This window comes from Bos grunniens, chromosome 14 (assembly GCF_055505025.1).
Source record: "Bos grunniens cultivar Pamir isolate PY7600 chromosome 14, Bosgru_T2T1.0, whole genome shotgun sequence".
Taxonomy (NCBI): domain Eukaryota; kingdom Metazoa; phylum Chordata; class Mammalia; order Artiodactyla; family Bovidae; genus Bos; species Bos grunniens.
Genome location: NC_141178.1, coordinates 60,284,858 through 60,573,215, shown reverse-complemented (window position 1 = coordinate 60,573,215; position 288,358 = coordinate 60,284,858). Strand labels below are relative to the sequence as shown.

At 44.5% G+C, this 288,358-nt stretch overlaps 6 protein-coding genes, 1 long non-coding RNA gene and 1 pseudogene across 16 annotated transcripts; 4 read left to right on the top strand and 4 right to left on the bottom strand.

The window, feature by feature from the left end:
• Window positions 1-39,696: 39,696 nt before the first annotated feature.
• On the bottom strand, window positions 39,697-87,107 carry ATP6V1H (ATPase H+ transporting V1 subunit H). Of its 2 annotated transcripts, XM_086336976.1 has the most exons (14): window positions 86,947-87,107; window positions 84,535-84,681; window positions 83,205-83,307; window positions 82,157-82,246; window positions 79,934-80,047; window positions 78,810-78,914; window positions 75,995-76,048; window positions 67,579-67,676; window positions 63,917-64,109; window positions 60,294-60,472; window positions 57,631-57,756; window positions 56,921-57,022; window positions 55,195-55,308; window positions 39,697-40,162 (listed from the first exon to the last, which is right to left on the bottom strand). In XM_086336976.1, the coding sequence occupies exons 2-14, from the start codon at window positions 84,645-84,647 to the stop codon at window positions 40,102-40,104; spliced, it is 1,452 nt and encodes a 483-aa protein (XP_086193102.1). In that variant the 5' UTR covers window positions 84,648-84,681; window positions 86,947-87,107; the 3' UTR covers window positions 39,697-40,101. The 2 variants fall into 2 exon arrangements, with proteins under 2 accessions (XP_086193102.1, XP_086193104.1); XM_086336978.1 differs by lacking the exon at window positions 75,995-76,048.
• LOC147359506 (large ribosomal subunit protein bL33m pseudogene) lies at window positions 84,843-85,413 on the top strand (annotated as a pseudogene). The gene has a single exon (XR_015140860.1). The product of XR_015140860.1 is annotated as a large ribosomal subunit protein bL33m pseudogene (transcript).
• Window positions 87,108-111,313: 24,206 nt separating the features above from the next.
• On the top strand, window positions 111,314-141,789 carry RGS20 (regulator of G protein signaling 20). 4 transcript variants are annotated; one of them, XM_086336971.1, is made up of 5 exons: window positions 111,314-111,607; window positions 135,696-135,844; window positions 138,475-138,561; window positions 139,797-140,031; window positions 140,910-141,789. In XM_086336971.1, the coding sequence occupies exons 2-5, from the start codon at window positions 135,699-135,701 to the stop codon at window positions 141,096-141,098; spliced, it is 657 nt and encodes a 218-aa protein (XP_086193097.1). In that variant the 5' UTR covers window positions 111,314-111,607; window positions 135,696-135,698; the 3' UTR covers window positions 141,099-141,789. The 4 variants fall into 4 exon arrangements, with proteins under 4 accessions (XP_086193097.1, XP_086193098.1, XP_086193099.1 ...); XM_086336972.1 differs by lacking the exon at window positions 111,314-111,607 and adding an exon at window positions 112,759-112,965; XM_086336973.1 differs by lacking the exon at window positions 111,314-111,607 and adding an exon at window positions 112,951-113,198.
• Window positions 141,790-147,358: 5,569 nt separating this feature from the next.
• On the bottom strand, window positions 147,359-172,923 carry TCEA1 (transcription elongation factor A1). 3 transcript variants are annotated; one of them, XM_086336965.1, is made up of 10 exons: window positions 172,576-172,923; window positions 162,865-162,927; window positions 161,289-161,394; window positions 157,169-157,256; window positions 156,143-156,288; window positions 154,979-155,035; window positions 153,854-154,008; window positions 151,584-151,730; window positions 150,485-150,556; window positions 147,359-148,886 (listed from the first exon to the last, which is right to left on the bottom strand). In XM_086336965.1, exons 1-10 carry the CDS (start codon window positions 172,636-172,638, stop codon window positions 148,878-148,880), a joined length of 906 nt encoding a protein of 301 aa, XP_086193091.1. In that variant the 5' UTR covers window positions 172,639-172,923; the 3' UTR covers window positions 147,359-148,877. The 3 variants fall into 3 exon arrangements, with proteins under 3 accessions (XP_086193091.1, XP_086193092.1, XP_086193093.1); XM_086336966.1 differs by having other exon boundaries at window positions 156,143-156,285; XM_086336967.1 differs by lacking the exon at window positions 172,576-172,923 and adding an exon at window positions 163,355-163,428.
• Window positions 172,924-176,222: 3,299 nt separating this feature from the next.
• LYPLA1 (lysophospholipase 1) lies at window positions 176,223-193,691 on the bottom strand. 2 transcript variants are annotated; one of them, XM_086336963.1, is made up of 9 exons: window positions 193,598-193,691; window positions 192,571-192,602; window positions 187,438-187,503; window positions 185,878-185,925; window positions 184,054-184,124; window positions 183,009-183,082; window positions 180,997-181,098; window positions 179,858-180,034; window positions 176,223-177,984 (listed from the first exon to the last, which is right to left on the bottom strand). In XM_086336963.1, the coding sequence occupies exons 1-9, from the start codon at window positions 193,664-193,666 to the stop codon at window positions 177,931-177,933; spliced, it is 693 nt and encodes a 230-aa protein (XP_086193089.1). In that variant the 5' UTR covers window positions 193,667-193,691; the 3' UTR covers window positions 176,223-177,930. The 2 variants fall into 2 exon arrangements, with proteins under 2 accessions (XP_086193089.1, XP_086193090.1); XM_086336964.1 differs by lacking the exon at window positions 180,997-181,098.
• Window positions 193,692-193,831: 140 nt separating this feature from the next.
• LOC147359501 (uncharacterized) lies at window positions 193,832-200,239 on the top strand. Its single transcript, XM_086336975.1, has 2 exons — window positions 193,832-194,031; window positions 199,882-200,239. Exons 1-2 carry the CDS (start codon window positions 193,950-193,952, stop codon window positions 200,142-200,144), a joined length of 345 nt encoding a protein of 114 aa, XP_086193101.1. The 5' UTR covers window positions 193,832-193,949; the 3' UTR covers window positions 200,145-200,239.
• Window positions 200,240-200,322: 83 nt separating this feature from the next.
• Window positions 200,323-205,840, top strand: MRPL15 (mitochondrial ribosomal protein L15). Its single transcript, XM_086336970.1, has 5 exons — window positions 200,323-200,462; window positions 201,003-201,157; window positions 201,677-201,842; window positions 204,011-204,134; window positions 204,568-205,840. Exons 1-5 carry the CDS (start codon window positions 200,352-200,354, stop codon window positions 204,903-204,905), a joined length of 894 nt encoding a protein of 297 aa, XP_086193096.1. The 5' UTR covers window positions 200,323-200,351; the 3' UTR covers window positions 204,906-205,840.
• Window positions 205,841-206,057: 217 nt separating this feature from the next.
• On the bottom strand, window positions 206,058-208,799 carry LOC147359499 (uncharacterized). Of its 2 annotated transcripts, none has more exons than XR_015140858.1 (3): window positions 208,630-208,799; window positions 206,631-206,816; window positions 206,058-206,248 (listed from the first exon to the last, which is right to left on the bottom strand). It is a non-coding gene; the product is annotated as an uncharacterized LOC147359499 (long non-coding RNA). The 2 variants fall into 2 exon arrangements; XR_015140859.1 differs by having other exon boundaries at window positions 206,631-206,749.
• Window positions 208,800-288,358: the final 79,559 nt, after the last annotated feature.

Sequence of the window (288,358 nt, the reverse complement as noted above, 5' to 3'; positions counted from 1 at the left end):
GAAGGGAGTGCCTCAATTCACTTTACTGCAAGTTCTAGGAAGAGTGGATGGCAGACACACTCACAGGAATCCAGTGTTAGAGATCAGGTAGCTTCCAGAGATGAAAAGAATATCAGCTAATTAAAAAAAGAAGAAGAAGAAGAAAATTTACCTGTACACACTTCTATTACAGTGATGAAAAGACAAAGACATGCTTCCAAGACAATGACGATTTTCCACACAACTGACCTTCTGAGAGCAGAAGAATTGATGCTTTTGAACTGTGATGTTGAAGAAGACTTTTGAGAGTCACTTGGACAGCAAGGAGATCAAACTAGACAATCCTAAAGGAAGTCAGTCCTGAATATTCACTGGCAGGACTGATGATGAAGCTGAAACTCCAATACTTTGGGCACCTGCTGCTAAGTCGCTTCAGTCATGTCTGACTCTGTGTGACCCCACAGACGGCAGCCCACCAGGCTCCCCCGTCCCTGGGATTCTCCAGGCAAGAACACTGGAGTGGGTTGCCATTTCCTTCTCCGATGCGTGAAAGTGAAAAGTGAAAGTGAAGTCACTCAGTCGTGTCTGACTCTTAGCGACCCCATGGATGACAGCCCACCAGGCCTTCCGTCCATGGGATTTTCCAGGCAAGAGTACTGGAGTGGGATGCTATTGCCTTCTCCGTTTGGCCACCTAGTCAGATGCAAAGAACTGACTCATTCGAAAAGACTCAGATGCTGGGAAAGATTGAAGGCAGGAGGAGAAGGGGACAACAGAGGATGAGATGGTTGGATGGCATCACTGATTCAATGGACATGAGCTTGAGCAAGTTCTGGAAGTTAGTTCTGGACAAGGAAGCCTAGTGTGCTGCAGTCCATGGGGTCGCAAAAAGTCATACACAACTGAGCAACTGAATTGAACTGGACTGAAGATGGTGGAGGTAGGGGAAGTGACACAGAGTGAAAGCCAGCACCCTCACCTTGAACTTGATCTCAGAATTGTACAAAAGTTTTATATTATCTATGAAATTGAAGGAGTGGAGGATTTGAATATCTCATTTCATATAGCTCAAAGACTTTGTAAAAATGAGTAAACAAAATAAAAATAAAAGCTGCTCTAGAAAATCTGGAGATTCTTTCATCACGAGCCACTGCTTTGTATCAGGGTATTGGGAAAACTGATCTCCAGACCAAAGTTTTCCTGAGGGTGGTCTTCAGAACACCTGTTGCAGAATCAGCTGATGTATTCATTAAATGTGCAGAATCCCAGGAGGCACCCAACTCACAGGTTTCACAATTTCCTGGGTGATATAGGACTGCATTTTGAATCAGTTTCCTCCTTCATGGGTGCACTCTGCTATAGAACCAGTGGTCTACATTGCAGGACAGGCTGAATGAGCTCCAAATGACAGTCGAGAATTTCCAATGGTCCTGGTTCCCCTCGTTGCTTTCTGTCACCCTTTTGCAGAGAAATAATCTAGGATATCCCCCCAGAGTAACTTGTCTTGGCAGTCTTTGTTCAAGTGGACAAAATGCTTTCTGCCCTGGAGGTTTCATCTTCAAGCTCATCCAAGAAGATTTGAACAGTTTTCTAGACTTTCCTAGTTTTCCCTCTTTCTCCCAGATTAACAAATACAGCCAACTGAAGATAAACAGCAAACTGAAAGTCCAGAAATGCGACATCACAGGAAAAAATTTACTTCAAGCGGAAAAGTAAAAGTGTTAGTCACTCAGTCATGTCCAACTCTTTGTGACCACATGGACTATTGCCCGCCAGGCTCCTCTGTCCATGGGATTCTCCAGGCAAGAGTACTGAGTGGGTAGCCATCCCCTTCTCCAAGGGATCTTCCCTACCCAGGGATTGAACCCCATCTCCTGCATTGCAGGTGGATTCTCTACTGTCTGATCCACCAGGAAAGCCCAGAAATGCTATATCACAGGATAAAATGATTTCAAAATTAACTCTAAATACATGGTAATAGAGATCTCTACAAGTCTGCTAGCGTCCACGGATTGTGTGTGTGTTACAGTCAACCACGCATGGAGTTTTTGTTGGAAACCTGAAGAGACCCATACATCATAGCCCACATTTCCATGTCTGCCATCTTGACTGAAAGTAAATGTTGTCCAGCCAGAGGGGTGGCCCCAGGAAGCACTGGAGTCTCCAGAGAAGGGTGAGTAATCCCTGTCTGGGCAGAGGCTGGCAGCAGCCTCTGTAAAGGGCTGATCTAAATTTATATGCTTTCCCTGCTTTGTCTGCTCTGTCTCTGAATGTCAATTTCAGGAAACAGGCCCCAGAAAGACATACAGCTATTGAGCTTTCCAGATGGGTGAGGGAAGGTCAAAGTATTTATGGCAGAAAAATATTGCTCTTGGGTCAAAGCTGACTCAGAAATCGCATGTGTTGCTCTGCATTCTTTCACTTTAGCAACGACTTACAACCCACCTAGAGGTGCAGAATCAACTCGCTTCTCTTTCTAAGACCCCATTCATATTTTGTAGCCTTCAAAATGTCACTGGAGAGTTATTCAGGGTTATCTCTGAAGCAACCACCTCTCCTGAGTGAGTGGGAAAGTCAATCTGGAAGAAGCACAGAAGAAAGTTTATATAGATTTAAGGTAAGGATTCCTTTATAGCTCAGTTGGAAAAGAATCTGCCTGCAATGCAGGGGACTCAGGTTCTATCCCTGGGTCAGAAAGATCCCCTGGAGAAGGAAACGGCAGCCCACTCCAATATTCCTGTCTGGGAAACCCTGTAGACAGTGGAGCCTGGTGGGCTACAGGTTTAGGGGGGAAAGCATGGAAAACCAGACGTGATAGTTTGCTAATCACTCATGAGCAGCCTCTGGAGAAATCAATTATGCAAACCATCCATGTTCACATGCAGGCTCCCTGGCGTGGAAAGGACTTGAACCTAGTCACCCTTTCCATACATGTTCCATCCTCTCACCATCATTTTCCATCCAGTTTTCAGAAGAAAAGCCTGCTGGGTCATCAAGCCATTCCACATTCATAAATCCCAAAACTCCACAGAAATGCTCCTTGGAGAAGAATAAAACTCTAATGTCTGATAACAAACATATTATTAAGAGTCATGATCACTGTAAGCTGATCTTAAAGCCTTAAAAAAAATCTTTGTTTATTTACAAAATATTCAGTCTCTTATTCTTGTTTAGTCACTAAGTCATGTCTGATTCTTTGCAACCCCATGGACTATAGCCTGCCAGGCTCCTCTGTCCCTGGGATTTCCCAGGAAAGAGTACTGGAGAGGGTTGCCATTTCCTCCTTCAGGGGATCTTCTTGACCCAGGGACAGAATCTGCATCTGCTGCTTGGCAAGTGGATTCTTTACCACTGAGTCAGCTGGGAAGCCACATAACAGATTTCATTCTAATTTTATAGAAGAAAAAAAATTTTTTAATTAATTTTCATATGTAGAGAAGTAACTTCAAATCAACTCCCAATAATCCAAGTGAAGGACTTCAGGCAATGGCTTGAATGGGAAAACTGGCAGAGTTTTAAAAATCTATTTACCTTTGTATTTCATTAAGATTAATTATTTTAAATCAGTGTATATAACACATGACATATGAGAAAGTTGTTTATATTTTAGATCTTTAGTGTCTATCAATCAGCTAGTTAGTAGGACAACATGAATAAACAGAGGAAGAAAAAAGTGTTTCTCAACTTCAAAGGAATCTACACAGAAGTGGTCTTCACAATATTATCCAAAAATGAGCAAAGAGCGAGTGCGGACTACGGAGAGACCATTATCAACAGCTATGAGCAAAGGTTCTGGCACCATTTCCAGAATTTTAGGAGAAAAAAAAAAAGATTTCATGAGGCACAGGAAAAGTACATTTTATAACTTTTTAAAAAACATTACTAATGCACTTTGCTTGGTTTGCACAGGACATCACAACTGCCTATACGACAGTTGTGAGAGAGGGGCAGACCACTTGTCATTGCCCCCATGAACTTGGAGTGGCGGCCGAGGCAGAGAGCTCAGAATGGAAAGGGCCCAGCCAGGACTCACACTGCAGCTCAGAGTCTGAGTCCAGGGCTGATCGCTTGTTCAGAGTACCAATGCCATTTTCTTTCTCAACCAAGACATTACGGTAAGAACAGAAGACACGGAGGTTAAGGCGCTCGTGTGCCCACTAGTCCATGTCAGTGTCCTCACTGCCTTTTGTTCTTCCACAGTCTGTGCTCCGGTGATAAAAATAAATCAAGTAAGCAGCTTTCACCAACACTGCAGTAATGAATCTGCAGCCTTTGTGGTTATTGTTCTTCAGTCACTCAGTCGTATCTGACTCTTTCCAATGCCGTGAACTGCAGAACACCAGGCTTCCCTGTCCTTCACTATCTCCCAGAGTTTGCTCAAATTCATGTCCATTGAATCGATGATGCCATCCACCATCTCATCCTCTATTACCCCCTTCTCCTCTTGTCCTCAGTCTTTCTCAGCATCAGGATCTTTCCCAGTGAGTTGATTCTTTGCATCAGGTGGAGAAAGTACTGGAGCTTCAGCTTCAGCATTAGTCCTTCCAATGAATAGCCAGGGTTGATTTCCTTTAGGGTTGACTGGTTTGATCTCCTTGCTGTCCAGGGCACTTTCAAGAGTCTTCTCCAGCCCCATAATTTGAAAGCATCAATTCTTTGGCCCTCAGTCTTCCTTATGTTAGCCCTTAAATGTGGCCTGAAGTTGAGTCCCTTTCTGAAAGCCCTTTAGAGGATGAAGGAAGGATTGTAAGGTTCTTACTTCAGTTCCCCAAATCAAGTGAAGCTGGAAAGTAATGCTGAATTTTTCCCTTTTCATTCTTCTGGAACGTCAGTTTCAGACTTCTTTCAATTCTGTTTCACCCTTGAATGGCAAAAGACAAATCAAAGGGCTCACCAAGCAGGAATGTTAATTGGCAGCCACTGTAGAAAACAGTAAACTAAAAATAGAGCTACTATATGATCCAGCAATCCTGATCCTGGGCATATATCCAAAAACAATGAAAGCTCTAATCTGAAAGAGTACATGCACCCCAATATTCATAGCAGCACTGTTTGCAATAGCCAAGACATGGAAGCAACCTAGATGTCCATCGGCAGATAAATGGATAAAGCAGATGTGATCCATATATACAATAGGATACTATTCAGCCATAAAATGAATGCAATAATGCCATTTGCAGCAACATGGATGGACGAGAGATTATGATACTAAGTCAGGCAAAGACAAATGTCATATGATATCACTTATATGTGGAATCCGAAAAAACAGTACAAATGAACTTATTTTCCATGCAAATCAGAAACAGACTCACAGTCACAGAAAACAAACTTAAAATTACCAAAGGGTAATGGGAGGAGGGATAACCTGGGAATTTGGGATTACCAGATGTACACTATTATATAAAACAGATAAACAGCAAGGATTTCCTGTATAACACAGGGAGCAATATTCCATATCTTATAATGACCTATAATGGAAAATAGTCTGAAAAAAAAAATATATGTAACTGAGTCACTTCGCTGTATACCTGAAACCAACATAATATTGTAAATCAACTATACTTCAATTAAAAAGAAAAAAGACTCACCAAGCAGATGAGACAAGTTCCCAAACACAGCAAACACCCAGCCAGGTCCCTTCTCCAGCTTCACCCCATGGGGGTCACATGTGCACTTGTCACACAACACAGGCCACCAAGGCCACCTTCTTTGTCAAGTTGGCCAGCCCTGCACAGACGCAAGGAAATACAGACACATCCTTCTAGGCCGCAGGATCCTGGGCAGGAAGCAGCTTGGTGCTGCCAGAGGGAGCTGGGAGGGCTGGCAGAGGTGTGCTCAAAATCAGGTCCCAAAGACCCAGGGTGAGGTTTTATTCAGAGTGATGGCACTGGGCTGGATTTTAATCCTGCCTTGAATACCACTGCCTCCAAGTTGAGCACAAACACTGCGCAGGCCCCACATCCCAGAGCGCTATAGCACAGAACCCAGGCCCTTTCCAGTGGGAGGTGAGGGGCCTGTGCCTGTTCAGTCATGTCCAACCCTCTGAGACCCCATAAATTGTAGCTCGCCAGGCTCCTCTGTCCATGGGATTCTCCAGGCAAGAATACTGGAGTGGGTTGCCATTTCCTCCTTCAGGAGATCTTCCAGACCCAGGGATTGAACGTGAGTCTCCTGCATTGGCAGGCGGATTCTTTACTACTGAGCCATCTGTGAAGCCCAAAAAAGAGGGGGCTGAGAGAGGATTTATTATCTCCCTTGGAAAAGCAAGGGTGAGAGGTGGCTGACAGCCCAGATCTCTACCTGGGAGGAGGGATCCACTGCTCCTTCACCCCCTCAGTTCAAACACTGACCCTAGGAACTCAGCACTTTGGGGTGACATAGCAAGATGCACTACAACACAGTTTGAGATGCAAATTCGCCCTGGTTCCGACCTCAGCCTCAGGCAATCTATTGTTCCAGACAAACTATTCTCAGCTCCCAAGAAAGGGTGGTGACATCACATGTCACACCCAGATGTCTCTGTCAGCTTGCAGCTTCCTCACCCCCTGCCACTCCTGTCTGTGGTGCTCACCCCTGCTCTCCATACTGCTCATGGGGTTCTCAATGGACATGACTTTGAGCAAATTCCAGGAGATGGTGAAGGACAGGGAACCCGGCGTGCTGCAATCCATGGGGTCGCAGAGTCAGACACGACTGAGCAGCTAAGCACAAGGCAACACTGGCCGTGGCTGTGACTTTAAAATGACCAACCTGATTTTTAAAGCCCTGGGGCTCTCAGGCTCCATGAGGAGGGGTCTCCAAGAGCAGGAGGCTGGGCTCTGGGCAGCACTGTTCCCACCCAGACCAGAGACCCCACCCACACTGGGACTGGGGGGCTTAGCATTGCAGGCCTTTGGAGCCCAAGTCTGTTTAACCAGTCCCTGATCAGCACTGTGAACTAAGAATCTCTGCCTCTCTCTATCTCACATACACACACACAAACACACACACACACACACACCATTCCTTGGTGAGAAAACTGCTGCATAAGATAAGAGAATAAATTCTATTTTCCTTGATTGTACTTTTAAATGTGCAGAACAAAAGATAAGATTCGAGCACTTTTATCTCCAATAAGTGGTTTTCTAAATACGTCAAGATAAAGATGAAATGATGCAATGAATGAATCAGAAGTGAATTAGAAAGGAAAGCTTCATTAGAATGATGCATCCCTGGATCCAGGAGCCATGGTGATTAGTTTAGGTGGCTGCTTTGGGCTTCCATCCACAGATCCAAGGGGACTGAAAGCCCAGAGTGTCACCACCCTAGCTGGAATTCTTGGAGAAATAAAAGGATGATAGGAAAGAAAGAATAGAAAAATCTCAGAGTTGGACACAGAGTACTGAGCAGGCAGAGGACATCATTGCTTTAATGAGTGCAAACACCATCTGTTCATCTTCTCTCCAACCCCACAAACCTTTTCAACCACTGCTACCTACAGGGGGCTGCTCACAGCCCCCCGCTCAGGTGGCTGCTTCACCTTTGCCCACACTCGTCCCCCCACAGAACTGCCACCCCCAGTGCAATCGTGAGTTCACCTTTCCTTGTAAGGCTCTCAGTTCTCTGAGGCAGGAGCTGGGATGATCTCGTCCGCCACCAAGTCCTCAATATCTAACCCACTGCTTGAGCTTAGTTGGTGTTCAATTGAATACTTGTGGTCAGGACTGAATGGGCAGTCCTGACCTCAGAAACCCATTCAATGCAGTACTCCAGGCAGCCTCTATCAACCCATTTAAGTTGACACAGGACTTGAAATCTCTTCACCATCTGACAGTTAATAAGTCTAAGTCGATCAGAAGGCAACATCCACTAGCTGTGGTTGACATGAATTCACGTCATTTAAGTATTTCCAGCTTCCCTGGTGCCTCAGGTGGTAAAGAATTAGCCTGCAATGTGGGAGACCTGGGTTCGATCCCTGAATTGGGAAGATCCTCTAAAGAAGGGAAAGGCCACCCACTCCAGTATTCTTGCCTGGAGAATTCCATGCACAGAGGGACCTGACAGGCTACAGTCCATGGGGTCACAAAGAGTTGGACATGACTGAGCAATTAAAGGTTATACATGCTAATGGATTCATTTCCTCTGAAAGAGTAACTGGCTTATTGTCAACCTCATTTCACCTGCCATAGAGGAAATCCACTCTTTACTATAGTTCTAGACACAGAGACGTTGTAAATATATTCACCTGTTCACCTGCAATATTTAAACACCTGACGTATGTATTTGTACTCAGTTGTGTCTGATTCTTTGTGGCCCCATGGACTGCAGCATGCCAGTCTCCTCTGTCCACGGAATTTTCCAGGCAAGAATACTGGAGTGGGCCTCCATTTCCTTCCCCAAGGGATCTTCCCAACCCAGGGATCAAATCCTTGTCTCCTGCAATAGCAGATAAATTGTTTACCACTGAGCCACCAAGGAAGGCCAACACTAGACACAGGCTCTAAATAATAACCTGGTTCAGCTGCTTAATAATAGTCCTGAGAATTACTGACTTCTAATACAATTACTGCTTGGACTTTTAAATCCTATTTTATGCAATTTAGTTCCTTTTAATGTGAGGAGACATTTTTATATTTCCAAAGAAAAAATTCTACATCACCATGTATTCAATATCACTCCATATGTATATATGGAGGAATGTTTACTTACAACTGGTTAAAACGGTAAATTTTACATTATTTGCAACAAGGGGAAATAAAATAGAAGTTGGGCAGGAGAGCAGAGCATAATTGATCAGCATCTGTTCCGGCTGCCTTGTTACCTTAACCAGGATCCATCCACAAGAAAAGTTTAAGCCTCTGTTTCTTCATACAGGAAATGTTAATCACAATGCCAGACTCACAGATGCTTGAAAGAAAAGAAAGGAGATGCATATAATTGGATACACAATCTGATTGTTGCCGAGGGAACTGGACTTCTAATTAATCTGGGTGGCCAAGCCCCAGGCCAGGAATTCATCTAAGGGAAGATACTCCCAGGATGCTACTAATCCCTTACACGGAGGCCCGGGTCCTCCAACTCATCACCCGGCCTAGAAGGTTGCAGATCCCTGATAGTGAGATGAGTTAGGAAATGAAAACACTAAGAAAATGACCAGAAAATAGTGAGCATATATTAGTCAGGATCCCCAAGAAAATCAGAACCTATTGGTTGTATCTCCCCATGTGACCCAGTGGTAAAGAATCTGCCTGCAATACGGTTGGGGGTGGGGGGGTGGGCAGGGGGTCAGTGCTGGATTCGATCCCTGGATCAGGAAAATCCCCTGGAGAAGGGAACGGCAACCCACTCCAGTACCTGGCAGGCTACAGTCCATGGGGTCGCAAAGAGTCGGACACAACTGAGCATGAGACTTCCCCTCTCTATAGGATGCATTATATAACACAGATTTACATACAGACAGAGGTGAGAGAGAGAGAGAGAGAGTGTGTGTGTGTGTGTGTGTGTTCTCCACTGGGAACCATAAGTTTTGCAGGGCTGTTAGGATTCCCTTGTTTTCACAGTAATTGGTTCAAACACTTTCCTCAGGCTTGCTTATCCACTCACAAAGATTCCTTGTTGATATACTGTCTTTAAGTTCTGTTTTTCTCATTTTTAAAAAAGTTTTATTTATCTGGTTGTCCCATAAAGAAGGCTAAGTGCCAAAGAATTGATGCTTTCAAATTGTGGTGCTGGAGAAGACTCTTGAGAGTCCCTTGTACAGCAAGAAGATCAAACCAGTCAATCCTAAAGGAAACAACCTTGAGATTCATTGGAAGGACTGATGCTGAAGCTCCAAAACTTTGGCCACCTGATGCAAAGAGCCAATTCATTGGAAAAGACTTTCATGCTGGGAAAGACTGAGGGCAGGAGGATAGCAGGGGATGAGATAATTTGATAGCATTATCGACTCAGTGGACATGAGTCTGAGCAAACTCCAAAAGATAGTGAAGGACTGGGAAGCCTGGCTTGCTGCAGTCCACCAGGTTGCTGGGTCAGACACGACTGAGTGACTGAACAATGACAACAAGTGTGAGAGATGACAGGAGTCGGCCAAGCTCAGGGTCGAGAAGTTTTCATTTGAACGTGTGATTCTATTACCGTGTAGGCTTGGACATCTAGCACTTTCTCTGTTGACTTCACATGAGAAAAACTGAAGTTCACTACAGACATTTCAAAGTTATGTAAAATACAGAACAGCGAGCTATTCCAAGCATTACAGTTATTCTTCTGCTATCATCTCTCATTGTCCTCTCTGTGGTCTTTGCAGAAATAATTAACCTTGTGAATGCTGAATTACTCACAAAAGATGGAAAAGCTCACCATTAGTATATCAGGGCCACATGAATGTTGAGGATAGAGAGCTAAAGGACTATTGTAACTCCAGCAATCAACAGAGAAAATAATTCTGCAGTGAGAGAAATAATTCTTGTGTGCTTCAAGAGCACTGAAGACATTCAGCTTATCGATTTTAAAAGAACTCTCTCTCACACACTCTTTCTCTCTGAATTTTCCAGCCAGAAATCGCATGTGCTTTGTGCAGAAGCCAGGACCACATGGCCTTCTACCTGCAGGAATTTCTTCTCCACTCTTTCTATTGAAATGGGTGCAAAACTTATTGTCAACGTAGGAGATAGTCTGTCCTAAATCAAGAGGTTGCCAAGAGAATGAACGATTCTCATGTGTCCATCTACCTTGAGACCAGACTCCTGCCTTTGTTTCCTTCATCAATCACTCAGTGGTTTGGGCCATGACCCCACACCCACTGCCCCATGTGGCTCCCTCAGCTGCATTTTCATCCAATCATGCTCTGTCTTTATGAGTTCTTCCCTAAGACACCAGAATGCCTCTGGAATGCCTTCCTTATCCAATATACAGACACCCGCAGAAGCAAATTCAATACATCACAAACAATTCACAGGCTCACTTTCGTATGACTTCCTGAATCATTTGGAAATTATAGAAATCAACTTTGACTAATTCAGCAGGAATTTAGTAAATGTTATTGAGTGGCTCAAAGTATCTCTTAGGGGCTGGAGGACCAGTGGCTGAGGTTACACAGCCAAACAGCTCAAAATCACGCCAGCAACTATCCCTGTGGAGACCTCCCCACAGCCACTGTCTGCCCGGATGCCGTCCCCAACACCAGGCTCAGGACCCTCTGCTGGGAGCCCCCACACTCACACCACTGTTCTTGGGACTGGGCACTGCTCATGCTAAAGGGCTTCCCTATTGGCTCAGTGGTAAAGAATCCACCTGCTAATGCAGGAGACCTGTATTTGATCCTTGGGTCCAGAAGATCCCCTGGAGGAGAAAATGGCAACCCTGGGAAACCCCACGGACAGAGGAGGCTGGTGGGCTACAGTCCATGGGGTCACAAAGAATTGGACATGACTGAAGTGGCTCAAGGCAAATTTGGCCTTGAAGTATGGAATGAAGCAAGGCAAAGACTAATAGCGTTTTGCCAAGAGAACACACTGGTCATAGCAAACACCTTCTTCCAACAACACAAGAGAAGACTCTACACATGGACATCACCAGATGGTCAACACTGAAATCAGACTGATTATATTCTTTGTAGCCAAAGATGGAGAAGCTCTATACAGTCAGCAAAAACAAGACCGGGAGCTGACTGTGGCTCAGATCATGAACTCCTTAATACCAAATTCAGACTGAAACTGAAGAAAGTAGGGAAAACCACTAGACCATTCAGGTATGACCTAAATCAAATCCCTTATGAGTATACAGTGGAAGTGAGAAATAGATTTAGGGGACTAGATCTGATAGAGAGCCTGATCAACTATGGACGGAGGTTCGTGACATTGTACAGGAGACAGGGATCAAGACCATCTCCATGGAAAAGAAATGCAAAAAGGCAAAAAGGCTGTCTGGGGAGGCCTTACAAATAGCTGTGAAAAGAAGAGAAGTGAAAACCAAAGGAGAAAAGGAAAGATATAAGCATCTGAATGTAGAGATCCAAAGAATAGCAAGGAAAGATAAGAAAGCCTTCCTCAGCGATCAATGCAAAGAAATAGAGGAAAACAACAGAATGGGAAAGACTAGAGATCTCTTCAAGAAAACTAGAGATACCAAGGGAACATTTCATGCAAAGATGGGCTCGATAAAGGACAGAAATGGTATGGACCTAACAGAAGCAGAAGATATTAAGAAGAGGTGGTAAGAATACACAACAGAACTGTACAAAAGAGATCTTCATGACCTAAATAATCACAATGGTAATGATCACTCATCTAGAGCCAGACATCCTGGAATGTGAAGTCAAGTGGGCCTTAGAAAGCATCACTATGAACGAAGCTAGTGGAGGTGATAGAATTCCAGTTGAGCTATTTCAAATCCTGAAAGATGATGCTGCGAAAGTGCTGCACTCAATTTGTCAGCAAATTTGGAAAACTCAGCAGTGGCCACAGGACTGGAAAAGGTCAGTTTTCATTCCAATCCCAAAGAAAAGCAATGCCAATGAATGCTCAAACTACCGCACAATTGCAATCATCTCACATGCTGGTAAAGTAGTGCTCAAAATTTTCCAAGCCAAGCTTCAGCAATACGTGAACCATGAACTTCCAGATGTTCAAGCTGGTTTTAGAAAAGGCAGAGGAACCAGAGATCAAATTGCCAACATCCGCTGGATCATGGAAAAAGCAAGAGAGTTCCAGAAAAACATCTATTTCTGCTTTATTGACTATGCCAAAGCCTTTGACTGTGTGGATCACAATAAACTGTGGAAAATTCTGAAAGAGATGGAAATACCAGACCACCTGACCTGCCTCTTGAGAAACCTGTATGCAGGACAGGAAGCAACAGTTAGAACTGGACATGGAACAACAGACTGGTTCCAAATAGGAAAAGGAGTATGTCAAGGCTGTATATTGTCACCCTGCTTATTTAACTTCTATGCAGAGTATATCATGAGAAACACTGGGCTGGAAGAAGCACAAGCTGGAATCAAGATTGCCAGGAGAAATATCAATAACCTCAGATATGCAGATGACACCACCCTTATGGCAGAAAGTGAAGAGGAACTAAAAAGCCTCTTGATGAAAGTGAAAGAGGAGAGTGAAAAAGTTGGCTTAAAGCTCAACATTCAGAAAACAAAGGTCGTGGCATCTGGTCCCATCACTTCATGGGAAATAGATGGGGAAACTGTGGAAACAGTGTCAGACTTTATTTTTGGGGGGCTCCAAAATCACTGCAGATGGTGACTGCAGCCATGAAATTAAAAGACGATTACTTCTTGGAAGGAAAGTTATGACCAACCTAGATAGCATGTTGAAAAGCAGAGACATTACTTTGCCAACAAAGGTTCGTCTAGTCAAGGCTGTGGTTTTTCCAGTGGTCAAGTATGGATGTGAGAGTTGGACTGTGAAGAAAGCTGAGCGCTGATGAATTGATGCTTTTGAACTGTGGTGTTGGAGAAGACTCTTGAGAGTCCCTTGGACTGCAAGGAGATCCAACGAGTCCATCCTAAAGGAGACCAGTCCTGGGTGTTCATTGGAAGGACTGATGCTAAAGCTGAAACTCCAATACTTTGGCCACCTCATATGAAGAGCTGACTCATTGGGAAACACTCTGATGCTGGGAGGGATTGGGGGAAGGAGGAGAAGGTGACGACAGAGGATGAGATGGCTAAATGGCATCACCAACTCAATGGACATGAGTTTGAGTGAACTCCGAGAGTTGGTGATGGACAGGGAGTCCTGGCATGCTGTGATTCATGGGGTTGCAAAGAGTCGGACACGACTGAGCGACTGAACTGAACTGAACTGAAGTGGCTCAGCAACTACAATAATGGCCTACGCTGCTGCCCTCACCTGGATGAAGTCTGTTAACCCTGCTTCTTTGGGACACAAGTAGATAGATAAACAGATATATAATCTTCCAAAATGTGCTACTTTAAAAAAAAAAATACATTTGGCTGCACCAGGTCTTAATTGTGGCATGGGGGATCTAGTTCCCTGACAAGGGTTTGAACCGGACCCCCTGCATTCAGAGCATGGTGTTGAAAGGTGTTGTTGAATCACGTGAAGACACCGGGATTCTTGGTCCCCAGAGAAGAATTCAATCCGGGGCCAGAGACGAGGCTTGATCGCTCAGAGTTTTTGTGTAATAAGTTTTATTAAAGTATAAAGGAAATGGATAAAGCTTCTGACACAGGCATCAGAAGGGGGCAGAAAGAGTACCCGCTTGCTAGTGTTAACAATGAAGTTATATAATCCAAAGAATGTCTGGAGGTTGTAAAGACCTCATCAGACCTACTTCCATAATTTACATTTTAAGATAACACTGTCCTCAGGCAGGATACATCCTTGTAAAGACCAAGTCTACTCCCATAATTTACATTTTAAGATAACAGAAGGTTTAATCCAGAGACTGTCCTTAGGCAGGATACATTATTGTTATATAATCCTAAGGAATGTGGGGAAAGAAAAAAAGTTTGTCCTTTCTTCCTCCTTGAGAATTCCAGACCCCTCTCTCCTTGGGGACCCCTAGACTCCTTATCAACCTGCCTAGGAACTGACTCTCTAAGTGTCTTAGCCACTGTACCACCAGGGAAGTCCCTAAAATGTGCTATTTTTAAAACCTCAGTTGTTAATTATCTGGGTTAGAAGCTGAAATTTATCCTTGGGGTAACTTCATCTGTGTCCTGGGATGGACCATTTTTATGAGCGGTTTTGCTCCTACAGATAGGTCTAGACTGGTCTTGAACATTGCTGAAGTAATAAAAAATACAGATGCTTCCAACGATGTCCATTTTATTATGACTAAATATGGAAAAGTTACCTCTGTGGTGGCAGAATGCATCTCTGTAGAGATGGACACAAGGTGAGAGCTTTCAGGCTCCCACTGACAGAGCTATAATCAGGGAGTCTGGAGTCCTGGTGGTCTGTGGGGGGAAGACACAGCTAGGAGATCCATCTCCCACACCTGCCACCGGTGAGAAGGTATCGGAGTCAGTGGGGAAGGATTGTGAAGTGCAGGCAATGACTATGGGGACAGAGCGTGTCAACCATCACCTGTTCCAGGTTATAAGTGAGCTGGGTCCCCTCCCAGCCTTCACACCAGCCTTACACTCACCTGCTCTGTTTTGTGGACTAAGGGGGTGGGACCTGTTGGTGGGGTGGGACATAAAATATACGGGATTCACAGACACAGCAACATGCGTGGCCAGAGATGGAAGGCAAACAGCTTGAAGTCACTTCTGTAAGAGGGAATAAGTAACAGCCAGGAGAAACCCTGACCACAGCCCAGAACCTTCAGACTCACCCTTTGGGACTTCAGGATGGAGCTTGCTGCAGTCCTGTTAGATAAGGGCTCAATTATTTTATTTAGATATTAACAGGGGAGGTCACTCCCAAGGGCTGGAGTTCAAGAACAGAGACATGGGGACTTCTCTGGGAGTCCAGTGGTTAAGATTTTGCACTTCCACTGCAGTGGGCATGGGTTCAAACCCCTGGTCAGGAAATGAAGGTCCCACAAGCTGCGTGACACAGCCAAAAAATAGAAAAATAACAGAGACCCCGAGGTACACATAAAGTATTCGTTTTTAGGGAGAAGGCTAATGACGACAATAATTAAAAGCTGATAACCAAATTTGAGAATAAAAGCAATAAATTTAAACATATTTTCAGCTCTGTGAATGGGAAATAAGATTTTTAGAATTGGGTTTTCTCTAAAGCAATAATACCACACCAAAATTCACTGCAATAAGAAATTCTCATAAGTTACTGCTCTATTAAAGTATAATGTGATCCCCAAGGAACTCTACAATGGGATTATAGCTAAAATCCCTATTTAGCCCTCATTTCATTTGGCATTAATGACCACAGCTAGGAGATATATACTTTATAATGTGAAAAGATTATGATTAGTCATTGTGGATGGTTTATTAACATGTCAAGATACCACATGCAAATAAGAATTTGATGGCCTCTTTGTCTATCTCCTCCAACCCCTGATCACTCAGGGCCTGGGGCTTTTCCAGGAGAAGGTGATTTAAATCCTGGGCGGCTCAATTAATGTACTTTTAAAGCAGGAGGCTTTATTTATATTTATTTATATTTAAAGTGGTAGGACCAAAAAGGTCCTACTGTGTAGTACAGGGAACTCTGCTCAATATTCTGTAACAACCTAACTGGGAAAACAATTTGAAAAAGAATAGATCCAAACACATGTATAATTAAATAATATTCTTGTGTGCCTGAAATTAACACTGCATTGTTAATCGACTGTTGTTGTTTAGTTGCTAAGTCGTTTCCAACTCTTTGCGACCCCATGGACTGTAGCCCACCAGACTCTTCTGTCCATGGGATTTCTCAGGCAAGAATACTGGAGTGTGTTGTCATTCTCTTCTCCAGGGGATCTTCCCCACTCAAGGATAGAACCTGTATATTCTGCATTAGAAGGTAGATTCTTTACCCTGTACTCCAATATAAAATAAAAAGCTAAATAACATTATTCTAAAAAAGAGAGATTGAACCATGAAAAAAAAAAAAGAAGAATTGGTGATAGGCTTTTATACAAAAACAAACTTCACAGCCTCTTGTCCTCTTCTTGTCTCTTCTTCCTAAGCCCCTGTGGAGCAGATAGCACATGGCGCAGGGGCTGAGCACACCGGATGGTACCCAGTATTGGCTCACTTTCCCAGCAGTGAAAAGAAACACAGCTTTTGTGCTGACTCAACACTTCTGACATCAAATGGGTGGGTTTTTTCCCACTGCCTGCCTGGAGACAGTGTCATAACCCTCCGGCTGAGGGCTCAGTCTCACAAGTGCTCACCCAATTCAATGCCAGTGTCAAGTAGCAGAGTACCCAGGTCACCCACACTCTGTCCAATTCCCCTATGACCCAGGGTCCCCATTACTCTCTCTTTCAGGTTCAATCATTTGCTAGAGCAGCTCATAAAACTCAGAGAAAGGCTTGCTTATATTTACCAGTACATTATACAATAAACTGAACGTGATTCCTGGTGGCTCAGACAGTAAAGAATCTGCCTGCAGTGCAGGAGACCCAGGGTTGAGAAGATCCCCTGGAGAAGGAATGGCTACCCTCTCCAGTATTCTTGCCTGGAGAATTCCATGGACAGTGGAACCTGGTAGGCTACAGTCCATAGGGTCACAAAGAGTTGGACATGACTGAGTGACTAACACTTCATTTTTATATGATGAAGGATGACCCACCAGATAAAAAGTTACACATAGGTCAGAAGGTTCTGGACACAGGATTTCTGTTCCCATGGAGTTGGGGTGGGCCACCCTCTGGCATGTAAGTGTCTTCACCAGCCAGATGCTCTCCAATCCTGTACTTTGTGGATTTTTATAGAGACTTCTTTTTCCTTTGGAAAACGTAGTCATTTTCATTAAAATGCTATCCATGTTACCACGTTATCCATGTATCCATGTTAACAGGTAGACTAGAGCTATTTTTAAATGAATTAACATTTTAAACCATTCACTGTTAATTTGTGATATGGTAAACATTAATAAATATAATCCATCCAAACAAAGGCCCTTTTATCAATAGTTTTTAAGAATGTAAAGGATTCTAGAACAAAAAATTTGAGAACTTCCACCTTGGAGAAACCACTGCCCAGTGCACCAGAGTTCTGGAAGCAAGCCATGGCCATGCTGGCTGCAGGAGCCAGAAAATGTAGCCAAACCCAATGGCCAATGAGAAAAGGTCAGTAAACCGTGGCTCTCCATCCAGGCGTCCTTATATAGTACAGGCTAAAAAATAAGGAACGCAGCAGTTATATTCATCAATGAGGATCAATCTTTGGAAAATACTGATATTTGAAAACTAAGTTGCAGAAGAATTCTTACCATGTGAGCGTGTTCATATAACAATGTAAAAAGCACACAAAACCGAGTGTACTGATTAAGGACTCACGTGCAGTAAACCACGAAGGAACGCAGGGGATGCTGAACGCAGAATTCAGGATCCTGGTGTGTTTCCTGACTCCTGGCCTACACTCTCCTGCCAGGACTGCAGTGCCTTGGACTAACCTTGTCCACAGTGCGTTTTAGTCACTTATTTGTTGACTATCTTTAAAACTCTGTTTTAAAAGATATGCATTTACTTATTTGGCTGCATCAGGACTTAGCTTCAGCACTCCGGGTCTCTAGTTGCGGTGTGTGGACTTAGTTGCTTCACGGCATGTGGGATCATAGTTCCCTGATCAGGGATGGAACCAGTGTCCCTAGTATTTAAGGTGGAGTCCGAACCTAGTATTGCAAAGTGGACCACCAGGCAAGATCAACCATCTTCGAACCTCTTGGGGGCATGGACGAGGTCATTTAATTTTAGATTCCAGATCCTACCATCCTTCAGATGACAGGCACTTAATATGTATTTAGGAGTGGATAAATAAACACTGTTTTCTTACTTTACAAAACAAAAAAGCAAGGGGCCACATACTTGGTGATGGGAATTCAGCCCTGCATTCTGGGACTGAATGAAAAAAGAACAAAATCTTATCTACTGGTTCAAGTCTTCTGATTTTCAGCCAGGGCTGCTCACAGGTAATTTGGGCAGCAAGTGTCAGATTATCAAGGATATTGTGTGTTTGTTGTTGTTGTTCAGTCGCTAAGTGTGTCGGACTGTTTGTGACCCCATGGATTACAGCACACCAGGCTTCCCTGTCCTTCAGTATCTCCAGGAGCTTGCTCAAACTCATGTCCATCAGGTCGGTCATGCCATCCAACCATCTCATCCCCTGTTGTCCCCTTCTCCTCCTGCCTTCAATCTTTCCCAGCATCAGGGTCTTTTCCAATGAGTCAGTTCTTTGCATCGAGTGGCCAAAGTATTGGAGTTTCAGCTTCAGTATCTGTCCTTCCAATGTATATTCAGGGTTGATTTCCTTCAGGATTGACTGGTTTGATCTCCTTGCACTCCAAGGAACTCTCAAGAGTCTTCTCCATGTGGTGACCAAGGAGGACGAAAGAGAAGATGAAACCAAGGAGGGTCTTGGAATACAGGAACGGAAAAACCAGACCCTTATTGACCTTCCCTCCCATTCCCAGTTCTATAACTATTAATGGATTTCAGGTCCTCCTGACCAGTATAACCTGTCTCCTCTCCTACCCCATAGGGAGAAGGTATTTCCCTTACTCTTCCCCCGACCTCATCCAAATACATGCCTCATCCAAATAGCAAATGACCTGCAAGATCCCACTCCTTGTACCCTGGCTATAAAAAGGGACTAAGGACCCCGTTCAACGTCAGTTCTCCCCTGAGCTGGCCCACTGTTTTAACAGCGTCTTCCATTCTAATGAACTTTATTTCCCTCTCATTCTGTCTCATGTCTGGAAACTCTTTCCCAACCTGCGCCTGGACCGTGACATCCAACACCACGGTTCAAAAGCATCAATTCTTCGGCACTCAGCCTTCTTTATGTACAACTAATCTGAAAACTGGCAGGGTCATCAGGCCCTAATGGATGGGATTTATTTAACACATGCGCTACCTAAGGTCACATGACTGTTATCACATGTGTATCATAGCCCTATGAGTTGAGTACCCTTCCTATCACCATTTTACAGGAGTAACACAGAGATGTTGTCACTTGCTCAAGGTCACAGAGCTCCTGAGGAGGAGCAAACAGTTCTCTGGGCAACATCAGAGACTCTCGAGCCAGAACCCGAGGCCCTTCCCTCCAGCGCTGTCTGTCCTTATGTGTCTCAGGTGAAGACCACCCTTCCCTCCAGTGCTGTGATCCTCATCCTTGTGTGTCTCATGTAAATACCTGAAGGGCAGGGCCGTGGCTCAGCCCAGCACGTACTGTTTTTGTCTGTTCGCCCCATTTTTCCTCTGCACTGCTCACAATGTCTTTTTCTCTATTGTGAGGACTGACTTGATGGTTCCTGTGATCTTGATCCTCCCTGCACCTTTGAGAAGTATAAGAAAGTGCTGCTTTCCACTCGGCTTGCCGTGTGTTCAGATGAGCACGTAAAAGCCAGCAAGCTACGGTACAGGGCATCACTGCTATTGTCTGCCTCCCTGAAAGGAGGACCAGAAACTTCATTTGGAGGTCAAGGTTCTCGAAAAAACAAACCCTCTATTGAAATGACATCTCACGACACCCACCATGAATCAGTGACCAAAACAAGGTCAGGATATTCAAGTCCAGAAATCCATTTGCATTCATGGAAATTTAAAAAAGAATCCATCTGTGTTTTATTCACCAAAATTAGCATCACCAAGGTAATAGCTGAGTGGTATTGAAAAAGCGGATGTTGGCAGGTAGCTTGGAAAACAATCAGGCAGCTTGGGAATTCAGGTCGAGAGCAAGTGCAGAGAACAGTTACAGACCCACGAATGCTCTGGACAATGGATCCTGAATGCTATTCTAAATTGAATCGTGCACTAGTGTTGCAGAGGGCCCTCCAACCCGGTGAGCCTCTCTCTGATAAGGAGTCCATCCCACAGACTTCCTCCTGGTTATTGGAGGAAGTCACTGAGTACCTACTCTGTGTCAGGACCTAAAAGAAGCCATTCTTGCAAATTCCTGACCTCATTTCATCTTCATAACAATGCCATCAAATAGCACAATTGACACCATTCTATTGATGGAAAGCTGCACATCCAGTTGTTTAGCCCCAGGAAATGCAATGCTAATTCAGTTTAGTTCAATTGTTCAGTCTTTTTTGACTCTTTGTAACCCCATAGACTGCAGCATGCCAGGCTTCCCTGTCTATCACCAACTCCCAGAGCTTGCTCAAACTCATGTCCATCAAGTTGGTGATGCCATCCAACCATCTCATTCTCTGTCATCTCCTGCTGCCTTCAATCTTTCCCAGCATCAAGGTCTTTTCCAGTGAGTCAGTTATTTGCATCAGGTGGCCAAAGTATTGGAGCTTCACCTTCAGCATCAGTTCTTCCAATGAACACCCAGGACTGATCTCCTTTATGACGGACTGGTTGGGTCTTCTTGCAGTCCAAGGGACTCTCAAGAGTCTTCTCCAACACCACTGTTCAAAAGCATCAATTCTTCAGCACTCAGCTTTTTTTATGGTCCAACTTTCACATCCACACATGACTACTGTAAAAACCATAGCTTGACTAGACAGATCTTTGTTGGCAAAGTAACATCTCTGCTTTTTAATATGCTGTCTAGGTTAGTCATAGCTTTTCTTCCAAGAAACAGTTCAGTTCAGTTGCTCAGTTGTGTCCAGCTCTTTGTGACCCCATGGACAGCCGCACGCAGGCCTTCCTGTCCATCGCCAACTCTTGGAGTTTACTCAAACTCATATCCATTGAGTCGGTGATGTCATCCAACCATCTCATCCTCTGTCATTCTCTTCTCCCACCTGCAATCTTTCCCAGCATCAGGGTCTTTTCAAATGAGTCAGTTCTTCACATCAGGTGGCCAAAGTATTGGAGTTTCAGCTTCAGCATCAGTCCTTCTGAAAAGGAAAAGTTAAAATGTTACATAACCTCCTTCTCCTTCTGCCTCTGTAACTCAGCTTACCCTTTGAAAAGTCTAGATCATGTAGGTCACATAGTCTCAGAAAGTGGGGACTTGCAATACTAGGAACTGGAGTTTATCTCACTCACTCTTGTCCTGCTCTTTGCAATCACCCAGCCCCTGCAAACCTGCTTAATCATGCCTGACCAGGACAGGCATCCCCCTCCTCATCTTGACTGCTATTCCCGAGCACACAAAACCCCTTATTTTAAACCAGCCTATTAACAGCTAGTGTTGCCCACTATAGTCTATCGAAAAACACTTGTAATCCTTTTGTTCGGGGCTCACAACTTGGAGTGTTAATTCCTCTGGGCTTGCTGATGTAATAAACCTGAGTTCTCCGAGTGTAGTGCTTGGTTTCTCGAGTACTGGTTTCTGCAACATTTCTGGAGGCCCCAGCAAGATTCCAACCACACCGGCCCCTTGAGCCACCAGACTGGTAGCTTGGCCAGGCTGGAGCGAAGGAATCCCGAGACAAACAAAAAGTTACGCCACATGACGGTATTCGGGTTCTCTTTTGAACCAGTGTTCTGACTCTCTGGACGGCCAAGCCCCAACTGGACTCATTGGAGGGATGGGCCAACTCACCAGGAATGGCCACAGGATAAAGGTAAGGCCCTGGGGGAGGCCTTACCCCAGGAGGAACCTACCGCAATCGGTCGAAGAGGAGACTGATCACCTCCTGGAGCTCCCAGGATGGGATTAGCAGTTAAGGAAACCTGGGGACTTGGGAGGAAGGGATGTGTCGTGAATGATAACCTCCTTGGGGCTCCCAGGAAGGGAGCAACAGTTAAGGAAACCTAGGGATTCAGGAGAAGGGAGGCATAATGACTGAAAGTTCCTTGGGGCTCCCAGGAAGGGAGCAACAGTTAAGGAAACCTGGGGACTCAGAAGGGAGGCATTGTGACAGCCTCTGAATGATTGTGAGTGCATGCATGATTGCTGATTGAACTGAGTGAGAGAAATTTTTCTTTTTGGAAACCACAAAACAAAATCTTTTTGCATATGCAATCAAAAACAACTAGCATATGCAATTAAAAACAACTAGCTTGTTAAAAAGATCTGCCCAGGGAAAAGCTTAAGTTAACCCTTTCCATTTCCTTGAAATACACAGCCAGCTTGGCCTGAGACCTCAGCTTTGGGCAAATTAGAACTTCAAGTGAAGAGAAAAAAAGGGGGACAAAGAGATATTTTAAATCTCAAACAGAAAACTATAAGATCTCTGTCAGTCTGTCTGTCTGGATTTATATATGTCTCAGTATATGTCTTTTTTCTGATACTATTGTTGAGGTTGTAAATGAGTTCTAATTTAATTGGCCTAAAGAAAAGTAAGCAATGAAACAATTCTAAATACAAGAAAAATTAACCTAAATAAATTTCAGATTCAAGTGAACTGGGAAATATTCAACATTAAATATCTAGTATTAATGTTTGTTTGCTAATCTAATAAGAAAGTAGGATGCATGTTTTTAATAAAGCTGATATAAAAAATAAAATTGCATTTTATAAAGGGAAAAGAAAGTAGGTCTGACTTACAGGTGGCTGTTGCAGAAAATGATTATAAGTTTTGTGGAAGGTGGAGCCTGAAAAAAAGCTTTGTGCATGGAGGAGTCTGGTGGGCTGCAGTCCTTGGGGTCACTAAGAGTCGTGTCACTCTCCTTTTTCCCTTTCAAGCATTGGAGAAGGCAATGGCAACCCACTCCAGTGTTCTTGCCTGGAGAATCCCAGGGACGGGGGAGCCTGGTGGGCTGCCGTCTATGGGGTCGCACAGAGTCGGACACGACTGAAGCGACTTAGCAGCAGCAGCAGCAGGACTGACTAAGTTTAAAATAAATTTAATTAAGTTTACCTGCTATAGACGGGAGTCTCCAGGCAAGAACACTGGAGTGGGTTGCCATTTCCTTCTCCATAAGTTTACCTAAATGAGTTTAAAGCAAGCTGGTGCAAAAACTTAGATCCGGCCTTTCTCTCTGTTAAGAGGACATACTTTCTTCAGATATTGAACTGCTTTTAATAATAGATTTATGTTTCTTTACCTCTTAATTGGTCGATTCTATATTTAGCTTTGAAATCTTTTATTAACTTTGGCTAAGTAAATAAATATTATTTCACAGTAACTTATATGATCCTACCTGAATGAGTGTTATAAACCCTTTTGATATTTATTGACAAAACGTCCTAAAGAATTTGACTTCTAGCTAACTTTGGGATGCTTCAGAGGGTCCCTGAGACATCCCAAAGAGCTATTAAGCTACCTGGGTTCACTGAACATGTTAAATTACATGCAAAGTACTGTTAAAGGGGTGAAAAATCTTTTCAGGTTATACTGTATGGTTCATATTACTAATATAGATATCCTAAAATTATGTGAAATTCATATAGATCTGATATGCCCTGATAAAATATGGTCAATTATAATTCTAGTTATCATTTAAAGTGTTATGACCAGGGTTTTTTGTCAATTGCAATAGAATCAGGATTTAAACATGCTCTCTATGGTTTTATTCTCATGCCTTTAGAAGAATACTGCTAGTTCTTCAAGATTTATGGAAAAGACTTTCTAAGATTAAACAGATAAACAAATTTTGTTATTAACAGTAAGCTGATGCCAGACTGGAATTTGGTCTTCTCTCTGTTCAGAGAACAGTTTTCTTAAAATGCAGCTTTCAATAACAGATTATAGATTTCTTTGCCTTTAAGTGATTTATATTTGTTTTTAAAATCTTTTTGTTACTTTGGTAAAATAAATAAACATTATTTAAGATTATGGTACATGTAGACAAAGCTCATTCTGCTTCTACAAAAAATAACCCCTCATGGTTCAACTTTTGCTTTCTTGATGTCTTTAAAATATGGCCATAGTCTGCTCTTAAATCAGGAAATTAAAAATAAATAAACAACAGCTAAAAATCAGAGCCAGTACTATGGGAAATCCAAGAGGGCCACTTGGCTTTTTCTGGCTCCCTGACAGACCTCATCATTTGATGGGTTAAAGCCTGCCCTGGCTACAGTGTTAATGCCCTCAGTGAGTTCTCCAAAAAAGGAAAAAATTATGTTTCACTAAATATTAAGTTCTAGTTTTGTTAATTAACATCTGTGCTTACTAAGACTCACTTCCGAGATAGTTCCTTGTTATGTTATATGGCTAAAGGTTTAATTAAGTTATTAAAAAGGTCACTCTAAGATTGTTACCAAAGCTTATTTCAGTAACCAGTCTTTGGATAAACGTCAGATGCTCACGATGTACAGCCAGGAGATTAACACTTGGCTATAATCATTTAACTGAGACAGATGACCTAGGGTATACCAGGCTATACCCAATGAAAGTTATTGACTTAAATTCTTCCTTGCCTGTGACCTTACTAATAACTGCTAGCTATATTATTTTCTATGTAGCTTGCTTCAGAAGATTATTTCTTACATTACCAAATGTGTGACTGAGCCTGTGATAAAATGCTGATATGCAGTTTCGTATGAGATCAATAATTGTAACAATGTACTCCAGATATGGGAAGAAGCGACAAGGGAAAATATTTTTCTGGACCAGTTCAATTCAGTTCAGTCACTCAGTTGCGTCCGACTCTTTGCAGCCCCGTGAATCTGAGCACGCCAGGCCTCCCTGTCCATCACCAACTCCCGGAGTTCACTGAGACTCACATTCTAGTCAGTGATGCCATCCAGCCATCTCATCCTCTGTCGTCCCCTTCTCCTCCTGCCCCCAATCCCTCCCAGCATCAGAGTCTTTTCCAATGAGTCAACCCTTCGCATGAGGTGGCCAAAGTACTGGAGTTTCAGCTTTAGCATCATTCACTCCAAAGAAATCCCAGGGCTGACCTCCTTTAGAATGGACTGGTTGGATCTCCTTGCAGTCCAAGGGACTCTCAAGAGTCTTCTCCAACACCACAGTTCAAAACCATCAATTCTTCAGCACTCAGCTTTCTTCACAGTCCAACTCTTACATCCATACATGACCACTGGAAAAACCATAGCCTTGACTAGACGGACCTTTGTTGGCAAAGTAATGTCTCTGCTTTTGAATATGCTATCTAGGTTGGTCATAACTTTCCTTCCAAGGAGTAAGTGTCTTTTAATTTCATGGCTGCAGTCACCATCTGCAGTGATTTTGGAGCCCCAAAAACTAAAGTCTGACACTCTTTCCATCATTTCCCCATCTATTTCCCATGAAGTAATGGGACCAGATACCATGATCTTAGTTTTCTGAATGTTGAGCTTTAAGCCAACTTTTTCACTCTCCTCTTTCACTTTCATCAAGAGGCTTTTTAGTTCCTCTTCACTTTCTGCCGTAAGGGTGGTGTCATCTACATATCTGAGGTTATTGATATTTCTCCCTGCAATCTTGACTCCAGCTTGTGCTTCTTCCAGCCCAGCGTTTTGCATGATGTACTCTGCATATAAGTTAAATAAGCAGGGTGACAATATACAGCCTTGACGTACTCCTTTTCCTATTTGGAACCAGTCTGTTGTTCCATGTCCAGTTCTAACTGTTGCTTCCTGACCTGCATATAGGTTTCTCATGAGGTAGGTCAGGTGGTCTGCTATTCCCATCTCTTTCAGAATTTTCTGGACCAAGAGGCTAGTAAGATAGGTATGGTCCAGAGACTTTTGTTACTTACAAAGCCTGGTCTAGTGACAACACAGTGAGCGGCCCGTCAATGGAATCTTTGTTAGACCTGGGAATGAGCCTCCCCAGCACCGACGGACACAGTGACCATGAAAGGCCCCCCAAACATGGTCAAATATGACTATGAAGGGGCCCTGCTGACTGGAAGTTGGCCCTCGCCAGCTGCCTCTACAAAGATTAAATCATGACCACTACAAATGCTAACCTTCCTCACACCCTTGAAAGGAGTTCAGGGTGCAGACAAAAAATAAGGCACTCTGAGCTCTGGGAAAAACCCAGAAAAACAGGCCTTCAGAGAGTCAGGTGTTTTCAGATAAAGATTTTTATGAGTCCAATTCTTGCATCTTCTCATACCTAGAGAAACACTAATGTCAGGAACCAATGTCTGGACCCGGCTCTCCTGGCTAGCGCCTCAGCAGCTTTCCTGCTTCTATTAATCTTTGGGCCATGTATCTTTAACTTTCTTATTAAATTTGTTTCTCCAAGTAGTAGTAGGACAAGAACATCCCCCGGCCAACACCCAGACAGTGCTGGAACAAGCTGCCTTGTCATTCTGTGGACTCTTACCTCCAGCCGTAAATGCACCCCGAGGTCCTCAGGCTATTCTCCCTTTGAGATCTTATACGGGAGACCACCCCCATGCTAGAAAAGCTCAAGGGAGACCACCAACAACTAGCTGACCTGGAGCTGTCCCAATACCTCCAGGCCCTGGGAACAGTCTTCCACCATATTGCCCGAGAAACCTGAGAAAGGACACCCATCCACTGGGCAACTGGGTTCATCCCTATCAGCCAGGAGATGAGGTATGGGTTAAAGATTGGAAAAAGAAACCACTTCAGCCAGTTTGGACAGGCCCTCACATGGTCGTCCTGGCGACCCCTACTGCTGTTAAGAGTTATAGGTGTCACCCCTTGGATCCACCACACCAGAGTCAAGAAGGCAGCGACTTCCTGTGATGAGGACACCTGGAAAGCAGTCAAGACTCCAAAAACCTCCTCAAAGTCAGGTTCCAAAAACAACAGCCCTCACCCACGAAGGACGCTGAGCCCTGCTCTAGTCACTCTGGAAGCTGACCAGTCAACACACAGCAGAAACTTGAGGACTCTTCAGCCTTGCTGCAGCCACACTCTGGCAGCTGGCTGGTCAACGCATGGCAGAAGCTTGAAGATCCAGCTATCAAAATATCAATGGATTTTCATTGTCAACCCTGCCTCTATCCCTGATTGGTATTATTGCTGTGCTCTTCACTACAGGACTGGCTTCAGTCGCACCCCAGGACTGGGACTTGGGTCAGAAGCTGCAGTTAACTGTCTGTTATTTCACTGTAGTGAGAAGCCTCATTCTTATTAGATGTCTTTTATGATTGATTCTCCCTGCTAACTACACTGCTCCACAGTATAGCTGAACCCCCTTCATAACAGGCCCAGTTGCTATAGCCGTGACAACCCAAAGATGGGGAGAAAACCTTTTGCTAGTGTTCGGTTATCTGTTATGTGCAGGCTGCTTTGCAGCCTTTTTGTGTCCCTTGCTGTAACAGATCGTGCTGCCCCCAAGGCCTTTTCTTTGTTTGTGGGACAGATGCTTACTGCTGTCTACCTGTCAATTAGATGGGGATCTGCACCATAGCTTTCCTCACTCCCCAGATAAAATTGTCCCCAACAACCAGACTCTCACCATACCTCTGGCAGCACATATGCGGTCAAAAAGAGCCATCCAGTTTCTACCTCTACTAGTTGGCCTGGGAATCGCGGCTGGGATAGGTATGGGACTAGGAGGAACTGCTTCATCAACCACCTTCTATCATACGCTATCCAAAGACTTTACAGACGACTTTGGGAGAGTGGCCAAATCTTTAGTGGCCTTACAGGACCAACCAGACTCCCTGGCTGAGGTGCTTTTACAGAATAACAGAGGGCTAGACCTACTGACAGCTGAAAGGGAAGACTCTGCCCCTTTCTGAATGAAAAATGCTGCTTTTGTGTAAACCAGTCAGGAATAGCCAGGGACATGGCCCAAGAGCTAAGGGAACAAACAAATCATAAAAGGGAGAGCGAAACTAGCTAATTCCTGGGGTAATTGGAACGGTATCTGGAGCTGGGCGTCGTGGCTTCTCCCTTTAACAGGTCCTCTCTTCACACTGTTTGTGGCACTCTTGTTTGGCTCTTATATTCTCAATGCGATTACCCAGTTCATAACCTCTCAGATTGAATCCATGAAGTTACAAATGGTAATAGCTCAAAAGAGCCCCCTAAACGATGGAGAGCTTTGAATGTCTTACCAAAACATTAGATGATGCTTTCTGCAATGAGTGATAGAAGCATTAAGAGGGGGGAATGAAGAGGAAAAGTTAAAAATTTCCATAATCTCCTTCTTCTGCCTCTGTAGCTCAGCTTGCCCCTTGCAAAGTGTAGATCACGTAAGACACGTATTCTCAGAAAGTGGGGACTTGCAATACTAGTGAGTTCATATCGCTCACCATTGTCCTGCTCTTTGCAATTGCTCAGCCCTGCAAACCTGTTTAATCATGCCTGTCCATGTAAAAGTCAGGCATGCCCCTCCCCATTTCTACTGCTGTTCCCACGCGAGTGAAACCCCTTAGTTTAAACCAGCCTATTAACAGCTAGTGTTGCCCACTACAGTCTGTCTGTAAAACCTCTGTAATCCCTTTGTTCAGGGCTCAGAGCTTGGAGGGTTAACTTCTCTGGGCCTGCTGGTGTAATAAACCTGAGTTCTCCAACTCTCCGAGTGTACTGCTTGGTTTCTCGAGCACTGGTTTCTGCAACATTTCCAATGAATATTCAGGACTGATTTCCTTTAGGATTGACTGGTTGGGTCTCCTTGCTGTCCAAGGGACTCTCAAGAGTCTTCTCCAACACCACAGTTCAAAACCATCAATTCTTCGGTGCTCAGCTTTCTTTATAGTCCAACTCTCACATCCATACATGACCACAGGAAAAACCATAGCCTTGACTAGACGGACCTTTGTTGGCAAAGTAATGTCTCTGCTTTTCAACATGCTATCTAGGTTGGTCATAACTTTCCTGCCAAGGAGTAAGCGTCTTTTAATTTCATGGCTGCAATCACCATCTGCAGTGATTTTGGAGCCCCAAAAAATAAAATCTGACACTCTTTCCACTGTTTCCCCATCTATTTCCCATGAAGTGATGGGACTGGATGCCATGATCTTCGTTTTCTGAATGTTGAGCTTTAAGCCAACTTTTTCACTCTCCTCTTTCACTTTCATCAAGAAGCTTTTTAGTTCCTCTTCACTTTCTGCCATAAGGGTGGTGTCATCTGCATATCTGAGGTTATTGATATTTCTCCCGGCAATCTTGATTCCAGCTTGTGCTTCTTCCAGTCCAGCATTTTTCATGATGTACTCTGCATAGAAATTAAATAAGCAGGGTGACAATATACAGCCTTGACATACTCCTTTTCCTATTTGGAACCAGTCTGTTGTTCCATGTCCACTTCTAACTGTTGCTTCCTGACCTGCATACAGATTTCTCAAGAGGCAGGTCAGGTGGTCTGGTATTCCCATCTCTTGAAGAATTTTCCACAGTTTATTGTGATCCACAGAGTCAAAGACTTTGGCATAGTCAATAAAGCAGAAATAGATGTTTTTCTGGAACTCTCTTGCTTTTTCCATGTTCCAGCGGATGTTGGCAATTTGATCTCTGGTTCCTCTGCCTTTTCTAAAACCAGCTTGAACATCAGGAGGCTCACGGTTCACATATTGCTGAAGCCTGGCTTGGAGAATTTTGAGCATTACTTTACTAGCATGTGAGATGAATGCAATAGTGCGGTAGTTTGAGCATTCATTGGCATTGCCTTTCTTTGGGATTGGAATGGAAACTGACCTTTTCCAGTCTGGCTTGGAGAATTTGGAGCATTACTTTGCTAGTGTGAGATGAGTGCAATTGTGTGGTAGTTTGAGCATTCTTTGGCATTGCCTTTCTTTGGGATTGGAATTTAGGATTTGAAATAGCTCAGCTGGAATTCCATCACCTCCACTAGCTTTGTTTATAGTGATGCTTCCTAAGGCCCACTTGACTTTGCACTCCCTGATGTCTGGCTGATAATTACCATCTTTCATAGGAGACATCCCACCAGCCAAACACTAGTCCCCCTAGCCCTCCTGCCTGAGAAAGGAAGAGAGCAGAACAGAGTAAGGGCCCTTGAACTATAACCACCTACTCTTCCATAGGCTTTTACTGAGCATCCCTCACTTCTTCGCTTGTGGCTCAGCTGGTAAAGAATCCGCCCGCAGTGTGGGAGACCTGGGTTTGATCCCTGGATTGGGAAGATTGCATGGAGAAGGGAAAGGCTACCCATTCCGCTATTTTGGCCTGGAAAATTCCATGGATTGTATAGTCCATGGAGTTGCAAAGAGTTGGACATGACTGAGTGACATTCACTTTCACTTTCACTCGCTTCTTCTGTGAATAGTTCACATCCAAATTGAGCACCTACTGTTTACCGCCCTGAGTGAGGGACTGGGTGCAAGGCAGGGATACCAAAATGCTGTGCTTTTAGGGTGTTCACAACCTTGGGGATAGGCGGGGGAGACTGGGCTCAGGAAGCCTCTTGAGGAAGGCCCCAGGCTCTGAGGAGCCTATGAGGAGAAAGGGAGGAACCAGGGGTGTCACCAGAGACAAGCCAGAGGCACCTGGAGGAAGCTCTGGGGGGCAGGTGGGACTGGACCCCGAGGAGTGGGGTGGGGAGAACACTATCCCCCCACCAGGCCCTACTGTGGCAGGGATGGCAGCAGTAGGTGTCTAGAGAAGCCTGGGATGTAGGCTGTGCTGCGTAGGTCAACTGAGAGGGATGCAGACATGTATACAGAGGGCAGTATGTGCTCTAATACTCTCATTCAGCCTTAGTTATCATCATTAAATCATCATCATCATTATTAACTTATATTAATTATTAATCAGTATTAATTATTAATCATTATTGAGTTCAATTCAGTTCAGTCGCTCAGTCGTGTCTGACTCTTTGCGACCCCATGAATCGCAGCACGCCAGGCCTCCCTGTCCATCACCAACTCCTGGAGATTACTCAGACTCATGTCCATCAAGTCAGTGATGCCATCCAGCCATCTCATCCTCTGTCGTCCCCTTCTCTTCCTTCTCCAATCCCTCCCAGCATCAGAGTCTTTTCCAATGAGTTAACTCTTCGCATGAGGTGGCCAAAGTACTGGAGTTTCAGCTTTAGCATCATTCCTTCAAAAAAAATCCCAGGGCTGATCTCCTTCAGAATGGACTGGTTGGATCTCCTTGCAGTCCAAGGGACTCTCAAGAGTCTTCTCCAACACCACAGTTCAAAAGCATCAATTCTTCGGCTCTCAGATTTCTTCACAGTTCAATTCTCACATCCATACATGACCACAGGAAAAACCATAGCCTTGACTAGACGGACCTTTGTTGGCAAAGTAATGTCTCTGCTTTTGAATATGCTATCTAGGTTGGTCATAACTTTCCTTCCAAGGAGTAAGCGTCTTTTAATTTTATGGCTGCAGTCACCATCTGCAGTGACTCTTTGTTAACCATCATTAAAACCTGTAAGTTAACTCAGTAAGGAGGCCATCAAACTGACAAGGCTCTGATGGCTTCATAGCACAGGAAAACAAACCAAAACCTCAACCTGTGACTGCCTCCTATTAGGAAATTGCACCTAAGCACCATCACAACCGGCCAGCCATGCTGAGCTCCACCAATGAACAGCCTCCTTTCTCCCTCCGTCTCCTCCTCCCCCAGGTGCATCTCTCCAGGCTCCAGCCTCCCTTGACCTCCAACACCTCCTTCTTCACTGTGCGCCTGGTTGCCATCAATTGTTGCTCAAATAAACTCTTAAACTGTTCTCTGTGCCTCAGCTGTCTTTTAACAAACCAAAGGCCACAAGTTCCAGAAACAATTAAATGGATGCTTTATAATCTTGAGGATTCTCTGGCAGAGCTGGGAGAATCCAGGGAACAGAGCAGCAGATAATCTGGTGATGGCCCAAGACAGGTGAAGATTCTCTGCAGTCAGGTTTATTTTGTATTTTTCACCAAGAAGTGGAGTAATACACAATAAACACTCCTGTGAGCTTCTAGTCTAATCAAAATGGTTAACTGTTGTAAAACTTTTGATCTTGAGACTCTAATACCATTCTACTTGTGAGGAATTTTATTTATGGTATGGATGTTATCAACACTTATGTTACTTACCAAATGTGGTAGTTAATTCAGCTTTGACAAAACTGGCTTTGTTTTAATTGACCCAAATAACAGAAAAAGGTGTATAGATTTTCTTAGAGTTATGAAAAATCATTTGTCAGGTTTCTTTCTTCATCACATAAATTGTACATACAAAAATAAACTGTGATCACAGCAGATCTAAATTATAAATGCAACACAAAATCTGGGCTTTTTAAAAAATGAGTTCAGTTCAGTTCAGTCGCTCAGTCGTGTCCAACTCTTTGCGACCCCATAAATCGCAGCACGCCAGGCCTCCCTGTCCATCACCAACTCCCAGAGTTCACTCAGACTCATATCCATCGAGTCAGTGATGCCATCCAGCCATCTCATCCTCTGTTGTCCCCTTCTCCTCCTGCCCCCAATCCCTCCCAGCATAAATCTATGTATATAGGCATATATCAATTCACATAATTGAAATTATCTGTATATTTTTGTTCTTTTTTTTTTTTTACTTAAAATGCAAAAAGTTGCCTTATATCACTGAGAATTCTTCAACAAATTACCAGTGGCTGTGTAATGTCCTCATATACAGATGTTTCTTGACTGATGCATTAACTTCCCTGTTAATGGTTTGGATTTTTTAAACCATTAGAATAGCTATTCCATGAATAGCTGTGATGAATTTCAGGGAGCGTCAGTTATGATTTCCTTAAAGCAGACTCCTATAACCAAAGTGACAGAATCCAACGGTGCTAACATTTTCAAAGATCTTGAAACCTATTGCTGTGCTGCCTTCTAAGAAGGGTCACTGAGGGAATTTCCCGGCAGTCCAGTGGTTAGAGCTTGGAGCTGCTGGGGCCAGGATTCAGTCCCAGGTCAGGGAGCTAAGACCCTGTAGTGGCGCAGCCAAAAAATAAGTAATGAATGAATTTAAAGGATCACTAACTATCCCTCCATCCCCTTAGTGAACATCCAGTCACTCTTCTCCTGTCTTCTCGTCCTTCCTCGGCCTTCCATTCCTGACACGCCTGGGGCGTGACCTTCAGCCTGAGTTCAGGATGTTTTCTAGCCCAGCTGGACCTTAGTGGTACCGTCTCTCCCCAGTACTGCTGGTCACTCTCTGTGCCGACGGCACCCTGAGCTGGCGGTCTACCCTGGCTGCCTCTTCCAGGTCCCTGCTGATACTGTGCTCAAAGTTGTAAAATCTATTTAGCTACTTTTCCATACCTGCTCCAGCTTCTTTCCTGACACACCATTAACTCTCTGTCTTTCCCTGGAATAAAGGATGACGTGTCCTGAGGCAAGGATAAGGGTGATTCTGGGGGGCTGAAAGCGCTCACCATGCAGCCTGAACCTCTCTCCCCACGTCCAGCACCACAGACCCTCGGGGAGCTGGCATAACTCAGCTGAGACTAGGCTGCCTGTTGAGGGGAGTCTACCAGGGGCGTGACGTCATCAGACCCCAGGAATCAGCCAGGCGTCAGCCCTGACTGCGGGATGGCCTGGCCTGCCCAGGGGCGACCCCAGCCCCAGCTCACCATCCGTCTCCACCCAGACAGCCTCCCCTTGCAGCCCCCAGAGCTGGTGACTCATAGCAAAGGCCCTTAACCCCCACCCTGTCTCAGCAACACTGCCTCCTCCCAGACATCCTGACCCCAACGCTGGGAAAACTCTGGGCCAGAGCCACACTCAGCTTGTGGAGGAACAAAAGCAGGAACAAAAAAGAGGGAAAGAAAACATGAAAACCAGGAGAGAGAGCGAGAGCAGAACAGAGGTAAAGAAAAACTTAAGAGAAAGGAGGGAGGGAAAAGAGGATGGAGTTAATTGGCTCATTATCTAGTTAACTAGCTGGCTAGTTAGTTGGTTGGTTGGTTGGCTAGTTATCTAATTAGTTGGCTAGCTAATTAGTTGTTGGTTGATTGGCTAGTTATCTAGTTAATTAGTTGGTTCATTGGCTAATTAGTTGATTGGTTGGCTAGTTAGTTGGTTGGCTAGTTGGTTAGTTAATCATTTGGTTAGTTGGCTACTTAGATATTTGGTTGGCTAGTTAGTTTCTAGTTGTGTTTCTCTCATAAGAGAAAGCCTATGGGCTGGCTTTGGGTTCATACCCCATCCAGGTGACCTAGCTGGTGACAATACACCCCGCTGCCTGATGGGAGACCAGGTTGCTCCCTCTGGGAGGCTCAGGTGACAGAGGAAGGAGCTCACACACCTGGGTCCTCACCTGCAGTGGCCGAGTGACCCGGGCCCCAACTGCCCACTGTCTGGGGGATTCTTCAAGGTTGCAGTGAAGGCAGCTGGAAGGCTTTCTTAACACCCTTTGTTCTTGGCTCTCGGATTCTCACGTATTGTTTTTAGTACATTCGACTTGAAAGAGTCTTTTGTGTGCTGGAAATTTGGGGAACGGAATTTCTGTTTTGCAAGGCCAGAAGTTAGCATCAAGGACATGAAAACCTCAGCTTCAAAAAGTTCACGAAATACCCCATTGTTGATGTTTTGCAGAAATCAACAAAATCCTGTAAAGCAATTGTCCTTCAAATAAAAAATTAAAAAAAAATTTTAAATACATCCCATCATGAGTGTGTGCATTTTCATAAAATTCGTGATTTCTTACAGGGTCTCTGAAACCACAGAACAGTGAGAAGCTTTGATTTAGAGCCACAAATTCTTTGTCTTTACCAAATGGAGTGATTTGCCTTAAATAGATGTGGCAGGTAAACAACAGATTTATGTGTGACATGAAGAGAAAAGACTTAATAAAGACTCTACATGTTGGGGAAGAAGAATGTATGAGGGAATGAAGATTCTGCCGAGTCCAGAAAGGGTCCCTGTTCCCAAATCCACAGTCCTGAGCAGTGGGAAAGACAACCAAGTTTCTCACAGGCCCCTCTTGCCCCAAGATGGGAAGTGTGAGCTTGTACCTAGATAGATAAAATGCCATGACCTCAGGCCTTCATGAGACCCCATGTACAGAGGGTTTGCCCTGAAGATGGATGCACTGCTCCCAGGGGTCAGAGCATGGAAATGAAGGCACCAAATAAAAAGTGGCATTCTCACCCAGCCCCACTCTGCATTTGTAACATCGCAGGATTGATCAAAATACGATTTCTAAGGTTATCTTCACTCAACAGCAATCTATTATATTTAAGGTGGAGAAAACCCCACATGGGTTTATGGAACTTGGATAAAAAGGTTTGCCAAGACCAATACTTTTGTGAACTGGAAAAAAGAGCCAGCGAGGAGCAGTCATGACCTCAAGGCACAGCCCACAGGGTGGATGCTGTCAAGAGATGCCGATGGATGATGAACTGTCGTCTTTTTCCTTCCCCATGGACAGGTGATGACCTCTCACCAGCTGTCAGTTCAGCATGGTCCTCTCTGTGGGCTCCCTCGGTGTCCACGCCCAGACTGGTCTCTTCTCTGGAATGCCCACGCTTTCCAGGTGCCAATTTTAGTAGGTGCATCTTTGCAAGATGATCCCAAGAGTGGCTGTGCCTGGTGATGCCCTGAGCTCCCTCTCTGCTGAGTAGGTGGGCCACATCTCATCCCACCAGGATCAGTCAAAGCTGCAAACAGATCACCCTCAGAGACAGCAGGGCTGCTGAAGAACAGCCAGCACTGTGAAGTCTGGCAAGTGGGGATTTACTCGGACCTACCCCATCTGGCCACAGGGATGTCAGCGGTCAGGTGAGGAGGCCAGTCCCGTTGGCGGAGCTCAGAGGAAGCCAAGTGACTGAGGACTTAGGAAACGCCCCTGGGAAAAGTGACACAGACCTCAAGTCTCATCTCCTCTGTAATTTTTTCCCGTTTCTCTAAACCTAAGCAGTACATCATTCCTGGCAACCACATGAGACATTTTTAATTTTTCTTTTAGAATTAAGCACATTTGCCCTATATTAAAACTATGATTCCTCTCTCTTCCTATATTATAAACTCTTCAAAGACAGAAGTAGCATCTCTTACACATTCTTTTATATACACATACACACCTGAACACACACACATGGAAACAAACACACATGGACACACACACACTTAAAGAGACACACACTCCTGGACACAATAACTACTTAGGTCAGTCTTGCTCACAGTAGTTTTTAACAACTTGGTTGATTTGAATTGAATTAATGTACCATACATCAAAAAATTTGCTAAGATTTTTTAACATAAATACTGATGCATGGTCTGATTATACGGTGGTGATACAGAAACTCTGTGGCTAATCATTTATTTCCATCTCAGTGTCATGTTTTCACCGCAAAATAAAACTTAATTTGAGTAAATCTGCACCAGACATTAATCATATGCTTATTAAGCATCACTTTGAAGCCTGGTTATGCACAACATGTCTTTTATAATTCAGTGCCTGGGTTAGTTTTCACTTGGGATGCCACCTGAATTTTAACGTGCTTGGAAAATAGCATTTCCAGATACAATAGGAGGATTTACCTCCCACGGCTCAGCCTGAAGCTGGGCCTGTCCAGGCAGATGGGCCTGTGGGAGCCCCTCTCAGGTACCACATCCAAGATCCAGGGAAGTCCCTCCACTCATTTTCAATAGGGTTCTACTGCTCGGTCATCTAGTTGCTTAGGTAGTAAACTGGGTGCTTGTTTTGACTTTAGAATATCTCTGGTAGGCAGCTACCCCTGATTTTCCTTGTGTCCACCGGGTAGTTGTTAAAGCTGAGGGCAAACCCCAGTAACTTGGCTAAGTCACTTAACTTCACTCGGGCCCTCCACCTTTTTAAAACAGGGGTAACAGCTGTAGCCTCACAAGAGGGCTGTTCCAAGCTTCAGACGAGGAAGAGCATTCACAGGACCTGGGGCAGGCCTCCACACAAAGTCCGATCATGGTCTTCACAGCTCACATTCTATCACGTGCAGTATTTTCATCTTATCTCGTTTTTAATCTCCCAAATTAGCCTCGCTCATTTATACTGATTCCATCAAGCTCTGTTCCTGGACTCTATCCTGTGCCTGGTTTATACACCGATGTTTATGCCAGTACCACCCCAGCTCTATTTAAAGCCAAGTACTGTTAATGCCTCCAACTTTAAATCCTTTCAAAACTGTTTCAGCTCTTCCAGGTCATTTGCATCTCCATGCAAACTTTCAAATCAGCTTGTTTATTTCTACATCGAAGCCAGATGGTACTGCTGTTGGGACTACGTGGAATCTGTGGACCAATCCAGTAGAACTGACACCCTAACCATGTGTATCTCCCAATCCATGGTCAGAACATATCTCCTCCTGTGTGTCATCTTTCATTTGCCTCAGGAACCTTAGTTTTTAGTGCACAGATCTTATACTCTTGTTAAATTTTTGAAGTGTTTTTACACTATTTTAAATTTCCAGTTGTTGGTTGCTAGCCCAGAGAAGTGTTTTTTACATGTGGACCTTGTATTCAGTGATCACCCAGGTCCACCCAGTGGTCTTGGGCAGCGGCTCTTGTCCTCTGCCTCCCACAAGGGATGCTGGCCTCCCACAAGCCTGAGGACTGGGCACCAATGACCCTGTCCCTCTCACCTGGCTGTCACCCAGCTCACCTGCCACTCTCCTCTCTGTCTCAAGGACTTTTACTCAGGGTTTTACAGCCTTTTCATATCTAGGTATCTTTCCACATGTGTCACCTCACTGCCAGTTACTTTCATCTACGCCTCATGTCAACATCCCAAACAAGAGATCCTGGTGAGCGTGTCCCCTCCTGGGCCCACCCGCCTAGAGTTGTCATCTCCAGACTTGCTGCCTCTTGGTCAGGCTCCCATGCTGAGCCATCAGCTGTGTGGGTGCAATAGGTGGCGGGGCGTGAGCAAGGCAGTGTGTGTGCAAGTCCCAGTCAGGCCCCCTGCCCTGGGGGGATCACAGGCACTGCTGCTCTCTTCAGAGCAAAAAATCTCCCTTTTTCAACAGTTTCTCCTGATGTTGGGCCAACCAGGAAGGAAGGTCTTCGTCTCACCATGGGCACATCACGGGACGCATGTCTGTTTCACCTCGCTCCATCAAAACGTGGTCTGAGGTGTCCAGCATTCAAACAGCAACATGACAAAAATAAAGCAGCACTATGCTAGAATGAACGTGCTTTTACAAAGTAGAATCTTAAGGATACGACTTGTTCTGTGTTATTCCAAAGGTAGACCTTGGCCCCAGTGTTGAAAATCACTAGAAACTGGTACTGTCTCAAAGCCAGAAACATTCTAACTAGGTCTTTTGTAATAAAACAGGTAGCCTGTCAATTTATATTGATATAAATATATAGCCTATTTATATTCTATAAATCTGGTACTTGTGACTGTCCAGGTACAATGTGTGGGAATAAGCTTTACTTGCCAATGGGAAGGCCCTTTTCACATATCTTCTAAAATATGAAGGTCAATAAGATCCAAAAAAGAAGTTTCCCACCACAAAAAAAGAATTTTAAAACAATAAAAGTAGTTAAAAATAATTTTTAAATGAGCAGAAGACTTGAAGAGGTATTTTTCCAAAGACATACAGATGGCAAACAGGCACATGAAGAGATGCTGAACAATAATCACTAGATAACTGCAAATCAAAGCCACAATGAGACGTCACTTCACAGCTGTGAGAAGCTATTATCAGCAAGAGGAGGTAACGAGTGTTGGCAAGGATGTGGCCAAAAGGGATCCCTTGTGCACTGTTGGTGGGAATGTGAACTGGTACAACTACTGTGGAAAAACAGTATGGAGGTTCCTCAAAAAGTTAAAAATAGACCTACCATACAATCCAGCAATTTCACTTCTGGGTACTTACTCAAAGGAAATGAAAACATTAATTCAAAAAGCGATCAGATTTGTGGTTGCCAGAGGTATGGGGTGGGAGAAGTTGGGACCTGGATGAAGGTGGTCAAGTCAACCGTTTCGATCTTTTATCCTTAAACAGGAGATGGTGCTAGGAGTGTCTTTCTATAGAAGAAAACTTACCATATAAACTATTAGCCTTACCATCTTCACAATCAGAGAACTGCTCAGAATGAAAAGTGAAAATGAAACAAAAATGAGACTCACACCAGGCGACGAGGTTAAAAACAAAAGGCTCAGATCTGGGGGAGGTAAACCTCCAGGCCATGGATGCCCCTGTGAAGGCTGGGAGTTCCAGAATAAAAGGTGGGAGGTAGAAATAAAATACCTATTGGCAATATTTAAACCAGAAAGTATTAAAAGAAAATAGACTTGAAGTACGAAAATCCAAGAGTAAATAAGAAATCAGTGAAAATAACCTATAGCTAAAATTTCTCACTGTGCTTCATAAGCAAGTCTTTTAGATGACAGCATCATGTTAAGAGTTCATTTAACATTTTAAGGTTTTCTCAATATTAGCAGAAGATTGCTGCAATGTGCATGTGTGGATGGGCGGGTGGATGGATGGAAGACAAAAATCTGTATGAATTCAAAACATTTATTTACCATTCACTACTCTGCCAATACAATTCTCCCAATTCAGTTGGGACAAAAGGTACTTTTGTTACAATTCAAGTCAGGAACAAGGAAAGAGAAAAAATGTATTTGGAGTGAGAATGTTTTAATAACCCTATATTCATTCCAGAGAACAATAAATAAAGAAATTATGAGCAGTATATGTAACAGTACTATTTTCCTTAGATACAGAAAGCACCTACTTTAAGACAAATTAATGGGAAATCAGCATTGGGAAAAGCTACACAACAAAAGAAAATGACACATAAATAAGGAATGGTTTGAGCTTGACCGCAGTTACTGAGACCCACTCCAGGTCTTCTATCCCAGGTGAGGGGACAGCTGGAGATCCAAGGGAAGCCCTGAGAGCCCATTCAGCTCCGGGCAGCTGCAGTCTGCGGCTGTTCAGACTGGAGTTGTTTACCAAGATATTCCCTGAAACACAGAAGGAAACAGCAAGGGAGGTTAGAAGTGAAACCAGTAAAGAGTCCTTTTCAAAAGTGAAGCACAATATACACTGTCGTCTCTAGTCACTTTAACATCTAAAAACTGAGCCCCAGAAAACTGATCTTCAGTTCAGATCAGATCAGTCGCTCAGTCGTGTCCGACTCTTCGCGACCCCATGAATCACAGCACGCCAGGCCTCCCTGTTCATCTTGCCTAAATTCAAAAGTACCAGTACTGCATGAATTTTAAACAGCCCATTTACCATGTACAGACCAGGCGTGACACACGTAAACGAGTAATTCTGCACCCGACCACAAGTGACGTCTGCCTTCCTGTAAAGTCTTGTCTGCTGCTCTCTTTTGCAACCTAACAAATTCAAAACCAACCTACGTACAAGTCCAAGTCAGTGGACCAACAGACACATGAGAAGCTTCCTGACATTAGGAAATACAAGTTGTCTATCCCTAGAGATTGACACAAGCACATGTGAAAACAGCCACTGGAAGTAGCCTCCAGGATCCGACAGTTCGGAGCTGCTTGTTACTGAGTGCTCACTCCATCTACACTGGTGGAGTCTGAAACCTTCCCCAAGATGGTACTGCTGAACCCACAGGACAATCACAGGAGCCGAAAAGTGATCCTCTTTTATAGAGGGAGCAAACTGTGGCTTAGAGAGGTGGTCTCCCAATGTTTCAGGTGACGTTCTCTCCTTTAGAAAATCAACTGGACAAGCACCCAACCAGTGTATGTGCTGTGTGAAGTTGCTCGGTTGTATCCGACTCTGCAACCCCATGGACTGTAGCCCACCAGGCTCCTCTGTCCATGGGATTCTCCAAGCAAGAATACTGGAGTGGGTTGCCATGCCCTCCACCAGGGGATCTTCCCAGCCCCTGCAGGGATCGAACCCACATCTCTTACGTCTCCTGCGCTAGCAGGAAAGTTCTTTACCACTAGCACCACCTCGGAAACCCACAGTCTGTGTATACTCAGCTCTGAACTGCAGGTGGGTACCACTGTGATTCCAGGACAGAAAACCTTTCCCTATCTTCTCACAAAGGACTTGCCTAAACTATTGTTTCTGAAGTACCCAATAAGGACAAGAAAAAAGTTTTTTAAGAACATTTACAAGATTCCTCCTATAAAGAGGAAAATCTGAGTTTTGGACTAGAGATCAGGTTCACACTCCAGCTGATCACTTGGTGGAGAGCGGGCTCTCAGTGTTCACTGGGGAGCTGGCTGAGGGATGGGTGTGAAGACTGCTCAGTGGGCGCAGGGGTCAGCGTTTCCAGCCCTCAGCCGCCGCTCCACCTCCCCTGGTCTTAGCACCTCCATTAAGCAGCCTTTGGGGGCCCCCAGGATCCACAGGCCAAGGTGACCTGCCATCCTGCACAGCACAGAACCCAGGATGGGGTAAGTCTTGGCCCCTGCACTGTCCACCCTCTATCATCACAGCCTCAGCTCAAAACCATCCCTGCTTGAAGATGCCTGTGAAACAACACAGAACCCAGATAGGAAGAGCATGAGCTCCAGGAACTAGCACAAGTGAGGGGACAGAACTCCACAGGGCTCGGAGCCGGCTGTGGTTTAAACACGAGAGCCTGACTGAACTTCCTGCAGCGTGACAATGGCTTATGGGTTTATCTTTTTAATCCCAGGAGGAAAGTTCTTACCGCTGACTCACTCTAGGTTTCATACGAAGCATATAATCTATTACTGTATTAATGAGAATAACCACCCTAACACAGACAATAGGGATCTTTTCTTCAACCAACAGCTAAGTTTTAATTTATGCAAAGGTCAAAACAGAAGCCTACAAATGTTATTAGAAAATAAAAGAGTTTATGGTCACAGTCAATGCCAGCACCCTGGGGAAGATTCCAACCAGGGAGCATTTGTGGCTGCATAGGTCTGTGAGGTTTAGGCAGAACGGGGCTGGGGAGTACAATGCTTACTGTAGACTCCCCAGACCTCAGGTACACAGTCTGCCCTCCATACCCGCAGCATCCTGTCTGCAGATTCAACCAGCAATAGCAGGAGAACACTCCTCCCAGATGATCCACGGACACAGAGGATCATCTGTGAAGGGCTTGAGTCTGTGAAGGATTTGAGGCCACGCTAGGTCCTGGAACAAACACCGTCTAGTACTGAATGGAGGCACAAGAGCCTGCCCTACATGTCGGGAACCCGGTCGACAGAGCTCTGGAGAAACATCGACTCCCTGGGCTCGGCCTGGAAAGCGTGGTGATCTGCTGTCCTGACACCCAGTGTGGTCAATTCTAACACTCCTGTGCATCACCCAAGCTACCTGCAAGTCCTGTGTGCGGGCACATGGAAGTCCTGACACCAGGGGCCTGTGCCTGGGAACACACAGAGGTTGCCTCACCCGCAGTCAGTTACAGGCCACCGTGGAGACCTGAGCATGGGTGTGCCCGCATGTTCTCCTCTCTGCTGTACCTGGGAGCGGGTGTCTCATCTCCACCTACAGGGGAGGGAAAGCTGTGGCCACCTGCTCAGGGCAGAGTGGGCAGGTGAACTGCCAGGGCATAGGCCCATTCCTCTCTCTACTGAGAGGCTGCCTGGTCTCCAATAAAAGAGGGTGCAGAGAGCAGACACTGTTCCATCTTTACAGTAGATGATAATAACAACAATAATAATGAGTAAGTAAAAGTCGCTCAGTCATGTCCAACTCTTTGCAACCCCATGGACTAGACAGTCCCTGGAATTCTCCCAGCCAGAATACTGGAGTGACTGGTGGTGGTGTTTTAGTTGCTAAGTTGTGTCTGACTCTTGGACTCTTGCAACCCCATTGCCTGCCAGGCTCCTCTGTCCATGGGACTCTCTAGGAAAGAATACTGAGTAGGTTGCCATCTCCTTCTCCAGGGGATCTCCCGACCCAAGGATGGAACCCAGGTCTCCTGCATTGCAGGCAGATTCTGTACCAACTGAGCTACGAGGGAGGAGATCTTCCCAAACCAGGGATTGAACCCAGGTCTCCCACATCGTAGGCAGATTCTTTACCAGCTGAGCCACAAGGTGTTGGGGGCCGGCGGAAGGCACTCCGCCCGTGGCAAAGGTCATGAGGAAGGAGGCTCGGCATACGCAAAGGCGGGCTCGAGCCTCAGGAGTCCCCCTGGAAATCCTCGAGCATCTACCCCCATAACCAGAGCCTGCCTGCTTTACTACTTTGTGCTCCCACCTACACCTCTGACTTTATGGGGGACTGTCCCCCACCACCTCTTTCAGAAAAGGAGTTAACCTAGAGCTCCAGTTAATAAAAACTCCTGGGCATGACAGGAGTGTTTTAACCTACAAACTCCTCTGAAGGTTCTCTAGCCTGCCTGACAGGCTTGTCCGGCCACATGTGATTGCTCACAGCCTCCCAACCGTGAGAGGCATGAGATGCTTTAAACCTTCTAAAAACAGGTTCCTTAGAAAAGTTAGAAAACCATAAGTATAGTGGGCTGATTAGAAACTGTGTTGGTGAAGGGTTTTTCATTTGTTGAGCCAATGTTTGTTGCTAAGTCTCCACATCCCCTGCCCTTACAAACGTTAATGAATATATAGAAGAAATAAGTATTAACCTTTGATATTAATCATGTTAGACCTTAGGCTAAGTAAATTCTTTCCTTAACTAAAACCCACTACACCCTCACCCTATAGGAATGTAACTTTATTTGGGTGGCGTCTGTTTTAAGAATAATCACCCCTGGAGAAATAAGTGTCCTGGTTGACTGACTGCTGTCACAAGGATCATAAATTGTCAGCAGGCCCCTTGGCCAGAAGATGATGCAACACCCCTAAGACCTCTGTATACATTTGTATGAAGCACCTGACTTTGATAAAAGTCAGGACTGCTGACCCCATGTGACTTTTGCATAACATCTCAGTTATAAAAGTAGACCATGGAAAATAAAGAATTGGGATCAGTTTCTCAAAATACTGGTCTCCCCATGTCTCTCTCTCTCTCTCACTCTGGCTGAGTCTCCATCTGGAGCACAGAACCCACCAAGCTTACTAATTTTGCCTGGGCTTCTAAGATCCGACCGGGGAGGCCTCAGTGTCTCCTCTCCTTCGGGAGAACGGAAGGATGCCTGCGGCCTACGTTAAGTGGTGCGAGCTTCTTGTCTTGAAGTTTTATTGGTCTCCCGCATAAACCAAGCTACTCAGCTTCTTTTCTCCACTGAATTTTCCTACTGAGCTATCCTCATTCTATTACTCTTTACATCTTTAATTAATATGTAATTGAAGCTATTGTATCCTGATCCTCGCCGACGCCGTCCCCACTTCGAATACCCTGGATCAGCCGGGGCTGGACCCCGGCAACAAGGGAAGCCCAAGAATACTGAAGTGGGTAGCCTATACCTTCTCCAGTGGATCTTCCTGACCCAGGAATCAAACCTGGGTCTCCTGCACTATCAGTGGATTCTTTACCGGCTGAGCTACCATGCCTCTGGGTTAAGGCTACGTTACTGTCAGGCAAGAGGAAAAGTGACTACAGACTTCACTTCAGGGGATGAAAACACATCTCTAACAGGACTTCACAGAGCTATCTAAATGAGTTATCTGAGTACCGAGTTAGTCTCTGTACATATGAAGATTAATACACCAATTCAACTCACAGTTCACTCAAAGGGCATCTGATTTGTACCAGCAATCCATGGGAGCTGGACATTAAACTGTTAACTTCTACAGCCCAAAAAGCAAAATTTGAGGTGTGTGATGCTTCCTTCTCTAACGTCATCCATAACTTTGTAGGGAAACAAAATTTGCCACCCCACAGAATGTCTCTTCAACATGAGGATTATTTTATGACAATTATTTTTAAGAAACAGACAGTTCATGAAGTCTTTCTTTTCACCTGCCCCTTACCTGTCTACCGACCTCAGAGGAAGTGCCTGGCCCAGAAGACCACTATCCTGGGAGATCTACAAAGAGCACGGGCCGGGTGTGGGGAGCCGGATGGGGCCTGGAGAACAGAGTCCTCTGTGTCCCACCATCCCAGCAGGTCCCCGCAAACATCTGTTCTCCAAACACCCGCTTGTCTGTCTCCGTGTGAACTGCCTCCTGCCTGCTGAAGTCCCCAGTGACACCCCCTTCTCCTCCTCTCAGATGCCACGGAAGCCTCCTAGGACAGGCCCCTGTGCACACGTGATTAAATCAGAGTTTCTCCTGTTAATCTTCTCATGTCAAATTCTTAGACCAGCTAGAAGAACCTAGAAAGCCAGAGGGCAATTTTTTTCTTTTTCCAAAATCTTAACATCTCTTGAGATGTCAGCACTTCTGAAAACTGAAAAAAATGGGGAGTGTGAAGACATATTTCCCTTTCAAAAAATCTAGGTAACGGATTCATGTTGATATATGGCAAAACCAATACAATATTGTAAAGTTAAAAAAAAAAAATTAAAAAAAAAAAGAAAAATAAAAGGGAAACCTACAACAAAAAAATAAATAAAATAAAATAGGTAAGCCTAAAAAAATCCAGGTAAGAAAACAGCCCACACAAGACATCATGTTGAATGCTGAGAGAGCTCATATGTGGTTAAGAAACACCAATTTCATTCTCTTGTCAGGGGTATAAAAGATCTACATCTCAGCATCCACGATCCTGACAAACAGCTTCCCAGATGCTGTGAGCACCCCCCAGACAGCTGAAATCTGAAAGAGGGTCTGAGGGTGATGCCAGCCCCAGGGCACCGGGAAGTACTGACCTGGCCTTACTTACACTAACTCCAAGAACAACACGAGGCCTCCACTGTATTATGATTAAGGGCCAAACCCTCACTGTACTTCAGTTCAGTTCAGTCGCTCAGTTGTGTCCGACTCTTTGCGACCCCATGAATTGCAGCATGCCAGGCCTCCCTGTCCATCATAAACTCCCGGAGTTCACTGAGACTCATATCCATCGAGTCAGTGATGCCATCCAGCCATCTCATCCTCTTGCGTCCCCTTCTCCTCCCGCCCTCAATCCCTCCTAGCATCAGAGTCTTTTCCAGTGAGTCAGCTCTTCACTGTACTTAGGGTTGTTTAAATATTCAAACACTTTTATTCATTCTTTAAAACTGTAGTTGAAGACACTGACTATATAATTTTTTTTAATTTATTCATTTTTAATTGAAGGGTAACTGCTTTACAGTATTGCATTGGTTTCTGCCAAACATCAGCATGTATCTGCCATAGGTATACCTATGACTATATGATTTAAAACCATGGTAACTTCAGCTATGGATCAGTGCCAGGGGAGAGAGTGAACTGTCTCCTGACAAACATATTAATCTGAGAAAACTATGGTCTCAATTGTTTTCCTTTTTGCCTTGGCTTCCAAGAAAGTCAGTAGAAAATGTACTTTTACTATCATTTTTGAACTATTTTCTCTAATCTTCATTTTAGTATTTACATTTTCATAACTAAAATGATAATGGACCTAGAATTCTCCATCCCACATCTTTCCATGAGTTTATCATAATGACTAAAACTACAACTGAGTCATAATTATATTTCTCTTAATCTTTACCAATTCTGTTTTGGAAAACAATTAGGTATAAATCATAAAGGAAATATTCTTTTCTGAATGTATAAAAACAATTCATTTTGAAAATATAGACTTTATACCTGTTTCCAGTACAGACTTCTACTTAGTAAAGAGAAAAAATAAATTTCAAATATGTTATATATAGTTCTGTTTTCTTTCATGCAAATTCACTACAGTTTACTCAGCTGGAGTTATTCATCCAGCTTTTATGATGATTTTAAGTATTATACACAAAGCAAATTATGTTTTATGAGCCATGTAAAAAATCATAGTGCTCTCCCTCATCTGTATCTAATTGACAGGAACACATTTAAACTGCAAACTTGAGTGTGAGTGTGTGTGTGTGTGTGTGTGTGAGTCACTCAGTCGTGTCCAACTCTTTGTGATTCCATGGACTGCAGCCCAGCAGGCTGCTCTGTCCATGGGACTTTCCAGGCAAGAATACTGGAGTGGGTTACCATTTCCTTCTCCAGAGGATCTTCCCAATCCAGGGATCAAACCTGGGTCTCCTGCACTGCAGGCAGATTCTTTACCATCTGAGCCAGCCGGGAAGCCCAGGGAAACTGTTTTCACAGCACTTTGAAGTCCCAGCCTGGGAAAAGCTGCGACCAAGGTCACCTGTGCCGTCTCCAACATCTGCCTCTTCCAGAGCCCAGCACTGCCTGCTGGACGCGCATCCTCATCTCTACTCTTCCAGTAACGTCCACAGAAGCTACAGCAGAGCCCATTTTTCAGATGAGGAGCTGGAGTTTAGCACATTAAATGATATGTTGTAATGTGAAGCTGCTTAGCAGCATGTAGGGTATGTAAACCCAAGTCTGTCTGATTTTAAACCTCAGAGTCTTCATCCCTAAATAGCACTGCTTCATGGAACATTATTCCAGCTCCTGGTGGCTGAAGACATGTTATTGTGTAGATGTGAGAATAAACAGTTTAAGAACATCACAGCATGAGTCCTCAACCTATTTCCCAAATATATTTTCATCACCACTAGCTATTTCATTTTCTAATAGCATTTAAATTCAAAGACTAAACAAATTAGCAGTATCCCTGAAGAGGTGACCCACAGAATTAAAAAAAAAAAAATCAGTGATTCTAAAAGTAGACTCTATTTACATGAATTCTGGTCCTAAGAAACAAAAACATAAGTTTTAAAAGCAGTTGTATTACAGTCTATTATGAAAGCAACTTGGGAAAAATTCACAATAACAAAGATATCTTTCCCACAGGAATTCAAGCAATCAAACCTTCACAAACTAGCTATAAAATCTAAATATCATTAGCCAAATCCAGAGTTTCTTCAACTCCAGCTTATGTTCAGAAGAGTCCAGTCCCTCCTCCCCATCACCTCTACCTTCTGTTATCCACAAAGCAGCAGTCTTAGGCACTTTATCGTTTTTCTCACACACGGTTATGATGTGCCATGCGCTGGGCCACTCAAAGCATTAGGTCTGGCAGCAAATGCACCTTTTTCTTTTTTTAGAAATGTTTTTTTGGAGCAGTTTTAGGTTCACAAAAAAATAGAGAGGAAGACACAGAGATTTCCCAGATATACCTAGTCCCCACACACATGGAGCCTCCCCCACCATGAACACCCCACATCAGAGAGTATATTTGTTACCAAGCATGAACCGACACTGACACATCTTAATCACCCAGAGTCTTAGCTCACCTAGCTCACATTTGTACACCATCCAGAGTGAGCCACCAGGTGTGCTACGACTCTGGGTGATTAAGATGTGTCACTGTCGGTTCAGGCTTGGTAACAAATGCTTGGACAAACGTGTAACGACACACGTCCATCATGATAATTTTACACAGTATTTTCAATGTCCTAAAATTCCTCCGTGCTCTGCCTGTTCATCCTTTCCCTGATTCTCACAATTGATCTTTTCACTGTCTCCACAGTTCTGCTTTCTCTAGATGCTGTATATTGGAATTATACAGTATGTAGCCTTTTCAGATTGGCTTCTTTCAGTTGTTGAGTTGCTAAGTCATGTCCAACTCTTACAGCCCCAGGGACTGTAGCCTGCCAGGCTCCTCTGTCCACGGGATTCTCCCACTCCAAGAATACTGGAGTGGGTTGCCATTTCTTTCTCCAGGGGATCTTCGCAACACAGGGATTGAACCTGGGTCTCCTGCATTGCAGACGGACTCTTTACCACTGAGCCACCTGGGAAGCCCTCTTTCACTTAAATCATAGGCCTTTAGAGTTTCTCAGTGCCTCTCCATGACTTGATAGCTCATTCCTTTTCAACACTCAATAATGGTCCACTGTCTGGACATATCACAGTCTGCTTATCCATTTACTCAAGGAAAGACATCTTGGTGGCTTCCAAAATGTCTGCTACAAACATCCATGTGCTGGGTTTTTGTGAGGATGTGAGTTTTCAAACCCTGTGGGTTAATATCAAGGCACACAACTTCTGGATCACAGGTTAAGAATATGTTCAGTTTTGTATGAAAATACCAACTGCTTTCCAAAGCAGCTGCACCATGTAGCATCCCCACCAGCAACGAATGAGGATTCCTGCTGCTCCACACCCTCACCAGCATTTGGTGCTGCCACTGTTCCAGATTTCAGCCAATCTAATAGGTGTGTGGTGTTATTTAGCTTTTGTTTTAATCTGCATTCCCCTGATGACATAAAATGTGGAGCATCTTTTCTTAATCTTACCATTAGTATATCTTCTTTGGTGAGGTGTCTGCTAAAGTCTTTGGCTCATCTTGTACTCAAGTTGTTTTCTTATTGTTGAGTTTCCAAAGTTCTTTGCAGGGAATTCCCAGTGGTTCAGTGTTTAGGACTTTGCGCTTTCACTGCCAGGGGCCCAAATTCAATCCCTGGTGGAGGAACTAAGATCCCACAAGCTGCATGGCATGGACAAACAAAAAATAAAAGTTCTTTGTATTTCAGATAAGTCCTTTATCAAATATGCCTTTTGCAAACATTTTCTCCCAGTCTGTGGTTTTATTCTCTTGACATTGTCTTTCACAGAGTAGAACTTTTTAATTTTAGTGAAGTTCACTTCTCAATTATTTCTTTCCTGAATCAGGCCTTTGGTGGTGTATCTAAAAAGACATCACCATGTCCAAGGTCACCTGGATTGTCTACATTATCTTCTACAGTTTTTATGTTCACTCCATGATCCATGTTGAGTTAGCTTTTGTAAAGGTTGTAAGGTCGGTGTCTAGGTCCTTTTTTTTTTGGCATGTGGATGTGCAGTTGTTCCAGCGCGATCTGTTGAAAAGACTACTTTTATTTCACTGCATTGCCTTCAACTCCTCTAGCAGAGATCAGCTGATTATATTTAAGGGGCCTTATTTCTGGGCTTTCTATTCTGTTCCATTGATCTGTTTGTCTACTCTTTCACCAATACCATACTATCTTGATTACTGCAGTCTCATAGTAAGTCTTCAAGTCAAATTCTGCCTGTCCCTTGCTGGTACATAGGAAAGTGATTAACTTTTGTGTATTAACCTTATTTCCTGCAGCTTTGCTATAATTGCTTATTAGTTTCAGGAAGACTCTTTTTTTGTCAAGCCTCTAGAATTTTCTAAATGGATGATCATGTCATCTAGGAGCAAAGACTGTTTCATGTCTTCCTTTTCAATCTGGATACCATTTATTTTTTCTTATCTTAATGCTTTGGCTAGAACTTCCAGTACAAAGAAGTTGTGAGAGGAGACCTCTATGTTTTGTACCTGATCTTTGTGGGAAAGATTCCAGTTTTTCAGCAATAAGTATGACGTTAGCTGAAGGGTTTTTAAAAAAAATAGATGTTCTTTATCATATTGAGAAAGAACTCTATTCCTAGTTTATTGAAAGTTTTTATCATGAACAGGTGTTTTATTTTGTCAGATGCTTTTTCTGCATCTATAGTTATAATCCAGGAGTTGGTGCAAACTCCAGGAATTGGTGATGGACAGGGAAGCCTGGCGTGCTGCAGTCCATGGGGTCACAAAGAGTTGGACACAACTGAGCAACTGAACTGAACTGAACTGAACTGATGGTTAAAATCATGTGATTTTTCTTCTTCTTTTTGTTGATGTGATGGATTATATTAACTGATACTCAAATGCCTAACCAGCCTTGCATATCTAGAATAAATTTTACTTGGTTTTGGTGTATGATTCTTTTTATATGTTGTTGGACTCAGTGTGTTAATATTTCATTGAGGATTTTTGTATCTATGTTCATAAGAGATTCTTGTTTATGGTTTTCTCATAATGTCTTTGTCTGGTTTTGGTATTAGGCGATGCTGGCCTCACAAAATGAGTTAGGAAGTATTCCCTCTGCTTCTCACCTCTTAAAAAGATTGCAAAGAATTGATCTAACATTTCTTCCTTAAATATTTGGTAGAATTCAATGGTGAACCCAAGTAGGCCTGGTGTTTTCTGTAGACAGCTGTGTCCAGTCTACTAATAAGTCCATCGAAGGCATTCTTCACTTCTGATACAGGATTTTTGACCTCTAACATTTCTTTTTGGTCCTTTCTTAGGATTTCTATCTCTCTGCTTAACTTGTTCATCTGTTCTTGCATGCTGTCTACTTTATCCATTAGAGTCCTAAGTATGTTAGTCATGGTTGTTTAAAGTTTCCAGCCTGATCTCCCAACATTCTCGCCATGGCTTGTTCTGATGTCTTTTTTTTCCTTTTTGGTATGCTTTGTAATATTTTCTTAATAGTTGGATTTGGTGTGCTGGGTAAAAGAAACTGTTACAAATAAATCTGAAGTAACATGGTGGTGAAGCAGGGTGAAAGTTTTTTGGAGTCCTATGATCTGGTCTCAGTCTTCACTGAACCTGGACCCTGAGATTGTGACCCTTCACAAGTGTCCCTTGGGGTTTTTCTACCCTTCTGGGTAGGAAAGGATGGTCAGAGTCTGCTGGAACTGGTCATTTCCCTTTCCCAGGTCAGTCAGACTCTCATGACACCCCAGCAGGCAGGTTAATGAATCTCCACTGAGTACAGCCTTGGTTAAGAACAAGAGCTCTGGGCTGTTTCAGAATGGTTCCTCTCCCCTTTCTGACAAAAGGCCATGGGAGTTCTTAAATATTTACTGTGGGACACTGGTCTGGCTTCTGAAGAGAACTCTCACTGTACTGGCCCACTCCCCAACCCCCCGTCTAGATCCCCTAGACGTGTGCATACTGCACCTCCTGCGATTCACCAGCCATAGTCCAGCCTCCTCCAGGCGCTGGTCCCTCACTGTCCCCTGGTCTGAGTCCTGCTCCTCTGAGCAACGACTCTGCATTCACGTGCCTCTTTAGTCTCGGCTGCAAAGTGTATCCTGTCCTCTCCTGTGGGTTCAACAAGGGTTGCTTGATTTTTCAGTCTGTTCAGCTGTTTACTTGTTCAGATGGAGTGGAGACTTCAAGCTCCATACCTGTAGAACCAGAACCAGAAGTCCCTCCTTTTCACTTTAAATGCTGGTTTCGGATCAAGTAGTTATAACCAAAAGCAATCAGTACAATGCAGAACACGCCTGTAAATGACCACAGCACATACAAATCTAGTTATGCAACATGGCATATGCCGTTACAAGCACTCTTAAGAAGACAGAATGGGAGCAAAGTCCACATTCAGGGCTTATTGTAGACTCCTTTTACTTGAATTATATTTAGAATGTAATAAATAGTCTTACCTGAGAATTCCTCCACTAAAAATGTCATAAGAATAATGTGGAAAATTCCAGGCAGCCCAAGACAGACCACAATTTTCTAAATTAATTTTGGAAAATGTTAAATTTGGAAATGTCATATGTTATGGGGAACACATGTAAACCCGTGGCTGATTCATGTCAATGTATGACAAAATCACTACAATACTGTAAAGTAATTTGCCTCCAATTAAAATGAATAAATTTATTTAAAAAAAATAAAAAAATAAAATCACTTGGAATGTTATAGTAACATGATTATTAAGGCTAAAAAATTAAAACTTACTAAGGGGTTCTTCCCTTCAATTCTGTTCATAAGTAACTCTTTTAATCACTGTATTTATGGCTATGTACTTAGAGAATAACTAAAATACCCCAGTCAGATGTAAAGACTGAAGAATAAAAGCAGTATCACCCACACCCTTGGCTTTGTGAGGTCTCTCTGTTATATTATTTACCTACACATAAAAGAACTAGAGAGTCTAACACTCTTATTATTCTGCTTGAAAATAGGTTGAAAAAGAATCTAGAAACAAAGAGAAAGTTCTACACAAGATCCTCTACCTACAAAATTCAGTGTTTCTTTCCTGAAGTCCTGAGCTGTCCATATGCACATATGGCTGCTTCTGAATTAGAGGCTGATTACATTTAAAATCATTCTGTAGGAGAGAAACGATGACATTGTATGATGTTAGATTATAACACAGAAGCTGAGGGTCTATACAAAAGTTCTCTAGACTGAATTGTCATTGCTTGTATCTATTTTGCCAAATTCATGAATATAAAAATCCAGTCTTGTTCAAAAGAACGAGGGACATACCAGGAAGTGGGGATGGGAAGGCCAGAGCCTGCACATCCACTCAGCAGGGCCATGGGTGGGACTGGCCCTTTCAAGGCTCCCTGAACTACAGGGACCCCAGTGTATGCCTACTGTCCCCTCCTTCCATTCTGGCCCCCACATCCCACCCACATCAGTTGGGGCTACATGTAACCCATTATTCCATACACACAGGTGTCCAGTGGAGGGGGCAATGCTGGCTACTCTATGTCCTCCAAGTCACAGAAATAATCCAGAAATCAGTCATAAACTCCTGACAAAGAAGTGAGCAATATTTTCACATGATACTGTAAAGCTCTACATTCCATGTTCCATAAACCAGGGGTAAATCCATCTCTGCATCACCAAGAAAAGTGAACTGAACCCCTCAGAGCAGAATCTGAATTGAGAACCAGAGACAATCCAGGTCCATGATTTCCTAAGTTTCTAGTTTATACTCAAAATGCAATTTTAGACTTAAAACCAAAAAGCCATTCTCCACAGTAAAAAAGAAATGCTAACTTTACTAAATCTACAATTATGATTTAGTCTGATCAACAGAAAGCTTGGGAATAATGAAACACCAAAAACCTAAAAATGATTTATGGCAGAAAAGTCAAACAGTAAACCAGGAGAGCGCTGGAACTCTGGAAACCGGGCCTCAGAGCAAAGCAATAACAGAGAAAACATGCTCGATACCGTCAGGAAACACTGCTGCTGCTGCCACTCAGACAGACTCGTATTCTACTTTTACCCATAGCTGTGTTTTAATTAGTTTCAATATTTCTGTTACTGTGTTGTACTAAAATACACCATTTCTAAAAATTTGTTTTAATTAAACCAAGACAAACTAAATGCTCAGAGGAAATCAAATCAATTATGTTTTCAGGTTTTATTTGGTGTGAAACATCTTCTAAAAACCAGTACCATGGTTTAGTTAAAAAGCCTCTATTTTAGGAAAGTAGAGCAGTAGGCTTTACCAGCTTGGTTACCTGCATAAAGATACTGACTCAAAATCCTTTTACATTTGGAAATAATGCTGCCAAAGGTTTTCCTTTCCTTTCCTTTCCTTTCCTTCCAAATGACATTCTATTTGGTCTCACACCAATTTGATGTTGAATAACTTGCTACTACTGGAGCAGTTTACATCCTCTGGCACAAAGTGCCATAGAAACGTGTCTGTCACAACAAACGCTACAGTCTGATCAACTGTGGATTCTAATCCACAGTTAGAATTCTTTCTAACTGGATTCTAATCTTCATATGAAAATTCTTTTAATAAAGTACAGGAAAGCTTCTCCACTAAAGAGGATTTATCATAATTAAAACACTAAAGCTAAAATATTTTGGCACGTAACTAGAGAAAAGGGGGAGAAAGGATATTCTCTAATTGGCTAGTCAATAATAAAGAGCAAATAAACCAGTTACTGGCCATAAAAAAATTTACTTTTCCTTTTGTAATCCTACATCAAAAAATTTACTGTGAAACTAAATCAAATTCCTAAATTCAAGACAAAGTTTTCAAATTTTAAATGTTTCATCTTTAATGCATGATCATTTGAACAATAAAATTCTCGACCAAAAAATTTTCTCCACTGCCAAAGGGAACACTCTAGTGTTCTATGCCATACTCAGCTTTTTTTTTCACATCATAAATGCAATTTAAAAAATGAAAACGCTGAACAATAAACTTTTCAAGAGAAATAATAACTATTTAAATGGAATTATTATTAACAAGACAAGAATTATACTTCAGCAACCCTACTGAACCTGACAAAGGATGAGACGGTTGGATGGCATCACCAACTCAACAGACAGACTGAACAACAAACTACTTTGCACATGCGTTTTTTGAGAACATTAATGCAGTTGTTTTCTAAACTATCACAACACTGCTCTGAATGGCTAAAATCTACTTCTAGGTATTAATCTAAATCACTGCTCTTAAAAACCAGCGCTCACGAGAGCGTTTCCTTAAGAACATGTGATGGGGCCGGGGGCTGGGGGCACCTACCAGTTGTGCACCATGAGCTTCTGCACAGCCAGGAGGGCGTTGTAGCGCACCTGCTGGTCCTCGTGGTGCATGTGGTTCATCACCAGCTGCTTCCCACCCAGCTGTTCGATGACCCTGCAGGACAGAAGCCACGCAGTGAACACGCGGCAGTTGACTTTCCAATGCCTGCTGTTAGTCACAGACAGCCCCAGCCCTCAGCCGCCCAGGAGTCTCACAAAGAGAAGTTACCGTACTGGTAAGTAAACAACACACATCTTTTTAAAACACCATTTCTCCCAAATCACAGATTTGAAGCATTCATACATTCTCTCTTGAACTCCTAATAATAAATCCAATTGTTATCCTCATTTCCTAGTCTGGGCAAATATGATCAATCTGGACTGCTAGGGTAATCTAGATTATAGTGCTCCAGGCAGTTGAGTATTAAGTTCTTTATTACCAGCATTTGTGGCTTGCTTAAAAATTAGTATACTGCATACCACCTAACAGCTGAAATAATATCAGATCAATAATAAGCCCAGCGGCTGCCATTCTGGGAGCCAGATACAGGCTCAGAAGCAGGCGGCAGGGAACACGAGGTTAAAAAACACCTCATAGAAGCCATGTTAATTTCCTGAGAAAGACTCGATTTGTTAAGATATCTGCCCTTTCCTGCAATGATGGAGTATGCCATTACGACCTGCTGGGCAGTAAAAGAGATGAGAGATTCCTCTTGACAAAAGCACCATGAGGACTGACAATCACACCGCTGTTGCTGCCCCCCTGCAACACCCTGAAAAATTCAGTTACTACAGACACAAAAGCGAAACGTAAACAGTTGTTGCATCACAAATGGAAGAAAGGACCCTTTTGTCTGCCAGGGCAGGGCCCTGCAAAGAGCCAGTGGGTGTCTAAAATCCAGCCCAGCAGTGTGGGTGCCTGGTGGCCAACACCACCACACAGTCAACGGCTGGGACCCCTTAGTGTGGCAAGGCTGGTGGTGGTACAAGACAACCTAGAGGGAAGCACACGGGTTGGGGTGACAGAGAGGCTTCACCTGGAGACCTTCTTGTATGTTATTTTTAGAACATCTTTTTTTTTTTTAATGTACTGTATTGAGAAAAAAAAAATGTGTAGTATAATTATATCCAGTTTTTATGAGTGCTTGTCCCATGCCAGGTACTATGGATTAAAACACCACCTTACCTAACACACCAGCTCAGTCCTTTATCAACTACATTATAGTAGCTCAGTCGTCCAATCTAGCAAATTCTTTACTGCCACTGAGGACAAGGAACCCCCATTTGTGGTGCTGATGTGGGGACTGAAGGATAGGAAGCTGATGCGATTATTTTCCCCAAAAAAGAGCTTCTTCCATCACATTCATTCATCCTACTCAGTTCAATAACAATTCAATATTATAACAAATAACAGTAATAATCGAAAAATCACCAGTACTCATGAAATGGCTTTTAAATTACAGCATACAAACCAAAGAAAATCCTGAACGTGAATTTTCTAGTGAGATCTCTATTGGCTAAGGCACAGCTGTGTTCCACACATGTGCTTCTATTCTTATACCACCCATTTTTAATTAGGTTTAAAATTGATCCCCAGCGTTATAGTCACCTTGATACCACTTACGCCATCATCTCCCAGCTGAATGACTCTACTCTACAGGAGTGTGTGAGTTAGGACCCTTGCTGACCATCTCAGGGCACCTGAGGTAACCAGGTTCCTCCCTTACCGCTTGCCTCGTGGGTAATGGCGCACATACTCCCCAACGTCATGGGCGGCAACAGCTAGGACTTGGGGATCGTCAGACACCTCCAGAAGTTTGGTCAAAATTCTGAAATAAATTTAATTCAAAGAGAGACTGATTTCTAATCCTTTTCTAGAGCACAAGAGAACACAGGTATAATGCTGATATTTTCTCAAAAATGTACATTTACAAATATAACCGTATTTTCTACAAGTTTCACATTACACACAGTACACTGCACATGCTTTATTGAACATAAGTCAGCAGCCTTCAGACCTTTTAAACGCACATAACAGGTCACTTTCAGATTCATAATGTCCACTGCCCACAAGTCCCACAATATCACGGGGAGACTGGGAGGGAAAACTCCAGGTGGCACACGGGGAGATCGCAGGGCAGTGAAACACTTCCATGTGACACAGAACATGTTTAGAATACTTACAGAATTCCTACAAAATGGGGAAACAAACGAACAACAACAACAAGACCTGAACGGGCATTTCTCCTGGGAAAAAGATAACCCAAATGGCCAATAAGCACATGAAAAGGTATTCAACCACATTAGTAAGCAAGAAAATATATGTTAAAACCATGGACTATCTAAAAACTTAAAGGACAAAAATATGTCCATGAGTATGTGGAATGATGGAGTTTATTTAGCATGTAAACTGGAATTAACTGAATGTGAAACTTACTTCAAGAGCTCATAATTCTTTTCATTTAACCTCGCAGCATTCTCTCTCCAAAATTTCTCAGATTTGTGCACAGGACTCCACTCCAACCTTCCAGACTTAAGTTCTGAACTGTATTCATCGAATGAGCTATAAAAATTTTGAAAGAATTCAAAGTTTATAAGAATCTGAGAGATACTCCAAAATGTAAAAAACGTAGAACATCTTCAATAATGATTTAACTATAGAGACTGAGCATCCTCTATATATTATCCCTAAAAAAGTTTAAACAGCTTAAATCATCTTCAGCAAGCCACAGGAAACTGATTCAGAGCACTAAGGTCCAACGTTTCTGTCAAATTTGAATACTCGTCATGAGACGTTAAAAGGAGCACTTGTTTCCAAAATCCTTACTCTAATACACACATGAATATATGTCACTGAAATATCTGATAATTTAGCATTGTTTCTACCACGCCACTTAAAAACTGTATTTAACAGACCACTCAATATGTTAGGATACATTTATGTAAACAGTGTATTACTTTAACATAAAATAAAGTAGTACATTCTATTATACTTTAAATGTCAAACTATGATATGGCACTACAAAAATAAAAACACATACCTCAGGACAATATTTTTAACCGTGATTATCAACAATGTAGAGACAATTCACTAATTGAATTAGCCCACTATAGATTAATAATAGAAATAAAACCTCTGTACATGGAACAAATTGAAATGCATTTTAATTCAAAAATTATTCACTATGCCTATGTGCTACGTCGCTTCAGTTGTGCCTGACTCTTTGAGACCCTATGGACTACAGCCCACCAGGCTCCTGTCCATGGGATTGTTGTTTTTGCTTTGGCTCCGTCTCTCCATTCTTTCTGGATTTATTTCTCCACTGATCTCCAGTAGCATACTGGGCACCTATCGACCTGGGGAGTTCATCTTTCAGTGTCCTATCTTTTTGCCTTTTCATACTGTTCATGGGGTTCTCAAGGCAAGAATACTGAAGTGGTGTGCCATTCCCTTCTCCAGTGGACCACATTTTGTCAGAACTCTCCACCATGACCCGTCCATCTTGGGTGGCCCTACACGGTACGGCTCAGAGTTTCATTGAGTTAGACAAGGCTGTGTGGTCCGTGTGATCAGATGGGTTAGTTTTCTGTGACTGTGGCTTTCAGTCAGAAGAATCAGTAAGTAGTAAAAATTGGCTGCTGCTGCTAAGTCGCTTCAGTTGTGTCCGACTCTGTGCGACCCCATAGACGGCAGCCCACCAGGCTCCCCCGTCCCTGGGATTCTCCAGGCAAGAACACTGGAGTAGGTTGCCATTTCCTTCTCCAATGCATGAAAGGGAAAAGTGAAAGTGAAGTCATTCAGTCCTGTCCAACTCTTCGTGACCCCATGGTCTGCAGCCTACCAGGCTCCTCCGTCCATGGGATTTTCCAGGCAAGAGTACTGGAGTGGGGTGCCACTGCCTTCTCCAAAATTGGCTAGTATGGATTAAATAATTTAGAAAGCTATCATTAATCTTATTTATTTTTAAAAGGATCTCAAATCATTATTACAGAAGAACTAATGATAATTTTTAAAAATAAACATAATAAAATGGAATATATATAAACTGCAAGCCCATGGCTGGCCTATTATACTACAAAGAGAAAACTCATTCGGCTTTCTTTCATAAAACTCTGTATAAACAACTGATGCAGGTGACAGCTCCCACCTCGACAAAGGCATTTGGGCCTGGAGACTATGGGCTGCACTGAGTTATCTGGTAAATACATTCCCAGAGCACACATTACACTGAAGGCATGTGCTGGACACCTCACGGAAAATCCTACAAGATTAGAACGTTTATCACTATTTTACCAAAAGGAAAACTGAGACTTCAAAATGTCAAGAAACTTGTTCAAGGCCACACGTGGACAAATTAGCCTAATAATCAAACCCCAAACCCCAACTCTTCTTAGTAAATAACTCTCTTTCCAGAATGTGTCAGTACTTTAAAAACAAAGAATGCATGGGTTAACGGGGAAAACTGTCAAACTAGTATTAAACAAAAAAGAACCAAGACCAGAAGAATATGTGGAACCCATTTGCATTTGTGTGTTGGGGGTGGGGGCTAGAAGGTGTTTAGAAATCAGAGTGTGGGGGGAGGAGGTGGGGAAGATAGGGAAGTGGCCTGGAGTCCCATCTGGACTGTAATAAGCGAGGGATTTTTCTTTTTACTGCATGTACATCACTTGCATAATTTTTTAATATAAACAATAAAGCAACAGAAACTTAAAAAAAAAGCATGAAAAAAAATACTCTTTCCCTATATGAGCAAACCTCCTCCATAAATGAAATGACTGCTGCTTAAAAAAATATTCTAAACCGGCAGATTCCCAGAGGGTGGCATCCACAACCTGAGGGAGAACAGTGGCTGGGATTTCAGACCACAGAGAATGGTGGGTTCTCCCCCCAGAAGAGGAGAGCACACACACAGCTCTGACCAACTGTCTGCACGGTGATGAGCCAGTGTTTCCATGTCCCTCAGTTTTCAACAGAAGACACCGCGTTTTAGCGCAATCTTCTAAGTTCGCAGTTAGTAACAAATTGAGACTTCCTTAAAATAGGAGGCCAGGCAACAGCCCAGGATACCCAGCCCATGAGAATCAAAGAGGACAGCACACCTGAGATCCTGGACACTCTCACCGAGCTTCTCCAAGAGAAACTTTATATCCTCACTGATGTCTTCGTCGTCGTACTTCTGCTGCTCCAAATTCTCCAGCTGTTTCAGGACTTTGCACTGAATCATCGCCAGGGCATACTCTTGGCGAGTTTCTCGTTCAATTGACTTTTCTAAGAAGTTCTGGGTTAGATGGAGACACGATGAGAAATGATGTAACCTGTTATGTGATATTGTCTACACCTGCCTTCCCACCCTCTCTCCTCCATCGGTTCTCAGGGTACCCATCACCTTAAGTGGATGCCTGCGTCACAAACTCTGACTTCTTGCCTGAGCTCCTGTCCCACCTCAGGAGCACTCTTCTGATTCCTTCTCTCTACTGTCTTCACTAAACATTTTAAATTATTCCCCCAGACAAGCCTCAAAACCCTGCACACATTTACAACAGTGCCATCCCTATCTTTGGTCACAGCCCTGCTCCTGGGGGCACCACTATGAACATTCCGTTCATCAGCCACACAAAGCCCGAAGGATGCTAAGAAAGACTACTTTCTCAGTATCCCCTAGTTCTCAATCGGTGACCTTTTTCTCCCCCACATCAACCTATCAGTGCACACAGGACAGCAATAAAGAACTTGCTTGCTTCAACAATTATCAGAAGCAATTTTCTGTTTTTAGGAGTACTTATGAAAGCAGCAAAAGAATCTACGTATTTCTAAAGATAAACTGTTTACTGAATTAGCCAATGTTTCTAAGCAAGTGCCATGCCCATGCTCAGGTCTGGAATAAGGACAAACAAGCTCGCAAGAAAGCCACTTCAACAAAGGTGGCAAGGAAGGCCTGTCTAATCCCCTCCCCCACATTCCCACACAAATCCTGCAATAACAATTCTAAATCAACTGTACCAAAATTTTAATCTTCTTTATTTCTGCAAGGATGTTACATTTCTACCAATTATGCTAAATAAATGCAGAGAGGCTCTGGCTTAGCCTAAGAAAATCAGTAAGATCCATCCCCACCAGAACTCTAATGATGTTTTTTCACAGAAACAGAAAAACAATCCTGAAATCTAGTTGGAAACACAAAAGCCTCCAAATGTCCACAGCAATCTTGAGAAAGAAGAACAAAGCTAGAAAGGTCACACTTCCTGATTTCAAACTAAATTACAAGGCTATAGTGATCAAAACAGGATGGCACTGGCATAAAACAGATACACAGACCAATGAAACAGAACAGAGGGCCTCTCTGAAGGGGTTATGACTGTGAACTATCTGTAGAGAATATGCAAGTCTATGCATGTCTGTGTCTGTGTGTGTGTATACGTATGTGGGTGTGAATTAAACATCATAGTTAACACAAGCTAATATAAATCCAAATTCAACTGGGTGGTGTTTCTTCCCAAGCCTTCCCAAGCTTTCATGCAGTCATAGAATATAATTTATCTTATTATCTGACATATTAAGTAGGGTCTGGACTAAGCAGAACCAAAAAAGAGAAAGAAAATTCACAACGGATGAAGAACTCTAGACAACAAATACAGCCCCGAGTGTCTTTCTCAGTCACAAGCCTCAGAACATTCTAATTTATTTTAGAAACAAAAGACTGACATATCAAGTTAACAGAAGGAATAACATTTATGGAGACCTGGAGTTCAGCACCTGCTATGAATAAGTGAGACTGACATTTTCAAAAATAAAATTTCACCCAGCCAAATGAAAAAAAAACAAAAACAAAAACAGCTGCTATATTTCTTCAGCTCACAGCAGCTCAGCAAGCTTCCTAAAGTCTTCAGCGTAAAAATTTTCTTCCTCAGGATGTGGGGAGAAATGTATAATTAGATGATCCTCAAACAACCTCACCAGTGAAATCTTTATCAAAGGTTATAGGAATTTGAGGATTAAAAAAAAAAAAAGTCATTTTCATTTTTTTCACCTATTTGATAGTCTAAATCAAATGGCTTTACTATGTCCTTACTAATGGCTCGATTTTAACTCAGTTATGTACATCAAAGTTTTGAATGTCTAAGGATGTTTTTCTGATATTCAGTCTTCAGTCTAATCATACAATGACTATATTGTCCCAGTTTAGTAAGGAGAGTCTAAAAAACTAATATACCTATCAATAGATTGGGTCTATTTTAAACACTCTGAAATTCAAGTTGGACAACAGAAGTCCAGAAATTAACGTAAGTTCCATGCATTGTGTATAGGTAAAAAAATTGAATCTGCAAATAAAGTTTAAATAAGATTGTTAAATCTTGCTAAATATTAGTAAAACATTTGTGCTGCCTCTTCTAAATCTAACAGAATAGCCCTTGACCTCTGCCTAGGTGCCATATTAACCTAGAATGCAATTCATAGAGGTGGGGGTTAAAGAGGCAGATGGCTATTATTTTGTGTTTTTATGGACAGAAAAGGAGGAAGAGAAATATTTCCTGTATATTTACTCTTGCCAGGCCCTTTGTCTGTTACTTCATTGAATCCTTAACCAATGCTGAAGTGAGTTAAGTTTCACTCAACACTTTCTATAGACGGAGGAATCAGCTCTGAGAGCTCACACCACCCTCCCATCCAGCCATGCTGGGACTCACTCCAGGTCTGTCCACTCCAGAGCCAACAATCTTGCTAACACACCACGTGGAAAGGAAAACTAGAAAAGAGCTACACTATCCTACTTCTAAGATGTCCATAAAAAGCTGATCAACAATCTGGAGAGCTCCAAATCAGGGCCAAAGAAAACAAAGAATCTCAGTCTGGCTGTACACTTCCTGTGACTTTTTGAACACTGTGACTTCTACAGAGTCCAGCATGGCCCCCTGCACCCTCAACTTCCCGGTCTGTTTAAGGGAAGATGCTGACTGAGGTCGTGGCCAAAATCCTAACATCCTAAGAGGACAACTTCACTGCTCAAAGTAACTGATGATCTCTAAAGCTGTCTTAGAAATGACTGCTGGTCAGCAGACCCAGGATCAGAAATACAACTCCCTTCTAAAAGAAGGGCCCAGGACAGAAAAAAAACCTCAAACAGCCTCCTGGAAAACAAGGCCACCTGAATATAGCACTGTCACACTCCCAACAAGCGTCTGCAATCCTCACATTTCATCCATATAGACAGCTTCCTCCCTCGTCCCCTCTCCTGCCATAAATACAATCTGTGATAGTTCAGTCTAAGCTCACCAAGAATCCACAGCTCCATGACCACTGGGAGAACAAGCAACATTTGCACCCGCTGAAAGGCCTCAGGCTGCATGAAAAGTGCCTCACACACAATCACACACCCCCTCACAGAACACACCACACACACACACACACATTACACAGAACACACCACACACACCACAGACCACCACTGAATACACCACACGCACACCACACACACATCACACTCTACAGAACACCACACACATCCCACACACACTCCCCCCATAGAAAACACACACACCCCACTGAACATACCCCACGCACACCACACACACATCATACACTACAGAACACCACACACACATCCCACAGAACACACTCCATATACACACACCCCACAGAACATACATACACCACACACACCAGAACACCACATATACAGAACACACACACACCCCACAGGACACACTCCCCACAAAACACTTACACGGAATGCTGCGAGGATGATCCTCGTCACCTTCTCTTTGACCGACTCCTGCAGGATGTCAGACAGGACAGGGATGATGTTGTATCGCCTCAGGTGTTCACACATCTGTGGGCTGAAAGCCAGGAGCCACACAGAAAAGATCATCTGATACTGGAGCTGAAAGCCACACTTGTTACTCAGAACGCCCATGATGCTGAAAGGAACACAGGTGGAAATGACGTTTAGGAATAGGACAATGCAACCAGAAGTAGAAATAACTGACTGCTCTTTCTGCCCCAGTGCACCAGTCTCTCAGAATCATGTCCTCTCCTTTCTGCCTGCAGGAAGGAGCAAGCCAGAACCCTGCTCTCAGAGGGCCAGTCCACACGGCCAGAGTCTCAGGATGCTGCCCCCTTGCGCCAGGGCGCGCGGTCACACAGTGAACAGCAGGAGAGCCTGACCGGCATTCAGGACGTGACCCTTGCACCTCAGCACGCAATTTCCTTTTGAATCTTACCTTTCACTTATATGCTACTTTATATTACTATATACTTTAAAAATGCTTCAAATGTCAGGGTACAAATGTTCACAAAGGGCAGTTGAATGGGGTGGGAGGGGGGAAGCAATTACTTTAGTGGAAGCCTGCCCACTTTAGCTCCAGTAGTTAAAAAGTCAGTGCCGACCTCCAGACTTTCCAACAATGTAAGAGTATATTCTCAGTCTTATACAGGCATATAACTTTCAAAGATAGTGTGTGCCATTCATGTAAGTGAAAAGGAAACCACACAGAGAAAACAGGTCCTGGGCTTTTAAACCACAGTCCCCTTCCACTCTCCTCAAGCAGGCTATGCTCACAATTTTTTCTCTTCCCAGGGTCCCTGCTTGTGATTTGAGGAGCACCAAAAAGGAAAAAAAGAAAACCTTCAATCCTAAACAAAAGAAATGGCAGAGTAGAAAGTACATGTTTTCTTTCTTTAAAAAATGAAAAAATTCAATGACTTCTCTAAACTGTCCCACTCTCAGCAACTTAACATATTCTACCTTTATTAATGCCTCTTCTCAACTTAAAAGTCTCTGTATTAATTTGATTACAACTAACCTTGTTGGTAGGTATTACCATACCAAAGACTGTATGTTGGACATGACACATTCTAGATTCTATTTATGCCCTTTCTTGTTACTAAACTGAATAGTTAACACTGGTTCAGTTCATTTCAGTCGGTCAGTCATGTCCGACTCTTTTGAGACCCCAAGGACTGCAGCATGCCAGGCTTCCCTGTCCATCACCAACTCCCAGAATTTACTCAAATTCATGTCCATCAAGTCGGTGATGCCATCCAACCATCTCATCTTCTGTCGTCCCCTTCTCCTCCTCCCACCTTCAATCCTTCCCAGCATCAGGGTCTTTTCAAATGAGTTGGTTCTTCGCATTAGGTGGCCAAAGTATTGGAGTTTTGAGCTTCAGTATCAGTCCTTCCAATGAATATTCAGGACTGATGTCCTTTAGGATAGACTGGTTGGATCTCCTTGCAGTCCAAGGGACTCTCAAGAGTCTTCTCCAACACCACAGTTCAAAAGCATCAATTCTTTGGCACTCAGCTTTCTGCAGAGTCCAACTCTTACATCCATTTATGACTACTGGAAAAACCATAGCCTTGACTAGATGGACCTTTGTTGGCAAAATAATGTCTCTGCTTTTTAATATGCTATCTAGGTTGGTCATAGTTTTTCTTCCAAGGAGCAAGCATCTTTTAATTTCATGGCTGCAGTCACCATCTACAGTGATTTTGGAGCCCAAGAAAATTAAGTCTGTCACTGTTTCCACTATTTCCCCATCTATTTGCCATAAAGGGATGGGACCAGATGCCATGATCTCAGTTTTCTGAATGTTGAGTTTTAAGCCAACTTTTTCACTCTCCTCTTTCACTTTCATCAAGAGATTCTTTAGTTCTTCTTCGCTTTCTGCTGTAAGGGTGGTGTCATCTGCATATCTAAGGTTACTGATATTTCTCCCAGCAATCTTGATTCCAGCTTGTGCTTCATCCAGCCCAGCATTTCTCATGATGTACTCTGCATGTAAGTTAAATAAGCAGGGTGACAATATACAGCCTTGATGTACTCCTTTCCCGATTTGGGACCAGTCTGTTGTTCCATATCCAGTTCTAACTATTGCTCCTTGACCTGCAAACAGATTTCTCAGGAAGCAGGTAAGGTGGTCTGGTAGTCCCATCTCTTGAAGAATTTTCCACAGTTTGTTGTGACCCACATAGTCAAAGGCCTTGACATTACCATCTTCCAAAATACTAGTACCAATAACTAGAAGAGCAGCATCTGGTTAGCCTCTCTGTATGCCGTTAGGGTCCACTAGACCAAACGTTAAGTGTTTATCTTTTGAGCAATTGTAACTATTTTTAGAAGCAGCTGTTTCATGACTTTTATTCTTTCTTACAGGTCTTTCAAAGAACAAAAAGAAAATGCACTTTTTGTTTAATGGGATAAAATTCAATATACCTTGGGCTTCCCTGGTGGCTCAGAGGGTAAAGCGTCTGCCTGCAATGCAGGAGAACTAGGTTCGATCCCTGGGTCAGGAAAATCCCCTGGAGAAAGAAATGACAACCCACTCCAGTACTCTTGCCTGGAAAATCCCATGGACAGAGAACCCTGGTAAACTACAGTCCATGGGATTGCAAAGAGTCGGACATGACTGAGTGACTTCACTTACTTTCTTTCTTTCAATATATCTTACAGCTACAATACAGGTCTATTAGACCCATTTATAAACCTAAGATATACTGTGAGTTTGTTAACTATAATTTGAAGAATCACATATTTCACCATCCTAGATCTTGTCATTATTCCCTCATTATTCTCAAGTATGATATAAAAAAATAGTAAAGACTAAAGTTATTTAAAAAATGGATGATGAAATCACCTAGAAGATGATATAATAGTAAAATGAATAATTATGCTTTCTTACTGCATTGCCCAAAATATCACATCACTTTAAAGAAGATAAACAGACCAGAAACACCGCCTGCGTAGTCACCTTCAGGTTTCTGTGCGGAGGACAGTTAACACGTGAGATGGCTGTCCTAAGAAGTTGGTTGCCTGCACACCAGGGCCCTGGTTGGCCTCTGGGAACATGACTGGTGATCAGCCCCTTACACAGAAACAGAACTTTGCCGAAGATGTTGTTGAGTTGCTAAGTTGTCTCTCTTTTGTGACCCCATGGACTGTAGTCCGCCAGGCTCCTCTGTCTGTGGGACTTCCCAGGCAAGAAGACTGGAGTGGGTTGCCATTTCCTCCTCCAGGGGATCTTCCTGACCCAGGGATCGAACCTGTGTCTCCTTCATTGGCAGGAGGACTATTTACCACTGAGCCACCAGGGACTAAACTGTGTACACAAACAAGATGCTATGTCTATGTTGAAGGCCTGCTTTCCCTCTGGAGTCTGGAATGTTGCTTTGGGCAAGGTGGAGAGCACCAACCTGATATACTAACAATGAAAACCAGGGGCCCTGAGTCTCTAGCATGATTCCTGGGGAAAAACATCACACAAGACATTTGAAAAAAATTTTTTTTAAAAAACACCTTCATTTCAGTGATTAAACATATTAATTTCTTTGACAATGTCAAGGAGAGATGCTCTTAAATGTTACCCCACATGACAAGTGAGGGCTCACCAGTTCACCCCGTCTGCCTCCACCCAGGCGAAGCGGTACTCATTGACTCGGAGCATCAGCTGCAGACACCCGGCCACGCACTGCACATACTGGGAACTCTGCGTGGGAGAAAGCACCTCAGGTCAGCAGGTTGCACAGATGCCAGAGTCTGGAGTTTGTTTACTAGGGTTTCTGATGGTAATATCAGAACGTCCAAAAGTCTCTATTATTTCTTCAAAAGTCAATTCCCCTTTGCACTTTCCTCTCTGACTCTTAGAAATGAAGCTGACTTCTGTGAAATTAAGCCTACATGGTTCAAGCTTACATCCAATCAGGGAAATCAAGTAACACAGTAATTATGTCTTTGATATGGTTTGATAAACAGCTTATTATCCTGCAGTGTTTCACTTACTCCTGAAGAGAGGCATGATACAGACAATACTGCTTTTCATAATTATATAAATATCAAAGATCAACAATAAAATGAAAAAGATATAAATGTAGTCTCTGAGATGGGCCCATATCTGAATGATATGAAGCTGGCTGCTGAACCATCCTTAGTAAGGATGACACCGCTAAGCACTCTGAAAGGGTACTCTTAGGATTAAGTAAAGTAGTTCATAGAGCACGGAGCTAAGACATTTCATAGAAACTCAATAAAAAATAACTTAAAAAAAACTATACAGCATATACAAACCTAATTAAACACGTGAAAAAGATTATGACTTTTTAAAACTATCAGTTCAGTGGCACTTTCTTAGAGAAACTGAGGTTAAATCTGAAGCTTGAGATAAATATGAGTAAACAATAAAAAAAAATGTGACTTTTCAGTTCTAAAGACGTTTCAGGCACCTCCATATTAGAAAAGCTGGTGGTTACACCTGGCCTGGGCTTCTTCCTAAATATTTACCATGAGCCTTACATCTGTAAGAAATGAAGGAACAAGGGGAAATTTCAGACTCTGGCCTTAAAGAGCATGCTGACAAAAAGAAAAAAGAAAGGAGAGGACAGTGGATGTCATATAAATACACAAAACCTAACACACATTAGGTTGAAGCTCTATGTTTCAATTTAAACTAAGCTTGCTAAAAACTAACACTTCAAAGAAAATTCCAGGCATTCAAACACAGAAACACAATGATATAAGTATATTTGGTAGAACAATCAAAAGTCATCGTGGAAAGGTTATCTTAGGTTTTACCTAGAAAGTAGTGAACATAGTTACCCAAAGCACAATATATCCAATAGCACTAACATAATTTGCCTAAAAACTCAAAATGTTAGCAAAAATTAATGACCCAAAAAAAGGTGAATTTTCAGTTCTAAAACAATCTTCCATAATGGGAGAAAATATGTATGTATTTTTCCAAAAAGGTCAGCAGGTAAGTAGCCCTTCATGAAAGTAGAATTCCATCTTTCTTGTTTAGAGAAAGAGTCTGGGCAAGCTTTCTCCAATAATGAACAAAAAGGTAGCCTAGGGCACACTGTCCTCTTCCACTTATCATCAATCTCAACACAAAAATTTCTTGGTTCACTGTCTTTTTCCATGTCTATTTGCCATTCTTTACTGCAATACATGACACATTTTTAAAATGGCTTCTCCGTTGCTAGTTACAGCTTCAGCATTCACATATAAACAAGCAGATAAAAAACGTTGCTTCAAAAACTGCACTCTCTCCTGTGATGCACCACGAGGCAGTCCAACACCAGTCCAGAAATTATTTTCAGTGAAGGCAATGCTGACAGACAACTGAATGACCGCCTTCAATTAAACAAAGGAAACTATATCACTTCCTTAGCTTTCTCTCACATCATCCTATTAGTGTCATGTATAAAATTATTCAATGACTTACTTTTAAAGAGAATAATCAGCCTTCCATCACTCCAGTGAGTCACCGCCTCTGCTCCCACACAGACGCCATCCAGGCCCTGCTGGAGACCTGCAGCACGTGGCGCTCGGGCAGCTCCGCACGCGCTCTGCCCTCCCCAGAGCCATGCCCATGCTGTCACCTCCACCATCACCTGCACCCTCCTGCCCTGCCTTCCTCCCTCATTTCAGCAGCCAGAGAGCCGCTCAGCTGCCAACACCACACCCCACACAGCACTATATCTACGGCCATTCCCACCTGCCTCTCGTCCAGAGAGGCGGGCAGTGCTTGCTGTCCAGGCCCTGCAGCCCCACGAGGCCTGCAGCCAACTCCTCCCTCACAGCGCAACATGTAGCTCCAGTGTCTGCTGGTTTCCTCTACTCACCACCTAAATATACTCTATCTTTCTCATCTTCATGTTATCCCTAAATGTGGTACCAACCTCTGCATCTCTCTTCCTCCTAATACATGATGGTTTCTTGAAAGTTCCATCACCAGGTTCTTACCTCTCTTCCATCTTACCAGCCCATTAACATGGCAACTGCTAGGGTTAGCAGTGACCTTCAAGTGCCAGGTCCAACAGTTACTTTCCCCATTGAGGACCAGACCTCCACCTCCAGTTACATCCCAGAACTCTGGCCCCTCCTCTCTCCAGATGAACTGACCCACGGGCTCAAACATCGACTCCTCCACCAGGAAAGAAAGGCAGTAACAGAGTATCACAGTTAAGAACAAAGGCCCTGGGACCAGCCTGCCATACTTGGCCACCTCCAAGTCTCAGGTCCCTGAGTGAGCTTCCCGCCAATAAAGTCAGAGAATAACAGGGCACATCCCGTAGGGTGTGGGATAATCTCGTTAGCTAACACGTGACAGGCTAGGCGAAGATCCAGCTACAATGTGCACAAGCCTCCCTGGTAGAGAAAAAGCAACTTGACTTCTCAACACATTTAAGAAAAGATCATCAAATATACTCTCCAATATGGCTGACAATGGGAATTCTCCTACATTATGGTGGATTAGGCACCTAAGGAAAACAGCAACTGGCAGAATTCAAGAGGGACCCCCAGATCCATATTCTGGAGAATTAAAAATAATTCAAGGAACGAGGAATGATAAAGCAGGAAGGCAACAAAAGATACACATAGGAACTGCAGAGTCATTGTGCCAAAGTTACACTAGAGCTGCAATAGTGTTTACAGACCGCTTTTCAACACCCATCTCCATAACCCAGGGATTTAAGTACAAACTAAAAGAGAAAGTGTAAAGATAATATTCCTCTAAATTTTGCAATCGTGGGCACTTAAAAAAAAAGAAAAAGTCTGCAGTGCAGAGAAGAAGAGCTGTCTAGAGATACTGGAAACACACGTGTGTCTGGTGGCATCAGTGAAGCACAGAGCTGAACCCATCAAGCACACAACCAACCAAAATAAACCCCAGAAGCCAGCTGTAGATGAAATCCTCCAGGACTGGTGATTAACCCACCCCCAAAGCACTCAATGTTTCATGACTATGACACAAATCTTTTCTCATAGAGCTAAAAAGTCAGTGTGCACACCTCACACACACACAAGTGTGCACGTGTAGTTTTTGCTTCTATCACAACATCCACTTTAGAGAGTAATGCAGGACAATGTCAGTGTCAGGAGAAAATTGGAACTGTCTCCCTTTGCTGACGGATATAAAAACTGGTTTAGAAAAGTGACTGGACTGCTGGATCTAAATCCACATGTACCCTGTGCCCTGGCAACTCCATTCGAGAAATCATGTGCTCCAGGCATGAGTGATTACATCCACCAAAAGCCATGTACAATGACGTAACCCTGAATATATGTAATTAAATTTGATTTTCTCCTGTTCCTCTGTCTCACGTCAATTTAATTCTTTGACCAGCCAGAATAACCCAGAAAAAGGAGAGGGTAATTTTTTCCTCCCCAAAAAGTTATGACTTGAAAAAAAAAGTGACCAAAGAAAGAAAAGGAGACAAAGAGGGAGAGAGGCTTTAGCAATCAGAAGTTTTGCTAAATTATCTCTGGCATATCACTGAAACTCTTCAAAATTGTTGTCTCATCAATACAAGAAAGCAATACCAGCCCACCAAATTAAAAAACAAACCTCTGCTACTCAAATATGAACTGACATCAGTTACCATTAAACACAAAACATTATAATGTACATCATCATTATTATTACCTCATATTCAGGAACTAAAACACACACAGTGCAAGAATTCTCTTGAAGTTGGCTTATTAAAAGAGACTTTCCAGTCAATGTTAATAAAACACCTATATTAAATTAATGCCTAAATTAAAATAATATCATCTTAGATTTAAGTCTTACCAAAAAAGTAATTTCACTATTAATTTACAAATTTATAAATCTCCTTCAAGTACTGCTTTCAATCTAATTTGCTTAGTCATGTAATTTAATTACATGACTACTGGGATCCTTTATTGTAAGGAAAAATTATTGTGGACTTCAGAAAATATGATTTACTTTATAAATGACAGCTTTGTATGCAATTCCAAGAACATAGTTACCTTATTATGACAATATATAGCCATGGTAACAAATGTTATGTAAAGGAAAGTCTGGTACTGAAATACTTTACCATTTAATTTTCTTCTGCATTGCTAGAATGGACACAATCCTTCCAAACATCTGATCAGAAAAGCAAAACTGATAGCTTATCTGTTCTCCTTTTTGTAACATTCATTCTTTGCATATACTTTAATGATCCTCAATGTTTAAAACATACTAATTTTATGACGAGAAAATAAAAGGCAATTGAACAATGAAAATGATCCAGGAAGTGCTTTTGGTAAATAGGAATGCTCTGGAAACCTGCACAAAGACACATAATTGGTCATGAACTTCTTGAGGTCCTCACAGACTTGACAAGTCACCAGCGAGAGGGGACTGGAGTTAATAACAAGCCTGCCCTATCCAAGTGTCTGACGCAGCTCACTTACATCTGCTACTGGGCAGCACCTCTGATAAACTCATGGACAGACATTAAAGAAGCAAATCATGAAAGTTCTCTACCTCCTCTGAAAGACTGAAAAGTCTTAAATTAAAAACACAGCTGGGCTTCCTTGGTGACCCAATGGTTAAGAATCCTCCTGCCAATGCAGGGGACCCGGGTTCGATCCCTGGTCTGGGAAGACCCCACATCCTGTGGAGCAACTAAACCTGTACACCACAACTACAGAAGCCTGCACCCTAGAGCCCATGCTCTGCAACAAGAGGCACCACAACGAGGAGCCTGCACACACAAGAGAGAGCCCTTGCACAGCAGCGAAGACCCAGCACAGCCAAAAATGAAATAAATAAATTTATAAAAAAGAAAAAACATAGCCTTAAATTTAAAATAGAATCAAAGCTATAAAACTAACTTCACGTTAACAAGGATGTCAGAACTGCCAGAAAATACAATTTAAGGAATTTGGCCAAAAGTAAAAAATGCTAAGGTTTCTTTTCCCCTTTTATTCGAAAATGCTGTTACTAAAAACATTCCACTTTTAGGTGAGAGAAGCCTGTCACAGATAACTGTGTATCACATGACTCACTCACATGAAGTGACTGCAAGAGACAAGTCCAGAGACAGAAAGCAGGTGAGTGCTTGCCAGAGGCAGGCAGGGGGTTAGGATGGGGGCGACTGTTGATGAGAACATGGTTTCTTCCTGGGGTGTTGAAAATGCTACAAAACTAGATTGTGGAAATGGCTGTACAACCCTGTAAATATATGAAAATCTGCTGTAATGCAAGTGGAAGGACTACATAGTATGAGAAACATACTTTGATAAAGTTGCAAACAAAGCAACCAAAAAGCCTGCATAAAATGGAAAGCTGATCTGCTCACTCACACTTGCCACATTTCTGGGCTCAGGAGCCATGTGTGCTAGGGGCTCCCAGAGTAGACAATGAGAATATGAAGAACAACACTTCCATCATCATGGCAAGTTCTACTGCTTCAGACCTGCTCCAGAATATTAAACAGCAAGACAGAGTAAGTGACAAGAGAACCTGGCAACTTGACTGTGTTACTTACTGCCAATGAAACTACGTCCACCCAGCAATAACCAGGGCTGAGCTGGGTCTACAGCAGAGACGGCCAGAGAAAAGGACATGGCCAGACATGGGAGCAAGCAGTCCCCTTGCTCCCCTGCACACAGGTATCGAAGAAGCTGGACAAAGGGAGGATACCCAGACTCTTCTAACTCCTCCAAAGGCTGGAGGGTTCCTCTTTCTGTCAGGGCATCAGCACAGCAATCAATGCCAAGGCTATATAATTTCCTCGGAAAAACCGAAGAAAACTAATAATCCACATGCAAGAGTCAGCAAAGAGCTGAATGACTGTAGAAGATCAGTCAGCCTAAGTATGAGAAATCTGAAGTCAATTATGACCGTCACATTCAGGTAAAGACAACATAATGCATTTTAAGAAGAGCTCATCTATGGAACATAATTTAAATAAAAATGTCTCATGGGTCCACTCATAACTTAGGATGTCACTTCTGTGCCATTTTAGCAGCCAAGACTGTAGCATCATGCTTCTCATACTGCAGTGCAGAGCTGTGCCCTGTTTGTCTTATACTGACATCAAGTGGCAGCAGTAGGGAATGCAGTTTACCCAACCCCATTTGTACACTGCCTGAACCCTAAACAGATTTTAAGATGTAACATGGCTATTTTTCAAAAGTCTGAGTAGAAAAAAAAAAAAAAAAAAGTCTGAGTAGGCGAGGCAACTTGGAGAATGTCTAAAGCTCCAGGTTCAGTCCACAGGTCTTAGAACCCCTCTGGGAAGGACTCTGTCTCCATGGCGGTTTTGCAACCATGACCAGATGACCGTGGGCAAGTGGATGACCTTAGGCGAGCCAGTGTGCCTTTTCAGCAGCCTCACTGCTCATCCCTGAAATGTGGCTTATGGTAAGACCCACATCAAAGACGAACTGTGAATATTCAAGGAGATGTAAGTGCCAGGTGACTGAAACAGTGCTAGGCATATAGTAGAAGCTCCATAAATACCAGTTACCAATTTTGATCCCCCTACTAAAATGAGACCGTCAAAGGAAGTGCTAATACAATACCCCTCTCTCATGTGCTTTCCAAGCAGAGAGCTTTCTGAAGAAGCAGGACCCTTCAGGAAGAGACAGGGAGTATGTTCAGGTGTGCAGGACACTAAAGGGAAGAGACTGGACATCAAAGGCCATCTTCTCTCCACCCAGAATCACCATCGATGCTACTAACTCTGCTGGGATGTATGTGTCAAGTCCACCAGACAACCCACTTTGACTGACCACCACCAGGTCAACAGGATCATGTGTTCCACATGACGGACAGGAGAGAAAGAAAGGGGTGTCATGTGACCAGAGCCCACTGACTGCGCAAGCCTAAATAACTTCCAGGCCCTTTAAAAACCACTTTAGTTTATGGACATGTGTGATTCAAAACCTTTTAAAAATTTGACAAATCTAACCAGATAATTTTTCAAACTATTTTTCAAAATTTCAAACTGATAGGAAAAAACTCAAGTCATATAAGACAAAGATTCCCAACTTAAACATCTGCTCGTGGTTGAGCATCTAGACTTGGAGCCTACCTCCTCCTTCCCTCCCCAGCCCCCAAACTGCTCACCTGGTTCTACACCTTGTCTGATTCCACCTCAGAAGACTTGTGCTAATTTCTGGCCTAACACACCCAAGTGTGCTAGGGTCAAGAGGTCAAGTCCCTCCACCCAAGCCCCAAGAGAAGCACCCCTTTTGGCTCTGAAATGGATTCTGTCGCCCTCCCTAGTCTGGGAGCACACATATGGGGTGTTTGCTGCAGATTATGAACACGGATCCCACGTGGCTCCACCTCAACTTGGCTGAGGTCTATCACAGGCAGGTGGGAATGTAGATACAACTCTTCTATATTTTTAACTCTTTCCCCACCTCTCTCTCCACTGGCACTAATCATGCCAGCTTCTACTTGTCCACATTTATTGCCAATTCTTAAACTCTTCTGAATACAGTGAAATCAAACCATTCCCAAGCAGGGGAGATTATTCTAACCAGGAAAGGAATTTGGGGAGATATGATTAGTTTTAACATTTAACCTTTGGGCTCTACAGAAATGTGGGGCATGTCTGGCCTGAAAAGGGGGGATTTGCCCCCACCATAGGCCTCTAGAAAATCCTGAGCAACAAGGGCAAGTAGTGAGTCTTTGGACCAGCAGGGAACTGAACTGTCTCCAGCTGCCTAGCACAGGGCTCGCAGATCTGTCAGACATTATGGCCTGAAGACAGCAGCTCTGGTGAACTCACTCTGAGTCTCTCTGAGTCTTAGGCCCAAGATACAGCCACCTGAAGGGGAACGCAACAGGAAGAGGGCGTCCCACATCCAGAGACAGCAGAACGTGACCCCCCAGCCTAGGAAGGCTCATGCACAGCGTTCAAGACTCCACTAACCGAAGTGGAGGCGGCACCAAATCCGTGGATTTACATCCAGGGGATGCTAACTGTCTACAACTCAAAGTAACTTATGCTTGGGGCGTGAGGAGGCCAGTGAATGAAGAGGGAGTATACTTACATCGCTTGAAGAGACTGTTCCTGTTTCAGCAGCGACACCGCTACCACGCAGTTTCTATTATGAAATAAATAACTCATTACTTAGTTTTGTTTTTACTCTTATCCTACTTTATCAGCTTACTAATTTTATCATTATTTTCCTAGTCCTATTTAATGGAGTATCATCAACTAATAAAAAGCATGGGGATACATGAAATATTCTAAACATCATTACATTCTTCCAGATATCTTAATCAGTAAGTTATCCTAAATTATCTTAAAATAATAAACTGAATACTAAGTTCCAGCTAAATTATTTAAGTGAAGCTGGTGCAAAATTTCCAAGTCTCAGGATTTACTGCCTGAACTGTTTTTCCAATAAGACAGTGTCTTAAGCCCAACTATCTACACTGTGTTCTGCTTCGAAGCTTTCAAAACGAGTGTCTGATGATGGAAAGATACTATGCGGGACTCAAAGATGAGGCTATTCACAGCAAGGCTAACACACTATAATGACAATCAGAACCTCACATGTTAAACAGGAATGGGCAAAAGAAATTTAAAGTAGAAAGTCAGAAGCTGAGTATGCAAGAGAAAACTGATAATGAATTTCTGCAAGGAAATTTTTATTTTGTTTTATTCAACAACTATTATTTTCTAAGTGCCAGGCATGAGCCACTATAACACAAGTATAATTAACGCTCAAACTATCAGCAAAAAGGCTCCTAAATGTCACTGTGAAGTCGAAAAACAAAATATTCAAATTTGCACCTAATTCAGACTTTTAAAAGTTTATTTTTATTAAAATCATGAAAGTGTGGTCCTTTTGTATGAGAGAGAAAATGCTTATGACGGAGAAAAAGAGACCTCGGAGAGACAGTGTTATCACGTGGCATTTAAGCAAAGAAGAAAAAAAATCCCGAACCAGCCAACACTTCATTCCTCAGACAAGAGGCCTGTAATTGACTCCTGACCAGAGGCTGGGGGAGGAGTGTTTGCCCATAGCAAGAGGCAGAAGCCGGGCCCAGCAGAAGTAGTGACCAGACTCAGAGCACACGGGCCGAAAATTCTCCCTGGAGCACAATGTGCAAAGCAGAGAAGCTAGACCTGAACAAGGCCAGAGAGTTGGCAATTAAAAAGAGAGCCAGCACGTTGGAAAGACACAGAAAGGTCTCTAAGAACATCCCCCTCACAACAAGAAGCTCGGGTCTGATGAAAATTGTTCCAAACACTGAAATACCTGCTTCTACTAGAGACTAGCGGAATATCCCTCCAACTGCTGGCCACGGTTACAACCGCAGCTAATGGTGCTAACAGGGGCAGATCGCCTGTGAGGCACAACACAAACCTTACTCCCATGAGGAGAAGTCTAAGCTGAAACGACCCAGCGTGCTGGAAGCACACAACAGCATGCAGTCTCTGCTACCCACTCTGGTTTTAAGAGTCCAGCTACCACACAGCCTCACAGCTGACCCCAAAGCAAGATGATGCCTGCTCAAAGGGAGAACTAACCTCAAAATGGGGGGGGGGAAATGGGGATGGGGGATTACCTATGTAATTAAACATTCTGATCCCAAATGGTACACACTCAAGAATTTTAAACCTTATCTTCACATAACTATTTTTCACTTTCTAAATATCTTCTTTTTGAAATCCCTCAACAATTCTATAAAATCTGCAAACCTGGGGCTCGTGTAAAAATACTTTTAAAAATTAAGCCCAAAACCTGTAAAAATGTATGCTATTGACAGAGAAAATAACTGATTTTGTTCAAGACACTTCAGAATCTCCCTGTCCAAACAGAAAAGACTATGAGGCTCCACCACCCCCCACCCAAACGAAGGCAAGGGAGGATAAGACAAAAATAAATCCAAGTAAAATGTCATGGTGTCTCTCTCATGCTTCGAATTAAAATCTATTAAGATCATAAGGCCACCTAAAGTCTAAATGACACCTTTCCAAAACTTTATTTCAAGTAGACCTTTATTTGTGATCTAACACTGTCACCACCACACCTACCAGCAATGCTTCTCCCGGTCTCACCCTTGCTGTCACCCACCCTGCCACACACTCCACCCCCTCTCCTACCTGTCCTTCCACAGATCTCCTCCCCACCCAGTTCGGCTCACTCCTCCCTTGAGGCTACTCCCTCCATGCCCCCTTACCACCTCACACTTGCTCACTGGACCCCCAGAAGGAAAGAAACCCTCAGCTCAGCCCCTGGAAGTGTCTGGTCACCTGTCCCGCTCCAGAGAACCACGAAGACAAAAGGGACAACTTGTTATCTGCCAGCTATCACACCCGCGAGCTGTCTTCCTTCACAGAGCAGCAAGGTTCAAGAGGCCTGATAGCAGCGAGACAACCTGCAAGCAGGCCACCTATTTCCCTGTGGCTGTAAACTCAATCCCAGGAGGACATGGTAGGATCCAGAGAGGCAGCTGCTGCGATCCAGAGAGGCAGCTGCTTCGTGAGACAGCATCTCAAGCTAGAGACAGCGGCCCCGGGCCACCCAGAGTGTGTCTTTTGAAGTTGTGTGATCTCCCAATCCATATGACCTTGGCAGCCGCCTTCTGGAAAGGGCAATCCTCCCCACTCACAGAAATGCGTGATGGGAAAATCCCGAGTGGCAGAAGAGACAGGAAGGTCTGAGTGGAAGCCAGTCAAAGACAGAAAAGGTAAAGCCCCTATCAGACCTGTGAGCAGCATGGCTGAGTCAAACAGTTCAAGATGGCTCTAGTTTAGCACAGAATTTCTGCAACTTCACATAAATATCTTAAGTAGCTTTAGAGAACTGGATGCTATATTCTTTTAAGAATACTAAGAGGAGTGTCTCTTACCTGTGAACTCAGTTGAGTCTTTATCCAATTGAAATAGTAATTCAAGTCGCTGCCTTCCATCAGTTCTTTTCCCCAAGCTGCTAACTTGGCAATAATTCTTGCTGCCTGAAAAACAAGAACTGCATTTGAATATTATTCTAAAAATCACAACATCAACCCTAAAAAAGAGGACTTGTAACCATTTTGCAGCATGACTTCTTTTAGCTCTCAACTTGTCCCAACATAACAGATAATATTTCATTTTTTAAAATATTTTAATGAGGTCAAATATAGTTTTAAATATTTTCATTAAAGTGAACCAAAATCAGTTGTATGTTAAGAATTTCAGGACATTCCTTACATTATTCTGAGTTTCAAAAGTAAGACTGGGATTCATTACAAGACCAGCAAAGATCAAAAGAACACAAAAGTCCTTAGAGACTCTCACAAAACCACTTGCCAAAGTCCTGAGCCAGCTCCACAACACATTGCCAGCACCACCTCACTCATTCAAGCCCCTGCAAGTCTCACACTTAAATATCTATATCTTGATATAAAATATATCCTGGGTATGAAATAGTCATTTAAAATATATCCTGGGTATGAAATAGTCATTTCTTGCAATAGAAACAAATACTCTTTTCTCCTCAATCAAAAACTTCTCAATTTTCTTCAAGCTATAAAACGAATCATGAATTTTTTAATTAAATAGGCACTATATGTTTATCAAATCATCATGTTGTATACTTCAAGTATCTTACAGTTTTGCCAGTTACACATCAATAAACCTGAAAATTGACAGATACAGACGGGGGGGAAAAGGCAGTATAAAATACTACTTCATTCTTTGAGTACTTTTGATAAGCAAGTCAGTGTTTCAAATTCCAGGCTTTTATGTCAATAAAATCATGGAATGCTCTGCAAAATCTGAACTGTATCAGGGCAATCCTGCCTCCTCTGAGCTCCCAGCCCCATTCCCACCCCCTGACCCCCCACCCCTAACACCCCTGTCACTAACCACCAATAAGGAAATGGAGCTCTGAAAAGTCAGTGTCAGAGCAGCCACTCCTCTGGCAACTGGGAGGTCACCTAATCCTGACTGGTGTTCTTCCTGAAATCAGAAACGTGATCAATTCAAAACTCACCATATGAACAGTAAAGAGATCCTGGCGATTCAGCATCGGAAGGAAGTAGGACCAGGCAGTGTTCTTGCTACGTTTAGCATAGTCAAAGAAAATGCTAACACGCTGGTGATTTTCCTTAGAAAGAACAATCACTGATCAGAATGCATTTTGTTAAAGAACACGACAATTATGCACTGCTTCTCAGCCTTCCCTCGTGTGTTTTTTCCAGTCTGTGTGAGATCTGTCCCCCCATTATTATTACAGTGGAGCAGTGGGTGGTGATGGGGTCAGGGGTAGACGTCTTTAAATAAAAATCACCTCTAATGTATTATGATTAATTTAAATGTAGTAAGCCATGCTAACAGATGCCTGCAGGTGGAGCACCCCTAGCTACACTTCTCCTCAGCCTGCCCTGCTCCTGACCTGCCCCTCCCAGCGCTGTCCGGACACCTTCACCCTCCATCCACACAAACAAAGTCGGTAGGAGGCAGAAAGATGCCAATTTAGCTCTAGATGGAAGGATCCGAAGGAAGCACCTCAAGCTACTTCCAGGCAGGCAGGGGAAACAAGGAATTAAAGAAATCTTGAATGTTCACGGTTACTCCTAGCATGCTGTGTTAGAAAAATCAGGGCAGATGCAGATAGCAAAAACCAGCATATACCAGCAGACAGATCTGAGGAACAATTAATGCTTAGTTTCTCAGTTCAAATAATACAAGCTCTACCTCTCACTGAAATGTTCTCTGTGTATCGATAGCTGAAATCCACTACCTGATTCACTAAGTGAATACGGTGGTTAAGAAGCAATATTTGGCAACGACGCAAATAAACACATAAACAGTCATTCTAATTCTCAGATCAATATTTAAATCTTTTTAAATGCAATGGTTTTGAGACTTCCCTGGTGACTCAGTAGTTAAGATTCTGTGCTTCCAATGCAGGGTACTCAGGTCAGAACCCTTGTTGGGGAACTAGGAACCCACATGTTGCACAGCGGGGCCAAAATAAATATATGCAATGTGTTTTTTTAATATGTATTCACTTGGCCGCACTAGGTCTTAGTTGCAGCATTTGGGAGTTTAGTTCCCTGACCAGGGATAGAATCCATGCCCCCTGCACTGGGAGACACTGGACCACCAGGGAAATCCCCAAGGATTTTCATTTTGGTTTATACTAGCAGTTATGTGGAGAAGGCAATGGCACCCCACTCCAGTACTCTTGTCTGGAAAATCCCACGGACGGAGGAGGCTGGTGGGCTGCAGTCCATGGGGTCGCTAAGAGTCGGACACGACTGAGCGACTTTACTTTCACTTTTCACTCTCATGCATTGGAGAAGGAAACGGCAACCCACTCCAGTGTTCTTGCCTGGAGAATCCCAGGGACAGGGAGCCTGGTGGGCTGCTGTCTATGGGGTCACACAGAGTCGGACACGACTGAAGCGACTTAGCAGCAGCAGTAGCAGCAGTTATGTATTTGAAAAGTAGAAAACCATCTCCTTCACTAACACATCATTAGAGTCTAGAGTAATAACTTCAATAGTCATGGTAATGACTTCATCAAAAAACTGTAAGTTCAAGTAGGTCATGATTAACGTCGACAGGCCATGGATTTTGTAGCCAGTTGGCCTGTTTCAAAAAAGATGACTCTGGATGCCAACAATCTAAACCTAGATTATACTCGGGTGTAAAAATACAATACTGTGAATAAGGGAGTCTCTGTATTGAGGGACAACAGAGCAGTAAATAGAAACTGTAAGCTACTGGAAAGGTCCCAAATGATGAGCAAAATGTTCTCCAAACACACTGTGCTTCTGAGGGCAAACACCTTGCCTACAGTCAGCACTGAGCTCCCAGTAGCCGGCACTGGACCAGGACACAGGGATGCTGAAATCTGCAGAAAGACTAAAGGAGAAGGAGCCATGTCATCTGTGAGTACACCGAGCATCCAGAAAGCCTGTGGGGGTACATCAAGCCCTGCTGTGTTCAGCACAGAACTCAGAGGAAATGTGGAAAAGAGACACACCAGTCCCCCAACATCCTGCAAACCACAACAGCAGCCAGTGTGCAGTGTGGGGACAGCCCCGTCTTCACCATGATAAGCAAACGACAACTCCCACAGTGAAGAAAAACACACCATCACACCCTGAAAGCGAACAAGTGCTTAAGTGAAACCTTACAGAAATGCTACTCCTGGGAAAACACAACAAGGTGAGGACCGAACATGTCTGCTGAGGAAGACACCCACCTGCAGTGTATCATCCACCAAGGTGAGTATGTACTGAACTGTCTGCTCTTTGGAAATATGAGTCATCAGATTTATAAATGTCTTAGCACACTAAAAAAAAAAAAAAAGGAAATGAACATTAATCACTGTTTTCAACTGCAGATACAACGCTCTAATGGAATTTCAGTAAAATATTATTCTCTTGCCTAAATGAGGACGCAGTTATAGAAAATGCATCCTTTCACACATATGTGACCAAGTACAGGAGGGCCATACTCACATCAGATTTTTTATAATTTTTAATCACATCAAATGTTTACTATTTTAAAACAGACAGACCTAGCCATCATCAATGCTTGATACCATAAAGAAGAAGTTACATAGACAATCTAATTTTAAATTTTTGTTTTGATGTTTGGGTTTTTTTGGTCTTTTGGGAAGGCTTATACATTTACGGGGAAGCAGAATACCAAAGCAGCAAAAGTACAGGAATTCAGTTCAGGTGCTGCAATCAGAAGTTTCCATCCTACAATTTAAGAACTGAGTCACGATCGCTCTAGAATTCAACAAGACTGGCACTCGTTACATGCCTCCTCCCACACTTCCCAGGATTGTACATTTGGGCTAGCCTGTACGACAGATCCTTCAGCCCATCAGGGCCCCATATCAGAAAATCTGATGGGTGGCAGAGTTAGATGTTGTTCTAGTGAGAATACAGAGTAGACAAAGAATTTTCTTTAAAAAAAAAAAAAAAAATGTTAAGCAACTTTGAAAATACTGTATACTTTGAAACAGTAATTTCCATGCCAGGAATCTACTCTATTTAAAAAAAAAAAAAAGTTTCAGAAAATGCCGGAAAGGATGGAGGAACATATACACACTCAGTACGACATTTTTTCCAAAATTAACAAAGAAAACTAGAAATCACTCAAATGCCTTCCAATAAAAGAGAATTTTTAGTAAAACTATGACACCTGCTTAAGAGGAATGTCAAAGAATCACTGAGAAAATCTCTAGAATGTCTAATGACCCAGGGCAGGGCTCGTGGTCTGCTATCTGTACCAATCACCTGACTGCCTTCAGTCTGAAGCATCTCCTGCTTCTCCTCAGGACTTCTTTTCATCTCAAATCTTTGAATGAACTCGCAGTCTTCAGAAGAAATCATCTGCCCCCTAGAAAGAGAGAAGGAGGTTTCTGTTCAGTAAGGACTGAAGGGTCCCTATGAGCTAGTGATACAGAATGCTTCTCTCCTCTCTCTGCGAGTGCTGACCCCAGGCCCAGCACCCACAGACCTGTCTTCAGAGCTTAGCTGTACCACCTCCTGCTCAGGGGCCTCCCAGGACCTGAGCTCACTGACCCACAGGATGCAAACAAGAACCACATTGTCTTTAAGGGGCTGGACTGATGATGAAACAATTCACATGAGGTGGTCAGCACAGGCCTGGTCCCCCGAAACTCAATAAAATACCACCTCTAGGCACTAGCCAGTCTCAGCCTGTCCCCACCCAAGCCAACCTAACAGGTCAGCAGCTCTGGCCCCTTCTGTGACAGCCAGCCCGGTCAGGCAGTCCTGACAATTCTTCCTCCTGACTTCACTCTGCTCCCCACGTCCCTGCCTCTCGGAGGGCTCAGTCCCCTGGCCACAGCCCAGCAGGCTTCTGGCTTCCAATCACACCCTCTTTCATGCCCCTTGGGGGTGGTTCAGCCCCATGGGCACAACCCAATAGGCTTCCTGCTTCCAATTCCACCCTCCTCCATGCCCCTCTGACCCTGCAGTTCTGTCAAGCGCACATCTCACTGCACATTTACTCCTTTCACCTGGTCAAACTATGAATCTAAAAGGCAGTTCTACCTAACACCTCAAAAGTCCTTTTTAAGTCAGTTGACAAATTAAAACCTTTATGAAGGGCTTCCCTGGTGATCTAGTGGTAGAGAATCCACCTGCCAATGCAGGGGACACCAGTTCGATCCCTGGTCCAGGAAGATCCCACATGACACAAGGCAGCTAAGTCAGTGCACCACAACTACTGAGCCCTCACACTCTACAGCCCGTGTTCCATAATAAGAGAAGCCACTGCAATGAGAAGCCCGTGCACTGTAACTGGAGAGTAGCCCCTGCTGGATGCAAGCAAAGCGATACAGACCAAGCACAGCCAAAAATAAATACATATATTAAAAAAAAAAAAATTTAAGCACTGTGAGCAGCACAGCCTACCCACTGGAGCCCCAAGCTGTTTCCATCACACTAAGCTGGGTGACAGCTAACAGTTCTAAGGAGGAAGTGTTTTCTTCCACATTTGTTAGGCTTTTTCCAGTGTTCCTCTCACAGAAGCATGACCATGAAGAAGGCCGAAGCACAGGCACATGACAGCCCTGATTCACTGCAAACCAGCACTTACTGCAGGTAGGACTGCCAGTTCACTTTGTTCGCACGGACTTCCGCAGCCTTGGCGGCAATGATGTTGGTGGGAACAGCAGCATCCACAGCGCCCCGAATATCCATCTTGGTCATCTAAACTTATGATCTTGACTGTTCTTCTACCGATCTTCAATTTGCATGCAAGGCAAAACCAGAATACAAGGTGTGATTGTTTTTTAACAACTGCTACTATTATCATCAATAGCATCATTATCACCATAATCTCTAGGAGCATTCATCTCAAACATTAAAAAGCCTAAACAGGTCCGCTGGGGCTCATTCAGATGGTAGAATCTGGCTGGCAGAAGTGGGACTCTCCCTCGCCCTCTGTACTGGTGTGTCAGCAGAATCTCTGGACGTTCTAACTGAGAAAACTTCAGAATGTTTAATTCACTCATTTCGAGTTCTCAAGTTGCCAAGAGCAAGTCAAAAACAATTCTGGTGAAAATGGTGAGCCAAGCTGGAACAGGTTTTTCCTTCAACACTAAGAGAAGCCGACTATGGGAGAAACTGACTCTACTCCATTATGATCCAGTAGTGGAAAAAAAAGTCCTCTTTGTGGAACAGAAAAAAATACGCTCCCTCTAAACAATGGATTGAAAATGAATTTGATTTATAAATGAGAAGATCGAGGGCGGGATACTGATTCAGAAATTCTGCAGTGTGTAATAAAAGAAGAGAAAATGGCATGGAATAACTGCCTCCTGTGATTTGAAGGCCATTGTGAAGGAAAACAATGCAGTGAAAACAAGTTCTTCATATTAGGCCATATACCATTGCATCACATTTATTTATCTTTCTGGATATTTTTATAGCCCTTAATAAAATATATTAAAATAAAAATAAATAAAAATAAAAAGCCTAAACATTAACATCATTAATATTTCAAATCTTGTCCAGTTATGCACTACTCCATAGACGTGTTCTCTATAAGTTTTCACTTTTCCAGGAAATGTTTTCCATTTGTTGGCACTAATACCGCAGTAAGATTTTAAAAGTAATCATAAGATATTGGGCTTCCCTCCTGGCTCAGATGGTAAAGAATCCGCCTGCAATACGCAAAACCTGGGTTTTATCCCTGGGTTGGGAAGATGCCCTGGAGAAGGGAAAGGCTACCCACTCCAGTACTCTAGCCTGGAGAATTCCATGGACTGTATAGTCCATGGGGTCACAAAAAGCCGGATAGGACTGAGCGGCTTTCACTTTCATAAGATACTGAATTCAGAAATCATACTTACTAGAATAGGCATACAAGATAAGAAAGTATTTTAAATGTATACAGTTGCTGCTGCTGCTGCTAAGTCGCTTGAGTTGTGTCCGACTCTGTGCAACCCCATGGGCTGCAGCCCACCAGAGTCCTCTGTCCATGGGATTTTCCAGGCAAGAGTACTGGAGTGGGGTGCCATTGCCTTCTCCGATATACGGTTGAGATAGACTTAAAAATAAGAACTTGCATAATATAGATACAACCAACTATTTTCTTTACATTTACTAAGCACCATTTTAAAGTGACATGAAAAATCTACATGTCTTTTTACAACTTTATTCAAATTAAAACATTCAAAATGGGAATGTAAGATCTCTTAGAAGGCAGAGCTTTCTTTTTTCAATCAAAATAGCAGTTTCAAAATCAGTATTGAGAGAATTTTTTGAAACAGAGATACATTTTAGGCTCAGTCAACAATGGGAGACTGATCTGATAATATGAATGCACAAAAATGGGTTTTAAGTAATTCTCACTCCTAAACTTAAAGATAAAAGCTTAAGCCTGCTTGTATCACGACACAAAATATAAGATGCAGTTTACAAAATAAAAGCTCACAGTTAGTTATGACCAAAAACAAGCTAAAACCACAACCCAAATTCTTCTCCAGGGTCCCAATGACCTTAAGTCAGTCTGGAAGGAATCTCTACATCTGAGGATTTGCTGTCTAAACAAAGAGAGGCACTGCGGACCGGCCGGGGCCAAGCATAAACAGGCTCCGCCCGGGCCAAACTGGGACCGCGGAATCGAGACGGCCCAGCCTCGGCGGGCCCTCCCGCGGCGGGCGACGGTGCCTGCGGGCGGGCGGTCACCTAGGCCCTGGACAACCCGAACCCTGCGCCGGCCACAGCCGCGGCCCCGACCCGGGGAAAGCATCTCTCGCCCGTCCACGCTCTACCCTGCCCTACCCTGCGGGGGAGGCTCTGCGGTTCCGCAAACGCCGCTGAGGCCGGGAAGGAAAGACACCTGGGAACCCGGGGCCGGAGGAGGGCCGGGGGCGCCTGGGCAGAGGAGGAAGCCAGCGCGCGCCAGGGACGCGGAGAAACCGCAGGCTCTCAGGGCCGGGGCCGCAGCCAGAACGACCCGAGAGCAGCCTCACCCCGCGAACCGCGGGACCCCCCGACGCACCCAGAAGAGGCAGGAGGACGCAGCGGTCCGGGCGCCGAGTCACAGCCGAGTTGGGGGTCCTCCCGGTCCGGAGGACTGGGCGGCAGCGGCGGCGGCGGCGGGGGCGGTCCCGCACAGAGGAGACGTTGAGGACGGAATAGGCTGGAGGAACCCGGAGCGGCAGCGGCGGAATGACAGGAGTGCCGGTCACGTGAGACGGAGCACGTGACCTCGCGGAAGGTGGAAGCCGGGAGGGCCCAAAACGGCTCCCGGAGCGCCCTTCGCTTACGAGGCATGCAGGGACTCTCCCCACCCGGACACCCGGCAGTCCCCGGGACAGGGCCGGTGGGCGCCAGAAGCGAAGAACTGGGCCAAACCTCATTGATCACTATCGTAACCGTCATTCCGAAAAGGTTAATTTAGAGCTTTGAAGTCGGTTAACTTTCACTTGGATTTGACAAATCAGCGAATCAGGTGTTCTTAAAACGAGTCTCAGTTATGAAACATATGCTGAGACATAGATCCCAAATGTCAGATTTTTACTGTGTTCTCAGAGTTGGGCAACCATCACTGCAGTCAGTGTTGTAACATTCTCATCGCCCCAAAGAGAAACCTCTTACTCTTTAGCCATCATTCTCCATCTCTCCCCAAACCTTCTTGCCCTAGGCAGCCGCTCCTCTATGTATCTAAGGACTGGCCGATTCTGGACATCTTAGGAGTGGCAGTATACAACATGTGATATTTTGTGATTGGCTTCTCTCACTTCATATATGTTCAAGGCTCATTCGTGTGTCAGTACATATCAGTACTTCATTCCTTTTTACAGCTGAATAAATATTCCATTGTGCGGGTGTACCTTTGTCTACCTTTCACTAGTTAATGGGCATGTGGGTTGATTTACATACTGGACACTTGCATGCAAGTGTTTGGTAAACATGTTTCACTTCTCTGGCTTCAGCGGATATCTACAAGGGAACTGCTACATTGAATGGTAACCCTGTTTTCCAAAGGGAAGGTATCACTTTACACTCCCCCCCAGCAGTGTGTGAGGGTGCCAGTGCTTGACATCCTCACTAAAGCTTGTCATTGTCTGTCTTTTTGATTAAATCCTACCTACTGGTATCTCCTTGGTGATTTTGACTTGGATGTCCCCAGTTGCTAAAGATGGTGAGCATCTTTTCATATGTTTTTTGGCCATTTGCACGTCTTCTTTTGAGAAACGTCTATTTACAAATTCACCCATTTCTAGTTGTTTTTTTTAAAGAGCTCTTTATATATTCTGGATATAAGTCCCTTATTATGTATGTATGATTTGCCATATTTTACCCTATTTTGTGGGTATCTTTTCACTCTTTTGATGATGTCCTTTGAAAAACAAAAGGTTTTCATTTTGATGAAATCCAGTTTGCCTGTTTTTTCTTTTGTCACTTGCACTTTTGATATTATGTCTAAGAAGGCTTTGCCTAATCTGAGATCACAAGTATTTTCTCCTAAGTTTTCTTTTAAAAGTTTTATAAACCAACAAAAACCTATTGTATAGCACATGGAACTCTGTTCAATGTTATTTGCCAGCCTGGATGGGAAGGGGATTTCGGGGAGAATGGATACATGTATATGTATGGCTGAGTCTCTTCACTGTTCACCTGAAACTATCACAACATTGTTAATACAATGTTGTTAATACATTATTATTAATATTGTTAATACAATAATTGGCTATACCCCAATACAAAATGTTTTTGCTGTTAAAAAATAAAAGTAAAAACATTAAAAATATATTGGAAAATAAAAAAAAAATAAAGCAAATTTCATCAGAGTAGGAAAAAAATAAATAAAAGTTTTATAGTCTTAACTCTTAAATTTGGGTCTATGATTCGAGTTAATTTTTTAACATGATGTGAGGTCCAACTTATGTTAGTTTTATATATCCATTTTGGGGGCCTGGGACTATGTTATGAGAGGAAGTTTCTTCAGTTCATAGTCCCCAGCAATGCATACCTGGGGTCCTTACCTCTGTACCCCTCCAGACCCAGCAGAAGCTACCTGGGCCTTAGATACCTTTGACCAAGGATCAAACCCAGGCCCCCGGCAGTGGAAGCGCAGAGACTTAACCACTGGACCACCAGGAAAAGTCCAATAATCTGATATTTATAAAGCACTTTACAAAAAGGAAGTATGATGTAGAAGCCAAGTTTTGACTTCATGGTTAGATGACTATCGCATAAGGAAATGACTTCAATTAATTCTGTGCTGTGCTGTGCTTAGTCGCTCAGTTGTGTCCAACTCTTTGTGACCCCATGGACAGTAGCCCACTAGGTTCTTCTGTCCATGGGAATTCTCCAGAAAGAACACTGGAGTGGTTTTCCATGACCTCCTCCAGGGGATCTTCCCAAACTAGAGATCAAACCCAGGTCTCCTGCACTGCAAGTGGATTCTTTACCATCTGAGCCACCAGGGAAGTCCTCAATTAATTCTACATGACATAAATAAAAAGTAATAATCCTTGAAGTGAAGTGTGGTTATGAGTGTAGCAAGCATTTCCAGCCACAAAGCCAACTGCTACTAGAAGAACCTTTTAAGAGACCGAGATAAAGTGGCTCCTCTGCCTCTCGAGAGTATGGTCCAAATTTTTCACATATCACACACTACAAACGCAGAATATTACCACATGATCTATTTCCTTTATCATGATATACTAAGCAATATATCACTTGAATCATTTCTTTCAGTTTTTATCTAGCATTAAATTTGAATTAGGAGTATGTTGCTACCTGTAGAGATGAAGAGCCTGGTAGGCTACAATCCGTGGAGTCACAGAGAGTCAGACACGACTGAGCAACTTCACTTTCACTTCACTTGCAACCTGTAGAGGGCAGTCAGAACATACCTAGACTCTCAAACTCAGAGGCTCATCCTGGAATAGAGCCCACGGACCGTGGATAAACTGCTGACCCACAACACAGATAATCCTCTTGCTTTGACGGATGCGACTTTACAGGGAGGCCCCCAGCAGACTAAGTGATGGCCCAGCACCACCCAAAGGAAGAGAAATAGAGTGGACCCTGGGCTGGTGTTGTTAAAATCAAGCTACAGGACTCATTTGAGGCTTTATTGTAAAAACATGCCCAGGCTTTCCCAAGACAACCAACAGGGCCACCAGAAACATTTCTCCAGACCATCGAGGCGGATACAATTTCTGCCTCCGCCGTGGACTGAGGCATATAATGTGAACGTTCACCAAACCGTGGAAAATGAAGGATGTGCCACAGCCATGCACAATGTCAAGGTAAGACCATCTCCCCAGTCCGTGACCGTTCTTGGCAAGGAAAAGGTTTATCCAGAAAGAATATAAAACCATAAGCAAGCTTTAGTGTCAGCGCTCACTTTACCTTATTGATGATTTATCAAAAAGGCTTCCAAACTAAACCCAAGAGAAAAACTCGAACTTAGATAACAACCTGATTCATCCAGTTTTCTCCAACCTAAACAGCTTCCCTTTACAATGGCAAATGACTACATTTTGTTTGTTTGTTTCAGGAAGTATTGTCTTAAAAAGCAGAAAACCTAGACATAGATTTCTATGGCTACTATCAGTGTTTAGATATTCTGACATAAAAGTTATATCCCATGTAGTAATGAAAAAAATATGGGCTTCCCTCGTGGCTCAGTCAGTAAAGAATCCACCCGCAATGCAGGAGATGTAAGATACCCGGGTTCAGTCCCTGGGTTGGGAAGATACCCTGGAGAAAGAAACCACAACCCACTCTAGTATTGTTGCCTGGAAACTCCCATCGACAGAGGAGCCTGGCAGGCTACAGTCCATGGGGTTGCAAGAGTTGGACACAACTGAGTGATTAAAACACCACCAATGAAAAAGTGTAGATTGCTTTCCACCAAAATTGCTTGAGGGAAAAAAAAATTTGGTAAAACTAATACAGGCATGAAAGACCATTTAGGAACTAAGGGTGTTTTTCCTAAAGTCATAGTTTCCTAGCTGAATTTCTTAAGCATGAATTTCTATCACCAGACAACGTGATTTCCCCAAAGAGTAACCACTTTCCTACTCAGCGTTGTGTGTATCTTTGCAGAAAGTACAGTTTAAGTCTGTCAATCCTCTTAACTATTAATAGAAGCACGTCTTAAAAGGCTATTTGGTGTGGAGGGGAATGGACATGTGTCAATGCCTGTGACAAATAATGATCAGAGCTCAGAAGAAATGCTGATAAATTCTACAACTGAAGACCTGTCCAGATTCTGCAGCACTAGAAACTGCCTGTGCCTTGGCTCATATCCTCACAATAATCATGTATTTGCAGATTCTAATTATCCAGATCTGCCCTTTCCCCAGAGATTTTTGTTTTATCTTTTGACTGCACCATACAGCATATGGGATCTAAGTTCCCAGACCAGGAATGGAACCCAGGCCCCCCACATTGGTAGCATGGAGTTTTAACCATTGGAAAACCAAGGAAGTTCCTCCCTGGTGTTATTTTAACCAACTGGCACAAGGAGAAGTTGTTTGTTTGTTAAGTCATTGGGAAGCTTTTTCAATAGGAAGGTAGTTGATTTCAGTGGTTCAATAGGAAGGTACATTTGATTTCAGTGGTTACACAAACCTCCACATGTGTTAAAATTGCATAGAACTACACTCACCTGTAGGGCTTCCCATGTGACTCAGTGGTAAAGAATTCACCTGCCAATGCAGGAGATGCGGGTTCCATTCCTGGGTCAGGAAGATCCCCTGGAGAAGAAAATGGCAACCCCTCCCCACCACACGCACACATGAGTGCATACAAACTTATGAAATCTGAATGAGCTCTTAGAATTATACCAATGTGTCTCCTGGCTTTGATGTTGTACAACTTATGAAGTTTCCATTGGGTGGAACTGCGTGAAAAGTGTGCGGGACCACTGTATGTACATTCTTTTGTGAAACTTCCAGTGAATCTATAATAATTTCAGAATTAAATGTGTAAAAAAAAAAAAAGCCTTCCAAAGGCAGGTTAGACTGAAAATAACAATTCATTTGTGTTGCATAAATATGTTGTCTACTGTGGTTCTTCCTGTTGTTCTTTTTTATTTGGATTCTTAACCGATTTAATTAGGTAAGAAATACTGAGGTAGTCAAACCTGTTTTAGAGATGAGAAAGCATGTTTGTAAAAACCACTGTTACATGCCTATAGTCAGCTAAGTGGTGATTCGAACCCAGGTTTTTTCTGACGCTGACTTCGTTACTAAGTCGATAGATTCTGGCTGTGCTTTAGAAGCAGGCTGTAATTTCTCAGGCTGGAAGCCAGCATCCTCAGTAGTGATTTATCTGTGCATTCTCCCCAAAGAGCCCAACAAAACTGCTAATTTACTACAAAATAAATTAACATCTTTCCACCTACACATGTACACACACAGACACACACTGATGAACTTGGCTTCATCGGGTTTAGTTTTTCTCCACCAGGATTTCTGCTTCCTTCCATTCAGAGCACAGAGACCAAGTGGGAGACGGGGTGCTCCCTGGACCGGGCACTCTTTTTAGTGATAAAAGTGAGAGAGAGGAAACTTTACAGCCACGCTGGTGAGCAGTTATCTACCCATCCATCTGTCAATACAGATAGATGCATACACATGTGTGCATTCTTTCCCAATAATAAAAGTGATCAGAGCTTAGACCAGAAAATTTTCTACATAAAATTATTTTCAACGTCATTTTAATTGCTGTCCCTCTGAGAGTGCAGACTTTTAGGTGCTCTCCTGGTGCAGGTGTGTGACCCCTTGAGAAGCCCATCAAAGCCCTTACTGTGAGACATTACACACTGAAAGGGGAGAGATAAACTTCAAGGCCCCCAAAGGTACCTACCAAGACAAGGGAGCTTTTTATGGCAAATACAGGGAGCAGAAAGAAGAAAGGAAAAATCTCTTAGCAAGAAAGGAATTATGCTTCCAATATCCAGCACCATATACATATACATCGATGTATTCAGAAGACAAAGTTATCCTGTCCTGTCTCCAGTTGTGAAAGAGCGAGTTCCCCAAGGACAGAGTTGGTTCTTACCTTTTGCAAAGGCCCTCTGAAAAGAATTCTGTAGTAATTAACAACTGAGAGGCTCACAAACTTGCCTAAGGAAAGGCTCATCTGGAAGTCTGTCCTGGTTACATCCTCCATCCTTGGCGAGCAATCCTCAGGTCCCCCTGCAGGTGATTCCAGGTGAGCAGGAGGAGGGTTCCCCAGGCTCCGGACCCAGGGACTCTGAGTTCTCAGTGACCATAGCTACATTGTCTTCCTTTTACAGGGACCATAACAAAGCCCGTGGTGTCGTCTTTAGAAACGTGTAAAGAGTTCTCCTGCTGCTCAGTTTCTGGCTCACAGAAGCCAGGTCAGTGGTGTGGCATTAAGAGCAAAACTATGGGGATCTTCCCTGGTGGCTCAGTGGTAAAGAATCCCCCTGCAATGCAGGAGATGCAGGTTCAATCCCTGGGTTGGGAAGATACCCAAGAAAAGGGAATGGCTACCCACTGCAGTATTCATGCCTGGAGAATCCCACGGACAGAGGAGCCCAGTGGCCTACAGTGCAGAGAGTCACAAAGAGTCGGGCACAACTGAGTGACTTTCACTTTCAAGAGCAAAACTGTTGGGGACTTCTCTGGCAGTCCAGTGGTTAAGACTCCTTGCTCCCAAAGCTGGGGGCTCAAGTTCAACCCCTGGTCAGAGAACTAAGATCCCACATGGTGCATGGTGCTGCAAAAAAAAAAAAAGAGCAAAACTATTTTCAGCCTGTTAGAAAGAGTAGTGTTATCACCCTAGAGTTTTAGATAGTTAATCTGGACTCTATCTTAACTTGATGAAGCATCTAAGATACCAGCTTATGCCTTTCACCGTAATCAATGAAATAGTGATCAGTTTTCAATTTCAAAGTGAATGGCTGGGAAGCGGTATAAATTAGGAGTCTGGGATTAACAGATACACACCTAGCACAGGGAACTCTACTCAATATCTTGTTATGGAAAAGAATCTGAAAAAGAATGTATATACATGTATACAGAACTGAATCACTTTGCTATACACCTGAAACTAACATTATATTGTAAATCAACTGTATTTCAATTTTAAAAGAATGCATACCTTTAAAACATACATATATATATATATATATATAAAATACAGGCATAAAAAAATGTACAATTATAATCTGTACTTTTCAATTGACCCGAAAAAGTCAGTCCTCTGAGGTTAAAGAGTTGGGTCATTAACTGTTTTCCATTAATTATCATCAAGGAGGCTGCTGGGAAAATGCAATTCTCTCCTCCACTGGGAATATTATGGAAAAGCCAACTGTTTGCTTCCTAAAACCCAGTGTCAGCCTCTCCATTCTCCACAGTGGAAGTAAAGATTTTTCTACTCTGAAAATAATAGTGTACAGAAAAGACCCACATCAGTCCTATTCTTCAACATTTTAGATAAAAATTTTTAAATAAAGTTTTGGTCATGTTTACAATTTTTTTAATGCTTACATAATTGTCTTTCAGAGTTTTACATTAAAGGTTGGGTTTTCTTTGTTCTCAAGGTTGAGAAGTATCAAAGAAAAGGGAGGAATTCTAATGGAGCAGGACACCCCCTCCCCCCACCCCGCCCCCAACTGTGGGTCTTTGGGAAGCAGGGACAGGCCTTCAGTCCTTCCCTCTGCTGTAGCTTCTCCCTGCATATAGCCCATTTCCTGAGTTGTTTTACAGATGTAAAAACCCTCCATCAAATGGAAGATGTTGACTACTTGAGGACCGTGAGCACACAGCCCCAGGCCTTCTGGAGCCTATGGACTGATTTTGTGAGCCTGTGACCCTGTGACACCTCCTGTGACCTTACCATCAGCCCAATCAGAGAATTGCACACCAGCTCATCTCACACCCTGCCACCCAACACCTGCTCCCAGCAACCTGGCTTTTAAAAATGCTTTGCTGAAACCCTCCTGGGAGCTCAGGTCATGAGCTTTTCAGGGCATGAGCAACGCGTCTCCTTGCAGGACCCTGTAGTAAACCTTGCTCTGCTCCAAAAAAAAAAAAAAAATTGGGTTTTCCCACTGGGTTATATTTTAGAGGCAAACGTCTCCACCAGTGCCACCAGGTGGCTTGTTTTAGCAAAGGTAGACAGCATTTTAACAGGTTTCTTCACTCCTCTGAAGTTTTTTACGAATGAGAATCAAGAGTGTATTGCATTATGTAGTTTTCTAACTTAGCCTGAGTTTGCTTTTGTTCTTGAGAATGTAAATCTAGAGTTTCTGAACACATGAACAAATGACAGTGATTCTAAAATCAATGGCTTTGTAGGGCTTCCTGTCTTTACCCATCACACCAGACTCAGGGCACAAGATAAGAAGCCTCTTATTCCTTGGTGTCTCAGGATTCTCAAACATGTCTTCACTTCCCGGGTGCTGTGATAGAAGCCACACAGGGCTTCTCTGCAGGCTGGGAGGCATCATAGCCTGGAGTTAGAAACTTTACAGAATGGCTTTATAATTATTGCATTTAAATTGACTGAAGAAAGTAATTTTAAAATGTAGCAACTCTTTTGAAAGATAATAGTTTAAACCTTGGAATATATTCAGATATTCAAGAGTAAAACCCAAATTATGGACTATGTAATTTAACTTGACATTAGTGATGTAACCAAATATGTTTTTCCAAAGGAATATATTTTGATTATGTGAGGCTGAATTTTCAGCATTAAAAATCACCAGGATTTATTCTCAAGTAGGGCTTCCTAGTGGCTCAGCAGTAAAGAATACCCCTGTAGGGCTTCCTAGTGGCTCAGCAGTAAAGAATACGCCTGCCAATGCAAGAGATGCAAGTTCAATACCTGAGTCAGGAAGGTCCCCTGGAGAAGGAAATAGCAACCCACTCCAGTATTCTTGCCTGGAGAATCCCACAGACAGAGGAACCTGGCAGGCTACAGTCCATAGCGTCGCAAAGAATCAGACATGACGGAGCATAGCAACACAGCAGTTCTCAAATAAGAGACAATTTCAAGAACTATTATTCAAAAACAGACTGAGGAATGATTTAAATATCATAAGTCTAGTCTCAACATGTGTTTGCAGCTGCCTGTTCAGATTGCACCTGACTGGAGGATAAAAGGAAATGGCAGGAGCTGGCACCTCAGGAACCTGACCCCAGGGGTCTGTGGAAGAGTCTGCTCGCCAAGTCCTCACTGCCAGTTCCCAGGAGAGTCGAGTCCAGTGGGGTCTGGTACCCACCCCTGGATCAAGCCGGTCCTGGCAGTCCTGTGGGCTGTGAGACAACCTTAAACAGTTGTCCAGCACACATTTTGAGCGACTGTAACTTTGAACCAGTGTGTGGCCTTCCCAGGACACCCAGGTACTCGAAGGAGACAGACTTGCTTTCAGTGTTTGAGTTCTAGCATCTTTCTATCCATTGTGTGTGCTCAGTCGTGTCCTACTCTTTGTGACTCCATCAGCTGTCAGCTGTCAGGCTCCTCTGCCCATGGAATATCCCAGGCAAGAGTACCGGAGTGGATGGTGAAGGCTTCATGTGACCCTCTCTGCTGTCTTGAGTCAGACCAGATGGATCCAGTGTGGGTCACCTAACCACCCAGATTCACGGAGACATGACTGTTTTTACCTCTAAGTTATCAGGAAAGGTTGCTGGAGGTGATGTAAAAAAAAAAAAAAGTCGAGCAAAATAGGACCACATGGAATGAATAAAACATTAGATCAGATCAGATCAGTCACTCAGTCATGTCCTACTCTTTGCGACCCCATGAATCGCAGCACGCCAGGCCTCCCTGTTCATCACCAACTCCCGGAGTTCACTCAGACTCAAACCCATCGAGTCAGTGATGCCATCCAGCCATCTCATCTTCTGTCGTCCCCTTCTCCTCCTGCCCCCAATCCCTCCCAGCATCAGAGTCTTTTCCAATGAGTCATCTCTTCTCATGAGGTGGCCAAAGTACTGGAGTTTTAGCTTTAGCATCATTCCTTCCAAAGAAATCCCAGGGCTGATCTCCTTCAGAATGGACTGGTTGGATCTCCTTGCAGTCCAAGGGACTCTCAAGAGTCTTCTCCAACACCACAGTTCAAAAGCATCAATTTTTCGGCGCTCAGCCTTCTTCACAGTCCAACTCTCACATCCATACATGACCACAGGAAAAACCATAGCCTTGACTAGACGAACCTTTGTTGGCAAAGTAATGTCTCTGCTTTTCAATATGCTATCTAGGTTGGTCATAGCTTTCCTTCCAAGGAGTAAGCGTCTTTTAATTTCATGGCTTCAGTCACCATCTGCAGTGATTTTGGAGCCCAGAAAAATAAAGTCAGCCACTGTTTCCCCATCTATTTCCAATAAAGTGATGAGACCAGATGCCATGATCTTCGTTTTCTGAATGTTGAGCTTTAAGCCAACTTTTTCACTCTCCTCTTTCACTTTCATCAAGAGGCTTTTGAGTTCCTCTTCACTTTCTGCCATAAGGGTGGTGTCATCTGCATATCTGAGGTGATTGATATTTCTCCCAGCAATCTTGATTCCAGTTTGTGTTTCTTCCAGTCCAGGGTTTCTCATGATATACTCTGCATATAAGTTAAATAAACAGGGTGACAATATACAGCCTTGACGAACTCCTTTCCCTATTTGGAACCAATCTGTTGTTTCATGTCCAGTTCTAACTCTTGCTTCCTGACCTGCATACAAATTTCTCAAGAGGCAGATCAGGTGGTCTGGTATTCCCATCTCTTTCAGAATTTTCCACAGAAAGAAATGGTCCAAGCATCTGATATTAGCAATTTCACACCACCTTTCCCAATTGTGTAGTAAGTCTACTCTCTCTGCTTCTGCAAGCTGCATATATGTAAGTCTTTTGTCTGTGACCGTTTGCCGGAAAAGCCGTGTGTGTGAAGGAGATGTTTTTTTTTTTTGAAGTTTTCAGTGGAAAGCTCAGAGTGTTGCCACCCGTGCCATCGTAGGAGGATATGTACTTAATTACGTAGATGCTTTCACGTAATTAAGTACATACGTGCAATTAAGTACATGCAGAACAAGTTTGCTGGATTTATAAGCATATTAATCAGGAACTAAGAGCCATGTCCTAACACTGCCTTTTTTCTGTTTTTGTCTTTTCCTAAAAATAGCTGCAAACTGTTTTTAACAACTCACTAGTGTCATCAAGGTCTCCCCTTTCCCAGGGTTCCAGCCCCAGACCTGTCCACCATGTTTTGGCCCCGGGGAAAGCCCAGGCTTTGGGGGCCCCTCTTCACCCCTCATGCATCCTGATAACACAGAGGGAGGCAGGTGAGGAGGGGAGGACATGAGGCAAGGAAGCTAAGAAGGTCTCCCAGGCACCACGGCCATTAGCCTGTGCCAATCCCTCACCTCAAACCTTCCCCAACACCCCCAGTCACACCTGGGGCACCTCATCCTCTCACTCTGGCCTGACTTCTCCCATTAGGAAAGAAAATAAAGTTCAAGTTGATTTGGTGCTTAGATGTGTTGTTGTTGTTCAGTTGCTAAGTCGTGTCCAACTCTTTGCGACCCCATGGCCTGCAGCATGCCAGGCTCCCTGTCCTTCACGATCTCCTGGAGTTTGCTCATCTAAGTTTACTTAGATATGAATGAACTAATATATTGTTCCCATCACAAAATGTGCATGGACTGCTAATATTAGGTCCACAAGTGTGAAGTCCCAATAGCATAATCTGGGGCAAATAAAACCTGAGCATGAGAGAGACCTGGTGTGTGTGGCTGTTTCTGGTGCCTCCCCCGAAGCCATGCTGCAGCCTGGTCCAGCCCCAAACCCATCAGGCACCAGATTCTACCTCTGGTTACAAAGAAGCCGGCCGCCCTGCATCATCCCTTCACTTCAGAACCTCCTGTGTTCTGCACAGTCTTGACCAAAGGCCAGGAGAACTCTGCTGGGCTCACCTGTCAGAAACAGGCTCTCTTTTTCCATGCTGCTGCTGCTAAGTCGCTTCAGTCGTGTCCGACTCTGTGCGACCCCATGAACTGCAGCCTACCAGGCTTCTCCGTCCCTGGGATTCTCCAGGCAAGAACACTGGTGTGGGTTGCCATTTCCTTCTCCAATGCATGAAAGTGGAAAGTGAAAGTGAAGTCGCTCAGTTGTGTCTGACTCAGCGACCCCACGGACTGCAGCCTACCAGGCTCCTCCATCCATGGGATTTTCCGGGCAACAGTACTGGAGTGGGATGCCATTGCCTTCTCCCTCTTTTTCCATAAGTGACATCAAAAAAGGGAAAAAATAGAGTGCCTTTGGATTGTAGGTAATCATGGAAGCAGAAAGCTGACTGCATTTTCAAATGCCTTCTTGCTGAGTCAGGATTCAGCACTCAGCTGCTCTCTTGGCACCCAGCCCTCCATCGCAGGCACAGATGCAGTGACCACACTGAGGATCCCAACAGCAGGATGGCTCTGCTCTGTTTTGTAAAAGACTGAAGGGAGTGAGGAACGGTGAATGGCGGAAATTCAAGCGGTTGCAGGATCTCAAGCTAGTGAAACTTGAGGCTCCAGTGTATTAATAACTAATTGGAGTCTGATAAATTGAAGACCTCCTTATCCCAGCCACAGGTGTCCCGTTCTGTGCATCCTAGCCAGGGCCAAGCTGCCACCAGAGTGAGGACCTAAAGCAGTGTCTTTGGAACGGCAGGAATGGGGTTTGAATTCAGGCCCAAGTTAGCTTTAATTCTCTGAGTTTTACCATCTATAAAATCAAGACAGTAATACCTGCCAGATAGAATTTCATTTGGTTCTTTTTTTATCAGATACTTTGAATTTTAAAAAAACAACCTGTACCCAAGGATCTAGGTTTCCTATTAGCCCTGTCATCCTGGTAAACTCCCCAGACCCACGTGTTTGATTTGTAGCCCATTTGATGGACAGAGAAGCCCGGCAGACTACAGTCTATGGGGTCTCCAAGAGCTGGACACAACTGAGCACGCAGGCACACAGTCTCCAATAACCAGGTGTTAACCTGGTTATTTCCTCCTACAAAATGGGCTTCCACCTGCTGGGCACATTGTAAGTCAACACTGATTGGCTGATGGATTAGTAAATAGAATTGCATTATTGCTGTGCTTCCTGAGACCCTAATCAGAGATGTTTTCTCTTGACCTCTTTAACTTGTTGTTCAGCTGCTGTTGTGTCCGACTCTGTAACCCCATGGACTGCAGCACACCAGATTTCCCTGTCCTTTACTGTCTCCTGGGGTTTGCTCAAACTCATGTCCTTTGATTCGGTAATGCCATCCAACCATCTCGCCCTCTGTCGCCTCTTTCTCCTCTTGTCTTCAATCTTTCCCAGCATCCGAGTCTTTTCCAATGAATCGGCTCTTCACATCAGGTGAGGTCACTGTTAAAATCTTTCTTCAGCCAATGTCTCATGTCCCGAGGGAAATTAATGATAGTTACAAATCCTGACTGGCCCCAAGATGTATCATTTCAAATAGGTGCCAACCTCCAGCTTCCTCAAGAAAAACAGTCTTTTTAAAATGCTGGGTAAAGCCATCCAGTGAGTCCAACTGAAAGAAATCAGGGCCAGCTGACAAGTTCTCAGGCAGCCAGGCAGCCAGGCGGAGAGGGAGGGAGCCCGTGCAGCCTGAGTGAGGCTCACACAAAACCCGGTTCACAAGGAACCAGTGGGGAAGCACAAGCGCAAGCAGTCTTCCCGGCCGTCACAGACTGTCCACTTTGGACGGAACAATGGCAGCTTTTGTTCTTGCCGTCCTGTTTGTTGGCTTTCGTGTCCTCAGCTGTGACACTGGTGGATCCGGCCTGATTGATGGGGACAAATGAAGTGCAGGCTCTGGCTCGTGTTCCCTTCTGCATCAGGCCTTCTCCAAACACTCATTTCATAAACTCATATCCTTGAGGTGTGTGCAGGGAATTGGGACTGCTTCTATACTATTGTTTCTGGTCTTCTGCAATTTAAGAAGACGTGAGACACATCTGCAAGGAGATCCAACCAGTCCACTCTAAAGGAGATCAGCCCTGGGTGTACTTTGGAAGGAATAATGCTAAAGCAGAAACTCCAGTACTTTGGCCACCTCATGCGAAGAGTTGACTCATTGGAAAAGACCCTGATGCTGGGAGGGATTGGGGGCAGGAGGAAAAGGGGACGACAGACGATGAGATGGCTGGATGGCATCACCGACTCGATGGACATGAGTTTGAGTGAACTCTGGGAGATGGTGATGGACAGGGAGGCCTGGTGTGCTTCGATTCATGGGGCCACAAAGAGTCGGACATAACTGAGCGACTGAACTGAACTGAACTGAGACACATCCTTGATAAGTTAAACACCATGTCTTTTGTAAGATCTTCTTGTTACAAAAAACATCAAATATACCTAAAAGCAGAGAAAAATAGCATGATAAAACCCTAAGTGTCCATTCCCCATGAGCTTCCCAGATGGCTCAGTGGTATAGAATTTGCTGGCAGTACAGGGGACATGGGTTAGATCCCTGGGTCGGGAAGATCCCCTGGAGGAGAAAATGGCAACCCACTCCAGTATGCTTGCCAGGAGATTCCCACGAACAGAGAAGCCTGGCGGACTACAGTCCATAGGGTCACAAAGAGTCAGACACGACTATAGCAACTTAGCGACTAAACAGCAACCAATTACCCAGCCTCCACAATCATCAAACTCAAGTCATGTCATTCCCAAGTTCATTCATTTGGGAAAAAATGTGGATACACATTCCATCCCAGGATGGCTTTAGGTTTTGGAGACACAGGTCTGAGTAAGGCACAGTTCTGACATACACTGGGCTTGGAGACTCAGGGGAAATGAACAGTCAGTGTTACAACACAGGGCAGGAAGTGCTGTGGTCAGAGAAAGCAGACAGGCCGCTCACCCATCCTGGGCGAGATCCCAAGGAAATGGCATCTAAGGTGAGTGGGAGATGGCCCTTGGAGAGAAAAGGAGGCCTCCATGGGGAAAGGGGTGGGACTGCAGTAGAGGCAACAGTCTATACAAAGAACAGGAATGTGAATGAACAAGGGGATTTTAGGAACTGAAGGAATCTTAAAATGATTGGAACTTTGAGTATAAAAGAACAGTGAGAAACTTGGGTGAATCAGCAGAGTACCAACAAATCAGGAAAGGTCTTCTATGCCCCACTGAGTCCTGCAGAGACACCAGGAGCCACTGAATGGTTAGATGGAGAGAGTAACATGATCACATTTGCCAGCAGAGAGATCACCCCTCATGCAAGGTGGGAGTGGATTAGACTGGACAGAAGCTCAGTGTAGATGTCAAGGTGGGACCTGTGAAGGAGGTAGCTTTAATTTAATTAATGAGCCGGGCAGTCCCATGGGGAATGCTGAAGTGCACAGTTGGGAGGGCCTCAAGCTCTAGAGCTTCCTCTGTGGATTCTGCTCTGCATTTCCACTTTAAAAAAAAATTTTGATGTGCACCATTTTTTAAATCATTACTGAATTTGTTACAATATTTCTTCTGCTTTATGTTTTGTTTTTTTGGCTCAGAGCCATGTGGGATCTTTTCTCCCAGACCAGGGATCAAATTCTCACCCCCTGCACTCTTAACCCTTGCACCACCAGAGAAGTCCCTGGGTCTCCACTATAAGGCAGGGCCAAGGTTTGGGTCTGGGGTTAGTGTTATGTGTGTTTAGGATTCAAATGACAATGGCATTGGACACTTAATATACACATACACACTGGTCTGATATTTTGGCCACCTGATGCGAAGAGTCAACTCATTAGAAAAGACCCTGATGCTGGGAAAGATTGAGAGCAGGAGGAGGAGGGGGCGACAGAGGATGAGATGGTTGGATGGCATCACCGACTCGATGGACATGAGTTTGAGAAAACTCCAGAAAATAGTGAAGGACAGGAAGCTTGGGGTGTTGCAGTCCATGCGGTCACAAAGAGCTGGACATGACTTGGAGACTAAAAGAACAACAGCACAGTGAAGAAAGAGAATACTGCTGATCGTGAGCGTCTCTGTCACCCGCACCAGTCAAGCTTGCACTGGTCTCCACCAGCTCTTAGGGTTTTAACAAAAGAGTTTTTCATTTCTTGAAGTTACTGACATCAAACCTTGAAAAGTCTTGGAATTAAATATCACAATATAAATCCTTTTTTTAATTTATTTTTTTATTGAAGGGTAATTGCTTTACAGAATTTTATATAAATCCTTCTTGACCCGATCCTTTTATCTTCTTTTTTTTTTTTTCCTTTTATCTTCTTAAGAGAAACTTTATATGAAGTGAAAAAGAAATGCATGATTTACAAATAGACTATGGCTGTCAATCATTTTGGAAGCCTTGCCGCACTAAGACTGAAAGCTTTCTTGCAAAAAATAAATAAATAGAAACTTTGGACATCACACAGAGTCAACTATATTGAATTTCATTTCAGAATAACAATATTCTGCATTCCGTGGATTTAGCTTAACAAAGGTGTCTGACTTTTATGAGGCCAACTCTCCTAAAGCTTTGGTGTAAATCCCTTACTAACTAAATTATCAGAGGCTTCTCTGTTAGGCCCTAAAGTACTATTCCTTGCGTTGTGCTCAGTCACATCTGACTCTGCGACCCCATGGACTGTAATCCACCAGGCTCCTCTCTCCATGGGATTTCCCAGGCAAGGATACCGGAGCAAGTTGCCATTTTCTCCTCCAGGGGCTCTTCCCCGACCCAGGGATTGAATTTGCATCTCTTGCATTCCCTGCCTCTTTACTACTGAGCCACCTGGGAAGCCCCAAAATACTACTCCTTAGGTTCAGGTAAATCAGGCTATTATAGAATTTTTATTATTCTTTTAGGACCTTAGAGAACTAAGCAATTTAGTAGGGAAATAGAGAATTAACAGCCATTGATGATGAATTGACTTAGTACCTATAGAGTTGAACTCAGTCATTCAATCTCATCTGCAGGTCTGGAAGCATAACTAGTCTTGGAATCTTCACTACTCACTGAGTATGAGAAGAATGAGACATTGGAATTTTGATCACAGAGAATCAGTGTGGTCAGATGTACTTAATTACAACTGGAAACTATCATAGTCATCTGGAGACTAGGAGTCAACACCATCGCTGTCATAGATTACTGTCATTGGTGTCGGTAAATAATAAGCACATTTCCTGGATGTGGGGCCACAGAGCATTATACCCAGGAGTTGTAGGATGGGCCCCAGCTCTGCTTTTTCTTTGCAGGGGGTGGGGGTGGGGTGGGGTATGGTTGCTTTACACTGCCAATTTGGTTTCTGCTGTACAATGAAGTAAATCAACCATATATGTATACATATCCCCTCCCTCTTGGACCACCCTCCTCCCCACCTTCCCCACATCCACCCCTCTAGGTCATCACAGAGCACTGAGCTGAACTCCCTGTGTTATACAGCAGCTTCCTACTAGCTATCTATTTTACACATGGTCGTGCATAAGAGGGAGAGGGCAATGGCACCCCACTCCAGTACTCTTGCCTGGAAAATCCCATGGATGGAGGAGCCTGGTAGCTGCAGTCCATGGGGTTGTTGAGTTGGACACAACTGAGTGACTTCACTTTCACTTTTCACTTTCATGCGTTGGAGAAGGAAATGGCAACCCACTCCAGTGTTCTTGCCTGGAGAATCCCAGGGACAGGGGAGCCTGGTGAACTGCCGTCTATGGGGTTGCACAGAGTTGGACATGACTGAAGCGACTTAGCAGCAGTAGCAGCAGTGTATAAGAGAACTCACTGGTCATAGCAAACACCCTCGTCCAACAACACAAGAGAAGACTCTACACATGAACATCACCAGATGGTCAACACCAAAATCAGATTGATTATGTTCTTTGCAGCCAAAGATGGAGAAGCTCTATACAGTCAGCAAAAACAAGACTGGGAGCTGACTGTGGCTCAGATCATGAACTCCTTATTGCCAAATTCAGACTTAAATTGAAGAAAGTGGGGAAAATCACTAGACCATTCAGGTATGACCTAAATCAAATCCCTTATGACTATACAGTGGAAGTGAGAAATAGATTTAAGGGATTAGATCTGATAGAGTACCTGATGAACTATGGACTGAGGTTCGTGACATTGTACAGGAGACAGGGATCAAGACCATTCCCAAGAAAAAGAAATGCAAAAAAGCAAAATGGCGGTCTGAGGAGGCCTTACAAATAGCTGTAAAAAGAAGAGAAATGAAAAGCAAAGGAGAAAAGGAAAGATATAAGCATCTGAATGCAGAGTTCCAAAGAATAGCAGGGAGAGATAAGAAAGCCTTCTTCAGTGATCAATGCAAAGAAATAGAGGAAAACAAGAGAATGGGAAAGACTAGAGATCTCTTCAAGAAAACTAGAGATACCAAGGGGACATTTTATGCAAAGATGGGCTCAATAAAGGACAGAAATGGTATTGACCTAACAGAAGCAGAAGATATTAAGAAGAGGTGGCAAGAATATACAGGAGAACTGTACAAAAAAGATCTTCCCGACCCAGATAATCATGATGGTGTGATCACTCACACTCACCTAGAGCCAGACATCTTGGAATGTGAAGCATCACTACGAACAAGGCTAGTGGAGGTGATGGAATTCCAGTTGAGCTATTTCAAATCCTGAAAGATGATGCTGTGAAAGTGCTGCACTCAATATCTCAGCAAATTTGGAAACCCAGTAGTCACCACAGGACTGGAAGAGGTCAGTTTTCATTCCAGTCCCAAAGAAAGGCAATGCCAAAGAATTCTCAAACTACCACACAATTGTACTCATCTCACACACTAGTAAAGTAATGCTCAAAATTCTCCAAGCCAGGCTTCAGCCATCCGTGAACCATGAACTTCCAGATGTTCAAGCTGGTTTTAGAAAAGGCAGAGGAACCAGAGATCAAATTGCCAACGTCCGCTGGATCATCAATAATGCAAGAGAGTTCCAGAAAAACATCTATTTCTGCTTTATTGACTATGCCAAAGCCTTTGACTGTGTGGATCACAACAAACTGTGGAAAATTCTCAATGAGATGGGAATCCTAGACCACCTGACCTGCCTGTTGAGAAACCTATATGCAGGTCAGGAAGCAACAGTTAGAACTGGACATGGAACAACAGACTGGTTCCAAATAGGAAAAGGAATACATCAAGGCTGCATATTGTCACCTTGATTATTTAACTTAGATGCAGAGTACATCATGAAAAATGCTGGGCTGGAAGAAGCACAAGCTGGAATCAAGATTGTCGGGAGAAATATCAATCACCTCAGATATGCAGATGACACCACCCTTATGGCAGAAAGTGAAGAGAAACTAAAAAGCCTCTTGATGAAAGTGAAAGAGGAGAGTGAAAAATTTGGGTTAAAACTCAACGTTCAGAAAACGAGGATCATGGCATCCGGTCCCATCACTTTAGGCAAATAGATGGGGAAACAGCAGAAACAGTGGCTAACTTTATTTTTCTGGGCTCCAAAATCACTGCAGATGGTGACTGCAGCCATGAAATTAAAACACGATTACTCCTTGGAAGGAAAGTTATGACCAACCTAGACAGCATATTAAAAAGCAGAGACATTACTTTGTCAACAAAGGTCCATCTAGTCAAGGCTATGGTTTTTCCAGTGGTCATGTATGGATGTGAGAGTTGGGCTGTAAAGAAAGCTGAGCACTGAAGAATTGATGCTTTTGAACTGTGGTGTTGGAGAAGGCTCTTGAGAGTCCCTTGGACAGCAAGGAGATCATACCAGTCCATCCTAAAGGAGATCAGTCCTGGGTGTTCACTGGATGGACTGATGTTGAAGCTGAAACTCTAATACTTTGGCCACCTGATGCAAAGAGCTGGCTCATTTGAAAAGACCCTGATGCTGGGAAAGATTGAGGGCAGAAGAAGAAGGGGAGGACAGAGGATGAGATGGCTGGATGGCATCACAGACTCGATGGACATGGGTTTGGGTGGACTCCAGGAGTTGGTGATGGACAGGGAGGCCTGGTGTGCTGCAGTTCATGGGGTCTCAAAGAGTAGGACATGACTGAGCGACTGAACTGACTAAGTGTATATATGTCAATCCTAACCTCCCAATTCATGTTCTCTATGTCTGCACCTCTATCTGGATGCCAGACATACGTGTTTATATATGTTTTTGTTTTTCTCTATCTGACTTACTTCACTCTATATGACAGACTCATGGTCCACCCACATCTCTACAAATGACCCAATATCATTCCTTTTTACGGCCGAGTAATATTCCATTGTATATACATACTGCATCTTCTTATCTGTCAATGGCTATTTAAGTTGCTTCCATGTCCTGGCTATTGTAAACAGTGCTGCAGTGAACACTGCGGTACATGTGTTTTTTTTGAATTATGGTTTTACTTGTCCTAACAAACATCATCTAACCTCACTGCTCTGCAGTTGCCTCATTAAATAGAAGGGGGGTGGGGGCAGGGGAGTGGTGGTTAGTTAAGTAACATACATGAGAATGTTTTGAAAATGCTCAAACCTCAGGGTAAAAAGAATTCAATCTTTTTTACGATAAAAGTAAGTGTGCAAAATATAGTGGGAATTTTGTTAGGGGACTGCCTATTCCTTCTAAGGAATATTTTGTTTGGTGTATATATATTTATATATATTAAATTTTATATTATAAAATATTATATAGAATTATATTATATATAATATTCTAAGGTTTGCCAATTTTATCTTTTCAAAGAGCTAGTTATTACTGTCATTGGTATTTTTCTAATTTAGTCTCAATTTCATTTTTTTCTGCTCTAATCTTTGTTATTCCTTCTTTTTATAGATATTATGGGTTCGATTACAGACCACTATAATAAAGTGAATCACATGAAAAAAAAATTATATAATATATATAATTTTTAAGTTGTAATCATCCATAATTTAAAACTCTACTAGTGTAGACAAATGTAATTTTTATAGAGTTGGAGACTCCCAAAAAAAATCACTAAAGCTTCAAAAATGAGTTTTGAATTTTTCTTTTTAATTTTCTGATATGTAATAAAAAATTCCCTTCCTGATCTCTGGAGATATGGAATATTACAGAAGACAGAGTGCAGGCTTTAGTTTACTTTTATTTTCGTTTCTTTTCTTTTTCATCCTCTTAAATGAGCTAACAAATAAGAAAGATGGGGAAGAAGATTTTGAAGTCTTAGGACTGTGGTACATGGATCCTTTTTTCTTATTATTTACAAATGCTTTAGTTCATTTACATTTTTAACTAAAATATTCAAAATTAGAACCATGCAACCCTGCAGTTGTGAACTAATATGATTGTTGCGGTCATGGAAAAATGACTTTTTACAATGACAGAAAATTAAAATATACAGTATGGCTAAACCACAGCAAAATAAAATTAAAAAAAATAAAGTTCAGGAAAAATAGGTCAGCTCAAAAAATTAAATCTAATTTAAAATTCCACTCTGTGATTTTCATTTTAAAGACTTGCATAAATTTTTGGTAAAGAAGTAGTTTAATTCCACCATGGATGTTTCCTTTATGAAATGTACTATTTAGGGGTGAATGACATTTCTGAATTTTCCTTTTGAAGGGGGTGAGACTCTGTTCATATTGACTCTGCAGTTCAGTAAGCAACATGAACAGTTAGGAAAGCGGATTCCCCATCAAAATCAGGGATTCCCTAAAACTTCTGGAGTCCCTGGGAGCAGTCCTTTTAGGAATACAGATTCCAAGATGATTCCATTTGGAATTGTTTCTTAAACTCTTGGACTGTCATACAGAATCTGGCCTAAAAGGAAGACCGGGCTTTTCGGAGTGATCGGCACCGCCTGCGGCTGAAGGTCTCTCCTCGGATAACTTCTCGGATCGAATTTTGTGGCTGCTTTAATACTCCGTGCTCTGATCTTGCCAAAACGAGCAAAGGAAGTGGCTGGGTTTCAGCACCCGATGCCTCCAGCCTTCACACCCCCGCTAGTTGGAGAAGCCGGCGGTCCTTCGCAAGACAGGAGCCAGAACTGGGGGGAGCGGACTGCTGACCCGAGGGAAAACACCACTCTAGAGAAGAGGAAGAGGTGAACTTCTCCAGAGGCCCAAAGAAGCCGGGCTTTTATATTCTGCCTGCACATGTCTGCGGTTTCCCTCACAAGCGTCTCTGTCTGGGCTCACAGGACCGCAGCGCAATGCCTAATGAAGCGTGCAGAGGAAGGGGCGTCCAGCAACTCGGGAAGAAGGGCTGGGGCGGGAGAAGAGTCAGGTTACAGGTTCCATGTTCTCGAAAAACCACTCGAAAACCTGATCTAGAGACTCAAAATCCGGGACCCACGAAACGCCTGTGGAGCGACCTTCGGGGCCCCGGCAGCCGGGCGCGCTCTGCAGAGGTGCGCCTGCGGCTCTGGTTCTACGCTCTCCGCCGCTCTGTTTCAGCGCTTGCCCGAAGCCTGTTGGGAAGGCCGCGGGGTGGGCTTGCCAATTCCGGGTCGCCGGGAACCAGGCCTGTTTTCTCTTGACTTGCTTAGCATAGTGGCATAGGCCTGCGGCCACGGGCACCGCTCTGGAGCTGCCAAGGCCGATGGCCCACGGTCTCCGGGTGCGTCCGGTGCTAGCGGCATCCCGCCGGGATCCAGGGGCGCAGCCGCGGCCGAGCTCTCCTCCCAGCCTCCGCCCAGGGGCTGGTCGCCTGCGTCCCTCCCCGAGAGACAGACCCTGGGCGCCAAGGCCAGCTCTGGGTTCTTTCCGCATCTCTCACTTCCCTCCTCGAGTGAGCCGTTGGCGCGCGTCCAGAAGGCTCGGGGATTTCCGGGTCCAACCCCTAAAATAAACGCTGCGGAGGTCCAGAAAGTGGGGGAGGGGAGAGAAGCGTCCGCACGCGGAGAATGAAAACACTATGAGAACGACCCCGTTCTCTAGGAAAAGGTAATGAGGGAAGCTCAACAGTGAACTTGCTCGGAAATGCAAACCCAGCTCCTCTCTCGCCGGGAGCATACCAACGACCGAAGGACGAATCAGCCGGAGCGCCCGGCAGCGTCCCAGAAAGGGCCTCATGAATGAGAATGGGTTGCTAGGTTTCCTCGCTCCCTCCTGACACCCGCTTTCCACCAGAGGAAAGGAAGCAGGCCTGGCCCTGCCACTGCCGAGCGGGGACGCGCGCCAAGCCCACGCGGCCGCTCCCTCCTTCAGGACCCTGGAGAGCGGCCGCCGCGCCCCGAGGACGCGCGCCACGCCCCCGGGTCGCCCGTATTCGCTGCTTCTCGCCTCCACCTTTATTTTTCTTGGCAACCACTAGCACTTGCTTTTCACACACATTAAATTGTCTTTTCACTTTGCTTGCGGGGGCTGTTTGGATTGGCTGAGTTAGGTTCCGGTTTGTAACTTCACTAAGTGTTAGTGGACCAAGAAGCTCTGAGAGCTCCAAAAACCTGAACAAGGTGGGTGACCTGAAAGCGCCAAAGTTCAATCCCTTTACTTCGTAAATGAATTAGATGAACTCAAAGAATAAGAATTTCCGAAGGTTAGCCGTCGCGTTGGTAGCAAGGTAGAGTCCTGAGCCCCTGAGTTCTAAATTAACGTTTACCTATACATACCAAGAAAATAATAGTTTATCTTTACCTTAGCTTCTTAGATCTCCCATGCAACAAATGGAAGGTGAGAGGCCTGCCTCTCAGCTGGAGGCCTGCCTCCAGGATGTGCTGGAGGAATAAGATGGACACAGGGCGTGTGGAAAGGGGGCTGCAGATGGTGCTAAGTTCTGGTCTCTCCTGACCCCAGTACCCAGCACAACCGAAATCAAATCGCCAGTGCATTTTCCTCCAGCCTGAAGGCCCTTCAATCTCCTGCCTGTAACCAGGCCTCCCCTGAACACTTCTCACAGGCCCTGGTGACCTCATCTGTCTCTAGTAGAGCTCTGGGCACTTTGGAAGGTGGACCAAGACAGAGGGAAAGAGGCAGGATGAGAAGATGAGGCAGAGTGAGAGTTCCGAAAGTGAAGTAGATTTTCAACCAAATTCGAAAGAACCAAGAGAGGTGAACACAGACACTGCTGTGCACTGCACCTCACAGGGAACGGGTCTCATGGGAGACCCTGGGAATGTTAACAGTCCCATTCTGATGCGGTGGGTCAGGATAGGGTCTGAGATTCTGGTTTTCCAACAAGCTCCCAAGTATTATCCAAGCTGCCGGTCCAAGGACCACACCTTAAGTAGCCCTCAGTTAGAAGGGGGTGGGAGGAGAAGGCGGTGGGGCGGAGAGGGAAGAGAGGGGAGGAATGAGAGGTGGGGGAAACTAAGCAGAGTCCTTTTCCTCTTGCTCTCACCGACTTCTCTTGCACCCCCAAAGTAACGCCTCAAAATGCCGCAGACTGGCACTCTGCACTTCCTCTTCAGTCTGTAGCCGGAACCCACAGTGACCTTGTGTGGTTTTTGTCTCTCTCCTCCCCCGCCTTGCCCTGCCCGCCGGCCCCGCACAGCTCCTAGGTTCGCCCGCTGCCCCGACGCTGCTCAGCCTCCTCTCCGGCACGCTCTCCGGCTTCGCGCGCTTCTTCGCTCTCCTCCTTCGGCGACCCCCTCCCGAGGCTCCCCTGCGGCGCCGGGACTTCTCCGCCCTGATCCCCGCCCTGCCAGCCGCCGTGCTCTCGCCGGGGCACGAGGAGTGGCCGGGCCGCCTCTCGCTCCTGCTCAGGGCAGCTCTGGCACTGCCTGGCCGACCCCCAGGGGGACGTCTGCCTCGGGAAGTGGACGCCAGCGCCGGGCAGAGCTCGTCCATACCCGTGAGTACTGTGGTCTCACAGTCCGTGACCTCACCGAGACGCCCGCATCCCGGGTTCCTCTCTAACTCTGACTGACCCACTCCATGTGGGGCCAGCAAGGGGAGAGCGGGAGGGCAAGCGGGAAGGTCAGACCCGGCAGCGCAGGTTCAAGGAAAAGACGCCGGCTGCCCGCCTCACACCCCTCCCCCCAGGAGACCCTCGAGGCTGCTTTTCCGGGACCACTTTCTTCCAGAGTCTATGGAAGAGGGAGGGGTCCTCGCCCTCCGCGAGGCGGCTTCTCAAACTCTCCATCTTTACGCGTCCCTCTCCTCCGGCTACTCCAAGCCTACCCGGGACAAGCTTCAGCCCCCTCCTCGCGCTCCCACTCCCCAGCCCCCGGCTACAGCGGGCTCGGGTGGCCAGGGAGGAAATGACGTGATGTTATTTTAGGGTCAGGTCGGCTTTCAGCTTCGGGGTTTAGCACGGCCCCAGCAGTCAGACTGCGTCTCGATCCCGAGGGAGCGCCGGGGTCTTAAGGCCTCCGCGCCCGCAGAGCTGGGCGGCGGATTCCCCCCACCCTCCAGGTCTCCTCCTTCCTCGGATTCCAGTCAGGAGTTAGTTTTCCCCCGCTCGTCCCCGCCCGCCCCCCACTCCCCCGCCATCCAGCCAGGTGGGGCCTTCGACTCACTCGGGCGGGTGGGGAGGGGGTGAGGAACTCCTTTTCAGTATCGGGCCGTTGGAGGCTGAGGCTGCAGCCTGAGGAGGTGGGGAGCGAGCTGGGAGAAGCACTCGGGGGAAAGGAGACGGTGGGGACTGCCCTCCTGAGGCGGACAGTCCGCGGCCGGACTCTCCGGGTAGCAGCACCTGTGCGCGCGGCCCACCCCTGCGCGCACACTGGCTCCTCCTTCCCACAGCTCCATTCATAAGGTCCCACGCTCCTCCCGCACGCCGGAGTCCCACCCAGTCCCCGCGAACCCCAGCGTAAGGAATAGCCGAGGGGGTTCTTCGGCTCCCACTCTCCGTACTTCCTAATCAGGGGCTGGAGAAAGGGACCACTGTCCGGGCGTGGATGGGAACCCCCAGCTCTCGCCGCAGAGGAGCGCGCCGCCGGAGGCGAGCCCTGGGATCGTGGAGCCAGGGAGGGGGAGAGAGGGGCGGGGAGAGGCAGAGCCGAGGGAGGGAAAGAGAGAGAGAAGAGGGCGACTGGAAAGGCCGAGAGCCAAAGGCAGAGGAAAGCCAGGGAGGGCGATCGCGGGCTTAACTAGGGCTGCACTTGGAATTATAATAAAAATAAGGCACTCGCGGGACGCATGCGCACAGAGGACGGAGGCTAGCTGGCCCCAGCCACCCCTCCGGCTCTCCCGGTGGACGGAGGAACCGTGAGTACCCGCTAGCTTAGCAGCTCCTTCTCCCTTCCGGACTCGCGCTCAGACCTCGGATCCCGGAGCGGTGGGGGCCGGGCGGGGAGCGCACCGGGGCCAGGACGGCGGTGGCGGGAGCAGGCCTGAGTCAGTGCGCAGCGGGTGCCGGGCGTGGACTGTGACCGCGTTTCCAGGGTCTCCGCCGGGGAGTCCGCAGGATTCGACCCCGGTGGCCCGGCGTCAGTGAGGGGGTAGGCTACTGACACCCGAAGCGGATTTGGGAAACTTCGGGCGCCGGAGGCGGGCAGTGCGCCCAGGGGGAGAGGAAGTGGAGACTTCCACTCCAGCGGGCGCCCGCCACGGAGCCCCGGGGGTCTGACGCTGTGTTGGCCCTGAAGCTCTTGAAACCTAATGGACAGAACTGTCGGCACCCTTCGCCCGCGCCGAGGAGGTGGAGGCGGCGCGGAGGGTGTTTTACTTGCAGGAACAGCGCGGTTAGTAGCCCGCGCTCTTCGGACTGCGCTCGGAAGTTGGAACGAGTCTGGCGCCCCGGTTGCGGAGATCTGAGCGGGCCCGGGGCTGGAGTGGACCTCTGGGGCGGCGGCGCGAGGCAGGGAGTGGGCTTTGGGAGGTCGGTGGGCGCCGCGACTCCCCTCCTCGGATTGTGGGGGAGTGGGCAAGGGAGGGGTCGCGGAGGAGGTGGGGCGCCGGCGGGACTGATTGTGCGCCCAGGGCCCTACAGCGGTGGGGGCAGCGGGCTGGAAGGAGTGGGCAGCGGGTGTGGGGGGTGGTCTCGGTGCTGCGGGAGCCGACTGGGGTAGGGCCTGGGGACCCGAGTGGCTTGCGAGCCCCCGGGATTGGCCAGCGATCGGGAAAAGCCTGGGCTGCGGGCAGGGGGCGAGGCCGGGAGTGTAGCTCTGTCCCTGCGCCCCCCGCGGTTGACCGGCTGCAGGAGTGGGCGCCGAGGCCCAGCTTCAGTCCATGAGGAGGAGGGCGCTCCAGGGGGAACTCACCCCGACTTCCCTTCTTCACGAGAATCCGGCCGAGGCCGAGCGCTCTTTGTCTGCCCCCGCCGAGCCGATTGGCCAGAGGGCGCCTTGTGTCCCGACCGCAGCGGATGCCTGCGGCGCCGGCGGAACGCCCCTCGGCCACCAGCGAGCCGAAGCAGTCATTCGCCCGTGGGGCTCGCGCTGTCCCCGGAGGCGGGGGCACCTTCTCGTCACCCTCCGGCGTCAGCTCCCCTCTTCTGGAGCGCAGGGCCCCTGCGTGGCCGGGCTTCAGTTCCCTCCTGGTGGTTCCAGATCGCGAAGTTGACCAAACAAAGGTGCGAGTTGACGAAATGGGTGTGACTTATTCCCCAGACTTGGCAAAGGAAATTTGTAATGAAAAGGGTCTGTCTGTAAAGTATTAGCTTTTTTTTTCTTTCTCTCTTTTGCTCACGACCTGATTTTCTACTGGGCCTCGTCCTGTACGTTTAGTGGCATCTTTTGTATCACGTATCAGTATTGCGTAGGAGGCACAATATTTCGTAATAGGTAGAAGTCTTGAACTCAGGAACTGTCTAGATTCAGATCTCCGTTTAGCTGTGTGACCTCAGGCAAGTTACTCAACCTCCCTGTGCCATAGTTTTTATCGTCTGTAAAATAGAGATAAGAAAAGCAGGTATGCCATGGGTTGACTGCCAACATTCAGTAAATTCCCTGGAAAAGCAAATGGCAACCCACTCCAGTATTCTTGCCTGGAAAATGCCATGGACAGAAGAGCCTGGCAGGCCACAGTCCCTGGGGTCGCAAAGAGTCCCACACGACTGAAGCGACTTAGCACACATCCAGTAAATTAATGCAGTAGAACCCTGTTCAGTTCAGTTCAGTTCAGTCGTGTCCGGCTCTTTGCGACCCCACGAATCACAGCCCGCCAGGCCTCCCTGTCCATCACCAACTCCCGGAGTTCACTCAGACTCACGTCCATCGAGTCAGTGATGCCATCCAGCCATCTCATCCTCTGTCCTCCCCTTCTCTTCTTGCCCCCAATCCCTCCCAGCATCAGGGTCTTTTCCAATGAGTCAACTCTTCGCATGAGGTGGCCAAAGTATTGGAGTTTCAGCCTCAGGATCAGTCCTTCCAATGAAATAGAAGATGTCCATCAAAATTAGGAAAATGGAAAAAGTTTTCTGTCAGTATCTAAATGTAAAAACAATACATTTCTACATTATATGGACCCTTTTATTTCAAATAATTATTATATTTATTTATAAACTTCAAATAGCATTTTAAGAATATTGTCTCAGGACCTCCCTGGTGGTCCAGTGTCTAAGACTCTGTGCTCCCAATGCAGGGTGCCTTGGTTCAATTCCTAGTTAGGGAACTAGATCCCACATACCACAGCCAAGAGTTCCAATGGCTCAACTAAGATCCAGTGCAGCCAAATAAATAAATAAAATTATTTTTAAAAAGAAGAAAAGATTATCTCTAAACTTCAAAGTATTTCACTTTGTAAAACAAATATGCATTAAAACTATGTTTTAGGTCATGCTATATTTGGAAAATCCAATGTGTGCATTAAAATACTACACTGAGTCCATTTTAATTAAGAGAATGTGGAAACTTGGGAGCTAGAAATGCTAACTTTCCTAAAATCCAATCACAGTCGCTCAGTCATGTCTGACTGTTTTCGACCCTATGAACTATACAGTCCATGGAATTCTCCGGGCCAGAATACTGGAGAGAGTAGCCTTTCCCTTCTCCAGGGAATCTTCCCAACCCAGGGACTGAACCCAGGTCTCCTGCATTGCAGGTGGATGCTTTACTAGCTGAGCTACCAGGGAAGCCCGATATCAAAAGTACAGAATGATAAAAGTCAGATTACTCACTTACCTCCTTCACTTTACAGGTGTGGAAACATTCAGAGAGGTTAAGGGCCTTGTCAGACATCTCCAGCTAAACAGAGGCCAAATGGGATTAGAATTAGATCTGACTCAATGTCCAGGGCTCTTACACACCATACAGGTGATTTTCTGTTGACTGCAGATTAATGTATGCATGTGTTCAGTCCCTCTTGCACACAGACCCCAGGACTGCCAGGCTCCTCTGTTCATGGGATTCCCCAGAAAAGTACTGGAGTGGGTTGCCATTTCCTTCTCCAGGGGATCTTCCCAACTCAGGGTTCAAATCTGAGTCTTCTGTATTGGCAGGCGGATTCTTTACCACTGAGCCACCTGGGAAACCCTTGCAGATTGATGAACCTCTAACAAATAGGAAACCAGAAGGAAGAAATATACAAGCATGCGTTATCTTCAACATAAGAAAGGCCAGGCAGTAATGTTGTTACTACTGTCAGACCCCTTAATCGTGGTCCCTTCACACCAGGAGATATGACCACATGACTTGTTCGAGGTATGGAAAGGTGTCAGATTAAAGCAGAGACAGCATTAGAATTTCATATCCCACATTTTGCTGAGGCAGTCCGAGCATGGGTTGAAAAAGAATTTCCAGACACAGCATTTCAGAAGGGAGAAGTTTATTAAGGACAAAGGGCAGAGATAAAGTGGGCACTGTGAGCACAGCAGTCTGACCACCTAATAGACCAGGGAAAGCCAGCAGTGTTTGTGGGTTAATAGTAAATTTTTACAGCCTCAGACAAAATTCCTGCTGGAAGGTTGGCATTAGGTGATTGGTTGGGGTGCTATAGGGTGTTTACTGGAGTGGACATCTTTGCCTAATTGGGAGTCAGAAAGCTTGTCAGTGATGATCAGGGGGCTTTTGGCAAGGTTACAGAGTGGCTCGGTCAGCTTCAGAGGTGACCTTGATTCTGGGCTTCGCTTCTGTGGCCTTGGTGCGAAGCCTTGCCCCTGTGGCCTTCCGGGCAGGACTCAACACATTTGATTGATTAATCCCTTGTAGCAGTTTTACATTAGAAAACATTTTTGACCTTTTGTTAGATTTTTAATCCCCTTTCTTCTGGCTCTGAAGGTCTTTAGCCTGTAAGAGAGCTTTTTGGAAAGTCTTCCAAGATTGGGCTGCCCAGGTGGCTCAGTGATAAAGAACCCACCTGCCAATGCAGGAGATGTGGGTTCGATCCCTGGATTGGGAAGATCCTCTGGAGAAGGAAGTGGCAACCCACTCTAGTATTCTTGCCTGGGCAATCTCATGGATCCAGAGGAGTTTGGCTGGCTATAGTCCATGGGGTTGCAAAAGAGTCATACACGACTTAGATTACATACAAGGAGATTTTCTTATTCTAGATTATGTAGACAAGCAAGAGTGAGAGAAGTAAAGAAGTTTTCTTATTTTAATGCAGTGGCCCAGGTGGCTGGTTTCATTTCAGACACTTGAACATCAGTTCCAAAAGTCCTGGTGTTCTTTCATTTCTGCATGGAGCCGGCTCATGACATTCACCTTTCACTAACAGATGCAGCTTAAAGGTCCAGACTTCACATAAGTGGTTTAGAAATGACATGATGTGTATACATGCTAAGTCACTTCAGTCATGTCTGACTCTTTGTGACTTCATGAACTGTAGCCTGCCAGGCTCCTCTGTCCATGGGATTCTCTAGACAAGAATACTAGAGTGGGTTGCTGTGCTCTCCTCTGGGGAATCTTCTCAACCCAGGGATCGAACCCTTGTCTCTTAAGTCTACCTGCATTGGCAGGTGGCTTCTTTACCACTAGTGCCACCTGAGAAGCCCCCAGACTTCACATAAGTGGTTTAAAATGACGTGGCACAGCCTTTCAAGTGAGTGGTCTTGCAAAGTGATTCACAGGAATGATGTATCTACCACGGAAAGTCCTTCTAGGAACTGCATCTGCGTCCTTGAAGAAGGAGACCATGGTTCTCTCCAATTGTGAACTGGATATCTTACGCTCAGTTTTGCATTTCTGTACACTTGTTCATAGATGGAAATCCAGGGCATTAAGCAAGGAGTGACTTTCTAGCAGGCTCCTAAGTCAGTTCAGCAGAACTGAGTTTTGAAATCACATGTATCAAGTCAGATCCCCTTATGATTATCATGTGAATCATGGTCCAACTGGGAATACAGCAGATTGGTTTCCTACAGCACCAGGTGACTCACAGGGTGAGCTTCTATTCAGATTCGTATAGTGTCAGCAGCAGCTAATAGGGGTCAGTCGAGTCAGAGCCTAGCATTCAGTACATTACATGTGAGTCACTGACTCCCCAGCACTGCTGAGATGGTCCCTGAATGTTAACTTGAGCAGCCACTTTAAGAGACAGCACTGCACGGCGTGAGTGAGTTCACAGTACGACTGAATGGGCTTCTGCAGCAGCTGTTCACAGCCAAGTCTGATGTGACTGAGTGCTCAAGGTAGTGTTCCGAAGTTACAAATTCATAGAACCCAGCTGATTTCATTCTAGCTATTTGTGTGGGGAGTCATTTGTGAAAAGCGAGCAATATGCTCCATTACCCGGCAGTGATATTTCACTGGAGTTATTTCAGTGATTATTACAGCTGATTGATCTTGCTGGTTTGGGAATGCTCAATTTCCAGTTATTAATCAACTTTACCCTATAAAACCCTTCTCAAGTATGTATCAGTGTTTGGATTTTAGACAATGGCATCTCATGCAAAGTCACCTTGCAATTGGACTTCCTAATGTCTTGGGTTGACTGTGTGCACCTCAGTCCCACAGTGAAGTGGAGGAAAACACCTTGTTTTCTTGGTTTTTCTCTGTTTGTGCGCCTGTCACATCTGATGCTAACTAGATGCTGTTTGCTCCAGAGCCAGGACACAAGTTTGCGGTACCCATCCATCCTTCTAAGGCAGCAATACATGCAGCGCTCCCAAGCCTTCTGGAGCTGTTTGACTAGATCCATGCAAGCCTGTATAGCTGTTCTGATGCAAATTGGTGGAAAGAATTGTTCAACCCACACCCTACCCAACCCTTGTAGATGACTTTCATGTCTGGGGGGAGGAGGTTGATAATGAGATTTAAGGTTTTGTATTTATTTGGCTGTGTCCCATCTTAGTTGTGGCACATGGAATATTCATTGCATCATGAGGGAACCTTCCTTCCCACCTACAGATTCTTTAGTTGTGGCACCTAGCCTCAGTAGTTGCAGCCCTTGGGCTTAGTTGCTCTGCAGCACGTGGGATCTTAGTTCCCTGACCAGGGATCAAACCCATACCCCTGCAGGGCAAGGCAGATTCTTAACCACGACCACCAGGGAAGTCCCAAAATACAAATAATTTTTACATTAAGTTTCCTGTTAGGGCTTCCCAGTTGACTCAGTGGTAAAGAATCTGCTTGCTGATGCATGAGACACAGGAGATACCGGTTCAGTCCCTGGGTCAGAAAGATCCCCTGGAGGAGGAAATGGCAACCCACTCCAGTATTCTTTCCTGGAGAATCCCATGAACAGAGGAGCCTGGTGGGCTACAGTTCATGGGGTTGAAAAGAGTCAGGCATGACTGAGTGACTGAGCTTAAGATGGAAAAGTAGTCCTGGGGGGTGGTTGGGCAGTTCCAGAGTTGCTGGCCTCTTCAGCCCCTGGCCAGGGGAACAGCGCTGTGGGCCTACATTCCTGAGGCCAAAGACCCTGCTCAGAGTTCGGTTGCTCAGCATGGTGGGGGCCATTGGAGCCGGTTTTGCTGGTCTAGCCTCCAGACTCCGAGAGGTCTGCCCTTCTTACAGCAGTAAATGCATGAGAACTGTGGGGTCTCAGGACTTCCTTGGTGGTCCAGGGTTAAGCCTTGGCCTTCCACTGCAGAGGGCACAGTTTTGATCATTGGTCGGAAAACCAAGATCCACATGCTGTGCAGTGCGGCCAAAAAAAAAGAATTACAGGATCTAGTTTTACAACAACCTCAGTTCAGTTCAGTTCAGTCACTCAGTCGTGTCCGACTCTTTGCAACCCCATGAATCACAGCATGCCAGGCCTCCCTGTCCATCACCAACTCCCGGAGTTCATTCAAACTCACGTCCATCAAGTCAGTGATGCCATCCAGCCGTCTCATCCTCTGTCGTCCCCTTCTCCTCCTGCCCCCAATCCCTCCCAGCATGAGTCTTTTCCAATGAGTCAACTCTTCGCATGAGGTGGCCAAAGTACTGGAGTTTCAGCTTTAGCATCAGTCCTTCCAAAGAACACCCAGGGCTGATCTCCTTCAGAATGGACTGGTGGGATCTCCTTGCAGTCCAAGGGACTCTCAAGAGTCTTTTCCAACACCATAGTTCAAAAGCATCAATTCTTCAGCACTCAGCTTCCTTCACAGTCCAACTCTCACATCCATACATGACCACTGGAAAAACCATAGCCTTGACTAAACGGACCTTTGTTGGCAAAGTAATATCTCTGCTTTTCAATATGCTATCTAGGTTGGTCATAACTTTCCTTCCAAAGAATAAGCGTCTTTAAATTTCATGGCTGCAGTCACCATCTGCAGTGATTTTGGAGCCCCCAAAAATAAAGTCTGACACTGTTTCCACTGTTTCCCTTATCAGTTTCCCATGAAGTGATGGGACCAGATGCCATGATCTTCGTTTTCTGAATGTTGAGCTTTAAGCCAACTTTTTCACTCTCCTCTTTCACTTTCATCAAGAGGCTTTTGAGTTCCTCTTCACTTTCTGCCATAAGGGTGGTGTCATTTGCACAACCTGGAATTTATCAAATTCTCATTAGAGCTAAGTCTCTGCTGCAGCAAATAAGACATTTCTAGACTTTTAAATGACCTGGAAGTTCTGTACTGTATTTGTGATAAAATGAAGTACTTGCTTATGAACAAAAATATCTGAACAGCATACCAGACCAGGTGGAATAAATGTGGGTTAAACAAGGGTGAAGAAAATGGTACAAGAGTTATGAAAAACGTTCGCAAAATCTAATAACATGAACAACTTGCCTGTTCAGGTTAAACACATCATAAACTAACCTCCAAAAGATATCTCTTCTGTTATCTTCTAATGATGTATTCAAAATCCTGAGGGTATTAAGCTATAAGTTCTAATTGTGATAGAGCACTTATCTGTTAAAATATATCAAATGTAGCCTGAGAATGAGGAGACTGCATAGAGAATATTTTTTAATGGAAATTGATGCATAAAAGGCATCCTTTAGGATGGGGTTTTATTCCTAGTTCCCTATGTCTGACTGCTTTATGTGGTCACACAAAAAGAGATGAATGACTATGGTTCCCTACAAACAGTCTAAAATGCATAAGCATTAAGCATTCCAATTCACTGAGAATTTTTTCAGTTTTGGATCTGCTTGTTCAGCATATCTGCTGCTGCTGCTGCTGCTAAGTCGCTTCAGTCGTGTCTGACTCTGTGCCACCCCATAGACAGCAGCCCACCAGGCTCCACCGTCCCTGGGATTCTCCAGGCAAGAACACTGGAGTGGGTTGCCATTTCCTTCTCCAGTGCATGAAAGTGAAAAGTGAAAGTGAAGTCGCTCAGTTGTGTCCGACTCCTCGAGACCCCATGGACTGCAGCCCACCAGGCTCCTCCGTTCATGGGATTTTCCAGGCAAGAGTACTGGAGTGGGGTGCCATTGCCTTCTCTATCTAGCCATCTAATACTTAATGCCGGCAGGGCATGAGGTGGTGGGGAACCTAAAATTCAGGACATATTTTGGTGCAAATTGTAGAAAACCAAAACAGAGATTCTGTCACACACGTCCTAGGAACAGCAGACAAAAACATCCCAACAGCTCAGCCCCTGGAGAACTGTCTTGGGAGCAGGAAGGCAGTGTGGAACCCAGGTGAAGGTGCGCTGGTATGCCTGTTAGCCCATTCTCATCAGCAGCACACTTGCCGGAAAAGGACTCCGGAGTCATCCACGGATGGGCATCAAAAAGCAATCCCAGTCTGTCTAAAGGTGGCCCGTGTACAGCTGTGGGGTGAAGAGCCAGGCTCTGTGGGTAGATGGTGTAGATCTGAGTCAGTGTGGAGACTGCCCCACGGAGTAAACAGAAGTAAGGTGTGCTTACTACTCCATCTGCTCATTCAAAGGGGAAACTGCACATAGGTTGGAAATTATGGAGAGAAAGCAGGCCCTGATAAATAGTTAAGATTTTATTCTGGTGTCAAGGATTACCATCAATGGCCACAGGAGGGGGACTAACCAAGACTGGATTCTAGATAAAAAGAGTAAATATTTTGGGCTTTGAGGGCCATGTGGTCTCCATTGCAACTACTCAACTCTGTCACTGCCCCTAAAATCTGTGGGGGAGAGAACTGGAGATGGACTGCCCACCGGCCACCAGACTTACTCTCTAGTCCTTTACAGACAAAGTGTTACTTCTGATCCATAATCTAAATGTCAGTGTGGAGTACCACTACCAGGATCTTGTAGGAAACGGCCTCTAAAAAAGTAAGTTCAACCAATAACAATGACATTTCTTAGAGTTTTAAGGCACTCTAAAGGAAAAAAAAAAAAAATCAGGACAGATCACGAATCCAGTGAAAGACAATCTCCTATAGAAGATAAAATCAAAGGATCTAATTTAAGTTTCCTTTTGATATCCACCATTTCAACATTCAGCATTTTCATACGAATGGAAAAACTTAATGACAGTTAGCAAGTCCCAAAAGTACTAACGCAGTGACCTAAATGGGAAGGAAATCCAAAAAAGGAGTGTGGACTTATGAATACGTACAGCTGAGTCACTTTGTTGTACAGCAGAAACTGACACCACATTGTAAACTATTCACCCTAAATAAATAAATAATTTTTAAAATTGATGCAGAAAAAAATGACACTGGAGGCAGGAAATAATTAAGTACAAATATTTTATTAAATTTGATATAAAATATTTTTTAAAAGTTGTAATGAAGAAAGGAGAGGGAAATGATCCACACAAAGATTTTGTGGATGGGCGCTTAGACTGTGAAGGCTCTTAGGGATTCAGATTACAGCCTAAAAGCTTTAACAGGACGGGAGCTGAATATTTCATATCATTTATAATAGGATTATCATCACAGATGAAAATTCTAACTGATAATGTACAAGAGGCTAAGTCTGACTAGCCAATCCTACCATCCAGTCACAGATCATGGAGAATTTCCTGTGGCAACAAGTAGAATTTGTGGGGGGAAAAAAAAGAGATAGAAAATTTGCCCAGACAGACCTGAAAATAGAAAAGCCTGGTTTAGTGACTTATGAACACACCTTTTTGTAACTTTTTATTATCCTTGGTTTGCATGTACATTAATACATTTCATAACCCATCTGCTGTAACTGGTGGAAAAGAAGTTCTTCGACCAGCAAATATTCCTCCAGGCCTGATGTGTATGAGGTTTGTGCTCAGTAAACACAGAATGGGTCAGGAGAGCCTGAAGACTGGACCAGACTACAAGACTGCAAGGGAGCTTCGGGAGGACCCTCTGGGTTACCCTGGTAACCACCATTTGTCTCTGTTTGTACAGATTGAACTTGTTTTAGATTCCACATGTAAGCGATACAATCTAGTACTTTTCTTTCTGTCTGACTTACCTCACTTAACACTGTATTCTCAAGGTCCATCCATGTTTTCCCAAATGGGAGAATATCTTTCTTGTGGCTGAATAATATTCAGTCCTGTATTTATACCACCTCCTCTTTTTTATCCACTCATCCTCAACGGGCACTTGGGTCATTTCAACATCTTGGCTACGGTGAATAATGCTGCAGTAAACATGGGTGTGCAGATAAGATATCTAAATCTTGTCTTCATGTCCTTTGGGTATCTACCGGAGTCGAATTGCTGGATCATCTGGTAGTTCTATTTTTAGTTTTTTGAGGAACTTACATATGGTTCTCCATAGTGGCCACACCATTTGCATTCCCACTAACGATGCCTCACGTTTCCTTTTTCACCACCTTGGCAACGTCTATTGTCTCCTGTCTTCTTGATGAAACTGGTTTCTCTCTTAATGCTCTTCTGCTTTCATCAGCATTTCAGGCACTTTCATAGAAGTGTGGACTTGTAGAGGCTTTACATTCACGTTAAATTTATATTCACATTCTCAGGGTTTCACTGAAGCTCATGTAATCCATGATACCCTCCAGGCTCTAGTTTTATTTAGATTTTAAAGCCAAAGGTAGAGATGAAATATGTATGAGACTGAACAGAATCGGGACTTATATGGCATTCATTGCACTTACCCATTGTCTTCCCTATTAAGTAAAATCTGAATTGTAATTAGTTACATTCTGTTCATTTCTGTTTCTCAGGGTGCACTTTGGGAGCCCACTTCTTCCCTGTTGATTGTAGGAAAGGCTATAAATATCGAAATTCTCTGGGCCAAAGAGCACTCGAGTGCTTTTAACCGAGAAAGAGCTTGCATTCCTGACCTTGGTGCTAAGCTGTGTGGATAAAGGAGAGCATAGGGATGCTATCTCCCTGGCCCAGCATGTTCATCTGGATGCCCTACTGTAACATGGCATGCAGGGAAAGGATTTCCATGGCACTTTCCCCCCAAATACACACTTAAAGATTCGTGATAAATACCATGGTTCTGGACTGTCATGTAGCATTTCCCTCTGGAGCCAGGCTCTGGTCCCCATAGGGACCATGCTCCAGTGCCGTGGGATGCCCCATTCCTGTCTCCCCAGCATCACCTTCGTTCTTGGCATCACCACTACCCCCCACCACAGCAGCACAGCACAGGCACTAGTCCGACCATCTTCTCTCTCCCTCCGTCCTTGGATATTTTTCTTTTTTTTTTTTTAATATTTATTTATTTGTTTGATTGTGCCAGGTCTTAGTTGTGGCGTGTGGGATCTAGTTCTCTGACCAGGGAACGAACCTGGGCCCCCTGCATTGGGCAGATAGTCTTAGCCATTAGACCATCAGAGAAGTCCCCCCTTGGGTATTTTTCTTTCCTTTTCTGATGTGTCTCAACTTTCAGTCATGGGATGGCTTTATCATTTCCAACCAAATGAACACTGTCCACTTAGCTATTGTTGTTGTTGCTGTTGTTCAGTCGCTAAGTCGTGTCTGACTCTTTGCGACCCCATGGTTTATAGCCCTCCAGGCTCCTTTGTCCATGGCATTTCCCAGGCAAGAATACTGGAGTAGGTTGCCACTTCCTCCTCCAGGGGATCTTCCCAGACTAGGGATCCAACCCGCATCTCCTGCATTGGCAGGTAGATTCTTCACCACTGAGGCACCAGGGAAGCCCAGTTGGTTACTATACCTGAGTCAAGTGAACTTGATGAAACAGGAAGCAGGAATGACAGCCACCAGAAGCACAATGCAGGCAAGTGACTTATATCAGATGACACCCATTAGACATGCGCAGTTTAAGGACTGTTAGTAGATTCAGAGTGGGTAACTATCGCTGTTATCCACTTGAGAACATTTTCACATTTGCATCATTTCAAGAAGAAAGCCACCTCTGTCAGCTGTCCACCCACCAAGTCCCTTTCTTTGGCAACCCCGTTCGATTTTAAACATTCATTTGTCTGTGTTGAAAATATTTCTTCCTGTTTGTTCTGTAATTTGCAATGATTGCTCAGAAATTCTTAGAGAGTCAGGTGGCTCAGTGGTAAAGAATCCACCTGTAAATGTAGGAGATGCATGAGATTCGGGTTTGATCCCTGGGTCAGGAAGATCCCCTGGAGGATGAATTGGCAACCCACTCCAGTATTCTTGCCTGGGAACTCCCATGGACAGAGGAGCCTGCCGGGCTACAGTCCACAGGGCTGCAAAGAGTGGGATGCAACCCAGCATGTGTTCCTTGCTTTGAAAGGAAGCAGTAAAAGTTGGTAGGGATTCTTATCCAAACCTGGCACATTCTTTACCAGTTTCAAGATTGCCTGAAACAGCCCTAGAGACAGAGATTTAGTAAATGCTGAATTCTTTCAGAGGTGCCCTGGGCTAAGCAGTCATCTACAGTCTCCTTGAGAAAGTCCCATGGCCTCATGGGGTAAGGAATGCCCACAGTCAACATTTCAATCAGTACTTGCAAAATACACTGTAACTGTTGATTGGTATTAAGAAAGACCAAGTAAAAGCATGTATAATTCATTTATTTCCTTCTGATCTACTTTAATTTCCCAAAGGCAGTTGCAAAAGTTGAGTTATACAATATGTTCATTTAATAATGACAGAAGAAAAGCACATCACTATCATAAAAACCCTCAGTGTGGTTCGAGTTACAAACTTGGTGACAACCAGATAAACAAAATAGTAAATATTTCCATTCAAAGTTACTGAAAAACAGATGGTCACTTAAGTAGTTCTTTTAGAAGGTAAGGACAGATGTGATCATCCATCTGGAAGTAATTATAATTCTAAAAAAGTCTATTGTTATTAAACTCTCAGTTGATTTCCCCTACTAAAATAATGAACCAGCTTTTCCTTAAAATAGACCTGAAATTATTCAGGCAATAAAACCAAAAGGGAGAAAAATTTGAAAACTAGAGGACACATTAAGATCTCTGGCTAAAACTGGTAGGTTACTAAACATTGATAGCTTTCTGTGTCCTGTGAAGTGGAAGACCCAGATTGGATTTGCCTTTTGGTCTATTAACTGTGCTGAAGTCAATGCAAGTAATTCTAGCTCTTCATTAATATTTCATGAGCTAGAGTGAGTTGGACTTTTTTCTGGTGATGACTAGACCACAAGGTTCTCACACTTAAAATCAGCTGACTTCAAGATCCCACAAAACAGTAGAAACATCGTTGTTGACAGGATTCATCTTATTTCTCAGCTGCTAATAATAACAACAGGTGGGAGCCCTGGGCAGGCAGAGGGCCTGTTTGTGACTTAATTGGCACCAGCTGATTGGTGTTTATGCCTGGAGTCTGTGATTCAGAGAAAGCCAGGTTCACCTGCTGCTATTTTCAGAGGAGGTAGCTAACTCCAGGGAGAGTTCTGCACTGCATGATCCATCCACCCTCTACTTTCAGCTGGTCTGTTTTTCAAACCCCACTGTGTAAATTCTCTTTTTCAGTTGATTTACTATGTTGTGTTAATTCACACTGTACAGCAAAGTGACTCTTTTGCATTTCTTTTCCATTATGGTTTATCCCAGGATATTGAAGATAGTTCCCTGTGCTCCACAGTAGGACCTTGGTTATCCATTGTGTATATTCTTTCTTCCTCCTTCCCTCCTCTCTCCTTTCTTCCTTCCTTCCTTCCCTGAGTCTTCATTGCTATTCGAGGGTTTTCTCTAGTTACAGCGAGCAGGGGCTACCCTCTACTCGTGGTGCACAGACTTCTCTTTGCAGGGGCTTCTCTTGCTGTGGAGCTCTAGGATGTATAGGCTCAGCAGTTGGGGCACACGGCTTCGTTACTCCAGGGCACGTGGAATCTTCCTGCCCCAGGGATCAAACCCGTGTCCCCGGCACTTGTAGGCGGATTCTTAACCTCTGAGCTACGAGGAAGGTCCCATTGTGTAGATTCTTCAGTGAAAGACAACAAGAAGCCAGAAAAGACTTCTTGTCGGATTCATCAGCCTCAGAGTCACTCATCCTTAGAAACAGCTCCTCTGGGTTCTGGAAGCCTGCGTGCCTGGCATACCAGACTACTCTCTCCTCCCTCACGAGTAAGGATGTCTAACAGTTCTTTCCCCAGCCTGTGCCATGGATTTCTTCCAGTTCTACCAGGAGTGAGGGGCTCGGGCTGAGAGGGTCCTGGATCACAGCTTCTTCCACCCCACCCTGGGGTGAGGTGCCAGACCCCAAGGAGAACCTGTGGCAGCCCTACCCCACCCGCCACCAGGTACCACTACTGAGCACTCCCTGGATGCACTCGCCCTGCAGGCGGGGTCAGAGCAGAACCTAGAACTGACACACATCTGCAAAAAATCATCCTACATCTGGGGGAAGGATGTTATTAATAGAAAGAGTTTTCCCAGGCTGGGAAGACTTAGAAGGCAGAAAGACCGAAAGGAGGCTAAAATTAGGAGCAAATGGGGCTAAGTCCTCAGAAATGTTATTGCAGAGAACAAGGGAAGGAGTGTCTCGGGAGGATGCAGAGAATGTTCCTGGAAGACTGTTCTCTTGATGATGCTGGTACCCCTTGAGGGGAGCTCAGGAAACAGCCAAAGGGAAATGAACAGGTGTGGCCATGGAGGAGAGGAGCTCTGTTCTGAATTCAGAGAAGCAACAAAAACCTGATCCTTTGAACAGGCTCCAAGAAATACTGGGAGAGACTTTCCTGGTGGTCCAGTGCTTAAGACCTCCTCTTGCAGTGCAGGGAGTGTGGTCGGGGAGCTAAGATCTCACAGCCTACCTCGGGGCCAAAAAACCCAAAACATAAAACAGGAGCAGTGCTGTAACAAATTCAATAAAGACTTGCAAAAATTATCCACTTAAAAATCTTTAAAAAAATATTTGTTGTTCAGTCGCTCAGTCATGTCTGACTCTTTGAGATCCCATAGATTCCAGCATACCAGGCTTCCTTGTCCTTAACAATCTCCCAGAGTTTGATCAAACTCATGTCCATTGAATCGATGATGCCATCCAACCATCTCATCCTCTGTCACCCCGTTCTCCTGCCTTCAATCTTTCCCAGCATCACATAAAATACTAGGAGAGCTCTTTGAGGGTGAGACAGGAAATCCAGTCAAATTAATGTCCTAGCATAAAGTGTGTGCTGCCGCTGCTCAGTCACTCAGTTGTGTCCACCTCTTTTGCGACTCATGCATGGACTGTAGCCCATCAGGCTCCTCTGTCCATGGGATTTCCCAGGCAAGAATACTGGAGTGGGTTGCCATGCCCTCGTCAAAGAGATCTTCCCTACCCAGGTATTGAACCCATGTCTCTTATGTCTCCTACATTGGGAGGCAGATTCTTTACCACTTTAGATCAGATCAGATCAGTCGCTCAGTCGTGTCTGACTCTTTGCGACCCCATGAATCGCAGCACGCCAGGCCTCCCTGGCCATCACCAACTCCCGGAGTTCACTCAGACTCACCTCCATCGAGTCAGTGATGCCATCCAGCCATCTCATCCTCTATTGTCCCCTTCTCCTCCTGACCCCAATCCCTCCCAGCATGAGTCTTTTCCAGTGAGTCAACTCTTCGCATGAGGTGGCCAAAGTACTGGAGTTTCAGCTTTAGCATCATTCCTTTCAAAGAAATCCCAGGGCTGATCTCCTTCAGAATGGACTGGTTGGATCTCCTTGCAGTCCAGGGGATTCTCAAGAGTCTTCTCCAACACCACAGTTCAAAAGCATCAATTTTTCGGCGCTCAGCCTTCTTCACAGTCCAACTCTCACATCCATACATGACCACAGGAAAAACCATAGCCTTGACTAGACGAACCTTTGTTGGCAAAATAATGTCTCTGCTTTTGAATATGCTATCTAGGTTGGTCATAACTTTCCTTCCAAGGAGTAAGCGTCTTTTAATTTCATGGCTGCAGTCACCATCTGTAGTGATTTCGGAGCCCAGAAAAATAAAGTCTGACACTGTTTCCACTGTTTCCCCATCTATTTCCCATGAAGTGGTGGGACCAGATGCCGTGATCTTCGTTTTCTGAATGTTGAGCTTTAAGCCAACTTTTTCACTCTCCACTTTCACTTTCATTAAGAGGCTTTTGAGTTCCTCTTCACTTTCTGCCATAAGGGTGGTGTCATCTGCATGTCTGAGATTATTGATATTTCTCCCAGAAATCTTGATTCCAGCTTGTGTTTCTTCCAGTCCAGCATTTCTCATGATGTACTCTGCATATAAGTTAAATAAACAGGGTGACAATACACAACCTTGATGAACTCCTTTTCCTATTTGGAACCAGTCTGTTGTTCCATGTCCAGTTCTAACTGTTGCTTCCTGACCTGCATACAAATTTCTCAAATTTTACCACTTAGCTACCAGCAAAGCCCCATAATGTGTGTGAGAGGTGGTCAGATACTATGGTCTAGGCGGGAGCATCTCCATTTATTAGCTAGTAAACTTTTGTAAGGGACTGCTTTGGTGGCTCAATGGTAAAGACTCTGCCTGCTAATGCAGGAGACTTGGGTTCTATTCCTGGGTCGGGAAGATCTCCTGGAGAACGAAATGGCAGCTCACTCCAGTATTCTTGCCTGGGAAATCTCATGGACAGAGGAACCTGGCAGGCCACAGTCTACGGGGTCACAAAGATTTGGACACGACTGAGCAACTAAACAACAACAAGCAAACTTGTGTAAAGAGAAATTTCTCCTTATCAACTCTTAGGTTACCCTGGAGTCACATTTGTGTTGGAAAAGACAGGATAAAACCTTGATTCTCTGTCAGTATTTACCAGTTTTCAAAATCAGTTGGTTTCCTAACATTTTCTAAAAGTAACAGTGAGTGTTTTTGCATCACTGTGAAATCACAGATTCACACACATCTGATTATTTTTCATTGCAGTTAGTATTTTCTTTCTGATACTTAAACTTTCCCACACTTGGCAGGGGCAGCCTTGTTTATATTAGCTCATGGCTCCCAAGTTTAGAATTTTTATATAGTCAAATCTGCCAATCTTTTACGGTCTCTAGGGGGAAGAGTAATTGTGTCATGCTATGTCAAAGCATCTAAAGTATGAGAGCCTAGTCACCTATTAAATGAAGGAGTCAGAGCTACATGTCCTGTTCAGTAAGATTTCTGATATATTTTTAAAGCAAAAAACATAAGGCACAGAGTCTACATAGCATCTGAGGCTGTTTAGATAAGCATTACTAAGACTGTGTTTTAAACTAAAGTTAATTACATGTTCTTATCATCATAGCAATGGCTCTGGAGGGACTTCCCTGGCAGTCCAGTGGTTAAGATTCCTCACTTCCAATGCAGGGGCTGAGGGTTCGATCCCTGGTTTGGAAATTAAGATCCCAGATGCTTCGTGGCATAACCAAAAAAAGAGATAAAGAGATGGTTTTGGAAAGAATCACATCAAAATCTTAACAATGGTTATTTCTGGGGCTGGGAGAAGGATTAAAGAGTTCAGCAGAGCTGTGATTTCTCTGTGTGCCTCTGTGTTCAGCATGGAAGCCTGGTTGAGGGTTCATCAGCATGTATTCCTTTTTTTATTGGGGATTTTCTTTTTTTTTTAATTAGTTTTATTGGAACTTAAATTAGTTTTATTGGAACTTCCCTGGTGATCCAGTGGTTGAGACTCCACGTGTCCACTGCAGGGGGTGTGGGCTGGATCCCTGGTTGCAGAACTAAGATCCCACATACCGCTCAGCAAGGCCAAAAAAAAAAGTTTTGTTTTCAAGTTCGGATTTAAAGTTTTGTCTTTGATGAAATCTTATATCTGCAATTACATTTGCAAATAGTTTCTGCATTTGGGGCGAAAAGAAATGAAAAACTGATTGGAATATCTAAATACCTAAGTATATATTAATGTTTATAAAAATATCATATTAAGTCAGAGAAAGACAAATATCATATGATACCACTTACATGCAGAATCTTAAAAAATGATACAAATGAACTTATTTACAAACAGAAATAGAGTCACAGATGTAGGAAATAAACTTATGGTAACCAGAGGCATCGGGGAGAGGGATAAATTACGAGTTTGGGATTAACATATACACAGTACTGTATATAAAATAGGCTCCCCTGGTGGCTCAGATGGTAAAGAATCTGTATATAAAATAGGAAAAAAGGACCTATTGTATAGCACAGAGAACAATATTCAATATCTTATAGTAACCTACAATGGAAAAGAATCTGGAAAAGATTATTCAAAGTAACCGAATCACTGTTGGGCACCAACACAACATTGTAAATCAACTATACTTCAATTTAAAAAGCGGTTAAAGTTTTTTTTTTTTTAATGTAAAATATTTACAGTCTCAAGGGAAGAAGCATAATATATGCACACACACGTGACTCGGAAAGAACATGAGTCACGTGTGTGTGCATGTGTGTGAGCAGTTTGTAGATTCTAGTCGCTTACACACTGTCAGCTAGCCAAGGGGCCATGGAAAAGTCACTTACCTCCCTTGGCCTAAAAATTAAGTAGATTAGATCACGTACAGGTCAAAGTAAACATCATAACTAGAAATATTGTCACATTAGTGTGTTATAAAATGCAGGCGTCTGAAAAAAAGAAAAATGCGTGTGTCTACGCTGAGCTGTCAAATTTCTGAAGAAGGCCCTTGGATTGACAGACTGGCATGAAGAAAGACAATGGGCTTGGCCAGCCGGGCTACAGGTCCTTCTGAGGCACCTCAGGGATGAGGTAAGCCTCTTTAAGCCTTGGTTTCTCCACCTGAGAAGAGGAACTAATAACTGTCTTTCTTGGCTCACGGAAATGTGGGGAGAAATACAAATGAGGTAATACATATGAAAGTCTCCTGTAATCTGTGAAGCCCCATAAAAATATGAAGCATTGTTCTCTTAATTAGCCTTGAATATTGTTCACACTCATAAATGTGGCCTTATTTGGGAAAAGGGCCTTTGCAGATGTAATCAAGTGCAGATGAGGCCACACTGGACCAGAGTCTCCTTATAAAGACCAGGGTGTCCTTGTAAAGGGTGTCCTTATAAAGAGAGAGCACTCCCGACTTGAGGGGGAGTTTGTCTCTCAAGTTTCCTTATGTTCTGGCTTGACTCTTTCAGGGCCCATCACTTCTTACTGATGGTAAGATCATCCTTCTAAAGATCGCTGGGGATGGTTTTAATGTTATGTCCTTGAAGGTTCTTGGTTCTCCTTTATCAGGCCCTTGTCTATGATTCTACAGCTTAGAATCAGGCCCTTTTAAGAGAGATTTTTTTTTTTCCCGTGCAATGCTTGTTCTTTCATCATATTCCCTATGTGTAATTGAAAAATGGCTATTTTCAGAATTTGGAAACCATAATGAAAATAAATAGCTATTCATGGAATCCAACTGCCAAGTTTAAGTTTATAAGAAAATAACTTTTCTGAGAGAGTCACTGTTAGGCTAAATTTTTTATAACTAGTTACTCCTTTCAATTCCAAATTACCAAAGATTTTGATCAAGATTAAGAATTTGCTTTTTTTTTTTACACTTGATCTTGAAAAGAGTTCTCTTAAATGGGTTCCTGGGAATGGAAAAGCCATGTTTGAGTAGGATGATCTCTTAGTTAAGATCTAAATATTTAATAGGGCTTCCCAGGTGGCTCAGTGGTAAAGAATCTCCCTGCCAAGCAGGAGATGTGGGCTCGATCACTAGGTTGGGAAGATTCCCTGGAGAAGGAAATGGCAACCCACTCCAGTATTCTTGCCTGGAAAATCCCATGGACAGAGGAGCCCAGTGGACTACAGAACATTTAATAAACTGCCAACCTGTTTTTTACCATTTTCTCAGGCTGCCATTAATTATAGAAACAGTTTCTGAGGTCACTGACATTGGTTTTACATTCATCTAACTTCTAAGCCTCTGGACCCTCAAACAAAGGCTAGTTGCTGGGGCCTCATGCTTGGATCATGCCGACAGACACTGAAATTATGGCCAGTAGTCTGCGCCACACGTAGCCCACAAGAGGAATAGAATGGCAGTGTCAAAGGAGTACTGATTCTGTGTTGCTTAGAGCAGATGGAAATGAAATGTATTCAGAGTTCTCCCACACATATGATGGAGGCCAAAAAAAAGATGCACAAAGCTCGTCTGGCAAATCAGACCACATATCAGTGTCTGAAAGGATGAGCTGAACTAACACATATGACAATGGCATATTTTAAAAATCTTGTATATAGGTAGGTATTTAATATGTTATTAGTCTTCATATTAATTAACTATGACACTTGAAAAATTAATTTTCTACAAATATTTAGTGACACACAACTCTCCCATAAGTTACTACATGTTTGCCTTTTGAATAGGCCTGCAGTAATTGAAAGCATATCAATCAAACAATTAAGATAACCTATAATGATAAGTTCCAGTAAATTTGAAAATGGAATGAAAGGGATGGCTTATTTTTCAGGAAATGAAAAATACCCATACTGACTCAAAAGAGAGGAAGAAAGTATGAAGAGAACAGAAATCAAACTTTAAGACCCAGTCTTGCAAAGATATTGAAACAGGAGTCTCTTAAAGCCTGCTGACATGACCACATCACAGTCCTTTTTTTTTTTTTTTTTGAGAAACAACTGGGATTTAAAAAAAAATATTATTATTTATTTTTGGCGGTGCAGGGTCGTTGTTGCTGTTCAGGGTTTTTCCTAGTTGCAGTGCTCAGGTTTCTCCTTTTGGTGGCTTCTCTTGTTGCATAGCATGGGCTGTAGAACGCATGGGCTCAGAATGGCAGGTCCTGGGCTCTGGAGCACAGGCTCAGTAGTTGTGGCGCACTGGCTTAGTTGCTCCGTGGCCTGTGGGATCTTCCCAGACCAGGGACTGAACCTGTGTCTCCTGCATTGGCAGGTGGATTCTTGACCAGTGAGCCACCAGGGAAGCCCTGGGATTTTGTTTTTAATGAGGCAAGTTGCATCAGTACCTTTGAGAAAATAACAGTTACCTAGAGCATCCGTGGTTCAAAGCTGATTAGTCTGCAGATTGTGCTGGCTTGTCCTTGCCCCTCCACGTCCTAAATAAAGTGAAAGCGTTGTCTGTCTCTGGCTCCACTGAAATGCCACTGATGCGGTGAGAACTGGGTCCACCTGGAAGGATGGACTGCCCAGGCTGGTGGTCTGGACAGGTGTTGTGAGCATTGTGCCTGTGGATGAGGGACAGTACAACCCTCTGATGGGTCTCTCGTTCTGTCCTGGAACTTACATCCCCGTGTAATCAAAAGAAGAGGGCTAATCCAAAGCTGTTGTTAATGAGTTTTAATTCATAAAGAGAATTTAGCCTACTCAATATGAAAACACATAATGAAACTATGATAATTAAAGCAAAGTCCAATAACATAAAAAGATAAGTAATAGTAAGAATAGATGGAATGGAGTAACAAATACAGAATTTAATTCCAAAGACCTATTTAAGGTTCTTTAACGGGACTTAACATTTTTTTTCCTTTTACTCTGCCAACAATTTTTTAACCACTGTATCAAAAGTTAAAAATGGATTCAGACATTTCTCTTTCTTATGCTGCTTTTATAGTTCTCTCCTCTAGCTATTCCTGTAGTTCTCAGGAAAGGGGAGGGTTGAAGGGGTTTCCGGTGGCACCATGTCTGGGGGCAAGGCCAGGGCATCGTTTCTATAGGTGGCAGCACGTTTGTGGAGGGGGCATCACTGTCTCCTGGGTGCACCCAGGGCATCACTGAGCAGGACACAGGCGTGGCTCCAAAAGCTTTGCCACCGTGATCGTCAGTGCAGGTGCCCCCACATGCCCCACGATGTTGGTCCAGCAGGGGTGGGGTTGGGGGGACTCAAACTGGGAAGCGCACCTGTGGGAGGTCCTCACGGTGATGTCAAGGGATGTCCTGTCAGCATCCACCTCCTTGACCAAACTGTGAGCAACTTAGTGCAGGGACCTCCATTCGTTGTTTCGCTACTAGAATTTATCACAGCAAATGGCAGATTCTAGACAGTGAATAAATGGTAAATGAATGGATTCTAGGGGTTTCCCAGGTGGTGCTAGTGGTAAAGAACCCACCTGCCAATACAGGAGACATAGGAGACACGATTCAATCCCTGGGTTGGGAAGTTCCCCTGGAGGAGGGCATTGCAACCCACTCCAGAACTCTTGCCTGGAGAATCCCATGGACAGAGGAGTCTGGCGGGCTAAGTCCATGGGGTCACAAAGAGTTGGACATGACTGAGTGACTTAGCACACATGCATGAATAGGTTCAAAGGACCAACTTTTACCAGAATTAGCAGAGATGACAGGATAGAGTCACACTGCATCTTCACAATGACGCAAACAGTGGAATCTCCAGCTTACCTGATACTAACTCTGCGCCCCCCACCCCACTTCTCCTGTTGCAGCCAATGGGGTCAGAATGGATGGAGATGCGGAAGCGGCCTGTGTGTGCAGCCCAGGAGCCCACAGCCTGCGCCCCCGGCCAGCCCGGAGTAGAGAACCAGGGATCCAACGCTTGCTGCTTCTGCTGGTGCTGCTGCTGCAGCTGTTCCTGGTAAGCTGATGGCTTTGTTATGACCATGCTTCTGATAAGAAAACGGTACCTTGAACAGTGCCAGCTTATGATGATTCAGTAAGTGCTTTGTAAGCAACTGCTGTATGGCTGACACTGATGTGGGTTTTGTAAAGGACCACAAAAACAACAAAACAAACAAAAAACCAAGATGAGGGCTTCCCTGAGGGCCAGGGTTCGATCCCTGGTCTGGGAACTAGATCCCATATGCCTCAGCTGAAAGATCCCGCTTCCTACAGCTAAGACTGGGGTCAGCCAAGTGAATAAAAACACAAGGTCTTCCCTGGTGGTCCAGTGGTTATGAATCTGCCTGCCAGTGCTGGGGACACGGGTTTGTTTCCTGGTCCGGGAAGATCCCACACACCATGGGGCAGCTGAGCCCACAATTACTGAAGCCCATGGACTCTAGGGTCCCCAATAAGGTAACTGCTGAGCCTGTGTGCCTCAACTACTGAAGCCCGTGCACCTAGAGTCCGTGCTCCACAGCGAGAGAAGCCACCACAGTGAGAAGCCCACACCCACTGCAACTTGAGAAAAAGCCAGCATAGCAATGAAGACTCAGCATTGCTAAATTTTTAAAAATAAATCAATATTAAAAAAAAAAAAAAGACAAGGCTGCATCCTAGCTCTGAAGGGACATAGTCAAGTCCCTGAAATCAGGCTAACTAATGTATATCAAATGTCTGAAGAACAATCTAAGCTAGCTGATGGTTGAATATTAATATCTGGGCAAAAATGGTGCCTAGATTGTCAAAAAGGAGTGAACTCAAGGCCCTCTACTTGGAGATAAAGAGTTTTTGGAGGAGTTACAATTTAATCTGGGTCTTAAAGATTAGGGTTATGAAAGAGCATGAGCCTGTATTTTATATTCTGCTGCTTCTGTTCTATTAATATTGTTTTTAATAAAGAAAATTAGTAAAATTTATGCTGGACAGAGAGAGGAAAAGCTAAAAATATAGGCTAACTTACTGGGAGAGGAAGATACACTTTCATTGCTTAAAAAAGAGATACAACTTGACTGTTTGAGTCACTGCTGAAGATCTGGAGAAAGGGGTATGATTTACACTCAGAAATCACATGGGCATTAGATTGCATCTCTGAAATCTTGTATATGAAACATACCTCATGCCAACCAAATGTGCGTGTAGCTTTAGTCAATGAAACCATTGTAATGTACTTGGGCTTGACTGCAAGTTCGACCCACACTGTGCAGAAGAAGAAACCCTGAGATCGATCAGTGACAGAATCACACAAGGTGATGAGGGGAGCTGAAGGTTGAAAATGAAAAGTCCAGGACAGTTTGTTTGATTTGTTCCTGCTTGCCTCGGGCTGGCATTAATTTCCAAGAAGCTCCACTCCGGTGGGTGAGCCTAGAAGTGCGAGCCTCCAAGGATAGATGGGACCCAATGCTGGGAGGTCTGTCCATTCGGGACAGAACCCCAGACTCTGGGGGGAATACAGGGTTGAGCGGCCTGGCATTCGAAGCAAGCCTTCAGCCCTGAGTAGGAGTCTCGAGGACCCAGCAGGGGACCAGAGGAAAGGATGTGTTAGCAGCCCCTACACCGCGCGTGTCTAGGACTCGGTAGTGGGAAGGACATCCCCCAATGGAGAAGAGACCACGTTTAAGCCCCTTTTTCTGCACTTTTCACTCTGCTCATCAGGCTCAGTGAGATGGTACCTAAAAGATGCTCAGAGATGTCCCCATGAATATGGAGTGATGCTGGCATTTATCCTATCTACCCAGTCCCCCATCTGCTGCCTTGGGAGGCATAGGAGGCAGGATCATGGCCTGAATAAAGTCTGGGACTGATGGTGTGGCGGGGGGGCAGGTGGTGGAGGGCCCCAAAGCAGGCTCCTCCTACTAGTAACAACTATGGTGAATAAAATATAAATCTATGCCTGGACGTCATCATCACAGCCAGAAACCAAGTATCATGTGGTATGTGTGTCTGTGAAAGATGAGAGCAATGTCTTCAAAGTATGGGAGCAAAGTAACAGAAAATTTAGTCAAACTATAACTCAGGAAGATGTCTCCAAAGAAGATGGACAAATAGCTGGTAAATACTTGAAAAGATGCTCAATATCATGGGTCATTAGCAAAATGCAAATCAGACACAGAGCATGATACCCTTCGTACCCACCTACATGGCTAGAATTAGAAAGACAGACAACAGTAAGGGCTGGTCTGGGTGTGGAGGAACTGGAGCCCGCCAGCATCGCTGGAGGGAACGTGACATGGTGCAGCTGCTTTGGAGGAGAACAGTGTGGGACTTCCTCAAAATGTTAAAAATAGAGTCATCATGTGACAGTATTTCCACTCCTGAGTGTCTGCTCAAGAGAAATAAAAACAGACATCCACACACAATGACTACAAATAGCCCCAAAGTGCATACAACCTAACTGTTCATTTGTTTTACTAAAAGCATTATTATTCTAAATGTAAACTGTCCCTCATTCGTGTAGACCAGAGTATTATATAGAGAATTTATTTTGCTAATACTTGCCTATCGTACTTTTGGTTTTCTTAAGAAAACAAAGCAGAGTCATTTGTATCACTTGTTACTTGATACAGAATGAGCTCAGCCCTCATGTGTGCGTCTCCTTTCGTGCAGTCTTACTGTGAGAAACCAGGAGGAACAAAGACTTAGAAGGACTTCCTATGAAGCCAGAACAGAAGACCTTCCCACCTGTGAAGAAAGGTAAAACGTCAGCGTTTAGCTCGCTGAATTGACAGAAATGCCAGCCTTACTATTTTTAATTCCTTATTATTTTTTCTTTTCTTCCAATTTTTTCTTGAGATATAGTTGACATCCAGGACTGTATAATCCTATGGTATACAACGTAAATGTTTAACTTGCATACGTCATGAAATGATGATCACAGTAAGTTTAGTGAACATCCATCATCCCATGGATGCCCAGCTGGAATTTTTTGATGTTTTGCCTTATATGTGTCACTAGAATAGTTTCTCTAACTGCAGTTTAATATCAAATCATAATGTTGTGTCACATTTCCACTCGGCACAATTCCTTTTAATTATTTTTTTTAATTTAAAAAAATGTTTTGACCACATTGCATGTGGGATCTTAGTCCCCTGACCAGGGATTGAACCCGTACCTGTGCTCCCTGCATTGGGAGTTTGGAGTCTTAACCACTGGACCACCAGGGAAATCCCAGCAGATTCCTTTCAATTTATTGTGTGACAGGGAGAAAAGTCAGTTCCATTATTAATCTAATGCCTGTTAATCACAAATATAAATTGATGCTTCTTGGCAAAACATGTGATATATTTTATTTTTGTGTGATTCACCTTTTTAAATAAAAGAACATAATGAAATACACATTATGTTGAGGTTCAGGAAAATTTTAAAGGTCTATTTTTTCTTAACTCTTCTTTTATACTTTAGCTAATATATTATTTTTTGAAGTGTTTTTTTAAAAAAAAGTTGGAAAAATACATATAAATTACTTTTCATAATGCCGAATTTAAAAGTGTCTTTTTTCTTCCTGTATTATCAATGGCTTTATTTTCACTTATCAACTCATACCTTTTCTGCATGTGTTTGTATGTATCCAAATCCCCCTTTTCATAAGAATACCAGTTATACTGAATGAGGACCCTCCCTAATGACCGCATCTTAACTTGGTTAAATCTGCAGAGATCCTACTTCTAACACAAGGTCCAGGGTCAGGACTTCAGCATCTCTTTTTTAGGAGACACAATTCAATCCATGCATCTCTTTTTTAGGAAACAGAATTCAATCCATGCTCGTATTTTTGCTGAAGGCTTTAGGAATGAGGACAAGTCTTTCTCAGCCTGAAAGGGCCTGCGTGCACATTTTCATTCTCAGAGGGAAAAAGACATCTGTCCAGGGCCGAATTCCCATCAGCTCTTGATCCCTCAACTCCCCACACCCATTTCTCCCACCTGCAGCCCGGGTCCCACCCTGGAGGAGGCCAGCGCCTGGGCTCAGTCCTTTGACAAGCTCATGCTTACGCCCGCGGGCAGGAACGCCTTCCGGGAGTTTCTGCGGACCGAGTTCAGCGAGGAGAACATGCTCTTCTGGATGGCGTGCGAGGAGCTGAAGAAAGAAGCGAATAAAGCCATGATTGAAGAGAAAGCGAGGATCATATACGAAGACTACATTTCTATTCTCTCTCCTAAGGAGGTAGGTGCCTGCCAGAGGTCGAGGCCATGGGCACAAAGGACCCCTTCAGTGTCTGGTCACCTGGCCCGGTTACCGCTGCTCCAAAATATGGAACCCCCCTGCCCCCCACTCATCATAGACTTGGGCAGTGGTCCCAACCAATGGGTGCCAAGTGCCCTTGAAAATCTGTGAAAGATCATGAGCATTTTCCTGGGGAAAGTGTGCGTAACTTTCATCAGATTCTCCAGAAGGAGGTGTCTTTTTGTGTCTGGCTGTAAACACTGCTATAGGGGGAAGGAGAGGGTGGGACAAATCGAGAGAGTAGCATGGAAACATATATATATTACCATATGTAGTAGATAGCGAGTGGGAATTTGCTGTGTGACACAGGGAGCTCAACCCAGTGCTCTGTGACCACCTAGAGGGGTGGGATGGGGAGGGAGATGGGGAAGAGGTTCAAGAGGAAGGGGACATAGGTATACCTGTGGCTGATTCATGTTGATGTTTGGCAGAAACCAACACAATACCACAAAGCAATTATCCTTCAATTAAAAATAAATAAATTTTTTAAAAAAAGAAATACAACCTCCATAAGCATCACTTTTCCAGCATCGCCGAAAACTCATGGGAGATGCAGATTCTCACCCGCACCCAGACCCACTGAGCCAGAAGCTCTGCAGAGGCCCCACCCAGTTTAACCAACCCACCAGCGGCTTCCAACGCCTCTGAAGTTTGGGACCCCTGTTCTATAGGTTCAGTTCCTCCTTTGGCAGCTTAGCACTGGGGACAACCTTGCTTGGTTGGGATTTTTAAAAAGCCAAACAAGCTGTGGGAGTCGGGGGTGGATGTCCAGAGAGGACCATGTCTGATGAGCCTGGTGTTTCCCCCACGTCTGCCAGGTCAGCCTGGACTCACGCGTGCGGGAGACCATCAACAGGAGCATGGCTGAGCCCTCCCGGAACATCTTTGACGATGCCCAGCTGCAGATCTACACGCTGATGCACAGGGACTCATACCCCCGCTTCATGAACTCCGCTCTCTACAAAGACCTGCTCCGCTCCTTATCCGAGAAAGCAGTGGAAGCCTAGGATATCAAAGATATTTATTATTAATAAAATAATCCAAGAACTCGTGGGCTCCGTCTAGGACAGGGACTTTAGAGGCGGTAGTGTCTTCTGCTGGTCGTGCTTGGGCTGTTTGAATAACAGACGCTTTCTTCTACAGAAAACTGATACATTCACCAAGAAAACTGCAGCCACCTTTTCTAATCCTTTTGGAAAGACTGGGGCATGGCTGTGTAGAAAGGTTGTGTAGTTACATTTACGGTGGTAGTAGTGTGTTCTCAAGGGACAAAGGATACACAAGAAGACACCACGTTGCCTTCAAAGGGTACATCATGGGAACAGACAGGACCCAGATTCCCATTTTATAAAAATGTGATCGCTACCTGTAAAATTGGTACCCTGCTGTATCTTAGGATACATGTATGTATTGCTAAATGCATATATGTTAATGTGTAACTTACATGATTGATGTAAAGCGCTGTGCTCTTAACTGGATCAGCCTCAAAAGTCTGGTAAGAGAAGCAGTGTTTAGAAAATCCTTTTGTTGACAAGTTACCTTTATTTTTTATTACCAGAGCCTGCCAACCTAAAGAATGAATTTTCAACTTAGTGGCATTCATCACAAACATTCAAATAAGCATATTTCCTTTTTTAGTACTGAAAGAAACATGGGCATTTTCACTCTAAAAAAATAAAGCACAAGAGTTTTATCTCAGCCTTTTTTTGTACATGTAACTATTTGAGAAATAGATGGGGAAACAGTGTCAGACTTTATTTTTTTGGGCTCCAAAATCACGGCAGATGGTGACTGCAGCCATGAAAATAAAAGACGCTTACTCCTTGGAAGGAGGGTTATGACCAACCTAGATAGCATATTAAAAAGCAGAGACATTACTTTGCCAACAAAGATCCGACTAGTCAAGGCTATGGTTTTTCCATTAGTCATGTATGGTTGTGAGAGTTGGACTGTGAAGAAAGCTGAGTGCCGAAGAATTGATGCTTTTGAACTCTGGTGTTGGAGAGTCCTTGGACTGCAAGGAGATCCAACCAGTCCATTCTAAAGGAGATCAGTCCTGGGTGTTCTTTGGAAGGACTGATGCTAAAGCTGAAACTCCAGTACTTTGGCCACTTCATGCGAAGAGTTGACTCATTGGAAAAGACTCTGATGCTGGGAGGGATTGAGGGCAGGAGGAGAAGGGGACGACAGAGGATGAGATGGCTGAATGGCATCACCGACTCGATGGATGTGAGTCTGAGTGAACTCTGGGAGTTGGTGATGGACAGGGAGGCCTGGCGTGCTGCAATTCATGGGGTCGCAAAGAGTCAGACATGACTGAGCGACTGAACTGAACTGAACTGAACTGAAGATTAAGTAAGTACAGACACACTCAAGATTCTCTTTTAGTTCCCAGACCAGGATTTCATCTTTAGAGCCCACTGTTTTTAATCACAGGTGAACAGAATAAATTCATAGCTCAAGGTGAAAATACAGCCTTACAGATCTAAACCATCACTATAATGAGTGGGGAAGAAATGCATCCAGAAAGTAATTTGCATGAAGCTCAGTCAGTAAAGAACCTGCATGCAATGCAGGAGACCCAGGTTCAACCCCTGGGTCAGGAGGATTCCCTGGGGAAGGAAATGACAACCCCCTCCAGTATTCTTCTTGCCTGGAGAATCCGACGGACAGAGAAGCCTGAGGTCACAAAGGGTCGGACACAACTTAGCGACTGAACCACACTTGCGCCTCAGCCTTCACAGGATGGCCTTCCTCTTGGTCACCCCCTCCCTGGCCCTTCAGTCTGAAGATTTCTTCATTATTCTTTTCAAGCCCCTGGTCCTCATTCTCAGCAAACACCTCCCCTCCTCCTTTACTGTGACCATGGCACCCCTAAGCCTCCATCGTCCTGACGACCTATACATCCACGTGGACCAGCATCCATGCCCTCTCCTGAGCCCAGCCCCAGTGAAGGTGCTCTTTCCCCCTTTCCAAGACGTTAAACCTCTCGTGTCCTTTTTTGTTGTTGTTACAGTTGATTTACAGTGTTAATTGATTTCTGCTGCACAGCAAAGTGATTCAGTTGTACCTATGTATATTCTTTTTCACTATGGTTTATCTGGATGTGAGAGTTGGACCAGAGAGAAGGCTGAGCACCAAAGAATTGATGCTTTCAAACTGGTGCTGGAGAAGACTCTTGAGAGTCCCTTGGATAGCAAGGAGGTCAAACCAGTCAATCCTAAAGGAAATCAACCCTGAATATTCATTGGAAACACTGATGTTATGCTGAAGCTTCAGCTTCAGTATTTGGCCACTTATGTGAAGAGCTGACTCACTGGAAAAGACCTGATGCTGGGAAGGATTGAGGGCAAAAGGGGGCGGCAGAGGATGAGATGGTTGGATGGCATCACCGACTCAGTGGACAGGAGTTTGAGCCAACTCTGGGAGATGGTGAAGGACAGGGAAGCCTGGCATAAGCGAGGTCACAACTGTCACAGTTGGACAGGACTTAGCAACTGAACAACAAATGGTTTATCCCAGTGTATTGAATATAGAGTTCCCTGTGCTCTACAATGGGATCTCATTGCTTATCCTTCCTATATAATGATAGTTTGCATCTTGATTCTGACTCCGTCTCCTAGGGTCTCATTTTTTTCCTTGGACAGAGAGGATGTCTTAGGGACTGAGGTATCGACACTGCCCTGCAGCCGCTTATACCCGAGTAAGGACGACAGATGTGTGGGGCAGAGACGACAGCAGCCGTGAGTACTGGTCCAGAGAGGAGCTGAGCTTTGGAAGCCTTTTAGGCCATAGGGAGCTTGTGAAGATGACCCGAGCTCCCGCCAGGCTCTGGTCCACCCCTTCTCACCTGGGAACCTGGTACTGGCTGACAGCGCCCAAGAATCCCCAGGGGAGCAGCCTCACATCCAAGTGCTACCTTCCTGCTCTGAGCCCACCCACCTGGCCCTCACGATCCGTGTGCCGCCCCCCAAGCTCTTCCCTGGGTTCACTTGAGCGCCCCTTCCATTTCTCCCAGAAGTGTCAGTTGTGTCTGACTCTTTGCAACCCCATGGACTGTAGCCCACCAGGTTCCCCTGTCCATGGGGTTCTCCAGGCAAGAATACTGCAGTGGGTTGCCATGCCCTCCTCCAGGGGATCTTGCAGACCCAAGGATTGAATGCCCATTTCCTGTATTGCAAGCAGATTCTTTACCGTCTGCATCAACAGGGAAGCCCACCATGAACAAATCCAGTGGATGAATCTGTAGGGCCATCTGTGTACATGAAACAATCCTGAGATAAATCAGCCTGCTATTCACCTGGGACATCAATGCTTCTTCTGGATCAAAAACGCTTCTGTAGTTTAACTGGAAATCTTAGCAGTGTTCGCACAGGTTTTGATGTTGTATTATCTCACTTTTACTTAGAATTATGCATTTACTTTGAACTCAAGTGTTCATCCTAAACCATTTAATATGAAAAATCTTTTTTCAGTTGCTTGTTATAGAAATCTATCTTAAACTAGCATAAAGTAAATGGACCAGCTTCCATTAGCAGAAGTCCAGGGTAGTTGCAATGCCTGCAACTACCTGATCTCCCTTCCCCATCTCAACTTCCCTTGGCTCATCACACACAGAGGGTCTCTGCACACAGTGGGTAGAAAGTACAGGGAGCCCAGGGACAGCTCCTCCTGGCTCAGCTTGTCCAGTGGAAGCACTTATCTATCATCCCACCTTTCATACAGTAACCCCAGGGAGGAGCACAGGTGAGGTGGGACGGAACACTGACAGACCCAGCAGGGTCACATGGGGATGAGGTATCCCTTAAATGAATCAGATGTTTGGGAACTAGCGCCAGAGAGACAAGAGACACAGCAATGCCCTCCCTTCCCAGGGCTCTCACAATTCTGCTTTTTACCAGCTATACTTTCTAACAGCATTATTACAAAGGTAACTTGGATACACACTGTCAGCCACATATAAGAGTGGAAAAGCCCTTTCGTGTCAAAGCAGCTCAGTCTTCCAATTATGGCAACACCTGGGATAATTTAATCAGACTCTATGGCACACCATATATGAAATGTTTCTCTCTGCAGTTGGGGCCATTAAGAAAAAAAAATAATTAGCTGCCTTTTTATAGCACTGGAGAGACAAATCAGAACAAGTCATTGGAGGCAGTCATCTGTGCTCTCAGCTTCCATCCACCACTTAGATAAACAAGCACCAGAACACAAGGTTGATTTGAATAAAAATTTTAATTAATAATAAACCTGCTGCATCACTTTGCAGAACCAGAGTACCAGAAGAGACCTCCCAAGGCTGGAGCTTGTTACATCTTCCTGGAACTGAGTCCACAACATTGCCGGCACTGGCTACCTGCCCTCCCCCAGGTCCACAGTCGTGGGACAACCTTCATGGCTCAGCTCCCCCAGTCAAGACAGAACACAAACAGAAGCAAGAAAACTATTCCATGAGCCCCCACTGGGTGCACCCATTCTCCGAGGTGTTGAACACAGCACTGAACAAGTTTCTCATAAAACTTGTTCTCATAAAACCGCATGGGCTCCACCTTCCCCAACTTACAGCTACTCATCACAGCTGTTGCACTGGACTGGTTTCACTTGTCATTCATCCTAGGAACTACGTAGGGGGTGAGGGGAGCCCCCACAACCAGTTTGACCTAGGAACTCGTCAGGCAGTACCTCTGTCCTACTCACTATGAAGTAGGATCTTCAATGTGGGCACTTCGCTTATTTCTGAAACGTGGAGAAACACGTGGATTTTTACATCAGTGGCTATTCACCTTACATTTCCTGGTGGGACATTCTTGTTTCACTTTTTGGCTGTATCCTACAGCATATGAGATCTTAATTTTCTTACCAGGGACCAAACCTGCATCTCCTGCAGTGGAAGGTAAGAGTCTTCACCACTGGACCACCAGGGAAGTCCCTCAATTCTTCTTGAATGGCTAATTTTCTACATACAGCTAAATGGGGTGGAGGTGGAGGGCTGCAGTGGGCAGGAAAGTGTAACTGTTGATTAAAACTCCTTAAATCTCACCACTTTGTTATTTTTGATACCTCAAATCCCCAAATTATACTTTGAACTAGAGGCAATCATTGTGGAAGTCTAGTGTTAATACTTCAAACTTTGTTCCATCTGTGAGGCATGTAGAACGTGTGTTTGTGTTTGTGTGTGTGTCAGAACTCCTGCCATGGCTTCCCAACACTTACATGAACACTCATTATTCTCAGGGGAGCTGGAAAACCAAGGTGGTGATTTTCTGCCTTCCGGGGATGGTTCTTCATTAACTGTCACATCTAACTTTATGATCCAACTCTCCTATCTGTACATGACTACTGGAAAAAACATAGCTTTGACTATATGGGACTTTTGCCAGAAAAGTGATATCTCAGCTTTCAATAATATGCTGTCTAGGTTTGTCATAGCTTTCCTGTGAGAGTTGGACCATGAAGAAGGCTGAGCTCCAAAGAACTGATGCTTTCGAATTGTGGTGCTGGAGAGGACTCTTGAGAGTCCCTTAAACAACAAGGAGATCAAACCCAGTCAATCTAAAGGAAATCAACCCTGAATATTCATTACAAGAACTGACATTGAAGCGGCAGTACTTTGGCTGCCTGATACGAACAGCCAACTCATTGGAAAAGACCCTGATGCTGGGAAAGATTGAAGGCAGAAGGCGGTGACAGAGGATGAAATGGTTGGATTGTATCACTGACTCAATGAACGTAAATTTGTGCAAACTCTGGGAGATGGTGAAGGACAGGGAAGTCTGGTGTGCTGCAGTCCATGGGGTCACAAAGAGTCAGACACAACTTAGCGAATGAGCAACATCTCCATGTTAATTTAACACAGTTGCTTTGTCCTAGAAATAGACATTATAAGATATTACCCTTGAGAACTGTTTACTTCCGGTTACTTTATAACTAGCTGGCGTTCTCCAGTCTAAGACTCCCTGTTTGGCTTTTCACATCACACTGAGTGCACACACAGGATGCACACATGCACTCTGCTCTGAACCAGCCTGCATCCCTCTCCGGGGTCCAGGGAGGAGACAACAAATGTGCTCTGCACCAGTCCCTTCATACCTACAACCAGGCAACCATTAGTTAAAACTGCGCTTTAAAAACACCTTAATAGTTGGGAAAGGAGAACTTTTTTTTTTTTTTTTTTTACCATTTTCTACTTTTTATTTTTTTTTAATCAGAACTTTTTAAATAAAAAATAAAGCAAGTACAGATATCAAAATAAAATGACAAAATGTGATACATGTTTAATAACAAGAAACTTTATTGAATTACAAATTTAAAAATGGCTCACTTAAAAGTGGGACTATTTTAATCTTCTTACACTCATTCTTTCAAAAATTCATGTTATTTTCCAAGTGATAAAAGGTTACTCTGTGACCTGACAAAGTGGAGGTGGGATGGCACCAGTGGCCAATTCTTACATGTGGGGTCTTCTTGTGGACTTCTGGATGTTTTCTCTACTGCATCAAACTGACCTGCGGTGAGCAGTGAGGAAGGGCGGGGGGCGCGGGGCGTATAAGCTGGTGCTGAAGTCTTTCCTTAGGGATCGGAGAGTGGAGATGGAGCAGGATGAGATGTGTTCCTCGTAACTGGGGATTCAAGATGTGCTACAGCCAGCGTGAGATCATCCTTCCTTATTCTCAACCAAGCAGATGACACACACTTAACTGCAAGGTCCGTCCCATAAACGTGGGCCGTGTTATAGCCCACACACTCCTCTGTCCCTCAGCCTTACCTCCTGTGTAACAGAGGCAGCAAGTCAGTCAGGACAGAAATGTGCTCCATCAGTCTCCATATGGAAAGACCACAGCTTAATGATCTATATAAGCCTTAAAGTCCTCAGTCAGGACAGATTTCCAAATCAAAATCAAGTCAGGAACTGTTCACAGGAACCACACTATTCTAAAATGCTAACATCTTCCTCCCAGTGTGTCTTCCTACAAAAGGAAAAAATGGCCCAAACTTTCCACTCTTTGCCTGTCTGGGATTTATGAAAAGCATACCAAATTATGACAGTGTTCTGCAAAACTAAAATATACTACAAAGTCAAACAGGTAAATAAACAACAAACCAAACTGATTTCAACAAAGTCAAGTCATATTTCCAAAAGCCAAATCTATTAAGAACAAGTAATACACATGTACAAGAAATTACAAGAAATGAGGATCACAGTTAGTTACAAATGCAAAATAATATCTAATTATCCCAGACTTGTGAACAGAATAATTAAAATCAATTTCATATGCTAGTTCAAATATTATATACAATTTAGATAAGCTGGTCAAGTATTACTTGAATACACACCATGTCTGATAAACTTATAATTACACTGCCTCATCCTTTTTTAATATTTGCAGGTACATGCCAATATAGGGGAAAAAAATGTAATTTCCACTTGTGTGTTAACTGAGAAGAGTAACATTCTACTGTGTATGTTTTATATTGTAAAAAAGTTGTTACATTTTCTTTTAAGAAGAAAAAAAAAAGGTAAAAATTAACTGCCAAAAGTTTATAAAAAATGAAAAAAAAAAAAAAAAAGTTTTGAAACAGATTCCATTATGTGGTCTCCCTACTGACCTGAAACTACACAAGGCATTTAAGGAAGGGACACTATGTCAAAACCAGAGACTAACCCAAGGGAGGCAAGTTACTTTAAAAATCTGATTTGCAGGAAAACTAGCTAGTTGACCTAGTCTTAAAGCTAATTACAAAATCCATCTTCTTAATGGTCCAGATGTTTTGCCAATGCTTCCAACTCAACAGAACTGTCAAAAAAGAAGAAATATTTTGTGAGACCTTTAAATACAGACAATGGGGTGTACCTCCTTCCCCTGTTCAACACAGCATACACATGACACTGCTAAAGAAAGAGGCATTTTTAAAAAATGTTGTATTTTCCAGACGTGAACAGTCACCTATATTGTGTTTGACTCCTCCAATTTAGAACTGCTAAGCATACATAAAGAAATAATATAAAATATTTTCTTATTAAGCACTTCTCTCCTTAATTCTTAGGTTAAAAAAATTAATTCCAAATTTGAACTTCCAGAGTAAGCCACCATAGGCATCAGCTTTCTACATTACATTGAATTTTCTTAAATCCAACAGGAACTATGTCAGCACTTTGCAGCAAACTGCCTGTATTCAATACAAACTATGATACAACCAGTCTTCCTCCTCCTCATGATGCTAAACAAATCCAGGAGAGCACTGGAAAAAACAAGTTTGCCCAACAGGATTGAACAGCATGAACATCTATCCCGTAGACCAGTTAAAGAAACTGCCAGCTCCAGACAGGAGACGCTGCTTCAAGCCATGAAGACATTGTCAGCACCATAACCTCCAGGCCCAAGAACAGAATCGCTGTGTGTAACGAAACGGGTGCTGGCCTCACCCCTGGAACACTGCTAGAGCCCTCCTCCCACTGTCTTTTTTGTTCACTTCTGATTTCAGGAAATGCTTTAACCTCTGTGACTGTTTTAAAGTAAGGAAACGTCTAAGGTAAGAATAACTTGAAAAGAAGCTTGTAGAATTTTCACACACACACACAAAACTAATCACAAATAGAAAGCATTTTTGGAGCATCAACAATGACCAGGCACTTTTAAATCTATCATTTCTACTACTCAGCATGACCTGTACTGTGGGCCTTATTTATATTTGTCTGTGAGAATATCACAGTTCAGCAACAGTAAGGGGCAAAGGAGCCCAAAGCATGTCTGGCTCCAAAGCCCACCTTCCTCCTGTGGGAGCCCCCAGCCACACACTCCTAGTGTCCCCACCTCTGTTTTAGGTGTGATGTTTCTGTGGCTCACAGAAATCACTGAAGAATGAATCATTCATGTAACATTATTTGCCTGCGTGGGGCTAATTTAGGAGAACACAGGCAACACAAAAGAAGGCTTCGTGAGAAGCCTACCAGATCATGGCAGTGCTCATCCGGATTTCCTAGAATAAACACTGAAACCAGTGGGCTGGATTTCAAAGAGGTACAGTAGTTTTTCCAGAATAAACATTTATGCAACCATACACCCGTGTACGTGTTCCGGAAGAACAAGCATGGGAGCACCTGAAAGGACAGCGTGCGCACAGGATGGCGACACAGGAGCTACACCTCTAAGATCCGGCCTTGTGACTCCTGCACCAAGACCACGCAGAGGGCAGTGTCCGAAGTCACCGTCTAGTTCTAGCAGAGTACCAAACAGTGTGATCCACGACAGACGCCAGCCTTGGCCTCCCCAGCATGGGGCAGGGTGAGCATGGGACACACGGGACAGCCCCCAGAGAAGAGCCGGTATAAGCACCCCAGGGAGAAACCACCCCAACACAGCCGGGTGAAACGGGACACCCCCAGGCTCCCTACCTTCCACCGGTTTCCACACTCGTTGCAGACGACAAACGTTGTCATGGGTTCATCAGCACTCCGTGTTTGTACCTATGGCAAAGTTGGGTGAAAAACACTGCTTAAAGCATCTATCTAGAATGCGGAAGACCCGGGTTTGCGCCCTGGGTTGGGAAGATCCCCTAGAGAAGGAAATGGCAATCCACTCTAGTACTATTGCCTGGAAAATCCCATGGACAGAGGGGCCTGGTAGGCTACAGTCTATGGGGTTGCAAAGAGTTGGACACAACTGAGCGACTACACAGAAAAATCCAACCTAAATTAGAATATCCTACATGAACTACAATGGTAGCACAATAAAATATGTAACAGTCCAAAACAAGCTATTAACAAATTAGCAAAATAATAAGGAAAGAACACACATTTCCAAACAAAAGTCCTTGTCTTCTCATCTTTATCCCAGATAAGTGGGAAAATCATCCAAACTTGCACATTATACTACCAACAGAAGTGAAGTGAAGTCACTCAGTCGTGTCCAACTCTTTGCGACCCCATGGACTGTAGCCTACCAGGCTCCTCAGTCCGTGGGGTTTTCCAGGCAAGAATACTGGAGTAGGTTGCCATTTCCTTCTCCAGGGGATCTTCCGACCCAGCAATCAAACCCAGGTCTCCCACAGTGTAGGCAGATGCTTTACTGTCTAAGCCAGGTGAATCTAATATATACTACTGATAAATGGCTAACAAATATGAAAAATTTTCATCATTAACTAAGAAGCACAGAAATACTAATTAAAAGACCTCCCAGTTTTCTTACAAATTCGTAAAAACATAAAAATTACAAATACTTCATTCTGACAAAAACTGCCAAAACCTTTCTAAAAGTCAGACAGCAACAAGAGCCTTTACCCATCCTCTGTGACTGAGGAACTTGACATCTGCTCTAATATAAGACTGTAACTAGAAACACAAAGTTATTTTGATATGTTTTGAGAGAGATCTCAAGTATAAGGATACATTCTTAATACTAACAAATCCAGCTAACTGAAAATAAGTTGATATTTGTCTTGAAACGGGAGTTGTAAGCCTCTTAGTATGAAAGTGAGTCTTAACAGTCACAAACCTGTGTGTAAGTGCAGTTCTTCTTTTTACATTTGCCGCATGTGAACAAGTCCGTCTGGGTTCCGCCTGTCTTGGCCATCTGATGCTCTCTGATGGCTTCTTTGGTCAAGTTTTTCCGCATCTCTTTGAGCTCATCACTAGCCATCTCCTATCACAAGGACAGCAATACCACCCAGTTACAGGCACCTTCTATACACATGCAGAATGCTGTTTATGCTCCAATAGTTAAACAACAACAGGATCAAAATCAACGTTTAAAGTTTTGAAAGTGAAATATCGTATTTTTCCTCAAAGGACTCATCAGTTTGTTTACTCTTACATTTTTCCCAAACACTCAGAAGTCTGTATGTGAAAACTGCATCTAATGCAATCCGATAGTGATGAGCGTATCCAGACCATGGTCTCTACTACTGCACCCACCTCCTCTGCCAGAAAAGGAACCAGGGGCCTCAGAGGAATGTCTGGTTCCAGTTTTGAGTCAAGAAATGCACAAGACAGGCAGAGTATCTTCTTGTGCCAGGAAGCATGGGAGCTGCCTGACCACTGTGAGCTCATCACTGGACAGAGGGGCTATGTTACAGAGCTCCATTGACCAGACAGAAGATAATTTCTTCAGCCATCATGATAAATCACTGAAAAGACCAACCCACTGGATAAATAAAGTCACAAGTCCGTAACGACACTTAAAAAAGTAGAGCACAAACACGTGCAAAAATGGCAACAAAGGCCCCCATTGGCGGTTAGTGGGGCACCAACCACTCCTTCTGACAACTGTTAACCAAAGGGAAGAATTACACACTCACCTGCCTTTCCTATCCTAACCAATGGCCTTAAACTCAGGGCAAGTGCTCCTTTATCAAAGAAGTCTAGCTAAGAAAGGTGAAAGGACTTTCCCAATTCTAGAAATCTGTTTTGCAACTCCTAATGACATCACCAGTTCAGGCAAGGATCATCAGTGGGTGAATACATAGGTGAAAGGCCAGTGGAGAACCTCACAGAGAAGGGATGAGACTGTCCGTACACAAATCCCTGATAAATTTCCACACCAAAGAGAACAAGATACATGTCTCCTGAGGTGATGTAGTATGAAGTAAGAAGGACCACTGATGAAGCATTTGTGCAGGGAAAGTTAAACCTGCATATAATCTAAGCCTACAAAACTAGCTTCCAGTTCACAGAAAAGAATGGAGACAGAAAAATTAGTGTAATGAGGAAGAAACGGGCAATTCAGTGTGAGATACACAAGAGATAAACCAGTTTCTTCAATAGGTCAACGTCATGGAAGAAAAGGGGGCTGGAAAAGGAGACTTAACTATGTTTATACACAGTCTTAAGAGACCAAGCTTAGGGTGACATCTAGACTTCGGATCCTGATACAAAGTAAATGTACAACCAGGAACATACAATGACTATAAACCAGATATCAGATACACCAAGGAATCATCATTAGACTTGCTGGATGCAGTGATGACAGTGTAGTTACATAAGAATGTCAGATTTTTACAGATTTCTCTCAAGGATAGAGAGGTGGAAAGATATAATGTCTGGAATTTGCTTGAAAATAATTCAGGGGAAAAGAAAGAAACAAAGAAGGGATAGATAATAAACAAGTGACAAATTACTTAATATACTTGAAGCTTAGGTGATGGGTAGATGGGACTTCATTACACTATGCTCTGTACTTCGTGAAAGTTTAAAATTATCCTAATGAGGTTTTAAAAAATGAATCTTAAAAATATAACAGTTTTCATTAGTTATATAGAAAGACAAATTCACTTGGATGCTCAGTAAGACAGTGAGACTGTAGACACACTTCAGCTTGTATCTATGAATAGCTACATCTAAAAAAAGCAAACAATGAATTTCATTTTCTCCATCACTTTCTAAATAAATATAAGGATGGTCAATAAGATGTAGCCAATCTTATAGTATTTAACCAAGAAAAGAGCTTAGAGGTTACAAAGTCTGTTTGCAATTAGAAATTTAATTCTGATTCTACATGAATCTACAATAAATAACATTTTTATTTTTTGACAATAATTTAATAAGGCAACCACTCAAAGATCATGGTACAGTTATGAAAGGGACAAAGTACTGATGCTAACAATCACCTTACGTTCTTATCTAGTATACTGTATATAGTGTGTACAAAAATGTATTAGGATAGTTATTACAGATGTAGTATTTATTCAGTACTTCATGATTTAAACAGACTTTACACTTGACATCATGGAATACCATCACAGAAATGTTCTATTCAAATACACTCACCTCTGCTGTCATTCTAGCAAACAAGTCAGGAGGAATGTTCCCACACAGCACGTTTTTCCTTAAATTTGGATTTTTGGCATCCTTAAGATTTGATATCCTACTTCGTACTCTATTTTTGTATTTCATGTCTGTGTTCCTTATTTCTTGATAGATAGGTACTAGGCCATTAAGGAAAAAGATTAAATTATAAAGGTCCTAAGATCATTTTTTTCCTATTCTGCCATGATAAGAATTCCTGAAATTTCTAAGCAGTATTTCCAATTCAGATTAAATTAATAAGGCACTGTTTCTGCCTGATTTCCTGATCAGTACCTGGCAAAAAATAGTGATTTTATGCTATGAATGAGCAATACTTTCTCAATGTTTAATGCCAAGTGACACAGATTAAAAGGGTTTAAAATGTAACTCAGGTATTCAATCTGAGTGAGAAAACTTTAGAAAAAGAGCCTGAATTTATACATGCTTTCCCTGGCCCAAATCTGCATTCCGCCAAGGATCCTAAAAGCCTCAAAAAGACCACAGAGCTCCCTTGAGGGCCTTCTGATAGAAGAAGGTTCGGAAGACAGTTTGCAGTGGCCTGGAGGTTCATCTCCTTCCGGCTCAGCAAGAAGCCAGGTTAGCAGTCGGTTTTTCTCAATAGGACGGGCTCCAGCAGGGGCCCAGCCCTAGAGCAGCCACCCCTCTGCCAGGACAGGCCTGCGGTACACTGTCATCTGTCACCAGATAGTCCTGCTCCCTGGACCCATGTGCAAGACTCGCTCTCCCCCACCAGAGCTCTTTCTGAGGCACCCAGTGTGAACGCACAGGACGACGAGCTCAGGGGATTTCTATGCTTTGCTGAGGCCCCCCCCACCCCCACAAGGTGAGACCCCACTTTACACTCGCTAGCACGTGTCCGTGAGACGTTACGGTCTCAATGTGCAAGGCAGAAAAATAAAAGCACTGTCACCATTATGTATCTTACTTTTGCATAACAGGACAACAAGAACAACATGTCGCAGACAGCCTTCCCCTTTCCCACCAAAACAATCAAGACAGAAAATATAAGATTTTCTATTCTTTACAGGAAGAAAAAATAATCTACTGGGTTCTTGACACCAATATGAATATACACGCAAAGGATATCTTCCTCAATCTGAGATCCCAATTCTTCCTCGTCAGCTCCAATGGCGATATAGTCATCTAAACACAGAGAAGTGTCATGAATGAATGATTACAACATATTAAAAGAAAATTTCAGTACAGAGCCAATTAAACTGTATTCCTATTTCTTCAACCCCACTTGCCCTGTACAAAGAATCCTTTCAGTATAGTTTCCTTAGAATCTGGTCTTCTTTGTGACTTCCTCGGCTCCTCCTCTGGATTCAGCTAGTGTCCACAGGGCTCCTGCATGGATGATGTCTTATCCCTCAGGAGTCGGGGAGTCATGTATCCAGCAGGCAACCCCTCATTTCACAACTCCAGAAATTCTGGCTGTTCCCACAGACAGCAGAGAAACTTATGCAAAGAACTGTCTTGTCTCCTTCCTGCCTCAGGCTTCCATGCAAATAAACCATTCATTTCATTGGCCAATCACATATATGGACACACTCAGAAGACTTCTAAGCAAACGTTCAAAGTGACAGAAGGAACAAAAAAAACTAGAAAGAAACAAGAAAATATACATAAAGAGATAATAAAGGAAACAGAGTAAAGAAAAGGCAGAGTAAGAAGAAAAATAGGTCATACTAACTAGGGCTCAGTATAATAGAAAAGGATGCATTTTTAGAAGACAGTAAATACATATTCCTATATATGAAACTTTAAAGCCAAAGTTTTACATAGGAATGAATACCCCTAAATTAAATTAAAGCTCCCATATATAAACCAAGATCTCTTTCTCACTTAAAAAAGTAGGAAATGAAATTATGAATATAAAACTTATTGTATGTCATAGTAACATTTAACAACAGGACAATAATATGGTATCATTAACTCTCAATCTGAGGGGGGGATACTGAGTTTGCAGATTAAACATAAGGAGAAAAAGGATTGTGAAAAAGAGTTTAAATGAGTACGACTCAGGGGAACATTCACCAGAAGGAAGGAACCTATTGTTTCTGAGAATCACACGTAATAAGCAGAGGCCTGGATGCCTGCGCCTCTCTGCTCTCAGTAACGCCCAGCACAACAGCCTCTCCCTGGGCTGGGCGGTGAGGGGCAGCAGCCATCGGGATCCCACCCAGAGGATGAAATGAGGTGGACAGGGCAGCAGTGGCCTTGGTCAAGGGACTGAGCAACGACATTTACCTCCTGTTCGGAGAGCAGCAGCGAGCATCTCCCTGCACTTTAACCGCACAGAATCAGAAGTGCTCGGCGCCCGAGGAAAAGATGAGACGTACGTGTCCCGGGCATTGGTCTCGTCCTTTCTGCTGCTCATGTTGCCACTGGAGCTGCTGGAATATACACACACACACACAGACACACAAAAAAAGAAGTCAGGAAAACTCTCTTAAAGTGAGTATCATTACCATTACTCTCTAAAAACAGTAATTCTGGGCCTAAATAAATGAAATAGTATTCCAGTGACTCTTAAATGGAAAAAGAAAAAACCTGCCTGTAGATAGATTAAAAAGAAGTTAAAACTTTTAGTAAAGATGAGACAAGTCTTTTATTTTTTTAACCTTGATCCTCCTTTTAAACGTTAAACAATATTTTTAATACAGAAAACACACATTACACCTCAATACAGCACATGAAAAGATGGGATCTGTTATGAGCAGAGGGGGTAGAGGAGGGCACAAAGACTATGATCGCTCTTGACCAAAACCAGAGAGAGAAAGCTGGCAAACCCTGCTCCAATCAGACAACCAATGAGGCTTATACGTGAGACACCACCTCAGGATAAAAACCACAGGGATGAGGAGTCATGAAAATATAAACATCTCTTAATTTCTCCCTAAAAATATCAACACCATTGCAACAATTAATAACTCTTCCAGTCAACCTAATCACTTCAACCACTCCTGATTAACTTGCTGTGTTAGATTCTTACTGAAATATTTTCGGACTGGTTTCAGTTAACTTTTACCACAGTAAAGATTTCCGCCAATTAGTTCTGCCAAACTAATCCTGCCTTTCACTCCACTGACGTCACTTGCTACTCCCTGCCGGCAGGCAGCCCCTTGCCCTTGCCGGTAACCCAGCCGGCCTCCACACACAGCCTGCATGGGCCCGGCGGCCACTCCGCAGGCCTTCTGAGGTCAGTCTTGTGTTTTCTGAAGTCTCCATGACCCCTGTCTCCCAAAACACACAAGCTCCCATGAAGTGAAATACCTTTCCTCTCTTGCTTCAGGGCTATTCTGTGACGTAACTGCAGTATCTTTTTTCTTTTCTTCAGAGTCTTTATCTGTTGATGGTCCATCTGAAAATTTATGAAATTCCTGTTTCAGCACTTGTTAAAACAAAACAAAAAACAGGACTACTACATGTGATCAAGCTATTTATCATGCAAAAAAAAAAAACAAAACAATAAAATCCTAAGCTTTTAACAAGTAAATGAAGTTTACGCAGCTATTCTGTTAGCAAATGTACATGGAAGAAACACTGCACATTAAAAAAAATTAAAGTGCAAAGTATATATAACAATGTTGTTTTGATAATTTTTCACGAAGTAAAAAAATTTGAGGTGGTACTCAAAATACAAATAAATATTTCAGAGATAGTAAACAAAGAAGATTTTCATAGAATATACTTCAGGATTATTAGTTAGGCCTACTCAGCATCTCCTCTATCTTAAATAATCTGAAAACTAATACAGGTTATTAATACTAATGAAGCATAAGCTTTAAGACTTAAAAGAAGTGAGTCATCAGACACGGGAAAATAAAAGTACATAAAATAGGTTGGACGAAGGCAACAGTTTAGCACTGGAAAGAAACATTCACGTTTATATCAACCAAAACAGCTTTGAAGCTGGGTTCAGAAATATTTGGAGCCACTGCGTGAACTACCCCAGTTTGGTCTACCCGAGTCCTAGAGCTGCATGAATAACTCAGTTCTCCACTGCCCTCTGTACAGAACACGGAAGAACATTTACCCTTGAGGCAGGACTGCCCAGGCAGCTCTAAGCTCCCACGCTAACATGCCACTCTGGACGGGACGGACTGACAGAAGACAGTCCCAATCACAACTCCAGAACTATCATGGGAATCCAGTCCTCATGACACATGTCAGTTCTCAGAGACCAACTGTATTGTCCCCTTTACTCTATAATTCCCTGGAAGGCCTGAAGATGCTATGGTATCGTGAGGAAGAAAGCACGGATCAGCGATGACATTTCAGAACAGAGCAAGGACCAAGAAGTGTTCCCACAGCAACAGGGAGTAGAAGGCTTCAGAAAGGTCACATGATGCATTGTGTCCGACTCTCTGCAATGCCATGGACTGTACAGTCTACCAGGCTCCCCTGTCCATGGCATCCTCTAGGCAAGCATACTGGAGTGGGTTGCCATTTCCTTCTCCAAGGGATCTTCCTGACCCTGGGATCAAGCCCAGGTCTCCCACACTGCAGGCGGATTCTTCACCATCTAAGCCACCAGGGACAGGTAATACAATCAGGCAGTACCGTCTAACAAGGTCCAGTGCTGGTGGGGGAGCAGCAACGCTGCCATGGTGCAGTGTGCGCTACGGTGGCCCTCTGAGAAGGCAGGGCAGTAAGAGGCAGCAACGGTCGTAAAAACACTCCAACCTGAGCAGAGGGTGGTGAGCCACGCAGCAGAGCCTGACTACAGAGGGCTCAGACCACACCCTAGCTCAGCCGCTCAGCACCGCTCCTACTGCGCACAAACAAGGCACCTGATCTCTCAGTCCCTCGACTGTCTCAGCACAAAGTGGGGGTTACAGCAGCCCCTCGACTATCTCAGCACAAAGTGGGGTTACAGCAGCCCTGAGCACGCGGGACAGCCCGGAGGACTAAGTGCATTAATACAGGCCCACACACGGTGTGTCTTAAGTGTCAGAACTGTGCTAACCAGAAGCAGAGGAAATCTCCCAGAAATCTAGCTAACCACCTAAACGGCAATGTTTTCTGGTTTGGAATCTAATACAGGATCCTCTTTTTCGTTAGTTTTCTTAAGGCTGAACTTTCTAAATTTCACAGGCTTTACAATTTTTGGTTCCTAGTTTCCAAGCTCTTATATGTAATAGGTCTTTTATTATTACTGCTGCTATCTATGAAGTATTAAAAGCTTCACTTTTTTTTCTTTTCTCCTCCACATGAGGCTGGTAACTGCTCAGGAAATGGCTGGTTCCAGGGCTGGGACAGATAAGTCCAGCATGTTGCGTGGTGCCAGAATGCAGGAAAGAGGTTAAAAACAACAACAAAAAAAAGCAAGGAGCTTGTCAAAGAGACACAGAAGCCAGTTTGCAGGGGTGCCCACTGGTCAAACCTGGGACAATATAAATATCAAAATATGAGCAGGAATGGATTATAATCCATTATACAGAACAGGAACCTATGCGTCCACACTCACAACAGAAAAAGAACTGAGAGGCAAGAAGAGGGTTCTTCTTACAGAATGATAATGTATGAAAACTGAAAAAGTAGAAAAACTAGAAAATCTTAATTTTTCAACTGTTACCAGAAAGAATGGTTTGGGCAGTAATCGGGGGATACCAAATGGGGGTGGGGGAAGGTCTGACAGGGAGCACCATAGTTTCAGGGTCTTAAAGTGATTCCCACAGAACTATTAGACACAAGGAAAAATCATCAGTGACTCATTGTACACCTTGGATCGGTCTCAGAAATAATACCGTCCTATCTCTGTACACCACACCCCGGAAGGACACAACACACATGCGCAATACCCCAACTATGGACGCAAAACCGGATCTAGTAGTGAGAAAATGCCAGATGAAGCCCAAACAGGGAACATGGCGGTCCAGTGGTTAGGACTTAGCGCATTCACTGCAGTGGGCCCAGATCCAGTCTCTGGTTGGGGAACTAAGAGCCTGCAACATGCACTGCGCAGGCCAAAAACAGACAACGCCCCCCACACACAACAACAGAGGGAGGGGAGGAGGGGCCCTGTGTTCTTCAAAAGTCCATGTCCTAAGAGACGCTTACTCCTTGGAAGAAAAGTTATGACCAACCTAGATAGCATATTGAAAAGCAGAGACATTACTTTGCCAACAAAGATCCGTCTAGTCAAGGCTACGGTTTTTCCAGTGGTCATGTATGGATGTGAGAGTTGGACTGTGAAGAAGGCCGAGTGCCGAAGAATTGATGCTTTTGAACTGTGGTGTTGGAGAAGACTCTTGAGAGTCCCTTGGACTGCAAGGAGATCCAACCAGTCCATTCTGAAGGAGATCAGCCCTGGGATTTCTTTGGAAGGAATGATGCTAAAGCTGAAACTCCAATACTTTGGCCACCTCACGCGAAGAGTTGACTCACTGGAAAAGACTCTGATGCTGGGAGGGATTGGGGGCAGGAGGAGAAGGGGACGACAGAGGATGAGATGGCTGGATGGCATCATTGACTCGACAGACATGAGTCTGGGTGAACTCCGGGAGTTGGTGATGGACAGGGAGGCCTGCTGTGCTGCGATTCATGGGGTCGCAAAGAGTCGGACACGACTGAGCGACTGAACTGAACCAATGTTAAATTTCCTGAATTTCCTGTATTAGGATTACATAAGAAAATAAACTTGTTCTAAGAAAACATACACTTAAGTTTTAAAGAGTAAATAAAGACAAGAGATCCACCTATTCTCAAATAGTTTGGAAAAAATAAAGTGTATGCATCAGGATATACATAAAGATAAAAAGAGAAGAGAGACTATGACAAAAGAAACATGGCAAATATTAAAGATGAATGCCCTAGAAAAATGACACGTGAATTATTTTTATTATTTTTGAAAATTTTCTCTAAGTTAGAAACAGTTTTTTTTCAAAAAGTGGGACACCTTCCCCTCCGGGAAAAATTTTCTTCTTAAAGAGGCAATCCAGGGGAGGAGGGAGGTGAGATGTATGGAGAGTAATGTGGAAACTTACAACACCATATGTAAAATAGATAGCCAATGGGAATTTGCTGTATGACTTGGGGAACTCAAACAGGGGCTCTGTGACAATCTACAAGGGTGGGATGGGGAGGGAGGGGACATGGGTCTACTGATGGCTGATTCTTATTGATGTATGACAGAAATTAAAAAAACTCTGTAAAGCAATTATCCTTCAATTAAAAAATAAAGTGGCAAAAAAAGAAAAAGAGGCAATCCAGTTATAAGTATTAAAAAATCTGACTAGCTTAAAAAGCAGAACCCTCAAGGTCAGACTAAAGCCCCCTTCCAGATTATAAAGTACTGATTTCAAAACACCTATATTCATTAAAAGAAAAAAAAATTCAACAACTCAATGTTTGAATAAACCAGATCATAAACATATATAAGGGAAGATACCTAATAACTTTTTCCAGGATTTGATGAGGGACTTTGCTAAAGATGTAACTTCTTCATCTGTGCTCTGCTTGCGAATAGCATTCACTGACATTCCAATTCTTGTGGACTGCAAGGCAATGACAAAAAAAATGTATACAAGCAATTTTATTTCAGGCAATTCGTTGTTTGATTTTCTTGTTTTCCAGATGCCTCTTCATTTTAGAACAGAAAAAACATCAACTGTATGAATTCTTTTAGCAGTAGACTGTAGATTTAAGACACACACATCAAGGGTCTCACCACCGAGATCTGCAGGCATGTTAACTCGCTACTGAAGTGAGGCTGGTCAACTAGTAAGAGGAAGTCAGTCTCTTTCACAAGAGAACAGAACAAAGAGTGTGTGTGTACACAAGGCAGGCAGATGCAACCACGGGCTCACACACACACCCACTTTGCTTCTTCACATTCTCCTGCACAGATTACTATGTACATCACGTGCTGCACCTTATGAGGACACCTAAACAAATACTACCGTCCACACAAGGTTAAACACCAGCACATGATCACAGATACTAAAAATGGACTTCACAGAATACAGACAACTTAACTTGTGGACATACGTGCTCAGGGGCGTGCTGGGAGCGCCCATATTCATCAACTGTCCCAAGATCCTTTAAAATCGAGATCATCATCCCTATTTTTAAAGATAAAGAGACTGGAAGTGTCAATAAATAACCTGGCCAGCATCACACCATTACTAAATGGCAAAACTGGGATTTTAATCCAGGTCTGTTGCCTCCAAAATCCATGCTCTTTTCCCACACATCAACTGTCTTCAAACTGCTCAGAGAACATAAAGGCTCTGATGGCCAATTATGGATGATAGATAAAAAATGGTGACTTAATGTAAATTTAGGTTGTCAGTAGACAATCTCTCTAAATATGGTTATAGAAGAAATAAAAGGAATTGTTAGTGAGATACAAAAGGGAGCCCTGCTATAAACTTTAAAGCTGAGAAATAAACGGATCCTTAAGATTTCCTTTTAAATTATTCAATGTACTCAACAAAGAGATTTGGGGCATCTGTTGAAGAATCTAGAATATGTATCTGACTGGACTGCCCTGTGTTCTCTCTCGGAGAGTGGAGCACAGCAGAGGAAGTTTCCACAGCAGACACACACAGGGGACTCACCACTCTAAAACCCCAAGGTGGTTTAAGATCAGCATGTGGGGGACGTTTTTCCCACAGAAAGTGGTTTCTTTCTTGTAGAAGATAGTATGTTCTAAGAACTTTTCTCAGTGAAGAAAAACTGTTAGAACTTTAGAATGCTTTAGAACTTGTCTAAAGCACTGCCTTCTCAGCCGGTGGGGCATGCACTTGAATGCAGAAAACCTTTCAAAAGCAGGCAACATTTTTCTATGATGGTAACTCAGTAGATTAATAATTTATGTTACCATCTTTAAAAAAAACAAAAACAAGTTAATAATGTTTTACACTACAAGAGGAAAATACAAAAAACTTATATTGGTATTGAAGATGTTTCAGTATTTTATGACAATTACCTATTCAAAAATTATGACATATGTTAGCACATACCTGTAATAGTTCCAGGGTCATGGGAATATTCTTAAGCTCCTTCAGTAAATCCAATGCTCCAGCCTATAAAATAAAATAATTTCAAACTAAATTCTCCAGAGAGTAAAGCAAAGAGTAACCAGAGATTTAAATGTATATTTTCCTATCCACAGTTCACTGAGAGTCATTTATTCATGTGAGGAGAATGGTATATAGAGATACAGATACATAGATGAAAGAGGAAAAAAAGAAAGAGCAAAGAGTTTTCCAAACAGGCTGCAACTCACTAGAGGATCATAAAATCCATTTATTGGGTTATAACCAGCACCTACGTGTTGTCGTGTGAAAGTTTACTTTCAGTAGTATTTGTTTGTGTGTCCCAACTTGAAATGTGCAATGTTTCTCACTGTGGTGGTACAATACCCCCAGACTTCCATGCAGGGCAATTAGCTATGGAAGCAGGAGTGGGAGAGTGCTGGTGGTGGGGGCACCGCTTCTCTAGAATTCTCACCATGCCTCTGCACCTCACAGCTCAGACTCAAGGACACTGCTGTCTACCTGGTTCTTGCATGGTAAGAAGCAAACTCTGAAAGGAAATCCAGAAGTGAGGTCTCTGTTAAGCTCGCAGGCCCATCTTCTGCCAAGGCTCTGATTCCCATCTAGAATCAAAGGCTTCCATGCAGCTGATGACGATGAGACTTAGCACTGCAGCTAAGGGGGCTGGAATTACATGAGAAGCAACAGTGCCACCTACAGCTTGTGGCCAACGTTCCAACATGATACTCATTCAACTGACCACATTTCAGTTCAGTTCTGTTCAGTTCATCTTAATACATTTAACTTAATTAATCATATATCATTTAGTCTAACAGTGACCTAATGTACTATATTTGGACAGATTATTATTCTACACACCACTAATTAAAAAACTATTAAACTATCATAAACTTTTCTTATCACTTCTTTTTACTTTTGCAGTTCCTTTAGACTTGGAATTTTTGTCATATTACCTTTTACATATAGAAAAGTGTAATCAAAACTGGCTAAAGTGGTGGTTCTAAAACTATTTTTCAGAGTCTAACACTTATGAATTGCCTATTGACTCAGATTCCATAATATCTGATTTTAGCCCACAAAAAGCTGTGTCAAAACATTAGTAACACAACATTTCACAAAACAATCTATAAAAGAGCTCTGAGCCATCAGCTCTCTGCAGGCACCAGGGTGGGCTCTGGGTGTGTAAGCCTGCTGCCTTTACCCCACTGCTCTTCTCCCACTGGTTTCTTGCGGGGCCAAGAGCACCCCACTACTCTCAGATTTCCTTCCAAGTCATTGACACCTGCTCCACAATGTTGATGCTGGGCTGGATGTTCTGTCTGTGAAAGTACATCTCAACATCCATCTGGCCAGCAACATGTGTAACTCATTCTGCTTTCTGAAATGTTAAAATATGAAAACTAGGCACTCCATGAACCAGTGAAACACACCACACCCTAGGAAAACAGAAAGCCCAGAGCATGGAACAAGCATGGAACCTCATGGTATCACTGTATTTTTTAAGTTTAAAATCAAGCAAAGGTTTCTAGCCAGATAATTCTTCCATTTAAAGTTGACAGATGTGGCCCTGAACAATAAAACAGTTTTAAATTTTCTTCTGGCAACAGATGCATCCTTTTAATTTAACCCAGAACCTCCTAGCTAAAAACAAGTTCAATAGAAATTATGAAATAGGTCATTATAAAGGATTTTAAGGATCCACCTCTTAAGAGATTCCTCCTGATCATAAATTCTATAATTTATTTTTATTTAGAGGCAACTAAAAATAGTAAAACATTAGAGTTGTTAAAAAATAAAACACTGACTTTAAATTTATTGTTAATCAAGAATTTTTACATGCATGCCATTTTTGTGAGCAAGTGTCTTCAGTCCTGTATCTGCAAATCCCCAAACCAAAATCCTTTAAAAACCAAAAGATTTCCCATAGATTTTCAATAAACTCATTTGGCAGTAACATCTAATCTCAACAAATGTACACAGCTATTTAGTTCTATTTATCCTACTTAATGTGTGAATGTTACATTTCACTATAGAAATGCCTATGTCTGATTACTGGGAACTGCCCAGCTCCCACTGAAGATACTATGAAATATGTGATGTTTGTACTATACCAATATCTTTATAAACCTGGAAAATTTGGAATTCTCAAATATGTTAAAGACTCTGAAGGTTTTGATTACAAGACTGTTTGCCTGTATCCTTATCTACCGGAGATATTTTTCTTCTACTCACATCTCTGTGGTCTTTTTGAACAATTTCTGACCTAAGATCAATTAAAAGTGAAGATAATCACAATTCTAAGAGTCCCTTAAAAAGCAGGGTCTCTTACATAAAGCTGGGCTGCATATAAAGTTGACTCTTCTAACACATCAGCAATGTGGCTTAAGGTCTAAGCTGTTTTTCAAGCAGAAGGAAGCAAAAGATTTGCATTAATTTCATCACACTCTCCTTTTTCACTCGGATCTCTTTGGTGAGACTGGGGTTAGAGATATAGGCTATGGAAGGAAGGAAAAGTTAAATAACACTTATCGGATAAAAGTAAGACCTTTCTCAGAATTACAGTGTGTTCTAACGAAATAAGATGTGTATTTCAATCAAGGTTCTTTAGGAAATAAACAACTATTAATATGATGATCTGGATGGATGAAAAGGGCAAAAAAGAGACGATCATATGTTAATTCAGTGACAAAAACTTTTTTGAGGGTTACCATGTGCCAAGCGCTGCATACAGTATCTCATTTCTTCTTTACAAGGAACCCTATGGAAGCAGGAATCCTATTATCCCCATTTTACAGATGAGGAAATTAAAGCCCAGAAAAGTTAAGAAACTTGCACAAGGTCACATGATTTACTAACCAGAAAAAGTGAGATTTACCCCGTTCTGTCAAATGACATGCTCACCCTTAACAAACACCCATCTACACCACATGCCAAGCTCTCTGCTGTGCTGAGGACACAGCAATGGGCAAAACAGAAACCCTTTTTGACCTCAGGAAATCCAAAAATAAGCAGAAATCTTTGAGCCTCCACTTCAAACCTTCAATTAAACAAGAAAAAAAAACAAAACCCTGAATTCAGAGAAGGTAAGTAATTTGCCCGAGGCGATACTGATGGGTACTGAAAAGGGACAAGAGCCCACTTTCCTGGCCTACGTCACTGCTCTGTCCATTCTATAGCCCCACCCTTGGGGCAGTTCTGCTCTGTGTGAGCTCCAGCAAACAGCACTACTAAACAGTCCCTAATCATCACCTGCCTCTAAAGGTCAAGTCTATTTGATTGCAGCATCTCCTACAGACAATGATGCAAGACAAAGAAAGAGTCTGCCTCAACTTCAAGAGTCAAATTTAGTTCACAGTACTGGCTAAAAGATAAACAGCTACAGACTACTTTATTACAGCCCTGGTACTACTACCTGTCATCAGAGAGAAGTGCTTTATAAAATATGGTATGATGAGAACCCAGTACATTCAAGACTGTACAGGATCCAAACGGCCTTCTGTTCAAGGAAGAGGGAAGAAGCAACACAGAACACAAAGAGCACACACGTATATGGTAGATCTAGATTAAAATCCAGGCTCTGTCAATTCTTAATTGTCAGATCTTGGGCATGTTACTTTGCTTTTTCAAGCTTCAGCTTCTTCATGTGTAGATGAGCATATTACACTAAACTTTAGTTAGGATGATCAAATGAGGTAATAGAACACCTAAGAAGTATCAAATTACAGTGCCTGACATATAAGAGATGGTTGGTAAGATACAAAATTTATACATAAATTCAACTTTATAAAAATTAAAAGCTTTGGGGGATTCCCTGATGGTTCAATGGTTAAGATTCAGTGCTTTCATGGAGTGGCCTGGGTTCAGTCCTTGGTTGGGTAATTAAGATCCTGCAAGTCACACAGTGTAGGCAGAAAAACAAAAGGTTTTATCTTTCAGAAGACACTATTAAGACAGTGAAACAACAGCCCACAAAATGAGAGACAATATATGCAAATCCTATCTCTGATAAGGGTCTAGTATTCAGAATATAATGGAGAAGGCAGTGGCACCCCACTCCAGTACTCTTGCCTGGAAAATCCCATGGGCGGAGGAGCCTGGTGGGCTGCAGTCCATGGGGTTGAGAAGAGTCGGACATGACTGAGAGACTTCACTTTCACTTTCCACTTTCATGCATTGGAGAAAGAAATGGCAACCTACTCCAGTGTTCTTGCCTGGAGAATCCCAGGGACAGGGGAGCCTCGTGGGCTGCCATCTATGGGGTCACACAGAGTCACACACGACTGAAGTGACTTAGCAGCAGCAGCAGCATTCAGAATATAAAGAACTCTCACAACTTAGTAATACAAGTATTCAATCAAAAAAATGGGTAAAGGATCTGAACAGACATTTCTCCAATATGCAGTGCACCAAGTACTGAAAAATGTTCATCAGTAGTCATCAGAAAAATGCAAATCACCACAATGAGATACCACTTTATACTCACTACAAAGGCTATAATGAAAAAGCCATAATAACAAGTACTGATGAAGATGTGGTGAAATTTGAACCCTCATGCTACTGGTGAGAATGTAGAATAATAGTTCAACTTTGGAAAACCATCTGGCAGTTCCTCCAAAGGCTACATAGACACAGTTATCAGATGATCTGGCAGTTCTACTCCTACAGAAATGCATATACCCGACAGAAATGAAAATACATGTCCACACCAAGACTTGATCAAGAATGTTCTTAGATTATTCATGATAGTAAAAAAGTGGAAAATGCCCAAATGTCCATCAAACGATGAGTAAATAAACAAAATGTGATATATCCATCAGAATAAAGGGATGCTATTCAATACAAAGGAACATAGTATTGACATGCTGTTACACAGACGAACTTGGAAAACACCAAGCGAAAGAAATAAAAGGCCACTTATTGTATGATTCCATTTACACGAAAAGTTCAGAATAAGCAAATCAAGAGAGAAAGAACGTAGATTAGTGGTTGGGGGGAGATATGGTGACTATGTAAGGGGCTATTTAATGGATAGTTTCCATCCGGAGTGATGAAAATGTTCTAAAATTAGATAGTGGTGATAGTTGTACAAATCTGAGAATATATTAAAAACCACTGAACTGTATACTTTAAAGGGTGAACTGTATTGTACAGCTATATAAAGCTGTTATAAAAGATTGTGTTCAGTTCAGTCGCTCAGTCGTGTCCGACTCTTTGCGACCCCATGAATCGCAGCACAAAGATTGTGTAGTCATTCTAAATTTGGATTTATGCTAATTAATCTAACCCTGATATGGAAACCACAGTTTTTTTTTTCCCCAACCCAGGTAAGATTAAGACTTAGAAATGTACATATTTCAGGTATCCCTGCACCTAGGAGATTCTAACATCTAATTTCAATTTCTCTCTTTGCAATTTAATTCTACTCAGCCCTGAGCCTTCAGTGAAGAAAAAAATAAACAAATCTCAACATCACTCATTAAATGTGTCCACAAACTTGAAAATTCTAAGTTCTCACTTGATTCCTCTAAGTCTAATGTTACAAATCCTTTACAAAGATAAAAGGATTTTTTTCAGTTCAGTTCAGTTGCTCAGTCGTGTCCTACTCTTTGAGACCCTGTGGACTGCAGCATGCTGGGCCTCCCTGTCCATCACCAACTCCCAGAGTCTACCCAAACCCATGTCCATTGAGTCAGTGATGCCATCCAACCATCTCATCCTGTTGTCCCTTCTTCTCCCACCTTCAATTTTTCCCAGCATCAGGGTCTTTTCCAATGAGTCAGCTCTTCGCATCAGGTGGCCAAAGTATTCCAGTTTTAGTTTCAGCATCAGTCCTTCATATTCTAGGCACTGCCAAGAGTTTTATATTCATCTAATCTTTACTAAATTGTATCCAATTTACTACCAAAAAAACATTTCAGACCCTAACAGCTAAAGTTCAGAAGAGTCAGAATTTGAACCAAGATTAGGAGACAGACTTGCTTACTGACATTTAGTAAAAATGGCAAGAAAAAGAAAATCTATGTAAAAAACTGCTAATATCTGAAAATTTAGAACTAATTCACGTGATTCATCATGGCCTCCAAGTGCACCCTGTTTAAGATCAAGTGCACAGACAGGGCAACATTCTGGGCAGCACCAGGGTCAGGATATTGTGGGTATATTTAGAGAAACCTGTCTGCCCCACAACAGCAACACCCTGGTTGCCCAATGTACCCAGACAAGGTTCAAGACCCAGATCTTCTAGAGAGATGCTTGGAGGGGTAGATGCTTGAACATAGTGGTACTGGCTTTGACGAAAAACAGATTCAGATTCATATCTTCATTTGGCCACTCGGTAGCTATTAGACTTGAGAATTCACTCAAGAGCCTAAATATTTCCTCATTTTTATTTTTTTTAAATATATTTTTATTTATTTATTTTTTGGCTGCACTGCATGGCATGTAGGATCTTAGATCCCTCAAAGGGATCAAACTCATGGAGTCTTAGCCACTGAACCGACAGGGAAGCCCAATTTCCTCATTTTTAGACTAGAGATTAAGGCTTAGCCTAATAAACTGTCTGAGGAATAAATCAGATAAGGTAGGTACTGAGAAGAATTCCTAGCTCAGAGTAATAGCTCAATAAATGGAAGCTGTTTTTATTATTACTTAAAAGTGACACCTATGATTTGTGCTTATGATAGTAAAGCACTATCTAACAATGGCACTTAAACTTCAATTCAGAGGACAACTATTATTTTTTCAGCAAAGTTCACTTTTTCATAGTATAAAAACAATATAAAAAATAGCTTGTAGAGAAAATCTGGAAGCCACACACACGAAAAAGAGAAACAAATCTATCATAATCCTACAATTCCCCAGAACAGCTTCTGTTAAATTACTGAACAACTTAAAAAGCTTTCATGGGCTGCTGGTGGGCCGGGAGGGAGAGTCATTTATACCGTTTCCCTTTCTCTATTTCATCTGCCTATCTGAATTTCTGTAACACAGACAGGAAAAGAGAGAAGGAAAAAAGTAAAAGAGCCAGTCAATTTTACCTTTCTTTGGCGGGGAGCTGGGGGAGGCAGGGGAAGCAAGCTTTTATAAGTTTTGTACTACTAGAAAAATAGAAGATTTGAGAAGAAAAATGAGACTTGAGGCTTATTTGTGGTACTTCTCATTCTCCTGTTGACGCATTATGTCTTTATAATTTGAGAACTGCAGATAAGCATAAACTCGTCTTCTCAATACTTGCTCACTAGGAAATTCCTCATTTTTAGGAAACATTTATCACAAGGAAACAAACACAAGCATCACTAGATGATTAAAGGATACATTATAGCCCAAGTTAGAGAAAAAAATTATCTAACTAACAGCCTTTTCCCCTAGGTTACGCTTCTATTGTGGGAGTCTAGCGTTCCCTATTTGAAGGACTGATGCTGAAGCTGAAAGTCCCATACTTTGGCCACCTGATGCGAAGAGCTGACTCATTGGAAAAGACCCTGATGCTGGGAGGGATTGGGGGCAGGAGGAGAAGGGGACGACAGAGGATAGGATGGCTGGATGGCATCACCGACTCGATGGATGTGAGTCTGAGTGAACTCTGGGAGTTGGTGACGGACGGGGAGGCCTGGCGTGCTGCGATTCATGGGGTTGCAAAGAGTCGGACATGACTGAGCAACTGAACTGAACTGAGGGTTCCCTAGACAGAGAAAAAAACTTGCCAATTTAAGCAAAATAACAGAAATGTTCAGCCAATGAAATATCCAGAATTCATCACTTGCATCAGGCAATGAATGGCCTGTATCAACAGAAAAAACAAATAGCAAAAGCAACTGTCTAGAACAGAAAACAAACAGGAAATACTTTAAAAGTCCAAAATTGCAAATGCAGATTAACAGGCTATGAAATCACATGCTAGGCAATGCACCTGTGAAAGGAAAAGAGGAAGAGACTAAGTTTGAAGCCTGAAGAATTCGGTGTTTAAGGTTGCTTCCTGCTTTGGCATGCAGACCAGCAGAACACTCAGCTCCTGGCTTAATCCGGTGGACAATTCATGGAAGCTGGGGAACTACTTGACCTGACTTGGTTTCTTACTCTGTAAAATGGATGCAGCACAGCAGTGTCTGGAGTCCCAAAATGCCGCTGCACAGATGCTTTGTAAAGTGCTTTCTCTAAAGTGCGATACAAACCAGAGCACCCCTTTCCTCTCTCCAGTTAGTTTGAGAATTCAGTTTAGCTGAAAAAAAGACGGCTTTGCAGTGAAGGACAGGGAAGCCTGGCATGCTGAAGTCCATGGGATTGCAAAGAGCAGACACGACTGAGCGACTGAACAACAGACAGCTCTGAAGCAAGGGACTGAACGTGGCAGAGGCAGGTTGGACAGAAATGCAGAAACTGGGACATCTCATACAAACCACAAGAGAACACATCCACATAAGCATGTTATCAGTGACAGAAAACGCTGCTGGCATCAACAGTAAAGCGCCCAGAGAGGCCCAGCCACGACACTTGTGCAAACCCGCCAGGCAGCACACTCTAGTCAGGGTGTGTGCCTTAGACACAGCCCTTCTGCACTCTACTGCCTAAGAAGATCCACTTAAAAAAAAAGTTTAGCAGCTTGCCAAACACACTGGCATCGTTTACCTTTTTAATTGCTAAACAAACATGGAGGACAGTTGAGATAATCCAGGGCATGTTTAGCCCTTTTCAAAAAAAAAAAAAAAATGATTCGGGAATTTCACGTTTTGCTTTATCAGCTTTGTGTCTAAAACAGATGACAAACCGCTGTTCTAAGTTTTTTCGTTTTTAGCCAACGAGCCCGGAAAACGAGAACGGATTTTTTCAAACGGCGAGGGTTGTCTGTACTCTTGGGCTAAGCCAGCGAGGCTCGGCCACGGTCAAGTTTATAGTGAAAACGCCTCGATGAAGTTCAACCGGCTGCACCGGCCCCAGGGGCCTCGGCGCTCAGAGCGGGCCCTCGGCCGCGGGATGGAGCCCCCCACCCCAGAAATCCTGTGCCCGGGATGTGGGACAGGGCACCCTCCGCTACCAGAACCCTCTGCCAAGAACACGGGATAGGACTCCTGCCCCGGGACCCCCTCCCCGGGACGTGGGACAGGACACCCCCCAGGACCCCACCCAGGGCCCCTTCCCCGCGATGCGGGACAGGACACCCCTCCCAAGACCCCTCTCAAGGACGCGGGATAGGCCTCCCGTCCCGTGACCCCCTCCCCAAGATGTAAGACCGGAAAACCCCACTCCACCAGAACCCTCCCCCAAGAACGTGGGATAGGACTCCCGCCGCGGGACCCCTCCCCAGGATGCGGGACAAGACACCTCCCCAGGATCCCCCTCTCCGTGATGCGGGACACGACACCGCTCCCAAGACCCCTTCCCAAGGACGCAGGTTAGGACTCCCGCCCCGGGACCCCCTCCCCGCGACGTGGAACAGAACTCGCCCCCCAGGCCTCCCCTACCAAGGACGCGGGACAGGACCCCTCCCCCGGGACTTTCTCCCCAGGACGCGGGCCAGGACTCCCTTGAGGGTCCCCGCCCCAGGACGAGGCCTCGCCGGCGTCGCACAGGGAGGGCGGGCGGCGCGGGCCGCGAGCCCCACCAGGCCGCCGGGCTCCCGCGTCCGGTCCCCGCCCGCCTCCCGGCCTCGCTCCGGCCCGCGCCGCCCGCCGCGCTCACCGCGTTCTTCTTCTGCACCATCTTGTCCATCTTCTTGGCAATGCGGATCACCTCGTCCTCCATGGCTCCGGCGGGCCTGCCCCGCTCCCGGCCGTGTGGGACGGGAAGTGCGCGAAGCTGGCGGGCGGCGGGCCAGCCCAGGCGTCTGCTAGGCGCCTCAGCAGGCCGTGCCCAGGCGCTTCCTCACCGACCGAGCCCGCGGCGGCTGCGGCGGCGGCGGCGGCGGCGGCGGTGGTGGGCAGAGGCGGTGGCGCTCCTCCCCCGCAGGCAGAGCCAATCGAGTGGCGCGCGCCGAGCAGGCGTCACCAATCGACAGAGACCAGCTGGGCTACAGGCCCGCCAGGCTGCAAGTCTTCGCCGGCTGTCGTGAAAGTGGGCGGGCTGCGCCGCCAGGCTTCGCGCGCGCGCCCTGCGGCCCCGCCCCATCCCTTCCCACCGCGGTCCCCTGGTGCCTGGCACGCAAGGTCTGCTGGTCTCCCGTCCACTAACCGTGGCGCCCGCAGAGACCCCCCCACCCCGCCCGGGGTCCCCCAGCCCCGGCGGCTTTGGAGGATGGAACGTGGTGAGAACCCCAGCATTTTCCCCGCCGTCGACCGCTGCCTGGAAATTGGATTCTCCATCCCCCTCAATAGATAGTTGTATCATAAGGATGTGGCCGTTGTAAGAGTTTACTCTTTGAAGTCGTTTGTAAACGCCGTGAGGACGGGGACCCAGTCTTGTTTGTTTCCTGACTCAGAATGTTGGACGTTGTACCTTGAATATAGTAGAATAATCGTTGACAGTAACGTTCTCATCAAGGAAATTGATGAAGGCGTCTCACCTGCTCTGAAGATAAGTGAGGAAGTTGAAATGTAAAAAGTTATGACTAACAACCCAAAACCGAGGTAGAAAATCGAAATAATCAATACTGGAGAGTGTAGGCTCCTTCCGTAGATCTTTGTGCAGTTAATACCCTGGACTACCATCTCGTGCAGTTTGCAGACATAGCCCACACCCAATTTAACCATCACTAATCAAAACTCACCACATAAAAGTTTCCTCTATCCTAGGATGTCAGGTATTGTTCTAGCTCAGGTTTTTGGGCGAAAGAGTAATTTGAACCATGCCCCTTTCTCTTTATTTCATTTTAGTTTTAAAATTATCTTTTTATCTTTGATTCCTACTTAGGTATACACCTAGGTATTCTTTCTTCTTTGGGGAAATGGTAAATAGTATTGTATTTTTAATTTTGGTTTTCACATGTTCCTTGCTCGTTCCTTGACTTATAGGTCATTTTTAACTGTTTCAGCTCCCAAGTTAGTTAGATTCATGCAGCCATTGCTTGTTGAGTTACCCAGATGTTTATCACTCTGCCCATTCTTTGCATCTCTCCTTTCCTCTAATTCATTTTTTTCTTCTGAAAGAACATGGTTCTTTCAGTGTTCTTTTTTCTCATAAACTTTCTGTATCAAAGTGGTTTTCTTTTGCCCTCACTTCAAAATGAGTTCACCTCTAAGTTTATCAGTTATTCTTTCTCTTCCACTTTTACGTTATTCCTTTATCCTCTGACCTCTGGTGGTGTTTTTGTTAAGTGTGATGTGCAACTCTTCAAGTAGGCTCTGTTTGCTGTTAAGATCTTTTTCTAAAAAAAAAAGGAACCTTTTTCTATGGTATTCAGTTTTGCTCCTCACCATGAAATGTCTCTTTAGAGACTTTGGGTTTTTTTTAATTCATTTTTTTTCTTTTTTGGCTCCATTGGGTCTTGGTTGTGGCACACAGTCAGGCCGCGTGTCATGTGGGATCTCAGCTCCCTGCCCAGGGATGGAACCCATATCCCCTGCATTGAAAGGCGGATTCTTAACCACTGGACCACAAGGGAAGACCCTAGAGCCTTAGTTTTGTTTCTTCTGTTAGTAACTCATGTTGCTTCCTGAATCTAAGATTTCTTACCTTTCCTGAAGTCTGGAAAAATGTCAAGTCATTTTATCTTCAAGTGTTGCTTCTCTGCCATTCTGTGCTCCGCAACTTCCATGAAACTTTAGGTTGGACCTCTTCATTTTGCTTTTCTAGTCTCTCACCCTTCCTTTTGGTCCTTCGAATTTCTTCTAATGAGTTTCTTTCATACACAGTTTCATGCGTACAAGTCTTCTGTGTTTAATATGCATTTTAACTCATCTATTTGAGTATTTTTTGTAGGTCATATATTACAATTCAAACTCAAGGAGTGTGGGGTTTCAGTTTGGGAAGCACGGTGGTGATGGTTGCACATGCTACTGAACTGTATACTTTGAAAGTGGTTTAAATGGTAAATTTTGTTATATTTAACCACAATAAAAAAAATCTGAAGAATAAAGTATATCCAAGCCTGGCCTGCTCCCCCTCCTGTCCTTACCGGCTTCATCCCTGCCCCAGTCATGCTGTGTAACCTGTTTTATCAGATTCTTCACATCCTTCTCACATATGGGTTTCTTTTTTTTCATGCAAATCCTAGCCAAGTGAAATATATGGGTGTTATTTTCTCCACCCCTTTGTGTTTCACATTTCTTCATCAGTAATGTATTCTGAATCTTTCCCGAATTAATTCTTTTTGTTTTAACAGCTGTGTAACAATCCATTGTACAGGTGAAGAGTAATTTATTTAGCTGGGCCACTTTTATTCCACATGCGGTTGTTTCAGGTATTTTACCCCATCATAAATACCATCATAAATAATCCTTCTCCATGAAGATTTCTCACTTAAGTGTTTATGTTGTGCTTCTGCAAGTTTGCATTTTTAATGTTTAGAAGCATTTAAATTACGTCCCTGGGGCACAGAACATGGCAGGGGACTACAGGGTAAGAAAAACACATCATTTTGAACCCTGGCTTCTACATATATCAACTCTGGGACCATGGGCAAACACTTCATCTCTCCAAGTATATTTCCTCTTCTGGAAAATGAAGATAAGGTTGATGTGAGGACTATATGAGTAAAGGATATAAAATGCCTAGTACAGTGCCTGCCTGGAATGGATTAAGTACTTAAGTTTTAGTAAGACACTGTTGTTATCTGTAGATAGACTTAAAACCATGCTTGGACCACATCTATTTTTGAACCAAGAGTTTCAAAAGGATGGTGAAATCAAAGGTTATCACATGAATTAAGCCGCTGCTGTGGAGGATAAATCTAAGAAAGAGCTAAAGCTGGAGGCAAGATTTCAGCACAGAACTCTCTTAAGCAGGAAGGCCACCCTCAAATGGAACAAGCAGCCTCACAAAAAGGTGAGCTGGTCACTTGATTCAAAATCAAAAGCCAAAGGACTGTTTAAAAGGCAGACAGGATTCCTTTACAGGGAAAAAGAAAGAAATCAGCAGTGAAATAAAAGGAGAAAAAAACCACTTGGATAACTGATTTATGACACTAATTTTAAAATCCCGTTAAACTATTTGAAAGGAGAAGACAGAAGGAGACACCACAGAAAACTTCAGTAAGCCAGGAACCCTTAAGATCAAACTGGAGATTTTTTTAGCGCATTAACACTGGCTCCCACTTGACTCCACTCCACCATCAATCTGCTCTCTCCACCTATATTCCTGTGACTGCATCATTGTCTTCCTCCTTTTCCGTACAGCCATTCCAAGGCAAATTCAAAAGTCAAAGATATTCCAAAGAGCCAGTCACAGCAAAGTCAGAATTCAATTTTATTTCACATTGATAGAAACCGTGAAAAAGATTTACATTTTCCCACGTTACAGCACAGCATTTCAATGGAATATTTCTTGCCATAAGTTAGATCTTGCTGATTTGTGTCAGTGAAACAACAGTTTATATTCTTAAGGTAAAGCAAAATGACTTAGTAAATGATTGTTTAAAAACTGTGAATCCAGACATAAACATATGGCTTCATTATTCATATGCTCTGTGTAGTCCATACCAAGTCATTTCCATCATCAAATAGCACCCATTTATGAAGATGCCATCCTAATACTGTCCTAGTCAGCTGGAATACAGCAGAAAAATGACCAGTTCAGAAATATCAAGTGTACATTTTTGGTATGTATTAAACTGTGTGGTAACTACACCACATGTATTGAGTTCTGACTAACTTTTGTTACCCATAAATTTATTTTCAAGTAATTTTAACCAATAATTTGAAAAATCTGATTATTTAAAATCAAATAATTGCTATTTTTACATTTGCACAAAAGCTAACTTAAAAAGATCATTTGACTACAGTGAAAATTTTAAATGAGTCTGTTGGCAGAGAAGAGTAAAGCAAAATTTTTGAAAGGATTGTTCATTTCCTACAGCAGTCGGTTTCAAACATATGTGCAGAATAAGTAAATTCTATGCTATGAGGAGAATCACCTCAGAGCAAATCATCTTTGAGATTACAGTTTTTAAGATCTGTTTTAAATATTCCAGAACATACTAGAATATGAACTATTCTTTTCAGTTAATTACAGGAAAATACAACCACAGAATTATTTTCATTACCTGCACTGAAGATTCTAGTAACTCTGCAGGTCCAAAATGTGGACTAAACTCCAGTTTAGGAAGTAGTGTACAAACTCTGAAGGGATGTCAGGTTTCTTTCTATAAGTATCAATACATTTTTACTCCACCAAGTCTGTGATTCAGAATGTCAAATTACAGCATATATTGACTGTGGGTGTCCATGGCAAGGAGGCAATATTTGGTCTTTTATGAAGGATAAAAAGAAGAAAGAACATATTTCTAGAGAGGAGAAAAGAATATTAAATAGAACAGAAATTATATTCAGCAAAGAAAAACCTGGTCCCCAAAATAAAAGGGCCATTAATTCTAGAGAGCAATATTACTCTTTATGGACACTTAGAAGCATTATCCCTCTTAATAAGGAATATTGTAATAACACCTCATTCTTAATATTATAATCATTAAGTATATAAGAACACATATAAAAATACGGATACTGCAATGGTGACTATGTAATTTAGGGATGTGTCCATAGTCCTAAGTCACAGCACGTATAAACCCTTTATGTCTTAACTGCTCATTTACACCTGAACAAGGTTTCATTAAGCATACTAGTAATTTTCAAGTGATGTAGTAAAAAAAAGTCCAGTTGCAGTATTTTATGATTTTGCTGAATTACATTTGGGAGAAAGAAGCTAGCTGCTTCATCTATTTTAATACTAGTATATCCTGGATCATATCATACAAATACATATAGAGAAATGTCAAAGATCATACATTTCCCACGAGGAGATTTATTTAGTCTGTGTCATTGGTGTATATTTGCAAAACGTTTTAACACTGCAAACATTAGAGGTTTCAAGGTCGGGCACAGGAAGAAGTGTGTGCTCCACTGGACGATGCTGGTGTGCACTTCTACACAAGGCCTCTTGGTGGCGTCAGTCAACAGGAGGTAGGAGCTTATCAATGAACTGCTTGATGTCCATCATTTCCTGTTTGGAATAAAGAGGTCTGATAAGCAGTTACACAAATCAGAAATGAAATCCCCACTAAATTCCGCTAACTAAATCCATGGTGTGCACAGATAAGGTGAAACCACAGTTTTACTACAATTACATAAAAGTGGTGACAGAGAAATGAAGCACCAACAGAAATCTGGGAATACTTCCTACGATGATAGTGATGATTGTATTAATACATTTAATGACTGCCCTGGTGTTATGAAGTCCCAGGAAAATGGTATGCACTTTGTTCCACCGGGGGTCAGGGGGAAGGGCGGTTGAGAAGTGACAATAACCACCTGGAGAAGACATGGTACACACACACAACTATTGTCAACTAAGCGTCAGTGCCCAGCTTCTAACACACCCCCACTAAAACAATGACGCTATACCAGCAGCACCAAACATGCTGTGCCTTCATGAGGAATCACACACAACCAGCCACCTGAAGGAGGGAGGGCAGGTGCCCAAAACAGGCCTGGAGAGCCGTGGAAGCGAGCCCATCCCCGAGGACATGGCTCCATGCCTCCTGCCTGTAGCTCCACCTTATCACTGCCCCAGAACAGGCTCCCTGCTGTTACCCCTGGTGTCTGACCTCACAGGTCCACACCCCAGCATGCAGAGACCCTTCACCAGTATCACCTCCAGCCTATTGTACATCCTCTGTGGTCCCAAAGGTCCCTGCGATGCCCCCTCCTCCAGCCCCACCGCCTCGCACTTTGTGCCCCAAGCTGTCCATCCACTGTCCTCCCATTTGGTGCACAGGTCCCCTCCACACAAACACTGGTGCCCAGGTGCACCCCCGAGTCTTCAGTGTGCTGACCCAGAGGTACTGCGTTTGCGGTCCTGGCTTGGGTGTGTGTGTGCTAACCTTGGGGCACCTGTGACGGGATGCCTGCTGTGAGGACCACTGGTTTGGACCTGCAGCCCCTCCCTCCTGGGATCTGGCTGCCGGCCTTGCCAAATCTGATACGTCATCAGGGGTTCAACTGCCTTCTCAGTCACACCTAGAGTCCTACGTCCCCCATCCTTCTGGATAAATTTTACTACTTGCCTTCTCTGCCCTTAAAGCACATGATTTAGCCAGGCTGACAGGTGCAAACAATGTTAACTTGGACTGCCTTGGTGCTGAGCAGTCAGTTTTTAGTTTTTAGAGCCTCTGAAACTATCCTGACGTCCTTCATTCTTAACAAGCAATCACCCTTCTCAGGTTTTCAGAGAACTTTTAAAAAACTTTTAACGTAACATACATCACAGTCTGCTCGCTATATAGTCACTTGGATATATACCCTTCTCCCCTATTAAAAATTCTCGTTTGAGTTAATCTACTTTAGATTTTCGGAGAAGGCAATGGCAACCCACTCCAGTACTCTTGCCTGGAAAATCCAATGGATGGAGGAGCCTGGTGGGCTGAAGTCCATGGGGTCGCTAGGAGTCGGACACAACTAAGCGACTTCACTTTCACTTTTCACTTTCATGCATTGGAGAAGGAAATGGCAACCCACTCCAATGTTCTTGCCTGGAGAATCCCAGGGACGGGGGAGCCTGGTGGGCTGCCGTCTATGGGGTCGCACAGAGTCGGACACGACTGAAGCGACTTAGCAGCAGCAGCACTTTAGATTTTAATAAAGGAATGTTTTTTGTCCTTGAATTACATACAATGTTTGCAAGTGGGAAGTTGATGAATGAATGTTGAATTAAATGAAATAAACTTTGATCTAAGTCCTACTAACCTATGGTTCAATATGAATTCATTCATTAACTTCTTTTAAACCCCCAAGCCATCAAATGTTATTTATCCTAAAAATATCACATGCAAAAAGTTGCAGAGGTATGCCTGTCATTGCTGCTTCCTGTCGTTTACCTGTTGACATGAACTGTGCATCATGCCTGCGTAGGTTCTGAAGGTCACATTGGCTGGATTCACCAATGTCTTCAGCTTCTCAGCAGTGAGAGAACCGAACATCAGGGGGACTAGAGGATCCAGGTCCCCATGGCACTGAAGAATAGAAATGTCTCTATTCACGCCACCGATAGGGCCCTGCAGACAACACGACAGAACTGTGTTATTCACTCAAAGGGGTGGCGCACTGTGTCAGGCGCGTACAACCAGAGAACAGGCACGTATCATACAGCATGTTCTTACATCACAGGTGACATCTGGCCACAGAAATGAAACTCCCTCCATCCCTGTGCCCTCCACCTCTTCATTTAAAGGACATAGGATCACCCTGCTTGTATTAAATGTTCTCCTAATGAATCAGTTCCTCAAAGCACATTGTATCCTAGTCATATGTCCAGTGTCTGGACTCAGTATGTTTTAGCTGAATCATGTTCTTCTCAGCTCTTACTTGATTTAAATAAGAAGGTTAATAAACAACACTATGTGTGAGACACCAAAGAGTTACTATATAGTGACAAGGAAAAAAGAAAACACTAGATTTAAAGATGAATTTGAAAATATCCTTATCCTTCATGTGTACTATGTACTGCTTTACATGTTGAGTATTTAAAAACTACATTCTCTGGCAAAATTCTGCTATTAAGCAGTGAGCATACTGAGCATTCCAAAAACATTATTTCTATGTATTAAAAATAGCCCTAATTTTTGATATAAATCTTACAGTGTACCAAAGACATCAAATATAGAATTCATGCCAGCAGGGACTTCTTTCTTTCTTGTTTTAAGGACTCACTCATTTCTTCCATTTTCTGCAATCCACAGTAAAGGCAGTGTAGTGTGCAGATAAAGTCTAAATAAATACATCACAAAGCAAACAGATACTTTCTGTACTTTCAGCTCAATTTGTTGTGACCCTAAAACCGCCCTAAAAATTTAATCTTCCCAACCCAGGGATCAAACCCAGGTCTCCCGCATTGTAGACAGACGCTTTACCGTCTGAGCCACCAGGGAAGTCCTAATAAGCTAATATGAGGCTGTTCTCAACAATATCTGCCACCTCAGAGCTCAGCAATGCCCCGCTGCACGCATGCGTCAGACACCTGTGGAAACGAAGCCCGCAGTGGCAGCCAGCAGCTGAGAGCGGTGACCCCGGCCAGCTTCTGCTGTGTGGTCAGAGCCGTGTACAGAGATAAAGCTCCTCCCTGGAGAGACAACAGGCAGAGTCAGTGGGGCGGATCTGCTGCCAAGAGCAGTGGGGGTGATTCTTGTTATCAATACCATCTGTTAGAAAAAAAGTCACACTGAATGGCTGACATCTAATGAAATTAGGCAAACTGGTAGAAACACACGCACCCCCCAGCAGCACGTCCTCCAGGACTTGACTCTCCACCTTGAAGGCAGTCATGAGACTCCAGTGACGCCCCAACCAGCCAAGATGCAGTTTGAACAGCAGAGTTCATGGCTGCCCTGACAATGCTTGAGGGTTAGTCCAATTTATAGTCACTATCTTCTTTGCAAAGTCTTGGGTAGAAAATCAAATCTGGTCTTAAACTGGTATTACTTTCCAAAACAAGAATTCAGGATGATAAAGACTGTCTGGAGGGACACCTTGGGAGCACTGGCCGGCAGCTCACAACCCCCCCGCCCAGGCCTGGAGCCTGCATTCACTCTGGCCCACAGCTTCCAGGGCCACACAAGGATATGAGAGCCTTTCTCATCTGAGAAATTCGGTGACTGTCAAGCTCTGTGTGGCTGGAACTGTAACACGTAAGCTCAAGAATGGGAAAAGCGAGAGGAAGCAGAGGCCAACCACAGATGGCGAGGCAAGTGAGGCCGACGGGCAGATGCAGGGGGAGAGCACCTGAGGCCGAGCTGCCTCCGGGAGCCTGGCTTCATTCTCATCGCTGGCTTCTGGGATGTGACCCCAGACTCGTAACTTACTCTTTCTTGCCTAAGGTGTTAGGATTTAGTTTCTGCCTGCTCTAATCAACGAATCTCATTGGCAGACTCCTGTCTGAACCAAGTGTTCATTCCTATAACCACATGTATGTCACAGTGTGTGCACTACAATGTACATTACCCGTGACTTCCAACAAATATCACATCAACAGCATGTCTTTTTACTGTATCATATCAACAACCTATGTTTCCATTGAATTCTAACTTCTAAATGATTCCATAATTCCGATACTGCCCTAATTCAGGTCGTCTGGACGCTAAACTGTTGCCTTGGAGAATTTACAGATTGGCAGTGAGAGCAGTTTGGGGGGTGGGGGGTGACATGGCAAACAGGTGATGAGCTGAAATGAAGATGTAAATGCCAGTATGTTGTAACTGTAGAAAAAGTACCGCAGGTGGAAGAAAAAGTACAGGAAGAGAAGAAAGATGCCAAAAGTAAACACCATACACTTTTATCTAAAACCTTTTCTGCATGACAAGAAAAAAGAGGACAGAATGACATCACCAAGACTGACTTGGCTCCCCTCACCAGAACCATCTACTCCAGAATGGAAACCACAGAGGGATCCTCAAACAGGGTGCGGCTGAAGCACCCCTGACCTTGGGACCAGCACAGATGCAGGAGTGGTCAGCAAGTGGCTGCAGCAGCCCCCCAGCTAGGTCCCCTTTGTCGGGGCCCCTACTCTGATCCCACCCGACTCGGATTCCAGGGGGTTCGTGGGGCTCGACCGCTGGGAATTTGTGAGAAAAAGAAGGAAGGGATTTTTCTCTTTGACCTTATTTCCCATCAGTCATCTCCTCCTGGGACAGGGCCGCATACCCGTGTTTCAGCAGTTTTATCTAGAGGTGCACACACTATTAACAGATACAGCTACGTGTGCGCTGTGGTTACTCAAGAAAAACACATTCCAGGCTCCAATTGATTTCCTTAAATAAACTGACTTTCAAGTCGTAATCTATAGAGTGAAGCCTATCACTGAGAGAGAAAACTAGAAAAGAAGAACTTCCCAGTCCAATCAAACTTAATTCAGCATTAAAGGTAAGGAGTACATCATATTCTGTAACATCTTCTAAAAACAGGACTCCCATAAAAAAAGGATCAGGACTTCTAGACAAATACACTGATGACACACCACCCAAACTTTTATCTTACCTGAGAAAATCCTCCCAAAATAATTCTGTTAGAAGGAATGCCGTTCTTCACCTCTTGATCTATCAAAGCTTTAACTAAAAATAACATAAAAAAATAAAATCACCAAAAATTAAATTACCAGTACTTTCAAAGATAAGTCCACTGATGTGCTTTTCCATTATTAATTTTTTCCTATTTAAATTGTATCAGTGTATTAAAGGTCAAAACAAGTGAAAAACTTGAAGCACTCTTTTAAAATACAAAATTAGGATGTATTTTTAAGAACTCAATTTTGTAGGCACTGCTTAAACTGTTCAGTTATTTGTCACATGATCTATAAAGCAGTTTTTTCTCTCATCAGTGTGGAGGGATATGAATATTCCTTTATCCACGGTCCATTCTGCTCATATACATTCTATAGTTCTTTCTCTCCAATGAACCCCAGGCATTTGTACCTAAAAGCTGTTACTTTAAAATTGTAGATAGTTAAGTACTTTACGTGGGTTGTGATTTACAGTGCTTGAATAATTTACCTTATTATTTTAAAACCCCAAACACAGTATTAATTATCCCTATAGCCAGTAAATAATGTGGGAGGGGGGGGAAACAGATGAATTCTTTTGTTTCCGCAAAATATTTCAACACATATCACTAACTATATTACTCGGTAACTCCCTATAATTCCATTTTTCTTTATAATACTATGAGAATAACTGCTCCTTTTTACAAATTTATCTCCTTTCACTTTTGATATATATATGTAAGAGTTTCACCTTTGTAAGATGAAAATTTCCAAATTTAACTGGCCACAAGTATGAGATATTCTGTGACTTTCTGTTTGCCTACATCAATGAAAGCAAAATGATGCATCTGACAGCATTTAAGTTTGATAAAACGCCATTCTTCCCCATCCACCTCATCTTCATGGACCATAATTAACAGTCCAACAAGGTAAGAGTGATCAGAAAAGAGTGGCATAGTGCCACCACCTGAGTTTAGACAGCTGCATAGTTTTCATCAACAGCAATACAACAACCGAATCTACTATAAAACTTTCTTTACTTACCATTTTCTGCTGCCTGTTTAATTCCAGTTTCATCCTCCAGTGAATCTGGCGAAAGCCCAATAATGTCAAACCTGGAAAACAAAGCAAAGTCCTAAAAGAATTGTTTGATTCTAAGAATATCTACCTTTGATAAGAAGATGATAACTTCAGAGAAAAAAGGCTAACCAGAAATATTCTCTAGAACATTAAATTCAAACTAAACTGCTTCTGGGCTTCCCAGATAGCTCAGATGGTAAAGAATCCACATGCCAATGCAGGAGACACAGGACACGTGGGTTTGATCCCTGGATCAGGAAGATCCCCTGAAGAAGGGCATGGTACCCCACTCCAGCATTCTTGCCTGGAGAATTCCAAGGACAGGAGACCCTGGTGGGCTACAGTCTATGGAATTGCAAAGAGTCAGATACAACTTAATGACTAAATAACAACAACTGTCTCTGCAGGCCAAACAGTCAACTTAAATGTGTGAATATGACATCCTGTGAGTTCCTTTTGCACTAAGTAGACGCAGATGCTATTAGAAAGTCACTGTCACATAATTTAAAGTTAGAAACACCTGCAGAATGACCTAGTCTAACCTGACACATGGGGAGGAATCTTCAGCCCTTGAGACACCTGAATAGAAGCCATCTCCTCACTTCCCTCCTAGTCATCCTAAGTCTACTGGCTGGAGATCCCTGCACCAGCGTGGCACCTCGCACGCAAGGCCTACGCCTGCTGCACAAGGCCCTCGGGCCGCCTCCACCAAAGTCTGCAGAGCCTGTCACCACTCGACCCTGAATCTGGGTCTGCCCCGCTGTCCACTATGCGTTCAGACTACGGTCAGGAGCTACATGAGGTGGAAGTCTTGGTGTCAGACAGGGATTCTGTCAGAGAAGGAAGAGAGAAGAATCAGAGGCCACCGTGGGCAGGAACCTGTGAGAGTCGCCAAGGAATCTCCCATAGACACAGATGAACGTTCAGGTGGGTTAGAAGGGGTGGGGACAAGCAGAGGATAAGGTGGCAACACACTGGAGTCCCCACGATGTCCTGACAGGAGTGTGGAGACAGGGGAGCAAACAAGTAGGAACAAGTATGCCTGCTGGTTAGGTCTGAGCTAAGTGCCTTCAGAGATGGGGCAGCTCCAGGTGGCAGAGCCCAGGGGAGATGTGGGTGCCTGAGGCTGAGAGAGGAAAAGGTCAGCGGGAAGAGAAGAGTCCTGGAAGCAACAGCCACTCAAGGCTGTGAACGGGCCACGGACATCGGATCCCCAAGTCACGGGAAAGGTAAGACGTCAGCAGGAGCCGGAGGAAAAAGGAAAACAGGACCCGGGGGTCGGAGTTGTCATTTCTGAGCAGACCTGAGGGCAGGGCTCTCAGAGCAGCAGGAGGAACGCATGGCCTGGACGTGGCTCAGAGAACAAAGGAGCGACTGTGAAGCACACAGGGAACGCCTGGCACCCTGTAGACCTCCAGAGGGCTCATCAGGAAGTGGTCTCCCCACACACCCGCCAGCTTGCCAAGCCGAGGTGGGAGGTGGACGCCCCATCTGGTCACGGCAGTCAGCAGAGGCGTGTCAAGTGGTGAGGGACACTCTGCAGCATTTCTACCCACCCACTCACTCCTCTTTCTCTACCTGCTGTCGCAGCTCCTTCAGTTTACCCCTGAACCTAAGTCATGAGAACCATTTCACTTTAGAACTTTGCAACTTAAAGACAGTTCATTAAAAATTGATGTATGCAAAAGCAATTTTGATTAAACAAAAACAAAAAAAAGAAAAACTTACCAAAAAAACCCCCTAAGTATAAGTAAAAAGTTGTTAGTAAATTAGTGAAGTCTTACTTACCATGATGGCATGGCCATGTTCATATTTAATGTTACAGGCATAACCGGTCTACATGGGGAAGAAAAAAGAAAAACAAGAATAATACACCAAAGCACAGAACCTAGTCAACACCATCTGTTGCAGATAATTACTTGAGGCTCACACAACATCCAGTGTGCAATTTTAAACAGATGATCTGCTTAGCTGCACGCACACCTGTACAACTCTGTGCTCCACACTCTCCAAATGGTTCTTGAGACAAAAGCAGCCACTGGGATGGACTAAAGTGGCAAACAAATATCTTTCTTTATCAACACCTTTACTTGATGCTTTCAGACCAGACGTGAGAAAGAAAACAGTGGCCAACATGGCTGGAAATGTCTGAGACTGGCTAAGCAGGGGGCAAGGGATGCAAGCAATTTACTGCACAGAAAAGGTGATGTCAATTCCCATAAGCTCAATGACATGTGTGCTGATTTTCTAGTTCTTACCTGCTTACAAGACCTCTAAATAAGTAAGGGAAACATAAGCTTTGCCTGAGTGTCCATTATACCCAACTCAGTTCTGTGCTGACAATGTCGGACACCCGCCTGCAGCCAGGTACCAAAGGAGAGAAGAACAGACACACTCTAACTGCATCTCACCACCATGCTCCTTACTTGAGAAACAAGTCCACCTGAGATGTCACAAAATCTTAGCAAATTTCCTTGAGAACATAAACTTGCTTCCCTAGGTTCAAAGATAGGTTTACACCAAATTCAGTCTGGGGGCCAGTAACAATAGAGCAGGAATTCCAACAGCATCAAGAATTCTGCCTCTGGCCTGAGTCATTAAGAAGCACACGGCAACCCTGGCCACAGTATGTGGCTGTCGCTGACAACGGTTAAGATGAAGATGAAGCCTGTGCTACAGGATAAGAAGAGGAGGGAACCTTTTCTTACCTAGTCTCAGATACTCTTCCTCTTTCGTATTTATCGACTCTGCTGCTATGACCACTTCCGAGGCTGAACTACTGACCCGTCAGCACTCGTATCATCCCACCGGCTTCTCCACGGCTACCACTCCTCAGCACCCTCTGATCTAAGACCTGCTCATCTCAGGGACTTTCTGAATTTGCTCAAAACTTACTAGTATCTTTTGGACACCTACAAATATTTTCAGGATTCAAAGCCAAATCTAACAGACTCCAAAGTATGTGTTCTCTTTGTGCTGCATCATACTGTCTCTAATTGATGGAATTTGAAAGGGTTTTCAAGGTAGTCACAAACCTGACAGGTAAATCCCCTTCAGAGACAGCTCATGGATATCCTCAGAGCTTAACAGGTATCTGTGTATCTACAGGAATTTTTCTGGCTGCTGTGAGTTCAATTGATCTCCAAAGTAGCATTATTTTAAATTTCTCAATTAAAAAAAAAAAGGAAGAAAAATTCAAGGTAACCAGGTCACATTTATGTTTTAAAGAACTTACTAATCTTTAGTTTGAAGCTGAACATATACAAACGCATTTCTGGAAAAGTAAAGCTATCATGCTTCTTCTTCTCTGGATTCCAAATCGAAAGCCTGAAAACTGGAAACACTTACGCATGCGGGCAGATGTATTTGATGTGGGCGCTTCTGATTCCGGCAAAGGCTTCTGCCCATCCATGCCTGGTGGAGAAGTAACGCCATTAGATACTGTTTTAGTCCCGTTAGTTGGTAACAGAATAAATAGTTACTTACATTTGTAAGGGTAAATTTTAACCCCTTAAAAAATCATTGCCAACCTAGAAATAACCCAAAGCGTGTGATTTCAGCTTTACCGTGAGAAACTCTCTAATGGTTCCTAGAGAAACAGTGTTTTCTCTTTCATATACTTCATTGGGCTTTCAAATCTACAAAGTGTATTTTTTTAAGCTCTATAATCTCCCAACCATATGCCTACCAAAATACCCAAGACAGATGATATAATTCATTTTATACGAAGAAAAAACTCTCACAGGGGTAAAGCAACTGTCTGCTATCTCTCTTTTGCTACTATACCAATCAAAAATAAAACAACTCTAACATTCACTCTTTGTGCAAATGTGGACACATGTTCAAAACGGAGTAAGAGAAAAACTAGAAAAATATAAACGTCATCAAAATCCTTCCAGCCAGAAATAAAGTTAATCTTTTTACATATTTTTTCCAAGTTCTGCATGCTATCACCGGAGAGGTAAACACAGATTTAACAAGAGTGGGATCACACTACAAACACACAGCTCCCTACTTACTTACACACTTGACATTACACCTGGTACTTTCTACATGTTACCTCTGTGTGCTCAGGTTGTGTCCAGCTCTTTATGACCCTATGGACTGTGGCCTGCCAGGCTCCTCTGTCCATGGGATTCTCCAGGCAAGAATACTCGAGTGGGTTGCCATGCCCTCCTCCAGGGGATCTTCCAGACCCAGGGATCGAACCCACATCTCCTGTGGCTCCTGCATTGCAGGCAGATTCTTTACCACTGAGCCACCAGGGAAGCCCCATTACCTCTACTAAAGGGTAAAATAAAAGTAACGTAAGCCTTTTTTGGATAAAATGGTTTTGAAATAAATGTTAACTGCTTTTCTGTTAACTACTTCTCTATTTTAATCCACCTTCCCCAAAAGTGTTAAGGACACAGAAACCTCACTGAAAAGGCAAACACAGAGAGGGCTGAAACCGATACTGTAGACTGTCAGTGAATACACACAGAATGAAGGAATGTTTTAGAAGATCACTATTTGGCAACCATCACAATAACAGATGCAGACAGCAATCATTAATGGATGCTAAATCCAGAGGTGAAAAATGGACATTTTTATGAAATCATAGCATCTACCCACCAAATACTTTTTAAGTGCAATTATACTAATTTATTCTGGAGACACTTGTAGACACTATCTTAACCAGGTAGTGAAACATAAAATCATCATCAGAGGCACAAAAATCAACCCAGTGAGAAGTCACATAAACCAGACTGAGGGCCACCCCACCCAGGAACTGGTTCGTCAGGGAGAAGGGTCCAGGTCACCAAAGCTAAGAAGATGGACCGATCCAGATTGAAGGAGCCTCAGGAGATTTGACAGCTCAACCTGACCAGCTCACTTGTGATCTGGACCCACAAAGGACACTGCTGGTCAAAGGAGGGGGATGTGACTGTGGACGGTGGGTTTGACGGGAGCTTCGGGTCAACACGAACAGCCTGACCGATGGGTATACTGTAGTCACACGGTCGTGCCTTCTGCTTGCAAAACACACTGCAGCTCTGTGGAGTAATGAGGCAACAAGCCTGCAACTTTATTCTTGAATGTATGAGAAATGTTAACAACTGGGCAATCTGAGTGAAGGGAAAAAGGACCTCTGGATACTACTTCTGTAACTTTTATGTAAATGTGAAGTTATTTTAATAGAAGCAGCTAAAATTTTACACAAAGATAATGATGGAACGTAATCTGTTAAGTGATTCTATGAGTCCACATGACAGAAGTGAGGAGGGTCAAGCCAAAAATGCAAGGGGAGTGGCAGTTAAGAGAACCACATCACAGTAACACCTGCCTCCAGTGAGAATCACCCATGGAAAAAGCCCTGGGTCAAAGTCCGCTGTACGATTTGCATCATCTAAAAGCACCTCCCCATGACTTGCGCTTACCACACAGGGAAAACACAGCGGCGGCAAAGCCCCAATGGAAGAGACCACCTTCACCGAGTGGCCTGGGGCAGCATGAGTAACGGGACAGAGGACCCCATCTGGCTTCCAGCATGAAGCAATGAACGGGGCTGAACTGCCATGTGAGGAAGTGCCACACAAACCTAAACGGGGGACCAGTCCCATCCATGCAGAAAGGTAAACATCCAGAACACCAGAGAGGAGCAGAGGGACTGTCCCAGATTAAAAGAGACTCGAACGTTGCAGCTGCTCAGGGCAGTGCGGCAGGGACCGAAGGGCAAGCGGAGAGGATTACTACAAAGGACATTACTGGGGCAGCTGCCAAGGTCTGTTAGGTAACAGGGTAGACCGATAAGAACATTAAAGAAGTGCTAAACTTCCTGAATCAGATACTGTTCTGTGGTTATACAGGAGACTCTGCTCGTGTTTAGGAGGTAAGTGCTAAAGTTGGGAAGTAAAGAATCATGGTACTGGCAACTTTTCCAAGTTTAGGCAAACACAGTAACATGTTAGATAGAGCTCAGTGAATCTGAGTAGAAGGAATCGAGGAATCTGTTTTACTCTAGCATATGCTCACTCAGTCTGCTCACTCAGTCGTGTCCAACTCTTTGCATCCCTATGGACTGGAGTCCACAAGGCTCCTCTCTGTCCATGGGATTATCCCAGCAAGCATACTAGAGTGGATAGCCATTTCCTCCTGCAGGGGATCTTTCAGACCAGGGACAGAACCAGTCTCCTCTCCTGGTAGGTGGAGTCAGGAATCACTGACTCCTGACTGAGTCACCACTGAGTCACTCAGTTACCACTGAGTCACCTGGGAAGCCCCTTTATTCTTGCAACTCTTCTATACCTTTAAAAGTATTTAAAAAAAATTTTTTTAATACTCTCAAAAGTATTTATCTTTTGGGTTGTAGGATTTCAACTGGTTTCATTCTCTTCTCAAATATATTTGAATCTGAATTTTTTTTTACAAGACAAATGTAACACTTCCATAATCATAACAAAAGCTATCTTTATTTTGGAAGGAAAACTGATCTCAGGCAATATAGTGTGGACGAACACATTTTATTATACAAGTTATGCAGAGCAACATGTGGTCAGATGTGTTTCTTGCAGAACTTTTCAGAGCTTTAAACACGCTAGTGCCCACACAGTAAAGCTTCAAAGGGAGAATAAGCCATATCATATTCCTTTGACACTAAGATATAATCTAAGTGGCACCACTAAAAAAAATCTTTTTATAAAAAAAAAAAAATCACCACCACAATAAACACATGTAAGATGAATACCAAAAAAAAAAAAAAAAAAAAGATGAATACCAATCTCAGAAACATAAAATGTGGGGAAAATGACATATGGGAATTGAGAAAATATGGAATTACACAGGGTCTCCCAATCTCATTTGACCACCAAACACTTTTCATGAGGAATCTACAGGATATAGACTGCTAGATCCAAGTTAAGACAGCACACCTTGGCTGGCCCTGCAAAAAAGAACCTTAACCAAAAAAAAAAAGAAAGCTGCCCATTTTTATAGCAACAAACTGAATTGCTTAATCCTCTTCACCCTGAAGTCAACCTGACAAAAGAACCTCAGTTCTCCAAAAACTATCTTAAACACTGAATTACCATTTGTCAGATAGGCTGCTGCTGAATTTTCTCATGTGTTAATGCAACCAGTTAAATGTCAGCTTTCTTTGGTGCCACCCCACCACTGAGACCTCTAATTTTTTTATATAAACTTCACTCTTAGTCAAGATGTCACAGCTGCTCTCAGCCTTTATAATCTCACGGTGGTCATTTTCATCACCATCTCACTCTTAACTTCTGTCTAAAGTATCTGGCTACACTGGGGTCCACACAGAACCTTCCTCCAAATGAAGCTTTTTTCTCTTGCCCTGATTCTTCAGGCCTCAAAGCTCTTTATTGGGAAAGTTGCAGGGGACCAAGATGCTCTCTGTCTGTCAGGTAATAAAACAGGGCTTCTCTAAAAACCTCTGGATTAGATAGATAGACGGATAAATAAATAGGAAAACAAGTCTTTCTTTTTCATAGAACTACGTGTTGACCATAAAGTCCTATAACCCTTCCCATACATAACTCCATGTAAGGCATGGACCTCCACTTGGGGGGCCTAAAAGGATTTAAGACTTAATCTAATTCTAGCCCAGTGCCTCCTTGTAAAGACTCAATAGTGTCTTGGCTCCTTTATCAAAATTTATTTGTTTCACTTTCCCTCCAATTTTGTAATTTTTTAACAAAAATTTTATAACAACAATTTGACTGACATTTCAAACAGATAATCATGGATTTAAATTTTAAAAACCCCTCAGGACTTCTCTGGTGGTCCAGGGGTTGACTTTGAGCTCTTAATGCAGGGGGCCTGGGTTCGAGCTCTGCTCAGGGAATTAGATCCTCATGCAGCAAGGAAGATCTTGCACACTGCAACAAAGATCCCGGGTCGCCGCAACTAAGATCTGGCATAGCTCCCCGGCTTCCCCCCCCCAAAAAGCTCTCAATACAGAGAAAAGCTGAGTGACAGATAAACCACAGGGCTAAAGCCACGTGTCTGATAAGCCTCCGAACAAATCTTTAAACTGCATCCTCTGCCCTTCAACTGATTTTTGAACAGAACATCTAAGATTTCACTCAGAACACTCACATTGCTAGTATCTCACTAAACAAAATCCACCAGTTCTTCTCAAGCTGCCCTGAAATTTCACCTCCGCAAAGTTCTCAAGTGCAGGCTCTACAAACATACCTCCCAACTCTGGCATCCAGTACCCATGGCAACTCAAGGAGGAGTTTGCAGTTTTAATATGTTCCAGAAACACGAGTTGATGCATGACAAATTAAGAGGATGGGGGAAACTGCAGGGGGTGGGGCTGGGAATCAAAAAAGAAAGGATTCTATCTCATGACCCAAGTGTAAGAAATATGACTAGCAGTCTTTTTTATACAATCCTAGAGTTCTTCAACAGTGAATTCTTGCTTGTGTAGGGGTGCATGACCTCGTTCATCAGGGTACTAAGGATGGTACCTACCCTGTGTCTCCCAATCCATGAAGGAAGATCACCTAGAAGAGAAGAGAGCAATGACTGATTAATACCCCCAAGAAACCACCAGAATGTCACAGCCCCGGGCTCTGGTTAAGCTGGATACCAGGAGTCACAGAACACCGCCTTCAGCAAGTTAATTATCTCCACAGACCTCGCTGAAGCGGCAAAAATACTTAACTTCTCTCTTTGCAGCTCCTCAGATAACTTACGTGGGGTTTTAGCACTTCTTGAGGTTCCAGTTAGACATGCTTCTGGGTAAACGATCACATTCTACAGAACACAGTTGTCTCTTTCAGGTCAGACCGTGAGAGTCTCACCTACACGGTAGAATTTTTCCATCACAAAAAAGGAGCTTCCCGGGGTAAAAGTTTGAGATCCTCACGCACAAGTTTCCTAAGGAGTGGCACCCCTGACCGAAAACGACACTAAACCTTCAAACTCTGAGATGAGGGGTGTGAGGTGCGAAAATAAAGTCCTGTTCCTGGGGGCTAAGGCCTTTCCCATCCACAGACAGGCAGAAACCTGCTCCAGAGCTGCCTGGGGCTGGGGCGCCGTCGGCTCACATAGGGGCCTAGGAGTGGGGTGCCTGGCGGGGAGGGGGCGGGGAGGGAGGTCCCGGGGCCGGGGCGCGGGTAGGGGACTCTGGATGTGGGCGGGGGACTCAGGATGGGATGGGGGTTCGGGCTGGAGGTTCAGGATGGGGACAAGTGGATCGGGACTAGGGACTCAGGATTGGGTACAAGGGGATCGGGGCACGGGCTCAGGATGGGGACACGGAGATCTGGGCTAGGAGCTCAGAATGGGTACACGGGGCCGGAGGCTCAGGAAGGGGATGGGAGCTCGAGGGTGGGAAAACAGCCTCCAGTTCGCCGTGACCCCGCGCCCTCCGCACATAGCCGGGCCAGGCGGCGCCTATCACCCCCGCCCGACCGCACCCGACCCACCGGCCGGGCGTCCTGCCCCCTCCCCCCGGCCCGCGGGCGCCCCGGCGCGCGCCCGCGCCCGCACTCACCGCGGCGGTGGCCTTACGGGCGGCAGGCACGATGGCGGGCAGCGGAGCCGACATGTTATTGCCGCACATACACCGGCTCCAGCGGCCGCGCGTCGGAAGCGGAAGGCGGAGCGGGCGCCCGGCCGGGCCCAAGGGCGTGCGAGCGGCGAGTCGGGCCCGCCCACGGGCGCGCGCTCCGGCGCGTGCGCGCCCTCCGTCCCCGCGCCGCCCTCCGTCCCCGCGCCGCCCTCCGGCCCCGCGCGTCCCTGCCGCCCTCCGCGCCGCTGCCCGCGCCTCACAATGTCCCGCCGAGTGGCGCCCGGTTGGCTGCGGCCGAGGGCTGCCTGAGCTGACCTCCGCGTGCGGGCCGCGCATGCTCCTTGCGGGCGGAGGGCTGGCGGGCCGGGGCGCGCGGTCACTGACGACCCCGGGCATTCGGTCTCTGCCCTGCGAAGGTGGGGACTTGGGGCAGCTTTGGCGGCGTTTCTTTTAGGGGCCGCTCCACTGTTTACTTCGGGGGTCCGCTCCCCTCCTCCTCTAAACTGCAGCTGGAGAGGGAAACGGTTGTCACTGGGTTTCCACGGTTCACCGGTGGGCGGATGTGGAGTTAATACTGATTTAGGCACCCGACCACGGGAGGGGGCCCAATGCCTATGTACTAGTTGGTGGGGTCTGGGAGGAGCAGAGATGGTCACACTTAAAAGTTAGAATGCCCTGACCTTCGGAAGGTTACGACTGACCACTGGTGAAAAGCCACAACTTGTGAGCTATGGTCTCGTTTTGTTTGGGAGCTCACTGAGCACTGTACCCTGGGACACAGCCTCTGAACGCTGAGGAGCATCTCTGGAATGGGGGGCGTGGGCGAGGTCAGCATCTGTATGATTTTGGTCCAAGTGTTCAGATGGTCAAGCAGCATATCTGTAGGTTGCTGGTAGTCAGGAGAAAATACGGTTTTGGTGCTTTTCTGAAGGTGGGAAGATACCAGTTTGGGTTCATAAAAATTTTCACCTGGAAGTATCTACTATCTGAAGGCCTATTCTTCGAGTTTTCTCCTGGAACACAGATGCCTCCTTCTTTACTGTCTGAGCCACCAGGTAAGTCCCTGGATGCCTCATTCTTGATCTCCACCCTGAACTCCTTTCAGGGGGTATTGAAGGTCAGGGACTGTTGACTTCATTCTTGTAGAACCAGACGGCAAATGACATTGTCTTAATCTAGTGGAGAGATTTAAAGCTATATTGTTGTTGTCTAGATGCTAAGTTGGCCCCATGGACTGAGGCCCGCCAGGCACCTCTGTCGGTGGGATTCTCCAGGGAAGAATACTGGAGTGGGTTGCTCGTTTCCTCCTCTAAGGAGGTCTGGGTCTTCCTGACCCAGAGAGCGAAGTCGTGTGTCCTGCATTGCAGGCAGATTCTTTAACGGAGCCATCTGGGAAGCCCTAAAGGATATATACAACCTGTCAAAAGAGTAACAACCAGCCCCAAATGGAGCCAAGCCCTTTGTGCCAAGCCCGCATCATCACCAAACTGAAACTCACTACCTGAACTTGTCTGTTTCAGTCTCTGGAAAGATGTCAGAATCAGTCTGGAATTTCCTGGTGGGTATGAGGGTGTTAGAGAGCCTGATAGGATCCCTTCCATCTCCCCCCAAAAATGAGTTAATCTGCTCCCTCTTGATGAAAGTGAAAGAGGAGAGTGAAAAGGCTGGCTTAAAACAACATTCAAAATACTAATATGGCATCCAGTCCCATCACTCCATGGCAAATAGATGGGGAAACAACGGAAACAGTGGCAGACTTTATTTTGGGGGGCTCCAAAAATCACAGCAGATGGTAACTGCAGCCATGAAATTAAAAGACACTTGCTCCTTGGAAGAAAAACTATGACCAACCTAGATAGCATATTAAAAAGCAGAGACATTACTTTGCTGACAAAGGTCTGTCTAGTCAAAGCTATGGTTTTTCCAATAGTCATGTATGGATGTGAAAGCTGAGCGCTGAAGAACTGATGCTTTTGAACTGTGGTGTTGGAGAAGACTCTTAAGAGTCCCTTGAACTGCAAGGAGATCCAACCAGTCAATGCTAAAGGAAATCCGTCCTGAATATTCATTGGAAGGACTGATGGTGAAGCTGAAACTCCAATACTTTGGCCATCTGATGCGAAGGGCCGACTCATTGGAAAAGACCCTGATGCTGGGCAAGATTGAAGGCAGAAGGGGACGATAGAGAATGAGATGGTTGGAGGAAGCACTGACTGGATGGACATGACTTTGAGCAACCTCTGGGAGTTGGTGATGGACAGGGAAGCCTGGCATGCTGCAGTCCATGGGGTCACAAAGAGTAGGACACGACTGAGCGACTGAACTGAACTCTTGTTCTCATCTTCTTTCTACCTCTAAAAGTCCTCTGTCTGTGCAGCTCCTCAGACCTTTCTGCTTGCCATATGGGATGCTGCCCAATTCATGAATGGTTGCATAAAGCCATTAGTTTTTAATTTACTCAGTTGAAGTTATGTTGTTGTTGTTTTTTTTAAACTGAAGGACAATTGCTTTACAGTATTGCATTGGTTTCTACCAAAGATCAACATGAATCAACCATAGGTTTACCCATGTCCCTTCCCACTTGAACATCCCTCCCACCTTCCCCCCACATCCCAGCCTTCTAGGTTGTTACGGAGCCCCAGTTTTGTTTTTAACAGTCCTTAGGGAGTCCAGGGTAAAGAAGATAGTGAGCAAAGATCTTAAAAAAAAACCCAAAAAACAAAAAACTTCACATTACTCACATGATAGCCAGAATGCTGAAAGTTGAAGGTCTTATACATGTTTTTTTTGTTGTTGTTTTTTCAATCATTCTTGTCCTGAATCTGAGTGCTGAAAATTTTGTGGGTTCTCAAAACCCTTAAATTGATGCTGATTAAAAAAAAAGGGGGGTGTGTGGCTTTGGGGATTTTCATTGAGAGGCTCATGAGTCTACAGACCAATTTGAGGAAATCTGACAACTGAAACTTCTAAGAACTGATAGATACCACAGACCAATTTGAGGAAATCTGACAACTGAAACTTCTAAGAACTGATAGATATTAATTTTGGTAATGTTGGATTTCTGTCACTAATGTTTTATACTTTTCATCACATAGACCTGAATAGCGTGAAAGTTGCTCAGTTGTGTCCAACTCTTTGCGACCCCATAGACTATACAGTCCATGGAATTCTCCAGGCCAGAATACTGGAGTGGGCAGCCATTTCCTTCTCTAGGGGATCTTCCCAACCCTAGACCTAGGATCGAACCCTAGGTCTCCCGCATTGCAGGTGGATTCTTTACCAGCTGAGCCACAATGAAAGCAGAAGAGTACCGGAGTGTGTAGCCTACTGCCTTCTCCAGGGGATCATCCTGACCCAGGAATCGAACTGGGGTATCCTGCATTGCAGACAGATTCTTTACCAACTGAGCTACCAGGGAAGCCCCATTGGCCTAATATTTTGTCAAATTTATCCCCCCCAAAATCCATATTTAATGCTGTTTTAATTTTTAATGATCGTCATGTGGGATGTTATTTCTCCCACCATGAATTAAACCTGTACTCCCTGAAGTGGGAGCATGGAGTCTTAACCACCAGACTGTCAGGGAAGTCCCACTTCATTCTTTTATATGACTCAGTGGTTACTATTAACCAGGGCTGGAGTCAGGATGAACTTAAATAGTTGCTGAGGTGTTTTCTTATTACAAGGTCTCCTTAATGTGATTTAAACAGGGGCTAGCACAACACCCCTAGCATGTGGGTGGTTAATAAACATTATCCTGCAATGATGATGATGATGTAAAACTTCTATAGACATAAAGATCAATGACTTATGACTTATTCACCACACACCCTTAATTTTACATTCTTAAAACATAGGTGAGACTCATCAAATTTTCACTTTTATATGCTTGGTCAACATGTTGCTATGGGATAAATTGGAGTCTACAGCTAACCACAAACAATTATTACTTGTACTATTATTAACCGATGTCCACCAATAACATTACATAGCCTATACAACAAAAAGCATCTACTTCCCAGAAGTGCAGCACACTGTTTTATGTTTCCTGTGTCTCATTTATTCAATAGAAATTTTTTTGATGATAAAAAACAATATTGGAATGAACACTCACCCAGAAGCTCGTAACTTAGTGAAAACTATGATTTTTCTAGATAAGGGGGAAAATTGTGTTTCTTTCTGAAGATTAGGACATATTTTGCAACATATTTTGCAATTTTCTTCCCAGAATTATGAAATTTATAACAGAAAGATGATGAAATATATTGAACTGAGAAGCCTTAAGGTCAGAAACTAGCTTTTATTTTTTCACTGTATTTCTTTCTATATTTCTAAATAGAGTCTGGTCTTGTATCGTCACACTGTTTTACGGAACTCACATATTTGTATTTTTTTTTTCAATTGAAGGATAATTGCTTTACAGAATTTTGTTTTCTTTTGCCACATATCAACATGAATCAGCTACAGGTATACATATGTCCGCTCCCTCTTGACGGAGAAGGCAATGGCACCTCACTCCAGTACTCTTGCCTGGAAAATCCCATGGACAGAGGAACCTGGTGGGCTGCAGTCCATGAGGTCGCTAAGAGTCGGACACTGATCGACTTCACTTTCACTTTTCACTTTCATGCATTGGAGAAGGCAATGGCAACCCACTCCAGTGTTCTTGCCTGGAGAATCCCAGGGACTGGGGAGCCTGGTGGTCTGCCATCTATGGGGTTGCACAGAGTCCGACACGACTGAAGCGACTTAGCAGCAGCAGCAGCAGCAGCTCCCTCTTGAAAGTATTTGTGCTATTAGCTTTACAAAAGGCTTTTTTTTAACTTTTCAAAAGTACTCATTTTTGGAAGATCTCCCTTACCTTACCTTCAAATAATCTGGGAACAAAACTTTGACTTCGTCCATATTTTTGTAACAAGTTCAGTAGCTTGCTCAAATATTGCTCAAATAAAGGAATGAATGCAATTTTTTCTGTAGTTTTTTTCTTTTTCACCCCAACACAAGCAACTTGTGGGATCCGAGTTCCCTGACCAAAGCTGGAACCCCAGGCCCAGCAGTGAAAGCTCAGAATCTTAACCACTGAACTACCAGGGGATCCGCTTTTGTTTTTTACACTTGATTTAAAATAACTTCAAAAAGGTTTAGCTAAACATAGAAATAGCTGCCCTCCAAAATTTTATTTCCACCTTCACTACTTCTGATCACCAGTAGGAACAAATCCCCAGCAAGACGGTGAAACATAAAAGAAACAGTACAGGAACAGGGCATGGTCTGTATCACACTCACTTAAGACAAAAATAAGGAAGCTGATATTTCTGAGTGAAAATAATGTACTTTGGGCTGCAGATATTCAACTTTATACTATTAAAAAAATACTACTTACATAGTATAAGAGGCAGTGTATGAATCCTGGCTGCTTACTATTAGAATTTGGTTAGGCTGGTAGCTTATTAGAATTTGGTTAAGCTACCAGCCTTGCCAAGTCTGTCAAAGGAAATAACATCTAACCAACAAGGGGTTGTTTAGTTAGTGAATCAAGCCAGGGTGGCTCCTTCATTAACAGCAAGTGAAGTCAGCAAGCACAGGTTGGTACCAGCCAGCCATTGGTAATAGCTCGACTCTGGGTATTATTCTTGTATCTCAGGGTTGCCAACTGAAAGGCACTCACTATCTGCCTCTACAAGGATGAAGTCAGGAGCCACTGCAGCCCCTGTCTTTCAACAACCCCCTCACCTCAGAGTTCAGGTCTGAGATCAGGAGTGAGGCATCTATGTTCTGGGAAAAACTGACAGAACAGGCCTTCATATATTCAGATATTTTCAGACTTTACAAGCCCAAATTCTTGACTTTCCTTGTGTCTAGAAAAGCAGTGAAATCATTAAAGGGGACACCTGCTCCTCCTTACTAGCAGGAGCTTCTGCAAAATGTGCTTGACTCCACTCATTTCAATTGCTCAGACGTGTCCAACTTTGCACGCCAGGCTTCTCTGTCCATCGCCAACTCCTGGGGCTTGCTCAAACTCATGTCCATCCAGTCGGTGATGCCATCCAACCATCTCATCCTCTGTCGTCCCCTTGTCCTGCCGTCAATCTTCTCCAGCATCAGGGTCTTTTCCAGTGACTCTTGACTCCACTAAAATAACATATAAGCCGACCTTCCCCCCTACCTCTTCGGAACTGTTTCCCAGAGCTCAGTGGCTGTCTTCTAGGCTATAGCTCTCATTTTGCCCCAAATAACTCACAGCTCTGTGTTGTGCAATTTTTCAGTTGACAGGGCGTATAATCAGCCCAGCTCCCAGCTCCAAACCGGAACTTCAGCTCCGAGTATGCTATTCGGGGCTCCACGTGGCGCTCGGAGAAGACCCTGCCTCTCTAAGCACCAGACTGTGAGACAGCTCAGAACACACAGTGACACCAAGTCCTACAACGCGCAGCGTTTCAACGCGTGTTTGTGCGGCGAAAGAAAACGCAGCACATTCCAAGCCAAGAGCAAGGCACGATCTCTCAAAATACGGTCCCATCTCCAGTGAATTAAACACAAAGCCAGCTCAGCTCGGAGAAGGTAGCCTAGGGTACCCGCCGCTGCCTGGATGAAGACCGGCTCCCGGCGTGCCCCGAGGCCTGCGGCGCTGCGCGCCTGCTGCACGACGGGGGCGGGGCCGCGGCCGTAAAGCAGCGCCCGAGATCACGTGGGTGTGGATGCCAGGCGCCCTTGCTGCGTCTCATGCAAGCGGGTCATGGCCGGCCCGGTGCGGGGCGCAGCAGGGCCTTGGGCCCTGGACTTGCTTCGGGCCCTGCCTCGTGTGAGCCTGGCTAACCTGAGGCCGAACCCGGGCTCCAGGAAACCGGTAAGGCTGGGGATGGCGCGGGAGTCCTGGGGTCGCGGGTCTAGAGACGCTGTGGGAACGAGGGGCCTTTGAGCCCCTGCACTTGAGTGATGCGGGAAGCCTGCCCCGGTAGTCCCAGCTCTCAGGTTCGGGTTTAGAGGAGTAATCGGGTTAACCTGGGCGGGGAGCGAGGTCGCAGGAGGTGCAGATGGTTGTTTCATTCAATATTGGGTTAGCATGAAGTGCTTTTCCATTATACCTGTATCTTAAGGGGAAAGATATTTTACGTTCTGCAAGTCACTGAACACAGCTAGAAAAGCTGTTATGGGTATACTGTCACCTTAAAAATCAACTCATTGCTTTCGCCAAGTAAGAAAAAAGTTTTCTTTATAATTTGGTGTGTTGACCTCAGAGCAGTTCGAATAGTGCCTGGCACGTAGTGGGTTTGGCCCTTTGCTGGCTGGAAGGATGAATGAGGGCCTTACCAACAGACAGCGCAGAGGTGAAATATACTTTAAAAAGTGCATCTGCAGCTCATAAAACAGTCTTTTCTCCTTCTAGGAAAGACGACGAAGAGGTCAGAGAAGAGGTAGGAAGTGTGGCAGGGGCCACAAAGGAGAACGGCAGAGAGGAACCCGGCCCCGGCTGGGCTTTGAAGGAGGCCAGACTCCATTTTACCTTCGAATCCCAAAATATGGCTTTAATGAAGGACACAGGTAAGTTTGCTTTGTTTGTGGTTTTATTTTTTTGCTTTGCTTTGCTTCTTAGTGTAAAAATTTGTAATTCTGAGAATCACCAAATGATAGCTTGGTAGAAATTTTAATCCACTTCTTTAAACTTTTGCTACCCTTCCTTTGAACCATTTTTGGTAATGAAGTTTAGCCTGACTTAGTAGAGGAAAAAAGCCAGAGGTTACACTCAGACCTGCAGAATGGAGGTAATGATGCATGCTCTGGAGGTTTAGAATGATTTTATGTTTAGAACTCTGGCCCACTGTCATCACCCAGCAAATGGTAACTGCTCTTACTTTGAGATCCAGTAATGCATAATTCAGATAGTATGTTAAATTTTTCACGTATTTATTTGTATAAATGAGCGAAGTAAATGTAGGAGTTTTATTTTAAACCAACTAAATTGATACAGGAGAGCACGGGACAGAGCTCTGCGTTCATCTGGAGGTCTTATAGGAGGATAAGTCTGGCTGAGTTTTCCATCTGTTGTTGGTTTTTTTGTAGCTTCAGACGCCAGTATCAGCCTTTGAGTCTCAACAGGCTGCAGTACCTGATTGACCTGGGCCGTGTCGATCCCACACAACCTATTGACTTAACCCAGCTGGTCAACGGGCGAGGTGTTACCATCCAGCCATCTAAAAGGGACTATGGAGTCCAGTTGGTAGAGGAGGTAAGTCTGAATTAAATTTTTTTGGGAGTTTTGTAGATGACTGTTTCTGATTTCCATATAATCAACACTATGCCTCCTTTATTTTTATCTCTTTTGATTTGTAACCATTATGTAGTGGTTGATTGTGTTATATTCAGTTGTGGTTTTAGAAAGCCACTGTTCCCTTGTCCTGGGTTTTGTTCCTGTGTATCCATTCAGCTTGCTGCCTCACTCTGTTTGGTTCTCTGTTCAGATGTCATCCTAGTAGGAGGATCTTTTTAACTTTTTTTTTTTCCTTCCAAATTATTTGAGGCTTAAATTATTTTTATTGTGGAGATGTTCTTTATAAAGGAACACTCTCGTATCTGACGGTCTGCCTTATTGTGCCCAAAAGGGTTTTTCTTTGAATATATGAACACCTGATATTTATTACCAAGCAGTGCAGGCATTTTTCATTGTCTTCCTCACTGTAATGTCAGTTTTTTTTGAGTACAGGTGCTTTGACTCATTGCTGTATTTTCAACTGGCTTGTGATAGTCACTCAGTATTTATGGAAGAAAGGGATGAATGAAATCCAGTTCTGATTGTAGGGAAGAGGTTTTCTATTTAGAGGAGTTGGCCAGGAGTTTTATAGGCAAATGAACTTGTACACTGCTAATCAATTAATGCCCCCCCACCCCCTTTTTCTTCTGTGTCAATAATACAGTTGATCGCTGTGTAAGTGACTAACTTAGCGTCCACTAGAGGGAAGCATAGTTTATGGGAAAACCTTTCAGATCTTTGAAAAAGTAAACTTGGCGATAAAAGTTTTCCAAATAAATGATTTGAAGAGAGAATACCAAATACAGGATTAAGCCTCGGTACTCTACTTTAGGCATATCAAGGAACATGGTTATAAAGTAACATACGGAAAAACCCATGACCTCATGAGACCTTAAACTGCACATCCTAACAGCTGTGGACATATGTCTATTAAACTAGCAGAAATCATTCTGAAATCTATTGGTTGAGTATGTACAGTTATTCATCATTTACAGCTTTGTAAACCAGTTGCCCTTTTCTGGATTTCAGATTTGCAGTCAATATTGGGTAATAAGATGGTTTTGATCTTTTCAGCATAAAATGACCAATTTAGGAACATGTGTCCTAAGGTAAAACAAGATAAAAGAAACTTAATTGATATAAAGAAATACTAAATAGGCATCTTACAGCACTGAAAATGCTGGAAGTAACACTAGTGCCCAGAGACAGGGAAATGGTTAAGCAGTCTATGGAATAGTAATGAGAAATGTCAGGTAACGTGGCAAGACCTTGTTTTATTGAGTCAAAGGTCTCATTGATTGTAAAAATGCCTACCAGTATCAGGGAAGGGAGAAATGTGTCTTAGAATTGATGGAATATTTTGAAACTGGGAACTACCTTGTTTCAACCACACGAAAATAGCAGAAAAAATTTTACCACTGCAAAAAGAATGGTAGTGCCACCATCTTTTTATTTTTGTCAGAATCTGTTTTGAAATCAGGCCTAATGAAAGTGACCAAAGACAGGACTTGAAAAAGTTCAGAATTATTTTTACTTCTGTGGTCTCTGCCTCTTTCGCTCAAGAGGGCTGGTCCCCTCCAGAGCTCAGCTATTTTGTTCTTCCGTTGGCTCCAGCATGCTTGTTCCCCTGTTTAACCATCTCTTGGCCTCTTGCTTACTTGTGAGTCAGGAAGGTAAGCTTCTGTCTGTATCACATGACATAATGTTGTGGTTAGGAACACAGCCACTGGGACTAGGCTCCCTTGCTTTATGTTCTTGGGCAAGTTGCCCAGGCTCTCTGTGCCACCATCTATGGCATTGGTGTCGCAGTAATTCTATTGGTTTAGAGTTGTTTTGAGGGCTAAACAATCTCCTGTTAAGGAGGTGTTGGGAATGGGTGCTTATGATGGTGCCTGCTGAATATGTAAAATGGAAGTCTTATTATCCCTGCTCTTAGGGAATGAAAACTAAGAAAATAGAGTGGCCTAAAGAAATGAGGAACGATTTGGTGGTGTTTGATAGGACCTCTAAGCAGAGGTGTTAAAGTAGGAGCAGCTGCTGGGCTGGAGGCACTCCGGAGGAGAAAACAGGGCAGGGAGGAGGCCCTCGTGATTAGTTTGCTGGCAGCCCAGCCATCTCCTCACACACTTTGTTTTGATGGATGACAGGGCGCTGACACCTTTAAGGCAAAAGTTAACATCGAAGTTCAGCTGGCTTCTGAGCTGGCCATCGCCGCCATCGAGAAGAACGGGGGTGTCGTCACGACCGCCTTCTATGACCCGCGAAGCCTGGGTAAGCTTGTCCTCTCGGGGCTTGAGTCAACTGCCTCACCAGGGCTTGACTTGTTCAGACACCTCGGTTCCTGTTTTGGGAATTTCTGCTAGTGGTGTGGCTGGTGGGGCTCCGTCTTCTGATACACCTCAGCTAGTATGTCATAAAATTTTTTAGAAAAAAAAAATCTGGAGCTTAAATACCCTATGTTTAGAAATTCACTAATTGTTGGTAACCCAGGAGTGACTTTAACCTTCAAGATGCAAACTTTTGAAGATCAAGTGTTTCCATTTGTTTACTTAAGTCTACTAAGTTAAGAAAAAAATAAAAAGTTTTTGGAATTAAGCTCTCATCTTGGAAATACTTTAATAAATTAAAAGAATATCATAAAGAGAAAACCAGTATATATATCACCAGTATTTGCATCTCTCTTTTTATTAAAAATGTTTTTTAGAAATTCTGTGCAAACCCATCCCATTCTTTCTCCGTGGACAACCCATTCCCAAGCGGATGCTCCCCCCCGAGGCCCTAGTCCCCTACTACACTGACGCGAGAAATCGAGGCTATCTGGCAGATCCTGCCAGATTTCCCGAAGCAAGACTGGAGCTCGCCAAGAAGTATGGCTATATTTTACCTGACATCACTAAAGACGAACTCTTCAAAATGCTCAGTTCTCGGAAGGATCCACGGCAGATTTTCTTTGGTCTGGCTCCCGGATGGGTGGTGAACATGGCAGACAAGAAGATTCTGAAACCTACGGATGAGAAGCTGCTTGAGTACTACAGCTCCTGAGCTCCGTCCAGGGGAGCCAGTGGTAGGGCACTGGAAGGGGTGCTGACACATGTTTCCCACTGCATTGGCTCAGTTTGTGTTTCTGCAGAGGATGATGTTTTCTGTGTAATCACGCCTTTTTTTTTTTTTAATCAAAATTAAAAATACAGTAAGCAATGACTGTGTGGAAGATGTGGATCTGTGTGTGTCTCAGCAACATGAGCTCGCTGGCACGCTGCCCGAGGGAGTAGGCAGCTCTTAGACCATTTCCCCTTGAGTTTTCCATCATCTTCCCATTCAGGTCTTGTCTTATTGTTGCAAATCAGAATGAATGCAGATGGGCTGGGCTTGCTTTGTTGTCCTCTCGGTGGGGGTCCGAGGGCTGCTGATGAGCTGGTGTGCCTCTTGGTTAGCCCTGAGGATCCTCTTACCCAGAGTCAAGACAGCAAGCCTTTAACCCAGACTGATGAAGATGTTGGATGGGAGTGTAAGGCTGGTGAATAGTTTCTAAGTATTGCAGTGTTTTCTGGCAAGATTGAAATGAAAATTCCAAGTGAATTCATTTTTCTCAACTCTGGCAAAGCTGTCGAAAATAATCAAACCATTAACATTTTTTTTCTTTGAAGAAGGTAAATATTCCAATTGATACAATTTTATTTATTTCCTAGACTTTGGAAACCTTTGTTTTGCAGTCGTTTTAAATGCTTTTGAAGAAAATGGTCAGTGGTTATATAAGCTATAAGAACAGTTGGTAACGTGAAAATTAAACTGTTAATGTAAAAGGTTTAGCAGTCAGTAAGCTTTTTTAGCTTTGCAAAGATCTGTTGTATCTAAACCACGTGGAAGCTTAATTTATCCTGATGTAATTAAATCTTGAATAATTCCTGGTAATTCTTCTACAGTAGAATTAAAATGATTGCTGTTTATTTTATTAAAATTTTTCTTAAAAACCTGAACAGTGCATTATTTTGTCAATTTATCTACCTCAGATATTGCTGGTATAATATTCAATTGATGAAGTAATTTATGTGCCAAGAGGATATTTCAGTTTATGCAGGATTATTTAGTTTGGTTTGTTATTAAGCCATTTCATAGTATCCAGAACTCATAAGAATCAATACTAGGATTACCTTTTCTGATAGTCACCTGTGAATTTCAGAGGATAGGCAACAATTTTAAAACACGCTTTTATTTCCAGGACACCCGGTGACAAGAGTTGGCAGTGCTGGGATTAGATTTGGCTCCACTGATTGGAGCCCCGGGTCTCAGTGGCTTGAATGAGATCAGGTTTCTCATTCTCTGAAGTGGAGTGTAGCAATCACTGTAGGGTCGACTGGTCTCTCAGTCCCTGGCTTCCCCCAGTCCTAGAGAGAGGTGCATCCTTAGGACCCAAATACAACCCACACAGAGCCGCTTTCCCCAAGACGAGTCTGGAAGCTGCCACACAAAACGTGCACTACACCCATCCCACTGGCCAAAGCTTGGCTACAGCCCTTTTCTAACACAAGGGGCTGAAGTCTTTTCTTTGGCAGCTTGTGTTCTCAGCTGAAAAACCCTGATGGGTGAATCACGAGTGGGAATGTTGACAACCAGCAGTGGGGGTTGATGCCTCTTTGGTATTGACCAAACTTCAACCCTGAGGTTAGTTGACTTAAATTAGACAAACATCAAAAAAAAGTGCAGAATTCATTATTTCTGTGCTTAATAGTAGGGGTTTCTGAGGTGGCTCAGTGGTAAAGAACCCACCTGCTAACGCAAGGAGGTGGGTTTGAGTCCTGGGTCAGGAAGATCCTTCGGAGGGAGAAAGGGCAACCCATTCCAGTATTCTTGCCTGGAGAATTCCATGGACACAGGACCCTGGTTGGCTGCAGTCCGTGAAGTCACAAGAGAGTCAGCACAACTGAGCATGTGCTTAATGGTATGTTCACTGTTCTGTTCAGTAAGTTATAAAACTAAGTGAATAATTCATCAATCTGGGTAAGAATGATGTTTTTGAAGGAGAGGGATGATAAAGAACCAGACACCATCTGCTTTTTTTCCGTGCCTCCTTTTTCTAAACATTTTGACCATCAAGCTGTCTTAGGCTGCCTGTGTTAGATTCTAGAAAGTTATATGGAATACTGTATGTGGAAGAAGAGAGAGATTGCAAAGAAAAACAGCAAGGTACACAGAAAACATGTTTTTGATGATTACAGTGGTTCATTAAGAGAATACACTTTCATTTTTTAAAGTCACTGGGAAAGGTCCTCAAAAACTTTCTATCATGAAAGTAGCCAATGCCTGTTTTGAAATTATGTAATACTGAAGTCTAAAAAGTGAAAGTCCATATTGTCTTACTGTTAACTGGTTCCTGACCTACTTCCCAGAGGTGAGAAAACCACTGGTTGGTTTGGAGTCCTTTTTTTTTATTTAATCAAAACGGCATAGACGGCAAATAAAGGCAGTTACCTTGTTACATCTAATACCGTTTCAAAAACGCTTTCCATTAGAGTAAACAGCACCTTTTTTCTTTCCCTTTTTTTTTTAAATTATGAAAATATGATAACACATTTATGGGAGACTTGGAAAATACAGACCAAAGTTACTTGTAATTCCACTACATAATTACGATTATTTTTTTTAGTAGATTTTTAGTTTTGATGTCAAACTCTCAAAAATTAATAGAAGAGAAAAAAAAATTAATAGAAGAGATATACAGAAAAGTGGGTATAGTAGACCTGAAAAGCACTATGAACTAATTCAACATAATTAAGATTTGTACAGTTTTCATGCAACAGTAGGATACAAATTTGAAGTTTCCATAGACTATAAGCTAGGAGACACTGGAACATATCCAGGGGCATAAACGAAAGTGCATAAGTGTCATAGTCTAAAAGTATTGAAACGTTACAGTCTGTTCTCTTGTCATTGTGGAATTGTGTTAGAAATCAATATCAAAAGTTAATTGAAAATAACCCACATATTTTCAAGTGCAATGTGACCTTTACTGAGAGAGATACTTAGCCGTTGAAAGCCTTAGTGAAGTTAGACTGAAAAAAACACAGGGCGATTGCAGAGAAGAAAGCATTTAAATGAGAAATTAATATCAAACTTATAAAACCCCATGTATTTGGAAATTAAATGTCCGCTTCTAAATGATGTCGACTCTTATTCTTAACTAAGCTATTCACATAGGCCTCGCTGGTGGCTCAGATGGTGAAGAGTTCACCTGTAATGTGGAGACCTGGGTTCGATCCCTGGGTCAGGAACATCTGGAGAAGGAAATGGCAACCTGCTCCAGTGCTCTTGCCTGTAGAATCCCATGGACAGAGGAGCCTGGCTGGCTACAGTTCATGGGGTCGCACAGAGTCGGACAGGACTGAGTGACTAGCAAGCCGTTCACACAGGGTCCGTTAGATAAGTCCCTTCACCCTCCTGGCTGAAGCGTGGTGACCGGTACTGTTTGTAGCACAGGCTCAAATACCGTGATGATTGAGTTGTCTTGGGCTGAGGAAGGCTTCTATGACCTCAACCTTTTGTGCAGAAATGAACTTCCTTACATTTAAGCACATCCTGTCCTGTGTCCATCTGGAGTGGACCACTTGTCTCTGCAGAGTGTGGGCCTCGCTGTGGGTGGGCTACTACCACCGCCCACCCCCACCCCCCGGCTGTGCTGCTGGAGCTCGTCTCGTGATTCAGTTCACAGCCGTGTTGGGGGGCCCCGACAGGCAGTTCTTCAGGAGACGTGAAGGGGGGAGGTAATCACGGGCAAGTGGATGATGGGACCTCAGCTTCCAGCCCCAGAAAGTACTCAAGAGGCCCTTAGGAGTGTCCCCCGCGCCCAGTAAATGACTCAGCTACCCGGAGCCGCAGTGAGAGTGGAGAAGGAGGCGGGCAGACACCAGACTTGCTGAAGTTGGTGGTCTCGGGCCCTCCAGGTGGAGGGGAAGTCAGGAGAGAACGATAAAGGGAAGAATGAAAACAGGAAACAGGTGCCTGGTGATGCGTCACGCCAGGGAGCACTTGCTCGGGGCTCGGGGCTTAGTCACAAACAGCTGTATCCTGGCCTTAATCTCGTAGTCCTGCAGCTCATTCTCAGCGCAGGCACGTTCCACATAGTCTGTCCACTCGGCTCTCATCGGGGTCAGCAGAGAGACTGGAGCCGCGTTATATAACAGTGCCCTGTGCCAGGTCATTTCCAAGACAGCAGGTCTAAGTAGGAAAGCCACACGCCCTCCATTTACATCCCAGTCCTGCCTGGTGTGACTTAAGCCTGTTCTCACCGGACATGGCCTGTGCGTGTCTGCAGAGAAGTCTTCAGTTGATATGGGTTAGAAAAGATCTTTTAGTGCCTGAAAGTAATTACTGTGGATTGCTTTGGCTTATTTTCCTTTTCTTTGGCCGTGCCTCTTGGCATGGGGGTTCTTAGTTCCCCGACCAGAGATCAAACCCACACCCCTTGGCAGTGAGAGCATGGAGTCCTAACCATTGGACCCTCAGGGATTTCCCCTCTTTTCCTCTTTTAATGTCCCTTTGTTCTTTGGGTTGCGGGTAGACTCTGCAGTGGCAGAGCTAGTGTCCGACAGCAGCAGCAGGTCTGCTGAGCATGTGTCAGAACAAAGCACACTCCCTGGCGTCAGTGAGTGTAGACCCTGTGCTGTGTCAGGAGGATTGGCTATGGCGTGCATGGCATAGCCTTGCATCTGTAAACCTCGGTGATGATCTAGGCTTTCACGGAAGCCGGCTTACCCGGCGCGCATCGTCTAACTGCAACACCCACTCCTTCTGTCTCCTGTGGCTAGGGACTCACTGGGTTACCTGGGCAGGAGACTCACCCGGTTACCTGGGCAGAGGCTCCAGGCGTGGAGGCCAGTGTGCAGACTGGTCAGGAGAATTTCCCTGGGCTCAGAATCTAGTACTAGTTATGTGACCGCTGCTTAACCTCTCTGAGCCTCCACTTGACCATCTGAGAAATGCTGGATAATGACAGATCCTAACATATCCGGTGATGATGGGGACTGAGAGAAATCAGTGTGTGAAGCACTTACCACTGCGCCTGGCACAGAAGTGCCTCTAAGCGCTCATGAATTAAGCATCTTACGTGGCCCACCTCTTATGTGATTGTTTATTGTTCAGTCACTCAGTCAGGTCCAACTCTTTTGCGATGCCTTGTACTGTAGCCCACGAGGCTCCTCTGTCCGTGGGATTTTCCAGGCAAGAATACTGGAGTGGGTTGCCATTTCCTTCTCCAGGGGATCTTCCTGACCCAGGGAACGAACCTTCATCTCCTGAATTGCAGATGGATTCTTTACCTCTGAGCTTCCGGGGAAGCCCTGTGTATATCTATCTTATAGTTTTATAATCATCAAAGTAATTTTAATTTCTTTCATATAAATATATTACTTAGTCATTCACTTCTCCAGGGGATCTTCCTGACCCGCTCACTTGGCCAAAGGCCAGAGATCAGACTGCACTTGACCTTCTAACACATGCTGCTCCGTGCTGGTCACCACAGAGGATGTATTGACACTTGAGTTTCCCCAGATGTGAAATGAGAAACACATTTACTGCGCAGAGCAGTTGTCAGCATTTCTGGCTCAGGATTTAAGTTCCTTGTGAATTACAGAATAACCTGGGTACTGTTGGAAGAAATCAAGAAATACTAGGTTTTGCCTTCTGGTCTCTTATCTCATAAATAAATTTGAATGCTACTAGTCTAGGTTTTAAGAGGTTGCATTTTTAAAATAATTACTTTCACATTGAAAGTAAAATGAAAAGGTTTTTAAAGAGGAAGTTTTTCTGTTTGTTTTAGTGAGCTCTAGACACTTGCATCTTTCAAAGAATAAATCCTTTAAAGACCAAAAGGCAAAACCTGGTGGGTTAAGTGGGTTGGGATAAGACGTCTGTCATCCACTAAGCCTAAGCCCCAATGCATGCTTTCGTCAGAGAGCCTGGCAGCGCTCACTGCTCTGAATCAATCACAGAAGTAGCCATGATCTTGCTAATCCTTGTAAATCCAGGCTCAAAGCATGGTACAGTCCCTCTGCAGCAAAGGAATTCTTGTCTCCAGTGGGAGAGGCCAGTCGGGAGCGGTTTGTGTGTTGTGTCAGTGTTCAGGTCTCTCCTTTGATGCCCTCACAGTTTTGTGTATACCATCTGCCTTCTTCCCACAGCTGTGGTTGTTCAGTCACCCAGTTGTGTCCAACTGTTTGTGGCCCCATGGACTGCAGCACACCAGACTTCCCTGTCCTTCACCATCTCCCGGAGCTTGCTCAAACTCATGTCCATTTAGTCGGTGATGCCATCCAACCATCTCGTCCTCTGTCGCCCCCTTCTCCTCCTGCCTTCAATCTTTCTCAGCATCAGGGTCTTTTCTAATGAGTTGGCTCTTCGCATCAGGTGGCCAAAGTCCACAGCTGTGGACTTGCTGGCAAAACTTTCCACGGGACCCTTTCCACTGTAGAGTCAACTCAGTCCTCCTCCTCTGTGGCCTGGCTGATGCCTGTGTCTCTCCAATAAATACTGCCGAAGTCTTTCCCTAAGAACTCCGGCTTATCGAGACATGAGTTATGTCCAGGAAAGGTGTTCAGGTGTCCAACTGAGTTGTGACACATTTATACACTCAACTACCCTCTCCATGGTTACCTCTTGTCCATTTCTAGTCAGTTCCTTCCCTCATATCCTAACAGCTGGCACCCAGTGATCTTGTTAGGGGAAGCACACTGATTGAAACCGCCCACCCTGGCCAGGCACCATGGTAACCATTTGCATGAGTTGTTTTGTGACAGGAGATTCTGATAAGGAATAGGAAACTAATAAGCCCACCACCAACCAGACAAGTTCAGGAAAGGTTGAAAGGAGACACCGTGTGTCCATCCACTTCCCAGAATCCCTCTCACTAGCATCCATCTTGGCTGAACAATGCATGCACCACCAGGAAAGACCCTGAATTAGAATGATTGGCCAAAGACCACCCGGAAACTAATCCCATCACCATAAAACCCAAGACTGTGAGCCGCGCAGCAGAGCAGTTCTCCTGGGTTCCCTTACCCTGCTACTCTCCACCTGGGTGCCCTTTCCCAAAAAAATCTCTTGCTTTGTCAGCGCATGCATCTCCTCGGACAATTCATTTCCGAGTGTTAGACAAGAGCCCAGTTTCGGGCCCTGGAAGGGGTCCACCTTCCTGCAACAATCTGACTTCTGTCCCCATGATTTTGCCTTTTCCAGAATTTCCCTCCTGGGCTTTGGAGCATCCTGAGTGTGGCTTTCTTCACTTGGCACAAGGCCTGTGGAGGGCTTAGCCGTGCCGCTGTTTCTTCAGGTGGTTCTGCCCTTTGATTCCTGAGTGCCGCTCCTGCCCTTTGATTGCTGAGTGCCTCTCCATTTCGTGGCTTTGCCACAGCCTGCCACATCATGATAAGCTTCAGACCTCTGCACGCTGACGTGTGTATAAGTAGTGTGTTCTTTGCCACGGCAGCACACGTGTTCCATTACACAATCTGCTTACTCATCCACCTGGAGAAGGGTAATTGCCTGGCTTATAGTTTTTGTCTATCACAAATCAAGCTGCCACAAACATTTGTGTACCAGTCTCTGGGTGTGTGCTTCCTTTGCTCATGGATAAACGCCTACAATCACATACCAGGCTGTTGTCTGAAGTCATTTAACCATTTTTTATCCCCCTCCCACCCCTGAGCAAGATCCCATGTACGCCTCGTTCTCACCAGCACTTGCAGGGCCAGCTTGTTCAGTTCTGACTCTTGTAATAGGTCTTATGGAATTAATTAAAGAAACCTCAGCTGTTTTCTTGAGTGTTTTCATCATCAGTTGATGTTGAATTTTGTCCATTTCTTTTTCTGTGTCTTCGAGATGATCATGTGGTTTTTGTATTTTATTCTATTTTGGGGGTATTACATTGATTTTCAGATATATTGAACAAGACTTGCAGATCATTGATAAACCCCACTTGCTTTTTTTTTGTTCTTGGATTTGGTTTGCTAGTATTTTGTTCATGATTTTTGTGATGTCTTGGTCTGGCTTGGTATCAATATAATACTGGGCAAATAGAATGATTTGAAAGTATTTCCTCCTTGTCTTTTTTTAAGAATCTATGAAGAATTGAGCCCCAGCCCAACCCCCTGGGGATGCTGGTCCTGAGCCCAGTCCCTCTGTGGAGTCACATTGACTGGAACTAAACACACCCCCTAGTATCAGAAAGGGAGCTGTCCTAACGCATCCGAAATGCTTGCATCTCCGGTAATGGAGGGAAGATTTCCAGAGAAAGCCCAGGCGCTGCCGGGTATTGTTTGAAGTTGGAGAAGCTGTTGTCAGAGCCCCTGCCTCACTTCCACGTGGGCCCCTGGTGTGCACCCGTGGCTGTGGTCTCCAAGACAGGGTACGTGTCCAGACCTGGGAGAGGTCACTGCAGACCTCACACACATACCACACACACCACACATGTACCACACACATATACACCCCCCCACATATACACACATGCCACACACACACACATCACATATACACATACACACCACACATGTACCACACACATATACACCTCCCACATATACATACCCCCCACATATACACACACGCCACACATACACACACCACACATACACACCACACATATACACCCCCCAACATATACACCCCCCCACATATACACACACACCACACACACACCACACACACACACACACCCCACACATATACACACCACACATATACACATACACACCACACATGTACCACACAAATATACACCCCCCACATATACACACACCACACACACACACCACACATATACACCCCCCCACATATATACACACACGCCACACACACACACACCCCACACATATACACACACACCACACATACACATGCACACATATATACCACACACACAAACACACCCACACACCCACACCACACATATACACATACACACCACTCATACACACACATACACCCCACACACACCATGCATATACACATACACACCACACATATACACCCACACATACATACCACACATATACACACACACACCACATATATACACACCACACATGTGCCACATACATCTACACCCCCTCCACATATACATACCCCTCCACATATACACACACACACCACACATACACACACCACACATATACACCCACACATATACACATACCCCCCCCACATATACACACCCCCGACATATACATACCCCCCCACATATACACGCACACACACCACACACACCACATATACACCCGCACATACACACCACACATATACACATACACACCACACATGTACCACACACATATATACCCCCTACATATACACCCCCACATATACATACCCCCCTACATATACACACACACCACACACACCACACACACCACACACCACACACACACAAATACACACCACATACACATACCCCCCCCACACACACACCACACATATACACCCCCCTCACATATACCCACCACCCACATATACATACCCCCCCACATATACACACACACCACACATACACACACCACACACACAAACATACCACACACACATACACACCACACATGTCCCACACATACCATACAAATACACACACACCACCCACATACATACACCCCCACCTATATGCACACATGCACCACACACATACACACCACACATATATACACACACACCACACAAACACACACACACCACACATACACACACACACCACACACATACACCCGCCCCACACACACACATCTTAGCCTTCAGAAATGAGGCTAGGCTGCCACCTAGTGACCACATATGAGACTGCAGGCATTTCCAGGTGTGACCTTGGTCCTCCTTGCTGCTGCTGCTGCTGCTAAGTCGCTTCAGTCATGTCTGACTCTGTGAGACCCCATAGATGGCAGCCCACCAGGCTCCCCCGTCCCTGGGATTCTCCAGGCAAGAACACTGGAGTGGGTTGCCATTTCTTTCTCCAATGCATGAAAGTGAAAAGTGAAAGTGAAGTTGCTCAGTCGTGTCTGACTCTTTGCGACCCCATGGACTGCAGCCCACCAGGCTCCTCCGCCCATGGATTTTCCAGGCAAGAGCACTGGAGTGGGGTGTGGTCCTCCTTAGTTAGGAGGTACTCATGCTCTGTACATTCAGCACACCTGAAGCATTCGCACAGCAGGCACAGTGCTAGGCACGGGGGCTGCTACAGTGAGAAAGGTGGAGTGACTGGCCTACACAGACCAGTAGAAGGGAACGAGGAGCCAAGGGAAGGAGTAATGAAATCACAGAGCCCGAAGTGCCACACGTAGCCTGCTCCCAACACTCTGGTTCATCCTCCGTTTTAAAGGAATTGAGACCAGCATGTGGGCACAGCAAACCCAAGTTCTTCCTTGGCTGCAGTTGGTGATGGAGGAGGAGGGAGAAGGGAAGGGGGAACCAAAGTAGCAGCAAAGGATCCACTCTGATTCTCACTCAGCTCTCCCTAAGATCCTGTAAAGCTTGAGGTGTCCAGTTGCCCATTTCCAACACTGATGTTCACAGCACCTCCTAACATTTTAAGGGTACGGAATAGACAAACTCTTAATTTCTGGGACTGTATATCCTCACACACATTTGAAAGCTGGCTGCAGACTACCTAAAAGAGATGTCCCAGGAATTGTGTGCTCACGAGCTGGGGTTACACGTGGTGGCAAAGTGGTTTAAAGCCACAGGTTTTGGATGAGGTGGTCCCATGGGGGCTGCTTCCCCAGGGGGCTTTAAAACTCAAACCTCAGCGGCCTCCCCTGCAAGACAGCAAGAGCATGATCCCTTCCTCAGATGGCTGTGGTGCTGGTGAAAGAGAGGATGTGCGTCCTTGGCAGGTGGTGGGCAGAGCAGAGGTCCAGGAAGCAGGGGAGCTCGTTATCCCTGAGAAGACATCGGGTGGACAGCTTCAGGGAGGATGGACCCAGTGACACAGCAGAACCTCGGGTGCACACTCGCTGGGTCCACGCCTGCCAGAAGGGGTTCATTGTATGCCCACCTGTTTTAGTTCCCTCATCTGGAAAATTCATCTCCCAAGACCAGTGGGCTGGGCACCTGCTATAATTCAGCTGATGACACCTGCCAGGGAGGTGAAATAGAACACAGGAAGATTGCTCTCAGAGCTGCTCACAGTTAGGCAGTGGGCGCAGGAGCAAGTGAACACATTCTAAATGTTGTACAGTAAGTCCCCTGCACACGAACCTTCAAGTTTCAAACTTTCAAGGATGCATACGTGCCCCTGTGTGCCAGCTGTTGTACTGTACTACTGTACTTTTCAAGGGCCTTGTACTGTAAAGGGCCTTGAAATGTTTATTTTTTATTTTTGTTTTTGAGTATTATTTGTGTGGAAAAATCTTATAAACCTGTTACAGTACAGTACTATATAGCCAATTGTGCTGGTTGTACTGGGTTAACATTGTCGGACTTAAGAATATCCTCTCAGAATGGAACTTGTTCGTATGTAGGGGACATATGGTATTAACAAAATAAGGGTTGAGCATTAATGGGAATTCACTTAGGGCAATTAGCTTTTCTGCAGTTAGTAATCAACATCACCAGTTCAACTATACAGTGCCCTTTGTAGAAAATGGAGGAAATGAGTCTGGCTTTTTTAGAATTTTTACCATGAAAAGGTCTTTGTGAAATGTTAGTCTCTTGGTCATGTCTGACTCTTTGTGACCCCATGGACTGTTGCCCACTAGGCTCATCTATCCATGGAATTCTCCAGGCAAGAATACTGGAGTGGGTTGCCATTCCCTTCTACAGGGGATCTTTCCCTACCCAGGGATTGAACCCGTGTCTCCCACATTGCAGGCAAATTCTTTACCGTCTGAGCCACCAGGGAAATCCTTACATATAATTACAACCTTTTAATTCTTTTTAGATGACTCAATTCAGTTCAGTTCAGTTGCTCAGTCGTGTCCGACTCTTTGCAACCCCATGAATCGCAGCACGCCAGGCCTCCCTGTCCATCACCAACTCCTGGAGTTCACTCAAACTCATGTCCATCCAGTCAGTGATGCCATCCAACCATCTCATCCTCTGTCGTCCCCTTCTCCTCCTGCCCCCAATCCCTCCCAGCATCAGGGTCTTTTCCAATCAGTCAACTCTTCGAATGAGGTGGCCAAAGTACTGGAGTTTCAGCTTTAGCATCAGTCCTTCCAATGAACACCCAGGACTGATCTCCTGTAGAATCCTGGGTGTAGAACACCCAGGACTGGTTGGATCTCCTTGCAGTCCAAGGGACTCTCAAGAGTCTTCTCCAACACCACAGTTCAAAAGCATCAATTCTTCGGTGCTCAGCTTTCTTCAAAATCCAACTCTCACATCCATACATGACTACTGGAAAAACCATAGCCTTAACTAGACAGACCTTTGTTGGCAAAGTAATGTCTCTGCTTTTTAATATGCTATCTAGGTTGGTCATAACTTTCCTTCCAAGGAGTAAGCATCTTTTAATTTCATGGCCGCAATCACCATCTGCAGTGATTTTGGAGCCCAAAAAAATAGTCTGACACTGTTTCCACTGTTTCCCCATCTATTTCCCATGAAGAGATGGGACCAGATGCCATGATCTTTGTTTTCTGAATGTTGAGCTTTAAGCCAACTTTTTCACTCTCCTCTTTCACTTTCATTAAGAGGCTTTTTAGTTCCTCTTCACTCTCTGCCATAAGGGTGGTGCCATCTACATGTCTGAGGTTATTGATATTTCTCCTGGCAATCTTGATTCCAGCTTGTGCTTCTTCCAGCCCAGCGTTTCTCATGATGTACTCTGCATATAAGTTAAATAAGCAGGGTGACAATATACAGCCTTGACGTACTCCTTTTCCTATTTGGAACCAGTCTGTTGTTCCATGTCCAGTTCTAACTGTTGCTTCCCGACCTGCATATAGGTTTCTCAAGAGGCAGGTCAGGTGGTCTGGTGTTCCCATCTCTTTGAGAATTTCCCACAGTTTATTGTGATCCACACAGTCAAAGGGTTTGGCATAGTCAATAAAGCAGAAATAGATGTTTTTCTGGAACTCTCTTGCTTTTTCCATGATCCAGTGGTTGTTGGCAATTTGATCTCTGGTTCCTCTGCCTTTTCTAAAACCAGCTTGAACATCTGGAAGTTCACGGTTCACGTATTGCTGAAGCCTGGCTTGGAGAATTTTGAGCATCACTTTACTAGTGTCTAATCATCAAATTCATGGAAATTCCATGAACCAGCAGCATTGGAATCTCCATGGAGCTCTTTAGCAGTTTAGAATATCCAATCCTCACCTTTCAGCTGAGTAAGAGTCTTCCTTTTAACAAGATCCCAGATAATTTCTGTACACCTTCAAGTTTGAGACGCTCTGGTACCAGATATGGAGCTTGCATGTTGCAGTATCTCGTCTAGACCACTAGGAGGAGCCATTTCCTCGAGTTTTTTATACTTAAGGGCGACTTTAGACCCATAGCGTAAGTCGTTTCTTTTCGTGGTTTTTTTTTTTTTTGTAATAATGTTCTTTTCCTCTACTGAAATAACGTTTTGCTCTTTAAATGAAGAGAAAACAAATATAATAGCAAAAACTTTTATGTGCAACATATACAGTTGTATTTGAGGAATAACTGTGGAGAAGGAATATTTTAAAGTCTAAAACATTTTAGAAAGACTGGCGCAATGTTTGCTCTAAAAGCCCAGGCAAATATCTGAAAATGACATGACATTGTTTGTATGATATGTTGGGATGGTGCTACAATAAAAATAGTTATAGTAAATTGAAGAACTTCGGCTTTTAACTACAGGTGTCTGTGTGTGTGAGTGTGTGTGTGTGTGTGTGTGTGTGTGTCTAGTTTATTTCAAGGAGTACATCCATCAGAGAAATGTGAAAAAAAATGTAAGAAGAAGGATGGCGTCATTTTATCAAGACATAAATAAACCACGATGAACCTTTAACCCGTGGAACCTCCTCATCAAAGACTTCTAGTCAAGGTCACCAGTAAAAATGAACTTCCCGCTTCTTTCCTTCAGAATAAACAAAGAAATTTATAAATTGAGATTCCAGGCTTACCAGCTCCGGGGACTCTGTGGCTGGGCTAAGTGACAGAGAGGAAGCGTGGAGCAGCCGCGTGCCCTGCACTCCTGGGCCACCCTGTGATGGGAGCCCAGCCCTCTGGGCAGAGTTAGGCCCCCTGGGAGCTCCCGGGAGCACTTTTCTTCTCCACCTCAAGGTTTCAGGAGCGGGTTCGTTGGAGAGAGGTTCCCAACCCTGTGGGCCCCACTGCCCTGGAGGGTTGAGAGGCTCTCTTCTATCAGCATCACTGACTCAACGGACATGAACCCGAGTGCAGGCCTGGCATGCTGCACTCCATGGGGTCGCAAAGAGTTGGACACAATCAGTGACTGAACAACAATTTCAATCAGCAACTGGTCCTCTTTCAGTCCGAGCAGATATTCACCTCTTTGCTGCTGGGGTAAGATACAAATGAAGCCTTATCCCCCAACCTGATAGAGAAAGGAGAAATTCAGAGTTGTTCATGACTGCATGACGCCTGCAGCACTCACCAACGATGCAATAAAAACCAAAGAACCTGGGGGCTGTGGGCAAGTGTGGAGCTGGCTCTCTCTGACTCCGTGCTGGGGACTGCATCTGGGCACAGCTGGGTGGTATTTACTGAAACGCCAAATACTCATGTTTTGGGCTCCAAGCCACATCCTAAGCTATCACCGGCGTTGGAACACTTGAAACCTGACATCTGATGCTGACAAAGTGTCAGTGGATACTTTGTTGTGCAGTCACTCAGTCGTGTCCAACTCTTTGCAACCCCATGGACTGCAGCACGCCAGACTCCTCTGTCCTCCACTGTCTCCTGGAGTTTGCTCAGATTCATGTCCATTGAATCAGCGATGCTATCTAACCATCTCATCCTCTGTCACCCTCTTCTCCTGCTTTCAGTATTTCCAAGCACCAGGATCTTTTCTAATGAGTCAGCTCTTCACGTCAGGTGGCCAAAGTATTAGAGCTTCAGCTTTAGCATCAGTCCTTCCAATGAAATTCAGAGTTGATTTCCTTAAGGATTGACTGGTTCTATCTCCTTGCAGTGCAAGGGACTCTCAACAGTCTTCTCCAGCACCACAATTAGAAAGCATCAATTCTTTGGTCCTCAGGCTTCTTTATGGTCCAACTCTCACATGCATACATGACCACTGGAAAAACCATAGCTTTGACTAGACAGACCTTTGTTGGCAAAGTAATGTCTCTGCTTTTTAATATGCTGTCTATGTTTGTCATAGCTTTCATTTCAAGGGAAGGCAAGTGCCCCTCTTCCCCTTCCTCTTCCTGGGTGCCTGTGCTGTTGATTCTCATTTTACAGACAAAACAAAGAGTTTTGGTCCCTGTAGCTGATGACTCGTCAAATCGAGATTTCAAAGTAGTTCCCTTAGAAACACCAAATTGCACCAAAGGCGAATGCAAGGGGGAGGGACGGATGGTTGTAAAGGGTCAAAGGTCTTCTATTTTTCACAAAGGATTGCGAAATGATGGCTTTTCCAGTGGGGCATCAGCTGCCTCCCCGAGGCCCCCAGTCACTCATGCAGTAGGCACCGGGCACTGGAAGAGGGTGTCCTGGCCCTTGTTCCACAGGCTCCTCCGAGGGCCCCACCCAGGGGAGGGCCTTTCCCATCCCCTACTCTGCTTGCATATGGGGGAAGGTGTGTGAGCCGTCCTGGTCAGAAATAGGATTCAGTGTTCTGAGTCCATTATCAAACAAAAGAAAACCATCAGGGCTGTTCTGGGCTCCCAAGAACATACACAATCACCGAGCTAAGCTGAAATAATTAGAGATGGAAAAAACTGTACGTATGCACTTGTGCTGACCCGTAAAGAACGTGCCTCCCTTGCTGGGATGTCTCTGAGCCGATTTGAGTCCTGGCTGCTGGATACACATCTTTGAACCTCATCCCAAGGAGAGCAGACCTCAGGCTACCTGGTAGAGCTGAAGAAATATGTATATGTATATATTTCAGAGTTTTTCCTTAGAGGTTATTATAAAATATTGAGTGTCATTCCCTGTTGCTGCAAATGTTTCTTAAAAGCAGAAAAGAACTGGGCTTTCCTGGTGGCTCAGTGGTAAAGAATCCACCTGCCAAGGCAGGAGACACAGGTTCAATTCCTGGTCCAGGAAGATCCCATGTGCTGCAGAGCAACTAAGCCCGTGTGCCACAACTACGGAACCTGTGTTTTAGAGCCCGGCAGCTGCAACAAGAAAAAGAGAAGCTGCATTGAGAAGCTGGAGTACCAGCTAGAGAGTGGCTCCCAGTTGCCACAGCTAGAGGAAAGCCTGGGCAGCAATGAAGACCCAGCACAGCCAAAAATTAAAAAATAAATAAAATTATTAAAAAAAATTTTTTTAAAGCAGAAAAGAACTGATGTCTATTGACTGCTGACGGTGTACTAGGACTGGGCTCCATAAAGAAGTGAGGGTCATGACCCTCAGTTGGGGCCCAGCAGGAATGTGACTCCTTGCTGGGACCCGAGGCACCGCCTGCCCAGAATTTAGCATCCAGCTGTGGTCACCGGGCCGGTCTTTCTGCGCATGCTCACATGTGTTCCTGGTGGCCTGGAGGACACAGAAACCTTCGCTGTCTCAGGGGATGGACGGGTTGGGGGTCACTTGGAAAGGCCTGTGGCCGTGCTCTGGAAGCTCGACACCTCTGGGAGATCAAGAAAGCAGAAGTAAGAAAGTGACGCTTGGAGGAGTGGTGTCTGAGGTTTGTCACGAGTCCAGGAGGAGACGGTGCAGAAGCGCTCTGCGGAAATGCTTCTGGGGCTGCAGTGCCTGGGGTGCCAACGGCCAGGCCGGCAGGCTGTGGGGAGGGTGGAGAGCTGGGCTCTGAACTGAGAATGGGCTAGACGTCTCCTGCTTCATCAACTCAATGCACATGAGTTTGAGCAAACTCTAGGAGACAGTGAAGGACGGAAGAGACTGGCTTGCTGCAGTCCATGGGGTCACAAAGAGTCGGACAGGACTGAGTGACTGAACAACAGCAGAAGTCTCCTAATTAATTTATTTTTCCTTTTTACGCCTGTATAAGAGTGGCATAGTAAAAACCTGCATCTTAAAAGGTCTAAGATGGATTCTTCACAAAATATAAAATCAAAAATTGGAGCAATAAGAAAGCACTGGGTCATAGCGGTTTTTTTTCCCCTGCTTAGTGGCTCATAAAATAGCACATCTTACAATTGGCAGCATTTTAGGCTTATTGCAATGTATTTCTAAGGTTATTTTACATAGGACGGTTTGAGGCACAGAGAAGTTAAGCAACAAGCTCAAGGCTGCACATCTAGTTCGTTTTGTTCATTGCTTAGTCATGTCCCTCTCCTGTGACCCTATGGACTGCAGCCTACCAGGCTCTTCTGTCCATGGGACCAAGCAAGAATACTGGAATGGGTTGCCATTTACTCTTCCATCGGGTCTTCCCAACAAAACAACCTGCCTCCAGGCTGGTCCACTGGGTGGGGTGGTATGCATGCTATGGTCCTGCTGAGATTTTGGCTGGCCTTCCCCTCCCCGGCTTGTCTTTGTTCCTACCGGTTTTCTGAATCCGGGTCTTCAGGTAGGCTGAGCCTGAATCTGCCGGGATCAGCTTCTCCTGCTGATGGAGACACATTGGCATGACGGCTGGTGTGGATTCACCTGGACTGATCAGGCCCTGTGGGCATGGGGAGTAAGAACTGCACTAGAGCGCCCCTTCGCTTTTGTTTTCCCTTCAAGTTCCGTGTCTTGGGGATGCCATCAGGCCTTCCATATTTCCCACTGAGATGCACCCCAGCTTTTTTGTAGCTTTCCTCTTGATGTTCCTTAAGTTTTCAAAAATCCACACCATCACGGTGCCCAGACCGCATATTTACCTGGAGAGCACACAGTGTTCCTCTCTTTATAGTTATTCGTTGGGTGTCTCCCTGCCCCATTAGGTCAAAGTCACTGGGATAGAGTCTGGGCTGCCTTAGGCCAGCTACCAGATGAGCACTCAGAAACTATATCCACGACTCGAACTTTTAGAGCCTGAGGGCCTCAGAGGCCCTTGATCAAGCATTGCTGATGCACAGACGCGGGGCAGGCTGGGGTCTGGGACGATGACGCACCTGGTCCCCTGTCAATGCGGGGAAGGGACTGTCCTCCCTGGGACCCAGATGACATCACCTCCAGCTCCTAGTTCCGTCCGCCAGGCCTGGGTCTCTGTCTGGGCCCCATTGTATACATCCTTCCTGAATATTCTATAGAGAAGAAGTCAGTGCCAATTTATTAGAGCCAAACAGACGTGTTTGTAAACGTCACTTTGCCGTGGTTCAGCAGTGGGTTAGGAGGCTGACTGAGGAAGCTGAACAATGCGTGAGTCGAGGTTGAACCCGGCACCCCGGGCAGGAGCAGGGTGAGCAAGAAGAAAAGCTGGTGGCTGCTCGGCAGCGGGGCGGGGGCGGTCCCCTCTCAGAAAGCTAGTGTCTCAGCTCTCAGGAGCTGCTCAGAAGCGGGAGACATGTTCCTCTTTGCCCCGTTCATTCCCCAAACCTATGGATATGCGTTGTGTTCCTTCAGCAGAGGCAGTGCCTGCTGTCCGGGGCTGCTGGGTGGAGGGTCCTGGCTCTGAGGCATCTCTGATGTAGCTGCTGTTTGCATCAGGCTGGAGGCTGAAATCCCTCTTCCTCGTGTATGGACCTGCCAGCTCCTTTTCCTAGGCCAGAGCCTTGGAACCCCCGTCCTTGGGCTAGTGTGCCCCCTACCCTGCCCCTGGAATGATGGCAGCTTGACTGGAGTGCCCTGGACTAGGGGCACAGGGATCCCAGGTCACCCACACTGTGGTCTCAAAAGCAGCCTCTGTCCAATCCTCAGATGGACACAGTGGCAGTAGCATCAAAGGCAAATTGTATGGGATGTGGGCTCAGGAAAGGTGTAAGAGGGGCCAACTCTTGGCTCCAATGTCCTGCTCTAATTCTGGTTCACATGGAATGAAGAGGAGAAAAAGACCAGGGCTCAGGGCTCTTCTTGGACATGGGGGATCCTAGAGGAGAACTAGGGTGAATCTGACTGTGCAAAGATACGTAGGCTTCCCAGGTGGCTTAGTGGAAAAGAACCCACCTGCTAATGTAGGAGACACAGGAGATGTGGGTTTGATCCCTGGGTCAGGAAGATCCCTAGAGGAGGGCATGGCAACTCACTCCAGTGCTCCTGCCTAGAGAATCCCACAGACAGAAGAGTCTGGCGGGCTGCAGTCCATGGGGTCACACAGAGTCAGACATGACTGAGCACGCACGCACTAAAGATTTGTGCGGTGTTTGCCACTGGTCACACTTGCTTCCTACTTGACCTGAGGGATGTGGGCCTGGGGATGCTTAGGGGTGGAGCTCAGGACATGGGTGAGGATAGCTGACCGCCCCGCCTCCAGCCCAACCCAGCTGTGGTCACCTTCTTGCAGAAAGATGGAAAGAACTCTAGACATGTGTGTCTGTGTGTGAGAGAGAAAGAGAGAGAGAGAGAGAGGATAGGAGCCACAGAGCCTAGGAGAACACAAGCCTAGTCAAACCGTTGCATCCTGTTTTACCAGAAGGATGGAAGCTACCGAGGGGTCTGGTCATATGAGTGGGAAGCATCACTCAATGGAAGCAGGTGAGAGTCAGGGTCCAGGCTCCAAGCTGGAGGGAGGGCAGGTGGGTGTGTTCTCAGGGGTTCTCACTAAGGATGTGGCTCCTCACAAGACCCTCGGAAGGGTTGAAGTTAACCTCCAGCTCTCACAGGTCCATCTGCTCTCGAGCTAGCACGCTGGTCAGTCCACAGCGATGCTCCTTATTTACCAGTGGGGACACGTGCAGCCCCTAAGCAGGAGATGTTGCGGGCGAGGACCCGGGACTCTGTTCAGACACACAGGCAGAGTCAGGCACAGAGAGAGGTCTTTGAAGAGAGGCGAGAACGTCACCCTCTGGACTGCGGTGCTGTCTCCACCGGTGTAGACGTGCAGGCCCGGGCAGGAGGCTGGGGCAAGCGTGCCAGCTCCCCTTCCCTGGACCGCCATCCCCCGGGGTGTCTTCCCTGGACACCGGGTTTAACGACGCATCATCTCACGGCCTGGCTTATTTCTCCAGTGACTCTCTTCTGCATGGCAGCTGCTAGGGACATAAAGCCTTGGGGTCAGTGGCCTCGGTTACCCCCCACAGTGCTCCCAGGCTCTCCGTGGGGCACAATGAACACCCCTTATCCTCTGCCCTCAAGATGCTAAAGGGCATTAGGGTCATAGATTTTCAGGCCTCTATCCCTCGCCTAGGAACCACCAACTGCTTTATAGAACCCCTAAGTTCTCTTCTAACAATGTTGTGACAGTTTCAAATGAACAACTAGGGGGCTCAGGCATACATATACATGCGTATCCATTCTCCCCCAATGCCCCCTCCCATCCAGGCTGCCATATAACATTGAGCAGAGTTCCCTGTGCTATGCGGTACGTCCTTTTTGGTTATCCATTTTAAATACAGCAGTGTGCACATGTCCATCTCAAACACCCTAACTACCCCTTCCCCTCGGCAACTGTGAGTTCGTTCTCTACGTTTGTTGAGTCTCTTTCTGTTTAATAAGTTCACCAGTATTTAGGATGATGCTCATGTACTCAGAACCCAGAGGCCAGTTCCCTTTCCAGAAAGAGAATCTGCTGGAAACGGTTGCGTTTCTTTCTCCACCTCTTCAGTGTCACGATGACAAGTGGCTCGTAGGTGTGGGGTCTGTGTAGGAAGTCTCTGACATGGCCATGCTGAGAATGTTTATTGTAGAAAGGGAACTTTTGCCCTGTGAGGTCACCTCCTCCCAGCCACCACTGGCGTTCTGATATTCTATCACAGGAAATGCCTGGTGGTCCACAAAGCACTCTTCCAATTGCAGCTGCAGAGAGAGAGCATAATTGCTGCAGTGGACAGTGAGGTCTGGGGACCCGCGTCCAGGGGTGGCCAGCACCTGGGCCCTGCGAGACACAGACTGGGAGGCTCTTTGTACAATCTCAACATAATCCCAGGAACCCAGGGCAGCTGACCTCTCATTGTCACACAGCTCATGTGGAGAAAAATGTACCAGAGGAGGCCCTTTCTGTTCAGCCGTGCTGTGGGGGATCAGATTTAGATTTGGCTTGTTGAGGCTGCAGTGACTGCCCATCCCCCTCCTCCATCTTTGACCCAATTAATTTGACATTGATTATCCAAATCTCACCTTCATCGTTTGGGTGGGACAGTGGCATGCTGGAAGCATCAGCTTTGACTGGAAAACTGTCTCGGATCAGTGATTTTTGACCCAGAACATTAACATACACCAAAAGTTTACAATCCTTCTCTAAAACCTCAGTTCCCTGTGTGACACAGGCCAGACCCTGGGTTCTCTGGGCCTCAGCTTCTGAGCACCAAAGAATTGATGCTTTAGAGCTATGGTGCTGGAGAAGACTCTTCAGAATTTCTTGGGAAGCAAGGAGATCAATCAGTCAATCCTAAAGAAAATCAACCCTGAATATACACTGGAAAGACTAGTGCTAAAGCTCCAATACACTCACTGGAAAAGACCAACTCACTGGAAAAGACCAACTCACTGGAAAAGACTCTGATGCTGGGAAAAATGGAGGGCAGGAGAAGGGGATGACAGAGGATGAGGTGGTTGGATGGCATCAGCAGCTCAGTCAGTGGACATGAGTTTGAGATGGTAAAGGATAAGGAAGCCAGGCGTGCTGCATTCCACAGGGTCGCATAAAATCAGACATGACTGAGCTGCTAAGCACACACAGCTGGCCAAGTAGCTTGAGTTGGTCCATTTTGAAGGCTGAGGTTTCATTTGATGTTTCTGAGGAGCCATCAGAGGACTGGCCTGGAGAACTTGAATGTGCCCATGATTCTCTGCAGTCAGATGGAAGACCAAGGTCGGGCAAGAACTGAATGTGAACCAGAGGGACCAAGACCATGGTGGGTGGAGAAGGAGCAGGTCCACGGTCTATGTGGCCTTCAGCTGGCAGCCTGGGATTTTGGGCCCCCACTGGCGGCTGCTCTACACCTCCCAGCAGCCACAACAATTCATGGAAATTAATAAATGCATTTATTGGGAGGGGTCATGGGTAAAACAGGAAAATCAGTCCCCCTGCTTCTCAGACAAATACTCCAGGATCGAGTTTCAATAGAAACACGGCCTCCTCCACAGTGCTGAGTATTTATAGCAAACAGAAGTGGTTCAAGCTCTCAGGTAGTTCAGCAAGGTTAAGTATGCTTCTTTTGTTTGTTTAGTTAACAAATGCATTTGGCTGAGGTTTGTCTCACAACTTACCCGGTACTGGAAATTCAGGAATGTGAATGGTCTCATTGCCCTCTGCTCAGGCTGTGGTCAGAGCAAAACAAAATCATTTTTGCTTAAAACTGACAGAAGAGTTCCGTAGAGTGAGAAGGGTCTTTTCCCACACATGGTGCCGGGAGAAGGGCTCTCCACATGTAGAAGAGTGAACGCTAACCCCTTTCTTACGTCACATACAAAACTAAGTCACAATACATCATAAACCTAAGTGTCAAGACTAAAGCTATTACATTTTTAGAAGAAAACATGAGAGTACATTTCTGTGACCTTGGGTTAGCTAATGTCCCTTTAGATGTGACCCCAAAAGCACAAGCAATCAAAGAGAAAAATAGGTAAATTGGACTAGATCACCATTTAAACTTTTTGTGCTACAGATAATGTATCAAGAAAGTGAAAAGACAACCCACAAAATGGGAGAAAACATTTAGAAATCATAGATCTGATAAGAAACCAGTACCCAGAATATAAAAATAGCTCTTCACATCAACAAAGAGACAAGTTACATAGTTTTTAAGGTGGGCAAAGGATATGAATAGCTATTTCTCTAGAGACGATATACAAATGGCCAATAAACACATGAAAATATGCTCAACATCATTAGCATTTTATTTAGTTCAGTTCAGTCGCTCAGTCATGTCCAACTCTTTATGACTCCATGGACTGCAGCATGCCAGGCTTCCCTGTCCATCACCAACTCCTGGAACTTGCCCAAATTCATGTCCATCGAGTCAATGATGCCATCCAGTCATCTCATCCTCTGTCATCCCCTTCTCCTCCTGCCTTCAATCTTTCCCAGAATCAGGGTCTTCCAATGAGTCAGTTCTTTGCATCAGGTAGCCAAAGTATTGGAGTTTCAGCTTCAGCATCAGTCCTTCCAATGAATATTCAGAACTGATTTCCTTTAGGATGGACTGGTTGGATCTCCTTGCAGTCCAAGGGACTCTCAGGAGTTTTCTCCAACACCACAGTTCAAAAGCATTAATTCTTCAGTGCTCAGCTTTCTTTATCATCCAACTCTCATATCCATACACGACTACTGGAAAAACCATAGCTTTGACTAGACGGACATTTTTTTTTTTAATTTTTAATTGAAGGATAATTGCTTTACAGAATTTTGTGGTTTTCTGTCATACATCAACAAGCATTAGCCATAGGTACACCCATGTCCCCTCCCTCCCAGACCTCCCTCCCATCTCCCTCCCCACCCCACTCTTCAGCCTGTCGCAGAGCCCCTGTTTGAGTTCCCGAGTCATACAGCAAATTCCCATTGGCTTTCTGTTTTAACACATGGTATTGTAAATTTCTATGTTACTCTCTCCATATATCTCCCCTTCTTCCCCCTCTCCCCCCACCTTGTCCATAGGTCTGTTCTCTATGTCTGTTTCTCCATTGCCACCCTGAAAATTAGTTCATCAGTGCTGTCTCTTCAGATTCCATATATATATGTTAGTATACGACATTTATATTCCTCTTTCTGACTTACTTCATTCTGTATAATGGGCTCTAGTTTCGTCCACCTCATTAAAACAGATTCAAATGTGTTCCTTTTTATGGCTGAGTCGTATGCCATTGCATATACGTACCACAGCTTCTTTATCCATTCGTCTGTCAATGGACGTCTTGGTTGCTTCCATGTTCTGGCTGTTGTAAACAGAGCTGCAGTGAACATTGGGATACATGTGTCTTTTCAGTTTCAATTTCCTCAGGATATATGCCTAGGAGTGGGATTGCTAGGTCATATGGTGGTTTTATTCCTAGTTTTTTAAGGAGTCTCCATACAGCTAGAGGGATCTTTGTCGGCAAAGTAATGTCTCTGCTTTTTAATATGCTGCCTAAGTTGATCATAGCTTTTCTTCCAAGGAGTAAGCATCTTTTAATTTCAAGGCAGCAGTCACCATCTGCAGTGATTTTGAAGCCCAAGAAAACAAAGTCTCTTGCTGTTTCCATTGTTTCTCCATCTATTTGCCATGAAGTGATGGGACTGCATGATCTTCATTTTCTGAATATTGAGTTTTAAGCGAGCTTTTTCGCTCTCCTCTTTCACTTTCATCAAGAAGCCCTTTGGGTCTGCCTCTCTTTCTGCCATAAGGGTGGTGTCATCTGCACATCTGAGGTTATTGATATTTCTCCCTGTAATCTTGATACCATCTTGTGCTTTATCCAGCCTGGCATTTGGCATGATGTACTCTGCATATAAGTTAAATACGCAAGGTGACAATATACAACAGGCTTGACGTACTCCTTTCTCAATTTGGAACCAGTCTGTTGTTCCATGTCCAGTTGTAACTGTTGCTTCTGATCTGCATACAGATTTCTCAGGAGGCAGGTAAGGTGGTCTGGTATTCCCATCTCTTGAAGAATTTTCCACGGTTTGTTGTGATCTACACAGTCAAAGACTTTAGCATAGTCAATGAAGCAAAAGTAGATGTTTTTCTGGAATTTAAGGAAACATGAATCGAAACCACAAAGAAATACCACTTCAAACCCACTAGGATAAGTATAATAAAAAATCACTAGTGAGTGTTGGCCAAGAGGTGGAAAAAGTGGAACCCTCCTAGAGTGCGGGTGAGAATGTAAACTGGTGCAGTGGGTAAGAAAAGCAGTTTGGCAGTTCATCAAGACGTTACACGTAGAGTTACTATATGCCTCCTTTTGTACGTGCCCAAGAAAATTGCTGATATACAACCACACATAAACTTGTACATAAATGTACTTAGCAGCATTATTCATCATCGTCAAAACATGGAACAACCCAGGTGTCCATTAAATAGTGAACAGATACACACCAAGGGGTGCATCCAAGTGTGGTGCACAACAGATGTTATTTGGCCATAAAGCAGGATGACGTGCTGACATGCCCTACACCACGGAGGAGCCACGAACACACTGAGCTGCATGAAGGAAGCCTGGCAAAAAGACCATATACCACGTGATCCCGTTTGTGTGAACTGTCAGGAACAAGCAGAGTGAGAGACGGAAAGCAGACTAGCAGTTTTCTCGGGCTGGAGTCAGGGGTGGTTGGAGAAATGACTGCTCATGGGTCTTGACATTTGGAGTGGTGTCATTATCCTAAACTCAGACTGTGGAGAAAATGCACATCTCTGTGAGTATACTCACACTATTGAATGGTGTATTTTACACGGGTGAATTTTTTACGTGGGGGTAAATTCTATCCCAATTCTGTTTTTAACATAACTGACGTGGAGGGAGGGAGGTGATGAGACAAGATGGAGTGGCAACTCTGGGCCTCCCGCACCCTACACTGCCTTCTCCTCCCCCACCCCGATCCTGACCCCAGGCCACCACAGGGAGGCCTTTTCCAGCTGGACTGTGAGAGGGAAGGGCCCCCCATACCCTCCTCCTACCTGACTCAGTCCCACAAACATAAAAGACAGAAGTCCCTCAGGCTGTTTTTGGTTATGGAGAAAAGAAAAACATGATGGATCCCACTGAACAATTTACATAAGATTAGCATGGCTTTCTCAGCAGGATTTAAAAAAAGATGGTGTTTGGTTCTTCATAGAATCTTTTTAAAGTATAAATATTTACACACTACAAACTTGATTCTCTGTGTGACACTCCCTCTAGTCCTTTTCCTTTTCTCTATTCACTATACTTGTGTGTGTGTGTATATATATACACACACACACACAGAATATGTACCTAATGTTTGCTGTTCTATTTTTCTGCTTCAGTCTTAATCCCTACTTCCTCATAATATGATTTATTATGGATCCTTGTTGTTCTGCACAGGATTGTGGGGTCACAAGGATGCACCTTGTAAGGTTTCTGCTCTGAGAGTGTGGGTGGACCCAGCTCCATCAGCTGACATCTGACCTCATCTCCATATCACGTGGAGGGCAGGCAGCGCAGCCTGAGGGCTCCCAGGGGTCCTCAGGCCAGTTCCAGGGGTGACCAGACAGCCCTCCTTGGTGCGAGGACTCTCTGTCAGCCTCAAGGAAGCTGTTCCAGAGCTGTGTGTGCTCTCCCCTTCTTCATCCACCCTCACAAAGTGGGGGCCACATCACGTGGGATGCACCCTTGGCTGCCCTGGTCAGTGGAACACTGACCCGCATCTGTGTTTGGTTTTCTGGACCATTGGCATCTCGACAATGGTGAGGTTTTAACGCAGAAGGCTCTGCCAGTCCAGCATCAGATGGAGCTTCACTCTCCCCCACTCACAGGTGTCCGGTGTGGCTGAGGGTGGGAATAGTCTCCTCCAAACTTGACTCTTCGCCCTCCTCTCTTCCTGGTCCACACATCTGAGGGAGGCAGTTTGCTCACTGGATCTCTCAGTCCCCAGGATGGAATTGTCTCCCTTCTCAGCTTCCAGGGTAAGCAAGGTGATCAGGGTGACCGTTAAGAACCGGGAGGCATGTCTCCTGCTGGCAAACTGAGAGCTTAGCCTCATCGTTCTAGCGCTGCCGGCAGAAGACGTGTTTGGAGCAGCAGAGGAGCCCGCACACGCAAAGACAAGAGCATACGGTTGGCACCGCCGGATGTCTTCCTGTCCCCTACCTCGTTTCTGGTTACTGTAGCCATGGCCGCACCACCCAGTAGGGTGAACGGAGACTGCCCACAGGCAACGTGTGCAGACTTAACAGGTTATAAGGGCTGCTCTTCAGGCACTCACTCTGCTTGTTTTTTTTGCTGCACTGATCTTTGCTGCAGTGTGCAGGCTCCCTACTTGTGGCGCTTGGGCTTAGTTGCCCTGTGGCATGTGGGATCGTAGTTCCCCAACCAGGGAAGGAACTCACATGCCCTGCATTGGAAGGCAGATTCTTAACCACTGGACCATCAGGGAAGTCCCCAGTCATTGTAAACATAAGGACTAGACTCCATTTTCCAGGCTGAACTGGGACCCACAGACGTACCAGCTGACCAGGATACCACTTCATTGGCCTTGTCCATCTTCCACACTCACCTGGTGATGTGGGTTCCATTGAGTGGCCCCCACAGCTGTGCGCATTCTCTCCAGGGGCCTGGAGTGCACTCAGTGCTCTGCATCAAATCGGGAAGCCCAGGGGTAATCTTCCTTTTTCATGACAACTCGGGGCCTAACTTCTACGAGTGGTTCTAGGAGACCTGAAGGTATTTAAGAATACACCACCAGGAATCATGTGGCCTGTGGATGGCAGTGGAGCCCCTTTCCCAAAGCAGCTGTACCCTGGGTCTCAGGGGTGCACTGTGGAGGAATGCTGGCTTGTTATTTATGCATAGCTGTGGGCACTTTCTCCTGTGACGTGAGACTTTCATCCAGTTAGGAGAGGTGGCGTGGAACCTGCCCCTGGTTTTACCTGAAATGGTCAGTGCTGTGACCGCATCCCTGAAGGCCAGTTAAATTGGGCGAAACTCATTGGTCAGGATTGTCGTGGCTAATAAAATGTCCTGCATGTTCTCTTGGACCAGAATTAATGCCTTGGGCTTGTATTCAGTTCAGTTCAGTCACTCAGTTGTGTCTGACTGTTTGAGACCCCATGGACTGCAGCACGCCAGGTTCTCTGTCTATCGCCAACTCCTGGAACTTGCTCAAACTCATGTCCATCGAGTCGGTGATGCCATCCAACCATCTCATCCTCTGTCCTCCCCTTCTCCTCCTGCCTCCAATCTTTCCCAGTATTAGAGTCTTTTCCAAAGAGTCAATTCTTTGCATGAGGTGGCCAAAGTATTGGAGTTTCAGCTTCAGCATCTGTCCTTCCAATGAATACTTAGGACTGATTTCCTCTAGGATCGACTGGTTTGATCTCCTTGCAGTCCAAGGGACTCTCAAGAGTCTTCTCCAATACCAAAGTTCAAAAGCATAAGTTCTTCAGCACTCAGCTTTCTTTATGGTCCAACTCTCACATCCATACATGACTACTGGAAAAACCATAGCTCTGACTATACAGACCTTTGTCGGCAAAGTAATGTCTCTGCTTTTTAATATGCTTTCTAGGTTGGTCATAGCTTTTCTTCCAAGGAGCAAGCGTCTTTTAATTTCATGGCTGCAGTCACCATCTGCAGTGATTGTGGAGCCCAAGAAAACAAAGTTTCTCACTGTTTCCATTGTTTTCTCATCTACTGGCCATGAAGTGATGGGACTGGATGTCATGGTCTTTGTTCTTTGAATGTTGAATTTTAAGTGAGCTTTTTCGCTTTCCTCTTTCACTTTCGTCAAGAAGCCCTTTAGTTCTGCTTGCTTTCTGCCTTAAGGGTGGTGTCATCTGAGTATCTGAGGTTATTGATATTTCTCCCTGCAATCTTGATACTATCTTTTGCTTCATCCAGCCTGGCATTTCACATGATGTACTCTGCACATAGGTTAAATAAGCAGGGTGGCAATATACAGTCTTGACATACTCCTTTCCCAATTTGGAATCGGTCTGTTGTTCCATGTCCAGTTCTAACTGTTGCTTCCTGACCTGCATACAGACTTCTCAGGAGGCAGGTAAGGTGGTCTGGTATTCCCATCTCTTGAAGAAGTTTCCACAGTTTGTTGTGATGTACACAAAGGCTTTGACATAATCAATAAAGCAGAAATAGATGTTTTTCTGGAACCCTCTTGCTTTTTCTATGATCTAACGGATGTTGACAATTTGATCTCTGGTTCCACTGCCTTTTCTGAATCCAGCTTGAACAACTGGAAGTTCTTGGTACACGTATGGTTGAAGCTGGCTTGGAGAATTTTGAGCATTACTTTGCTAGCATGTGAGATGAGTGAAATTGTGTGGTAATTTGAACATTCTTTGGCATTTCCCTTCTTTGGGACTGAAATGAAAACTGACCTTTTCCAGTCCTGTGTCCACTGCTGAGTTTTCCAAACTTGCTGGCATATTGAGTGCGACACTTTAACAGCATCGTCTTTTAGGATCTGAAATAACTCAGCTGAAATTCCATCACCTCCACTAGCTTTGTTCGTAGTGATGCTTTACTAAGGCCCACTTGACTTCAGACTCTAGGATGTCCGGCTCTAGATGAGTGATCATACCATCGTGGTTATCTGGGTCATGAAGATCTTTTTTGTATAGTTCTTCTGTGTATTTTTGGCGCCTCTTCTTAATATCTTCTGATTCTATTAAGTCCATACCATTTCTGTCCTTTATTATGCCCATCTTTGCATGAAATGTCCCCTTGGTATCTCTAATTTTCTTGAAGAGATCTCTAGTCTTTCCCATTCTATTGTTTTCCTCTATTTCTTTGCATTGATCACTGAGGAAGGCTATCTTATCTCTCCTTGCTATTCTTTGGAATTCTGCTTTCAGATAGATATATCTTTCCTTTTCTCCTTTGCCTTTTGTGTCTTTTCTTTTCTCAGCTATTTGTAAGGCCTCCTCAGACAACCATTTTGCCTTTTTGCATTGGGTTAAGTTTCCTTAACACAGAAAGTTAAGGGAAAATCCACTTTGATTTCTAAGGGAGACCCTGATGGTTTGTGGATTTGTTCAGCTGGTTGGATCCAGGACCCTGTGGGGTATGATTGGGGTCTGTACTTCAGGCTGACCTCCCTCTATTGCTCAGGGTCCAGGAGGTCTTAACCTTAACTAATTGCTGTATGAGACTAACTGAAGAGGCCTAGCCCTAGCCTCTGTGGTCAGATAAATTGGAGAGAATGACAGAGTGGTATTTTTACAGGAAAATCTACTAGAAACCGAGATGGTACAGAAATGAAGGGTGGATACTGTTTAGAAATAAATAATTCTTCATGGGTCCCCTGGATTCCTGCAAACTGTGCAGCAGAAGTACTGACTCACTGGACTTCTCTGAGTAAGAGGGAGAATTGGGTACTTCCCTGGTAGTCTCATGGCTAGGACCCGGGCAGGGCGCTGGGTTCCATCCCTGCTCAGAGAACTAGATCCCACATGCTGCAACTAAGACCCAGCACAGCCAAGTAAATAAATAAATATTAAAATTAAAAAAAGAAAAGAAAAGAGGGAGACATGGTTGGCAGGTCTGGGTGTGACGAGTTGTACAAGACGGCTCTGGAACCAGCACTGAGAGATGGGTGAGGAGGAAAAAGAGGAAGCCAGGGCTTTAGGGGCTCAGCTGGGGGGGTCTCTGGACTTGTCAAGAGATGGTTGGATTGTGCATTTTGAAGGTGAAACCACCAGAATTTGTTGATGGATTAGATGGGAGTGTTTGAGAAAGGAGCACAGATTTCCTGTAGGACATCCTTAGTTTTCAGGGCCATGATGTTTGCCATTTGTCAACTAATATGAATATTCAGTGAACAGCAGCTGCTCTGCAGCGCACGTTCATGTCACCTTGCCCCTGTGTTTGGTAAATTAAGATGTCACCTGCCCATGCACCATTCCTGATGCCCTCGGTCGGGCTTTGGTGTCTTCCTCCTGCATCTGTCATCCTCTCTTCTTGGTACATGGCTGCCTGTGCCAAGCCCGGTGGACTGTTACTGCCCCTCACCTGCTTCTGTCCCTGTGCAGACGGCAGCCCGCACCCCCTTGTTCATCACTGAGCACGCTGCACCCAGGATCAAGTCTGGGAGACAACGGCGGTCAGCCCAGAGGTGTTGATTATCAGTAACAGCTTAATAACAATCATCTATCCTGGGAAGAGTGGTTGTTCCTTCATCTCTAGAGTGGAGTCTGGGGTTCATTCACAGGGGTTCCTCTTACCCTGAAGAGCCCGGGATAGACAGTTATTACCCTGGCTAGCTGTGGGCAGAACAGAAGGGGCCAAAGCCTTATGGAACAGTTGGTATTAATTTTTATTTATTTAAAGAATTGGAGAAGAAAATGGCACCCCACTCCAGTATTCTTGCTGGGAGAATCCCATGGACAGAGGAGTCTGGTGGGCTTACAATCCATGTAGTCCCAAAGAGTTGGACACAACTGATCATGCAACACTCATTCTTTGAAAGAATATTTCAATAAGATGGCATTTATCTTAATTACTAAGTTTTTTTGGTGTCTCTGGAAAATTACCATGTGTCTTGTGTCCCAGCCGTGCTGGTGAGGGAGGTCGGTGGCAAGGAAGGTGTAGCGGGGCATAGTTTCAGGGCATGGCGTTTTTCTCAGTGTTAACGTGGAGAGTCTTGAAGAGAAATTTCTCAAAGCCCCAAGCTGGGCGTCTGAGTCTGCGAGGGCGGCCCCAGCAGACTGGGCAGCTTCAACAAGGGCCGGGCATCTTCTCATGGTGCTGGAGGCTGGATGTCTGAGGTCAAGCTGCCTAGAGAGAGGATTCTGGTGAGGACAACATCCTGGCTCAAGATGAAGTCTTCTCCTCTGTGGCCATGGAAGGAGAGAGATCTCCAGGGGCTCAGCTTCTTCTCTAAGAACTTCAGTCTTATCGGATGAGGGCCCCACCTTCATGACCTCATTTAACCTTAAAGTGAAAATGTCAGTCGCTCAGTCATGTCTGACTCTTTGTGACCCCATGGACTGTAGCCCATCAGGCTCTTCTGTCTGTGGAATTCTCCAGGCAAGAATACTGGGGTGGGTTGCCATTTCCTGCTCCAGGGGATCTTCCTGACCCAGGGATGGAACCCATATATCCTGCATTAGCAGGTGGATTCTTTGCCATTGAGCTACCTGGGACACCCACAAAACAGGTTAATATTTCTTACCTCATGCGGAGGTAAAGAGGCTAACCTGATATACCTCTATATTTACAGAGAGACCTTGAACAAAATCCTCAGTATGTTAGGTTCCTGCCCTTTGACAGACTGGTTGGAGTGCAGGAAAGAGAAACTGGAACAGTGATGAACTGAGGGAGGCGATTCTGCTCATAGGCTTCAGAAACCCGAGGGCTGGAGGGTGACCCTCACAGGCTAGCTGCCATTTTTCCAAATCTCAGCGGCTGCCCACCCTGACCCCATGCGATGTTAGATCTCCAAGCAGACACCGGGCAGTCGTCCCAGACCCCCCAGATATCCTCAGGTCGAACAGGAAACTCTCCCCAGCCCTTGGATGGGAGGGGGGAAAGTGCTGAGTCATGACTTCGTTTCCTCCTGATTCCATGTGGTTCTTATCGTGTGCTCCAGGAAACATCCCCACACCCAGCTATTAATAATGATGATGAAATGAAGTGTCTGACTCCATGGGACTCGATCCGGGGTGGAGGTGAGGGTCACCTGCCCGGCTGAGCTGCCCCTTTCTCTGTCCAGGAAGGCGGGCGGTGGAGATGGCAGAGATGCCAGAGACACCCTTGGGCCTCAGCCTCACGCAGCAGCGAGGCTGAGGCCGTGGGCCATGGGTGGGGGTTGGGTGGGGATGTTGTTATTGGCAGCTCTTCTCAAGCATTTCCAAGATCCCTTAGTGGGCAGAGAGCCAGTCAGAGAAACGCCATCCATGACCTTACAGGGCCCGGGAAGAACCTGCTGCAGGATGGAGGGTTTGTTCAGGTTAACAGGGAGCTACACCCACAGCCTCACAAGGCAAAAAACATCTTCCTGGGGAGGCAGGGGGGGCGGGCTGTCACCCTCGTGCCTTTTCTGTTCAAGCACGACACTTCACTGATGCAGTCCCTCCCTTCCTGTCCTCCGGTCCCCAGGTCCCCTTCACGGGCCTGACCAGGGTTGACAAGCAGGACCGCTGTCAGATAATGATTTCTGTTTGGTGCCTAGAGCTTTCTAGAAGTGATGGTCACCCGAGTGACTCACAGGAGAGGCTTAGGTTCTGTTTTTTTCTCCCAGGAGGGGAAAGACAGCTATGGCCATGCCCCTTCATCAATAGATTTTCTTGGGGTATTGCATTATTGGCTTCAGCAGCTCATCCTATTACCCAGAACCCAAGTAGAAAACTTCACTCAAACGAGGGGACTATATATATATACATATATATACATATTTGCCCTGGTTATATATATACTCATTGCCCAACAAATTCAGACCTCCCTGACATAAGGGAAAGTTTTTGTCAACTATTCTTGGTCCCTTCCCCTTATTGAACTCATACTTGAGAGGTTTCTTGTCACAGAATTTAATTTCCAGCATTGAGACCAGGTTGATGATTCACTTGAGGAACCGGGGAGGAATTCTGGTCACAACCGGTTGCCACAAACGGAGGAGTGGAGCTTACTAGAGCAGTGAGGCTGAGCAGGCATGCCACGCCTGCACCTGCATGGCTCACCCCCGCAGCCGCCAGCCAGATGTGGCTCTCTAAATTTAAACTGAAATTAGTTACTGCTAAAGAGGCAGTTCCTCCGTCACGGAGACACATCTCACGTGCTCACCAGCTCCAGGGAGCTTGCTGCTCCTGCCTCAGGGGGGCAGATCCGGAACCTCCTCACCATCCTGGGAAGTTCTCTTGGGACGGCGCTGGTCGGGGCTGTGTCGTCTCTGGTATCAGATGAGGTGGCGTGTGGGGAACACCTTGTGCGCAGTGAAGCATAGCACACGTGTGTCACTGGTGACTAGGGTGGAGGCAGAGGGCCTCCCAGATTTCCTGAAGAGAAGTCTGATGGGATGATGTGGCTCTAGGGTACACGTCCGATCCTCTCACAAGGCAGCTCTCCTTTTCCTGTGACCATCCACAGCGATGTTGTTTGTTGTTTACTCGCTAAGTCGTGTCTGCCTCTACAACCCCATGGACTGTTGCCCACCATACTCCTCTGTCCATGGGATCCTCCAGGCAAGAATACTGGAGTGGGTAGCCATGCCTTCTTCCAGGGGATCTTCCTGACTCCAGGACTGAACCCAGGTCTCCTGCATTGTAGGTGGATTCTTTACCGCTGAGCCACCAGGGTGATGAGCTCTCTTTCCTGGGAGACAGATGAGGAAAGCCTTATCTCTGTAGCTTCCAGGTTCCCAGGTGGCCCTCAGACAACCAGCAAGCCCCCTGGACAAGCCACCGAGGCTTCTCTCCACCCAGCCCCAAGCCCCACGTTCTGAGACAGCACAGAGCGTGTGAGGGGCATGCGGCTGTGCTCCCCCCATCCCCCGGTCACCCAACAAGATGCAGGAGAGGTGGGGACCAGAAGAGGGGCTGACCCTCACCTGTGTCACCTCTCAGCTGTGTGACTACCAAATGTCTTCACTTCCTCGAAGCAAAGTTTTTGGTTTTGTCTCCTTTAGTCAGTGTAAGCAGAGATAAGACATTCCCTCGGCAGGACTTGGGAGGAAGCAAGGGAACTGACGGGTGTGGGATGCTCAGCGCAGACCTGCACACGGGTTCCGGCGCACAGTAGGGCTGCGAGGAGGAGCAGCCGTGTTGACCCCAGCGCCGGCCTTGGTTCTGGGAGGCATGGTGTTTTCCTTTCTCCTGCAAAGCAGTGGGAGACTCTCAGACTCCTTGAAGTCCAGGTTTAGATCTGTCTACACATCTGTGGGATGGGGCTGAACAGCTTCAAGTAAACTTTCCAGTGAGCAGGCACGTGTTTCCATAAACGTCCACTTGACAGCCCCCACCGCCTTTTCCCCCTTGATAACAGAGTCCAAGTTTTGTTTCCCTGTCTTGCGTCCTGGGCTCCTTCCTTAGGTCTGGAGTGTTGAGTGTTGATTGGTCCAGGTGCTCAGGTTAATATTTGTCTGGCTGGTGACATAATTGAGAATTCTGAGAAGTGAAACGTTGGGTGGGGGAGGGGCAGATCTAAAGATGATTGGCCATAAAAATGAAGCCCTGACACTTGGACACACTGGGCCCTGGTCTTTCATCTGATGTGTCATGTGTAGTGACTGTTGTCCTCCTGTGTCCATGAGGAGACAGCCCTGTGACAAGGCTAGTGTCCTGGGCAGCCAAGGAAAAGGAGAGACCCTAGTCCAGGAGGACATCTTAGCTGTTGCCTTAACCAATGTACAGTCGCCCTATTTCTAGACTTCTAAGTGAGATAATGTGTGCACGTCAGTCGCCCAGTCATGTCCAACTCTTTGCAACCCCACGGACTGTAGCCCACCAGACTCCTCTGTCCATGGAATTCTTCAGGCAAGAATACTGGAGTGGGTCACCATTCCCTTCTTCAGGGGAGCTTCCTGACCCCAGAATCAAACCCGAGTCTCCTGCATTGCAGATAGGTGCTTTACTGTCTGAGCCACCAGGGAAGCCCCAGTGAGATAATACAATTATTTTATTCATTAAACCAAATGAGAAGCTGTAATTCTCTAGTATTTGCTGCCAACAGCATCTTAAATGACACATGGTACAAATAACCAATACATTTGCACTTGTAGTCACTTACAAGTGTCTTATATTGCACACTCGGCCCTGTGTGCTTCATCCTTGTAAGATCGTGTGGCACATTCTCAGGGTTGTGCATGTAGTGAGCACTTGACGTGTCGTTGTTGGACAAACATGGGTGTGGGATACGGCCCTGCGGTTCCCGACAGTGTCCGAGGGACCCTCCGGCCTGACACGGTATCAGAGACAGCCGGGGGGCAGGCCGGGCTGCAGGCTGTTTCGTGTGATTCCACCTCGTTGTGCTTGCGGTGGGTCATCCTACTGCACACTCAGACTTATACGTTCGAAACTGACTTTGACTCCTTCCTTATTGTTTATTCCTCGAGTCACAAGTGTTGCTGACCTGTGGTTGTATTACTTTGGCCTTTCAGTTTATCCAGGGTAATAGGGTTTTAGGGGAAAACTGGCTTGTACTGTCCAAGCAAGTGAAATTGGTCTGAGATGGAAAGTCACGTAGTTTTTTTCTAACAGGAATGGTGTTTTTCAGGAGAAAAGTCTATTAGGGAAGCAAAACCAGGAGGAACATGTTGCCTGATGGATGGGTGGGGACAGAAAATGAAGGACCCATCATGATGGACAGACCCCTGGATACTGGCTCCTGGTCTAGGCAGCTCCCACTGCCCGCTTCACCCCACATACCCACACAGCTGCCCCGAGTCCCCCTTGCTGTGGGTACACCTATGAGAAGCTATTAAGAGCCCTCGGTCGATTCCAGACTTGCTTTTCAATGAGTGATCATTTTTGATGATCCAGACATGAATCCTCACTCTTGTCACGATGTCAGCGTCTCAAAGGCTGTGTTTTGCCTGCACAACAGGCTCCCTCCTGGCTGAGCATCACGCCTGCCCACCGTCCTTCCCAACAGGCTCCTGGGCAGTGAATCTGAGCTCCCTGGGAGAGTTGTCCCCAGGTAGGGTTATCCAGCAGGGACAGTGGCTTTCTGTGGGGTGTGAGGCAGAGCCTTGTGTAAAGCTGTGAAGAGCTGTGTGGTTCTATGCTGAGTCCTGCATCTTTCTTCTCAGCAGCAGCTTTCTTGATTGTTGGTTTCATCTGAAAAAAGTAAGTAGATTTTTCAGGATGAACTCTCACTGGAATGCTGGGATTCTATCTTTGTATCAAGAAATTTGGACTCCTTTCTCCAGACTGGAGAAGGAAGAAATGAGTGGGAGGGGGATACCAAGGAGGGGAATAAAAGAGAATACAGATCAGGAAAGAGAGCTTAGTGACGAAAAAATGAAAAAAGAAGACAAAGAAAGTAGCTAGTTGATATACAAACTAGATAATCAACAAACACCTCCTGTATAGCAAAGGGAGCTCTACTCAATACTCTGTAATAACCTATATGGGAAAAGAATCTGAAAAAGAATGGATATATGTATATGTGTACCTGAATCACTTGGCTATACACCTGAAATTAATGCAACATTGTAAATTGACTATACTATAATATAGAATAAACTTTAAAAAGTTAAAAAAGAAGGTAATTAGAGGCTTAAAAATGAGAAAGAAATAACCAAAACACTGAGAGCAAAGAAAATTCACTTATAAAAAGAAAATAAAAATGGTCTGTGAGATAGAAAACAAAAAACAACTAGTGATCGACCAAAGTGAAGAAGATTGTCTTACAAAAGAAGCTGACCTTTTACTTGACCAGTTTCACAAAAAACCAATTTTTTTATGGTGTATTTTAAGCATGACTCTTCTTATTGTTTAGTGGCTAAGCCATGTCCAGCTTTTTGCGACCCTATGAACTGTAGCCTGCCAGGTTCCTCTGTCCATGGGATTTCCCAGGCTAGAATCCTGGAACTGGTTGCCATTTCTTCCTCCAGGGGATCTTCCCAACCCAGGGATCGAACCCATGTTTCCTGTATTGGCAGGCAGATTATTTACCACTGAGCCACCAGGGAAGGCTTTAAGCATGGTTACCAGTTGCCTAATAACTGGTAAATTTTTTGATGATACTATAAACAGAGAGAAATAACTTTCTTCACGTTATAAATGACGTTGTCTGCTATGCCCTTTACCATCCTTTTCTTTATAGAACCTCGAAATAGCGAAAGTGAAAGAGGCTTGAAGAATATCAAATGTTTGCTCACTTGGGAGGGAAGGAAACCTCAGTCTGAAGAAGCAGCTTGTCCAGATGGTATGGCCAGTGACACAGGAGAGCCAGGACTTGACCGTCCCCAGCGGGGGATTCTGGCTGCTCTGGTGGCCACAGGCTCCCCCTTACCCTCTTCTCTCCCAAGTGGCAGACCTTTTCCTGTGCCCCTACCTAGTAAAATTGATTTGGCCTGAGGCTCATTCTTACTGAGTCTTATAAGATGGTTGGATGGCATCACCGACTCAATGGACATGAGTTTGAGCATACTCCAGGAGACAGTGAAGGACAGGGAAGCCTGGTGTGCCGCAGTCCATGGGATTGAAAACAGCCTGACATGACTGAGCGACTGAACAACAAGAGCGAATTTAAATTAGTATTAAAATTACTAAAGAAGAAACATTCTAACATGAATATACATTAGAACACAAACAATTACTAAATAAGTAACATTGTAACACATTACAACTTCATAGCTAATATTTATAGAAATTTCACTACTGGCTAGGTATTGTGTTCAATGTTTTACATGAATTGACTCACTGAATCCTTAAATAAGTAACAATATAACATGGTCATGATGGAATTATTGACAACGTAGCTAATATTTATAGAATACCATGTGCCACTTATTTGTGCTCTTATGGGTTGAACTGTGTCCCCACAAAATGCGTATGTTCAAGTTCCTGACCCTCAGCACCCCAGGATGTGACTTTATCGGGCAATCAAGTTGTTGCAGGTGTGGTTAACTGAGATGAGGTTACTGAGGTAGGTCCCAACCTGATATGACTGGCGTCCTTTTAGGAAAGGGGAGTTTGGACACAGAATCAAATACAAGGGTGAGGAGGTAAAGAGACACAGGGAGAAATGGCAGCTAGGAGCCAAAGAGAGACTTCTGGCCTCCAGAACTGTGATAGAATAAAGGTCTGTTGTTTAAGCCACCCAGTTTGTGATATTTTGTTGCAGCAGCTTTTACAAATGAATATATAGGTATCAACTCATGTAATCCTTCCCATAAACCTACCAGGACATCTGTACTAAGGATGGGGTAGGGAGAGTTAGATATCAGTAGAAAGAAGCAATCAACCTCATCCAGAATGTGGAACATTCCAGGAGACAAATGATACAGTTTCTCCAACATAACTATGCTGTGATTTAAGGTGGGGGTGGGGTGGGAGGGGGGAGACTGTTACTGAATAAATGTGGCTTAAGATATATAGTAACCATGTTCAGCATTTGAACCTTACTCTCATTCTGAGTGAATAAACCAACTATAAAAATACATCTTTGAGAAAATCAGGGAAAATTGGCTGTGGCCTAGATATTGGATGATGATAAAGAAGTGTTATTGATTTTGTTGGGTGTGACATGGCACAGTGGTGATGTTAGAAAACATAACCTAATTAGCCGGAGACTGGGAAAGGGCTTGCTGCCTGGGACTTGGGTTTGGAGGAAATCAGAGAAAAAATGTTTGGGTCTAGATGATGCACGGATTTCTGTAGTTGATTCTCCCACTCTTTCTACCATCAAAAATATGTCAGAATATGTTTATAATAATGAGAAAAAGAAGCTATAAGATTCTACTGTTGCTGCCTTACAGATGAGGAAACTGAGGCTATGAGGGGTTTTGTAAGCAACTTGGAAGAGCTGAGCTGTGAGTGGTGAGACTGGCCCCAGAGTGTAATTCCAATCAGGTGTTTAAGAATATTAATATTTAATGACAACATAATGGTATTTTCCCATCCATTCGACACTAGTCCTCTGCGGTGTACATTCCCATCTGGGTACATCCCAGTACACTGGGTACCTGGGGACAATCGCCCCCATCTCAGAGGTGGAAGCAGACAGCACAGGTGACTTGTGCCACTACACTGCCACTACAGAAGGGGAAACCAGGAGCGGAATTCAGAGTTTTTGACTCTGGGCAAATGCCAGCACCAGATGGAATGGCCTGAGTGCTTCACCTGCAAGCAGAAGGATTTAGGGCTGGGGTTTCTGGATGGCGGAGACTTGTGGACACCTCGCCATGGTCAGCCCACTTACTTTTCGCTTTTAAAGGTTCAGTTTCTCCGTTTGCATTAAAAAGTAATTTTAAAAATTAATTTTCTCTGTTTGGTTGTTTATTTTTGACTGTGTTGGTCTTCGTTGCTGTGTGGGCTTTTTTCTAGTTGCAGCAACATGTTTGGGCTTCTTTTGTTGCAGAGCACAGGCTCTAGGGTGCACAGACTTCATAGTTGTGGTGTGTGGGCTGAGTGGTTGTGGCTCCCAGTCTCTAGAGTGCAGGCTCAGTAGTGTGACACATGGGCTTAGTTGCTGCATGGCATGTGGATCTTCACAACCCAAGGACTGAACTTGTGTCTCCTGAATTGGCAGGTGAATTCTTTACCACTGAGCCACCAGAGAAGCCCTCACTTCTCTTATGGGCCTCAGGTGTCCAGTAGGGGAAAAGGAGAGAAGGGGCCCCACCCCCACCCCCTGCCCGCAGTGCCAGCCTCCCAACTGCTGAGACCTGCAAATACGCAAACAGAGTAACCCACCAGAAAAGAGACTAGTGAACAAAGGTGATGCTAGGCTTTTTCTGTAAACAGATTTACTGTTCACTGATTAGCTGGTGTGTGGAGAAAACTGTGGTTAGCAGCCTCAGAAAAAGCCATTCTGGAGTGAAATGGAGCTTCGGGAGGTTGCCGCAATTGCTACATCATCAGATTTCCACTCCGAAGATTTCAACGGCCTGAGATGAGAGCCAGGGCGTAGGTGGGAGACGCTCAGGCCCTCCGTGGGAGACAGCTCTGTGCTCCTGACCTTTTCCTGGCCCTTGGGTTGTGGATGGTACCCTTCTAGCCCCAACTTCTCAGAAGTAGCCTATGTTATCCATCAGGGCCTGTCCATCCAGTTCAAGTTCACAGTGATAAATCTCGTGGCCTCGGAGGGTCTTCACAAAGGTGGGTGTGGTCTGCTGATAGCCTGCATGATTAAGTGCTTTCCTGTGTCAAATATAGCCATAATATACCACAAACAGGCAGTCGAGTTTTATACAAACTGATCTGGCTGCTATCAGCTGCTCTGACATTTTATACTAATACTTAAAATAAATCTAGAAACAGGAAAGAAAGTACAGAATTATTGTTTCAAGCAGGCCGTGTGAGCTTATCTTCAAAGTGGCAGAGCTTCTATTGTTCAGGGACGGCTCACTCCACTGGCGTAAAGGTTAGTGGCCGAAGGGCCACCACGGATTGGCCGGTTCCGAGAGCTGGCCCGGGGCTCCATTGACTTCCTTTCCTTCTTGCTCACCTGGGGGCCTCTTAGTGCAGCTGGAAACAGCAACGCCCCTTCAGAAGCTATGGAGAATTTCTCCTTAAAATCAGCCAAACCATCCCAATGCTGAGGGCGTACTTAAACCTTGGTCTTGCCTGCTGCGTCTCTGCCTGTGTGTGCTTCCTGGAACCAAAAGGAAGCTTGGGCTATTCCGGATTTTCTTTTTGAAATGAGAGACTGAGGGAGAAGTGTCCCATGAAATTAGGTTTTAAAAAAACCTGATATTTAGAAGAGAACATAGAAATCATCTTGATCATCCAGTAATGATCAGCTTGGGCAATGCACTGGAACGACTTGGGGAGATTTTTCTTTTTTTTTTCGTTGTTGGAATTTAGATGCTTTACAATGTCATGTTGTTTTCTGCTGCACAGCAAAGTATATCAGCCACACGTACACATATACCCTCTCTTCCTTCAGTTTCCTTCCCATAATGGTCACCACCGTGTTCCCCATTAGTTATCTATTTTACACAGTAATGAATCTGCCTGCAATGCAGGAGACCTACATTCAATCCCTGGGTGGGGAAGACCCCCTGGAGAAGTGGAGTAGCAACCCACTCCACCATTCTTGCCTGGAGAGTTCCATGGACAGAGGAGCCTGGCAGCTATAGTCCATGGGAGTCGCAAAGAGTCAGACACAACTGAGCAACTAACACTTTCCCTTTATACATAGTAGTGTACGTCTGTCAGTCCCAATCTCCTAATTCATCCCACTCCCTCTTCCCCTCCTTAGTGTCCATACATTTGTTCTCTAGATCTGTGTCTCTATTTCTGCTTTGCAAATAGGTTCACTGTACCATTTTTTCCTAGATTCCATATATATGTGTTAATATACAATATTTGTTTTATTAACCCATATATTGGGGAATTTTTAAAAAATATTGATGTCAAGGACCTACTACCAGAAATTTCTAGGGGCGTTGATGTGTAAAATCTCCCTAGGGAATTCTAACAGGCAACTGGGTGGAGAAACACTCCTTATTCCAAGGGCTCATGAGATAGAGTGGCATCTGAGGCCCACAGAGACAGGATAGCTGGGGTCCCAGGGAAAGTGGGAGGCACAGCCAGGCCATGGAACCTAGTGCTCCGCCCACTGTGCTCTGTGTCATGAGCTCAGCTCAGTTGGACTGAGCGACTTCACTTTCACTTTTCACTTTCGTGCATTGGAGAAGGAAATAGCAACCCACTCCAGTGTTCTTGCCTGGAGAATCCTAGGGACGCGGGAGCCTGGTGGGCTGCCGTCTATGGGGTCGCACAGAGTTAGACATGACTGAAGTGACTTAGCAGCAGCAGTTCAGTTCAGTTCAGTTGATCAGTAGTGTCTGACTCTTTGCGACCCCATGAACTGCACCATGCCAGGCTTCCCTGCCCATTACCAACTCCCGGAGCCTACTCAAACTCATGTCCATCACATCAGTGATGCCATGAAACCATCTCATCCTCTGTCATCCCCTTCTCCTCCTGCCTTCAATCTTTCCCAGCCTCAGGGTCTTTTCCAATGAGTCAGCTCTTCGCATCAGGTGGCCAAAGTATTGGAATTTCAGCTTCAGCATCAGTCCTGCCAAAGAATATTCAGGACTGATTTCCTTTAGGATGGGCTGGTTGGATCTCCTTGTAGTCTTTTCCAACACCACAGTGCAAAAGCAGTTCAGTGCCTACGACTGAAATAAACCTAAAAATGGATCGAGTGCTAAATGCTTAGTTACATTTGCAACTGTGGGTCTGGGTACCCTCCTCATAGCTTTATTTCATAACATAAACTTTTTTTATTATTGACATAATCATAGGACTTTGTTTTTATTTTATCATTTCCCAAAACTCCTCTAATATTCGCCTCTCTTGCTCTCTCCTAACAATTTTGTGTAGATTTGAATTCTGAAAGACTTCAGAAGATGATGCTGATGTTCCCTCTGTAAAACTGAGCCAGTGATGAAAAATACCATGGAGAGCCCAGAGTGGAGCTGAATTAAGCTGGGTGGCTATGTTGAGGACCACTTCTGATTTTATTTGTAAGAATAAGAAAGCTCATTACGGCAGACACTCATGTCTTCCTTTTTGGTGAACATTTTAAAAATTATTTTCTACAAAGTAAACAATAGTTGGTAAACAGAACAATGAATATTTGAGTCTGGAAAGTATACTTCTAGGGTTTTCCAGAATAGTCCTCTTTTAAGTACCCTATTTTGTGGATTCTCTGGTGGTCCAGTAGTTAGGGGGCTTCCCAGGTGGCACTAGTGGTAAAGAGTCTGACTGCCAAAGCAGGAGATGCAAGAGATCTGAGTTCGATCCCTGGGTCAGGAAGATCCCTTGGAGTAGAAAATGGCAACCCATTCCGGTATTCTTGCCTGGGAAATCCCGTGGACAGAGGAGCCTGGTGGACTATGGTCACAGAGTCAGGCACGACTCAGCGACTGAGTCCAGCAGCACAGCCACTGGTTAGGACTCCACACGTTTTTATGCCTAGGGTGTGAGTTCAATCACTGGTCGGGGAACTAAGATTCTATAAGCCATGCAGCACAGCCAAAATAGATAAGTAAATATGCTATATTTATACTCACGTAAAAAGTAAAGAGGTCTTCCTGACCAGTCCCCGTTTCTTCATCCCGTTGGCTACGTAGCCATCCCTCCCCCTGACCCTCCCCACCTGACTGCCTCTGATCTCTGAAACGGTCCTTGTGCTCTGGGTCCTTCCTGTGTCCAGAATTAGGGCCGACACTGCCATCTCCTATCTGGGGACCACAGCAGCCTCTTCACAGGTGGTTCTGCTCCTCGTGCTTAAGAAATTGGAGGTTCATCAGGGACCCCACCATCCACTCTGCACACTTTTCCAATGCCAGCTCTTGGCTGCACCCCTGCCTTTCTCTGGGTTCACTGTGGCACCCCTGGTTCTCAGCCATGGCTCCCTCTGGGGTCGCAGATGTCTGTGTCCTGACCACAGAGGTCCTGTTTGTTAATCTGGGGTCACCCGTGAGCCTGGGCACCTTCCAAGCCCCCTGGTGATGGTAATGGGGAGTTGGCTGGAGGGACCTCTGCTCAGAGCCCTGAGCTGCTTCCCTATTCTCGCCTCCCTGACCTTTGCACAAGGTTGCTCCTTTGGCCTGAATCTCCCCTCCCACCTCCTCTCTTGGCCACCTCCATGGCTCCCTCACAAGAGGAGGCATCAGAGAGGTCAGTGTGGGCTGCCAGGTAGGGCAGCCAGCAGGCGATTAAGGGAGATTGAACGCTGAGTGGGCCAGCCGCTCACCATCTTGTAAGAATACGAGAGGAAGGGGCATCATCGGGGGGAAGGGCCCTCCCTCCTGGAAAATGAGCTTTGTCTTTTCACTCTGGCTGGCTGTGGGCTTCCACCCACGTCTGATAACACCGAGGAAGATTAGGAACGAGATGCTTTGGCGAGCTTGGAGGCCATTCCATTCGTGAACTCCTGTGTCCTCTGCAAATTCCTCGCATAGCTCACTGGCTCGCATGCAACTCTCTCCCACCTCTGCGTGTTACAGAGGAGAGTCCTGGATCCCCGGTTTGATTTACCTTATTGTGGGGCGGAGAGCAGTGGAGGCAGGAGGGATTGTTAAAACATCTTCAGGAACCGATCCTACACAACCATCACGCCCTGAAGACAGGAGCGTGAGTTGTACAAATAGAGAGTGATTCAGCTGATTCAAGCAGCTTGAAAATGATCATTTCCTCTGACCATCTGTGATATTCCTCACTCTTCCTCTTCTCAAGAACATCTTTGACATTTTCTTCTGCTTTTTAAATTTTTTAAACGTTTTTGATTGTGGTAAAAGTCACATAACATAAGACATACTATTTTAACCATATTTTACTGTACGGTTCAGTGACACTAAGTACATTCACATGGCTGTGTAACTCTCACCATCATGTAGCTCCCAAATTTTTCACCTTCCTAAACTGAAACTCTGTCTCCATTACACACTGACTCCTCATCTCCCCTCCCCAATACTCCCCCCACCACCACCTCCCAGCCCCTGGCAGCTACCAGTGTACTTTCGGACTCTGATTTTGACTGTTTTAAGCACCGCGTATAAGTGGAATCAAACAGTGTTTGTCCACGCCTACTGTGTATCAGTTCAGTTCATTCACTCAGTTGTGACCCCATGGACTACAGCACGCCAGGCTTCCCTGTGCATCACCAACTCCCGGAGCTTGCTCAAACTCATGTCCATCGCGTCGGTGATGCCATCCAACCATCTCATCCTCTGTCGTCCCCTCCTGCCCTCAATCTTTCCCAGCATCAGGGTCTTTGCAAATGACTCAGCTCTTCGCATCAGGTGGCCAAGGTATTGGAGTTTCAGCTTCAGCATCAGTGCTTCCGATGGATATTCAGGACTGATTTCCTTTAGGATGGACTGGCTGGATCTCCTTGCAGTCCAAAGGACTCTCAAGAGCCTTCTCCAATACCACAGTTCAAAACCATCAATTCTTTGGCCCTCAGCTTTATGGTCCAACTCTCATATCCATACATGACTACTGGAAAAACCATAGCTTTGAGTAGATGGACCTTTGTCAGCAAAGTAATGTCTCTGCTTTTTAATATGCTGTCTAGGTTGGTCACGGCTTTTCTTCCAAGGAGCAAGCATCTTTTAATTTCATGGCTGCAGTCACCATCTGAAGTGAGTTTGGAGCCCAAAAAATAAAGTCTCTCACTGTTTACATTGTTTCCCCATCTATTTGTAACTGTATATAGTAATACATTTATATATAAAAACTGTGTATAGGAAAGCTGTATACAGAAAAACTGTATATAGGAATACACTGTTTGTATTAACAATATCTGTTCTGGGCTCCCCTGGTGGCTCAGAGACAAAGAATCTGCCTGCAATGCAGGAGACCCAGGTTCTATCCCTGGGTCGGGAAGATCCCCTGGAGAAAGAAATGGCAACCCACTCCAGTACTCTTTCCTGGAGAATTCCATGGACAGAGGTGCCTGGCTGACTACAGGCCGTGGACAGAACTGAGCGAGCGACTAACAACATATGTCCTACAGACAAATTCCACCTTCTTTTTTTTACTTCTGATTCATGCAAGAATGTACAGACTTAACTGTAGAAGACTATAAAGGAAATTTAAATGAAAAGTGAAATTTAAATGAAAAATGAAATAAAATGAAAATTAAATAAAAATTTAAAACACAAGTTCATGTAAACACAGGGGATTTTAGGTCAGCCCCAGCCCCAGCCCCGTGTGCTCTGTCTGGCCAGACGAGATGCTCTTCAAAGCTCGGTGAGTTTAGTTGCCAAGAGTAACAGTAAAGGACATGAGGTGTGGCTTCATCCCTGCCCGCTGTCCTGTGTACCAGTGAGTGACCCGAGCACCTTCCCAACCTCTTGACCCCAGTTTCCACATCTTAGAAATGGGTGTGACGCCCATTTGTGTGGTTGGTGTGAGGTCTAACCTGGCGGTGCTTTGTGAACAGCTTACCCAGCACTTGCAATACATATAACTTTAAAGGAGTGATTAGGATTTTGTTTTTTCTGGCAGTCTTCACCTTGGCATGATTGCACCACTTTCTTTAAATAGACCAGACTAAATAGTTCTCGTGGGTTAAAGGTGGTACAAGAGAGAAAGGATGTTCCTTGCGCAAGATCAAGTCCTGGTGTCACAAAGGACCATCTGTCCTGGACCAAAAGGTCCCTCAGGGGAAGGTAGATTTCAGGCTGCAGAGGGGCCCCTGGTTACAGAGCTGGTTTTCAGGCAGGGCTGTGGTGAGCTTTCTGGGGGTGCTCTTCCCCACATACCAGGCTACCCAACTGCCTCAGAGGTGGCTTCTCTGATCACCTGGTGTGCATGTGTACGCTCAGTTGTGTCTGACTCTTTGTGACCCCAAAGACTGTAGCCCACCAGGCTCCTCTGTCCATGGGATTCTCCAGGCAAGAATACTGGAATGGGTTGCCCTTCCCTTCTCCAGGGGATCTTTCTGACCCAGGGATTCAACTTGTCTCTCCTGCACTGCAGGCAAATTCTTTACCTCTGAGCCACTGAGGCTTACCTGATCACCTGGACCAAGTGGCTAATTTATTCTGTTGCACCATTTACCATCTCCTGGTACTTGAATTAACTGGCATTTATCACTTCTGAAAAGGGCAAATAATCACACAGAACTCTTTTCAAGGAGTGCCTGGGAAATGGAAGTACTGCACAGTTATTTCTGAAGAACGGACCTTCTGTCTGTTTAACCAGACAGACAGTCAAGGTTCTAACTTGACAAGAGAGAAACACTGAGCTTTAAGATGCAGTAGCCTAAGGTATGGGGGGGGGGGCGGGGGGGGGCGATGACTGTCTGTATTGTTTGCTGAGAGGATAAGGGAACCTGTGACCAAATCAGTCCTCAGCAAGCAGCACAGTCAGAGATGAGAAATCCTAAAGCTCTTAGGAAAATACGTCCCCCCAAAAGAGAAGAACTCACTGAAAGACATGAGGAACTTGAAGGCATTTAGAGCTGATGATAATATGTGCCAGCATTGTCCCTCCTTGCATCCACCCCAAGTTCTTCTTCTCTTTAATCAAGTTACAAATAAGACCTGGATGAGAAACTGGTCACTTGTCTTTGCTGTGGTTCAGTTGCCAAGTTGTGTCTGACTCTGCGACCCCGTGGACTGCAGCACACCAGGCTTCCCTGTCCATCACTATCTCCCGGAGTTTGCTCAAACTCATGTTCATCAAGTCGGTGATGCCATCCGACCATCTCGTCCTCTGCCATCCCCTTCTCCTCCTGCCCTCAATCTTTCCCAGCATCAGGGTCTTTTCTAATAAGTCATCTCTTTGCATCTATATGCTTGTCTTGTCTATGATTTTTTTTTCTGGCCTTACCATGGGGCTTGTAGGCTCTTAGTTCTCCAACCAGGAATCAAACCTGTGCCCTCTGCATTGGAAACTTGGAGTTCTAACCGCTGGACTACTGGAGAATTCCCTACTTATGATGTTTATACAATCTCAGACCAGGTTTTTGCACCACTTGTCTTTAATCACCAATCACACTGACAGCCTCCTTGCATGTGAAATCTTGGGTCCAGCAATCAGGAGCCTCAGGCGTAACCCAGACCTCACCTGTGAGGTGTGTGTCACTCAGGGCATCACACTGAACGAACCAGGCACCATCTCAGCCCAGATTTCACCAAATGCCTTCGAGGTTCCATCAGCCTCAGCCCAGATTTCACCAAATGCCTTCAAGGTTCCATCAGCCTCAGGCCTCCCAAGCAGGAGGGAGAGGCCCAGTGCCGCAGGGATGACATGGTTCAGAGACAGAGTCGATGGCCCCTAGCGCTGGGGGTCAGTCTGTCTGGGTTTAGGTGTGACACCACCTGTGGGGCGAGGACAATGCTTAATAAAGCTTAGACCTGCAGACGTAAACTGGACAGAACCTAAACAGATAACCTCTGGGAAGATCCTTCACCTGAGATTCTCAGTGGCTTCGAGGAAGTCTCTGTGAGATTAGAAAATGTAATTACATCTGATAAAGCGATTGCCGGCACTTTTTTTGAAGACGGGGCTTTATCAGGTCCATTGTGTGAAGGTTAATGGAGGCAGGGGGGTTTCCCGCCACTGGTCTCTCACCTCTGACAGATGAACTCTGATTATATTAGAATGTTTGGAAGTGGCTCCGTAGTCTTCAGAGGGCGAGCACATTATGGTGGACTCTGTGTGGTCTAAGCTGGCCGTGGAGCCCACAGACCTGACTCTGAGTTACTGTGTGATCCATCCAGGGAGGCGGGATCCAGGGGACTCTCTCCTCCCCTGCATGCTCCTCCCCACCTGAGCTCACACTTTGCAGAGCCCTGACCTTGTTATCTCACTGTTCCGTCTCCCTGACTCTGTCCTCCCCCTCCAAGATGGAAAAACCCTTGGAAGACAGGCATTCACTTGCTTTGTATTCCCAGAACCTAGCACAGATTTTGTTCCGTACATCAGTCCCCATAGGATTGCTGACTGAACTCAACTGGCTTGGAGAAAGCTTGGGTTTTCCTGCTGGTAGATATTGGAATGGTGGGTGAGGGTTGAGTGGACCAGAAGAACCTTTGAGGACCCGTCCCCTCCCCATCCCTGTGGATGCGTTGACTATTTACTAAGCCCCAAGGTTAGGGTGGGGCAGGAGCAGAGAAAATCGTCCTGAGAGGATGCTGTTTACTCTGTGCTGACGACAGGAGCGACTAATCTAAGCTTCTCATTTCACAGACAGGGAAACAGAGCTCCAACAAACTGCAGAAAAGATTATCACTAAACTTACTTCTTTCTATGACGAACTTCGTGACGGAGGTTCCAAGCGACCTTCAGTCACGCCACCCCAGAAGTATTCACTAAGTCTAGTGAAGAGGTTCAGACCCACTGAGATAAAATAAACATTTCTTTCTTTTCTCTTTTTATTTTGTATCAGGGTAGAGCCGATTAACAATGTTGTGACAGTTTCAGGTGAACAGCGAAGGGATTCAGCCACACATATATATGTATCCATTCTCTCCAATAAAATACACATTTCTCTTCTTTTACAGTCAGGTAGGGAAAAGGACAACGCTGTAATGATAGTGGATGAGTTTAGATCCCCAAACTGGATCCAAAGAGTCTTAACAACACACAGCACAGCTAAACACGTAAAAAGCAGACATTTCAAGTTAAGAAGTTTGTAACATGATTTAGAAAATGTCACTTACGTCACTTTTATCCAAAATTAGGTTTGATGAATATCCTGTTAGGAGAAAATGTGGATTATGGTTTGCCTCCCAAACCTCCTCCCCCACAGCCTATTTCCACCTTCCCCTTCCCCCTTCACCCCGAGCTTAGACCTAACAAGCTCCCTGCTAAGCCCCAACAAGTTATCAGTAGTCCTGACACCCCGACCCCCTCGGAGGACAGACGGAAATACAGCTTCACAAATACGGAAAGCAGTTCTCAGCTAGTCAGTGTAAAGGGGTGCGGGGAGTTGCTAAAAGAGGTACACCTGTTTCTAAAAGCTCCTGAAGACACACACTGTTGGTGGCAGCCAAGTACCAGTCTTCCCTGATTGCTTGTTACTCCACACAAAAGATGGAACTTACTTTCATAAGGTACTTCTGCCTGCATTAAATCTCTTTGTATCTGGTGAGGATGCCACAACAGTCACCCCATCTTACGGGTGGGAGAGGATGCAGCAGAGTGATGGGGCAGCCAGCCTGTGGCTGCCCGGTGCATGCAGCATCAGGGCTGGGGTACTTTCCTTCCATGTCCAGCCCACAGACTCGACTATACAGAAGAGAACGTTTTAGACCCTGCCACCCATCCCTTTCCAAGGAATCAGCCTCTTCTTTCTGTGCACCTCCATATCCAGCGGGCATTCTTGCTTGGACTCTTAGAGCAAAGGCCATCAATACTAAGACCCTCTGATCCGGAAAGGAAGGAAAAGACAAAGGCAGGACCACAGAGCACATGGCAACGACAATGCTTTCCCTTCTCTGAAACACCTGGGATTTCATTTCTCTGTAGAAACCCTCAGCAAGCGATGCGCAACCTCCCCCTTAGAAGCCAGTACCTTCTCCATCTGGGAGGTGACACAGGAAGCAGGTGATTTCCAGGGAACTTTCCATCACTCCAGTGCCTTCTTATTAACCGTCTCCAGCTGGCTGGTTACCCAGTCCTTCCACGCTGGTGGCGATGCAGAGATGTCACATGACCCAGAATCTGGGGCAACAAGAATAGTTGGCTGCAAGTAGGAATTGTTTCAGTGTAGGGATTTTAAAATCCACATGGTAGTAACACCCATTCCAGGCTTATTTAAAGCAAAACAGTCTCTTGCAACTGAAATTGGTCCTTAAATTTCCTTTAAAATGAAAGTTTTGATCCAGTCACTGATTTGTATAAAGCCCTTAAGAGCATCTTCTGTCCATGGGAAGCATCCGCATGGTTCCACACACAGGTGGCTTTGAGATGTACAGCAGGCTCTGGGTAGGCAATTGCAGAGACAGTTTCTCCCATTGTTATCACCCTGGAAATGTGTGCTGTCATCTTTACATGTTTATAAAAGCCAGAGCAAGATGAGAGATTTATAAATGTCCTCAAGGCAGATCCAGGAGCCTATAAATCATCCTTACTTACATGGCTGGCAGCATGGAGCCCAGGCAGTGGAACAGAGCCATCCTCAGGGGACCAGTCCGGGAGACTGAAAATGAAGACAGACAGCTGGAAAACTGGGATTTAACCACCTTGTCTTTGCACGGCCACAATGGGACATTGTTAGGCCTGGGTTCCATGAGACAATGGGCCTCGATAGGACAGAAGAGCCATTCAGAAGGACAGCTACATCCTGTGCCTTGGGGCAGGCTGGGCGCCCTTTCAGTTTGCTCTTGCTGCACAGTGTATGTGTAACAGATTATTCGTCCTAATTCGCTTCCTGCCCCCCCTCCCCCATCACCTTTCTTCTCCAGACTTCCAGGGAGTCCAGGGTGGTTTTTCTCTCTGGAAATGCTGGGTGATTTGTCAAGGGACCCACTGCTGAAATGTACATCATTGCTTTTCCTGGTCACTTAAAACTGAGATGAGAGAATTGCTGGTGGTCCAGTGGTTAAGACTCTGTGCTTCCATGACTGGGGGTCTGGGTTTGATCCTGGTTAGGGAACTAAGATCCCTCAAGCTGTGCTGCATGATAAAAAAAAAAAAATGAGATGAGTACATTGGTGTATGGATTCTAAGGGCAATCTGCTAGAATGTGTTTGTACCCCAGATTCTCCAAGTGTGAACTCAGCCCACTGATCAAATTCCTGGCTGTACATAAAAAAGAATGAAGTAATACCACCTGCAGCAACATGGATGGATTTAGAGATTGTTGTACTGAATCAAGTAAGTCAGACAGAGAAAGACAGGTATCATATGATATCACTTACGTGTGAAACCTAAAAAGAACAGTGCAGGTGAACTTATTTACAAAACAAGTAGAATCTTATATGTAGAAAACAGTTTCTGGTGACTCAGCAATAAAGAATCTGCTTGCCAATGAAAGCAGGACTTCCCTGGTGGCTCAGATGGTAATGCATCTGCCTACAATGCGGGAGACCTGGGTTCAATCCCTAGGTCAGGAAGATCTCCTGGAGAAGGAAATGGCAACCCACTCCAGTACTCTTGCCTGGAAAATCCCATGGATGGAGAAGCCTGTTAGGCTACAGTCCATGGGGTTGCAAAGAGCTGGACACCACTGAGCAACTTCACTTTCACTTTTCACTTTGCCAATGAAAGAATCATGGGTTTGATCCCTGGGTGGGGAATCCCCTGGAGGAGGGCATGGCAACCCACTTCAGTACTCTTGCCTGGAGAATCCTATGGACAGAGGAGCCTGGCAGGCTACGGTTCATGGGGTCACAAAGAGTCAGACATGATTTAGAGACTAAATAACAACAAATGTAGAAAACAAAACCAATGGTTACCAAGGGGTAAAAGGTGGGGATAAATTGGGTAGATTGGGATTGACATATACACATTACTATATATAAAATAGATAACTAATAAGAACCTAGTGTACAGCACAAGGAACTCAACACTCTGTAATGACCTATATGGGGAAAGAATCTAAAAAGAGCGTGGGTACATGTCTACGTAAAACTGATTCACTTTGGTTGTACATGTGAAATTAATACAACACTGTGAATCAACTATACTCCAATAAAAATTAAACAAAACAAATTCCTGGCTGTAATCGGATGAAGAATCTACTATTTGGTAACAAAGAGCCCTTCTCATTTTTATAGGGGACTGCTTTACAGATATAAAGCATCAGTGAAAGTCGCTCAGTCATGCCTGACTCTTTGTGACCCCATGGAGCATACAGCCCATGGAATTCTCCAGGCTAGAATACTGGAGTGGGTAGCCTTTCCCTTCTCCAGTGGATCTTCCTGACCCAGAAATCGTACTGGGGTCTCCTGCATATTGTAGGCAGGTTCTTTACCAACTGAGCTATCAGGGAAGCCCATGAGGCATCAAAGCCTCCATAATTTTTTGCGAAGAATATAATCTACTAAGGAGAAAAATGAAAAAGATTAAACTGTGGTCATAAAGAGGCCATTGTAGCATAAAGCATCATGTAATATTCATATCCAATATTGTAAAACTTTTACAAGGAGGTCTATTATGTAGCTATTTTATAGAATCATGTGAAATCTGTGCTAGCAAATGAATAGCATTACATAGAAAAGTAGAATATAAATAGTTTACAATACAGTATTTTATATTCTAAAAGTAGAATATAAATGTTACTGTATTGACAGAAGGTACAATAAACCATATCGGCAGGTAGGCAGACTCTTTTGGACCCCATGGACTGTAGCCCTCTGTGCATGGGATTTCCCAGGTAAGAAAACTGGAGTGGGTTGCCATTTCCTTCTCCAAGGGATCTTCCTAACCCAGGGATCGAACCTGCATCTCTTGAGTCTGTTGCACTGGCAGGCAGATTCTTTACCACTGTGCTACCTGGGAAGGTCCAGCCAAAGACCACAAGGTAATAGCTAAAACCAAAAATAGTTGCAGCAGGAAGGAGAATTATGGCTTTTAAAAATCTTTACTTTTAACATTTAAAATAATTTTATCAAGAAGAATGTTCCAACGATAAGAGGACAGGTCCCACGGGAGTGATGATTTGTTCAAAGGGTCTGGAATCGAGTTCACTGCACGGGATACACTGCTTTACTCTCGCAAGTTGTATTTCTCTCCACCATATTCCCAGGACTGAGGGCCAATCCCGACTTTGGGGACACACCCAGGACTCCTGGAATGCATAGTGAGGGGCCCCAGAGAGAGGCTTACCTTTTCTCCTTCCTGTGAAGTCGTTACAAGGGGGAAGGAGAAAATTAACAAGAATCAGTCCATCCAGATAATGCCCTACCAGCCTTATCTCCAATCCGATGAGTATTAGATATTCATTTGTGAGGAGGGGAAACGGGGATTCAGATGTTAATTAAATATTCAAGGTCACCTAGTGAGCAGATACGGCAAGAATGTGAGCCCAAGTGTGGGCTCCAAAGGCCACATTCTTCCCACGATACAACCAAGCTGCCCCAAATATGTTTACGAAGAGCACATTCTCCTCTGTCTCCAATGAAGTCCACTCCATTCCACCAGGGAGGACTCCGAACAGCCAGTGCACTGGCCGGGAGGGCGGTGCCAGCCTGGGTAACAGTCAAGGATGCCACGATGCTAAGCGCCTTTGGTGGATATTCTCAACCTTCACCCCATAGTCAGTCCCATCTTACAGTGGAAACTGAGGCTTAGAGAAATTAGAAAGTTGCCTGGATTACACAGCTTGTGTGTGGTGGAGTCAGGATTTGAATGTCTGGCCCCAGAATATCAGAAGTGCCAAAAAGAAATACCAGGAATATACATTTTCTCCATTTCTGAGATCTAAGGCAAGTAGAAGGGAAAAAACATAATCAAAAAACACAAAACAAATAAATGAATACAAAGGCTTCCTTCATTTTTAGCTCTAGTTCACTGAAAAAGGTGTTAAAGTGTAGATTCTCTGAGGGAAGTACCTGAAACTTACTAGGGAGATTAAGCTAACAGTGGTTTTCCCTGGGGTTTAAGCTCACCTGTGCTTCTCCGGTGGCTCAGATGGTAAAGCATCTGCCTGCAATGCAGGAGACCTGGGTTTGATCCCTGGGTTGGAAACATGTCCTGGAGAAGGGAATGGCAACCTATTCCAGTATTCTTGTCTGGAAAATCCCATGGACAGAGGAGTCTGTCAGACTACGGTCCATGGAGTCACAAAGAATCGGACACAGCTGAAACAACTTAGCATGTCCACCGCGCGCCTGCCTCCCACCCGCCCCCCGCGCCCCAGCAAATCAACTACCTCCTAGAGAAACAAAGTTGGCACTCCCATCTCAGCTCTGAGAAACTCATTTCTACCCTCTTGTAGATCTTACTCCTTTAATGCAGAATGCTTTGTTTTATTTTTATTTATTTATTTTAAAAAATTTATTTTAGTGAGTATGAGCTTTCCTGATAGCTCAGTTGGTAAAGAATCTGCCTGCAATGCAGGAGACCTGGGTTCGACAGGTCTTGGGAAGATTCTCTGGAGAAGGGAAAGGCTACTCACTCCACTATTCTGGCTTGGAGAATTCCATGGACAGTATAGTCCATGGAGTCACAAAGAGTCAGACACTACTGAGCAACTTTCACTTGGTGAGTGTAGTTGATTTACTGTGTCATGTTGATTTCTGCTGTACAGGAAAATAGTTATACAAATATATATATAAATATATATATACTTTCTTTCATTATAGTTTATGCCAGGATATTGAATAGAGTTCCCTGTGCTCTACAGTAGGACCTTGTTGTTTATCTATTCTATAAGTAATAGTTTGCATTTGCTAATCCCAACTCCCACCCAATCTCTGCCCCACATTCCATCTCCCCTTTGGCAACCGCAAGTCTGTTCTCTATATCTACAAATCTTCTGTTTAGTAACAGATGCTTACTAAAGCATCTTTACTTTACTGTTTACTAAACAAATGCTTCTGTTTAGAAACATTATTCAAAGCACCATTACTCAAAAGACAACTTTTTTATTTTTCCTTCTTCTTTTAACCAGAAAGTTACATTTTGGTATAAAATAAATAAATTTTCAAAAAGCTAGAGATTACCAGATAGTTTGAAATGGCAGATTCAGTCTCAAAATCTAAACCAAATTAAACCCTAATTCCAATTGTCAGTTTCCAGAGCAAATGAAAACAATAAACTAGACTCTCTATCCCTCTCTGCTGGTTGAACACTAGGTCATCCTTCCAGATAATCCCGCCCAGAAATCCTTGTCTGACCCCTCGACCCCCAAGTTGTTTTTGCTGTTTAGCTGTGCTCAGTCGTGTCCGATTCTTTGTGACCCCATGGACTGTAGCCTGCCAGGCTCCTCAGTCCATGGGATTTCCCAGGCAAGAATACTGGAGTGTGTTGCCTTTCCCTTTTTCAGGGGATCTTCTCCACCCAGGGATTGAACCCAGTTCTACATCGCAGGTGGACTCTTTACCATCTGAGCCACCAGGGAAGCCATCATGCAAGTATGGGCAGTGTCTAAACCTTAAAGAAATTTTGTGATAAAAGGCACTGCATTTTATCAAAATGCAAAAAATGACGGGATAACATGAAAGTTAAATTTTAGCCATTTTTAAGTGTGCAGTTTGGTGGCATGAAGTACAATCCCATTGCAGTGCAACCGCAGCCACCGTCCAACTCCACAGTGCTTCCATCTCCCCAGACTGAATGTCTCAACCTTTTACACCATCTTCCCTGTTTTAGACGTTTTCACCAGTACAAAGCCCCTTCTCACATTCATGATGATAACTAGTAAGTCACTAGTGCTGCAACCAATATCCATTTTCGATGGTCAGGATGCTGAAAAGTGAATCCTCAGTGTCAGTTGGGATCTGTGGGCTGAAGCCTGGAAAAGCTGGCTGTGGGGGGTGTCGAGGATGTGCAGTGAGTGGATGGCCCCCGGGCATGCTTTCCTGATCACACATGTGTGAATTCGAGCTGAAACTAGCTGGCATGCGTGTGCATGCACACACACACACTTGCACACTGACTGTACTGAAACAAGTTGAAGTAAGTCACAGAAGTCACTACAACCAGTACAAAGCATGACCCTGGACACTGAGCAGGCGCCCAGCAAGTGTTTACTGAGGAGAAAATAACAAGAAAGAATGAATAAGAGTGGAGAAATGGGCTGTTGTGAGTCACAGTCTTAGGAATCTGACACTTGGCATTTTGCATTTCTGACTTTCAGGGCCACTATAGCTTTCATATTCTTGCAACACCGATAAAGACAATTGTTCTGGCCTGGACACTGCCTAGGGGTGTCCCCGAGTCCTGCTTTCCTAGAATTCCCTGTGTAGAGTCACCACCCTTCTCTCCTGCCCACCCAGCTTCCTTGAGCCCCAGGCAGCGCTGGCATTTCCAGAGGAGCAGAGTGCCCTGGGGATGGAATCACTTCCCATGGCCTCCGACCAGCACAGATATGCCACAGAGCCATGGCCAGGGGTGAGCCATGCTGGAACTGAAGATGGGCCCAGTGGTTGCTGTCTCCCCTTGTCCCTGCCACGATAGGAGTGTTCACACACTGAGGATGGGGAAGTCATTCTGGCTTGTACACAATTTAACTCGGGCTTTATGCCAACAAACTAGAGAGTTTGTGGCCTTTTAAATGGTCATCATATATTTGCTTTAACCATGAAAGAGAAGAATGCATTTAAAAATCAAAACGGAATAACTGTGGGGTCTTCTGTAGTGGCTCAGTGGTAAAGAATCCCCCTGCCAATGCAGGAGACATGGGTTCCATCCCTGATCGAGGAAGATCCCACATGCCGTGAAGCAACTAAGCTCGTGTACTGTAACCATTGAGCCTGTGCTCTAGAGTCTGGAAGTTGCAACTACTGAAGCCCATACACCTAGAGCCCGTGCTCCACAACAAGAGAGGCTGCAGCGATGAGAAGCCCATGCACACCACAACCAGAGAGTAGGCCCCACAGATGGGAACCAGAGAAAAGCCCGAACAGCAATGAAGACCCAGCACAGCCAACAATAAATAAATACGTACATATTTAATGGAGTAACTGTAGTTACTCCTGTGTGTGGCTGGTGGTCATTGTGGATGTGGGTTCAAGACACATTCCTGCTTCCCCAAGAACTTGAACTTTGAATTGTATCAAAGGACACCACTAGCCGCTCTCAAAACAGTACCTGTGGCCAGCTGCCTGCGGCCACCTCATGATCTCAAGGTCCCTCCCAGGCTCTGCAACCATTTCAGACCCCACCCCATCCTTCCTGAACAAGCACCCTTGCTTCTTCCCAGCTCCAAGTGTAATTCTTGAAAAACAGCTTGCATTATCTGATTTTTTACGGTTTTTGCCTTTACAAGTGTTAGTCAGTGAGTCATGTCTGACTCTTTGTGACCCCATGGACTGTTGCCTGCCAGGCTTCTATGTCCATGGAATCCCCCAGGCAAGAATACTGGAGTGGGTGCTATTTCCTTCTCCAGGGATCGAACCCCGGTCTCCTGCATTACAGGCAGATTCTTTATTACAAGCCACCCCCATTTTGTATTCAGGTACAATATAGTTCAAGTCTTCTTGAATCTGTGTCTCCTAGGCTAGAGGTCCCTGTTTGGCTCAAACTAAGCTCTGTTCTATTCCTTTGATTGACTGTTACTGATTATTTCTGTTGATACCCACAGGTTTGGACAGAGGCCCCCAGGAAAGCGGGAAGTGAGGAGAACTGGGTGTGAGCTTTCACACTGTGGATAGGCTTGGGGTGTGTGTGTGTAGGGGGTGAATTTACGGTTGGGGGAGGAGAAACGGGACAAACCTCACCTTCCAACCCCTGGGGACCAGTGGCTGAAAGAGGCTTCCCTGACAGCCTTGTGGTTTAGGACTCTGCTCTTACAGAGGGCCTGGGTTCAATCCCTGGTCAGGGAATTAAGACCTTGCAAGCCAAGCTGGCGTAGCCCCCTCCCCCCAAAAAGCCAGAATGTTGGAGACACATAGGATGTTGCCTTTGCCCGAATCTGGACTGGTTATGGTTAAAAAAAGAAGGAAAGTGTGAGTAGAATGTAGTTTCTACAGCAGATGTGTATAAACCAGCATGTACGAAATTGGACGGGACTGGGGAAACTGATTGTGACGGAGCTGGTCTGGGGACACGGGCAGGAGGGTGGCAGTGACAGGGGACATTGTGTACACACGTGGAGCAGCAGGGGACCACTGCTCCAAATGTCAGGTGCCCACCTTCCCCGTCCTTCCCCCACTGCCTGGAGCCTCGAGGGGCTCTCTCTCTGTTCTCCTTTAACCACAGTTTTCACTCTGACAGAACTCTGGTTCTCAGGCTCATTTTCTTCTGTCTTATGATCAGGACCCTGAAATGGAGTGAGTGATTAAAAAAAAAAATTGATGAGAATTAACTTGACATTAGCCTTGTCTTTAGCATTCAGTCCCCTAGGCGGCAGCTGGCTCCTGGACTTGCCCATCACGGTTCCTGGGTGATTTGGACCTTGTGATTGTCTATCTCTCTGTCCTCCAAAAATCACCCCATGTTCCCTCTCCCTCTGACTTAGGTTGGGAGGAGAGAAGAGGCGAGAGAGAGGATGGTGTGTGAAGGGAGCCGAGTTCCTGGCATCTCTCTTTAAAATTGAGAGGAATGCTCGCATTAACTTGTGACATGGAAGTATTTATGCTAATTAGGATATTAAAATTCATGGCTAGTAACAACTTCTTTGTTTATTGCTGAAAGCTAGACATAATGTGAGAAGACCTTTCAGGCATGTTTATAATTCTGTTTTGGGCGGTCCGTGTTACAGATGAGTGAGGCAAACCAGTGAGGTCAGCTGATCTCCTTTTTTATCTTTCCTTTTTTAAAAAGTAAAAGCTGGAGAAATGAGGCTTGTTTAGATCATATGTGTTTCTCTGGAAAATATCTTCATTGTTCAGGGTGAGAAGTTGAAGGGTTATTTTTGTGCATCTCTGTTTTTAGCTGCAGATCAACACTGCTGGCTCACGGTGAAAGCCCCTTTGTGTGAAACATCCCTTTCTGCATCAGTCCCTTGGGCATAGCACGTGCCAAACCATCAAACCTCGTAGGCTGGCGGATTATCTGTGGAGAGGAAACATCTTGATACCTCTCTGAGATGTGTTATGTCAGAGAAAGTGTGTCACAGATGCCCCTGCAAGGGCTGTGATGCCAGGGGCCAGGCCCTCCAACTCACCTGCCCAGGGACTGTTAGCTATCACCTCTCATTAACCAACTGTGTACACTTGGCTGCCATCTTCTCAAAGACGCTTACGCAGTGGTACTTTGCAACGACGTCAATTCTTTTCCTGTCTGACCTAGAAGATTACAGTGACTCAATGCTGGCTGGTCAACCTTAAAGATTAAATCGAGGACATTGGCTTAATGATTTTAACAGTTATTGTAAAGGATTTCCCAAGTAGGAGAATCACAGTATCAAACATGGTTGGGAATTTTATTCGGTCTTAAAGAGAAAGTAAGCAGCACAGTGAAGGCAGATTTGTATGATTGTATTTTTTAATGAATGAGCTTCACATTAAAAAAATCTAAACAGAAATGAGGAGATAAGAGTCTTAGGAACGGTCAACATGTGCTACACTCATAAAATGCTCCACTATGTGAATTAATATCTGATTGTATGTTGATAATTATGCAAGAATCTTTACTATTCTATGGTGATCATTATTTTCTGAGTTGAATTCCTTTAGGTAAAACTTTTACTTGCTCTAGTTCAGCATTTTCAAATATTCATATGCTTAAGAATCTCTGGGGAGCTGGGTCATAATGCAGGTCCTGGGGCTGTGTCCTCAGACCTCGGTGGGTCTGGGCAACTGGCTGCCCATCCTGGGCTACCTTGCCCAGGTGTATCTGGACACTGGGTGTAGCACCCAGGTCAAATGGAAGGAGTAGGGTGAAAAGGAGCCTCCTCCTTGCATTGGAGAAGGAAATGGCAACCCCCTCCAATATTCTTGCCTGGAGAATCTCAGGGATGGGGGAGCCTGGTGGGCTGCCGTCTGTGGGGTCGCACAGAGTCGGACACAACTGAAGCGACTTAGCAGCAGCAGCAACAGCAGCAGCAGCAGCCTTGCTTCACAGAGTGTGATTTCCCTCAAATTTACCAAAGTCTTATCTTTTCTCTTTAAGGAGAATCAGCTCAAATGATTTTAACAATGATTTTTACGGGCATAGACTCTGTGGATGAACAAGAAAATTAAGACAAGTGTTGACAACCCAGAAGCTCCTCTTCCTTTGGGATTTATTTTCCCTGTTGCTTTTCTGGAAGGCAGCAATCACCCGAGGCTTCTTGGGAGCTCTATGGTTTCCATCCTCTGCCTTCCTTTTCTTTAAATCAATGTAAAACACAATAGATTTTCTTTATTTGCCCTTTCTCAAGTGGAGACTGAGCCTGACACTTGGCAACATGGAGTCGTACAAAAGAAACAGCCCAGCTGATCCCAGACCTTAGGACGGTCACAGATGTCGTAGCGTTCAAAAAGCACTCCTATGCTGCAGCTGAAATGCATGCCCTGACTATTTCCAAACAGCCAACTCCTGCCCATGGCTTTACGGTCTATGCCCCTTCCTCCACGAAGCTTTCCATGATCTTCCACTCCCACGGGAGAGATGTCACAGTGTCCTGAGTAAAAGCACAGACTCTGGAGCCAGACATACTGTGTTCAGGTCTCAAACGCCATTTGGCATCTGCGCAACCATGGGCAAGTCGCTCAGCCTCTCTGTGCCTGCATCTCCACCCCTATAAAACGGGGCTATGAAGAGCACACTTCACAGCTCCATTAATTAAATGTGTCAGTGCATGTGAAGCTCCTCTAAGAATGCCTCGCTTACATAATTTAATGTGTGAAAGTATTACCCTCCTGACCTATTTTACTTTTCACAGAATTATCCCAAAGCTCTTTAATGAGTGCCTTCCTTTTTAAAATTTATTTTTAAAATTTTTATTGGAGTATAATTGCCCTAAATGCTGTGTATGTTGTGTTAGTTTCTACTATACAGCACAGTTAATCAGCCATGAGTATACATATATCCCCTGATTTTTGGATTTCCTTCCCGTTTAGGTCACCACACAGAGTACTGAGTATAGAGTTCGCTGTGCTCTGTTCTCAGTAGTTATCTATTTTATACATCGTCCTGAATACATGTCAGTCCCAATCTCTGTACTTTCTGAGTTCCAAACCAACTACCTACAGGTTTTGGTTACCCTATAGGATCCATAAACTTGATTTAGACAAACTGATGGAGTAGAACAGACAGCCCAGAAACAAACCTTTGTGTTTATGGTCAGATATTCTTTGATGAGGCCACAAAGACCATTCATCTGTGAAATGATGATCTTTCTGATGAATGGTGATCAGAAACCTGGCTGTCTTCATGCAAAAGAATGCAGTTGGACCCTTTTCTTACATAGAATAAAAAATTAACTTAAAAAAAATATCTAAACATAAGACCACAAACTATAAAACTTCTGGAAGAAAACATAGGGGACATCTTAATAACATTGGATTTGCCAGTGATTTCTTAGATATGGCACCAAAAAAAATGGGTGTTTGGACAAATAGACAAATGGGACCACATCAAACTTAAAAACTTTTGTGCACGAAAGGACACTAAACAGAGGGAAAGGCTGCCTACGGAGTGGGAGAAATATTTGTGTTGAACCAGTGCAAGTGGAGGGCTGAGAGACACAGTAAGTGTGTCTACTTGGGGTTAGCATGGAGTACACAAGAGAAAGGCTTTGGTGCATGTGAAGGTCACTGGTCACGGTGAGGGTAAGAAAAGTTCCTAAGGGAGAGACCAGTCTTATCTCACTGATGCACCTGTCTCCTGGGCTGAGTGTCACAGCTTGTTTGTGGAACTGTTGAGGCAGCAGGACAGTATGAAGTTCAAGTGTTGACAGTGTAATTTGCAAATCATATATCCTACAAGAAGTTAATATCCAGAATATATAAAGAATTCCTACAATTCAAAAGCAAACAAAATCAAACAACCTGATTTTAAAAATGGTCAAAAGACTTGAATAGAAGTTTTTCCAAAGAAGATAAACAAATGGCCAAAAGACATTTGAAAAGATGCTCAACATCACTGATCAACAGAAAAATGCAAATAAAACCACAGTGAGATATTGCTGCACACTAACTAGAATGACTACTATCAAACACACACACACACACACAAATAGCAAGTGTTAGTAAGGATGTGAAGAACTGGGAAAGCCAACTTGTCCACTGTTTGTGGATTGTAAAATGGTGCAACCTCTATGGAAAACAGTGTGGCAGTTCCTCCAAATGTTAAACAGAATCACCATATGAACCAGCAATCTTATTTCTGGGCACTTACCCAAAGTAATTGATAGTAGTCTAGGAGATATTTGCATAGCCAGGTTCATAGCAACACTTTTCATAATGCCAAGAGGTGGAAGCAACCCAAATGTTTATCGATGGATGAACAGATAAATGAAGGTGGTATGTCCATACAATGGAATATAAGTCAGCCTTGAAAAGGATGGAAATTCTCTTGCATGCTACCACACGGATGAAACTTGGGGACATTATGCTGTGTGAAATGTCAGTCACAGAAAGACAAATACTGTACAGTTTCACTCCTAGGAGGTACTTAGAGTATCAGATTCACAGAGTAGAGTGGTGGTTGCTAAGGGATGGGGGTGGGAGTGGAGGAATTTTTGTCTAATGAATAGTCTTGCTTTTGCAAGATGAGAGAGTTCTGGAGATGGATGGTGATGATGGTGGTACAACAAGGTGAATGTACCTAACACCACTGAGTTATATACTTAAAATTGATTGTTAATACTTTGGTCACCTGATGAGTAGAGCAGACTCATTGGAAAAGACCCCAGTGCTAGGAAAGATTGAGGGCAAGAGGACAAGGGGGCAACAGAGAATGAGATGGTTGGATGGCATCACTGACTCAATGGACATCAGTTTGAGCAAACTCAAGGAGACAGTGAAGGACAGGGAAGCCTGGCGTGCTGCAGTTCACAGGGTTGCAAAGAGTCGGACATGGCAGCAAATGAACAGCAACAGCCATGTTACAAAAAAAACAGGTGCATCATTTTCTCCTTGTGACCCCCTTTTACCATGGATTATGGGGATTCTTTGTTGCAAGTCAGCAAAACTAACTCTAAATAATGTCAGTAGAAAAGGAATCGACTGCCCACACAGTGTGTTTAACTGGAAGATGCCCAGTTTTTCATCTCCTAACACATCACATCAGAAACCACCTCATGATGGATACGTCTGTAGTGGATGAGGTAGGCGCTGCCCACATCCTCTGTCTTCATCTCTCAAGGGCTGACAGAGGGCAGCTGTCAGCTGGGCTTTCCCGGAGGGAGCTGCCTGACCCCAGGCTGCCCCCCACGCTCAGTGACTAGTCCACGTGGGGTTCCAACCTCTGCTCCCCACCTGCACACTGGGCAGTTCTGCAGGTCCACCTGCCCCTGGGCTCCCTGTGGGGGTGCTGAGCCTCCTGGGCCCTCACCTGCTCACCACTATTGTTCTGGGGAGCCCTCCCCCATCAACCTTCTGCACTCACATCTCCTCAGAGGCTTTTTTCCCGGGGACCTGGCCTGAGACAACACGTCACCAGTTGATTAAGTGTCTCTTTTTCTTTCTTAATGTTCCATAAAATGAAGGTGTGACTTACCACCGATGGCGTCCTAGATTCCTTAAAATTAGCTGGGAGTCAGCCAAGTTCGAGAGTGGGGGGGAGGGGAGGGAGGTGGAGAAACAGGCAGCAGCTGGTGAAGACCGGGTCTCAAAGGGACCTGGGCACCCTGCTACTGAGATGGTTTTGTCATGAAGGAAAGTCACCTGAGCAGACCTGGTTTTGGAAAGTTGTGGCTGATTGAGGGGGCATTAGAGGGTGAGAAAGCACAAGGTCTGGGTCAGAGGAAGCAGAACCAGCAGCTGAAGAGTCCACTGCAGAGGCTGGTGAGGAGTGGGTTCACGCAAGGTCCTTGTGTGTGCTCAGTTGCTCCATGGACTGTAGCCCGCCAGGCTCCTCTGTCCGTAGGATTTTCAGGCAAGAATACTGGAGGGGGTTGCCACTTCCTACTCCAGGGGATCTTCCTGACCCAAGGATCGAATCCGCGCCTCTTGTGAATCCTGCATTGACAGGTGGACTCTTTACCACTAGCACCATCTGGGAAGCCCTCACAAGGTCCTTAGGGAGGTGGAATTTGAGATTTTGTGATGTTAATGGCCATGCAGATTTCTGGAAGGACTCTCTGGCTTGGCTTGGAGACCACATCTCAACAAGCTCACAATGTGACTGCCCACAGGGTGCCCCATAATTGTGTATGCCACTGACAAAGGAAAACATGTTCCCAATTCAACTGTGAATTTGAATCCCAATCTCAGGTGTGTCAAAAAGCAACAAAGTGTGCATTTTAGACTTGGAAAGACACAGTACTCTCTCTCAAGTTGGTTGAAGCTGCCCACTCTGGGAAGTCTTCCTGCCTCCCTAAGACCGAGTGAGATGCCCCCTGGATGTTTTCATGGCAAGCGGTGCTCAGTCTTGTGTTACTCCTGTCATCCTCTTAATGCTATTTTGGACTTCATGAGAAGACATCTGTAAAAGCCTAACCTGTGATCAGCTCTCTTCTGGGCTCAGGAATCAGTAAGTGGATACAGGAGGGAATCCGATCGGATCGCCCACCGTTGTCTTGTGATCTCTTGTCCACTTGACTGTGGACTCCTTGGCAGAGCATCATTGCAGCCCAGCGGCTGGTACCATGCCCGACACATGTTGGGCACAATAAATGTTTGTTGTGAGAGCGATGAATCCCTTAAAGGTCATTTCTCTTGCAGCAGCTGGTACAGGAATCCATCCTGGACAAGACCTTTATCTGTTCACCATTCTCCAAGTTATTCTTGATTTTGTCTTTGCTTGGTGATCACCATAGTCTTGAACACTCACTCCTTTTTCCCTATAATCCTAACCATACTAATGCCCTGGCATGCCTAACCTCCCCCATTATCCATCTTCCCCACCAGCTGGTTCATTTGTTACAGCTGATACAGACACATCACAATCACCCAAAACCCACAGTTCGCATTGGGATTTGCTTTGGCAGTGTATGTTCTGTGGTTGTGGACAAATGTCTCAGGACATACATGTATTGTAACAATATCATTCAGAGTATTTTCACTATGCTTAAAATCCTCTGTGCTCACCTATTCATCCCTTTCTACTCACCCCTAAACCCCTGAAAAACAAATATCTTTTTACTGTCTTCATAATTTTATCTATTTAAGAATGCCATGTAGTTGGAATCATACAGTATGTAGCCTTTTCAGGTTGGCTTCTTTTACCTATGCTATGCCATGTCACTTCAGTCGTGTCTGACTCTTTTGCAACCCCATGGACTATAGCTTGCCAGGCTCCTCTATCTATGGGATTCTCCAGGCAAGAATACTGAAATGGGTTGCCATGTCCTCCTCCAGGGGATCTTCCCAACCCAAGGAACAAACCCATGTCTAATTATGTCTCCTGTATTGGCAGCAGAGTTCTTTACCACTATCACCACCTGGGAAGCCCTCTTTTACTTAGTAATAGGCATGTAAGTTTTCCTCCATTCTTTTCTTGGTTTGAGAGCTCATTTATTTATATGTTTTAAAATGCTGAATAATATTCCATTTCCCGGATGAACCACCATTTATTATTCATCCATTCACCTATTGTGGGGTATCCTGGCTTCTTCCAAGTTTTAGCAATTATGAATAAAGCTGCTACAATTATCCACATTCTTACAGATCAGCTCAGTTCATGGTTATTTCTTCTTCCATGCCCTCAACTCCACTCCTCTGTCCCACTGCACAGGCCGAGCCCAAATAGAAACTCGAGGGCAAAGAAACCTGCTGAAGCCATCTTATGGCACAAAGCAGAGAGTCTGATAACAATCTCGAGGGGAGGTTGGTGTCATAAAGAAAACATGGAGCACCCTCTTTTCCTCTAAGGGCTTCCCATCTACATAAGACATTGCAAAAATCGTGAAACCCAGGTAACACATGAGCTGTAAAGTTAATTGATGTGAGATTTAGTCAAAGAAGAAATGACTGTGAGCTGAGCTGATGAGTGAGAATATGGGAGAGACGAGAGTGGACCTGGGGGCTGGCCTTTCTAATTCTGTGTTGCGGTGGCTACATGCACCAGGTCACCCCTTCTCTCCCTCCAGGTGCTACAGCAGCTCATCTCTCCCCCTTGGAAGGCTTTCTCCAGCCCTTTTCTTCCTAGCTCACACTGGGTGCCACCCACCCACAGTTCAGTTCTCAGCTTCAAGGCCCATTTCTCTGGGGTACTCTCTGACCACCTGGGACTTGCTAAGGATGGTTCCCCCTTCCTATGATAACTGAACAGATGCCAGGCAAAGTATTTGCATCTTTATTCAATTCAAACAGATCTGCACCCTACAGTATGAAACATTCACTGTATTCACGCAGTTTCAGGCAGTGTGGAGTAATTCTGGGGACACTGATACTCAACTCTTGGCAAACGATGCTGGGTGCCATGGATGGCCTGGCACGGACCGAGTTTTCTGGACCAAAGAGGCATGTGCAGCACATGGTTCTAGCATCCCTGCCTGCCCCATCTTACTCAGGATGCTGGGTCGCCATCAGTCTGGTCTCTTGTGGATGGTGGGCTCTGGGCAGCAGGTCTGGTTGCCTCACTCCAGCACCCGGAACCTGATGTGGACACAGCAGCAGGTGTACAGGGAGGGAAGCCCACCAGGGAAACGTGTACATGTGTGTCTGTGTGCGTGGATGTGTGTGCATGTGTGTGGGAGCATGTGTGCCCATAGGGACAGGTCCAGTTCAGGTCTGTCCCTCCGGAGAGAGAAGCACAGCTGGCAGGGTCCCTGTCGGTGGCTGTGGACAGTGAGCAGGGACTGCAGCCCCAAAGGTCAAAGCTTTAAAGGGCTCGCACCTTGGTCCTTGCAGAGCCCTGAGTGCTGCTTGGGAACCAGCAGCGGCAGCAGCGGCGGCATCACCGAGCTTGCAGCAGAGACCTTCGGGCTCCACCCCAGACCTGCTGGAGCATCTCCACACACTCCCCCAGAGACTGGCGCGCACCTCTGAGTGGGAGACTCAAGGCCTCCCCAGTTCCAACTTAACGTTTTGTCCAATCACTCCTGACTTCAACCCTCCCAACATTTTCAAATGATGAACTTTTCATTGATGCTGTTGTTTAGCTGCTCAGTTGTGTCCACTGTTTTGTGACTCCAGGGACTGTAAGTTCGCCAGGTTCCTCTGTCCATGCGGATTTTCCAGGCAAGAATACTGGAGTGGGTTGCCATTCCCTTCTCCGGGGGATCTTCCCGACCCAGGGATCGAACCCAGGACTCCTGCATAGCAGGCAGATTCTTTACTGTCCAAGCCAACAGAACTTTAAATCAGTTTTAAGAAAGTAAATGCCTGCTTATGAGCTCCTTGAGGGTGGGTCTGCTTCCTGTAATCAACCCGCAACCCTGGAAATGAGCGTTAGTCCTGTTCCTGGCACAAACTGGTAGCTGGCACACAGCAGTGTAGTACAGCCTTGGTTTATTTTCATTATATCCCTCCTAGGTATGTGTGAGTTGGGGGGATAATGACCAAGTGTCCATGCTCTTTTTTTTTTAAGATCTTTTTTTATGTGGACCATTTTTTAAAAGTCTTTATTGTATTTGTTATGGCTTCCCAGGTGGCTCAGAATCCTCCTGCCAATGCAGGAAACGTGGGTTCGATCCCTGGGTTGGGAAGATCCGTTAGAGGAGGAAATTGCAACCCACTCCAGTATTCTTGCCTGGAAAATTCCATGGACAGAGGCGCCTGGAAGGCTACAGTCCATGGAGCCACTAAAGAGTGGGACACGACTGAGTGACTAACCAACAGCAACTTGAGGGTTGAGCGGAGTCAGACAAGCCTTTCTGGAGGGATCACCTTGAAAGATGACTTGGTATTCAACCAGCAGAGAGGGACAGAGAAGTCTTGTATTAGTTTACTATTATCATTTCATTTGTTCTGGAAACTGATAGTTGGAATTACTTTAGTTTAGATTTTGAGATTGAATCTGTAATGTCAAACCTCAAGCTTTTGGAAAATTCATTTACTTCATATAAAAATGTAACTTTCTGGTTAAAAGAAGAAGAAAACATAAGAAGTTGCCTTTTGAGTCGTGCTGTTTAGTAGAACTTTCTGTTCTGATGGATACCCGTGCAGTTTCCTATGGTAGCCACTAGCCACGCATGGCTGCTGGGCACTGTTAATACAGCCAGCACAACTGAGAAACACAGTTCTAAGTCACATTACATTTTAATTAATTTAAGCATAAATAGCCCAAATATGTGTCTATAGTATTGAGCAGTGAAGCCTTGGGACACTAACACAAATATACTGATTTCGGGGGGGAAATGGATTAAAAAGAGACAAAATATAATTTCTTTGAAATACTGAAGGGTTTTCATATCAAGGAAAATATGACCTGGAAAAATATTATTCTCTCCCCAAGGTGTTTTGCCTAGGTGCTTGGAATCCTTCCAAATTTTGTGGGAAAGATTGTTCTGTGAACAACCTGTGTACAATTGGGAAAGACTGTTCCGTGAACAACCTGTGTACAATTGGGAGGTGCCTCTTACACTGGACACTTTTGTTTATCTTCCACTGAGATATTTAATTTTATTTGCTCATATGTGTTATATCCCTAGAAAAAGAATCCCAGGATTTTCCCTCCTGTGGGTTTTTTTTTTTTTTTTTTTTTGAACTTTTATGTTTTGGTCACACTGTGAGGCATGTGAGATCTTAATGCCCCCAACAGGGATCAAACTGCATCCCCTGCATTGGAAGTGCAGAGCCTTAACCACCTGGAGTCCCCTTGCTGTGTATTTTCGATTTGCTTCTTTACGGTCCATGATATCAGCTGGGGTTGTTAGTACAGTGAAACCACACTGAAGAGATGCAAGCAGGTTTTCTACCATTCTTCTAGATCTTTAAGCATCAAATCTGGGGCTGATCTTGCCACATTGTGTAACCCGCCTGTGAGGACCCCAGCGACTTCCCCAGCTCTGCAATCATCAGTGATTTCTAATTTAACCGTGTCACCACGTTTCACCATCACAGAAACCAGAAGACGGCTGTGGAGCATGGCCTGATAAGCTGGCATCTGCCTTTCTTTTAGCTGAAGGTGCCATGAGATCATCTTTCCTTCTCCCTGTGAACTTCCCCCATCTTCATGGCTATTGTGCAGGGTCTTATTTCCATGGCTATCTGACCCTGGTTTCCCAGCTGGGATGCAGCTGGAGTTGAACAATGGACGTGCCCGGCTCTGTTAGCTCTGCATCTTCATACAATGTCCCCATTGGATGGACCTACCTTTGGTGTGTGGGAATCTGCTAGGAGGAAACTTTTTACCAGGTGCTGCCTAACTGTTGAGAGACCACCATGCACATCACCTCTGTTAACAACACATCTTTCCAAACACTACATTTCCAATATCTAAATTAAAAAAAAAAAATTTACTTATTTGGCCGTACTAGGTCAAATAAGTTCTAGGATCTTAGTTCCCTGACCAAGGGTTGAACCCTGGCCCCCTGCTTTGGGAACTTGGGGTCTTAGCCACTGGACCCCCAGAGAAGTCCTCCAATTTCTAAAATTTTAATTTACTGGAACTACAGTTGGTGAAGCAATATTTCCATAAAATAAGAGAATTTGACCAGTGCTCTATTTTCTTTGCCTATTTTGTAACCTCTATTTAAAGTAGTCTTTGATACATTTTTCACTTTACATTTACTAACTGAAATGTAGCTAGCTGTATCCAGTAAAGGACTTTAAGATTTTATAATTTTGTAAAGAAAACAAGCACTTTGATAGACATGATTATGACTACATTACATCAAATGATAAGGCTTGACTTTGGCAAAGAAACAATTTTCCCCCAAAGTGGGAAATTTCTAATAAATAGTTTGCAAGAAACCAAAACTGTGAATTTATATATAAGGATTCTGTTGGAATGAATCTCAATTATTTTACTTACCAGTTGAGAAAAAAGGTACCAGAGTAAGGAGGTTATTTTTTTATTTTTTATTTTAATAAAAAATTTGAAGTATAGTTGCTGTATAATATTATATGTTACAGGTGTACAATATAGTGATTCACAATTTTTAAAGTTTAAACTCCATTTACAGTCATAAAATATTGGCTATGTTCCCCATGTTGTACAGTATATCCATGCAGCTTTTTTTATACCTAATAGCTTGTACCTCTTACTCACCTACCCCTAAATTGCCCCTCCCCTTTTCCCTCTCCCCACTGGTAACCACTAGTTTGTTCTCTAGATCTGTGAGTTTGCTTCTTTTTAATTATAGTCACTACTTCGTTGCATTATTTTAGATTCCACATATAAGTGACAAGGGAAGAGGTATTTATTTATTTATTAGGCTTCACCATGCGGTTTGTGGCATCTTAGATCACTGACCAGGGATTGAACCTGGGCCCCCCAGCAGTGAAAGCGCCAAGTTCTAACCACTGGATTACCAGGGAATTCCCTCAGTTCGGTTCAGTCGTTTAGTCATGTCCACCTCTTTGCGACCCAGTGAACTGCAGCATGCCAGGCTTCGCTGTCCATCACTAACTCCCGGAGCTTCCTCAAACTCATGTCCATTGAGTTGGTGATGCCATTCAACCATCTCATAGTCTGGCGTCCCCTTCTCCTCCCGCCTTCAATCTTTCCCAGCATCAGGGTCTTTTCCAATCAGTCAGTTATTCGCATCAGGTGGCCAAAGTACTGGAGTTTCAGCTTCAGCATCAGTCCTTCCAATAAATATTCAGGACTGATTTCCTTTGGGATTGACTGGTTTGATCTCCTTGCTGTCCAAGGGACTCTCAAGAGTCTTCTCCAATACCACAGTTCAAAAGCATCAACTTAGCTTTCTTTATAGTCCAACTCTCACATCCATACATGACTAGTGGAAAAACCACAACTTTGAATAGGCGGACCTTCATTGGCAAAGTAATGCATCTGCTTTTTAATATGCTGTCTAGTTTGGCCATAGCTTTTCTTCCAAGGAGCAAGCGTCTTTTAATTTCATGGCTGCAGTCACCATCTGCAGTGATTTTGGAGCCTCCCAAAATAAAGTCTATCACTGTTTTCATTGTTTCCCCATGTATTTGCCATGAAGGAATGGGACTGGATGCCATGATCTTCGTTTTTTTGAATGTTGAGTTTTACGCCAGCTTTTTCACTCTCCTCTTTTGCTTTCATCAAGAGGCTCCTTAGTTCCTCTTCACTTTCTGCCATAAGGGTGGTGTCATCTGTACATCTTAGGTTATTGATATTTCTCCCAGCAATCTTGATTCCAGCTTGTGCTTCATCCAGCCTGGCATTTCTCATGATGTACTCTGCATATAAGTTAAATAAGCAGGGTGATAATATACAGCCTTGATGTCCTCCTTTCCCAATTTGGAATCAGTCTCTTGTTCTATGTCCAGTTCTGTTACTTCTTGACCTGCATGCAGATTTCTCAGGAGGCAGGTAAGGTAGCCTGGTATTCCCATCTCTTGAAGAATTTTCCACAGTTTGTTGTGATCTACACAGTCAAAGGCTTTGGTGTAGTCAATAAAGCAGAAGTAGATTTTTTTCTGGAGTTCTCTTGCTTTTTCTGTGATCCAGCAGATGTTGGCAACTTGATCTCTGGTTCCTCTGCCTTTTCTAAATCCCCTTGAACATCTGGAAGTTCTCAGTTCACGTACTGTTGAAGCCTGGCTTGGAGAATTTTGAGCAATACTTTGCTAGTGTCTGAGGTGAGTGCAATTGTGTGGTAGTTTGAACATTCTTTAGCATTGCCCTTCTTTGGGATTGAGAAATGAAAACTGACCTTTTCCAATCGTGTGGCCACTGTTGAGCTTTCCAAATTTGCTGGCATATTGAGTGCAGCACTTTAACAGCATCGTCTTTTAGGATTTGAAATAGCTCAAAAGGAATTCCATCACCTCCACTAGCTTTGTTTGTAGTGATGCTTCCTAAGACCCACTTGACTTCTCACTCCAGGATGTCTGGCTCTTGGTGAGTTATCACACCATCGTGGTTATCTGAGTCATGAAGATCTTTTTTGTATAGTTCTTCTGTGTATTTTGCCACCTCTTCTTTATATCTTCTGCTTCTGTTAGGTCCATATTATTTGTATCCTTTATTGCGCCCATCTTTGCAAGAAATGTTCCCTTGATATCTCCAATTTTCTTGAAGACATCTCCAGTCTTTCCCATTCTGTTGTTTTCCTCTACTTCTTTACAATGCTCGCTGAGGAAGGCTTTATTATCTCTCCTTGTTATTCTTTGGAAATCTGCATTCAGATGGATATATCTTTCCTTTTTTTCTTTTCCTTTATCTTTTCTTCTTTTCTCAGCTATTTGTAAGGCCTACTCAGACAACCATTTTGCCTTTTTGGGTTTCTTTTTCTTGGGAATGATTTTGATCACTGCCTTCTGTACAATGTCACGAACCTCCATCCATAGTTCTTCAGGCACTCTGTCTATCAGATCTAATCCCTTGAATCTATTTCTCACTTCCACTGTATAATCGTAAGGGATTTGACTTAGGTCATACCTGAATGGTCTAGTGGTTTTCCCTACTTTCTTCAATTTAAACCTGAATTTGGCAATAAGGAGTTCATAAATTCCCTGAAAAGAGGTTATTTTAAAAAGTGGAATTCCAATTGCATCATTGTGAAGTCAAAGAGGAAAACTGTTCCCACTGAAAAACTCTGTGTTTGTACACATCAAAAGGCTAGACTTTAAAGTTTTCTGTCTGTTCTCCAAGTTTCTAGGGTTCAGGTCAATCATTACACCAGGTCAATGTACAGAGTAACAGAGCTCTCATCTTCCAGCTCCTGTACAATTAGTCCTGGGGCTTTGCCATTGCCCAGCACTACTGTCTCTAAAGACTTCAGGTGCTACCCGTCCTGCTCAGGAACCACCCCCCCCCCCACCTCCTCCCACATCTCTGAGCTTCAGCGGGGTCATTTTATAGCTGAGCCACATATGATCCATGTGTATTTTTGAACAGACAATTAGGGAAAGATACACATCTCATGCTAATTCACTGGCTGCAGATTTCTGATTCCAGGCATGTGTTTGTCTGCAACCTGGGCTGTCTTGGGATCATAAGGAATGACACTGGTTACCTGTAACAGATTGAGAACTCAGGTAGACAAAGGTCACAGACTAAGAAGCTGGCATGCCAAACACAGGTAATGCCAGTCATGGTTCTAAATGGTTAGCATATATTAATTTAATCAATCTTTCCAGCAAGCCTATGGGACAGCTACCATCACTTTTCTCACTCTATAGACAGAGTGTGTGTGTGACAAAGTAATGTGTCACCACTCACAGCCCCAGCGCTGCAGGACTGGACTTGAACCCAGGCAGTTTGCCAGCTGCTCTCACCCCTGCACTCTGCACTCTAGCATCTCTCTGGAGGGCAAAGCACTGGGGTTTAGAGTATCTCCATTATGCCAGGTGATTATCTAAGAGTCATTTTCAAGCTTTTCTTTGGTTTCACAATTTGGCCCACATCACCCATGTTGGCCCCAGGTCTGCAGGCTGCAGAGACGTGCACCTCTGAGGGCTCTGGATTTAAACAGTGCTGTTCTCCTTGGTCTTCTGGTCATCGGATGATTTTTAGTTCCTTACTTATTCTCATTCACTCAGAAATGGAATTTGAAATGTGCTACGGTGCAAGATGAAAAGATGATTTTTGCAAGGTGTGGAGGCTTGCAAAAATCAACCCAGGGCTCCTGGGAACAGGGGAGCTCAGAGTACCCACCTCCACTTCTTCCCTCAACCCCCATTTGGAAAGCAAGTGCTCCCAGGAGGGTCCCAGCAGGTGTAAATTTCTGGTCCCCACTGAAGATGTTTCCTTTCCACATCATCCATCAATCAGCCTTGCCTGTCTGGAGGGACCCTCTACCTCCGAAGAGAAGGCACTCCGTTTTCACACCACCTGGCTAGAGATGAAGGCAAGATAAGGACCATTTAGGGATCAGATACCATGTGATAGACCTTTAGAACAAACATTTATGGAGGCTTATTTTGTATAAGGCAATTGCCAAAAGCAGTCTCCGCCCAGTAAAGGGTGGTAGACAGTTTAAATCCTGCTAATGAAGCTTAACAATGAGGATTAGGACTAGGCTAGGGGGGTGGGAAAGAGGCTGGCCAGAGGACAGTCAGTTTGCCTTGATTCCAAACCAATTTGGGATGTGTGGCTAAGAACCGCCCTGTGTTCTCCTGGGCAGAGATGTTCATAACCTCGTCCAGGTCTTCAACTTATCCAAACTAATGTTAATAATCTTAAGACTTCTGTTTAGAGCCTGCAAGGCACTGTGCTCAGTTCTTCTAAAGAAGTTTCCATTCTTGGCTTGGCTAATCACCACCTGTACCCTACCCCAACCCCTCCCCACCCCTGCATCAAACATTTGACAACATGGTGAGAACTCTTCGGGTTTTAAACAGTCTCCAGTGGATCCTACCTCTCCTTGAAGAAGTTGCTGGTCATTGTGGGGGAGCCGTGGCTGCGCGGGTGCAGAAGGGCCTAGAGGAGCTATCCCATGTTGAAGGTCAGGAAAGGCGGCGGTGAGGAGATACCCCTCGTCCAAGGTAAGGAGCAATGGCTGCGCTTTGCTGGAGCAGCCGTGAAGAGATACCCCACGCCCAAGGTAAGAGAAACCCACGTAAGATGGTAGGTGTTGCAAGAGGGCATCAGAGGGCAGACACACTGAAACCATACTCACAGAAAACTAGTCAATCTAATCACAATAGGACCACAGCCTTGTCTAACTCAATGAAACTAAGCCATGCCCGTGGGGCAACCCAAGATGGGTGGGTCATGGTGGAGAGATCTGACAGAATGTGGTCCACTGGAGAAGGGAATGGCAAGCCACTTCAGTATTCTTGCCTTGAGAACCCCATGAAAAGTATGAAAAGGCAAAATGATAGGATACTGAAAGAGAAACTCCCCAGGTCAGTAGGTGCCCAATATGCTACTGGAGATCAGTGGAGAAATAACTCCAGAAAGAATGAAGGGATGGAGCCAAAGCAAAAAGAATACCCAGCTGTGGATGTGACTGGTGAGAGAAGCAAGGTCCAATGCTATAAAGAGCAATATTGCATAGGAACCTGGAATGTCAGGTCCATGAATCAAGGCAAATTGGAAGTGGTCAAACAAGAGATGGCAAGAGTGAATGTCAACATTCTAGGAGTCAGCAAACTGAAATGGACTGGAATGGGTGAATTTAACTCAGATGACCATTATATCTACTACTGTGGGCAGGAATCCCTCAGAAGAAATGGAGTGGCCATCACGGTCAACAAAAGAGTCTGAAATGCAGTACTTGGATGCAATCTCAAAAACGACAGAATGATCTCTGTTCATTTCCAAGGCAAACCATTCAAAATCACAGTAATCCAAATCTATGCCCCAACCAGTAACGCTGAAGAAACTGAAGTTGAACGATTCTAGGAAGACCTACAAGACCTTTTAGAACTAACACCCAAAAAAGATGTCCTTTTCATTATAGGGGACTGGAATGCAAAAGTAGGAAGTCAAGAAACACCTGGAGTAACAGGCAAATTTGGCCTTGGAATATGGAATGAAGCAGGGCGAAGATTAATAGAGTTTTGCCAAGAGAATGCACTGGTCATAGCAAACACCCTCTTTCAACAACACAAGAGAAGACTCTACACATGGACATCACCAGATGGTCAACACCGAAATCAGATTGATTATATTCTTTGCAGCCAAAGATGGAGAAGCTCTATACAGTCAGCAAAAACAAGACCAGGAGCTGACTGTGGCTCAGACAATGAACCCCTTATTGCCAAATTCAGACTTAAATTGAAGAAAGTAGGGAAAACCACTAGACCATTCAGGTATGACCTAAATCAAATCCCTTATGATTATACAGTGGAAGTGAGAAATAGATTTAACGGCCTAGATCTGATAGATAGAGTGCCTGATGAACTATGGAATGAGGTTCATGACATTGTACAGGAGACAGGGATCAAGACCATCCCCATGGAAAGGAAATGCAAAAAAGCAAAATGGCTGTCTGGGGAGGCCTTACAAATAGCTGTGAAAAGAAGAGAAGTGCAAAGCAAAGGAGAAAAGGAAAGATATAAACATCTGAATGCAGAGTTTCAAAGAATAGCAAGAAGAGATAAGAAAGCCTTCTTCAGCAATCAATGAAAAGAAATAGAGGAAAACAACAGAATGGGAAAGACTAGGGATCTCTTCAAGAAAATCAGAGATACCAAAGGAACATTTCATGCAAAGATGGGCTCGATAAAGGACAGAAATGGTATGGACCTAACAGAAGCAGAAGATATGAAGAAGAGGTGGCAAGAATACACAGAAGAACTGTACAAAAAGGATCTTCACAACCCAGATAATCATGATGGTGTGATCACTGACCTAGAGCCAGACATCTTGGAATGTGAAGTCAAGTGGGCCTTAGAAAGGATCACTATGAACAAAGCTAGTGGAGGTGATGGAATTCCAGTTGAGCTATTCCAAATCCTGAAAGATGATGCTGTGAAAGTGCTGCACTCAATATGCCAGCAAATTTGGAAAACTCAGCAGTGGCCACAGGACTGGAAAAGGTCAGTTTTCATTCCAGTCCCCAAAAAAGGCAATGCCAAAGAATGTTCAAACTACCGCACAATTGCACTCATCTCACACTCTAGTAAAGTAATGCTCAAAATTCTCCAAGCCAGGCTTCAGCAGTATGTGAACCGTGAAATTCCTGATGTTCAAGCTGGTTTTAGAAAAGGCAGAGGAACCAGAGATCAAATTGCCAACATCCGCTGGATCATGGAAAAAGCAATAGAGTTCCAGAAAAGCATCTGTTTCTGCTTTATTGACTATGCCAAAGCCTTTGACTGTGTGGATCACAATCATCTGTGGAAAATTCTTCAAGAGATGGGAATACCAGACCACCTGATCTGCCTCTTGAGAAATCTGTATGCAGGTCAGGAAGCAACAGTTAGAACTGGACGTGGAACAACAGACTGGTTCCAAATAAGAAAAGGAGTACGTCAAGGCTGTATATTGTCACCCTGTTTATTTAACTTATATGCAGAGTACATCATGAGAAATGCTGGACTGGAAGAAACACAAGCTGGAATCAAGATTGCCGGGAGAAATATCAATAACCTCAGATATGCAGATGACACCACCCTTATGGAAAATAGTGAAGAGGAACTAAAAAACCTCTTGATGAAAGTGAAAGAGGAGAGTGAAAAAGTTGGCTTAAAGCTCAACATTCAGAAAACGAAGATCATGGCATCCGGTCCCATCACTTCATGGAAAATAGATGGGGGAACAGAGGAAACAGTGTCAGACTTTATTTTTCTGGGCTCCAAAATCACTACAGATGGTGACTGCAGCCATGAAATTAAAAGACACTTACTCCTTGGATGGAAAGTTATGACCAACCTAGATAGCATATTCAAAAGCAGAGACATTACTTTGCCAACAAAAGTTCGTCTAGTCAAGGCTATGGTTTTTCCTGTGGTCATGTATGGATGTGAGATTTGGACTGTGAAGAAGGCTGAGCGCCGAAGAATTGATGCTTTTGAACTGTGGTGTTGGAGAAGACTCTTGAGAGTCCCTTGGACTGCAAAGAGATCCAACCAGTCCATTCTGAAAGAGATCAGCCCTGGGATTTCTTTGGAAGGAATGATGTAAAGCTGAAACTCCAGTACTTTGGCCACCTCATGCAAAGAGTTGACTCATTGGAAAAGACTCTGATGCTGGGAGGGATTGGGGTCAGGAGGAGAAGGGTACGACAGAGGATGAGATGGCTGGATGGCATCACTGGCTCAATGGATTTGAGTCTGAGTGAACTCCGGGAGTTGGTGATGGACAGGGAGGCCTGGCGTGCTGCGATTCATGGGGTCGCAAAGAGTTGGACATGACCTAGCGACTGATCTGATCTGATCTGATCTGTGGCACCTAGTTCAGGAAGACAGTCCACAGGGGACCTGCCCTCTCCTGCCTCCCCTGCTCCAGGCCTGTGCACTCATTCACTTCTGCAAATATTAGGAAATGTGAACTATTAAAAACCCAGACCCGCGGCATGGTCCCTGGGATGTGACTCACTCTGGGCGCCTTGTTTCGGTGGTGGTTCCCATGGAAACCTGTCATACCTATTCCAGTCCCAGGGACCTTTCTGCCCTTCCAGCCTCCTACCCCAGCACTTGGTGAGGCATGACCATCACCACTGGCCCGAGAGGGAAACAGGGGGCTCCGGCCGCACACAGAGCAGAGGTCCCAGGTCTCAGAAGCTGATCGCTTACTTTCAGGTGGGATTTAGTTTGCCTCAGTGAGATGTTTCTTAGCTCTGTAGGGACTGGCATGCTAGCTAAATCACTTCAGTCATGTCCGACTATTTGCGATCCCATGAACTGTAGACCGCCAGGCTCCTCTGCCTATGGGATTCTCCAGGCAAGAATACTGGAAAGGGTTACCATCCCCTCCTCCAGGGGATCTTCCGCACCCAGGGATGGAAGCTGCATCTCTTTTGTCTCCTGAATTGGCAGGAGGGTTCTTTACCACTAGCGCCACCTGGCCAAAAAAGATATGCTGTCAATATGGAGTGAGTGTGTGTGTGTGTGTGTGTGTGTGTGAAATGAGAGACAATTTTCTTTTTCATGACTGCAGCTTTTTCATTTTCAACTGTTGCTGTTTGTTACTATTACTGTTGTTGTTGTTACTGTTTTGTTACTGTTTTTCTGCTGCTGCTGCTGCTAAGTCACTTCAGTCATGTCCGACTCTGTGCGACCCCATAGACGGCAGCCCACCAGGCACCCCCGTCCCTGGGATTCTCCAGGCAAGAACACTGGAGTGGGTTGCCATTTCCTTCTCCAATGCATGAAAGTGAAAAGCGAAAGTGAAGTCACGAAGTCGTGTCCAACTCTTCGAGACCCCATGGACTGCAGCCCACCAGGCTCCTCCATCCATGGGATTTTCCAGGCAAGAGTACTGGAGTGGGGTGCCAGTTTAGGTCTATTTTTTCTCAAAGCTGATGTACCATTTTCACTCCATTGTAAGGCAAAAATTGGTATTCTGAATCTGAGTAAATCCTGAAACTGCTGTCAAATAGAAGTATTTCATGTTTAATGCAAATGTTAATAGGACTTCTTTAGATGGAAATGAAATGCGGGTTTCAGTCTGTCAAATCTTAGGAATCACTGAATTGTGGAATTCCCCCCCTCCTTTTATGTTATTTAGTAAAAAAAAAAAAAGGAAGAAAACGTTTACTGACAGTGGATTTTGGAACTATCTCACCCACTTTCGAATCAATTATTCTATTTGTGATTCTTCTCTTGGAACACTTATAGTCTCTCCTGGGAGGCAGTCAGGGAACCGCAGTAGGACGTGTATATCTGTCATTCTCTTGAAAACCAAAATCAAGTCTCCTAGAAAACAGCCTTGAAACTAGAGCCAGAAATGATGATGAAATTAGCAGGTTTAAAAAAATCTTGTTATGAGTTCATAGAGGCAGAGGAGAAGACAGTTCCTCGTGGAGGGGAGTGGGTGAGCTGGACGGCTCTGGGTTTGGGTAACAGAGCCTGTCACCTTGGTCAGCTACTCACCCTTAAGCCCCTTTCTCTGTGGTCTCTCCAGGCTTTTTGTCTTTGTTACCTAAAATCCTCCTCCAAGGCTTCTTCTAGTTTCTATTTTTTTATGTGCAAAATATTCCCACATCACTTTTGGAGTCTTTTTTGGGAAGCTCTTTAAAAACATTCACCTGAATGGATACACATGTGTATGTACGGCTGAGTCCCTTCACTGTTCACCTGAAATGACCACAGCATTGTTAATCGGCTGTAGTGAAAGTGAAGTGAAGTTGCTCAGTCGTGTCCAACTCTTTGAGACCCTGTGGACTGTAGCCTACCAGGCTCCTCCATCCATGGGATTTTCCAGGCAAGAGTACTGGAGTGGGGTGCCATTTCTTTCTCCAGGGGATCTTCCCGACCCAGGGATCAAACCCACGTCTCCCATATTGTAGGCAGACGCTTTACCGTCTGAGCCACCAGGGAAGTAATCGTCTATACCCCGATACAAATTAAAAAGTTTAAAGTTTAGGAAAAAAATTCTCCTGGATTCTGGACCTTCTTCTGAGGGTGATGTCCCTTTATCTGTGATGTCATCAGAGCCTGGACAGGTGATTAATATTTTTAACATGTTTTTATTATCTTATTTTTGGATCAATATTTGAAACTGTATCTAACAAAGCCCTTTGAGTCTGGTGTTTTGTTTTGTTTGGTGTTTGGCCAGTATCAAAGTCTCTGGAAAAGAACTTATTAGTTACTCCAGTAAGCAAACAACATCCCCTATTATCCTTTGATATAAAATTTTTTTTGTTCTGGTGCTTGCTATTAACTGTGTGTTATTTCATGGTTGAAATTGTTCACACTTTTGCCACCAGAGCTATTGACTGGGCTCCTTTAGAATATTCCCATCAGTGTGGGTTTGGTGTTTTGTTTTTCAAGCGTTTCCTTCTTTCCTGATGTTATGGAATACTCCAGACTTATCTCATTTTCTCCCTGCCCCACGGCTCCTGGAAGCAGCTATTTCTCCTAGAAGCTCTAGTTCCTGGTACTGATGAGAGATGTCAGAAGCTAGGATCCAGGCATTTGTTGTGCTCGTTGGTATCAACATTTCATTGCTTATGGGTCCTTTAAGGTGAGAGAGCAGGGAAACAGCCATGTGTACACTAAGCTGTGTGTGTCCATATATCTCTAAGTATTTCTCTATGTAAGCGTCTGTACCTGTAGTGAAACTGAATGTGAGTTCATCCTGAAGTCTCCAACTTCCTTATATCACCACATTGGTTACTCCCGTGCCTTCCTCTGGTTTTTCTGTTAATGCTGGCTCCAGCAGTGAGAACTATGACCCCTTGCCTGACCTCCACTTGCTTAATTGTTCAGTTCCAGTGTACATGTATAGCAGTGTCAGTATTTTTAGCTTGCACCTCCATGTGGAACCACGTTACCAGAGGACACTACTCTATACAGTTTATTTGCCTTTTGTCTTACAGACTCCACTCATTCCAAAGTTACTTAGGTCAGTTGTTGTTACTGTTGTCTAGTCACTAAGTCGTGTTCGACTCTTTTGCGACCCCTGACCATAGCCTGCCAGGCTCCTCTGTGGAATTCTCCAGGCAAGAATACTGGAGTGGGTTGTTATTTCTTTCTCCAGGGGGTCTTCTCAACCTAGGGCTTGAACTTGCATCTCCCGTATTGGTAGGCAGTGAACCACCTGGGAAACCCATTTAGGTCAGTACCTCCCCCACCAATCTCCTCAGCCCTTTAGAGAGATGCTTTCATTCATTTGTAATACAATTAATTATCTCATGTCCAGTTCTTTGTGACCCCATGGACTGCAGAACTCCAGGCTCCCCTGTCCTTCACTATCTCCCAGAGTTTGCTTCAATTCATGTCCATTGAGTCTGTGACTCTATCTAACCATCTCGTTCTCTGCTGCCCCCTTCTCCTCCTGCCCTCAATTTTTCCCAGCATCAGGGTCTTTTCTAATGAGTCAACTCTTCGCATCAGGTGGCCAAAGTATTGGAGCTTCAGCTTCAGTAACAGTTCCTCCAGTGAATATTCAGGGTTTATTTCCTTTAGGGTTGACTGGTTTGATCTCCTTGTAGTCTAAGGGATTCTCAAGAATCTTCTCTAACAACACAATATGAAAGCATCAATTCTTCGTAAGTAGATTGTGGTATCTCATTTTCATGGGTCTTCCACTTTTATATCAAGAATCAGTTAGTTTATTAAATTATTTATTTTGCTGAACCTCACAGCATGTGGGAATCTTAGTTCCTCAACCTGGGATTGAACCTGTGTCCCCTGAATTGCAAGCAGAAAGCCTCAACAATTGGACCACCAAGAAAGTCCCTGGGTCTTCTACTTTTAACTTTTCTGTGAGTGAATAACTAAACGACTTCACAGAGTGAGTTGAAAGCTGATATATGGTTTCTTTTTCTTAGAATTTTTGAAGAGTAATATTGAAAGTAGTCTAAAATAAAAACTTCTCTGTTATGTAAGCGCGTATGATTTGTTAAGTCACACCTTTATGGTATAAGTTTGTTTCATTAGTTCACTGCCTCTTTCTGAATTTTCTGAAAATTCTAAATAATAAATTATAAGAGAAAAAATTCAAAATAATTAACAACATTTATTGGACACTTACTATGGGCATAGAAAAAACTAATATATTAAAACAAGTTCTTGTTACCCAAGTTTTTAATCTAATAATTGTACATATTACTTGTATTGTACATTGAAAGAAGCTTGAAATAATGACTGCTGATAAAGTTGATGAAGAAGATACATTTTTTTGTTGTTAGAAATTTGGGAAGAAAACTTTTTGTTTAGCCATATATTATTGCCTTCAAAAAACACAATTGGCTTAAAGGATATCCATTTTTATATTTCATTTTATATTCTTTTTTAAAAATGTATTGCTGTTTTTTTTTTTTTTTTCTGGCCTCGCAGCACTGCATATGGGATCTTAGTTCACTGACCAGGAACTGAACCCTGGTTCCCTACATTGGGAATTGGAAGACTTAACCACTACTGAAACACCAGGGAAGTTCATATAAAGAATTTTATATTCCTTTAAGTTTTTCGTTTATTCTTAACATAGCATAATGTGAAATTAGACAAAATCTTTCTTCCAGTGGGACATTCTGGGCCGTTCTTAGCTCCAGGCCCCTGCCCTTTCCCACTGCCCTAGCTTCTGTGTTAAGGCCAGCTGATATCTACTGCTTCTGCTTAGAGGCCCGGGAACTCATCTATCTCTGATTGTCCCAGTAGGTACCTCCTTCATCCTCCCTGAGATTTGGGTTGGGTCAGCGTGATTTATGCCAGTAGGTAATTTTATTCATATTTCTGCATTGTTTCAGGAGGCTGAAATTGAGTAATGATGTAACCTTTAACACCAGCAGGCCTATTGAACCCACATTGGGTTTATTTAAGTGAATTCCATCCGGTCCTCGCCTGTTTTGATTTTTCCGAATCTTTGAACTCTGCC

What these genes read in the sequence shown, in the direction of transcription:
- RGS20 (XM_086336971.1), top strand. Translation starts at nt 135,699, where the DNA reads ATGGGGTCAGAATGGATGGAGATGCGGAAGCGGCCTGTGTGTGCAGCC. An exon ending in TGCTGCTGCAGCTGTTCCTG is followed by an intron (nt 135,845 to 138,474) that starts GTAAGCTGATGG and finishes CCTTTCGTGCAG; the next exon opens with TCTTACTGTGAGAAACCAGG. An exon ending in CTTCCCACCTGTGAAGAAAG is followed by an intron (nt 138,562 to 139,796) that starts GTAAAACGTCAG and finishes TCCCACCTGCAG; the next exon opens with CCCGGGTCCCACCCTGGAGG.
- LOC147359501 (XM_086336975.1), top strand. Translation starts at nt 193,950, where the DNA reads ATGCTCCTTGCGGGCGGAGGGCTGGCGGGCCGGGGCGCGCGGTCACTG. An exon ending in TCGGTCTCTGCCCTGCGAAG is followed by an intron (nt 194,032 to 199,881) that starts GTGGGGACTTGG and finishes GCAATTTTTCAG; the next exon opens with TTGACAGGGCGTATAATCAG.
- MRPL15 (XM_086336970.1), top strand. Translation starts at nt 200,352, where the DNA reads ATGGCCGGCCCGGTGCGGGGCGCAGCAGGGCCTTGGGCCCTGGACTTG. An exon ending in GAGTCCAGTTGGTAGAGGAG is followed by an intron (nt 201,843 to 204,010) that starts GTAAGTCTGAAT and finishes GATGGATGACAG; the next exon opens with GGCGCTGACACCTTTAAGGC. An exon ending in CTATGACCCGCGAAGCCTGG is followed by an intron (nt 204,135 to 204,567) that starts GTAAGCTTGTCC and finishes AATGTTTTTTAG; the next exon opens with AAATTCTGTGCAAACCCATC.
- LYPLA1 (XM_086336963.1), bottom strand. Translation starts at nt 193,666, where the DNA reads ATGTGCGGCAATAACATGTCGGCTCCGCTGCCCGCCATCGTGCCTGCC. An exon ending in AACATGGCCATGCCATCATG is followed by an intron (nt 184,125 to 185,877) that starts GTAAGTAAGACT and finishes TTTGTTTTCCAG; the next exon opens with GTTTGACATTATTGGGCTTT. An exon ending in TTTTGGGAGGATTTTCTCAG is followed by an intron (nt 181,099 to 183,008) that starts GTAAGATAAAAG and finishes TTGTCTCTCCAG; the next exon opens with GGAGGAGCTTTATCTCTGTA.
- ATP6V1H (XM_086336976.1), bottom strand. Translation starts at nt 84,647, where the DNA reads ATGACCAAGATGGATATTCGGGGCGCTGTGGATGCTGCTGTTCCCACC. An exon ending in AGACTCAACTGAGTTCACAG is followed by an intron (nt 76,049 to 78,809) that starts GTAAGAGACACT and finishes ATTTCATAATAG; the next exon opens with AAACTGCGTGGTAGCGGTGT. An exon ending in CATTACCCACGAGGCAAGCG is followed by an intron (nt 55,309 to 56,920) that starts GTAAGGGAGGAA and finishes TCTGTCCTGCAG; the next exon opens with GGTCATCGAACAGCTGGGTG.
- TCEA1 (XM_086336965.1), bottom strand. Translation starts at nt 172,638, where the DNA reads ATGGAGGACGAGGTGATCCGCATTGCCAAGAAGATGGACAAGATGGTG. An exon ending in ATCCTGGAAAAAGTTATTAG is followed by an intron (nt 157,257 to 161,288) that starts GTATCTTCCCTT and finishes ATAAATTTTCAG; the next exon opens with ATGGACCATCAACAGATAAA. An exon ending in GGGATCTCAGATTGAGGAAG is followed by an intron (nt 154,009 to 154,978) that starts ATATCCTTTGCG and finishes ATGGCCTAGTAC; the next exon opens with CTATCTATCAAGAAATAAGG.